Raw genomic sequence first — 265,000 nt, 5'->3', positions numbered from 1 at the left:
CAGTGAGAGGAAGTGTGGAAAGTCCCCATCGAATAGTATGAGGAAATTTAACATCTTTTCTTGGGTGTTACTAAAATTACTACTGAAATGAAATATTTTTTTATCGTTTGTTTTTAATGTTCTCTCCTTGTTTGAACTATTTACTTGCATTGTACAGTGCACTGTAATTCAATTTTGAGAACAGTCTTTAGTCTACCAAATGATTCAATGTAAATGTAAGTTTGTCATCCTTTAGTTTTCCTTTTGTTATCCTTTGTAAGGTCTTGTTTCTAGCTACAGGGTCTGATTTGTGGTAGGCCTCATGTGCATCACATGTGAATAGTCTTAACCTCACCAAATATGAATTAATGACATAAAAGCAAACACAGTCTGCTGTGAGTCATGGATGACTGTTGTTTGTCTTTACTTTAACTATAATTGAGAACCATTAGAAGTTATGATTTTCCTTTATTTCTTACTTAATTCCTTCATTTTCATCCCAGTTTCAAACCTGCTCAGAAGAAACATTGCATTACTGCAATACTGTAAATGGTTCTGTTAATTTCATGTAATTTACTCAAAACCCCAATTAAACAATTTTAAAAAGCATACCCAGTGTCTCTTTCTTTGCCATTGTTGACAGCGAGAATATTTCCGATATTACGTCGCTGTGTTAACCAAACACCTCAACACCAGTGGTGGGAACTGTAAGAGGAGAACCCTTCCCAAAACTGTGGGCTAATCTCCAGACAGAGAGTGAGAATAGAGCTTCAACAATGGCATTTTGCCCCTGATTGTGTGCTGGTTCTCGTAAGAGAAGAAGAGTGGAAAAGGTTTTCTGAGGTCGGTTTTGGTTACGTAAGGCAAAGGTGCAGGGGAAGGTTACAGGTGCCTGATTAAATTAATGGAGAAAACCAGGTATCAGGTGTGAACATTCTTTACACTCATGCCATTGTCTTACATTGAGAGTTTTGTGAACTTGACAATGAGATATCTTATCGTGTTTGGGATGCAGTTAAAGATTTGATGGGGTCTCCTTTGAAATATTTCATCGTGTTTGGGATGTAGTTAAAGACTTGATGGGGTCTCTTTGACTTTTAATGAACAGATTGTCTAGACATTATTTTAACTTTAGATGGCCAAGATTTAGGAGAAAGCAGGTGTGTCACCGACATACGACACGAAAAATCACAGACAGTCAACCAGGGTCCTCTGTCAGCGATAGCACAGTACTGTACAGTACAGTAACAGCCAATGTCTTGCCCCTATGCAGTGTTGCTTGGCTGTGGTTCCTCCGCAGACACTCCATGATTGACAATGCAGACATCTAAAAAGAGTGAGGCTGACAGATTCTCACAGTATGAGTTATACTTAGTGAGACAAGGCAAGCCATTGCCAGAGATAATTTGCCTCACATGCCGTAACTTTATAGCTTGAGGGAAAACGTTGTCTGGTGTATTACAGTTAAGAGGCTCAAATGATATCTTCCCTCCCTTCTGCATTCTCTAAAAGAACCATAGTATTGTTGTCCCTAGAGTTTAAATCCCATTGCTTGTGCCCTGGACTGTAAGGGAATATTTAGCATGATGATATGTGCAACTGGAGTCTTTTTTGGATGCTGGACCATGGATGTAGTGATTTCCTGAAAAATCTGCAAAAAGACGATACCCATACAGTCAAATTGAGTGAAATTAGGGTTGAGTTTAAATTTGTCCTTGGATTACTCTGATGTCTACATTACAGATAGCAGCATTTAAGTCACCATTCAGTTGCTATCTCACCCAACTTGACAGACAACCACCCCACACTCTGTAATTGAGTCATTCTGTTTCACTTTAACTTCAGACAGGTGGAGTATTGTTTGCAATAGCTGGCAGACTGCCTTGAATGTGATTGTGGGTCTGGGGATCTAAAAACTATTTCAGAAAGGATCAGTCAAGAGATTCACCTCTGCAGTTCTACTTGAGTTGTGCTGACTCATAACACACAACCATTTAATCCCTGCCGTTTTAATGATGATATAAACTGACTTTTCCTAGCTACAGTAAGAGAGAACTGTTGGCAATCCTTTACCTCTTATGATATTGTTTTCATTACAGGATATAAGTGTTTAGGGGATATGACATTTGAATCCACCATTAGCAGGAAGGAGTTTTGGTCTAAAACTAGCGAGCTAACCCTGGGCATGCATAAAACCTGCAAACAACAAAAACAGCATCAGCATCAGCATCAGCAAACAATAACAACAGCACATCTGGCAGCTTGGTAGCACTAGTTTTGGCAATATAGTGCTGTGCTGTGACAGCTTTTCTTTCATTCTCACCGGGTGGTTCGTTCCAGACCACAACACCACATAGCGCATAGCCTGGCCAGCTATTGGGAACATGACCATTTTTGAAGATGGTAACAAAAGTAGTTGCCTATAAAAACATACTTCAGAAAGTGGCAAATTCCTAAATAATGTGTTATGCAACTTCTGTGATGTTCCACTCTTTCCTTCCATTTTTAGGTTTTGTGAATGTCATGGAACCACATTGCTAATGCTCACCTTTTTAGTTTAACATCACTAGCTGAGCCTGTCTACTTTTCTCATCTTAGGTGATGTGAAAGTACAGGTATAAATGCATTGATAAGATGCATTGAGGATGGATTTGTGATCCAATCGGCCAGACCACCTCCGGAGGTGCTCAGGGGTGCATTGTGACCACACTGAACACAAATGTAATGTAATTGTGTGGCCAATCCACATACAACAACTACATGGGCGGATGTAGGATTTGAAGGTTTTGAAGAAAAAACAATAACACAGCCTCACATAAGCTGCCATCTTCTGCTTCAACCCACGGGGACTGATCATTTAATGTAAACCTGCCCCGGGACCAGATCGCTGCCTAGCCATTTGTGCACGACAATACGCACACAGCGCATGTTCCATCTGCGCACAGCAAAACATTATTTAATCATAGACTTTTGCATGGGCCCCCCCTGCACTTGGGCCCAGGGTCATCTGTACCCTTTGAACCTGCCTACCTGTCACCTACCTGTCCTCTCCACCTCCCCAACACCTCACCTCATCTATCTCCATCTCTAGAGCCGGGGGAGAAATATGTTTAGGCACAACATCAGTTGTCAGTAGCTGTCAACCCAGAACTCTCAACCACACATAGGCTACTAGGGGTTGATTCTGACAATGCAGCCCAAATACATTACACTAACTTCATACATTATGAGGCTATATTTCATGTTGCTATAGGAACAGCGTCTCAGTTGTGTTCAACAGACATCTGTGACTGGTGAAACAGTAGAGGTTGCTTGCTCAGACCATAGTGAAACTGAAAATTACATTAAATTCCCACAGGGATTTGTGTTAATACTCTCAGCTTTTGTGTGATCTCAATGTAAGAGAAACGCCCTCACCTTGTGACAATGAACAGAAACAATTCAATTAACTGTGTAGTAATTGTGTCTTATGCACGCAACAAAACCAATTTTCTGAAGTGATACTAACATCTTAACAATGCTATCAGCTACCCAAAATAGATTTTACGAATGAAATGACAGATAATGCTGATTGTTATAGGTCATTGACATCCTGAGACATTTGATCTATTCTCTATTTGTTGTGTCGCATTGATTCTACTGAATTTGCGCAACAAATAGATATTAGATCAAATGTGACAGTGACAGAATGTCAATGACCTATAACAATCAGCATAATATGCAAGTCATCATCCGTTTGACTTTAGGCATAAGCACAGATTGTCAGCAGATAAACACAGAAAAAAAGACCCGGTTACTCTCGCACCAAGTCATTAGCATCCAGTCATCATCTTAAATTTATGTTTGAAATTCCTGAGGCAGTTTCGTCAGAAGCGCACCCACACAATACATGTCCAAACATATTGGATCCTACTGAAACACCTGTCTATTAGTCAGTCCTACAGCAGAACCAGCAATGATTAGCATAGTGTGCATCTCACGTTCACATTTTTTCCTAAATTGAGCAACTTCAGTGGGTGTTATGCCATCCGCCCCTTTCCTTGACGTCCTGGAGTGATTATGAATGCAAGGAAAAGGATCACCAAGCACGTTAGCATTTACACATAGACGGTGAAAGGGTGCAGTCAGCAACTGACAGTACAATACACAGAGCTTTCAACACATTTCCTAACACAGCTGAGGTACTCAGAGATGGCCGTGACAAAAGAACAAATTATATATAACAAATTCCCCATTTTCTAAAAGAAAAATTAAAAGACGGTATGCTATTGTAGACTTATATTGACAACACATGTCTTACAGGATACCTGTTAATGTAATTATTTGAATACTGTATCTACACTAGTAGATGCAATTCATTCTGTGTAGTCTTAATCATTCTTAGGAGTCAGGGTGGATTTGCCACTGCATTGATTATGGTGGATGTACCATTCAAAGTTAAAATCAGTGATAACATATGTGATGATGGTAGAATGAAAATGAAAGTCTGTGTAACAGTCTGTAAAGGTCTGTGTCCGTTAAACATGAAGCAAGATATTAGGTATTTATTATTAAAAACACAACAATATAATTTTTTTCAAGAAAGTATAAGCAGAGGTGTAAAGTAACGAATTACTTTTACTCACGTTACTGTAATTGAGTAGTTTTTTTGTGTACTTTGTAATTTTTAAGTAGTTTTTGAAATCGGTAATTTTACTTTTACTTAAGTAGATTTTGACTGAAGTATTGTACTTCGCTACATTGGAAATTACATCCGTTACTGAGTAAAAAAACAAACAGTTCAAGGCGGGAATCGCGCACCACAATTCTCACTGCAATGGTGGATGCTGCTATATGATGGAGTCATGCAAGGCGCCGGTACGGTGCCGAGTCACGAGAGATAGATATGGAGGAAGATGATAGTGCGGACTACCAAGTACCAACAAGTTGCGGACCACCAACAAGCTGAAGCACCGAACTTTCCGCCAGTTGAAATTAAAGAAGATGACGAAAACCCGTGGCCACATCTCAGCAAGCAGTTTGCCTTCCAACGTAAAAGAGGCAACAGCTATATGCTGTGTAAACTGTGCCTAATCCGCCAGTCAGAACTTTCTGCTTATAAACATTCATCTTCAAATCTGCGCAAGCATGTGTTGGTAAGTACAGTATTTGTCCCTTTCCATTAGTAGTTCAGACAGCGTTTTTGTCATTTAGTTAGCTTTGCTCCATTAAGCAAAATATGCGTTTCATGGCACTAGTAGGTAGTAGCCTAATTTTGGCTAGCACTTGCAACCGCCCTGAGTATGCTAACGTGGACAGCGGTCATCCAATAGACTAATAATAATTCCATTCCTGTCTTCCATTCGTTTCAGGTCATAGCATTATTATGTTCAGTCTCTCATATTGTGTTAAAAACTGCAGATCAGACATCAGCAATGAAATACACCACATAAACTGATATTAGGCTAATCATTTGGCTGCCTCCCATGCCTTGAAACAGAACAATGTGAATGCGCACACCACCGTTTTCAGACAGTTGGACAAGTCAATGTGTATGTCGTTATCTGCAATTTATCACGATGTTTAGTCAGATATTGATAACGATAAGTGGTGTCTTTGCAACGTGCACGTCTTTCATGTTCATGTTCATGCTCAGGGGTCTCGGTTAGCAAGAATTGAGGATTATGAATTGTGATGCATGTAGAAATAGAAAATAATGCTATAATTCTGTATACTGTAGGTCTGTCATCTCAAGTAGCTATTTATAGCTATTTCTGTGTTATGATGCACTCTTGATGGCAGCTCAATACTTAATTGTCAGAAATGTTGTTTGTCATTCTACAGGTCTAGTCTATGTCAGACAACACCTTGACCGGATGTTGGAGGCTGGAGCAAGTTGGACAACATTCATCAGATGAAGATGATTTATTTTCCTCAATGAAGTCCAGAAGGTCAGAAGGTACAGGGGAGTTAGAAGGGTACCTAGCTTGTGTCTCAGTCAATATGGATCTGCTGAACGCCTTTCAGAATATCAAAAAACTGTCCCTGAAACTCAATACTGGCCTACCTGCCTCGGCCGCCTGCGAGCGACTCTTCAGCTGTGCTGGATTGCTGTTCAATGCAAAGCTAGCCCAGATGAACTCTACTCATCTTGAAAATCAGCTGCTGCTCAAACTCAACAAGAAGTTTGTAGACTAATGCTCTAAAGGTGGACACAAGTAAAGTAACCAAAGTTTACAGTGGGGCAGCGGTATTTCAACTTTTTATTTTAGCTGTCATGTGGTTCATGTCTTGACACGTCCTCCCAAAAGTTCTTAAATGTTGTGTTGACATGTTTAATGTTTGACATGTTTAATGTCATTGCACTTATATTTCTAAAGATTCTCCTTTAATAAAAAATAACTAGTTTTTGTATTGGATTTATGACCCCTTGTCCTTTTTTGCACTATATAGGAGCGGCCCCCATCAAGTTGTTGAAAGTAACTAAGTAACTTTTACTTAAAGTACATTTTAAATGAACTACTTTTTACTTTTACTTGAGTAGATTTTTAGATGGGTAATTTTACTTGTACTTAAGTAAAATTTCATCAAAGTAATTGTACTTTTACTTGAGTACAACATTTCAGTACTTTTTACACCTCTGAGTATAAGTAGGAAAACAACAGGCAATACAAACTGAAATAAAAGAAATTGCACGTCTCTCTTTCTCTCCCTAACACCCACATCCACACAGAGAGAGAGAGAGAGAGAGAGAGAGAGACAAAGAGACAGAGAGACAGAGAGAGAGAGAACTGATACCATGCTTCATAAATGTACCAATTGTTTATCAAGCTGCTTATGAGTACCTTGATTACCTTGTTGTTGCTATTTGGATTAAGGCCAAATTGTCTCTCTCAGTCTCTCTCTCTAATTCCTGCTTACACTATCTGTCTCTCTCTCCCTCTCTCTTCATCTCTACCTTCACACTAAGAAATCACGGTACAATAATGGACCATGAAGGTTATTGTTATTGTAATTGTTTATTTGGAGCCCCATTAGCTTCCACAAAGTGGTCGCTAGTCTCCCTGGGGTCCGTCATGAATATACATTTGAGTAGAAGCAGTTCAGGTTATACAGAGAAAAAACATTGGAGAGTAAAAATGCAAGTAATACAAAGAGTATACATTAAACAATACACATAGTAACAAATTTCAACACGTACTAAACAAAATTACAAAAACGAAAAATAAATTAACAAAACACAATTAGACTAGCCCAAAAATTACTAATGTATCTGTTCTAAAAATGACGTCTTAATGACCTCTTATATGTGGCGCTATTCTCTATCTTTCTCATGTCTAAAGGCAGCTTATTTCACCTCAAAGAGGCCCTATAGAGAACAGTTCTTAACATATATTTTGTGCGTGGTGCTTGGGTAACTAAGAGACCAGTGGAGACCTTCAGTGCTCAGGTGGGCTATCTCCCGGGCCTTTCTGTGTGGAGTTTGCATGTTCTCCCCGTGTTCACAAGGGGTTTCCTCCAATTAGAACCCCAACAGAAAAAACATGCAAAAACAGAACATTCTCCTGTCCGTCTGTGACTGAGGCGGACGGTTCACTTGGTCCCCGTGCGCTGAGAAGCTGCCCACTGCTCCTGGGGGGTCCTGGAGGAAGGACGGTCTGGGATGGGTGAAATGCAGAGCGTACATTTCACAGCGACCTCAGGCCTGCGTGTGTTTGTGTGTGTGTGTCCTGTGTCGCCTCCATAAAATAAACGTGTGTGTTGCAGTGTGCCGCTTGTGGCAATAAAGAACTGACTAAGTCAGCCTTGTTTGTTTGTTGTTTGTTTGAAACTTGCCGAGTTGTGTATGTATGGCAAAAGCCTGCCCGCAACAACCTTTCACAAAAGAAATTAAGTGTCTTTTTCCAAATCACATTATGCATGAATCATAGAATATGATATTCACACTTTGCTTCCACAGTTAGCCGTGATAACTTTTTGTGCATTTCCATGACATTTGTCCGGAAAGAACAATTTAAAGCTGATCTGGCTGCTCTGTTTTGTGCAACTTGAAGTTTCTGTAGGTGTTTTCTGGCAGCACTAGACCAAACAACTGGGCAGAACTCCAAATGTGACAGAACAACAGACCTGACAACATCAGCCACAATGTTGAAAGGAACATAAGCAATACATTTTCTTGCACAGGCAATGCCTTTCCCCATTTTTTGTGACAATATCATCAATTTGATCTTACCAAGAAAGCAGATTATCCAGTTTGACTCCCAACAGTTTTGTTTTGGTGACCTGCTCTATAGGTACAGTATATCATTAATTGACAGAGTTAGTGCTGAGGCATTGTTAAGGGTGTTCCTATTTCCAAAGACAATACATTTAGTCTTTGCTATGTTCAACACTAATTTGTTCATTGTCACTCAGCTTATTATATTTTGAAGCTCAAGAATAAGGTTTTCTCTCAGCTCCACTAACGTGTGTGAAGAGGTAAAAAGAGTAGAATCATCCGCATACATGGCTACATTACATAGCATTTCTAATAACAGATGGAAAATAATTTATAAAAATAGAAAACAAAAGCGGACCCAGGCAGCTCCCTTGTGGAACACCTACTAATGCTTTGTCCCTCAAGCTGTGCCCTATCAGGGTACAAGACCTGTACCTTTATCATTGGTACATTTTTGTACCTTCTTGTCTGTACCTCTAGGGGTCTGCACCCCTAGTGACAAAAATATACATTCATAAACATATATTTAACAAATAGAGTTTTGTAAATTTTTCTCCTTGCCTTTTAGATTCCAATGACATTACTTCTCATAGTCCTTTTTATAAAAGTGGTGAGTAAAAGTTCACATAATCTTTTGCTGGTATGGAGGAAAACTTTAAATCATCCACACAATGTTCTTTTTGAGCAAAGTACTCTCTGTGCTGCTAGTTGGCATCTTCCACGTTAGGAGTTAGGGTTAGGACTGGGACTCCATCAGCTTGGCTTCATGATGACCACCTTGTCATCTGTTTCACTCTCATCACTGGACATCAGGCTAATACCTGTTTCTTGTAAAGCTGCAAGATAAAGAAGCATTGTTTAAAAATCAGGCCGTATATGTGAAAACCAACTACTAAACTAATGTCAAAACTATTCAGGTAGTTTGAGTGGCACAATCAGTAATCTCTCCACTAAAACTGCATTTGAACTGGTCATTTGTTGTGGAAGCCAATTACATCATGTCATCTTTCACATCATTTTAATAGAGACCTTGGTTGTACAGGTAAGAAGGTCATGTAGGATTCACGATATGGATGTTTGCACTGTTTGTCATAGCTTACCTGATGCAGTTCCTCTGTAAAACTGGTGAGAGGCAACAGATGACAAAGCAGAAACTGTGTGGTTGGCTGCAGGAGTGGAAAATATACATTTTACTCATATGGGATAGACATCACATGGACAAACTGCATTTGATTATAAGACAAACCAAATCTTGCAAAATCCATGTTGTTTCCATACCTGAGATGCTGAAAGTAGACCAGATACAATGTGAAAAGCTTTGGGAAAGAGAAGGAGAGAGATGAAAATGGAATCTTGTTCAATGAAACAAAATAAAACGAAATCTAGTTAACATGACGGTTGTTATAAGAAACTACAGGTTTCTCTACACACAACTGATGAGTTAATGCCTTGAAAGAGGACACATTAGTGTTGGAAGAGATCAAATTGGGACTAAAAAATGCAGACACAACTGACTGATTCTCTGAGATTCTCTGCGTGTTCATGTTATTTGTACTGCACTCAATAGAAAACAACACTGGCTGGCTAGTCGCTCAGATGTAACACCAGGCAAGGCTGGTCAGTAAACATTAATAACTGGCTTTTCACTCTGTATTTATGATCCGTGTAGTCACCGCTACAAATTACATATCCAAAAGTAATGACAAACTGAACCCATTGGCCCTGAATACATCTGGGTTAATGACAGACAATAATACTCAGTGACCAGATTTACAGCAAGCTCATAAAGCTAATTAATGATGCCTTGGAAGTGAACATTGAGAGGGCTCTGGCACACTAGTTTAACTCTGTTTTTAAATGGTTAGTTTTTTTTTTTTAATACGCTTTAATGGTGTTGAATATTTAAAATATCCCACTTCAGTGTCATGCACCACTGTGTGTGTGATCCTTTGTTCTTCTACCATACATCAATGCACCAATAGCCTCCCAAAAGACACTGCAATGTTCATAATGACCTTAAAGGCCAGAAAAGATCTCTTTAAAAGCAAAATGTTTAAACCACATTTCCTTCCACAGCTGTCACAGTATTGTCAGATTGTCTCCTCATACCACATTAGAACAGGATGAAAAGGTCTGAGGAGTAGATGCTCAGCCACGAAGGGCGCTCTCCTAACAAAGAAGTGATGTGGAATAATGGCGTCACCCTTGGCAGGTTAATAAAGCTGAGATTAGAGCGCGGCAAGTCGCCACCGATGCCAGCCAGCGTTAGGTTTGTTGACCAGGGTGTGTGCCTGTTACTAACGGGCACATGACGGTAAAAACTGGGTACACATCAGACATGAGACATGGCAGTTCATGGAGTTCAACGTTCAAAAACAACATAAGAGATCCTGGGTGCCTCTTATCAACTCACGTGTTGCTCGGCTGAGGTCGGGGAGCGCTCATCTGCACTGCTGCCCTAGATCTGACGCACCTTTCGCTTCCAAAGAGATTGGGGTTGTTAAGTAATTAAGGCTAGGCTTCCAGTAAGATGTGCCATCTGTAAACAAGGCCTCACACTGAACCAGGAGACATTTCATTCTGCTCATAAAGCTGTGGCGATCACAATCATCATGCCAAGTTATTGATATACAGCATTGTTTTGTTTGTGACTTGTTTTGGTTGTTTTTTCTTTGTTTTATGTGCATTCGGTCTTTGCACAGATACTATGCATCATAGGAGCCTGAGACTTCCCAGCTGTCTTTTTGTTCAGGCCTTATCTTTGACACACACAGTATCTGCAAGGAGACTGAAGGTAAAAACACCTAGGAGGGGGAGGAGGAGAAGAAGAGAGACAGAGGTGTGGGCACCATTAGGAGAAATCATAAACTGTGGGATTGACAACACAGCTACGTCACTGATAGCTTACTGGAAACTTTTATCAGAACTTAAGATAAGATAAACGTGTATCAGACTTCAGAATCGTGCTTACCCATTTCCAATCTAACTGAGAGAGGAGGATGCTGTAGATGAGGAGGAGGAGGAGGAGGAGGAGAAAGGCGGAGGTGATGATGAAGAATCACTGTGTTATTGGTCGTGAGGGTGGTGTTTTGGGGCTACTTTGCTAAGGCTGAATAACTAAGCCCCATAAAGAGCATGGGAAGTAGCAATGGCATGGCTAACTGGCCTTAAGTTTTGTGCCATCCTATCCTCTTTCTCCTACCTGGCCTTTGGAAAAAGTTAAGTTAAGTGAACTAAGGTGGACATAAACTGTCAGACATGCATTAATCCTATTGTTCCTCTGGACACATCCTGGATATATTAAGACCTAATACTTAACCTCAAGAAAATCCTTATGTAAGTAAGCCATTGACTTAAAGAAAACTTTACTGTAAGGGGACTGTTGTCAGAGTGAAAATAAGTAACCTAGCTCCTCCTTCAAACTCAGTTTACTGGCAACTGACCAGGGTATTCCAGTAAATTACGTGCTGAGCCGAAAACCTGGCTGCAGGCCAAATACACCTGTTAAACAGGTGTGACCGACACGAAGCCGGCGAGAGTGAAAGTGTGTGTGTATATGTCTACACCTCTCAGTGCTATGTGAAGGAGACAAGTTAGGTCAATTCAGCTCCTCCAAAATTCACTTTGTCTTGTATATGCATTTATGGTAGGCGTATGTACACCCAGTTGATTACAACTGCCTTGTCTGCTAAGGGACGCTAAGATCTAACATATGTTTGAATATGCACTCTTATACTCTCAACCCCAATACTCTTAACAAAATAATTTAACATAACTTCATCCTTGAAAAAAATTACCATTACCATTTTCATCCTTGAAATCATTACCATTAATTTGATCTAACCAAAAGTTATTTTCAGCAACAGGTGTTTCAAGTGTACATATTTCTGTGCACTTGAAATGGATGTCATGAACCATTGCAAGAACATTGAAATAATCAAACTTAGCTATCAGTTTTAACAACAGTTTTTATACGTGTTTACTAATGCGAGTTATACTAAAATTCCAATATAATTTGGTAATGGGTTGTGTGTTTATGCTGAGTTTAGATGTGTACTATGCTTAATGCCCACGTGAGTGTGTCAGGTATTGATAATAATCAAGATGGCAGTTGACCTACTGTATCTTTTGCAATACATTCATCTTGTAGTTGTGACACTGCAATGTTGCCAATTCAACCTATATAACAATAACCTATTTTTCAGTGTATGCCTGTTTATCAGCATGTCTATTTGCATAGGGACATAAATCAGTTTCTTAAAATGAAAGAAAAATGTTCTCCCATGAAACTGATATATTACAATAAAGTAAGTTTAAATGCAAAAGAGCCATTTATGACTTTATATCACAGTGATCAGTTCCTGGTTCTAGGGATCATGGGTAAATGCTGCTTTCTTGTTTTAATGTTTTATTCCTGTAACCTGTAAGTGTGGCAATTAAATATGTTACAGAGAGAGAAAGGGAAGAAGAGAGGAGGAAGGGGGAATGCAGAGAGAAGTTGAGAGAAGAGTGCAGAAGAGAATTGTGAGGAACCGGGCGGTCACCCCACGTTGTTTTGGGAGGTCACGACTGGACTGGGTGGTGTAGTTGGGAAGAAGGGTGCAGGAGATGGTGGCTTTCATATAAAAATGTATTTCTCTTTTATTAACCGGGGGAATTCTCTACATCAACCCCAAACCATTGCACAGAAAATAAACAAACATAAATCACATTCACCACGCACTCACAGTGCTACATTTAACTAGGCACAACTTCCTTTGCAGAATGGAGCTAGGCACAATTCCCTTAGCACAATTAGACTATGTACAATTAACCACGCAGACTTAAACTAGGCACAATTCACTATGCAGACCAATATTAGGTACAATTCACTACGCAGACTTAAACGAGACACAATTCACTATGCAGACTCACACTAGGCACACTTCACTACGCATAGGTTAACTATAGTCCAGATTCTCACTAAGCACCATTATTACTGATCACAGTTCAGCAGAGCACACATAACAAGGCACAAGGTGTCCACACAGCTAGACACAGCTTCCCGCTCCACCTCACAACAGGTAAGGGTATCTCACAAATGCCTTCTCAATGCTTTCTGTTCAAAAGCTCTCTGCAAAGTTCTCTCATGGCCATCTCCAGAAAAAGTCTCCCTCCATGAACATGAGGCACCCTTTTAATAGGGGCAGCCAGCTGAGTTCAATTGAAGCAATTTGGCCTCCCGGGTCCAGCCACTATGGTGGGTGCACCGCATCGAACCATTGTGGCGGGGGAGTCCACCCCACACCAGGGCCAAACTCCTCCAGAAAATGTCACCTTCTCACAAGAATGCAGAGAGAAGAGAGAGAGGAACAGAGGAGAGAGTACAGAGAGAAGATGAAAGAAAGAGAGGAGAGAGTGCAGAGAGAAGAGAGAGGAGAGAATGCAGAGATAAGAGAGAGGAACAGAGGAGAGAGTGCAGAGAGAAGAGAGAGGAACAGAGGAGAGAGTGCAGAGAGAAGATGAGAGAGGAGGAGAGGAGGAGGGGGAATGCAGAGAGAAGACGAGAGAGGAAGAGAGGAGAGAGTGCAGAGAGAAGATGAGAGAAAGAGAGGAGAGAGTGCAGAGAGAAGATGAGAGAGGAGGAGAGGAGGAGGGGGAATGCAGAGAGAAGGCGAGAGAGGAAGAGAAGAGGAGGGGGAGAGAAGACGAGAGAGGAAGAGAGGAGGAGGGTAAGAGAGGAGGGGGGAATGCAGAGAGAAGTTGAGAGAAGAGCGCAGACAAGAATGCAGAGAGAAGAGAGAGGAAGAGAGGAAGAGGGGGGAATGCAGAGAGAAAGAGAGGAGAGAATGCAGAGAGAAGAAGAGAGGAAGAGAGGAGGGTGCAGAGAGAAGTTGAGAGGTTCACTTCTTTATATTTACTGTCTGCAGCACCTTCAGCATCTGTGCTACCAGAAAAATTAAAGCAATGACTGGCATCACTGCTGTTTGGCCCAACCAGTTCAGCTGTTGGAACCTTTATGTTCACTTCTTTGATGAAAATAGGTCATGCTTCTTCATACATTATATGCTTGGGGGATTTACTTCATCTGTCAGGTTCTGTCTATCTTAGTCCAGTATGAAATTTGGCATCAAACGTAACTGAACAGTCATTAGACAACATTAGACATTACACTAGACCAGCGCAACTCAGTCCAGTCCCTGAGGGTTCTGCATGATCTGCATGTGTTTTATCTTCCCTGCTCTGTATACCTGAATGAGCTCATCAGTGACAGATTAGCTGAGCGAGTTGAATAGCTGAACACATCTGATGTAGCCTATTATAGCATTATAATTACCCTGACTTTAATCAGGACAGTATGAATCAGGGGTGGATGGAAGAGATGCAGGGCAAGAGGGTCCAGGCATTTCACACAGTAATTAATGACGCCAGTGGTGTAGACTTAAGATATTGGTTGTTTTGTCTTTGGAAAGTTAATCTGAAGCCTTTTTAACATATTTCTGCAGAAAGTGGCTGCTAACCTTCTGACTTTGGGAACCTTTCAATACTTTATCTTTTTTTAGGAGGTGTTAAGGTACTTTTTCCAGTTGCGAAAAACTAAAACATGTACCTACAAGAGGTCTGATCCAGATTAATCAACAACCTTTGGCAGGATAGCCTATACAATGTACAGTATCTGAGTGGATTTCTCTACATTTCAGTTGCAACTTAACTTTATGGTTTTGTATACTGATATACTTCCTCTATGTTTATGAATAACTCTAACCTCAATAAAGTATGTTTATGAATAACTCTACTCTCAATAAAAAAGGGGAGGTGACATTGTATCATCTATTCATTTTTCCACAGTATTGAGGCACCTGAACAATAGACAATGGTGCCATTTCACACAGTAGCTCACCTTATGGTCCTCCTCACGATGTGTAGGTGGAAGGGCTTGTGAGTGCAAAGGTGAACATTCATATCAAGAATTTCATTCTGCAAAGTAAACAAAGCAAATGGCCTGTACTTGACTTTGATACCTTAATTTGACATTTTATCTCAGTGCTGTGACACAGAATGAATTATTATTTTTTTCTTTCAGTTTGTCTCCTGTCTGCCTAAGGACAGTCTGAAACATGTAACCACCTTTCAGACGTACAGGCCATGATGACGCTAATATGTCTGTGGTGATGTAAAGAAAAAACAACTTTTAAAGAGATCATGAAGGTTTGCACAGCAGTTTCTTTGTGTAATGGGTTGTTGAAATGCAGGGAAGCTCTTTGCTGTTTGGGTGTTTGTGTGTGTGTGTGTGTTTGGGGGGGATGCTGAGATAATTGTGATCTTCGTTAAAGGAATGTGAGCTCTCACTTGCCAAACACTGGTGATTTTGCAGTGTGACTGTCAAGAAAATGATCTACTTTAACATCTCTTTCTCTTAAGATTCTACAACAGTCTTTTACGTAGGTGTACGTGTATGATCAAGACCATGGTCAGTGTCAAGTTGAAGTGATTTTCTCATACAGTTGTCATCTGATCCTCTGAGAGTGTGTGGGTAGTGACAGTGTAATTTCAGAGATATGCTGATGATATCTTCATTTCCAGTCAGCCCAAACGGAAAGACACTTTTTAAAATTCTTTAGATGCCGTCTGTTGTTCCTTGTGGTGAGTGATTGCTCTATCAGACAGCGTGGCTGTCAAATAACGTCCATGTCACCCATAAACTGTTTGGGATGGGATGTTGCTTTTAAATCCTCAGTAAGGCCTTGGCTCTTAAGTTATTTGTCGACCATTGTGTCATTAAATGATGATAAGACAAAAAGGGGAACACTTGGACATTATCTGTATGTTTGAAGAACTTCAGGCCATTTATTGAGTAGCTTGAAAAGTACATTCTATTCAAATGCATGTAATATTTAGTTTGGTTGTTTTCATGATCATTTTTGTTTTGCTTTCTTCATTGTTGATGTTGTGATTTTTCACAGGATACAGGGGATGTAGGAAAAACATTAACAGAAAATCTTGTTTTCATTAACTTTATTTAACAAAGACATATACAAAAAAATAAACAATATGCCATACATAAATGTAAGTACATCGTACAGTAACTGTAAATGTTAACCATTTGAGATTTAACTCTCATACACAACAATCTATTGAATGATTTTCATATATAACACGCCATCTGAAAAAGCAGTAATCGTCTATAGCCAGGGTTTGATTTGCTTTTGATTCGTAGAAGTGTGTTTACAAATGCATATATTTAAATATATGTTATTACACAGAGATGTCATACATCATATGACTATTCACAGTCCTCCTCCATAAAACTCGCCCTGAGTGTTTTATGTCTTCTTTATTTCTCTTTCTCTCTGGTCTCAGTACTTTCATCTCTGCTATTTGTCGTGATGTTTCTCAGACAAAGTTGTCTCACGCCATTACTCGTAGACTTTCTCTTCAAAAACCATCACCACAAATTCCAAGAAAATGAACATAAACAGGTAGTGCTTTAAATAGGACTTCAACCTAGGATTTACAGGATCAAAACAAGTCCCCTCTAGGAGACTGAAGTCAAAGTGCTTCTCCTGTCAGCAGTAAGGTTTTAGAGATGACTGACTGAGGGATGTTCAGACCCTCAGATTAACCAAAGAGTTGAAGAGAGTCGAAAGGAGCACTTGGATATGCAAGGCCTGAGAGGTGTCAATAGCAATGCCTGACCAATAATCAGACAACAACCCATGCTTCCATCCACCTTAGGGAACATGAACATGGGAAGACAGTGTATGTACATTATTCATTCACACAAACACACACATACTCACACACACACACACACACACACACACACACACACACACACACACACACACACACACACACTCATACAGCATCATTATTGGTTCATATAACCTACTGGAGCCGAAAAACTTTGGCTTACATTTTCTGCAACACCACTTCCCACATTCTTGCATGTGAGAATTTTGTGTCTTTTGTACCCTAGAGGGGGGAGGAGATGGTGTTGGGTGGACTCTTCTTGGGGAGTTTCAGTCTTTTGTCCCTTTGCAGAGAGGATGTCAGAAGACACCTCTTTTCCCAAAAGTGTCACCCCCCCTGCTACCTGAACCCCCCCACACACAACAGTCCCCCCTCTACCCCACCGTTGGACACTTCACATTCCCAGGCCAAGGTCCTCCAGCTTCCAGCCGCTGGCATTCTTCCCAAACTTGTAGACGAGGCGACGCCCATCCACGCGCTCCAGTATTTCTCTCTTGTAGTAGTACCTATGGGGGAGGGGGAGACACTGCATGTCAGTTTGCTGCTGTGTCGTTGTTGTTTTTTTTTTTTCAAATACAAATTAGTTTATTTGTTTGCATGGGTCTTAGAGTCTTACGCTACACAGTATTCTTATGTATGATATTGTCACTGTTCTTAATGTTCATCTCTTTTAGAGCATGAAGCAATACAAAAAATATGATTTTTAGGGAGTCTTTTCTGTTTTTGTCTTCTTGTTTTGTTTGATTTTGTTTGTCTGCCAGGGTGTGGTTGGAGTTGGGTTCTATAGTCTCTGTGTTGGTTCTCAGCCATGTTTAACTGGTATGAGTGAATTTCTCAAAAAAAAGATAGCTCCTAACATTCAGTTGGATTCTATTTTTAAGGATCATTCTTGTTCTCCTTGATGATAAAATACAACATTTAGTTGAGATCTATTTTTTTAAGGATCATTCTAATGCTCTTTTGCTGCTTCTCTGCAGACGTGAGGCTTCTCTCTGTGTTCTGCGTGTTCTGCGTGTTCTGCGTGTTCTGCGCTCACCTCATGGCGCGGCTGAGCTTCTCGTAAGTCATGCTGCTGTTCTTCTTCTTCTGGCCCCACAGCTGGGCCACAGCCTCAGACTTGAGGAACTTAAAGACACCCTCGCGCCGGTCCTCCCACTTCATCAGGCCCTGGTTCTTCTCTGGGTGGATCAAGATTTCACGGATGAACTCCCACAGGTGTGTGCCTCGCGGAGCTACAGCATGGAAAGAAGGCATGCATTATTATTTTTTATCAAGGTGCGTGTGTGTGTGTGCATTTGTGTTAAACAAAACACCAAGGTCATGGGTTTGATACCGAGGGAGCACACATGCACACACATCTGTCTAGTTAGTTACGCAATTGATAAAAGTGGATGAATGTGTTTGATAAACATGTACAGGTATTTTTTTAATCCACCTTAGTCAAAATCACCCATAATCTTTGTTAACATCAGCAAGAGTTCAGTAAGGCTCTATAACTGGAGGTGTTCTCACCATGTTTGCTCTTCTTGGTCTCGATGTAGTGGTCACTGCCTCTGTTGATCTTTGGGGGTCTCCCTCTTCCTCTCTTCTTCTGCTCTCCGCCCTCCTGTTTCACAAAGCTCTCTAGACAAAAACAATACAATAAAACACCATCAGTGCACAACATCGCCTCACTTACATGAAGTTCATATATCTTTGTTTTCATAAAAAAAAAATTTAGAGTGGGAATCTAAGACAAAGATTGAAGCATGGAACTCACTCTTGATGGAGAATTTATTTTCCATGTACTCTGGATCTGATTCACTTCCAGTGGACTCTGGAGAGCTGGGGTTCATGAAGCTCCCTATAATAAGAAGAGCACAAAGGATATTTATTTTTTACGCAAAAATAAACAATAAAATAAACAAATAAATACATTTATTCCTCTGGATAATAGTCATCAGTTCAGGTACCAAGAGTGTTAGAATGACAAGAGGAAAAGGTGAAGGCATCCTCCTTACCCATGGTGGAGCTGTTGTGGCTGTCAGAGAGTGAAGAGCCAGACTCATAACCATCGCTCAGTGGAGTCATGTGCCAACAGTAGTTGTAGGAATCCTTCTCTTTCTTGATATCTGCTGAAGGTAATAAATGAGGTTCAGTCGGTCTCCATATCAGCATAGCGGGAAAGTAGATTTACAGTTCAGTGAGTCAGTGGTATCACAGGAGATAACAGTGGTTTGCTGATTGGAAAAGGGAGGAGCAACCCACCATCGCTCACAACCACAGTGTCCAGAAGTCCAATGCCATCGTCATCCAGGAACGTCGGGTACTGAGGTAGGTTGCCCAGGAAGTCATTCAGAAGGGTGCAGGTTTCATTGAAAGGATCTAACAGGTCACAGGGCATGTCTGTGGAAAAGAGACACCCACACACTTTCATATATCTTGTAACCTACTGTCAGTGATTGCGCCACATTGGGATTGAACAGAATTACACAAACAAAACCACAGAAGGTTTATTTTCATTGCAGCACACGCCTGCTCAGATGGCAATGTTAGCCTACTACACTCCCTTCCCACACGACTGGCTTACCATGCTTGTGCTTGTGTCTCTCCAGGCTCTGGTATAGTCTCTCGCCCAGTGCACCGTACATGGAGAGGAAGGTCTCGTGGGACAGCTGGCACAGAGTGGCCCCGTCCAGAAAGCAGTACTCCATGTTGAGCTCGCTGGCATCGTACTTGCTCTCATCCACGTGGTACTCGATCCAGTCCAGGACGTTCCTCTTAGTCCAGTACAGAGGGTTCACATGCTGCCATGGACCTGTGAGGGTAAATTGGTTCAAAAGCAACAATAAGTCGGGGTTGATTTATTGCGTGTGTGCACCAGTTGTTGTGCATGGGACCTGTCATGGGACATGTCATCCCAGTTACACTTTAATCTAATGGGCAGTGAATAAAAACCGAAATGCTATGGTGAAAAACAATGCCACAAGGTCAGTTGAGGCAACCTAAACAGACTCCTAAGGCAGTGGATTCTACTGCCTCCCGGCAGACTGGCCGCTCATTAACCCGTTAACCTCAGCGTCTGCACTTGGCAGCCCAGTCTTATCTGTGCCTGTCATCGCCGCTTGTTTAACTGCCTGTGCAGGTGACACCAGTCTGTGCAGTCACACCACAGCTTTATCACCAGGGAGAAGTTAAATAAAGTTTGGGTTGCTCGCAGGATGAAAGGGAGACATTCTTCTCAGATGCCATTGGCACCAGTTAAACATTTTCTGAGAGTTAATGATTCAAGAAATGAGGTCATGGCGGAGTTCAGACCATCATGGCTTTTTTTTTGTCTGTTGTTTGCTCTTTCGTCTCTTCATCCCTTAAGTGGACCAATCGATACTTCTGAGGACTCTTTGCAAAGACCCAATAAACCATGACTGTTGTCATACAAACTATTCAAACTGAACTTTGACAGTTTATCTACACTCTTTATGGATGCAACCCAAGAGGCTGTTCCTAAGTGTTAAGATCAAGTGCAGGCTTTGCGCTGTGGAGCATGACAAGGTTAACTGCCCTTACCCAGTGTGTTGGCAAATGACAAGTCAGTGAACTGGGGCATCTTGTTGATGACAGGAGTGGGGAAGGTCACAGTGTGCAGCATGGGTGACAGGGGAGATGGCTCAGCGGGGTACACCGTTCCATTCACGTTGTTCAGGATCCGACTGAGCTCACTGGAGGTCGTCATGGCAAAGCTGGACATGTTGTTCATATGGAAACAGTTATTCATGGGGAAAACTGCACCGTCACAAAATAGCTTTTAGCCATGCATATTTCACATATCCTGGTTTTTCACACTTGTTTTTTGGCTGCATTCTACTTTATTTGTATAGCATCAGTTATATAGTTAAACAGTTATAACATTGTTTCTCCCCTAGTTGCTATGACGATGCTATACAAATTTAGCATGTGATGAGGGTCACATGTCTTCCAGCGTGATTCTAAAGTATATTACAAAATAAAGATTTTCTCTCAATAATTCTGAGACAGTGAAGGGATGCTTAGTGATCCTGGTCCCTTTCTAAGAGGACTCACCTGGTTTGCAATCCTCAGGCAGGGGAACGTGGAGTCTGCAATGTGCCGCTGGATTGTAATCCACTGAATAGAAAGGTCCACACGAGTGTATAGCCACAGAGTGCTTCTCTCCACTGATTCCGGCTCCTCAAACTGTTTACTGCTGTGTGTTTCTAGCGCACCTGTTGCCGCTTTTACCTGTGCCGGCTTTTATACCTGCGAGGCGGGCCCAGGTGAGTGCAGGGAGGGGGATTTCCACCGGCGTGACAGGCAGTGCACACACACCCTCCCTCCCCTAACCCGCTGCCCTCCCCTATCTGTTTTCCTGAGAATACAGTCAAACAAAACAAGCCCTCGCCCTCACGCCTCCACAATGCACGTCTTTCCTCCTATTTTCCTCTCCTCCTTCTCTCTTGGCATAGTCTATCTACGTCTCACTTTGTCTCTTGGCATTGTGTATCTTCGTCTCACTTTGTCTCTTGGCATAGTCTATCTATGTCTCACTTTGTCTCTTAGCATAGTCTATATTTGTATTGTGTTGATGTCAAAATGACAGTATACACATGAAGACAGCATGTGTTTTTTAAATGTTTATTCTCTCTTTAGCATGCAGTGCCTCAAGGTTTAAGTGTTTAGGTTTTCCGTGAAGTGTATGCACGAGACCAATACACTTTTAACAATACACATCTTCATTCAATACACATTTGTTGTATAGTACCTCTCAACCACCCAAACATAACACCTGTACCTCTCAACCGCCCAAACAAACCAAATAGCATTATACACAGAGAGAGAGAGAGAGAGACAGACAGAGAGAGAGAGAGAGGGGTACGTATACACACAAACACAATCTGCTTCTACAGAAATTACCTCATTTGTGCCAATATTTACTATTGACTCAAGGCCTGCAGCTCAGCCTGTGTGTGTGTGTGAGTTTAGCGCAGGTTTCGATTTGTAGCCTCTCACAGCTCAGACTCCAGCATCTATCCCCTTCTGCAATCATTGTTGGCTCCTATCAGTGCCTGACACGCTCTCAATGCAGTTGGCAGGTTTTTATTACTGACTCAACCACGCATTCACATTTAGGTCATTTGGTTTAGAGTACAGCATTCTAAGGAAGCTCACTGGATGTTCATTTCTGATATGAATAAAAGTGCAATATGCGGTCTGTCCTATAAAGAAATGCATATGCATATGCATATGCATGTCAAGGGTTATTTTTGTTAACTTAGAATAGGTTGATTGAGCCATATGTCATACAATTATTGTACATCCTTGCTACTTATGCTTAATGAAAAACACATTTATGATAACTTTAATGCACCACGCCTGCCATAACATCAGAGTATCAGAGTAATTGCCCTGGGCATCAGAGTATCAGAGTAATTGCCCTGGGCAATTATTATATTGAGTTTCGCTTCAGTGCACAGTCACAGTAGTTCTGAGTAAGTTAAATCGGCTCACTACTGGGCTCTAGTGGTCATTTTATTACACAATACATTTACCTAAATACTTAAACCTCATGCAAAGACCCCTCCATGGCAATGACAGGTGTGTAAACCCCAATATGCTTAAGCTCCATGTGTTTATGTTTATCCACATAAGAGGGCCTAGGTATAAAAAAAGAAAACAACAATTACTTTGATTAAAAATAACAGTGTACTACCAGTTTGCGCTCATTTTTAAAAGCACTGAATTGTGCTAAGTAAAAAGTCAATACTAAATGGTGATGCAATCTCACTGATTTTTTTTATATACCCAGTAAGACGCAGAGGATTCCACTAGAAAGCCCTCCCTCCAAAACACACACAGGCATCTCAGAGGTCCGAGGCTCCATTGCGGACTCTGGCAGGCCAGACAATGAGACAAAGCGTGTGACAACACTGAAACCTATTCTCCAATTTCCCCAGATTTCACAACCTCACTGGTTGCCCTCTCACAATGTGTGGTGAACCCATCATTTTCCAGTCAAGGAAAGAAAGCATCAAACGTGTTTGCTCTGGAATGTCGTCATACAGGTTCCTGACTCTCTCTCGTATCCTGAGGCTCTGCTATACCGCCTGCTATAAAGGCATTGCCTTTGACATCGGCCCGCTATCACTCACCGCCACATAGTCATAAACAATACTGGAGACTGGAGTCAAGAGCCAAGACACGTCATAATCAACAGCCATTATTCAACTTAAGCCATTTGTGTGCTGGAAAGCCCAAGGCCATTCATGGACTATGTTATGCTTTTACAATACTAAATACAATTGACTGATTTGCAATACCTCTTTGAAAATGATTGCACAATTGACATTGTCATGGCAGAAACAGAAACATTTTACAACATTTAACCAGACCAGGGACAGCCATAGCTCCCTAGTTTACTGACTAACTATACTATACCCCTCCTAAATCTTTCATTAATGGTAAATAATTGTAATATTTTGAGGATAAGGGCAAAAAATGTTGGGTCCCTCGGCAGGGCCCAACAGGCCTATAGAGGGATTCATCGATGCACCTCCTTTTAATAGTTTTCACCAATCTTTCATTAAGACATCAGTGTGCTGGATTAATGATGATGGTTAATGATTAATGAATCAGAGTGAGGAATGGCGGAGAGCAGGCCTGGAGGCTGGAGATCAACCTCAGCTAAAGACAACAACAAGGCCAAACAGCAGCCACCCTTCATGGGCTACTGACCTGAACACGGGCTCAGGCCAGCCTGTTATACATTTGTGAGAGCTCATGGGTAAATCTGTACAGAAGGAATTCCCCCATGTTATCAGAGAGAGAGAGCGAGAAAGGGAGAGAGAGAGGGAAAAGCAGGGGAATGTAAAAATAGAGAATGACCCCCCTGGCAAGGTGAGTAAGTATGAGTGTGAATTAATTCATTGTTTTGTTTTGTTTTTTCAAACCTAGCCCTGACGCCAGGTTAAAGATTAGGCAATGATGTTACGCTTCACACCTGATTATTTTATCACAAAGGGTTTGTCTTGTTGACATAGAGAATGTCCCTGGAAAAATAGCATTACCCAATTCTCCTGTGTCACATATTCATTAGCTAGTCATTGCATTAGCCCACGTCGCCACTGAAATGATGGCGCCTTCGACCAAGGACTGTTAAACCCACTGATTTTGCCATAAGCATATCAGCTTATGGCAAAAGAATGTTTTCCTGCCAAACCAAACCAAATCAGTGCCTCAAAACTGGACCTCAGAGCCACTCTTCAAAATAAATTTTAAAAAGTCGAATATTTTAGCACCATTATGAATAAAGAGCTTTTACATCATGTAGCAAAGGAAGCAGGTTCAATGTTGACATCTTACCAGATATTCATCAACCCAACATTCAATCAGACTTATACAGAAGAATGGAATCACTAGGGGCATCTAATCTTTACATGTCGCACTACATAAGGGTGGCCAAATACGCTAACAGACAGGGATTTGCCCACAGTCAGTTCCACATATCACACAGACTCAAAAAGAAAACAGAAACACACACTGACGACACAAGCAAGGAAACACAAATACTGGTCTTCACGGTCCCTATGGTGTGATGGTTTGTCTTCGCCAAAATGAATGTGTGCTGCCTCTATGTGGAGAATAGTTGTAATTACATGTTCCAAGTATGACATGCCGGTCCAAAATACAATACATATGTCTTCATGTTTGTCTGTCAGTTTACGGCTATTAACCAAAACGTTGCATGGAAGAATAAAATAAAGGCTGGTGCAGTCAGGTAATTTATTACAGATGCCATCCTGAGCAGTATGCACCACTCACAGAATTGTGTAGGGCAAGACATCAGTGCAACACACTTCGCCACACAAAGTCACAGGACCGGGCACATATGGAGACTCTGGCAAGTTTGTTTAAAAAGGCCATTACTCCACTGCTTGCACAAAAGATGAGTGTGGTTCTCAATTAATCCATTACACCCACCTGCAAACTATTACAGGGCTAAGCTCATACTATTAAACAGGTTTTAGAACAGAAAATACAGCCACATTTAGCACTTCAACCTCAGACAAACCTTTTCTGTTTAAATCATTATGGAACTGTAGAAGCCGCATTAGAGTTGAATCTAATAAGACAAAAGTGGGTCTGTCAGAATAGGCCCGCAAACCCCTTCCAAGGGGGTCAGTCCTGAGGATCGGTTATCTTTCAGCCTGAGCCTGCCTTTTTATAGCGCAAAGCAGCAGCTGTCTCTCTGTTCAACGACACCCTCCTGACACACACACACATGCACACACACACACACACACACACACACACACACACACACACACACACACACACACACACACACACACACACACACACACACACACACACACACACACACACACACACACACACACGAACACACATAGGCACACACACACACACATATAAGTTCCCCAGCCAGCCATCAGCCGTAAACTAGTCATGGCAGACAAGAAGAGTGCGCCTGTGGTCAGGAGGAAGGTAGACAAAAAGAAGGAGGTAGACAAAAAGAAGGAGGCGCAGGTGGAGGTAAAGAAGGAGGTGAAGGGGGAGGTAAAGGAGAAGGGCAAGGAAAAGAAGCCCACGGACACGGTGAAAAATGGGGAGGCCCCTGCCGAGGGAGCTGCCGCAAACGGGGCCACAAACGGGGTGGCGGCTGACGGGGAACCCGTGAAGAATGGGGACGAGGAAGACAAAGTGGAGCTCATGGAGCTGCCGCCCTTCGAGATCATCTCAGGGTGAGTGGCACACAGCGCTCTGGGGCTTCTTCCCTGTTCAAATACAGAGACACATTTGTGTTGGAATGGTATATTTTAGTTGAGTAGTATTGGATGGACAGAAAACACGCATCTGCTGCCTCAGTGTACATATTTTATTGTTTTCCAATTAGGCGTTCAAGATCTGTTGTAGCAGATCAGTTAGTTAGGAAATAAGCAATGTACTACTCTTATTTAATTTCCTGTGGTATAAATTAAAAATCTTGCGTGCTTCACTGATTTACCAGTTGCAGGGGGAAAATAGCAATGGTGTTATACGGTACCTGATTCAGTAATGGATTACATTGTTGGGATATTTAATGGGGATAATAGGCTTTATTAAGGTGTTATCCTTATTCATATACAGTATGTATATGTTATGAAGTGGCTAATTATACCTTCACATCCAAACTACAGTCTGACTAAATTAGCATAGACCACACTATACTTAATTTGTAACAAAATGAATTAACACAAATAGAATCCTAAAAATAAATACTGGTAATACTTAGAATGTCTGAGCTATTTCAGTGTCCTAACAAGAGACAAGTGGAGAAAAGACGGTGCACCAGTGATAAGCACTATGCAATCAGCCACAACCTCATTCAGCATCAAACTATTCTGTACCCATACAACATCAAAGTGTTATTTTTCAAAAACTCAAATGATGAAACACCTCATCAAGGAGCTCTTCAAAGTTCTAAGAAACTTGTGATGGAGTTTCTGAAGCCTCTTGAGTCACCAATAGGAACCCCAGTATCTAGAAACTTCAGAAAGGCCCATTACTGACTGTGTATAAACACTTGCTCCAGCTTACTGGCATACTGATTAGATATTATATCAGCTGACTGGTCTATGGGTTGAACCCTCTCAAGTGCTCAGTTGGGGCCACTCAAACTAAGAACTACGTCTTTTATTCCACTATGGAATGTGCATCCACCCCAGCTGGACACGTCTCTCTCTGGCAATGCAGTAATGGCTGCCCTAGCCCAGGCATCCTCTGGCTTGTCAACAGGAACATTTGTTTCTATATTATAATCAATCACAGCTATTATGAAAATGAGGGCCTGGCCCGGGATCCAGCATGCCTAAAGGTGGACAGCTGTGGTGTTAACGGGACGAACATCACAGTGGCCCCAGCCAACCAAGCCTCAATAGCGGGCATAGAATTGGCACTCAGCAGTCATAATAGAAGGTTGGCGCAGAGTTAAATGGGACCGGGCTCCCATAGCGAGAGAGCCAAAATTAGCACCGACTTGCCTTCGTGAGCCTCTCTATCTGCTCGGTATGTGAAGCAGTTCCATATCTAAAAGCCCTAAGGACAGCACTGGATGTGGCCCAAAGGGCACTGAAGCTACTGGGGGCTTGGACTTGAGGGAGTGGGGGTTGTGGGAGTCGGGGCTGGGGTTGATTTGTAGTAGTGCGGGGGTTGGGCATGTGGGAGGTGCTGCAGTGCTGGTGGATGGGGTGGGCGTCATGTTCGTCTCACGCTAAATGTGAAGAGAGAAGAGCTGCACCTGTTAACTTTGTTCATCTTTCTTGACGGCGAAGGTCATTGAATGAAATGTTCAGATCATCCCTTTTGAAAAAATGTCATCAATTCAGACACAGAACAAGCCTATGTGTGCAATGTTGTATTTCTAAGGCGAAGGTCACTGAATTAAATGTTCAGATCATCCCCTTTGAAAAATGGCATCAATTCAGACACAGAACAAGCCTATATGTGCAATGTTGTATTTCTAAGGCGAAGGTCATTGAATGAAATGTTCAGATCATCCCCTTTGAAAAATGTCATCAATTCAGACACGGAACAAGCCTATATGTGCAATGATGTGTTTTAACTTATTCTCTTGAATCCATTCACATTATTTACATATAAAACATTATTTAGCGCCAGCTCAGGCATACAAAGAGCAGGGCACAGTTTAAAGGCTATTGTGCTATCAGGTCGCAGTGGTATGCACAACACTTAAGCCAAAGTCAGGCAGACTTCAAGCCTACTAGGTATGTGTTACTGACCTGGTAATCTGGTAACTATGCATTCATGGTCAATGTGGAGGCAGACTGCACATAGACACAGAACTAAGGCTAAAGGCTAACCTAAGGCTGTATGATTAAACTGAACTGTACTAGAAGTTGTTTTTATGTTGTATCTCTCCATGGACAATGGGTAGAAAATAACTGGTAGAATATAACTGGCTTAAAGCATCGCTCCTTATTTGAGGCTAATGTTTTACAAGTAGTTCCAGATAAATTAATAATATTTAATACATTTTATTTTATTATAGTTTCATTTTATAATTCATAGCTTATAGTAAACACTGTTTATTGACCTTCATTTGTGTTCACATTCAGGGCACACAGTACTTTACTCTCTCATTCGCCCACTCTCCCAGACAAAGCTGTTTGTCATGTATTCTGTAAATCCTCCCTAACCCTTTTCACATGAAGAACGCTTTGATGAGACAAAGAATTATTTTTGTATTAATTCATTCTCAGTTGAAACTGCTTAATGCTATGAAAACAGAAAATACATCAAAAAATATAAGGTGGCATGCTGGTTATGTGTCAACCAGGCAAAATAATATTCAGTGTTTTGTAGAAACCCAGGTGCAAAATCAGAGGGACTCAATGTTGACAAACAATAGTAAACAACAGAAGAAATATAGTAAGAAACAATGTGACTTTCAAAACTATACTTCATGTTCATTCAAGGTACTGCTGTCCTTTCTTCCTATCTCCCAGGAACCGGATCGACCCTTTCTTCTTCAAGTATCAGTTCAAGAATGTGGAATACTGCTCGGGCCGCAACAAGACCTTCCTCTGCTACCTGATGGACCCAGGCCGAGATGGACTCCTCTTACGGGGCTACCTGGAGGATGAGCACGCGACCGAGCACGTAGAGGAGGCCTTCTTCACGCAGATACTGCCCTACTACAACCCCAAGATTAAGTACAACGCCACCTGGTACGTGTCATCCAGCCCCTGTGCTACCTGCGCCGCCAAGGTGGCGGAGCAGCTGAAGGCCCGGCCCACGCTCCGCCTCACCATCTTCTCCGCCCGTCTCTTCGACTGGGAGGAGCCAGAGATCCAGGCAGGGCTGAAGGCGCTGGCGGCAGCGGGCTGCAAGCTGCGTGTCATGAAGCCGCTGGACTTCACATACACCTGGGACACATTCGTGGAGAACGACTGCGAAACCTTCACGCTGTGGGAGGACTGTCAGGAAAACTACGAGTACTACCAGGAAAAGCTAGCCGACATCCTGGAGTGACAGTGAGTGTGACCGGAGGCAACACGCCACACTCCATTGTCCGTCTTCCCCCCTCACCCCCTCACTCTATTACTGTGGAATGGCAAAGGGTGGGGCAATGCCCTCTAAGGGTTACGTTTTAACACTACCTCATAGTCAAATGGGAATCACCAGGTGTAGTTGGTGATCGTTTTCAAATTGCATGTCATTTCTGAATAATATGCTACTGTTATATTTTCAGATCTAGAATGATGTGAAAATATAGTTTTGTTGTCTTCTGTACACAGAAACAGAATCAAAACAGAAAGAGTCAGCGGGTTTATGGGTAACAGCCCATCAATTAATGCTGACACATGATACACATGCTGCAGTGTCAGACCGTGCTCAGGCAGTTCATAAGCCATCTCTGTTTTTCAGACAGCATGCCCCAATTGTAATACCAGATGGAGGGTCCGTTAGGGGCAAGTGAGAGATGTTAGCAGTGGCATGTTGCCTTCAAGGTCCTTTGCAACAGGATCACATTACGCTAACTCACTTCTCACAGGCATAGACTATAACTGTTTCAAAGTTTCCAACCGAGCCATTGAGTCTATAACTGTAATATAGTTTAGTTTGGTGGGGTATATTCTGCTATTGTATTTAACGTCTGCTCTTAACCCTGCCTTACATCTTCCTGTTGGAAATGGCTATATTTTTTAAAGCTGGAGTAAAAAAGTGTTGGCTGTAGTTGTTGTTGTTGTTAATTTGAAGTAGGTAGATCTTTTTCAGGGGGAGGCCCAATTAGGCCATGGGGGATTATAAGTGCTGTCTGTCTGCCTGATGTGAAACGTGCTCTTGCCAAACAGGAGAACATTGATCACATTTTAGACAAAGTGTGTTGGAATACCTAGAGTGCTATTTCATATCCAGTGGTTGCTGTAAGACCACCATTTTAGTGCCAAACACACACACAAATGAGATAGAATTATAAATAAAAGTACAGGTTCATTCTATCAGTCCATATTGTAAAGGACAGAGATGGTATCTATGGTTGTATTGTATTTGCTTTGCATTTAATTGATTTCTCTCTTTTTCTTTGTATCAGGACCCAGGAGACCAGTTGGAAAGGATCATGAGAGAAAACACCTGTCTATTTCCTAACAACCAATGCACATTCGTGTGTGTGTGTGTGTGTGTGTGTGTGTGTGTGTGTGTGTGTGTGTGTGTTTGTATTTGCCTTTGCAAATCCTTGTTTCCATGTGTGTGTGAGAGAGTGGATCTGTTTGCTGTGCACTGATTTACAGAAAATACCTGTAGTTTGTTTATCCAAGTTTTTAACTGACATGTTATCCAGTCCTGTCAGTGGAACTTGTACAAGATCTTTTTTTATGAAATCTTAATAATTACGCCTATTACCAACTAATTAATACCATCACCTTAATAATGATTACTTGTCATTCAGTTAGCATTTCTGAAACAGCGTGAAGATTAATGTTATCAGTGACCTTTTACAGAGTGTGTTTTATATGTGCCATCAGTCTTTACTCTGCAATAATACATCATGGTTTGAGAGGCATAAATCATCATTCTGCGGAAAGTTCTGGACTTTAAGTTGCTTGCGGACTGAAATTGTTTGTTCTTCGTGCAATTTCTACATTCTTACTTTAGGGATTAGAAAATACAACATTGTATACAAAATAATGTATTTAGTAAATAAATAAAATTACTTTATTATTAATTTATTAAAGTCAGGATTTTTCAAATTTATTTTGTTTGTGTTTTTTTCACCTACTTAAGAAGATTGGACGATCTTTTTAATTAAACTTTTATCACTGAATTTTGATTGCATTGTGTAGTATCTAACTTATGAATCAAACATCAAGCATGACCATTTTCTCTTGCATGGAGAATCTACCTGCTAACCTCACCTCTAAAGAACAGTCACAAATATAAACAGAGCTTTTTATTGAACTGCCAGACTGCATACTGACAACCCCTATGAGTCCTCACCTTCCAACCTGGCCTCCTTTTTCTGCATAACTGCATAGCAAACTGCATAGCAAAACAGTACTGAGACCTGTACATTTCCTATAGGTTTGGGCTATATAGAACACATTGCCTTCCCACAGAAATTCTGATGAGGAAACATTCCAGAATTTCTGTGACTTTTTTTCCAAATCTCCCCAGTCCAAAATATCATCTCTATTTACAACAGTAGCAGTGCTGGCAACATGTGAACAGAGACTTAACAACAGCACAGTTGTCTACAGTGAAGCACACATAAGGGAATGCACATAAGTAGTATGAAGCTCTGTATGCACATACATTTCCTGTACAATAAAACAAAAGAGGCCACCTTGAAGCACACTGATAGCATTGGCACAAAGTTTAGAAACCATAAAATGTACAGTGAAAAAGCTATTTTTCTGAACTAGGCAGTACAGCTGTAATGTGAGGTCTGAAGATGTCACTAAACAGTGACTCCATCGCCCCCATGTGGCCACTGCTGTCCCTAGCACCCTGAGCGAAGAGCTGCTGTGGATGGTCAGAACAACACCTGGAAGGGTCATCGTCGACGGCAACGGCTCGAGCTTTAGCTGTGTGGAGCCCCTCTATGGCGCTCGAGAGCCATATGAGCCTCTTCAGACTCTGAATGGTGCGGCCGCGGTCATGCAACAGCTGATGTTCAGTCACTGCTCTCCTGAGAGAGAGACAGACAGATAAAGAGAGAAAGAGAGTATAAGGCACAGTTCTTTTCTAAACTAGATTGAACCAAAACCAAACGCAGAATTTGCACTTGTGAAAATTTTAATTAGCAGTACTGAAAAAACACAAGCTATCTGAAATGTGTATATACAGTAAGCGGCGATGAAGATACATTATTAATTCTACTTCTACACAAATGAATGTAAGTGAAATTAAAGGTAACTTTATTCATGGCAACAGGGTGAAAGCCAGGTGTTCAATCTACTGCGTGGAACTGACATGTCATATTACATACAAACTGTTATGCTTTAACATCAACACAGACTTGTTTAAACATCAACACAGACTTGTTATAGAACACTTTGGTCAGACTCTCACCGTCGGTCATCCTGACACTGAACAGCTGTGAAAACCACAAGGACTAGAATAGCTAGAGATTGTGACTGGGATGCAAGCATTGTCTAGACACAGGAAAAAAACACAATTACAACTTATACATGCACTTTTTCTTGCATTACTTTCAAAATAAATACAATAAATTCCATTGCCACTTCCATTCCATGACTTTGACTACTGTCACAATGCATATCCGTCAGTTCTACTGACACCAAGATTCATTATTCACAAAATGAATCAATAATACTAACGGTATTTACATTGAAATCAAAGGCACAAACCTGTTCCCGGCCGATGACAAGCGTCCAGGTGTCGTAGCTATCCTTGGTCCCTTGACAAACTTGCCTGATCATGTGTGTGGCACATTGGCTTTTATATGCTGAGCAGAAGAATTTATACACACATCCTCCCCATCCATCCCATCACCTAACGTTTGATCAGTATTTGAAAGAGTGCGTCATTCTGACATTCTGTCAGACACCCCCACAGAAACCAGGTAGAATTGAATTTATCTCCTATTTAAATGTAAATATTTCAAGAGGTGAATTTAAGGCTATGTTAAGATGCATCTGCATCTAGTACCTGGCTTTTATTATTTTTGTATTGATTGACACTGAAAAATAAAAAAATTGAAAGTAAAATGAGTCATTGCTATAGTCATATTAATGGTTAATCTGGATGACAATGATATTTTTTTGCGTTCCAACATATTTTCTATACCTCCTACTGTCATTCAGATTTGTATGCTACTTAAATTCTTTATTCTCTGGCGAGGAAAGTGACTTCAAAGGGATTTTCTGTATTATTTTCTCTTTACTTTCATTTTTGTGTAAACTCCTTTCATTCATTGATTGGTGTAGGCTATTTATGTTTCAAAAAAATAATGCAAATACATAATTTTCTATTACAATTTGGTGACGCAAGAATGACATGAATGGTGTAATTTCATGCTCGTTTCACGCAGACACTTCCCTTAAACTTTCCACTGGTGGGCAAATCAGGACTCATACCGCATAATGAGTCTAAAATCCTCTTACGTTTCATGCTTGTTAAAATTCCTTTATCATGGAATTGCTACAGAGGCCTAAGTACATGCACTGTCCCATCTATCTCATAACACAATTACGCCATATGAATGCATCGTTGTGGCACAGAAACGATCACCTTGACGACCTCTGATTGTACTGGTTTCTCCTTGAGAGAAATGCCTGATAGAGGAAAAGGTGGTGGGAGGGGGAACAGAGAGGTAGGCCAGTCTGAAGCACTGAAAATTCTTGCCTGTCCAAAAGCTTTTGGCTAGCAACTATCATTTTCAGGAAATGTCATTTAGTTGTTCAAACTGTCTGCCTAATAGAAAATAGGCCTCCATCCTTAATAAACGGATTTATGAATTTGCATTGTTTTTCGTCTTGAAAGCTTTAAACCATTATTTTGTATGTTGCTAAAAGCTTTTAGACAGATTTGTTGCATGAAACAGATTTTAAGAATACAAAAATTCAGTGCTTTGGTGTTAGAAGTGAATTTTATGGTTGATGATAACTGTTTACTTTTGGTTTGATTGTATTTAAACAATCATGCAGATTGTTTGAATGTTTTTAAATATCTCTGTCTATATGTCCCAAACAGTACAGACAGTAGCTCTCCTTGGAAATTGAAGTAGCTTGACAAGAAATGGGTAAAAGCAGCATGAAATTAGCCGAAATACAGATGGTCGGTTCCGGTCACGATATGTGAATAGGTGACGGTGACATTTCAAAGTAAAAGTCAAAGACCAATGACTTGCTGCCGTATCATAGCACGAAATAAATAATCTCAGCTGTTAGTTTTATCCATATAGTGGCAAAACATTAAAAATATATATAACGGTAAATAACAGCTCGCCCTATTGACAAGGCTATATTTCAATGCTTTGGTTTGGCAAATCAGTTAGATTACACCCATCATTTCGTTCAGAAATGACACATCTCACCATTAGAGTAAAACGCATTTCCCCTTTCTCACGACACCAAAAACACCACTGAATGTGATTGTGCCACTGCACAATGAAATAAAAATAAAAAAACAGGTTTCAGCAATTTGCAATGCCTATTTGCAAGACACGCAACTCACATCTCTGTGAAGTTGTCCATGATTGGGAAATGAACAAAACAAACAACAACAAAAAACTTTTATATTTATATCGTTACCTCACTTCGTCTGCACTCTCCTGTTCATGTTAATGCCACAAATGAGGTTAAAAAGTGGGGAAGAGTTACCCATGTGGTGTCCAGGCATAGCCAGTGCTGCCTATTGACCTCATTGGAACAAACCTTCATAGACTGATTTGGTAAAAATTGTTCGGCTGGGACAAATAAAAATCGTTACCCGTTAATATATGAAATACATCTGTTTGTTAGAAGCTGTAGAACAACATTTCTAGATTTAAAAGAGGGGAAATGTCGTCTGCAGCCTTTCAAGCGCATGGCCTATTGACCTCAATGGACCAAACTGACATACACTGATTCTGCAAAAGTTGTTAGGCTGGGAAACCTGAAAATTGTAGCCCCATATATAGTATATGGTCAAATCTGTTTGTTATAAGGTGTAGAAAAAGATTATAAAAAAAAAAGTGGTGAATTGTTGTCAGCTTTTCAAGTGTGCTGCCTATTAACCTCAATGGACCAAACTGACAAACTCTGATACTGCAAAAGCTGATAGGCTAGGAAAACTAAAAAACTCTACTCCAATATATGGGTCATATCTCTTTAACTTAAGGCAACAGTTTTCCGTCTATAACAGTGTAGGCTACACCACAGTGTTCAGTACACTTCAAGTTTTAATCAAATCTTATAAAAGATATATACACTGGCCAGTGAAACTCTTGTCTGATATGAACTGTTAAAGGAAGGATCCACAACGTTTTGTGCCGAGAGATATTTATTTAAATTGAATGTCAGTTTGTTCAGTTAAAACTCTGTTTCCCAAGAGGCATTTGAAATAATCATATACTACTGGGTGTGAGGTTAGGATGTTAACAGCAACAATTTCAACAGCAAGTTCGAGATACATGGATATAGAGTACTACACATCCAGATCTCCAACAGCCAAACAGTTGACAGCACTCTCAGCATCTGTATGCACTTCTTGTTGCACTTGATCTGTGGCCTTGTTTTGACTGCTTGTTAGCTTACTGTATTTCACTGGTTGAAGTTTAAGTTGTTTATGGTTTATGATCTATAGATTGATAGATTGAGTGATAGTTTAGTGAGTTTAGTCAGTTAGTTAGTATAGTAAATTATCATGCGCTCTGGTGACTCTTTGGCCTCATTTATAGCCTTGATGTTGTTCCAGTCCCAAACAATTAGTAGTCTATGGTTAAAAAATTGCCTCGACACCACTCAGTCATGAATAAAAGATTAATCAAATGTACAAATTATTGGTTTACTTCAAGGAGTTATTTTATTGCCGTTTTCCCCTACATATTATTTATACTGTCACATTTGCTAGTCTCAAATCAATTGTATGCCACAAGTATTCTTTATAATGAATATGGCACCAAAATAATAACGAATGATTTAGAAATTAATAAAGCACAGTAAAAGTCATGAAGAAAAGCATAGTTTATATTTACAAAAATGCAATGGCAATTGCAATTGTGGTGAAACCACACAACCATCAGAAAGAACATAATTGACTGGAGGGGGGTTCATGCCATGTAATGTAATCTCTGATCGTGTACTGTTCACGTAAAGCACAGTCTAAGTTGTTTACTAGTTGCTAGGTAGACCTATTGATAGTGTTAGCTCCCTTGCCTATGGTAAGTACCATTACAGTGCTAATGTGGGTATCATATCTGCTAGAGTACCTTATCTGCAACTCTAGCTTAGATTCGCAAGTTAGGTTAGCATTTTGGCAAGCTACTTTATATCCTTGTGGGCAAACTATTTATGGCTTTTGCCAAGCAAACCGATGCGCAGTGTATCCACTACAAATACAAATGGTATGCTTTCATTCATAATTGGCTCTTGGGTACCATATTCTCTGTTTCGATGTATAAAGTCTCTCCGAGTCGAAGCCTGAGCTAGCGAAACAATGAACTTTCAATAACAGAATGCTCCCTTTTATAGGAGACAAGAATTGGCACACTATTTACCAAAAATAAATATATTTTTTGGGCTAGAAACAGGTGTAACAATTTTTTTGCCGTTTAGCTCAATTCACTCACATTTATTGAAGACTATCTCGCGAGTGCCCAGTGCAACCAATTCCGGTACAGTGGCACCAATAGGTAGTGGACAGGCTTTCCTAAAGTCCAACCAAAGATTTTAGAATACTAACCGGAGTTTATTGTACTTAATATCTATGTTTGCCTCTCTAACAGCGTGCAACTAGCTTAAATATAGAATGTCGCTTCCGGTCACGATTTCTGTATGGGAGACGGTCAAATTTCAAAGTAGAAGCCCAAGAATACAACTGTATAATAGCGCGAACGAAATGATCTAACCTAATCTAATCTAAATCTGCATATCTAACCTTAATCCATATAGCGGTAAAATATAATGTTCTTAACATGTATGCCCCACATATCGCCCCATCGCACCAATATCGTTGTTAGCCTTTAGTGTGGTAGATCAAACTAGACCAATTCCGCAATTGTTCAGAGAAATAGCTCACCATAAAACAAAAAACATAACCCCTCTCTTGCGGCTTTAAACACACCATTAAATGCGAACGTGAAAAAGAACAACTTTAAGAAGGCTTGTTACCCTTAGATAAGATATATCCATGTTTCATTGATTTGTAGTGCCTACAGTATTTGCGAGACGCGCAAACTCATATCTTGGTAAAGTTGCCCAAGTCATTGTGATGTGAAAACAAATACGTTGGTCCATCATTTGCGCAATTCTGCGTAACTACGTCTACGCCTATGCTACAAATGAGGTTACATGACCTGTCAAATCTCACGACATTCAACATTTCACATGTTTCACGTAGTGACACTGAATTTCACCGATCTCACGGATGTTCACTCCCAACAGCATAGAATAATAATTACAAGCAGGGCCGGCTCTATCCCTTTGGTTGCCCTAGGCGAGATTGAGTTTTGCGCCCCCCCCCCACACACACACACACACACACAATACTTAACATCACTTTACTTTGCATAGCAGTTTTTTCACCCACTTATAATTCTACTATTATACATTGCAGTTCAACAATAAATGTTGCAAGGACAACAAACACCAGAATAGTTTCAGAACATTTTCTTTTTTATTATTTTAAATAATTTATTACACACTCAAAGTTAGGATTAAGTTAACTCCATAAACTGTGCAAAACACTCTTAAGCACCTGTAAGGACATTTAAGCAAATTATGACCCTCTATACCCTAACTATACCCTCTACAAACAAAAGTGCTTTTATGGATACTGTACGTACCACTACAAAATATCTCAAATACCTCACTACAATTCTTTCAGTCATTTAGGCCACTCCTAATGAAGTGGTCATTTTTCTGTGAAAAGAGCTTGCAGGAGAAGCAATACAGAGTATTGTTTTTCCTTGAATATACAAGCCAGCTTCTCTTGATTTTCTCCCCATTTACTAATTTCCTGTAGAAGTGGTTGTGGTGGCAGCTTCTCCCTTCATCTCTTTTTGGAAATGTAAAGTCTGGACTGGTCTGGTATGGTCCTCTGCAAACTAACTCTGTCCTTACCGGATCACAGAGGGCTGGCCAGTCAGCAGGATCTATAGGTTCTCCCTGGATAGCAGGAATTGTGGAGGGTGAGGTGTCTGCAGGCGGCAGTGTAGTTTCACTGGTGCCCTGAGTGCTTGATGTGGTCCTGGAGGTCCCTTCACCTTCACCTGTATTCAAGCATATTGTATAGCCAGACACGCGGTGTTTAATATAATAAGTGAAATGACCATGAATGTGGTTTAACTTCTTTAAGAAAACAAGCTATTGTATTTAATACATGCTAACATGTTTCTATTGTACTTTAAAGTATGGATGTGGCTTGAATAAATACTATTAAATAGACTCACCTGATGCAGGCTGTGTGTTCCTGGCCTGTGTGTTACTGGCCCCTTGAGTACTACTGGATGTCCCTTCTCCTGCAGCTGTATTTAAACACAGAGTTCATCCATGCTGTTCGTTACACAGTTGCATTTGGTCATTTCTATCATCCTACCACATAGTTGCATTGTACACATACATTTTATCTGACCATGTAACTTGTAGTAGATATATTACAATTACTGCCACAAGGCTAAATAATACTAGGCTACTGATTACAATTAGTAGTATTAATGTGATGTGATTATGAAAGTAATAATTGCTAATAATAATAACAATAACAAAAACAGCAACAGTAGTAGGCTACTAGTTGTGTAGGCTACTTACAAAGTTCAGAGGGAGGCGAATCAGGGGTCCTTTCTACAGCGGCCTCTGCAAAAATTGCCTGAGTGCATCTGGCCAATTTAAAACAAAAATAAACAAAAATTTTAGTATATTCCTGGGGAGGAACTGTACAGAAGCGTGTACACCACCACTATCCCCAAACAACACCACCACCACACTACAACACCACTATCCCCAAAATGGTTACTGTGTGTGTATGCACCTGCTAGTTGTGAATTCACTAAACAGAACTTATGCAATTTATAATGAATGTAGACAGCAACTGTACTTTTCATAACTAGCATACGTTATCCAGATACTGGTCTTTTGACATTTACATCCATGTAGGTTATCAGTGAAGTTACGTTTGCTAGTAATAGCCTACGTAGCAAATTAGCAAATAACAGTCGCTAGCTAGCTATAGCTAGCCTAAGTGACAGCAATGAAACGTCCAATATTAGGTGATGCACAATACTACATGTATTTCGTTTGACACCTTAATGGCTGAGATGAGAAGACTTACCTCTATACTTGGCTTTCTTTTCCTCTTCTTCCTTTCTTCGTTTTCGTCCCTGTGCTCCAGATGGTTTTGACCGCTTCATTTTTGCGAATGTCATGTAGCTGACACGCTCACGGCTCACCCCACCCTGGTAGTGTGCAGGAGCCCTCACATAACTAACGTAACGTAACTTAACGCAACCTCCCCCCATCGACAATAACCATCAATTCAATCTAAAAATCAGGTTGAAGTAAACGTATGGCTGAAGGGGCGCCCTCGGATGATCATGATTAATAAACATGTTTTTATTTGCTTGTTATTCTAACTATGATTAATGGGAAGTAGGTCCAAGGGCGACACTAGAAGGCGCCCCCAACCCATTTGTCGCCCTAGGCAGTCGCCTAGTTCGCCTATAGCAATCGCCGGCCCTGATTACAAGTCCAATAGACTGCTGAGCAGTGCGAGACTGTTGTGTTCGCACGGTGCAGCTGACAGTCTGCATAACAGTCACAGCCAACAGTCAACGATGTTTCAGCATTCAGAAGGTAAGAACCATGGTTAATCACTGAACAACTTATTATCTTTATGGGGCGAACGTAGACTTGTTTACAAAATGCCTCGCAAACATAACAATATGCTTGCGCGTATTGTCGTTGTGTGTGCGTGGGGGGCACTGACCTCACGGATTTTGGTCAAGTTAATTTGACAGGTTACATGTGCACACGAACAAAAATGTAAAAAAATAGCCTTCAGATTTATATGACATTTTAAAAAGATATGCTTAATATATCAGCACCCTCATAATATCAAAGACACCAGAATAGTCTAATGCATTAACACCAACGGAAACAGGAGGAAATGTAACTAGTAACTAAATGTAACCTAGTGCCATAGGTTAGTCACTGGCAAGAACAAGAGGACACGGAGGGGCAGATGTAGGGCCAACTAAACTGTATTGGCTGATGTATGTGTGTGTGTATCAACTGAAAGAAAATGATGACATCTGTTAACATTTGAACTAATATTGTGCATCACATAATAATTTATTCATGCATTATATAATAATGAGAGCAAATAAAGACACGCTGTGTGAAAATGTTCTCCCTATGTGTATGTATATATGTTCTCCCTATGTGTATGTATATGTGATTTATGTATGTATGTCGGTGAGGTGTATAAGTGTATATGTGTATAAGCTACTGGATGACCTAAATTTCCCTCGGGATTAATAAAGTATCCATCTATCTATCTATGTGGCACGCTACAGGTGTTCAGAACTTAGGCAAGTTACATTACCAAATGAAAAAAATTCTAATTTGTAAATAAAGAAAAACAACTCACTCCTTTTTCTTGGCTATGTATTTTCATGGTGAGTTTTTAATACATTAGCAAAGCAGATGGCAATTAGAATAACAGTGAAATGTATAAGCCTATTTCACTACCTTAAATTAAAATCTATAGTCACCATAAATAGGACAGTCACACATGCAAATTATTATTATGATAGTCTGGTCAATTACGTTTAATTTCAACACTCACCGTTCATACTGTTCGTAAAGAGTGTCTTATAGTTTTCCCATTCTTGGTGGCAAACCAGGCCTATCACCCAGACTTGCTAGTTACAACACCAGTTACCCTTTAGTATGATAGGCCTACATTTTGCCAGATTTTACCAACAAAACATTCTTTATAAGGAACAGAGTTTGATCAGCCCTGATAATAAAACCAACAGCAATTGGAATATATTAATAGTATGTACAGATACATGATTTACGACTAAAAAACTCTATACTCTAAATGTTGGGTTATCTCAGCAGTAACCGTCACCCTGAAGAGGAACAAATTCATGTTTTTTTCCACGACTGCGTTATGGTCGCCACTAGGTGGCAGACATGCCATAATATAATTCACAGCTTTGGTTTGCCCATCCTTTGGTAAAAGCTTGAGGGTGATTGTACTCTGGGGGCCCTGTCCTCTCTGGACTGAGGTGTTCTGTGTCTGGACTGCCCAAGCTATGGAGCAGGAATGGTTTCAGTGCTTTGAAAGCTGCCGCTGAAAACTTCCACTGTACAATCTACACATCAAAGCAGTACCTAAGCGTACAACATATAGAATGAATGTTCTCATTTCTGTCTGTTATTCCAAGCATATTCCTGTATATTTTTTGTGTAGTACCTCATTAATGGTTTTAGTGACTGTGTTTTTTTTTTTACAAAACTATCTGTTTCACTTACAGTTGTTTTATGTGTATCCAGTGAGTTTATGAGGAGGGTGACAGATTAGCCAAAATAAATCATCTGGTTTAGGTTTTCAGGTCTCACTTTATATTCATGTGAATACTGTCATGTGCAGAGCAGAATTATTATAGTTTTAAAATTAGTTTTTATTTGTATTAAATCTTTCAGCTTGGTTTTTCACTTTTGTTTATTTTTTTGTTTGTTTTAGTGTTAGTTAACAGAACAGGACAAAGCGGTATAGTAACCACAGTGCAAATCGAGGGTGGAAACAAAAACAATTTTACCTGCAGTTTTATTTTAGTTCGTGTTGCATTGTTCATTGTAGTTTTAATTTTTATTTCAGTTAGTGGAATTATTTTTTCACTGCTTTAGTTGTAGTCAATTGTAATAACTCTGGTGCAGAGTGCACCTTAATATATTTTTTTGCTGCTTTGTTTTCTCTCCATGGAGATTTGTCATGCTTTTGCTCTGTATTCTGGTGCCTTTGCACTACAGAAGCAGCAATGTGGTCTTGTGAGCCATGCAGCATGCGTGGTCAAGAGGAGGGCTGCGGGAGAGGTGGGTGTGCATGAGGCTCTAGAACTCCACCCTTACTGGGCAGTGGCCTTCACTGTTTACACGCAAACGGCATGTGCTCCTCGGGCACCCCCTTCTCTGTTCTCACACACACACTAAAATTCTGTCCCCACCCAGCCCCCCACCCCTTTCTTAGGCAGTTACGGCCCAGCAGCCCTCCCACCCCCGGTGTTTGTCAGGCCCTCTACCAGCCCCCAAGACCATTGGGAGTGGCCAGTACACATTCTCGGCCCTGGTCTGAATGTGACTGCTCTGTCATCCTCCTCTTTTCACAGCTGTTAGTTCTTCACATTTAACTGAGAGGAAAAGAAAAAATACAGACACACAAGTGCAGCAGGTAAACATTATACTCTTTAAGAAGGTTCATCCAGGGTGGTGCAGTCTTCAGTGTAGATAGAAAGTTTTGTCTTGATTTTTACGTCAACTCAATTTACTACACAATGACAATATACTTATATTGTATTAAATGGAATATGTTTACAAATAATACCTCTGCCCACTTTCCATAATCACTCAGCAACAGACATACAAACAGGAGGAATGTCTTGGCGAGATCCTGGTTACCTACCAGGATTTTCGCAATAAAATAAAACCCAAAGAGTAATTTTAATTCTTCTTACATTAGCCTACTATTTGAACTAGCAATTCACAACAGTTCAGTTTCATCACTCTATGTAACATTTAGAACCTACTATGCCCTGCTACATTCGGGTGAATTCATCAATGGCGCCATTTGCGCCAAAAAATCCCTCCCTCCGACGTCACACTAGTCAAACATACGCAGCACAACCTACTTTTAGCTGACCCCACCCAAATATCCGCCTCTGAATCTGGCTGCCATTGGGTGTTTCATGCGCCTTGACACAAATGTACAATGCTTACTGGACTGCATGTAGTATTGTTCACGCCCAACATTCCATATCACTTCGAGGTGAAACTTTAACAGAACGTACTTAAGAAAAGAATCTCCTACAAGAGATTTCTATTGGCTCAAAACTAAACTATTGGCATTTCTATTGGAGAACTAAGTTTTCCTTCTCTCCTTCGCCGTACCGCCGTCAAGTTCGGTTGCGTGGTTTGCAAGTTGATGTCAGTCTAGAAGAAGCCCGAGAAACTCCTCACGTCTCAGAACTATGACTGGTGGTGAGTGAATTTTTTTTTTTTAAGTTTACCAGCTTCTGTGCAACAACATTTGGCTTTTATATTGGCATTGATGTGCTTGTGGATTATGCGTATATAACCCGGACGTGAGTATAGATGTAGACTTAATCCCAAATAGTTAGCTTTTTAAGCTATAACGCTAACTTGGTGAAGTTAATGGTTTAACAACGAAATGAGTAGCTATTTCCTTTAGCTTGTAGCTAACTAGCTACTTTAACCAACAGATAACTAAGTTTCCCATATTACGGAATGGTGTGTGTGATACTGTAACCTTAACTTTAGACTGCGACGTGCTGACAAACAACTTTTCTGTGTTAAGCTATACGGTCAGAAGTAGTTGTTGGAGTAGTAACAGTTGACATGGAGAGCTGGTTTATCAGCTAACGTTAGGTATGGTTAGCAAACTGTTCAATGACCAGGTAGCAAACCTAAGATAGTCAGTCACTTTAAGATGGTTAATTTATAGCTAGAATCATTTAACGGTCGAGTGAAATGTCGTGACATTGGGTAGGTAACTTAAGCAACATGTATTTGCCTGACTGAACCCAGTAAGTTGGGTTAAAAGCCACGGGAAACTACAAGCAACAGGATTCAGTGACATTCTTGGCTCGTGTCAGCTTTGGTAGCAAGCTATGCTAGGATACATAGCTAGCCTTAGCAATCTGTTGAGAGCCATCTAGGCAGATTGATGGACCAAGATATTTTGCCAGCAAAATTAGCGGGCTAGCTACGTTAATCAACGTGTTCCATAATTAGTGATTAGAGTAAATGTTTTCACTTCCGCGTTGTGTAAAAATGAACCAACTGTGTGTTAATGTCTGACAATGCTTGTTAGTCACGCTGAAGTTTGACAAAAGTATTTTCGAAGGGATCCTTTTTTACAACTAGCTAGCTAAGTTACGTTTTCACGCAGAGCAACAACAAGATGAAATGGCCGCGCTGGTGGAAAGTGACGGAGGCTTCCTTCAAAAGCGAAACAGAAATACCGAACAGGTAAGTTCGGTAGCACTTTAAACTAACTTTTTAGATGATCTTAAAGTGCGTTAGCTAACGTTATAAGTGATTCAAATGATTTTTCGATGTGGTGGCGGCAAATCATGCTGAAATAAATACAACTGAGTCGGCTAGGCAGCTAGATTTGAAAGCTTTTGAAGTGGTGTGACGGACGGCATTTGTTGTCGGTTTTGCTAGCGCACATGTCTTTGGGTGGGAGGTAGGACGGCGGTGGAGGTAAAAGAGGCTACGCGGGGTGTTCCTGTCAAGCCCCGCACTTTGAATTCGGGCTGCGCGGCCCATTCTAGCTGCCCACGGAGGGGTGGCTACATGCGCCTGAGCGAGTTTATAGGGTAGAAGAATGGGTGGGAGGGAAATGGGTGGGGTGGGGGAGGGTATGCGTGGCTAGGCGCTGGAGCTTGGGAGGACAGAAAGAATCTGCGATCCCACCCATATCCAAATAGCCTGGTTCCCTCCTTTCCCTCCCTCCCCTTCCCTCCTCTCATTCCCACAAGTATTCCAACAGAAAAGACAGTGGTATCAGAGCTGCGACTGAGTAATCTCTGTACTAATGAAATACAATAATTTGTAAAACATTTTCTTTGTGTTGTCTCTTACTTTACACAAACAGTTGACAGAGCAACTGCTGAAAGCCATAGGTGTATTAAACTTAGTGTAACAACCAATAACCACGTTTCTTTTTTCTAATTCGACAGGACTCCCAGCAGCCATCTCCCCTCGCTCTGTTAGCAGCTACCTGCAGTCGCATGGATGAGAATGATGCCACATCTGATCAGCAAAACCAGCAGCAAAGTCAGCAGCTAGACCTCAGCCACTCTCAGATCACACACACTGCCAACGGCTGGCAAGTCATCTCAGCCGGTGCTACGTCCACTGCCAATCCCAACACCAGCACCTCTCTGGTCATGGCTGAGGATCAGAAGCACAGGCTGGTGGTGTCCTCGGCAGCAGGGGTACATCACCAGCCCCAGCAGCAGTATGTAATGGCCAACAATATGCAGGGCCAACAAGTGCTTACAACCCTCTCTGGTGTGATGCCCAATATCCAGTACCAGGTCATACCCCAATTCCAGACTGTGGATGGGCAGCAGCTGCAGCTTGCCCAAACCCAGCAGGACTCTTCATTACTGGGGGGTGGCCAGTTTCAGCTTGTGTCCTCCCCCAATGGTGGTCAGCAGCTCATTGCAGCCACCAACAGGTCTGGGGCTGCAGGTAACATCCTGACTGTTCCGGGCCTAATTCAGCAAGGCATATCCCTCCAGAACCTGGGCCTGGGCAATGCCATGCTGCCCAACCAGACACAGTTCCTGGCGAATATGCCGGTGTCGCTCAATGGCAATATTACCCTCCTGCCAGTGAGCACTGGAGTGCCCACTACAGATGCAGGGAACAACCAGCAGCTGATGCAGCAGCAGCCCACAGCAGTGTCCTCAAATTACTATACCAGCGCCATCACCACCGCCTCCAGCCAGCCTGTCACCTCATATGGGATATCAACGCAGGCTCAGAGCACCAACACAGTAGTCACCGGAACCTTCCAGAATGCAACAGGGGGTATACCCATCCAGCCTGATAACAGAGATGGGCAGCAGCAGCAGCAACAACAACAGCAACAGATCCTCATCCAACCACAGCAGATCCTTCAGGGCGCCCAGACGCTCCAATCCATCCAGCAAGGCACGGTGACTACAGCAGGGGGCCAGGTGTTTGCCACACCGACCATCTCTCAGGACGCCCTCCAAAACCTGCAGATCCAGACCATCCCCAACAGCGGGCCCATCCTGCTGCGCACGGTAGGGGCCAACGGCCAGGTCAGCTGGCAGACCATTCAGCTCCAGAACCCAGGAGGGGCTCAGATCACGCTGGCTCCCATGCAGTCCATCCCACAGCTCGCACAGACACAGACTGGAGGCACGGTGCAGCTCCAGGGCCTGCAGACCATCAACCTGAACCCGCTGGGCAACGCCGGGCTGCAGATGCACCATCTGCAAGGGGTGCCTATTGCCATCGCCAACCCAGCAGGTCAGTCGGGGAAGGGGAGAGGAGGAGTAGTTAATAATTGAGTTTGTTTTTTTGGCTTCACCACTTCAACTCACCCAGTTAGTCATTAGTCACTGGAAAGTCTGGTCACTTCACATCCTACAGTTTGTTGATGTCCTCTTACCTTCCAAATTATTTCCAGCACATGCACTATCTATTTTGAAAGTCAAAGGATATTTTGTGTTTGTGTTAACAGTCATGGTCAAAAACATAATTTTTTTTCTGCTGCTTCATTTCAATATTCAGTAGGCTTAGTAATTTAACATTTCAACAGCCAAAATGATTCTTATCTTTAAATATTTCAAACGTCTCTAACATAATGAATACCAGATTCATGTGGTAATCACATGAATCACTGACATCACATATATGCTGCGTGAAACTGTCAAAGTTACTAGATAATCTGGAGTTATTGTTCATCTGTAGATATGCTGTTATACCCACTTCTGTACTAACTTTCTTCATATTGCTCGTTATGAAATATACGCTACATGTGGTTAATTTAGCAATGACGGGGAGTTAAACTTCTCTAATTGCAGTCTGTAGAAAAGCAAGGAAGTTACTTCCTGTTTGGTGTTGCCTTACTGGTTTGTCTAGTTCAAATGGGTTTGTTTGTGCAAGTGTCAGCATGACACTGTGTTTCCCTAAGGGGGAGAGAGAGAGAGAGAGAGAGAGAGTAAGTGAGTATGTGTCCCTTGGCCATGACCAATTGTGAATGATTTTTACTTCTTTTCCGTAAGAAAGTGTAACTCCCCCAGCCCTACGCACCCGTTCAGAAAAGAGCTTATCAGGGAAGGCCTGTCCCCAGTCCGTCTCCACGGCTAGAGTGGAGGCGGGGTGAGGGGTGTGTCCACGTCTGCACTGTGCCACCCATGCTTATCTGTTTGGTGTCCTACTTGAAAACAACTAAAGGATGGCCGGGTAGTTAGACTGATTAGACTGCAATGATGCGTGTTCATGGGGGGGGGACGTCACAGATTTCCTTCCTGTACTGTTCTTGGGAAAGGAAGCCAATTCCAGTGAGCGTTCTTTTGGCCTTTTACTTTGACTCAGCCTGTTGGTGTTTACACACCAGAGGCGTCTTTTCCTATGGTGGTGAAATTCCAGTACATCTTTTTTTCTTAACTTGCCTGTGACCATATTGTGGTGTGAAGAGTTTGAACAAATCATCTTAAAACCAGTGGAAGTCTACTTGCCTTGATGCGTTCTTGATTTTTGAAGATTCTTTTGGGTTGAATCTATGGTCATGAGTGCTCTAAGACTCCCATAAACACGGACCTGGTGTTCTCTTCTGTTGTGCAGGAGACCAGAGCATGCAAAATGCAACTGGCAACGACAGCATGGATGACGCAGCACTGGAAGAGGGCATGGAAACCAGCCCGACCCCCAACAGACGAACGCGCCGAGAAGCCTGCACCTGCCCCTACTGCAAGGATGGGGAGGGACGGTAAGGTTGTTTTTGGGATAATACCTTCCATCAGCAAAAATGGAAGAAAGAAAAATAAATACATGTACTTCATATCCCGTAGTTATGATAAGCCTCCGTTTTCCTTGTGTGAGTATCCATTTGTTTTGTCTGTCACTCACCCCTTTCAAATTTGATCTCCATGCTTTCTCTCTCCACCAGTAGAGACCCCACCAAGAAGAAGCAGCACATCTGCCACATCCCCGGCTGCAACAAGGTTTACGGCAAGACGTCCCACCTGCGCGCCCACCTGCGCTGGCACACAGGAGAGAGGCCGTTTGTCTGCTCCTGGTCCTTCTGTGGCAAGCGCTTTACCCGTTCGGATGAGCTTCAGCGACACAAGCGCACCCACACCGGTGAGTCTGAAAGTCACTTGAAGTGATGTAGCTGCACTTCTGTGCTTGGGTGGAGGGCAATGCAAAATCTTTCAGATGGAGCACATTTTCAGTGGAGTGTTTGGCATAGACATATAGACAGTTTTCATACATTTGTTGCCCAGATCCCTTCTGTTCCCTGCTGTTAACCTCTTCCTCTGTTCCTATGCATCGCTCCTTTGCAGGCGAGAAGAAGTTCTCCTGTCCAGAATGTCCCAAGCGCTTCATGCGCAGCGACCACCTATCCAAGCACATCAAGACCCACTTGAACAAGAAGGGCACGGCAGTGGCAGGCCAGCCCACTTCCGAATCTGCTTCCCCCGCCCCCATGGCCTCAGACAACAGCGCGCAACCTGAGGCGCCCACACTTATCACCATGGAGACTCTGTCGCCTGAGGGCATCGCCAGGCTAGCCAGCAGCGGCATTAACGTCATGCAGGTGACGGATATCCATTCACTGAACATGAACAGCAATGGCTACTGAGGGAGCGCAGGGGGCCGGGGCAGTGGACTGAATGGAGAAGCAAGAGGGACGTGTGGGAATTTAGAGCTCAGAAGGGAGGATGGAGGAATGGATGGGTGTGTGAGTGGGGGGAGGGGGATTAAGGTCAGGGACGATGTTTCGGAGTAGTAATAGGCACGGGTGTTTTGCAAGAACCATGCAATGAAACGGAAAAGGTCAGGAAGGGACAAACTAACCGAAGTGGTTAGGTTTGGCAAGAGACTGCAACACAAGTGGGCTTGCGTCATAAGGGAAAATGTTCCGCTGTAGCACAAAGTTCTGACTCGCTAGAACTCCAAACACTTTGTAACTGATGTTTGTGGGAGGTGTGGTGCCTTTAAAACACACACACCCACTACGCCAGCCTGTGGAGTTGGCAGCGCCCTCCCTTTCCTCTCAGGTTACACCTGCCGGCTCTGTCTGGGCGTGTCCCGCCTGGACCCGGCAGCCAGCCCCAAGTCCAGCGCGTCTCTTGAACCTCCCCCCAACACTGCAGCACTGCTAAGGCTTGTTTCTGAGCAGTCCAGTTTGACCACTCGCACTGGAAGGCCAGTTTATGCACCATACAGAAGGAGAATTAGGTCACTAGTGACTTCAGAAACCCCCTCCCAGGAGCACTAATCTACGCAGGGTGGAAGGACACTAAAATCCTTGTGGTGGTCATATGTATGTTTTCTTTCTTTTTTTTTTTTTTTTTTACATGAATGATAGGTACACTCACAAGCCATCATGCTTTGATAACTTATCATAGCAAAAACAAACTTTTTTTTTAGTGTTTTTGTACATAAATTATATTTTTTCTAAACTCTGAAAACTACAAATTACCATAGGAAGGATCAGCTTGTATGATCACCTGAAATTGCCTTTTGTTGTGTGTTGTCTGTCTCATACAATCAGATCTTAACCTTAATTATTATCATTTTTATATAAATGTAGTTTTTTCTTTCTGAGAGTACATTTGTAAGTTAAACTCAGAGTGTTCTAAATAGAACTATGTATTGCATTCAGTACAGTCCAGATCTGCCTAACTTTACTTTGTTATAATTGAGAACCTCCTAATGTGTTCCCTTTTCTGTGGTAAAATGTGTTCTTATCGGAGTGTTTTCCTAACATTTCTCTTTACTCAAATCACAAGAATCAAAAGAACATTTGTTTTTTAAACAAAGTCTGTTTCAGATTTAATCCAAACCAAAGGTCCGCTTTCTATCAGGTGGTAAATTGATTCTCAGGGGCAGGAATTTGAACATCAGGACTTTGCTTAATTTTCAAAGAAAACCACGGCAGTGTCTGTTGTCCAGAGTTTTGTTGAACCCAAAATCAGCCTGGCCTCAAGTGTGGCTTCCTGCTTTAAGTCAGTCATCTTTGGTTCGTATATCAAACAGCTGCTCCTTCGTGTTTCAGATGCCCTCACCCAGATATAGAATGCACTATCATGGAGTAGAACAATAGTAACAATTCGCTGAAACATAATTCTGTATCTGTTCTGAATGTGAGCAATGTTACATCATCCATGACTCTGCCCCCATTTTATATTTTTTTGCTTTTACATTTGTCTCACAGACAAGGATGGGCCTTTTGCTCAGTCTAAAATGCTGTCTTGCATTGTGTGTACTAAATCAACCTTTTCAACACCAGCAGTGAACAAAGACATTTTCCTATTGTGCTGATTCGTCCCTAAATCAGGGGGTAAGGAGGATGCAGCGTGGGAGTTTCTAAGCATCACATCAGTAGTTATGCAGTCAGTCAGGGCTTGGGAAATGTTTCAAGGGCTACTAAGGTTCACTGTAAGGAGAGGTATTTTTCTGTTGTCCATCTTCCCTCTTCATTTATTAGTACTTTTATTGGGTTGGTCTGTTTGGAGCTGGAATACACTATTCTTGGATAGTTTGTAAACAGTACAATCTGTGTTTTTGCAACAAGGGCAGGATTTGTTTTTTCCCCTCATTTGTATTTTCCCTCCCCCCCCCCCCAAAGGACAACCACGTGTATGAACCTTTTTTATGCAAGGGATTTGGTTTTGTACCTTGTGAATATTACTGCTACAAATGCCAATGTCTGGATTAAAATAATGAATTCCAAGGGCTTCATTTGTTTTTGTTAACATCCTTATGGCCTTGTCCAGTTTGTTTTGATATGCTTACCTCATCCTCTGTACACAATGAATAGAACTCAATGGGTTAAGTGCACGACTATAAGTGCATAATGTAAATGATATCTTTGATAGATACAACAGCAAGTTTGTATGCATACATGCCCCTAAAAACCCTCACACTGTGTTCCAGTATCACACATACTAAAGCATTTGTAGTTGCAGCATTATCAGTGTGACAAGTGTTCCAGGGGAATATACTGGAAAAATCCATGCAATTCATTTTTATGTTTACAGGAAATGGAACTAGAACACAGGAATGTTAGGACAACTCTAATATATGTTACAATTACATTGGTCGCAGGTGTAGACATTTTGCTTTGTTTTATGACTCCAAGGAAATAACCTCTCTTGCTGTCATTTTTCTTTTTAAGCATCTCTGATTTGTCCAACTGCATGAGGACCAAGACAGTCCCAGGGTCGGGTTGGAGTTATCTTTGCAACAGTACACAGTACCAAGGAGACCACTACATAGGATGGCTTAATTGGATGCAATTACCAGTAGCCCAACCAAAACACCAAGCATACACATCCCCACACAAATGTTTCTGGTCAAGCGAAGACTTTATGTTAATTGTTTTATTAAGAAATATCACAACAAGTTGTAAAATATATATGTGTGTGTGTGTGTGTGTGTGTGTGTGTGTGTGTGTGTGTGTGTGTGTGTGAGAAACGCCATTGCTGCTTAAAAACGTTGAACTATCTTCTGCCAACAAGAACATAGGTGACTAAAATTGGTTTATGATTACTTGTGGAGCAGTTCCCCACTGAAAAATGTGTAGCGAAAAAGGGCACCCTCTGGTGCTCAATGGCAGGTTCACTCCCTACACATCCTCCTCATCGACCCCAGCTTTTATTTTGTTGCGAAGGCTGCAATGAAAGAGAGCAATGTTAGCTAAATAGAAACCAACTGAGCTTTAAAATAACAAGTAATTGAATGCATTAAAAAAAAAAGAAAAAAAAGTTAGTTAGAAAACTAACAATTATATATATATATATATATAAAAAAAGTCACAAGTGTGGAAACACACCTGGTGAGATAGGAGTGAACATCGGAGAAGCCATGGTACTGTGCCAATGGTAACAAAATGCCTGTCGGGCAGCGCCCATCTCGCAGACGGCAGAAGCTGCAGTTACATATGCCACGACACGGTGGACACTTCCATTCCTGCATAAACAAAGACACACAAGATCAGACTAACAAAGTAGAACTATCCATATGCCTTCAAATGTCAAATTAAATTGTTTGAGTTCAGACGTGCCTAGCATCTCAGCACCTCAAAGATAAACCATGAGTGTATTATGTTACCATTAACTAGTATGGAGATAAATGTTATTGGTCTATTCTGATTCATAGATGTTCACCGTTGTTGTCATTACCAGAAGAAAACTGGCATTTGAATTAAAATTAAATAATGAAAGGGACAACATAAAATAGAATTTATAAACCATAATTATGGCGCTTCAGATGTATCCTCTGGAATAAATAACTGAGCCTGGTGTTATATTTCACTGTTGAAAGAATTAACCTTGAATGGAAAAAACACTAACTGAAGCTGCTCAATGCCAAAATACTTGGTATGACAAAAGGCCTGTGGCCATGAACGGTGTATGCTTGGGGGAGTTCCAGACTGATGAAAAGGGCATTATAATGACGAGGCCATTCAGATAGAATCAGGCTGATTACGAAAACGGAAAGTTTGAGGATGTAGCGGAATCTCCAAGATCTACCTAAATTTCCCTCGGGATTAATAAAGTATCCATCTATCTATACATCTAAATCCACCCAGGCGGACATAGACCAAATAAAACATTTTTTACTGTAGAAAATATTTCACTGGTGGACTAACATAAGACCCGAGTGGTTCTGAGATTTTACTCAAGGCCAAACGTTTTTGAACCAAAGCGTTGGACACACACACACACACACACACACACACACACCGGATCAATCAGAGCAGCACGAACGTCCTCTCCATAGCGGTTACGAAGACATGGGCCACAGAACTGCCCCATGATTCCACGGCAGTCCTCACCGCGACAATACGTCTTTGTGTCCAACGTCTTCTGTCGGCACTGGTGACACGTGCTACCCTATAGAGAGGAGGAAAGGAAAGCTTGACACATGTTTCATCTTACTCAGCAACCATTCATCGGTGGGAACTCACTGTGACACGATTATAGATCTTCTCGGTCATGGTGGTCGCCACAAGCTCAATCTCGTCTTCAGTAATCTCCTCCACGGGACGAATGTCACGAGGTTTGCCCTGGTTGGGTCGTGGGGCAGCTCGAGGGCGTGGGGCACTCCGCACCTAAAACAAGACCATGGCCTAAAGAATCTGCAGCCTTCCAACAGTCCCGACATTTCACACATCACACGCAACATTCACGCAATGAAGTAAAGTAGCTCAATACATCTATTGCAAGGTGATAACTTTATGACCTAGGACATATGCATAAATGTGTGTTGGTTTACAAAAGCCTCAGGTAGGTGAGTGGCTTTACAATAATTCTAAGCAGAAATCATTTTTCAGCACTGTAACTGAAATGCATGTAGTGTTTGGATTCTATAATAACCTTGATTAGTTCCTCCTCCAGACTCAGCTCCAGGTGCTCTTGAGCATCAGACTGATCCGCGCCTCCGCCCATAGAGCGAGTCTGCCTGCGGGAGGTGCGCTCTGGGTTCCGCCGCTGCGATTCCGCCCCAGCCGTGGCGGAGCGAGGAGCACGCTGCAGTCAGGATCAAGGTTACGGTAGGGTTATTAACATCCTCTCAGGGGAAAGATATAACCATCAGCAGCAGCTCGAACTGCCTATATACACACTCCTCTTCCTATATACACCATACTTACAGAATGGGGTTCCTTCTTGCGGCTTTGTTTAGCATTCAGAAGCTGTCCAGGCATCTTTTGCAAATCTGCCATCAGTTGGGCCAACTATGAAGAACAAACTTCAATTCACACCTTGTGCACAACTTAACAACTGTAAAATGGAACTACATGCTACAGTCTGATATGCCACCTTCATCCTGCAATTCCACCTTTGGCCCAAGTGATCATTGTGATTACCATGGCTTTGTTTGCTTTGATGTTAATATCCCTTTTCTCCAGGAAAGAGGCCTCAGACTCTGAATCAGATGAATGGGGAGACTTCGACTGCTGGACTACAGGCTTCTCCTCCACCTCGAATTTGACGCTCTTTTTTTGGTTTTTCATGGGCTTGACCCCACGCCTTCCCCTTTTCTCTGCCTCCATGTCTTCCTCCTCCTCCTCTTCCTCCTCCTCCTCCTCCTCCTCCTCCTCCTCCTTATCCTCCACATCATGATGGGAAAGAGGGGCTGCACGTGGGCGTAAGGCAACTCTCAGGGTGAAACGCTGACCAGAGGGTTTCTTGGGAGTGAACCTCTTGCAGTCTGCATCCTCACCGTCAGAGCTCTGGAGAAGAGATGCACACTGTTCTGCATGCTTCTACAATAAAGGCTACATTTTCAGTTCTCTCTCTCACACTATATCAATTGTACTACAAGTGCATCAGCTACAGGCAGCAAATGGAACTGCAACAACAGTAACCTTAAACCCATCCATCCAATGTCTGCCAGTGGACAGGTATACAAAGAACTGCAACAATCAATGCAATACCTACCAGGGCAAGGATGAGCCCTGCACTTTGCCCACAATTTGATTTGGAAACTGTACTCTTGTCCAATTCATGAGGTCATGCATCCATACTCCAATGCAAATGGAAATACGAACCTGCTATATATTTCCATCTCTTCATCATATATAATCATGATATAGCACATAGCAAACATTGATTAACATTACGTTAGAAGTTGCATTTTTATTCTTGTCAGTTGACAGGAGACTGAATCGCCTAACCCAGGGAGGTCCAAAGTCTGGCCTATGGGAAAATGCTGTTCCAAATGTTGTTGCCGTTTCCATTTTAATGTTTCATAATTCATTAAAACTGCACAGTGCATTTTGAATGTTACCGAATCATTGCAACAAGATGTGCAGGCAAGGCCTGCCATGTTATTGATGACAGCTAATTTAATTCACGAGTTAATTAACACTTAAGATAAAAGGTTATAGAATGCACATGTACAATTAAAAACAAGGAACTGGCCCTCAAGTATTTTAAGATTTTAAGTAAACTCTAGTCTGGCCCTGTTAAAAAAAAGCTGGCACCCCTGGCCTAGCCGGAGACATTATAGCCTAGCCTTAGCTAAATCATCTCAGTATTGGCGGGCTAATGTTACTTGAGTAGAGCAGAGCAGTAGGGTTGACTGTGGTGATAGTTTGCCACGCCACAGACGCAGTTTGATTAGATAAGCACTTTATATTGATAACAAACGGCTCACTTTGCAACATTAACAATGACGACCAGAACAACGACTAACCTTGAGATCCCAAAGTTCACCAATTTCACTGTCTGAAAAGCCATAAAATGTTTGGTCGCTTTCAGATTCTTCAGCAAAAATATCGGCTATGCTCTTAGAGAGGGAAGACATTTCCAGAGGTTCTTCCTGCAAAGGAATAAATACATGTGAGATAACAGACAATGCAGGCCTAATGCCAAACTTCAGTCAAAAGTGAAATATAAATGCATGAGGCTTACATTCTCCATAGTGCCGTTCTATATTGGACTGCTCAGCAAAAGTGACGGGTTGGCGCACATGTTTATGAAGTCCCTTAATTGGACACATTGGGCACATTGGCCTATCAAAGAGTGAGAGAGTGTAGCCTATTTTGACCTGTTTTTGCTAACTGCATTTCTTTATGGTAAATGCATCTGCAAGCAGTCTGTGTCTTGGAACATTTTATCAGCATGTAGCCTATGGTCCAGCGGGCATGTGTGTTTTCTGACTATGCAGGTGCGTGGCTGGAGGAGTTATGGGTGGGAAACTCCGAGGTCATTCTCATCTCTTTGAACGCTGGTGGTTAAATTGCGAGTTTGAAATACTGAAGTATTCAGAACACTGTAAGCCTACCTCCCGGCTGGATTGTTCCCACGGCTATGCGTCCCTTGACATACACAGCCCTCTTTGGTGAGTGTATGTGTCTTAATTTCATCAGTATAAGTTCTCACAATGGTATGTTTTTTTAGTTGAATTGGTTTAACATTTCAAGCTCTTAAAAGTAGATTCTTTACGAATTGGCTTTGCCGTTGAGTGGCTGTGAATCCAAGTTCCTTTCAGAATGAAAAAAGAGTAAACCTGAAAAAGGTGTTCTGTTGTGTGTTTAAACACTGACATACTTTAAATACTATTTTTGTGTTAAAATAACGAAGGATATCTACTTAAATATTACATAGGCTACTAAATAAATAACATTAACCCAACTATGAACCCCACCTGCTACCACAGTTGACTACAGACTATTCCTTATTATTCATACAGACCAGAAGGACACTTACAACATGTTTTATAGTACTCCTGTGTGTTGGTTCATAGGATCAGTCATTGCTGGTTCCCCAGTACCAAATGAGATGCAGCAGAGGAGATGTGAGTTTCTTGCCAGTTCCAGAAATATAGACAAGGCCTTGCAGTCTGGAAATGTAAATGGGACCGTACAATACTGTGCAAAACCACAATGCTGTATGGGCTTCTTCAAGCTGGTTGATGGTCATTTCAGACCTGATCTGCTAGGTACGGGATAGTCTTCTTACAGGCTATAGGCCTACCTGTATTGTGTCAGTAAATAACTTAAATAAATAATCAGGTTCATTTTGTGTTGTTTTCCAAGAAATAACAAAAAACAGGAACACAAAACAAGGAATAATTGTTTAAATAATGTTGCTGAACAATTTTGTTAGATTGTGTTTTTCTGAGTTACAGGTTGCAGCCTGGTGGAAACACCCTGTCCTGAGACTACATGTTCTGCGTCTACACTTCTTAACAACTACACAAAATGTCTATGCAGCTCAGACTTCTGCAACATCAACATTACTTGGAGTCCAGGAACAGAACAGCCACAGCAGTCCAATCCTCAGGATAGCAGCCAAGGTCTTTATTCCTTCATTAAATGATCTATCATAAAATTATAGTTTAGGCAGACATTTACCCAACTTAATTGTAATTATCAACACCTATGAAACTGTTATATATTTTTCATAGAAAATAGCACTCAATAGAAGCCCTGCACTATTTGAAGAATAGCTAAAAGATAAACAGGTATGCACTCTTTGAAGAATAGCTATAAGATGACTTGCCTTTCATCTTTTGAGATTACTTTGTCTATCTAATCCACCACTTCTACATCTCCCTCCTATTCTCCTGTTTACGTTTGTTTCCCAGCCTGGGCTACATGGCCAAACATAGAGTATCTGCTTTGGCTGCTGTTCAGATGAACACATTCTCATTTTTGAATTTTCTGTTCTTGTGAACTTGAATGATAGAAAAAGTGGAAATCAGAATATCCTCAAAATGTCATGTTGGTTCTATATGCCCTTTCTGACCCTGTTTTACCTGTCTACAGTTGCATTTAATGACATTGCAATCATCCTCTTCATTGGCATCTTGATGATATTGATATCAGTTTTTATAGGACACAAATTGAGACCTCATCTCAGTCACAGTGGTAAGATATATTATGTATTCCGAAAATGTATGTGTTTATTTAGGGCAACTTGATATTAAGCATTTGATCAACAAAGTAATATGTAAAACATTCATACACAACATGTAATTCTCCTGTCCACTCTCCCTCGCTGTGTGTGGACTAAAGAATACACTATCTTTTTTAGAAAAATGGTAAATTAGGATACACAGTGATATCAAATAATCTGTGGAGGAGCCATTCAGTCTCTAGATCACCAAGTATCTATCCAACCCTAGATTTCCCTGAAATGGTGCGCACATTTATAGCACCAGCAATGGAACACCATGGTATTGCATATAGACTTGAATTAAGTGTCCTTTCATTGTTCTCACCCTTTAGTCTGCTGATGTGAAGCCAGGTGCTTTTGTGTTCTCTGTCTTCCTCCTTTATGGACTGACCTTGGCATGGCTTGGAATGCTGTCACTCCCACTGCCTCCTCCTCCTCTTCTCTACGCCTTCTCTCTCCACTCCCACGCATGTCTGTTTTTTGCAACCGTGTTAGTCATTCACGAAAAACCTGCAATCTGGGTCTAATCTTGGCAGGATTATTTGCCATTCAGAAATGTTCATTATATTTTATTAGCTATTCAGATGGTTCAGAGTGGGGGACTGATTTCAGAGTCAATGTTCAGAGACTACATTTTTAACAAAAATATTTTCATTACGTTCTGCACATAATTTACCATTTGCATGCAATTAACACAATTTCCTGCATATTCAGACTTTTTCAAACATAACATGCATGCAGTTGTGACACTGGCTCTTCCACTCAGTTGTAGGCATATGTCTCACCTGCAATAATGTCTAATTTTCTATAAAAACTATATTTTTCCCTTGGATATTTTCCTTCTGCAGGCTTGATCTGGCCTATTGTCTGTAATGACTCTTCTTTAGTAAATTAAATGGTGATAACAGTTTATCATATTCCAGCCCTCGCATTTGTCAGTCCTGATCCATCCCCCTACTCTTTTCATTTCATCTGGGAAAATTAAGGGAACAAAGAAATCTGAATTGTATGTGTTCACAACGTTCTTTTCTTCATGTTAAAGATGAGAGGGCAGCTTCTTCAACTGAAGGACTGACATCTCATTGTTCCTGTTCTAGTTCAGCAATATCAGACATTGACATGGCAAACATGAAGTTAGAAAAGGTAGGCTTCCTATTAATCACACTGAGTAGTTAGTCATAAGATAATGTATACATTAAGCATTGTGTTTACAGAATACAGATTGATGTTTTTATAACAATGTCTGAGAATAATGTCAACAACCTCTACGTCTTCATTTATGTCTTTTATTTTATATACTTTGCAGTTTGTTGCTTGTGGGCGTTTTGGCCTTGTGTGGCAAGGTAGTTACCAGGGAAATGTGGTCGCCTTAAAACATTTCCGTTTTAAAAACCATCATGAATTCACCCGAGAGAGAGCAGTATATGCGGTTCCCCTCATGGTGCATGCTGGGATTGTGCACTTCCTTGGTGCAGGGATAACAGTGAGTGGGGAACCCATGCTAGTAATGGAGTTTGCTTTACATGTAAGTTATTCAAATGTTTTTTTTTTTGCGACAAAAGCATTTACAGATTTCTGTGGCTTATTTCAGTATGTGTAACACATTACATTTGATTTGGTGGCATATATTGATTCTGTTGATTAGTAGATTCTGATATGCTTCATGAACCGTCTTAACAGTTCAAGTTGTTGAAGTAACTGAATTTGAGGAACAGTTTTACATCAATGGAATGTTTTGCATTGCTTATGAGAGATGCAATGTGTATGTGAGAAATGTACATTTTATAGTGTAATTACTTCATTTTCAGGGTTCACTAAATTCTTACTTATCTAAAACTATGATTACCTGGACGGATGCTGTGAGACTCTCAAAGTCTTTGGTGGAAGGACTAGTTTATCTTCATTCTGACTTGAACTCTAATGGTATGTGCTTAAGTCTGTGCCTGTGTGTATTTATTTATTTTTATTACTGGATTGGTTGTCTTTTTAATATGCTCAAAAAAGATTGATAATAGAGTTGTAAATAATAGAACTTGCTTAATATGAAATGACTGAATGCTGCATTGGCACAGCATTAAAGATAGTATTAAGTCTTCTGTTAGACTAAAGTAAGAAATTCAGACAGGGGAAGAACATAAAAAAAATGATGCTGTTGTTTCTGATCCCTTTTAACCTTTGGTAGGGATGCATAAACCACCACTGGCCCACAGAGACCTCAGCAGTAACAATGTGCTGGTCCGGGCTGATGGCACCTGTGCGCTGTGTGACTTTGGCTGTGCAACAATCCTATGCTCCTGTGGTGGCCCTGATCAGTGGCAGCACCAGTCTAGCACCTCTCGGGTGATGTATGGTTGCTGTTGACTTGTAATCTAGCTTGTTTGTTAGCTAGCTTGTTTCTTACTAACCATGCATACAGAAACCAATATTTAAATGCATATATAGTGCATGCTGTATACTGAAAAAGGGTTTGTAACACACACAACACACACACACACACACACACACAATGAGAGTACGCATGCACAGGCATAATGGCATAAAACTACTCATCACCTCTCTATGTGCCCCTTTGCTCTATATTTACTCTCTCTGCTTCCATTTATTCAATGTAGGAGCATGCTCCATTGGGGACACTGTGCTACATGCCTCCAGAGATCCTGGACAGGTCTGTGGACCTGAACAGCGCCCTCTGCCTGCTGCAGGGAGATGTGTATGCTTTGGGCCTGTTGCTTTGGGAGATGTGGATGCGCTGCATGGACCTGTTCCCTGGTATGCAGAGGCACTAGTACACACACACACACACACACACACACACACACACACACACACACACACACACACAGACTTTCCATAAGCATACGTTTTGAAAATTTTCTTCAAGTACTGTGTTTGCTTTGCCATTATTAACTGTGGTTTGATATAGTTTAACATTTTCATTACGAAACCAATAACAATATGTGTGTGTATTTTAAAATAATATATAGAGGAATGATCAGGAATGACAGGTTGTCACTAGTATCTATGTAGTCTTAAAAGCAGTGATTGGTCCCATTATCCACATGACCACTTTCCAGAACTACCAGTTCCGGAGCACCATTTGCCATATGAAACCGAACTAGGTGCTAAGCCTACTCTGGGGCAGTTGCTTGTCTTTGTATTTGAGAAGAGAGGGCGACCAGCAATACCATCAACATGGGCTACAGTTTCTCAGGTAGTCCACTCTTCACCTCCATTCATGTTTCTAAATTCCAACTCCAGTGCATCTTGATCTAGACACAAAGGAACTTTCTTATTATTACAGATGGAAGTCAAACTAATGCATTCTGATCTGTTGCAGACAAAGAAGAATACCTTGCAAGAACTTCTAGAGGAGTGCTGGGACCACGACCCTGAGGCTCGTCTGAATGCACACTGTGCTGCCAACAGAATAGCCTCCTTATGCACTGAATACTCCCTCTAGTGGGAATTGAATTTCTCAGGCACATCACTCCTATTCAAGAATAAGCTTGGTTTTTAAACTTGACCTCAATCTGCTGCATCAACAGCAAACTGTTTGCACCCATAGGCAACACTTGTAATGTCCCTGTTTGTATCTAGAACATAATGGGAGAGGGGTGGGGGGTTACATGTAGCCTTGTTGGTGGAAGCAGTTACAGTGTTTGGAATTTCAAAATGAGCAGTGTGGAAATGAAACCAGAACAGGGTCCAGGGAATGAAGGCAGCAGCAAAAAAAACAGAGGATTTTAATAAAAATGTTATTAAAAAGTGTCCTCTAAATGTGCCAAAGAAATAGATGATGTACAAAACAGGAAAAGCCAAATTCTTGAAAAAGATACAAAATTCTCAAGGCATCAGAACAAAGTATCAAAACTGCTGATTGGAGTGGTTAAATTAACAAACAGCACACAAACAGAAACATTATACACATACTGAAACCTATTTTAAATCAAAATAAATCTTGTCCAGACATTAAAATACTCAATATCTAGGTGAACGAAAGAAAATAAATTATACCCAATTGATACAGTGCAGTACAGTCACAAGGAGGTTAAAAATACATGTGGAAGTTGGGGATGGATCTTAAAAGAAAAGCCTATAGGCATAACCTTGAATGTATTAGTTTTCAAGTCCATAAATGTTGCCTATTATTGAACCTGTTACCCTTTAGTGAGAGACTGTCTTTACAGCTCATCAGCATTGACAGGTCTTTCGTATGCTTTTTAAAAAAACTTTTTGTTTTCTTTTTACAGTTTCAAAATGTAATTTTACTGTAGTCCTAGATAACCATTTATGGTTATTGTGCTGTGGTTGTTTATTTTAAGTTTACATATCCTGTGTGTCAGCTTGATGCCTGTTGTTGTTGTTCGCCTTCTCACTCCAGCGGAGCATAGACCATCGATAAAGAGCTTCCACCAAATTTGGTATCCACTTGTTCTCGATGTTTCAGTAATCTAGTAGTATCCACTGAGCGAGGGATTGGCCCACCCAACTTGATGCCAGTAGTCACTAACAATTGTTGCAACATTTACTAATATGACATTGAATTATGATGTAATATGTCTTTCTCTGATTTAACTTTATATTAACATTTCTAGGCATGTCAGTGTTTTTAGCAGGCTGTATTTCAGGTTGTTTTCAAATTGACATTAACAGTTTTCTGCTTGTGAAAGCCATTATGTATCAGAGGTAATACAGACTTATGAAAAAGGAATTTTCATGTGTTCAGGGATACACTACTGGGGTAGAAATTGGATTTACCATCGATAAACATATGGTTTCTGAATCACTGGTGATAACTGACCAAGTCATAGATTAATGTACTATTAAATATCAGGGAAAATTGCTCCAGCTTTCCATCGGTCACACCTCTTTTTCTGTGTCAAGTTGAACAACCACGGTGTAGCCATGGGGTGAAGCCCACAACAACAGTTGTGACGTGACTAATGGTATGTTCAAGATTCAAAATATTGGTTGTGTCAGAGCTTCCTGGTAAATAGGATTATTAACTTCAGTGCAGTACTGTAGGCGGGCAGTACTAGTTCTTAGCAGCATTGTATAATAAAATGTAAATGAAGGCATTGAATTTAAATAAACGCGGTTGGTTGCACCGAGCCTGAAAGTGTCTATTTGTTTCAATGGATATGTCTTACTCCGCCATGTATCTTCATTGGAGTTGGTGATACTAAATAAATAATAACGTTGTGTTTTTTATTTATTTTTTATTTTAAATGATCCTCGTCCTTGTGCATGGTCATCGTGAACATACCTTTTTGTCAGGCTTGCGTTTTATTCCCAAGATCGGTATCCGGAAGCACCACAAGGCTGGAATTTTTCTCTCGAGTACCAAGGTAGGCTGTAGCTGAAAGTGATATGTCTATGTTGTTTAACTTGTGAGTGTTTTGTTCCAGTGTTTCAGAAGAAAAAGACGAATTGCGCGGTTGATATCTTAACTTGGACTACACCAGTTTGAACCTTAGTGATAAGAAGATGCTGTACAGGCTACTTTCTCTTAATTTGTTCGCGAGTTCTGTGTTGCAGTTTATTGGATTTCGCTAATGTTTTTAAGTTAAAAGAAAGAATGTGTTGACTCCATATCGTTATACATAACGTAGTCGAGCATTTTATGTGAAATGGCTATTCTACCTAAAACGGATGATTTGACTCGGTTGTCCTTGAATGTTCTAGGAAACAATTCTTAAACATTCTGTCACTCATCAGTGGATCAACTCGCAATGTGGCCTAACCAAGGTAATGTGGTTTCAGCAGTTGCTAACAAGAATACAATATTTCCTGTATGTATCTGTAATTAAATGCTGCACTGCCTCAGTAAGTTGATAGGGTTGTTACTAAACCTGATAATTTTAGTGAGATAGGAATAGAAAACACTATTTGAAGTGTGACATCGCATTTATTGCCATTTCAGGTCCTCCAATGGGTCCACCCAACCCAAGTTTTCCTCCTCCAGCCTATCCTGGAGTTCCAAATCCAGCATACCCCCCTGGTTACAATCCAGCATATCCACCTGGTATGAACCCAGCTGTACCTCCTGGGCTGGGTCCTCCTGGGGCCCCAGGACAACCCTATTTCCCCACTGGTCCTGCACCCCCACCCTATCCAGGGGCCCCACCCCCTCATGTCCCACACGGTGGAGTCTACCCAGGCCCTCACTATGGCCCTCCTCATGGTCCTCATCCACATCCTGGGGGTTTCAACCCTCTGGCTGGGGGTTTAGCAGGAGGTGTAGCAGGGGCAGGAATGGCCTTGACGGGACACAAGGTGCACAAGAAAATGAAAAAGATGAAGAAAGGAAAGAAGGCACACAAGGCTCATAAAAACATGAAGCATGGAAAGGTGAGAGGTGGGGCTGTGTGGACTTTGAATAAGGGTGTTGTTGTATATACTGATATGACTCATGTCATATGCAGCCCGATGTATGGTCTGAGCTGAGACTTGTTGTTGATCAGTATAACAACAGATCGTAAATGTAGTTTTTTTGGCATTTCAATGACACCTGGGGTTTCCTTGTTTGTTATGGAACAAACTGATGTGACCTTAATATCATTTCCTGACATTTAGCTAATACCTATCATTGCTATAATACTCTGTGGATAAGTCTGCAGTTCTTTCATTAAAAATGGTAAATGTTCATACTCCTAGTTAACAATTCAAGAGAGTTAATTGCAAGTTGTCATGTTCATGACTTTAGTCATTTTGGTATATGCTGTGTTTTGCATAATAAATGTGTATTGATTGAGGAAGAACCAAGTCTGAAGGAGCAGGATCAGCAAGTTAGATACCGTATGCTCATTTCAGCCAGAATCACACTTTGAAGTCTGATTTTTTCCATTCTATGAACTCATGATTTAATTAATGACATACATTTCCTCTGTCCACAGCATTCTTCAAGCAGCAGTAGTAGTAGCAGCAGCAGCGACTCAGACTAAAGTTACTAGAGTCCACCAAATCACTGACAACATGATCTGCCCTGTAACAAGTGACATACAGCAAATGATAGCTTGGTTTACTGACCTTTGTCTTATACAGCTTGTTTTAATAATTTTCACTCTAAACTATATTATTACTAAGCCATTAATCTATTGTGTCATATAGGTTGATTGGTTTGTAAAGCAATTTACTGTATTGTTTAATTATCACATACTAAAGAAAATTTGATTATCCTCAAAGTCAGTAATGTAAAGCACCTGGTCTGAAACTTCTGGTTTTATGTTTCTCTGTCAAAGAACTAGATTAACCACCTTTAACCACATGGGAGATATATCGGTTTTCATAGTAAACTGTGTGACACAACTACTGGACAATGCTGTTGAGGATTAATGTATGTACTGCATTCTTACAAGTGTTACAACAACAAATGTTTATGGTAAATTATACGAAACTGATCATCTAAATTCTGGTATGGTTCTTATCTTGTCTCGCTGTGGAAATAGTGACACTGTGAAGGTTAGAAAGTGCCTTATCATTAAGGTGTGTAGACCTTAATTTATGCAATGGTTAAAAAAAATCCTTTATCACTGACGAAGCACTTTGTGTTATATCTGAATGACAAAAAGAGAAGTGAAGCTTAATCTATGGCATTGTCTGAAACAAAGCAGGGGATGCATGGACACAGCCAAGTTACATCAAGACCTATGCAATATGCAATGTTGTTTTATTGAGACAAATTAGCTCTTTTGCCAGTACACTGTTTGAGTCCAAGTCCTCCAGTGACTACCAATGTGTTTGCAATATAGTATTGTTTAACACAATTGACACACAATGTAGATAAATTGATCTTATCCCTTCAATGATCAATCCTTTCAAATATCCCTTCAGTTAAGGTACACTGTTGCCGAGTTGCTTCACACATATCACATATTAAACATTCTTGTAAAGATTCAGAGAGAAGAGGAATGCTAATAGGGTTATTCAAACTTGTAATCTTTTATTTTATGGAAAGCATATTTTTCCTATGTATTTAAATGTAATTAAATAATTTCTGATTTAACTAAACATAACATAAAGGGAAGGTTTGACTGTAAATTGGGTGATGCTCTCAAAACATACATATTTCATAATATATTATAAATGATTAAATTGTCGAAACTACAAGGTTACGTTTACGTGTCTACTATATATTGCTGCTCTCTGTATTGTTCAACTAGAATCATTTTCAAAGAATCGTTAAAGGTGCATTGCTTCTGGGTCATGAAATTGGCAATTCAGTTATAATAAAAGTCCTTTTTTAAATACTGGAAAGGAAAGAGCCTGTACATCGACAGACCAAATGTCAGAGGGACAAGAACAGGTATGGCACATTACATATGCTGTTTGTTTTGTAACATAAATTGTTACAAAATGTTTTTACTACCTTACATAAACCACATAAACAAAATATGTTAAACAGTGCTTATTTGAACTAAAGTGTAAACGGTATTAATTATTTGTTTTTGTGTATACTTACATCGTTTTCTTTGCCCAAAACTTTAAAAATGATGTTACACACAGAATAACTATTAACAACTATTAACTTTATAGGCTAGTTTTCGCTTTACTTAATGTTTGTATAGGCTGCACATCATATGCCAAAGGTAGCTCCATATTCTTCAAAAGGCCTAGCATGGGGCAGATGCATTTACAGCAGTGCTTACCTGTGATCCTCTTTTTTCTAATAACTGTTAACAAACTCTATGGACTGTCCTTTTAAGCATACATTAATGTTATCCGTTAAGTTATAGACATCATATTCACCACGTAGGCCCGGTGAACATTACTGGGTTCTCCACTTTTCCATTTTTTCTTCATTATACTGAATGGGGTATTTTGAACAATGTATTTAACGAATTCATAATTCATTATAAGTACTTTAACCTGCATCAAGCTCGGTGTTGGCTTTATTTTGACGAAGACCGGAATTCTTATCGAGCTTTCTGAAAAAACGGATGTTTCTGCGTTTATGGGGGAGGGACGGGTGGAAAGGTGAAAGTTCAGAGGTGAGAGATTTGTTGTCTTTGTGTAAAAGAGTGGAGCTCGATCTCACACTATCACTCTTCCCTCTTCCCCGAATCCTTTTAAAACTCTCCCCCTGGGTTTATACCCCCCCGAACCTCTCCCCTTCTACCCTTACAACCCCACCCTCCCCCTGAACACATCTCAAGACACGGATCAGGTAAGAATACTAAAGTCAAAATATAATTTAAAATAGCCTTGAGAATCTAAATGAGGTGTAACGCGCGCTGTGGCTAACTAGCTAATGTTAGCTTAGTTTCTACTGTGAGGCTAGGTGTAAATTTGCTAGGCCGCATGAGCACGCAGCTTGGTGAATTGTTAGCTGACTAGCATGCCGCCAGCGAATTCGTTTAAATCTCTTGTATCGTTTAGCTCACAGTAATTGTTGAAACCTGATGTATTTTGCCCTTTCAATTAATTCGGGACGGTCTAGAACTGGTCAAATACGCATCTAGCTGTTCAATTTTACGTTTCTAAAATTAGCAGTGGTAGCCAACGTGCACACTCAACGTCGGCTAGCTAATGTTGGCTAGTCTGCTAAATGGATCATGCTAATCGCCCGGTCGTAAATCCACCTCAAGACACTAGTTAGCCAGCTATGTTATTGTCGTAGTTTGCTGGTTCCGTTTGTGGAAGGAGGTCTTTAAATCTATGTTTAAGAACCCTATGGAATCGGATCATATGCGCATATTTTGCCATTTTCCGTTTGAAGGTTGTTTTAATTCTCAAATGGGTTAGCCGTTAGCTAATGATATCGCAATGAAACTAAGACCGCTAACGTTAGCCGTTGCTTTACAGTTAACATTGGCTAGCCAGCGTTAGGTAGCTAGCCTGAAACTGCAACATCAACCATGTTTAAAATGTTGGTAGAAAAAAATGCTGCGTGGATAGGAAAACCCAACTTCTGATTACTGTGTGAATTAGTATTTATGGCGTATGGGTGATCATTTTACAAATCTGATCTTTATGTTAATCTGTATGAGCCGAGACCAGTGCAATGGTAGTTTATAGCTATGTCTTCACAATCCGAATGGTTTTTTGCCAATGCTGTATGACCACCCGTAGCTAATTGATGGGGCTTTATCCCTTGTGACCAGCTTAATGTATCTGACCAAACTAATCCAAGCTTTGCAGCCATAACTTTGCCCTGACCATTCTTTCAATGTTTGATGTTGCCATCAGTTTAAACCTGTTCCCACAATTCTCAGAATGCCATGTCCTCTTCTCTTCTTCAGATCCATCTTTGTGACCAAAGACCCCCAAACTTTTGTCTTGCCAGCTTCTCTCCCAAACATTGTAGTTATGGACTCCGGTGTAATCGAAGGAGGACTCAATGTCACCCTGACCATCAGGCTTCTCATGCATGGCAAGGTCAGTCCTCTTGTTTTGGATGATTAGGTCAGATACACTTTATCTAAGTTGCTACAGTGTTTGTAGTACAACATTTATACCAGTAATATAGATCGGGGTAACTCTTTGTGCTATGTGTTTCACGAGAGGGTCTATGTATATGGCATTGGAAGAATGAAGATGTGACAATAAAGCCAATGCCTAACAACTTTCTGTTTTGTGTTTAACAGGAAGTGGGAAGCATCATTGGAAAGGTATGCTAGGATTTTCCTCCTTAGATTTTAATGTGACTTTTGAGATTATATGGTGCCCTAACATTATTTCCTCTTTCTCCTCACACAGAAAGGTGAATCTGTTAAGAAAATGAGAGAGGAGGTGAGTTTCTTTCAGTTGCAGCATGAACTAAGAAGCTTCTATGTTTTATCTTGACGAACAAGCTGCTTTGTTCTTGATGCTGGTGACGACCTGTGTTCAGGATTCTTTTGGCTTCAGACAGCCCTCAATCTAAGATTTTTTTGTTTGTTACTTGCAGAGTGGAGCCCGTATCAACATCTCAGAGGGGAACTGTCCAGAGAGAATCATAACCCTGGCTGGTCCTACCACCGCCATCTTCAAAGCATTCTCCATGATCATTGACAAATTGGAGGAGGTAGGACCCCCCACGACACACACACATGAACACTCTGCAGTACTCACAGCAAAACTTTGCACAGCCTGCAAAATGTTTGTTCTTGGAAAGATATACTGTAAGCTGTGCGCTATTCATAGATCGAGGCCCATCAGCATTACTGGAAATACTAGTTAAAAGAACCCATACAATTTTTACACACTTCTCTATCCTGTCATATGTATCCTTTGTGGTGGCCGTTTCTTACGGTTGTCTTCCCTCTACAGGACATAAGCAGCTCCATGACCAACAGCACAGCCACCAGCAAGCCCCCTGTGACCCTGCGCATCGTGGTGCCTGCCAGTCAGTGTGGCTCGCTCATTGGGAAAGGAGGCTGCAAGATCAAGGAGATTCGAGAGGTTGGATACCGCCAAGTTTCTAAATTATGCAGCGCCCCCGCTTTTAAAAGGGGAACACTTCACTGCACATCGATAGATTGGCTGCTGGCATGAAGTGGTGCTGACACTGCGTGCGTTGTGTGGGCTTATTGGGTGGATACCCCTTGAGGGCTTGTTCAGTCTCATGACAGAACTGAGTAAGACAGGTTTCACTTGCATGAATTGTTCAGAGCTAACTTGTAGCTTAGACTTGAATAGGTTAGGCCTAATTATGTCAAAGATTGTAAATATGAAGTAATTGTTAATGGTGATGAGCAGCTAATATTTCCCCTGGGTTAGTCTTCTACTCGTACCACTGGAGCATTTTATAACCTATTGAGGGTTTTCTATGGTCCTGATGCAGTATGTGAAGAATTCCCCTTGTGTGTATGCATCTCACGGTCAGCACTAATCTTTTGTCTCTCTCTCTCTGCCAGTCCACAGGAGCCCAGGTTCAGGTGGCAGGTGACATGCTCCCCAACTCCACGGAGCGTGCCATCACCATTGCCGGCACCCCCCAGTCCATCATCGAGTGTGTCAAGCAGATCTGTGTGGTGATGCTGGAGGTAGATGTCAACCCCCAGTCCACACACACGCTCCCTTTATCCCCCACCATTCTTTCATCTATTTCTATCTGCACCTGGCCGTGAATTATTTGTATTTGTCAGAACGTAGAGTATCCCGTATTGACAAGTTCAAAAGGCTAATGACACGCATGTTGTTATTGTGATGTCTTATTTAATGTCTTAATCTGACCCGGTTCTCATCCTTTTGTCTGTGTTTGTGTGCACACGAGCAGTCTCCTCCAAAGGGAGTGACCATCCCGTACAGACCCAAACCCTCAGGATCCCCTGTGATCTTCGCTGGAGGACAGGTAACCACCCCCATCCTAACACATCAGGCCACTGTAAAGCCACTTTTCTTCCCTAAGTGTTTTTGACGACTTCTGAAAAGCCCAAGATCTCGGAGGGAGTGAGCTGAAATCAAAAGTCACGGAAATTAGAATTAAATGTATCCCTCTTCTCACACCTTTCCTCTCCATTAGGTTAAATGAATGTGTCTCTCTCTGTTTTTTCATTTATTTTTTTAACTCTTTCTGTCCTTTTGAAATGGTTTGTCTTGTGTTTCTGATACTGTGAGCTCTTGTCACTGGAGCAGCCTGCCTGCCTGCCTGCCTCTCCACCCACCATTGTGTTCCTGCTGAATGAATTGAATCGCTGGAGACAAAGGCTCAGCTGTTAGCCATTTGGGCCGAGCTGGGCCTGTGCAGGGGAGAAAATGTGTTATTATCTGCTCAGTGTGGTCTTTACTCTTCAAGCCTCTGTGCAGCTCACCTCCTCACTCCTTGGTCACGTGGAGATTTGACAAGACGTGCACTTTTTGCTTTCCTTTTCAGCTTTTATTTATTTGTATTACTATTATTTATTTATCTTTATTTACTATGTGTTTGGGAATGTTCAAATGTTTGAGGTGGTTTTGTGTTTGTGTGTGCCCTCTGCTCACTCTTAAGGGTGTCTCAGTCATGAGTGTGCCGTGATGGCAGCGCCCCCATGAACGTTGTGTTCTCGTTTCAGGCGTATGCAGTTCAAGGACAGCACGCGATTCCCCAGCCAGATGTAAGTGAGGTAGAACCCCACACCACCCGCACCACCCCTCCCCACTTCCAACTCCTCCCAGTTCCTCATCCCACCCAGAACCCCACCACCTTGCCGTCCTGTCTCCTTATACCCACCCCCCCGAGTCTGGAGTGCTTTCACCCGCACTCCAGCACTCACCTTTGTGAGGGCTCATGTGTTCTCTCAATCTTCTGCTGCCTCCAACCAGTGTCCTTTGCAACTTCTCCATGGCAGCTCTCGTAGGTGAACCTGAAAGGCATCACTGACCTGTTTTCTGATGAATTGTTAATCATTTTTCAAACTCTAATCACTGTAGTTAACAGAGCTGGCTAAATACCAAACAGCTGGCAGTCAGGCATCTTACTAGCTTGCTAGCTAGTTTCTTGGTCAAACATAATGCCTTCATCAGTTTGTGGTGTGTGGACCTCAATCCCATGCCAGTTCTCTCTTAGCTAGCAATCTGCTAGCATGTGTTGACCTGGTCAGATCTGGTTATTGTGGTGGCCTCTGAGACCTCTTGGTGTAAGTGGCTCAGGACCAGGTTTGGAAGCAGTTTAAGACAAAAACAATTGATGTTGTAGTATTTGTCCAGATTCTCCACCCCCTTCACTGCTGTCTCTGTCCCTTTCTTTCTCTCGCTGTCTCGCTTTTTTGTTTTGGTTTCGTCTGCTCACTGGCCTATCTTGTTTGCATGCTCTGCTAGATCTGTCATTTTCAGCCAAAGTGGATTAGGAAATAAAATACTGTATGCCACAAATGAGCACTCCTCAGTGTTGTGTGTAATGCAGCTCTTAGATGATCATTTTGGGTTTAAATTCCATTGCGTTCTGTTCATCCCATCAGCCACCATTGAAAAGCAGTAAGTACATTGGTCTCTTTATTGTGACTGGTTTGTACATTCATAGTCTCTCATAAGTAAAAGAACAACAGTTTCTCGTTTGACACCTGTCGCCTCCAAAAACACGTGCACATCACTGTGTTCATGTCTGAGAACTGAAGAGGAGGGGAAAAAAAAAAAGAAGGCATTAAGTGAGCCAACGTTGTGGACAGCTCTGTTTACTGACCGCTCTCTCTATCTATCTCTTTTCCTTTCCATTCTTTGCCCTGCTTCTCTCCCTTGCCCCCTCTCTCTTGCTCTCACAGTCTTCCTCTGCCTCTATCTCTCCCCAGCTCACGAAGCTCCACCAGCTAGCCATGCAGCAGAGCCCCTTCCCTCTGGCCCCCAGCAACCAAGGCTTCACTGGTAAGGCCCTCGGAGGAATCCCACACACCACTTGTCTTTGTGCTTGGAGACCTTGTTCCCCGATTTCTATCAGTGTGAAATTTGCCAATTAGCCTTCTCCTTTTCTGGTTCTATACTTTTGATGGTGGATCACACTTAACATTTATGTCTTCCAGTAAGAGTGCATTTGTCTCTTGTGGTTTCCATTGCCAAGTGTGTTCCTTTCGACACGAGTACCATGGTTTCCAAGCTATTAATCGCATTGTATATAAACCGCCTTACAGTATTTTATGATTTTTATAAAACAAACCTTTGTATTGAGCGCACCATGTATTAACCACAATTTATTGGATGTTGTCATACCATGTAGTTGTGGTGTGAGTGCTACCAGCCATTTAGCCATTAAGTGCTATGGTGTGTGAATGGACGCTAAACGTTTAAGTCTAATTGATAAATTGATCCCCTGGTGACCTAGCACCATGAACGAGAAACTTCTGACAAGCTTGCAGTGGGAATTGCAACCGTTAAAGTAACGTGTTTGCGAATTTGCAAACATTACATTGATATCAGAGTAGGCCTTTGCTCTGTTGTCTCATTATTTCTCTCAGGATTGTTGTTTATTGTCTTTGTGAAGCCATTTAACATCACCTGCAAGTGGTGCCTGTGCAGCTTCATATTCACGAGTCCATATTTACACATATTACCATGAGTTAATCGCACACTAGCAACTGCCAACTGTTAAGATGGTTCCCTAAGCACAAGGCCGTTAGGATGGTTAAAAAGCTATAATGGTTTGAAACCCTCTGGGTGCCTGTCCAGCTTCATATGAACACAAGTTCATATTCATTTCATATTAAAATGAGTTCATATTTCACACGCTTGCAGCTATGAACTGTTAAGATGATCCCCTAGAGATGGCTAGGATGGTTCATGAGGCCTCACACCTCTTGTGGAATAAGCGCTCCATAGCATCCCGTTAAACACAGTCTGGTAGGAATGCTGACACCCCTTACTTTCTCATTATGGAAGACTGAGTGTGAATAAAAATGTGATGCTGTCTTAACCAAGGAACAGCATCCATTCCCCCCCTGTACCATCACTGTTTTCTTCAAAGGTGTAGATTGTAGACAAAATGGAGAGCTTCTGTCTGTTCAACCTCCCCTCTTTGTTGAGTTACAATCTTCTCCCCTTCACAGGGATGGATGCTTCTGCCCAAACTGGTTCCCACGAGATGACCATTCCAAATGATGTAAGTGCTAAGTTCAGGGTGACCACATCCTTTCCACTCTGTGTCTGGTTTATTACCAGCCATCTTCTCATGCATTTGTGTGCCTATTACCTCTGGGATGCATAGTGATAATCTCTTCCACTTGAATTTCTGCTCTGCTGTTAGTGGTGTATCACATTCACAGGTGTGGTCATTAACAGCTTGGAACATTGTGGCATTTTAAAATCGTACTTTGTTCTGAGTGTCTGCATCTCATGCTGTTTGTGTCTCGCTCCTTGTCTGTTTTGTCTCCGTTCAGTTGATCGGGTGCATCATCGGCCGTCAGGGTGCCAAGATCAATGAGATCAGGCAGATGTCTGGGGCTCAGATCAAGATCGCCAACCCGGTGGAGGGCTCCACAGATCGGCAGGTCACCATCACTGGCTCCCCCGCCAGCATCAGCTTGGCCGAGTACCTCATCAACGCCAGGTGACTACACACAGCCTCAAATAAGGGCGCACGCACGCACTCAATATGGATGACTCTCTGATCCAAACTGTGCTGTTTACTATATGTTCCTCTCCTGTCAAAGCAGTCGATTCACCCTCCCTTTCTGCCCATGGTCATGGTAAATGTCTGTATGACGGCCCCAGCTTGACCACCCTCTGCCTTACTGGCCTGTAGTGGTGTTCTGTGGCAGTAAGGCTGAGCTGTCCTGTGCTCTCTAGGTGTCCATTGAGTCTCATATCCCTTGTGTGTGTCAGTTTGTGGTGCTGTCCCCCACCTGTCTCCTCCTGCCCCCTTTCCCCATCCTCTCTGCCCTTCCCTGTAACCCACTCTGTTCCCACTCTGTGTCCCTCTCTTTTCTTCTCTCTCCTGTTGTCCCTCTCTTTCTCTTTCTACAGCGTAGAGTCCTCTAAACCTCCCTCCTCCTCCTCTTCCTCTTCCTCCTCTTCCTCGAACCCTGAGCAGGCCCTCAGCACGAGCCTCTGCCCTCTCTCCTCTGCCACTACTGCTACTACTACTACCACCTCTCCTGCCGCTACTACTGCTGTTACCTCCTCCTCTTCTTCCTCTTCTTCCTCCTCTTCTTCCACTTCCTCCTGTGTGGTGCCCCCCTCAGCCTCCATCTCTCTGTCCTCCTTGTTGGCACCTGGCCCCACCTCTTCCTCGTCCTGCTCCTCTTCCTCCTCCCCCTCCCCGTTTCCCGGTTCCCCCGCCTGTGTCTCCAGTCTGCTCAGCCTCAAGCCCCTCCCCCTCCTGGCCCTCCATGTTGTCAGTGGGACGGCCTCGGCTAGCCCCGCCGCCGCCACCGAGCCCAAGATGGCTTCCGAGCTGTGCTCCAAGTCCAAGAAGCGGCGGCTGTCCCCCTATTAGGCCCCAAGTAGAAGCCCCCAGAACAGGCTTATCAGCACCTGCACTGCTGTAGGCATGGCTGTGCCAGTAATGCTTTCTCACCTGGTGTAAAAATAGCAAGAAGGACATGTAAATGTTCAATTCTGGCCTTCAGTTTTAGGCTTTGATTGCTCTGTATTTGGATTATTGATCTTTCGCTATCTCTCTCTCTCTCTCTCTGTATCTCCTCTTCCGTGAGAGGGAAGGACATTTGAGTCCATGGTCTTTATAAGGAATTTTATTAACTCACTTTTTCCTGATAATTTCTAACTTGCCCCTCTTGGGTTGTCTCTTGGCTGTGAGCTCAGGTAGCCCTTTACCATGTGTGCTTTAGAGATGACCTCTGTACTCCTAAAGAGCAGTGGGTGTGAAGCTGTGTGTAGACCAAACATGGGGGTTTTGTGTGCTGTAAACGCTCAACCCTTCTGTCCTGCTTCTGTGACGCCCAACAGTGTGCTGATTTGACAAAGGGATGCACATCAGGATTCTCTCTCCCCGTTTCGTTCATTTCCTTGGTTGCAGTGCAGTTGATCCCTCTGTGAAATGTTCATCCCTAAGAGGTCCAGTTTTGTCACAGGAGACCCATTCAGTTTCCCAGACCAGCCTTCCCCTCATCTGCCCCACTAGAATTGACTTGTTTGGCTGGATGAGAAGAAGCTTATTTGCCCAAATTGACAAAATTGTTTTTTCCAGTTGGGCATATGTTAAATCGTTAGCATATAGCCTATCCCAAGTGGAAATGCCCGAGAGAGGTTAAGGTTGCATTGTGACTTATCCTGAGAGCGGTCATGATCAGGACTTGCAGTGTGTGTGTTGTTATTTCTCCGTGTTTATTATTTTAGTTTGATCTTCTTTGCATATTTTGAAGCATACTGTGGCTTATTCTGTTCCAATCTCTCCCAATGTCTCCCACTCTAGGCTCTCCTCTGAGGCTACAGGACTGGCGACCAACTGATTTTGTTTTTTGACACTGCATCTCCGCACTCACCCCACTTCTTTTTACCATCAGCATCTCGTAGAAAAACACCGGTCAATGCGACCCTTCAGTATTTCCCAGAATTCCCGTCTCACTCTCCCCTTCTGTTCCAGTCATGGCCATATTCGACATGCTTTTTATTTATAAATATTTCTTTTTTTTTTTTTTCTTTTTTTTTTTCGTTTAATTTTTTCCACTCAAATTTGGTTTTTAAAATCCCTTCGGGTCCAGTGGAGAAAGTTTTAATGATTTATTGTTATTATTGTTATTATTATTATTATATTAGAGTATTTTTTTTTTTTTTTCCATTTTGTTTTAATGAAAGAATCGAGAGGAAAAAGACATGCTCTCCCTGTCTTTGTTCGCCATCACAAGAGTAGAGGTGGAAAAATCTGAATAGGCATAGGTTTAGTTTCTGTAAAGTCGGATTTTTTTCTTCAAAACGTAAAAAAGAGGCAAAAAAAGGAAAAATAAAAAAAAAATCTCAAAAAATATGTATAGATTGTTTTTATTTTCTGCCTGTTCTGTTTTCAGTTTTTTCTTTTTTCTTTTTTTTTTCTCCCCGTTACCCTTTTTTACCCATCCCTTCTACCACTGTTCCTCTAACCCTCACCTGTCCGGATTTGGCATTATACACTCACACACTTGCATCATGATAAACTAAAAATGCTCGAATTCAGGGGGATATATTTTATCCACCATATTAGAGGGCCCTATTTATTTATAGAAGTCTGGCCCTGTACTGCTGCTGGGACTTTTGTTGTTTATTTGGGGTATAGCGAATGATCTTAACACCTACCAGTGGCTACTGCACTCATACATATCATTTAAACTGTGTACTCTTTGTCACCTTTAAACGAAAATAGACTTTTTTCTGTCTCATTCCTATTTTTCCACCTTCCCTTTTGCACTTGTTTCTGATTTCTGAGGAAGATTTGTGCTCTGGGGTTTGGGAGGGAGGGGGAGGCAGGCTGAGGGTAAGGCTCAGAAGCAGTGCTTTCCTTTTTTTGTTTTGTAAAGACTGATACTACTAAAACCGAGTTGGAATATTTGTTTTAAAATGGAGGAAATATTTTTTTTAACTACCAAAGGGGATTGACTCCTGGAAATATTGACAGGTCTTGTGTATAAATGTGATACGGCTAAAGAACAGGATTGCTAAACTGAATTTAGATGAAGTACAGTAAGGGTATAAGTTAACACTACTTTTCCTGCTCTTTGCTTTGTTTTGCTCGAGTCGAAATTTTATTTTTATTATTTGCAGGAAAGAATTTACTACTTTGTGCACATTCTCAAAAAGACTGTAGACCTGGGTGCCACAAAATTGTTGGAAGACAATTAAACAGATGTGAAATGCTTCAACTACAAAATGGTTTTTGAGATGTCTTTATTAACACCATCACTTCTCTACAATGCACCTTGCATTGTCTGACTATATTGTATACGATAAGTAGCAAGTTAAATAATACTTATGCACTGCTGTATTGTAAAAAGCCAAATTGAACAGCAGCTCCATTGTCAATCTGGTATTTGGAGGATGTGGTCTTGTTTTGAAAATGACTGATTCAACCACACATACAACCCTGCACCATTTGGTCACATACTTAAATGATCTAAATGGAGCTTATGGAAGAACTTTGCTTTGCTTAACCTGGTGGGTTTGCATGCATGGGTGCAGATGTGGGTGCATACACACACAAGACGCATCGTAAACAGAGTGATTTTTAATTCATCTTAATTTCATTTTTTAAATATATCTATTGTACACAGCTACAATACGTAATGTCGTATAAAACCAAACATTTTAATTTTGTTCTTTTCAATTTGTAATTTTCTGTAGTACTAAACATATACGTGCCTTTAAACCTCCAGTCACCAGGGGGCAGTATTCTATTGCTGTACTGGCAACAAGACCTTTAGTGAATAATATCTGACATACACTAAGTTTTCATTCAGTTTAACACCCTTGCATTAAAGGGGACAATAATTTGGTGAGTGGGGAATGTACACGTGATGGGATTATTTTTTTTTTTTGTTAAAATTCTATTTTGTATCCTTAAAAATGAACACCGATAAGTCAAGTAACTTTGAACGGACACGGAAGCTGCCTTTTTCTAGCTTAGAGAACAGTACTTGCAGAGTGAATGATGGAAGGTCGTAAGGATGCGGAGGTTACTCAGCAACGCTGGGCATACACTGGAATCTAATGAGACTCCAATAGCACCAGGTATTGAACTGGAAGTCTGGTGGTGAGTCGGTCAGCTTTCAAACACATGACTCGGTGGTCCTTCAAGCATCATCCTTATTACTCTGCTCTCCGTTAACATTCAGTACGGCATCACCGACTGTGCCAAGTCTACAGCCTTGCCAAACCCCCTTGCTTCACGCCTCTTCTGATCCTGGGGAGCGGTGTGTTGCATGGGTCTGCACTGGCTCGTCTACCTACTGTAATCAAGTGTGGTTTTCCATGTGTGGCCTAGAGTGCTTTCGGAAACAACCTCAGAATACAGTCTGGAGTACACATACTATATTACAAGCATGCTTTTAAAATGATCTGTACACTCCCAGATGCTAGTGGTGAGTTCTTTACACGCAGAATGGAAGGTGGTAATGCGGTTGTATTTCTTTTTTTTTTTTCCCATTATAATTAACACTACAATGTTGGATGAGTCATCCATCAAGTCAAGAATGCAGTTGTGCAGCCCAAAGGGCTGACATAGTTTGTTCTCTGCTGAGGAATGATTTGGAGCTGAAATATTGCTTATTCCTGGTTGTTCATTCCCAATCTGTCTATGACAACGGCATCCCATACAATATGACAGCCCCCCTCCCCCCAAACTTGGTGAAAATGTCAGCACCATATTTTACAGTATCAGCTTATAACTCTTTAAAATGTGATCTTTGTACAATGGCAAGAGGTAAAATATTTACATGGTCAATAACTTAACATGCCAAATGTAAAAAAAAATGACAACTCAGTCCCTGATACAAAATATGCTATAAACAAAGTAAGTAAACAAAGAAAGACACAAAAATAAAAGTAATACAAATGTAAACATTATTTTGATTCAATCAGGCTAAACATTTGATCTTTGTTACTATCACATCTCTCAGAAATTAAGTGCAAAACTTAAAAATAAGTCACCGGCAAGTAACGGATTCAAGAACAGGAAAACGGAATCACGGAGACAGATGACCACTTAAGAATAAATATGTACAGGAAAGCTAAAGGACTCTTTAACAACGCGTGTTTAACTGAGAACGAAAATATGAGGTATAACCTGAAGTATGTTTTTTTTTTAACTGGAGAAAACAAGGAGGGAGAGTTGTGAAGACAGATGATGATGATGATGTTTTCCCCCCGAAATGGATTCCCAGAGTCTCTCAGCAAGGAGGTAAGATAACACAGGGAGAGGTGAGGTGGGGGTAAAGTGTTTTTGCACAGCTGGGATTTGTCTGTAAGTGTGTGTGTGTGTGTGGTGTGTTTGAGTGTGTTCTGTGTGTGATGAGGAGGTCTGGGGCTTTACTGAAGCTTGTCCATCCCTCCCCATCCAGTGTCATGTTCAGGGCTCAGGCCCCACCTCTTCCACGTCCTGCTCCTCTTGAGCCCTCTTGAGCTCCTCTTGGGCCTGAGGCTCCTCCCAGTTGCTGGGGGGTCTGCTGGGCTCGGCACTGCCTGAGTGGTCTAGCTCAGCGCTGTCACAGTCTGAGTCGTCATAAAGGGCCTGATTCTGTAGGGGGTGGGTCGGGGTGGGAGCAGGATAGAACACGGTTAACAACACCTCTCAAGATTTCAGCCCCCCACTACCAAAGAGCTTTGCTTCCTCAGTCCATGTTGACATAGTGCTCCTGGTGATCCACACTCATATTTGAATGAGTCATCATCATCGTCATCATCATCGTCATCATCATCGTCTTCTACTTTAGCTGTTGTTCATATTCAACACGTCTCGTTTGTCATTTGTTGTTGTGACCAATTTGTGTAATCTTAGATACCACCTATTGCTAATAGAACTTTTCTCTCATAAAGGTTTAGACAGTGCTATTAAATGTCTGCTTTGTAGTGACACATACAGCTAATTACAGGTTTTTTAGAACAAGACATTGCTATTATGCTACTAAGTGCCAGCTAATAACCTTGAAAATTGCACCCTCAATAGATTTATTCTGTTCTTCTGTGCAAAACTGGTCAGCACCACTGTTATGTGTTAGTCGACATGGTTTTGCATGCAGTTCTGTGACATACCTCAAAGCAGTTCTGCCCTGTGTTGAGCTGCGTCCGGACGTGTCTGATGGCGGCCTCTTTCTCCGACAGCCCGTCAGAGCCTTGGCCGGGGTCGACAACGTCTGCCGCGTCGGAGGCGTCAGCAGGGTCAGCGGGTATCTCTGAGCCCTGGGAGAGCAGGTCGTCGCTCTTGTCATCCAGTCTCTCGTCCGTGTTGGTGCTGACCACGTCGGGCGTGCCGCTGTGGGAGTGGTCGCTGGTGTTGCCCTCCTCACCGTCTGACACGGACAGGTTCTCCGAGCTGAAGGTTGAGACGGACTGGCACTTTGTCATGCTCACCGGCCGCCTGTGTGTGTGTGTGTGTGTGTGTGTGTGTGTGTGTGTGAGAGAGAGAAAGACAAAGAAAACAAAGTGGACAGTGAGGGGTCTGATGACGTGTGTTCAGTACCCTGGTGTTTCAAACCCTGTAGTTATTATTACGTCTATTTGACGTAAACTGTCTTTAAAGATGTGTGATTCATATGACCAAGGAGGAGAGATTAAGGTTTTGGTCAAGACTCATATGTGAGTCACACATCTCTAATGCCAGTCAAAGCTGCGTATAGGCACATATCAAGCCTGCAGTGAACTATGTGCTTCCTGTAATAATGGTCACATTACATGCAGTGGCCTTATCGGCGACGCTTACCGTCTCCGTGGCAACTCCACTTCGCTATCTACTTCCCCCTCCTCCTCCTCTGAGGACACTCCTCGTCTCTGTGAAAGGCAGGAAAGAGAGAGAGAGAGAGAGAGAGAGAAAGACAGACAGAGAGAGAGAGAGAGAGAGAGAGAGAGGGACAGAAAGGAGAGGTTTCACTGAGCATGCAGGCAAGCTTTTTGGCCGAGACAAAAGAACACACTGTACCTCTGAAAGACGAAGCTAGGATGACCGTTCTACTTTTTGAAACTTGCGAGGCAAGCCCGTACATAACACAGTTGTTGTTTTGTTAACCTCTTTTAGTGCGAGTGAGTCATCGGCACAAATAGGCTCGGCAATGTCAGAGGATGTAAGCTCAGCACACACACACGCACGCACGCGCGCACGCACCGACGCACGCACGCACGCACGCACGCACGCACGCACGCACACGCACACACGCACACACACGGATTACCTCATACAGCCTATTCACCTGCTTGCGTGTGACTGCAGCCCTGTACAGTATGGCCGCCGGGGTGAGATGTGAAGTGCCCCCTCGGGGCGACCGGATCATGCTCGTCCCTTCCTCCTTCTCCTCCCCGTCTTGTAACCGTGGGGACCCCAGCCCTGACCCCCGCCCGGCCGCCGCCCCCCTCCCACAGGGTGAGTCTGGGCTGCTGGAGAAAGGAATGGAGTTGGCGTCCTCACTGGGCGTGTCGCTCCGCGGCGGCGTCTCCGTCAGGTCATCTGTGCCGAGCCCCGCGTCCGCCCCATCCCCGACGCCTGCCAGTCCGCCCAAGGCGCTCATGCCGCCCCTGTCTAGCTCCGGGAGCGGCACCTCCTCCTGCCGCCGTCCCTCTGCCTCCAGGGTGGTGGAGATGAGGTCAGGGCTGGACGAGGACATCTTCTTCAGCAGCAGGTCATGCTGGAGCCCGCGCAGGGCAGCGCTCGGGTCCAGGTGCTGCTTGCTGCTGAGCTGAGAGGAGTTGGTGGTGTTGTTGTTGCCTCCTCCTCCACCGGTGGTGGCGGTGTTGGAGGTGTCTCGCAGAGAGGTGGACAGTGTGGCCTTCAGGACTGCCAGGTCTCCGCTGCTTCCCTTGCCCGCTTTGCGGTAGCGGGGCTTCCCGCGGCGTGAGCGGCCCGGGGAGGTGGAGCCTTTGTTGGGGCAGGAAGGGATAGTGACCTGCGTCATGGAGGAGTCCAGCTTTGGCAGGATGACCTCTGATTTAAGGAGGTCAGGCCTACAGAATGGAACAAGGGATTTGAAGAAAAAAAAGACACAGTAAATAAAACCTGAATCATATCTTTTTGGTCCCAATCTTTGCATAAGATCTCAGGCCATGTAGAAGCCTTCTCCTTACTCACCTCTTGCTATGGGAGGGAAGTTTCTGAGGTACGTTGCGCTTCTTGATGAGCTTCTCCATAGAGTTGGAAGAGCCGCTCTGTCTGGAGCTGTGGTGCTTGAAGAGACCAGGGTACTTCTTATCCAAAGACTGCTCCCTCCTGCCAAACACACACACACACACACACACACACACACACCAACTTTTGGTAAAACAAACACATCATGAAACATTTTTCTCCTCCAGTACCCAGCATCTTCACCCCCTTCTCCTCACTCCCCCACTGCTTTCTCTCTGTTCATGCCTGAGAAAATTGCCTTATTGATCCTCTGGGCTCGAGTTACAGATGAAATATTCATACGCAGTCTGACGTTTTTTTTCTTTTTTTTCTCTCTCTCTCTCTCTCTCTCCTTCCTTCCACTCTTTGATTTCTGTCTTGTCTCTGGTCTTTCTCCTGTCTGGTGATTACCTGAGGAGCTCCTTCTCTTTGAGCTCCAGCTGCAGCATAACGGCACTCAGCTCCATGTACAGGTTGTTGGCCCGCTCCAGCTTCCTCTCGTAATGCTCACGGATGTCCAAGGCGTGCCTTTGAGATGAACAAAGGGAAAAAAGAAAAGTGAAAAGACAGACAACAGGGAGAAGAAAAAGAATGTAATATAAGAACCATTTTACACTTAGTTTTGTAGCACTAAGATAGATCGATTTATTTACCAGTTGTGGTGGGGATAAAAAATGGGGGGTGCATTGCTGCAGTTATGTGTAGCTGTCACACTGGCACAGTGTAATATGATCCACTTGGGTACACACACACACACACACACACACACACACACACACACACACGCACACACACACACACACACACACACACACGCACACACACACACTATGGAGTGTTATGTGACACTGTTCCGATGTTATTTGTGACATCTTAAAAGCACTACAGCTCTGTCTCAGCATCTGAGCATCCAAGCTTGTCATATCAATATGCCATCTCTGTGTCATTTTTGTAAGACACCCGTTTCATTGAAGCTCATTTTTCAAAACCTCAGATTTCATTTGGTATAAAAGTCACAGAAGTCAAGCGTGTAGATCTCTTGGAAACCAAGGAGTCCAAAAAGGACAGGGTGAGTTACTTTTAAAACCGTGTAGATATCTTGGAAACCAAACCAGTCCAAAAAGGACAAGATTGAGTTACCTTTTTAATAATAAAGACATGCATGTTGATGAGATATACTAAATATTCAGGTTGAGTTCCGGCGGAGTTTCCTACAATTACTTGACCTGACAGACAGAGGCACAATGATACCAACACCATGTGTCACAGGATGTGTGGTGTCTCATGTAGCATGTAACCAGTTTCAGACATACTGTACACACACTGTGATCACCAGCAAAGATGGTAAAAGTATGAAGACATCACAACTCACAAATTAAGGAAAATTTGAATCCCCTCCATTTACTTGGTATCATTAAGGAATCTATTTGAATATTCCATAACTAAGAACTCTCCAGTCTTCCAAGTGGGAGTTCAGTTCCCACAATGCCCCTTCTGCCATTCCTGCAGACTAACCTGAGCTCTTCTCTGCGGCGGATGATGAGCTCCTCGTCCAGCCGGTGCAGACACGTTCCTTCAGACTTGATCTTCTCAAAGTGCTGCCTCACCTCCTCTCTCCACTCCGCCTAGGTCCAGGAGAACACACACACACACACACACACACACACACACACACAGAGAGAGGGTTTAGTGAGGGGTTAGCAAGAGCAGTGCAACCATTAGACAACCACTTCCAATTCAAGCTGTGTCAGAACAGGCCAACCATAATAAATGTCAGGATGATGAACCCAACATTTTTTGTAGGTTTCATGTAAGAACCTCTCGTCATGCTGTGCTCTGAAAACCAAGTGGGTTGTGTAAGGTAATACACACGTACACACATGCACGCGCGCACGCACACACGGACACACGCAGACACACACACACACACACGCGTGCACAGACATTTGTTGGTGGATATCTTTTGAACACTATAACAGTTCCACCTGTCATTCCTCTATGGTTTCTCTCTCTCTCTCTCTCTCTCTCTCTCTCTCTGTCTGTCTCTATCCCTCTCTCTTGTATCGTTTCTATTACCCATTAAAATAAATCAATAGACTTTGTTAGCAAAATACTTCTTGTGACTGTCACAAGTAAAATCCATTATAAGCCCAGAGAGGGAGAGGCAGAATGAACTCTATTTGCGTCATTAGATCTAATCAGAAAGATGTGCAGCCATGGGGAAAAGAGAAGTACTGATTTGCGTCTGTGTCTGTGTGTCTGTATGTGAGGGTGTTTGAGGGAGAGAAAGTTTCTCTAGATTTTCTGTGGGACATGTTTTTATGAGCCGTTTCTTCAGTCATCCCTTCTGGGCAAAAGTGTGGACCACCAAGGGAAAATGAGCAGTAAGCACAGGAGAAGTGAGGAGGTACCTGTGATTTGAAGTATGTCTCCTGTGGAGTGGACAAGATGTCTGCAGAAGCTATATCCAAATGGAGCAGAATTTGCCGGAAGGAGGGTCTGTTTCGTGGTTTGACGTTCCTGAAGGGGGGCAAATCAAAACACAATGACATACCACAGGCATGGATAAATGTGAAAAAAATTCAGCATCATACTTCACACCAAAAATGCTTCCCACAAGTGCGTTTCCAGGTCCCCAAACACGTGCTGTGGTATTTCATGTGCTGTGCTCTCTCTGCAAAAGCTCCAAATCCGACTCTGTACACCTCATCTCGCACCCTCCCTTCCTCCCTCTCGCAGTCTACCTCTCATAGCAACCGTGATGCCAACGTAATGACCCACAACCATTTATCTCGTTCTCTCTCTACGCTCTTCTCTCACTACCTTTCTCCAATTAATTCTCTCTCTTACCAGCACTGCTTCAGGAGGATCTTAAAGCCATCTGGGCAGCTCTCAGGGATCGGCAGCTGCAGGCTGTTGTTGCCCACGCCCCAGATAATCGCAGAGGAGTCCACATCTTTATACGGCACCTCTCCCGTCAGCATCTCCCACAGAACCACACCAAATGACCTGAGAGAGAGAGAGAGAGAGAGAGGGAGAGAGAGAGAGAGAGAGAGAGGGAGAGGAACATGGGTAATTCATTATTGGTCCCACTAGTCAAAGATCACAAGTACCATAATCTGTCACTTTGAGCAGAGATGACACGTGTTACATCATGTCATGCATGAGTGAATGGGCCTTTGACTTCACAAAAAAAGGTCATATGAACTCCATTAACATCAGCATAGATTAAGACACCAGAGCAATGGAAGCAAGTGCCGTTATTTCATTGGAGCGTTCTTGATGTTCTCCATGGGGTGTCACACCTGAGCTGGATCTCGACCATCTTCTACCTCTCTGTGAACTCATACCTGGATATTCACACCACAACAAACACAAACCAGCTGAATCCAGCACTCCGAATGTGTTAATCCTGTGGTTGCATGCAGATCAGAGAGACCAGCTACTGCACTAACACAGAAAACAGAAATGCATTTTAGGCTTCCACGTCTTTTGCTTCTTTGGGTTTTGGGCTAAGCCATTCTGATAAAAACCTCCACCTTCTGGTGAGGGCTCAACTCAGTCAGGTAAAACCTCCACACTCCCAAGTGGCTACACCCAGGGGCGGTGTGTGTGTGTGTGTGTGTGTGTGTGTGGGGGGGGGGGTGGTAAATGTGAGTGTGCTTGTTGTTGATGACACCTTTTGATCGCCATGGTGACGCCTGTGCGCAGTAGAGGCAGGAGACGGGGAGGCAGCCCGAGTGAGTGACTGTGAGAGGGCAGCGTTTGTGGAAGTATTTTTAGAGGCTCATCATTGACGCATTGACTCTGAGAATCGTCACCACAGAGGGAAAGAAGGAAGAAAGAGAATGGGATCCATCTATTGCCTCCTTGGGTTTGAAATAGCGAGGGGGAAAATGTATAAAAACTCAACTCATTTGCGTCTGACTGGCAGTTCTGTAATTGTTGGGTGAATTTCCATAGCACATTGGTAATGGTCCATCATTATCCTCATCTCCTCAAAATTCACAATCTCTGTCAGACTGGAGTTGCCGAGATATAATACATTTATGCATGAGAAGGACTATGTCTAAATTCTGGGCAGTGAGGAGCTGTCTGTCTGTCTGTGTGTGTGTGTGTGTGTGCGTGCGTGTGTGCGTGTGCGTGTGCGTGTGCGTGTGCGCGTGTGTGTGCGTGTGTGTGTGCGTGCGTGCGTGTGTGTTTTGGTGAATGTTTAAGCAGCGCAGCTCTCACTTTGCTACCTCAGCTCATTTCTTCCCTCAATTTTTGATCTGGTTGCTGCAGCATTGGACCGGCTGGGCTGTGCCAGGCCAGGACTCTGGATGAATCCAGGAAAACGCTGCATGTGTTTATCACATTACATAATGCTTCATGTACATTATAAATCACCATATTCTTCACCGTTCACTTTACATATAACACGGAAAGTTACAGTTACACTTTTGTGTTGGATGGAGGCCAAATCTATCTTTCTTCATTAACTGGATGATTCTCCGTAGCATTGTTCTTCTTCCTATCGCCAAACAGAATGTTGTGGTTCCATAAAGTTGTAAAGTAAAAATCTTACTATAACCAATCAAGGGTAGGAAAAAACATTTGCATCTGAGCCCAATATTGCCATGGTGACAGGAGGACTCTATGTCTTTGTTGATGGACTTCATGGACAATGTACATTCCATCTACATTCCATCTTGAAGTGTGCATATGCATGTAGCCAGCCTACACAATGTGCTCTTTCAGAAACCATGACAACAAAATAGCAGGGTGGACATGACAAACGGATACCTTTGACTACAGTTCCAAAACAAAATGGCAATCATAGGCAGGTGGTGCTGCAATATCTCAGCATGTGATGCATAAGTAGTCATAGTCGACCATTTAACACAAGTACATAGTCGACCATTTAACACAAAGAATGCAAAACTGCGGCTGGATAAACCCTCACTGTGCAATGAAACATGCATTTAGTGCCTGGCATTGCTTTTACTCCTAGACAGAGGCCTCTAGGCCTCATTTGTAATAAAGGATGTTGCATCGTTGGCCCTCAGATCCAGAACTCTCTAAACCGCTCTGCTCCAACTGTCAGAACGCATTACTGCGCAGCTCACACAAAAACCAGCCAAACAGGCCCGGAGACTGCATCCCTCTGAAGAAGAAGAAAGCAGGGCCTCGTATAAAAATGCATTAATACATATTTCTCCCCTTTAGTCCAGCAGTGTTCCTGCTTCCTTTCTCCCTACCTTTCTTTCATGCCTTGTTTTCTCTTTTTCTTTCTTTCTTTTTTTTTTTAAAATGAGTGGAAATGGGATTCTCCTATTCTCCAAATGTAACATGGGCATACTGCCAAGAGCAAGGCTTTTTGGGTTATATCAGCCTCTCCAGAGCATCTGGCGAATCAATTATTGAATTAGGCGAGCATTCCTTTCAGAGGAGACACAGAGGAGAGGCACCGGAGGGGTGAGAAGACCGCAACACCGGGAGATGAAGCTGGGATGGTTAAAAAGATCAAGGGCTCCAGCCACAGTAATCCTCTAGCCTTAGTGGAGGTTCTGTGAATTTATGATGCACATTAAAAATGTATATTTAGTGTACAAAATATTTGTACTTTGTTGGCCATAATCCAAACGACGATTTCCTGCTATATAAAGCCAAACACCACCATATGTAATGGCTCCTCATCTGATTTTGTAGTGGGTTGGTTGGTAGGCGTCCGGTCAAACTGGATGCATGTTGTAAATTAATACAAGAAGCTACAGTTTCAGCAAACCCTAATTCAATTTCTGGGGATATACTCAGTCAAAGAAGACAAGGGTGTGAATGCTCTTGCATATATACAGCTAAACAGCTATTTTTAATTCAACATCCAGCTCTTTGAAAAGACAATAGGAATCCATGTTACATTTTAACCACTCCATACCATTCCAAGTGATAATAATAATAGTACTATTGCTTGATATAACAACTTGACCTGAATGTCAAAAAACACAATCAATAGCTACTACTTACCAGATATCCACTTTCTCTGAGACCGGTTCATTTCGTATGACCTCGGGCGCCATCCAAGCCACCGTACCAGCGAAAGACATCTTGGTACTCTTGTCACTCAGCTCCTTCGAAGTTCCAAAATCTGAGATCTTCACCAGGTCGTCATATGTGATCAGCATGCTGCCAAGAACAGGAAATAAGAAGGTCAATACAATACATCTGCAACCCAGTCCAGTGCTTGGAGGTACTCTTCAATTAAGTTGGATATTTGTAGATATTCTTCGAAAGACTTTAGACAATGCTAAATATTCCTTAACCACTAATATTTATATGTTTTCAATGCATTTCCAAGTAACCATTTCTCATCAGTTAAATCATTTGTTTAGCTTAGCTGCAGTCGTAGCTAAGCTTTCTGAAGGACGACCCAAAGTAGTACTGACTTGGGTGACTTGAGGTCTCTGTGGATGATTTTGTGGAGGTGCAGGTAGTTCATGCCTCCGGCGATGCCCATGGCCCAGTCCACCAGCAGGGAAGGAGTGATATTCCTGCCGGCCCGCAGCACCTCATACAGCTGCCCCTGGGCGCAGTACTCCATGAGGATGCAGTAGCAGGGAGCCTGAGTGCAGATGCCCCTGAGGTGGTCAAGAGGGAGTGGGGAAAGAAGAAGACATTTAAGGCAATTCTGGAAAGAAACTCTAGACAGCCGAAAGAGTGCTCCTGTATAAATGTGGAGCTGGCAAACATTTGCAATAGTTTTCGGAATCCAAGCAGATTTTGAAACTAAAACATATGGATTGAGGAATAGATTGTCCTGTAGGTCTTTATAATGTCGCGCAGATTTCTCTGGTGAAAGCCTCGGTTAAAGCGCTAAATGTAAATATAACCAACATGTTGTCGGTGTCACAGTTGGCAATGTTATTAAAGTGCATTGTGGTAAAAACAGTGTATACTTGCAATCCACCTTTGGAAAGGATGACTGGAGGACTAGATGGTGTCATGTGAAACAATGCTTTAGATGCACTAAAAGCAGAAGCAGACCTTGAAAATACTCCAACTATTACGAGCTCTTATCAGACTAATCTTGTCATGAACAGTGTTATGTACACTCCACTCTCCTCACACTGCAGTCGCATCTCAGTGGGCTGCTTCACTCACTTGAAGGTAATGATGTTGGGGTGCTTCAGTTTGCGCAGGTGCTTGATGTCGGTCTCCTTGATGTCCCTCACTTTCTTCACGGCCACATCCTCTCCGTGTAACTTTCCCAGGAAAACGGCGCCCTGGGCCCCACTCCCCACCCACTGCAGGTCGGAGATCTCCTCGAACGGAACCTCCCAGAGTACTGAGAAAGTAGGAAAAGGAGACGAAGGACACAGAGGAGAAGGAGGAGGAGGGGGACAAAAGAGAATGAAGAAAAGAGGTAAGCCAAGAGTAAAGAGGCAGACAGGGAGAAAATTGGAACAGAGAGAAGAAGAGCAAGGAAAAGCAAAAGAGAGGTGAGGAGTACAAAAATGAAAGAAAGGAAGAACTGAATGCAATAAAAAGATGTTGATGGAAATGGAAAAACTGCAAGTGAGAAAAATGAAAATAGTGCAGTCTGGCACTTTTTTGAATGGAGGTCTTGCTGTTTTGGCTTCGCTGTCGCATTGTAAACATATTTTTCATTATCAATTGATTTTTCTACCCAACATTTGTCCTTCGTTGCCTCTACTTTGTGACAGTCCCTGCCCTGCCTCGTCTCGTTAGCGCGAGAGGCAACAGAGCGTGCTCCTGCATCGTGAGTGAAGTATGAGGCCTACTGGCTATGGCAGTGATCAGAGCTTTGTGAGATGTGAAGCGTTATCTTTTGCTCAACCAGAAAACCACCAGCCAAAATGACAGCGCCTGGGAAAGTAATGTGCCAAAAGGAAATCTGCTAAATACAGCTAAATTTATACAACCTCCCTCTTAAAGAAAGTAAGTCTACCAACAGTGACACCGCACAGTGCGCTGACATCCAGTGCTTGAACTCTGTGGCCATTCCCCACAGTTGGTCCCAGACAGACGCAAAAACTCTAATCTGCTGGGAGTAATATGCTTTTGGCTCTAAATCCTGCTTACAGCCATTGTGCGAGGGCCCTGCGACAAGATCCTTAGAGCTGAGGGGGGAAAAGAGGAGGGGGAGGCAAGGATTTAAGAGGTGTGGGGGGGGGGGGGGGATGTGCTGAGAGAGGTAGAGTGGATTCCCAAAGGAGGTGTGTTTGTGTGTGTGTGTGAGAGAGAGAGAGAAAGAGAGAGCGTAAGAGGAGCTATGGGATAGGGGAAACAGACGGTTCATAGAGCCTGCAGCATTTTTCTAGCGTGAAATTTTCTTGCAAAACAAAACAGAATAATAACTAAGAATTATTTATATATGCATTCAGATTTCCACCATGTTTTTAGGATGGTGGAGTCTGGGGGGTATGGGGGGGGGGGGGGGGGGGGGGGGGCTGGCAGATATCGTTCCAGCAATGACATGTGTGGGTTTGTGGGTGTTAGCATTCTGAGAAGCTGCCTTCTTTGAACTGCTAAACTGCCCCAAATTAGTGACTAGTCCAGATCCCCTGCGGTTCTTTTCTGGAAACTCGGGCCAATGGAAGAGGCCCAAACGCTGCAAATGTCTGCAGCTCCATCGTTTCATTTCGTGAAAAGGAGAACTACCTGGCCACGAAGGGTCATTACAACAATCCACTCCATTATCCTTTTCAAGTTTGTTTTATGGATCCTCGCTCGAGGAGTCAATTAGCGTAATGGCCTGCAAGGACGGCATGGCAGAGGAGAGCAGCAGGGAGGAGCACAGAGTAGACCAAAGATATCAGAGAAATGGATGAGGAAAGGGGAGCAGGGAAGACAGAGAACGGAAGGAAGGATGGTTGGATGGAGCGATGGATGGATGATGGATGGTTGGATGGATGGACGGATGGACGGATAGATGGATGGATGGATGGTTGGATGGATGGATGGATGGATGGATGGAGGGGAAGCATGGATGCGTGAGCCGCAGAGTGATAAAACACAGTGGAGGATAAGGATAGTGGGTGCAATAAAGCAAGACTATTAAATGTTTCACATAAATCCCCTCTTCTAGTGCTCGGCGTTTCATGTGTGTAAGCTGTGTGTGTGTGTGTGTGTGTCTGTGTGTGTGTGTGCGTGTGTGTGTGTGTGTTTGTGTGTGTTTGTGTGTGTGTGTGTGTGTGTGTGTGTGTGTGTGTGTGTGTGTGTGTGAGAGTGTGCCAGGCGTGTGTTAATAGAGATGAGAGGTGCAGGGTCAGTGTGTGGGCATGAATAAAACATAAGGCAGATTTGGTGGTGGAAGGGGGTCTCAGGGGACCTGTGTGCTATTGTAGTGGCAGCAGACATAAACAGACCTGCGTCACGTGCGCTGCCACATCTCAGTGGGGGCAGGGCCACTCAAAGAGACAGTGAATTAAAGGGGGGAGGAAAAAAAATTGAGAAAGACAGAAAGAGAGAGAGAGAGAGAAAGGCCCCCAGTGTAATTTCACAGAATAGCGGCTGTTCCAGACAGGCAGGGCACTGGTTTACAGTCTGTAGCATTTTTCATCTTAATTGGGTGCGCAATTTTGACTGTCAAATGCTTTGTGATACCGTGCTAACATTTATAGCACAGAACAGTGACCTAATTTATTAGAAAGGATTTAGATGACTTGAGTGTAATTAAGGCACTCCTACATGGACATGTTCTACATATCACTCCCCTTTGTCCACTCTTTGTCCATTCAGTGACACTGTAAACTACAGTGTAGTTTTGAGACAGCGCAATGAGGTTAATTCACATTTATACATCTATAATTTTGAGACCATTTTTTTTCAATTGCTTCAACCCATCAACAGTGATCAGATGCAATTATAACCCAACCAACAGGAGGTTCTCAACTTATCTGTCTCATTATTCTCTTACCCTCTGGATTGTGTTTATGCTCCGTGGAGTAGGCCTTGCCAATCATAGTCCAAACAGGCTTCAGGCATCCAAACAGTCCCTCCAGGAAGCCCCCTCCGACCCCGGACTGGCATTGGAGCCGGACGTCGTCCCCTTGGCTGCCCCGTTGCCCCTCTGCTCCGGCTGCGCTGGGGCAGCCATCGTTATCATGGAGCTTCAGCACACTGTTGGCAAAGTGCTCGGTTGGCTCATCGCTGGGCGTTGGACTGTGCCCGCAACCACCGCCGCCACCGCCGCCACCGCCGCCACCGCCACCACCGCCACCCCCCCCTCCACCACCGCCAGGCTCCGGTGCCTCGCCTGTGTGGATGGAGAGCACATTGCGCAGGACACACTGGGTGGGCGTGAGGTCAGTCTCCGGGGTGCAGGCTGGGGACTCTGCGTCCAGTCGCCGGAAAGGGGGCTCAGAGATGGGAGTGGTGAAGCCGGAGAGTGAGGGAGATGGGGCGCGGGTTTCATGGATGCAGGCCATGAGGAGCTGTGTTCATCTGAAGAATCCTCCCCTTCTCTAGTGTGTGTGTGTGTGTGTGTGTGTATGAGACTTACTGGGTTCAGGGAGGGCAAGGGACCAATTCACAACCTGGATGAATAGAGATAAAAACAGAGAGAGAGAGAGAGTTATTACAATCACTGTTAACAGTGGTTTGTTGCACACAAGCACACACCAAGATGTTTCTAGGAGAGAAAAAACCCATTAATCTTCCCGTTTGAATGAAGCAGTGGAGAAGCCACTGATGTTTTGCCAGGAACAGCTCCCCTCAAACTCCATGCTCACTCCAGTGTTCAAATGTGTGATTACAGTAATGTCATTTGACACTGTGCACCCTCCCTCTGTTTTCCCACTCGTCTCGAATGAAGTCTTTGAAAAAGCTGTCCTCCGTGTTAAATACAAAAACAGACCTTGTGTTTTCATTTTTCAGAAAGCAAGGAGAAACTCTGTTCCTCACAATGCCTGCTGCATCCCCAAGGACATCCCACTCAATGGAGCCATTTGAGAGAGATACAAAACAAAACAGAAATATATGTCTCTATAACCGTTGGAGCATTCACTCATGTAAGTCTTGTATTCTAGCAGGTATCGAGAGAGAGAGAGAGAGAGAGAGAGAGAGAGAGAGAGAGAGAGAGAGAGAGAGGAGCAGCACAAATCTGGTCAATGGGTAGACTGTGACAGCTCTTGCTGACAGCACTGCAGCTAAGCAACCAGTCACTGGATGCGGTTGCCAAGGGATGCTACACTGGCCTTTCATTTCGATGGCTGATTTATTGACACAGCATCACCTCTGTAGAGCTAATACATGGGCTTTCACATGCTCCGACAGCGATGTGCTGAGGTCAACACTAAAGTTTTCACATTCTGACACTGCTTGGGAGGGTCTTCCCTGAAGTCCCACAGTCAGCACTATTCGTTTTGAGCAGAAATATCCACTGCACCATCCAACCGACCAGCTCTTAAATAGCAAAAGACCCCCATGAATTAGGATGTAAATAATAAACCCATGAAATATGGATATAAACTGTTTAAATGCCTTTAGACACAAAGCTGCCCTGCCAAATACACAGACATGTGCGCACACACACACACACACACACACACACACACACACAAAACGAAAACTCATTGGAACCAATCACCTGAGAGCGGAAGAAGCAATTTACTGCAGTGTCCAAAAGTCTGGTACTTTTAGGACTCAGAGTCCTGCATGGCTCTAAAATACTCAGCTTATCAACAGAGAAGGACACCTGTCAGGCAGTACCTCTACCCAATAATTTAGAGCACCACTCAGTGAGCCACGGGATAATCTTTCCACTATAGGTATGGGAGGGCTCTTGGTTTGATATATAAATCATATATATAAGTCTTAAAAAGGTCTTCTAGAGGAGCTATTTCAATAGAATGCAGCACATGAAGTGGCCTAATAATAAGCTTCTCTAAGTACATCTAAAACAAATATTTAAACCCATTAGCATCTGCTGTGCGTTTATGACTTACAAACCAAACTGTATAACTGGTAGAAACAATCTTTACCAGGCCTAGTCAAGGATGCTCTGACACATTTTTAAAACCAGTCCATGCTACAGCTATTCCAGCGACTACTACTGCAAGCAGGAGGAGGTATGGGCCAGCGAATGAGCTATGGAGGTATCCACACTGACATCCGTTTTCATACAGTCCGCTAGGATGTCGACATGGTTCGTGTGAAGCTCCACCGAACCCTCCTCTAAATGCCGGTACCGATTCGGTGCTAAATTCCAAAGCATCTGACCATCCTGATCATGCAGCTAAATTCTCTGCTAACCCGCAAGCAGATGGTTGTAAATAGCCTACTATGGGGCTAATGTCATGCAGGTTGTATTATACAAAAAAAACGATGCGATCAAGGACAACAATATGTAACATATTCCAGCTTACCTGTTTACTGGTTTAGGCGTCGTTACTACCCATTGTGATTGTTTACAGTTGAGATTTAATTGGGTCCTACTGCGAAACAGTACTAATTATTCTGCTTTCCCGTAGTGTTTATATAATCAGTGTCAGCGCTCGTCTCCGCTCATTGCATCCTTCCGTGCCTCCTCCGCCGAGTGCAGTCCTATCGTTTTACGTAGGCTATTTATCCTCCGTCCTGTTTCCAAATGTTCGCTCTTCTCGTAGGAAGTGCGTTTTTCTTAAAACTAGCACGACTAAATTCCTCATCTGTGTTTCTCCGCGGAGATCTGGCGCATGACCCTCCACCAGCCCCTAAAGGTTTTATACTGCGGAGTGTCTCGTCTACGGAGAGGGAGGGAGATGGAGGTTGTGACGGAGACGTTGTGATGGTGAGGATGGACGCGAAAGGGAGGGGGCGCATTTTATTAATCAACTTGCACCCCTAACCTTCCGGGCCTGTGTCCTCCTATCAGAAGAGACGGACGTGCTAAAGGGGTTGAGTCCAATAAGATTCGGGGAGTAAAGGGTTTTAAGTAGTCGGATTGAAGGATCAGCCGATATGGCTGTGAAAATGATGTCATCCCACAAATATGCGACATAATACTGGACAGAGGAAAGGAGTAAGCCTAAATCTCTACTACAACATGAACACTTTGCCCCTATCAATAGTAACTGGGTTGTAATCCTTGCATCCAGAAATCGCCAGGGATTGAGAACGACCTTGTCTATGAGCTCACTCTTCGGCTTTCCAAATCAACAACAGAAGCTTGGGTGACAACAGAGCAACGAGATGCGGTTAAGAATGAGAACTCATAGGAACATTTTAGTTGTCAAAGATGGATCTTTGATTGCTCATTGCTCCACACTCAAACACCAAAGTTGTCCTGAGAAATAAACAGGAGGTAATATTGAGATGTCTAAACATTTAGACTGTTGAAATATCTCATTTAACTCCATAGGAGAAATTTGGTCCATACAGACATCTGAGAAGCAGGATATTTAAGCCTAAATCCCACTTTCAGAGACATTTAATATCATTGTTGTTTATGAGAACCTAAGGAGATCTCTTTTTAGAGCTGCACTGAGTGGACGTCCCAAAATAAAATAGCCCACACGTTAATGTTACCACAACAACTATAGGCTTCGACTTTGCATTTGATAAAATGGGGCAAAATAATACTCAATCCAAAGTAATATTTTACTAATTGGTTTTCAATAATTCTGCAGTAAGTCTATTATAGCACAGATACCCTCTTTAACGGATGAGGTTAGCTCTGAGAAATGACCATGACAAGGGATCAATGAGGTAAATACTTGTAGGTTGAAAGTGATAACAGAAAAGTTGCATTATTGCTTGAACATTCGATTACTATAATGTCCGTCTGGCGTGTTGTCTGTGACCCCAATTGAGTGGCAAAACCAAAGCCTGCCTTCATCTCAGGGATTAAACCCACACAGGGATTACACCCGCAGGATGACATCATCCACAAAAGACAGGGAATCCCCAAACCCAGGAATACACCACAGGAGTACGTGACTGCAGGAATCTGCAGCATAAATCTTAGTACATGTGTTTGGTTGTATGTAGCCACATTCAAGATTATGTATAACACCAATGACAAAATTAAACAATAAATCAAGAATTCATTGAAATAACAACAAAAAAATGCTTATCGTTACAAAATAACAACATGTATATTATCTGTAAGAGATTGTCTATAAACATACATGAACTTCAAAGATATGAATGGGAAACCTTAAGAGAAAACAGTAAAAAAAAACTGAAACCCTGCTTCTCCTCAGTCTTGGACACTTTGTCTTCACATGCCACTGTTCCTCTCTGTCGACACTGCGCTGCTATTTCTGGCTTGCTCTAACACTTTCGCTATGATTTATTTATCGCTAGTTCCAGGGTGGTTACCAGTCGGGGAAGATTAGGCCTCACTCCTCCACAGAGCTCTCTGTCCTCAGGTTCACTCGGGCTCCATCTAAAACGTCGTTATCATCTGAATCTCTCTCACAATTAACAGCACTCCACACCTCTCAGCCGGAGAACCAAACGCCTCCCGCACAACCATGCATGCTGATGAAGGTCACAGACCTTCAGAGAACCTTACAGACTTCTCACGGAGAAATAAGTAAATGGCCGTTTGATCGTATGGATAGAGATGCAGTGATGAGGATGTGTAGCAGCTTGCAAATAGGAAGCCCAGATTTTCAATTTTCAGTTTGACAGGTGATTTGTGGGTGTCAGCTGTCCCAAACTGATTAGATATGAAGCAGTGTCTGATTATGGCAAGATGGTGGCTTGAATTACAGCTGCACCCCAAATTGTAATGTAAATAAAAAAATATGGAAATTGTAGTATTATTTATAAAAATTATTAAAAAAAAGCCTCAACATAGTTGTAATAATTGTAATTCTAACTCAATTCTCGTTGTATTGAAATACTCTCAGAACAATGTCACATTTGTGTTTATTTCAACGTCATTTAGGGAGACATTGTTAAGATTCCAGAATGCATTGGTATTACCTACTCCCAGATTTAGCCCAGAATGCAACCTAAAACTGGAACATCTCCACCTCACTCTCCCCCTCTCCTTCCACATACCTTGTGGGAGAAACCATGACAATCAGCAACAAACAATGGCTCCTTTATTTTTTCAGTTACCTGAGTTCCAAGAGATGAATAGGGGCCATTTACCAGCAGGTATTCCCACAACAGTCCCCCAGCAAAAATACAGTACACATGACGTATCCCCCTGGATACACTCTGTCTGTCCTCCTACCATTTCTTCCTTTTTCATCTGTCTATACTGCCAATTTTTCGCCCCCCCCCTATTATACACAGGAAAGGGGGTTCTATTTCACCCATGACTTCATCTCCTGTCTGCAGGAAAAGACTTCATTCATAAAGACCACCCCCCCCCCCTGCCATCTCCATCTGAGCCCCATACCCCCATTACTGAGCTTCAACATTCAACCATTCAACACATGTATCAGCAGACTATAGACTACACATCATGCACTCAGACCTCAGATTTGCCCCCGTGGGAGGACGTGGGTTGGGCTTTTATTTATTTATTGTTTGTTAATGAGGCAGTCTCAGGTGAGATCATGGCTGGACCATGGGGTCTCGCGTTCCCACTTCCTTACATGGCATTGGCGCCAGTCATTGACGGACACAATCATTACGTCAGTCAGGGCATAGTACAGGCATGATCGCCTGTGGGCCAGACTAGCTCTCCCTGGCTGAAGGGCAAACTCTGACAACTAGTGGAGAAGGGCCTGTATAAATAATGAAGGCTATATATAGATATGAGTCAATCAGCAGGACAGACAACCAATTTAGTGTAATTAGACTTGGGTGTTAATAATGTGCTAGTAGCCATATGTGTTCAAATTGATGTATTAGTTATCACTGTCTTGACACGGCAACAAAGACATTAATCTGGGAGTCTGTTTTTCTGACCAGAGATAGGAAACTCTTCTCTGCTTGCTCTACCTTGCCAACACTTCATTATACCTTGAAGATGCTGTAGCTCAGAGTCGACAGAAGCCCAGGAGAGGGTTAATGACTATAAAGGGAGCAGAGGATGTCTTCCTGAAAGTCACGTGGTGCATGGTGGGAAAGGGGAGGCTGACTGGGAGGGGGGTGTGGTCTGCTGCATGTTGCCGTGGAAACGGAATCCTCGGTTGGCCAGTGTGAAGTCAGAAGCTTAATATTAGATGCTGACTGTAGCTGCTGCTGTGAGGTGACTCACACTCGGACTGCGTACCTAGCATTCTAATGAGGGGGAGAGAGAGAAAGAGAGGGAGGAGAGAGAGAAAGAGGGGGGGGGAGAGAGAGAGAGAGAGAAAGAGAGACATGGAGAGAGGCAGGGGGGAAAGGGAAAGAGAGCGGAGTGAAAGGGATGGCCTGCCCTGAACAGATGTGCTCCTCCACGTAGAGAGATCAAAGTGAGCCACATGGAAGCACCCTGTAGCAAGTCCTACGCTCTGCGAGTTAAATATGCATTCCTTGACGGGGGTAATGACTTCGATGCACATGAAAAAGACAAGAAGGCTCCTCGCTGCCTACTCCCAGTGACAGTTCAGAGAGACATGTCACAAACACAGTGGAGGGCCATGGCAGCAGTAGCATGGCAGCAGCAGATTCTGCCTGATGCTCACTCTCATTAGCTGTTCATTGATGTTCAGATAGGGTGTACGCAATGAAAGATGGATGAAAAGTGAGAGCAGGGCTCTGTAATGAGGAAATCCCCCCCCTTGTCACAGGGTGCCATCCATCTTTTGTCTGGAACTGGCTCTGGCAAGGTCAATCATGTCGATTGATTTGATAGAATAAGTAGATGAAGTGGTCATCACCTCAGTAGTTTTGGTATCACCATTTCTACAGTATCTGTTGTGTCAACAGTAAATAATTAGGAAATCTCTGAGCAAATACCAGATTATGTTTGGGTTTAGCCAACCCCTCCAGCTGCCTCCGAGCCAGGACCCCCATGCACCAGCTGTTCCGAGGGAAGTTAATGATCCCTGGGTCTTTGTGTGTGGGGCCCCCTCACCACACCAAGCATAAATACAATGCTTCATCTACTGCCACTTTGTCACGTCAAGCTTCATAGTGAAAAGAAAACAATGAACTAATGGTTCCAACCACAACGAAAAAGCTTAAACAGGGCCACTTAAAAGCACAGAAAGACAATTTAAACACCACATGTGAATAGCTGTATAAGTAGTTTAAAGAACTAAATAAGTATATGATAATGATATTTATTAGAGAAGAATACACAATGTGTGTTTCTCTGTATTCCCACCTCCATAGTCAAGAGGAACATTCTTACTTACATTCTCAGGGAAAAAATAATGATGCAACCCTTTCAACTAAACTGTTTGATGAAAGGTTGCAAGCAACTCAAATCCAAATCCTTAACTCTTCTCTCGCATTTACAGAACATTCGATGCTAAACTGTGTACACAGTATCCAGGTAACCAAGAAAGTTAATTAGATGTTACTAAAATTAGATGCTATTGAAGACAGACAGGAAAATAAAACAGCGACTGTGTGCCACAATCGTGGTAATAATGACAAAACATGTTTACTGCTGTGTATATAATCAAATATTGATTGTATCTTATTGAACGTTTTCCTTTAAAAGGAAAATGGAATAAAAAGATACCTTTTCCTGGCATTGTCGTAAGTTGAGAGAGAGAAGGAGAGAGGGAGGGAGAGAGCGGGAAAGAGAAAGAGCGAGCTCTAAAATCACACTTCCCACATAACTGTGGTGCATCTGGCCAATCACGGATCAGTGTGGTCACCTCTATCCAATAGAGCAGGCTAACGGTGGGTGGTGCGTGATTGTGAAACAGCCTTGTACTTTCACTCATCTAACAAGAGTAGGTGAGTCACTGCAGTCTAGAAGGAGGCCAGATCTGAATGAAAGTCTGCTTCATTTCTACAGTGAAAAGAGCACTTTGTCCTTGTGTGGATCTCCCCAGTGCTTTAGCCAGACCATGACCAAGTCTTCTAATCAAGAGATTTCTTCTGAGGTATAACAATAATACTCCAATAACACCGAACTCGCTAACTCACTAACAGAGACAGAGAGAGAGAGATGACGAGAAAGAGAGATAGATAGATAGATAGAGAAAGAGAGAGATAGTAGATAGATCGATAGAGAGAGAGAGAGAGAGAGAGAGAGAGAGAGAGAGAAAAATGAAGTAATGTATTACACTGGATTAGAATAATACTGTTTTGCAAATACACTTGCTTCTCTCCACACCTACATTTAAAGATTTCAAAGAGCAAATGTGACAAATGTGTTCAATTAACAAAGTTTATCAACTAAGAATTTATCTCTTAATTAATTAAAATACATAATACACATTTATAAAGGCCATGAGTTTTGCTTTCAGCACAGAAACCAGATATAACATTTGAGCTATCCAAGGTGCTGAAGGAAAGACAAAAAAGCACACACACAACAACAACAACAACAACAGCAACAAATCCCTGCATTCTGAACCCACGAGGTGACGTTCTAACAGTTCACTTTAAAAAGATGATATGCATACTCAGAAGTTCACTTGAGAACGAAATTGAGTCTGTGATCAATCCACTGTTAGATTAGGCTTTACGTTACAAACACTGTAAACGAAGACTGACATTAATCAATATAATACGGGGGAAACTAGATTTCCCTACCCCCTTATCATGCCCCTCTCTCGCTCTTTCTCTCTCCTCGCTCCCTCATTCCATCTCACGAGGGAATGTCTTAATGGCTCTTCATCACAGTGTCATCTTACACATGATTCAGGCTGTTCTGGGTCCAATGTACTTTTTGGCATGGCATGACAGCATGACACTGGAAACACATTAGTAAACTAGATGTACATTAAACACTTAAATGTAATCACCTTGACAGTTTAAAATGTTGTATAAAGTGCAATAATTAATATAACTCAATATAAACATTTGACAAGCAATATCAAAAAGTGAAAGACGCCTTTGAAGCTATAGTTTCTTATAAATGTGAAAACACCCAAACGCTATTTTTGTGCACAAAGATATAACGGTTCGCTTTAAGCATGCTCAGAATCCTGTCAAACCACATTTTAAGAATAATATAAATGGCACTGGCAAGCGAAACCCTATAGCACTTAACAAAATGGAACTTCCAATCGATTTGATTTTGCAGAAAGGGGGAGGGAATGTTGCCAATATGCGTGGATGTAGTCATTAATTGTGTCCCCCCACGACAGTGTCACACCGCCCTCTAGCTGGTGATCCAAAACTGTAGTAAAACGCAATATGAAGAAAAATGTTAGTGATATAATCATCGTCAAACATTTTTGTTCAGGCCCTGCGAATGTGCCCTACATTTACCCGTCCTTTACGGTAAAAATAGGGACGGGAGCTAATATGCTATTGTACAAAAAAGGCTTAGTCGACTTCGTCCGTAGGACCAGAACATGGCTAATTTGCACAACCGATTCGCACAACACATGGACTATCCACACACAAGACCATCCTATCACTAGTCTGCACAGATGTTTAGCTGTGAGATGGCACAGCACCCCTGAAATACAATTCAAACATACACACACCATAATGCGATACAACAGGGTTGACCAGAGACAAAACCGCCTCCAATATCGAAAACAACTACTCACACGCTCGTCGCCCCCGCTGTCAAGATAAAAACATGCCCTCTGCTCTGCATTCTTACCTTCTGTTGATCAAATCTGCTGGCTTTGATGGGACGATTTGCTTGTGCTCTTGGGCAATTATTCGGATACTGACGAAGGGCAGATTGTAATTCTCTCCGTCTGGGACTGTCTCACTGTAGTGAGTAGGTGACTGTAAGACCTTCTAGATTCACTCCATGAAAGCGTGCCCCATCTGGCTAATTGTGTTATCAATACAAGTCAGTGTGCTGCGGAGTAGAGGGGGAGCGGGGGAGGGAGCTGTCCGTGGCTGTAGTGCTGAATTCACAACCTTGTCCTCGCCCTTTATTCATCAAATTTACTTTAAACTGGTCCAAAGCGGGTTAAATGGCAATTATGAATGTCACTGAATGATGTTAAATCGTGACTATGTGCACCTCCTTTTTCATTTGTTAGCTTTCATTTTGCCCTTGTTTTCATATTCTGACGTCAAAGAGTGACACTGCAGCAATGAGATGCGCGAGGTCGTTGCGCCACTTCAGAAACGGAGGCAAATTTTCCCAGTCTGTATCCATGAAACATGGATCAGTAGCCACCATCAATGAATAATATTGGCGTATATTTAATCTTTAGGGCAGTTGTTTTAAATTCAAATAACGATGTCTCAGTTCCGCATATAAACAACATGGCACATGCACAGACATAGTTTGGCCACTAGACGGACACATTTAGCCTTTTCTTAAATGCATACCCTATTTGCTTGGGGCACTTGAGAAAAAAATGAATGGGTGAAACCTCAAGAGACCTCCTCACTTACAACCACTACAGAGTGTTAATGTGACTTGAGTAATGACATTTGATTAACAATATGTTGCTGGGGTTCCCTTTGGTGTAACGAATTTTCAAATCTCAATCAATCATCTGCCTACTTTACACAGTGATTATACAGATGAGTTTAGACCAAATGGAAAGGTGTATACATGGACTAGTTACACCAAATGCTATACAAAACGTTTTCTACCCATCTATCTAGCTAGCTAAATATATTAGCTTAGTGTGATAGATACATCTTGGTAAAAAAAATATGCTATGCTATAGTACAGCCTAGAAGCATAGACTGCATTTTATTTTGATTGATATGTAAATCATCCAGTATTGTATATAACATGATATCATCAGATCTGGCTGTTGTGTAAAACCATATATGATTCTCCATTATTAACACAGAGTGGAGCTATTGAGCTATCATTTTACTGAGATGCCATTTTCGGTTTCATGAACAATGAAAGCTATCTCAATTTTGTGTCCCTGAATAATATAAAATTGACTCTAATTTTCTCTACAAGCAGACAACCAGAATCCCTGGCAGCAAGTATAATGAGAAATTAATCAACATCTGGTCATACTTTACTTGACTTATGCTGAGCGACCTGGGCCTTGGTGAAAAAACAGATCCTAGTTAATTTTGTATGTTTGTCTTAATGCGTCTGCAGTCTGAGGAAGGAATGAAAATGATTTAACTTAGCTCATAGTTGTCCTCTACTTTGTAATGGTAATGGGATACCTAGCAGTGCCTTTTTATTGATAAGATATTAACAGAGAAAGAGAGAGAACACTGAGGAAGAAAGAATGAACTTTAGGAATGATTTGTAGTGAAGAGGAACATGTCTATTAGCCTTTTCAATGGCTGTACAAAGGTATCAGATCGGTACCATAGAGACTGAGAATAGTCACAAACAGAATGCTTGGCAAATTCCTTTAGATGTGAATCCCAAACAGTTTGCAGATAGCATGTGACCAGATGACTGAGAACTTTGAATTACCTCCATTGAACAGTCTCAGTGTGACAGATTATTGCTATGTGGAAGATAGACTACACAGAACTGACACCCACTACTGACGGTTTCTTGCTGTGCAACAGAAGGCAGAAGCAAATGATAATCGGCCAAAAAAATCTAACAACATTTGTCTCATAGTGTTGTTTCTTACGACATCACTTACAATTAATGTTGAATATTACCTGACCCTACCAAAACTCTTTGTAGTTGTGTTTTGTTTAATAACATGGGTCCAGTAGGCATGATATTATACTGTTATGCTATTTGACAAAATCATTTCTAATTCATTTCATTGGCTATTTATGTTCATAAATACCCTTTAATCAGAGTTAGCAACTTTCAAAGCTGACTTGACCTGAGAACCGGTGAGATTGACCAAAGGTGTATTTTCTGAATTGTATTTTTCTGAATTTTGTTCATGTTCAGTCTGAGACAGGACATAAAAGCACCAAATGTGTGAGTTGGCAACCCTGCTTTAGTTGTAGAGCTGGTTGCCATCTAAGTGCACCCTGTTTTTATTCATTCTGTCATGCTTTACTTGGTTTGTAAATGGCTCTTAACCTGGATAGTTACTGGATAATAATCTAAACTCTGTCAGCACAATTTTGCTAACTGTTTCATCTTCTCATGTTTCCTGTTTTCCTCTTATGATAGAATAACAGCTAATTCCGTTGACCTACAGTGTATCTTGACCTTGAGATTCAATTGACCTAGCTTACTGTAGATCCCAACCAGAGTATGCTTGCCCATAGCCAGGTGGATTTTAGATCATGTAATGACTGATTTGATTAATAAAGAAATATATTAGACCACTGACAACAATCCTTGTAAATTCTTGGCTCACAATTGATTTTACCAAATTATTTTCTTTTTTTCTTCCCATCCCCAGCTGTCAGTCTGAAAGTGTTAACATTGTTATGAGGGGAAAGAGAAACGTGAGAAATGAACAAGAGAGACTGAAAGAGGGAGGGGGAGCAGGCGTGAGAGAGGACTAAAAATAATGGCTTTTCATCTGCTTGCTGAGTTGGGAGATGTGAGCTGACAGACACTACTCTCACAGGGCTGAGAAGGGCAGCAGGGATCCCATGCAACATGACAGGTTCGCTTCAGAGTCACAGGTGCTAGAACTGAGGAAGCAGGCAGCAGGATTGTCAAGTTTTAAGATTTACTTTGCCTATCCGCCAAGACTTCAGTTGGTTTCAGAATTTCAGAAGGAAATGTGATCCTTTAATCTAGAGTGGATAACTTGGTACTGTAGACTATCACACAGCCTAGTGTATAACTATTAACAAATATGTTCAACGTAGCTATGACCACAATTGCGCACAATCGCTCTGATTACATAGGACGAACCAACTTGTCAGGTTATAAATACGTAATTTCCGTCGGTCCGTCAGAGATATATGTCCGCCGCACGCGTGCCTTGGATGTGTGTATTTGATCAGCTCTATGTTAGTAAGATCATATCTATCGCGGTTTTTACAGTGTTCTATCTTTTACAAGGACACAGCTGTCTATTTGAATAAGGTAGCCTCATGCTCCAGCGTTTCTGTGATACACGCTTGTAAATTTTCATCGGGAACACTGAACCTTGCCGGGAAAACGGAGAGAAGATATATGCAATCTCCTACAGCTAAGCGTCTTTGTAGTGAAAAAATGACAGTAAAAATCGGCACCCACAGTGGGACATTTCACTGCGACGAAGTGTTAGCATGCTTCTTTCTTTGTCAGCTCCCGGAGTACAAGGTATATTAACACCCAGTTTGTCACAGTCGCATCGTACAGTTGCATATCCTACAAATGCATTAGACGCAGTCGTTAGCTTATTGTTAGCTAATGACCAGTCTCTGACATAAATCAGTTAGACTGACTCATGGGCATAGCTTTACTTAGCTGATGTTTGATTCAAAATCAGGGAATTGCAGTGTACCCCTGGATGCAAGAGACATACTTCTGTTTTACTTTGATGCGTGCTGCTTATCTCTCAAACGTACACAGATAATGCACGTCATCATCTATTGCAATTCAAATGCACAATGGCTTAATTGGATTATAATTGGGCAATACAGAAAAAAATGGCCTCTGTACTGCTAAAACGTTTGCAGTGTATAATGAGCTTTTACCAGTATGTTTCTGTGAACAGATCAAAACAGGCAGGTAATTGAACGAATAAAACAACAGCAATACAGTCATGTATATCAACCAACAGCCGTAAAGTCCCGGTGTCACTCATATTGAGACTTTTAAAACTGTATTTTACTGCCAAAGCTCTTTCAATTCATAGAAGCACAATTCATATAAGCACTGCTATTCACTCACTCACTTCACATTTTCATTCATAATTTGGAATATTCTTTTTTTAATTTAAAGTATATTTTTCCTGTATCTGTGTTGGGAAATGAAGGAGAGCAATGTTGTTCATGGTTAATTCACACCTAATGTGTTTTCTTCACATGTTTGTCATCCTCAAGGATGCTGAAATCATTCGAACCCGTGACCCTGCAGAGCTTGCCAAGTGTGACCTCGTTGTGGATGTTGGAGGGGAGTTTGATGCAAAGAGGCATCGCTATGATCATCACCAGAGGTTGGTCTACAGAGGAAAATATGGTGTAACCTTTAGACCTAATATTATTGTATTTAGTTTGGTTGGTTTTGTGGGTCAAATGCCTGATAATTAGGCAAGCATATTAAATCATATAGCATTATAAATCAATCTACAGCAACATCTGCCTATTTATGTAATCATATTATGTTGATGTACCACTTTTGGCCAATATCCACTGCTGAATGATGCACACAGTGTCAAAGGGCTGAGTTTTTGCTCACCATTAACAGGCTCGTGCAGGACAGGACAATAAGATTACTTAATAAAACGTACACTTTCCGTCTACAGTGCTTTATATAATTCTCTGGGAACCATATGAGACCTGCTCTTTACCCAGCAGGCAGTGGGGCTAATTGCTGTTCCCACGGCGACCCCCCTCCATTGTAGCTCAGGTGGCGAGCAGTCTGTTTGTTGGCCCAACATCACCATGCTGCAATGTGACCTTCCCTCTTACGTTTATGGTTCTCAGCCACACCCAACCAGAGGACCGCACCACAGGCCCAATATGGCAGCACAGCCTGTCAGGCCCCATATGCCTCTGCGGTCCTGGCATGTTTGGGCTCAAACGGTAGATTTCCCTGCATAAGCACTCCAGTGCTGTACACTCTAGAAACTCACTCTGCTGGAGGATGGCTGAGGATATTCAGCATTGATATTACACAAAAAAACAGCTCCCTCTGTCTGTGTACTTTTTTTCGATAGTATTTAACTTGCCCAGACATGCACACACCACACACACACACACACACACACACACACACACACACACACACACACACACACACACACACACACACACACACACACACACACACACAGGGGGGTGGGAGACTCGCTCTCCAGCTTGATGCCACCCTGAGCAGACCGTAAATGTCAGCTGAAATGAGTGTAGATTCATCTCCTTCCCCTCACCTCACGTCACTGGAGGGAGGCCGTGGTGCGCTGCTCTTTCCTGTGCTCTTTTCTTCCCTCACTCCCATCCTTCCCTCCCTCTCTCCTTCCTCTGCTAAACGATGAGATGCCTAGGTCCTGTCAATTACCCTGCTAATGACTCCACTGTCCTCTCGCCCCCCAGCATGTCACTCACTCCGTTAACACACAGGTCCCCGGCGCAGAAATGACTCATTACTGTCACTTTTGTAATCACCACCAGCGAACTACTCGCACACTCGTGGAGTTCTCAGGGTCTGCTTGCTGCACTCACTCGCACACGCACACGCACACACACACACACACAAAAGGAAAACTCATTGGAACCAATCACCTGAGAGCCGAAGAAGCAAGTTTTTCACCTCTCTGGGTTCATCTGTTCTTCCATAAGTCTATAGTGGTGTATCAGAATTGGTGTCAACTAATGTTATCCACTAGCTGTATTTATTTCTTGATAGACAATAAGCATTATCTTATTTTCAAGAAGAGCACAACAGATCTGAATGCTGACCAAACACATTTATGACATTTTAAAAAGTGACCCTTAAAAAGTGACCGTTAAATTCTGCATAAATGGGACTGTGTAGAGCTTTGCAAGAACAGCTCAAATTGTGTAAAAACAACGTATTCATAGGTTCTCTTTTGATAAATCTGGAAGCATAAGGAACATTTATTTAAGAGCCACTCACTTTCCATGTTGTGTCAGTATTGTAGAAGTAGTCTGATAGAAAGAGAAGAATAACGTGCCTGTAGTTTTACATATTTGAAGCCCTGATTTATAAAAGGGACTAGATTTGAGGATATCCTGGTGCATTTTGGTCGAAGATGGTGGAGTTTTATTGTGAATAAAGTAATTATGAATATGTCATGCATGTCAAAACAATTCTTAAAATAGGTCACTCAGACATTATCATCATCATTCTGACCTGAGGACACTTCAAAGTGATATTACTATTTCACTATTTCAGTATCGCCTTCTGTGCAGGTCTATGTACCCCCTAAACACCATTTGACAACACTGACTGAATTATATTTGGGAATTAAAAAAATGAAATCACTGATTAAATCAATCCTACATAGGGTTAATAAGCAGTGCAGAGGTTGAAAATCAGCACAGAAATGATTAATAAAATGTAGGTTACTATAAATCAGAACAGGTGAAGCTTTTGCTCCGTTTCTCCCAAAGCCATTATTTTATCTGAGGCAAAACTCCCGCAGGAAATTAATTGTCCTTCTAAATTGGTGTCACTTAATCTCATCCAGCTATGGTGATAGAAAATGCTGTGAGTGTGTTTACACCTCTCTTATCCCTGCAGACAGCCTTTATGTAATTGAGGTGAAAGTAATTCTGATTAGCTCGTTAAAGATAAACCTAAAGTGGTGGCCAATGGTCAAATATAGCTGCACGGGAGGAAAACTTCAGAGGAGATTTTCACATTTTGAAATGATTGTCTCCATGATTGATATTTAGTCAGGCTTCTCGGATGACGAATGAGAACATAATTAATTGTCATGCTTCAGCATATCCACTTCCCATGGAGATGCACCAAAAGTCGGTGTTTATGAGTTTTAACATCAGGAGCATAGACCCACAGTTTATACACCTAGTAGACAGATGCAGTTTAGTCATCATGTGGGGCTTAGTAAGATATCCATGCATGTAATTCTACATCACCAGTAGTAAGTTCTTCTCTTTACCATGAAAGGGTGGATTTCCTCTTGTCTTGTCTTAGCTGAAGAGGAGTTAAAAGGTCCTGAAATGTTCTTTGTTAAGTGTTTGTTGTATTGAGTTTGTATTCAGTTTAAGGGAATTTGTTGTATCACTGTTTTGCAACATTATTAGTAAATGTGGCCTGTAATTGGCTCCTGTGTATGCTTTACTTTACTGTGATGCATTCTTTATTTTTATGTTGACTTTGCCTCTGTAGCGTCTAATTTGAATGATATTCCCTGGTGGAGAGTCCTATTCCATGCAGTCATTTTGGGCACGTAGAGAGATACAGGTTCTATTCAACCCAAAGGTGCAAAGATGACTCCTCAACAGTTATCGCACTGTCAAGCAAAGGCTTTCATAGTTCACATTATCTTGCCATGGGTGTGTTTGACAGAACAACTTACTAAGTACCTCTGTCCCATTAGAGAGGGAACAATATGCATAAATAAATGTGCACATAGATTTAAAATAAATCCACTTAGATTTGTCCAGGGAGTTTCCTATTTTCTTAACCTTGGCTAGCGTGCAGAATTCTTTAACTTGCGTCACTCTCACCCTGTTCTCAGGTCATTCGCGGAGACCTTTCACAGCCTATGCCCAGAGAAGCCCTGGGTGACCAAGCTGAGCTCGGCCGGTCTTGTGTACCTGCATTTTGGCAAGGAGATCCTGGCCCATCTCACCCAACTGGAGCTCGGCGACAGACAGCTCGAGGTGCTTTACGACAAGGTGAGTAACAAACAGCCTCCTCAAGGTGAACAGCAAAGGCTTTCAAGTGCCATTTCATCTAGCGAAAGGTATGACGAATTAAGGAGGTCCTTTTTCTTTGAGTAGTCCCACATTTCTGGTTGCATCAGTAATGAAAAGAAAAAAAAAAGACAAAACTCTGTCAAGGTTTTTGGCAAAGAGAGGCAGAGGGAACACTTCATGTCAAAAGAGGTTAGTGGTAATGGAAGGGTAAGATAGGGGGATAGTGGTTGGCCAAGACCGACGAAGAGAACATCAATAGGAATTGGTCTCTTTTAGCCATTATTCAAGAGCCTCTATGAAGGACAAATAGCAGAGACTCAGGTCATTGGAACATTTTCTTTTTTTCTTTGGTTGATTGTCCCCTGGGGTTCACAGCTGGGGCAAGAGATGAACTGGAGAGAGTGAACTCCTCACCTCCTGTCCTGAGCTCTGACTTGATTAGGTTTTTTGTTTCTTTTCTCCTTTAGCTGTATGAGAACTTTGTGGAGGAGATCGATGCCGTGGACAACGGCATCTCGCAGACGGACGGAGAGGCGCGCTACACCATCACCACCTCCCTGAGTGCTCGTGTCGGCCACCTCAATCCCCGCTGGAACAGCAAGAGCCAGGACACCGAGGTACGGGAACGTCTGCTCGCCACATGACATGACATCTCAATTACACTGAAGGAAACGAGGGAGAGAGAGATATAGAGAGATAGAGAGAGAACGCTGTTTGTGTGTGACCTGCACTACGTTTCATGCCTTGGCACAACACACAGCCGTGGTGCAGTTACACGACCTCCCAAAGCTGCCAGAAGTGTTTTCTACTTTCCAATGGATCCTGTCAGTTGCCATCAACTTCACGCTGAGCCAGCGTGACCAGACAGCGTCGAGGATGAAGCCAGTCAGAGAGTAGTGGGTCGAGGGTGGAGGAGCTGTGCTCAAGAAATACTGCACCATGGTTAACGGCTTATGAAGCATTTCAAGTCTAGTTGTGTACCTCCACCTCACGCAACATGGCTCAACAGTGAATCTGGCCAGTAATACTAATACTTGGGCACCTGCCGGCCAGCTGATGATGGGCATGTGGCACTGGTGAGAGAGGGGGGTGGAGGTGCTGGGAAACGTCTAGGAGGAGGAGTGCCGGCGGTGGAAGCGAGAGCCACTGGCCGGGGCCAGATGCTGTGATTTTACTAATGCTGAGATTTCTCACACTGGCAGTTTGTGATGATTGAAACAGTAATGGCTTTTTCTCCACGTCTGGCTATACCTGCGGCATCACTGTCCAACAGCCATTTCCAGGGAGATTAAAGTGGAGCTTGTGTGTGTGTGTGTGTGTGTGTGTGTGTATATGTGTGTCCTCTTGGAAGTCTCTGCAGGTGATTGTGTTTTGCATGTGTGTTACTTTCTGTGTGCGTACTCACATTTATATCAATGTGCACCAGTCAATCTGTGTCAATGATTGATTCCTTTTAGATGGGTATCAGGTGTCTGTGTGTGTGTGTGTGTGTGTGTGTGTGTGTGTTGTGTGTGTCTGTAAGGTCTGCAGAGATTAAGCCAAACTGGTCAGAAGGCTTTCCCTTTAGGGTAAAAAAGTATAATGGATCTCGGTCTCCCTCTCCGCAAACGGCCGCTACAGTGAGATATGGCTCTGAATGCTCAGGTTGTGTCACTCTGACTTATCACCTTCATTAGTGACCACCGGAAACAAAAAAGCCTGAAGCCAGTGTGCAAAATAGATTAGACCAATAGATATTATTTAGCAGTAGTGCCCATCATAGGATACCCATAAGATGATCCAGAGCATACATAATCTATGCTGCCTAAGGCGTTATCTACATGATCGTTTGGTGTAGGGGAGATCATTAAACATTTAGCGCCAGTGCAGGCTCCTGACTTTGATATGTTTGTGTCATTAATAGGAGGGTTTCCACAAAGCCCTGGCCCTGGTGGGAGCCGAGTTCCTGGACCGCCTGGACTATTACCGGCACGCCTGGCTGCCGGCCCGTGCCGTGGTGGAGGGAGCCGTCCAAATGAGAAATCAGGTGCCTGTCAATCACTGTCTGTCTGTCTGTTTGTCACGTCACTCACCGCGGAGCTCTGCGCGCCACCGTACCTGTCAGCGGCGGAGCCGATTTGCCGACGGAGATGAGTGAGAATGGGGTGTTTTAGAAAGAGACGGGGAGGTGGGGAAACGGCAGTCACTCTTCATTGAATTGAATTCACTGTCCAAACTGAACTAATGTAGAGATGGTGATGGGAGGATGGCTTCAGCTACCACAAGTGAAGGTGAACAGATTCTGTGTTTACATCACTGAGGAGAGAGATGGAATGTGGGCAGGTTGCTCATGTAAGCTGTGAGTGGCGGTGTGGGTTTTTCGTTTTCCCAAAGGGGTTTGGTTGTGCAATACCGAAATCATTAATGTGTCTGCTTTGCTGTTAGAGACAGCTATGGAAAGGTGATTTTAACATGGGTTGCGTCAAGACAAAAATGAACCCACTGACATTCACTGTCAGCACGCTTGGTCGGATTCCTGCATACGTTAGTGGTATGACCTCAGGCACTGAGTCTGATTGTGAGATTTATTTAGCATAAATATTTTCATTTTTAAAGAAAAGTTCAGCCTAAATATCACGAGATACATCATGAGATGCCAGGCGGGAAGTGCGAATAATACCTGCTCTTTTTACAGCAGTAGAACCCAACCGTTAAATGTCTTAATATCTCTTATTAGGTGAGTCGTAAACATCAGAGAGCTTTATATGATGTAATTATGTTGGTGGCTATGGAAAGTCTTGGTATTCCCAGTGTTGATTGTTGGCCCCCTGTGTGTGTGTGTATCCAGGTGGACCCCAGTGGGGAAGTGGTGGAGTTCTCCCAGGGCGGTTGCCCCTGGAAGGAGCACCTGTTCTCCCTGGAGAAGGAGCTGGACGTGCAGACCCCCATCAAGTTCGTCCTGTACCCGGACCAGAGCGCTCAGTGGAGGGTGCAGTGTGTGCCCGCCGGCCTCAACACCTTCCTGAACAGGTAACAGTCATTGGTCTCACTCGTCCGTCGCTGTGCAGTCCTTCAAACACCACCCCTCCTCCCCATGTTCTCGCCCTCTCTTTCTGTCCTTCATGAGTTTGTGCATTGGGTAGACTTTTTATTTCCTTTTTTCGATCCTTCATTCTGCTTCTCCTCATTGGTCTTCCTCGCTACACTTATTTAGACGTAGATTGGTTTCTCCCCATTCTTTTTAAAGGTACCTGTCTTTCATCTATTCCCACGGTCACTCTTTCTCTCAGTTCTTGTGCGTGTGTCAGATCCTTACACAGTTGTCTGCAAAAGTTTGGCCACCCCTGAGCTAAATTGATTTTTGAAGTGAAAAGAAGTAGAGGAAGTAGAAAATGAGGACTTATTCAAATGTTACTTTTTAAGAAAGTTAAGCAAGTAAGTTTAGCATAAGTGAAAAAGTTTGGGCACCTTTGGTCACTTTAAAATGTCAGAATGTAAAATGTACTCGTTAAGTTTAATTTAACTCATTAGGACTTGTAAAGCAGGTCAAGAGTTATCATTCGTTAGGGTCAGCTCATGACAATTCCAGAAGCTGATAAATTCTCTGACTCCCCAAATGCTGTGGCACTCGACAAACACAGGCTCCTCTGAGCAACTAACTGAGAATCTGGATGACAAAGCAGCAGATGGTTTTTAAAAGAGATCAAAGATATATTAAGAAATGGCTTTTAAGGGTAACTGTGGAAGTCAAGATGAGATCTGAAGTATGCCAAGTAAAAGTTTTGGAAATAAGTGGCATGAACAGATGAAGTTAAAATTGTGCTATTTGGCCAAAATCACAAAGGTGTTTTAGGAGCAGCATTTGATGAAAAGAACCTCTTAGCAGCTATTAAGCATGTGGGTGAATGTTTGGGGGTTTTCTAGCATCTATTGGTGCTATCTAAGTATATCTCAAGATACACCATGAAGTACTTCATAAAAATGCAAACTGCAGCTTTTGGAATGTCCTGCAGTAGCCCCAAAACTTAAAAATGATTGAAAATCTGTAGGTAAATCTAAACATGATGTGCATGCAAGACAACCTAAATATATCTCAGAACTAGGAAGTGATTTGCAAGGAAGAGTGGGTGAAAATTCATGAATCAGGAATAAAAAGACTTAGCTGTCTACAAATATAACTTGCAAACTGTGATATCTGTCAAAGGAGTGTTACTAGGTGCTCCTTATAAGTTATGAACATAACTTATAAAGTAACACAGCATTAAAATGACTGTTTTTTTGCTGCAGAGGGTCTATTTACTGTTTTCACTTTAAAAATCATTTCCACAGGGGTGCCCAAACTTAGCATACAACTGTAATGTGATGAGTCCAATGAAACTCATTTATAGTTCATTTCTGCACATTAAAATGTAATGTTTTTATCTGGTGGGCCCATGTGTCCATTTTCAGATCCCCCCCCTAGAAATAATTGTGTTGATCGTGTAAATTGAAGATAGTCGCTTAATGTGCATATCTTACGCAGCCCATTAATGTGTGGAAATTAATTCTGCAAATCAGATGATGGTCTGAAACGATTGACTGCGCACGCACGCACACACACACACACACACACACACACACACACACACACATACACACACCTGATGTGTTCTGAGGTATGCGATTGCCATGGAGAATATCAGAAACTGTCAGCCCCCATCCCATGAGGCCTGTGTAACAGTCATGTCATCACCATGGTAACGGTAGCTATGTGTTCACCCCTCGGGAATGGGAGGATTGCTGTTTGGGTCGGAGAGGTGTGAACACCATGCTCTCTGGCGCATCACGATAAACAGCAAACAATTCCAACCACGTCACAGTCATACTCAAAGGACCATGCCACCTTCCATTTTGTGTATATATCTAGCTTGCTAGTTGGCCACCGCTTGCGTGCTTCGAAACTATGCTGACCACCGCCTCGCCTTGTCTCTTTGCAATTGCCCACTCGCTGTTTGTGGGAGTGCTGCTCAAGGATGGCCACAGCACGCAAGGCAAGGCGAAATGTTAGAAGATATCAGCTTGGATTTTTTACAATAGAGCTGTAGGCCAACCAGTAAGAGAAAAGAGAAGGGCACCAACTCCAGGCCACTGAATACGTTCTCTTTCTTTTTCTGGGGTCCGTTACAGTCAGTGGCGTAAGCTATGCTTCGTCATGGCTGCCTGTCTTGTGCTCAGGGTTTGGGACATATACCAAAAGAGCCACCAGTAATTTTGGCTGTTGTCATGGATAAAGCTTTTAGCTGAATTGCATAACAGTGCTTTGACAGGAAGACGGTGAGGATATTCTTATTATCTATTTGCAGATACCACAAACATCTTACTTGAAATGCATTTTTTCCCCCTGTTAATACTTTGTGGCCTCCCTTTCTGACAATCTTGACCATCCACTGTCTGTGGATTGGGTTTGTGTTAGAATAGAAGATGTGTCTGATGTCGGATGTTTAAAAGAGGTTTGGGATAGCTTTTAAGTCCATGAAAGCAAACCATCAGAAAACAGAATTGAAGCCAGACAAACTGGATTGCCAAACAGCACATGTCATATTGGCAAGAGATATGAATTTAGATGTGACAGAATTAGAATTTTTTTCAAATTTCTCTCTGGTACTTAATCTCATAGTTGGTCTGTAATAAAATGAGAGCTCTTTTCTTCCATGTTGGGGCGGAAGGGGTGAGAAGATGAATTGGCTGCTCGCTATCTTATCAGCTGTCGCATATTGGCAGGCTCAGCTAGCCAGCCTTGATCTCTTTGCTCGGACCCCTTCCACCTCCTCCCTATTAGGGCTGAACGATTAATTGCATTTGCGATTGAATCGCGATATGATAGAACGCGATTTTGTAACCGCAACGTTCGCGATTAAAGACGTTATTATTTATTTATTTATTTTTTTAAGATGGTAAATTTTGCCCAGTGTTTAAAAAGTGCATGCCTTGTGTTTATTCTTACAATTACTTTGTTAAAATTACTTAAATGCACAGTGGCAAAGCCACCGATTTGTTGTTCTTGATTCTGTAATAAGCAGTTAAATAAAAATGTTAATTGTGGGAAATAATATTTTACACTAAATGTATCTAATATTGTGTTGGTCATCATTCATTACGATTTGTTGGGAAAAAAATTAGGATAAAACAAAAAAATCGCATATTAAATCGCAATCGCAATATTTGGGGGAAAAATCGCAATTAGATTATTTCCCCAAATCGTTCAGCCCTACTCCCTATGCTTTTCCACCTTTCTGAGGAAACTCATTAGAGGTGGCTTGACAAGGACTTTGCTGTCCACAAGAGAACGACGTCTGTTAATTGGATCGAATCCCGATAAATCTTCAATTCCACCCAAAGGGATGCCAACAAATTTGGCATTGAGAACGGAAGTTAAAAATAAATAAATAACATGAAAAAAAACATGAAACCGGCCTCCAGATGGCCTCCTTTAAGGGATTCTGGCGCTGTCCAACCTCAGCTTGCATGTTCTCCAGAGAGGGAGGGAAGGAGGAGCTCTGTCACCTGTGGCCCTCACACTGCGTAGCAACCCCAAGGAGCACTATTTTTAGACACCGGGGTACTAGAGGGAACTCTTATTTGCAGCTGAGGAAGTGCTGGGTAATTTTGACCCAAAGAGCTGCACCATCAATGACAAAATGATTAGCCGGATTTTATGAATGGAAGATTTCCTGAAGTAGCTCCTGGTCGTAGTTTGTTTTTGTTTTAATCGAATGGACTACCTGGACCACAGGCTAATATGAATTCCAGGTCATCTAATAACCTCACCTTTCCCCGGCCATTTCCACAACATGAATAAATTGTGGCCATGGTGATGAACCTCCAACATTTTCTGTCTGATTATTCTTTGATGGGCTTTGGATTACCCAAAGGACTGAATGTATAATCATCCAGAGGGCTAAATATATGCCATCAGGCAGTCTTTTTGTCCAAGCTTTAATCTATGCAGTGTTTTGTTTGGTCGGCCATTCAGTTGGTACAATGCTTGTGCTTGCTGGAAAGGGGCAGTGGGTTAATTTGAGGATGAAATGCGTGTTGGTCTGTGCTGTGTCGTGGACTGGTAAGGGGAGTTATAAACGAGGATTTTTTTGTCTGCTCTCTGAGAAGACTGTGTGGATTCCTCTTCAGTAGCAGTTGCAAAACGTGTGAATCCTCCAGCATCTCCAGACAGGTGTTGCTGACTCACCGAACCAATAAAAGACTCCACGGCACCTCTGCCTTTGTCTGTTCGAGCATATTTTAGTGTTGTCATACAGTGACAGAACAAGAGTTGGACCAAGCGTTGGCTAAGCAAATAAGGTCTTAAGTCTGGTGAGGATTCGATGTTTGCATGCTTGATCCATGATTAACCCTGGAAGTGCCTGTTCCCCTGAAGGCTTTAGTAGAGAAGGTGAAGGCTTGAGGCAATACAAAACATACGTCCGGTTCATTCATGATGTTGGCCCATTCACTTCAATGCTCTGTGTTTCCTATTTTTGTAATCTCATTCTCATTCCTACCTACCTCCTCTCGCTTCGATTGTGTCTTTACTGCTCTTTATAGGTCTCCGTCTTTACTGATGTGGGGACTTTAACTGAATGGGGAAGAGGGCTCAGCCACTGTGTCATTGTGATTTGATGCGTCTTACACTCAGGGAGTTGAGGGATTTTACTGCAAAAGCAGTCATGTGAGGTTAATAATCTCCACAGATTTCCAGACGGAGCGCTCAACACTTTCCAGAAGCCATTTCTCTCTTTTTTTTTTTCTCTTTTGCATTAGAGGTCTCTAGCGTCACCTGCAATCTGAGCCGCTGCACGTGTCTGAGAATCAGCTGCTGCCCATTTATAAGATTAGATATTGACTGGGATTGCATTCAGCCTCCAGTAAACTAAGGCATTGTATGTTCATTTGTCTTCCCTGCCAGAAATGGATGGGGCTGCATTGGCAATTGCCACTGTAGTAGAGCATTGTATCCTTACCCTCAGTTGTAGTCTCAGGCCCCGCTATCACCTTATACTTTGATACGACATTCAGAACCAGCATGATACTTGAGACGCTTTAGGGCACAATTTTCAGAAAAGAGCACGGTAAACTTCCTGTTAACTTCTCTCTGTGTCCTTGCCCAGGTTGTCCCTGCTGGAGGAGTGGAGAGGGGTTCGGGACGACGCCTTGTCCAAGCTCAGCGGAATCCCGGACTGCATTTTCGTCCACGCCAGTGGCTTCATCGGGGGGAACAAGACCAAGGAGGGGGCACTGGAGATGGCCAGGCGGACAATACAGGCAGCAGCCACGGACAAGGCTGAAAACGGAAGCAGCTGAATTAGCAGAGGAAGACCGTTCAATTTAGGACATGTCTCGTTATACACAGGGTAATGTGCTGCGTGTGTCCTTTTCTAATAAAATATGTATTTGTGCATCTGTTTCTCACTTTGTCATTTGTGGACTCCATGCTACAGAATGAGATATTGCCTCTGGCTTTCGGAACAGAATGTCAGAATGTAGATATCGCATGACTAAACCACAGTAATGACATGCCCCAGATCTAGAACCCTAAAATGGTTGGATATGTGACAATTTAAAATTCATCAAAACTGTCATATTTAATTGATGAGTGCTCATCTCTGCTGTATCAAGAATTCTCATGAGTGAAGATAGCCTACAATGTCATCACTGCTAATCACTGGTTTTGCGCTAACAATGTCCAGTGGACCATAAAGACCAGAGGAGATATCAAAGAGCTGTGGCTCCAGTTCCATTTGAATAGTTTCTGTAAATTGCCCTTCATCTCTCACTGCTAGTTGTCCTGGTCTTTTTTGCTCTGATCTGCACACCCTGCCTACCCAGACTAACCTGCCCCTCTGTCTTATTTCTTTTCATGTCTTATCTGTTAATGTCACTGGCGCACACAATGAACTCTGGTGTCCTTAATTGCCCTAGAGTACATTAATTGCCCTAGAGTACATCTGCAGTTGGTAGACTCCTTCACAGGGGACACTAGTCCATCGCAAATCAGCCATTTGGGGTCAGTCACATTTTGCCATCTCGGAACATCTGTAACTGATTCATGTCTGATCCTGTCCCCTCCCTCTTGCTCCTCTGTACTTCAGTCTAAATTGGCTGGCTCAATTCCCTTTGTAGATCCACTTCTGAGATACAGACAAATTGGTTCTTAGTTTGTAGTAGTGCTCATCGCAGCGAGGACATTGAGCTCCACTGATTCGTTCACTTTTTGGTGAGACCGTCTGATGTTATATTACGGAGACGTCGCCAGTTAATGCATCTTCAAATAAATGGGATTAGGTCTTCTGACAAAATGTGAATATGCATAAATAACACACTTCTGATGGTTTACTGTAGATATCATGTGTCAAACTGCTGTTTCATTTTAGATATCGTACAGACACACACACACACACACACACACGTACTCACATAAAACTATTTCACCATCAACACTCAACAACTGAGGCTTTGTTCCCCTGGGCTGAAGCCAAGGTCTCAATCCAATGAAGGCCATTCTGCAACAAGCTTGACACTCACGTGGCTTTTCATCTACTCTATATAGTCTGCAGTGGTAGAATGGGAGAGCTGGGCTGTCAGACTGTGCTGGCATGGACAAAGGCCACCTGAGGCATGCTCACAGACTGAGCATAATGATAATAATGATGATGGTGGTGGGAGGAAGAATACGTAACTTTGTGTTGTAAAGGCCGATACAATGTGTAGTTACACAACACAGATTGACTACTTCTTCATCATCTTGATGATGCAATTTTTGAAAGCAAAAAAGGTTGCATCTCTGACAGGCGATAGAGCTATTGCCAGCGCTGAGATGCCAAGCTGTGCCCATCTCGGTTAGTGCTTCTTCCACCTCCAACTGTGACTCAGTGCCAGCCCACAATCTAGTCAAGTGGCTATTGTGATTACTGACGCGATGATCATCGCTTTTAGTAGAAGAGGTTGTTGCTGAGATTGGATTCAGCCTCCAAACTCATTTTACTTTTCTTTTTGCTGAGAGTTTCATCATCACTGGCTGGGCTGAGCGGGACCTGCCGAGCCTGGGCAAGCTCAACATGGCACGGACACGCTGACCATCAGGGCTCTCCGTAGGCAGAACAACATGTTACCGGGCCGTTTCCGCCGCCCCCGGTGGCGCCTTATCCCTCCCTGCCCATAACATGATGATGGTTTTGAGAAATGGCATTGACGCCTGTTGCGAGACAGTTTGGATTGACAGTCAAAATCTGGGTCACCGAAGCCACCTCCAATAATAAGAGTATTTGTCTCTCAGTGGAGCATTCGACTGTCTAAAGTTGGTTGACTTGCTGATTTGTTTGGCTGCAATTTTCTCTGAGAGATGAGACAAGCAGACTGTGTGCCCTGTAACCTGTAATATGAGAGAAAGTATGTCATAAGTCAGTAGGGTTTTGTAATATGAAAATCAATAGATAATCATAAGTCAGCTAGCTTGTTTGGCAAACCCAGTCTTATGCCTTTCTTCCGTCCTTTCCCCTGGCTGAGATGTGTTGCTGTCAAGTTTGCAGCAGATCAATGTGACTGAGGGGGGTGTTTGAGGCAGAGCGATGGGCGGCAAATCTTAAATGTTTTCCATGTCTCAGCTTCTCAGTCTTCACTTACCCATCGATCCAGACTTGGGCTATCTGACTCATTCAGACATCCGGTTTGTCTTGCTATGACAGCCAAGGATGTTAAACGCCATTGATCTGACGGTTCATCAGCAAGTGTTTTCCTTCCTTCAGTCTCACAACCTTGACACAAATAGTGACTGTATGTGTGGTGACAAATCTTAAACACAAATGCGTGGTGTGGTTTTGATGTAATAGGATTTGTTGTAGTTGACAAAACCATGCATCGAAAGAGGCAGTTCTCTTGTAATGCAACTGTAATTGAATTAGGCCAATTAATAGCTTTCTTTCAGTTATGTGTCAGAATAGTACATGATATGGTAAATAATACTATATGAATACAAAATGCATATACAGATAACATATACATAGCCTATAATTCTTTGCTCTTTGGGTCAATTATCAATGCTGGAGTGATTTCAAATATGTCTACTACAGTGTAGGCAGGGCCATCGTGTTAATTAGTTATTTTCTTACATTTCTACTAGTCCTATTTTGATAGTTGTATTTAGGTTAGATAGTGGTAACCTGAATTATATATAATTAATTAGCCGTACAGGCCAGGTTTATCTTGGGTAATTTTAAAGATCTATAGAATTAATCTATATCTATAGAATTAAGCAACATTATGAATATCATGCCGACCTCTCAGAAGTTCCCTATAAATGGCTGTAGATCAGCATCTTATTACCTGAGATTTCACGACTGTCTCTTTAAGAGGGAGAGAGAGAGGGAGAGATGGGAGAGTGAGTGAGTTTGATTCTCCCATCAAAATACGTCCTGTATCTCTCTCTCTCTGTGCACCGACACATTACAATAGCTGCACACAAAGTGGAGTAGGATTGTAGAGAAAAATAGGCTATACCAGCACTACATCGCGATTTCATTTGGTAATAGGTACTTTGTAATGAAGAGAAGAGGTCACTTTCTGTTTAACCACATTTTCAAATGTTTTTTAAATCAAAATAAGTGATCGAAAAGCCCTCGACACCCGGCTGCTATCGAGGACTTCATATACAATCCCAAGGCTTGAAGCGCTCCAAAGTCAGCGCATTTTGTGACAGCGTTCAGGATTGAGGCAGATTGATGTTACAGGTGGGTGCAGTAAATTCGTTGGAGCCTATTGTGTGGTGACAAACGCACCACTTCAAGAAATACAGCAATGAATAAGTTTTTGTTAAGAATGACACCTCGGTAATTTTTCATGTGCTGATTTTGCTTTGCGTCTGTCTGTTCAAGAACATCTTTAAGCATGGTGTTTTAAATATTTCATCAACATATGTTTTTCTAGAAATATTTAGGAAGTTGGAATGAGAAATTCTGTGTAATTCTTTGATTTAATCACCACATTAACTGTTTCTACACAGCGATATGGCAAAACTTAACCGAAATGTTGACTGGGATATTTGTGGTAAATATTGCCATTAGTTGTCACTAATCAAAATTTCGTTGTATAAATACAATGACAATAAAGGCTTTTCTATTTCTATCAACAGCTGTCAGTCAGCCTTGCTCCCCATATATGCCCCCAGGATGCTTGTGTGAACTCAAACTCAATCTGACACAACCACACATACATGATAAAATGTCATCAACACCTCTCTTTCTTTATCTCTCTCTCTCTCTCACACACACACACACTCACGCACACTCACTAACTATCTCTGGTTTGCATCTATCCTTACAATTTCTCATGACCCAGTTTAATTAAGAATCAAAATAGTCTTTGCACTGCTACTAGCAAGAGACTGCTGTTGATATACTGGCTTTTAAAATGGCAGTCCAGATGTCACCCCCACAGACTGTTTTGTCAGCGTGTGAACCACATTAGAAAGAAAATCAGGGTGGAGAAGGTATTTCTGACTCAGGTGCCATCTATAGGACAGGAAAGTAGGTCAATATGGTCTTGGGGTGGGTGGGGGACCCCTATTCCAATGTGGTTGCATGAGTGAATCGAAAAAAGTAGTCTCTTTCACAATATCAACATTTACTATTTAGGTCACTCTTCTGACCAAATGGCTATGGGGATTTTTTTTCAAATCTGTTTTGTCATTGAGTCTCCATGTTCATGCTGAAGACTAGTATCAGTAGCATCTTGTCTAATAGTTATTTACACATGCAGTAGGCCTTGGGGATAGACACTCTGTCACTGGTGTAAATAGGAGGGAGAGGCAACCCAGGCAGAAGGTGTGCTGTCGTGGTGCACACCCCTGCTGTTCCCGTGATGAGTTTCTGTCGTGTAGTTTGCTTTTCCCTAGACAGGCGAACAGATATGACATGGTCGATGCCACCCCTGACTGTGTGGTTATCGACAGAGCCCAGATTGATGTTGGGCGCAGTAGTAGTGTGGCAGTGGTGCTGGGAGTTATTGATCTCCCCCTCTCCGCACCCTGGTTCGTCTCCTCCTGTGAGATATGGCCCAGAGCTGCTGACGGTGTGCACCAGTGGAGAGACAGATGAATGAGTACACAAGTGAAGGAGAAAGACGGTGCATGGCAAAGAAGTGAAAAAATGATAGGCATACTCTCTCTCTCTCTCTCTCTCTCTCTCTCTCTCTCTCTCTCTCTCTCTCTCTCTCTCTGTCTCCCTCTCTCTCACTCTCACTCTCTCACTCTTTCTGCCCGTTGTTAATGTGTACGCTCCTATAGAAAGGGGCGCCAAATGTCACACGTGAAATATCACAGGGTTTCCGAGCTGCATTATTCATTTGGCTCTCATATTTGACTAAAGTTAATTGTGTTGATTTTTCATGTCACGGGAGAGCACTTTTCGTTTCCCCCAGACCCCGAAATATATTTTTATTAGACAGATCCCCATTCATGTTGTAGGTTTTATTATCATGCTTTTCCTTATCTTTACTTAGTTCATCTATGCTGTCATCATGAAATGTGTATTCAGCAATGAATGTTCTCTGTGTCATGATTGACTGCATAGGATATTGGCACTCTTCCCCCGTCTACTGAAAGTTTGATGTGAAATCGATGGACATCATAAATAATTTTTTCATATTCCCATTTTTGCATCCATCTGCACCTGGTGATGATCGTGATCATGGCTATAAGCTCATCTGTGCAGATAAAGGTGGTCGCATTTCTCTCACTCACAGATTCTCTCCGTGTGTCTGTGCTCTCACTGCCTTCATTTCCCACTGACCTTATTCTTAGCTGGAGCCCAGCACAGTGATAGGTCCTGAACCTTTCCTCATCACCCTTTCTCTCTCTCCTTCTCCCTCTCTGTCTCCTATTCCACTCTCGCTCTCCCGCTCTGTCTCGCTTTCCCATTCTCCCTGTCTTTCTCTCTACTGCGGTGTCTCTCCGTTTCCCTCTCTCTCCGTCTTTCTGTCTCACACCATCTCCATCCCTCTGTCTCTCTTTCTCCATCTCTCTCTTTCTTACCACCCTTTCCCCTTCTTTCACTCTATTCCTGTCTCTCTATCTTCCTGCCCTTTTCTCTCTGTTTCCCCTTTGTATCTGTCTCTCTCTTTCTCTCTCAGGCAGTCCGAGCCTCTCCCTCTGGATGTAGTGTGTGTCGGTGGCTATGTTGAGACGATGGGCTCAGCCTGGAGGATGGGTAATGGTGTGGGAGCAGGATGCTGGTTGTGTGCCCTGCTCTGTGCCTGGCTGTGGGATCAGACGCGTGCCCAGTGCCCCGAGGGCTGCCAGTGCGCCTGGGAGAGCCACACAGTGCTGTGCGTGGACGCAGGGCTCCACGAGGTGCCCGAGGATCTGCCCACGGACACCGTCTCGCTGCACCTGGAGCGCAACTTCATCCGTCGCATCCCCGAGCACGCCTTCAGCGAGCTGCTGCACCTGCAGGAACTTTACCTGTCGCACAACCGCATCGAGACCCTGACGTCGGGCGCGCTGCGCCACCTGACCCCCGAGCTGCGCCTGCTGGACCTCTCGCACAACCAGCTGCGGCAGGCCACGCGCGAAGAGTTTGGCGGCACGCGCGCCAAGACGCGTCTCTACCATAACCCGTGGCACTGCGACTGCACCCTGCAGGAGCTCATGCAGACACTCAACCTGGAGCCCGAGACGGTCAATGGCATTGTGTGCGAGAGTTCGACCCGCAGCGCCGGCGAGGGCAGCCGCTGGGAGGAGCCGACCGCCGGCAGCCACGCCGGTCACTCGCTGGTCAAGCTGCTGGATGCCGGCGTCAACTTCTGCAGTATGCAGCGCAAGACCACCGACGTGGCCATGCTGGTCACCATGTTCGTGTGGTTCTTTGTGGTCATCGTGTACGTGGTCTACTACGTGCGGCAGAACCAGGCCGAGGCCCGGCGACACCTGGAGTACCTCAAGAGTCTGCCGAGCCCGAAGAAGGCCCCCACAGAAACAGATACACTAAGCACAGGCTTCTGAGAGACACTGTGCAGAAGTCCTTGTTTAAACCAGAGCTGGCGGAGGTCTGGAGGCAATATGTAGCTTATTACACCTGGGGGGGGGGGTTTACTGGAAAACTAAACCAAGAGTCATACAGAAGGGCTCACTCTTTTCACTGTTATTAAAAATGTAATGTGATAGAGATTTGTAGCTATTGATACTTCTATGGCTTAATATGTGTTGATTGAGAGCTGGTTTGTTTACAATTGTTTTTGTAGGTATTTTGTCTTGTCGTGTTGAAGGTTGGCTGTTTTCAAGCTTTATTGAAGAGGGAATCTTTCAAATAACCAGCATAGCAGATTGATGTTAGAAATGCTGATCAAGCAGAAATGTAAATGAAACATGTCCACATCCATCCTAATGACCTGATGGCTATGAGTGCTGATTTGAGGTGCTCATTTTCCCCAGATGATAATGGAATAATCCATTCGTGGCCACAGGATCAGAAATCACATCCAGGTTAGGCTCATTACTCTGTGGATCTATTTTTGTCCTTGAACGTGTGGTGCTGATAGCAACGGCCTCTTTCTCCTGCAGATGTGGAGGAGTGTGTGGCAATGTGAGTGAGTACTTTTAAGTAGGCACCTTACAAAATAGTACTGTCTAGGGGGGTAGAGAAATTAATACCCGATTTAGAATGAGTTTAATAATTAAGCTCCACAGTGTTATAAATTAAATTGATTCTTTTTCACGTCTGTGTGGATCTTAGTACAACCCCAAGGGAGGTGTTATATAGATCATCCCACACCCTCTTTTAACAACCTTGAAATTCTGGTGTAATATAGGTGCTGAATAAAATAACTTCACATTTCAAATTTGCAGGTTAGTGTGTAGCCCACATACTACCAACAACCTGGAAAACACTGACAGAGCTGTATTTGTGATTTTCTTCAGTCTACTGTACAATGTGAAATGTGTTGCATTCATCTTCAAGGCAAGTCTTCAGCTTCATCACTGTGAGTGGGGAAGCATCTGTAGTCTTTGTTTATGACTTACCATGATTAGTGCAACTAAAGCGTGTTGCTCTCCTGACCAACCCGCTCAGTATTTCCACTGTCTGCAGTTAATGTACAGAAGCGGGTACATTAAAAGGGGGAGGATTAAAACTGCCCTGGAAATCTCTTATAGGCATTCATGTCTGGAGTCACTTGGTGTGGTGTGTCTTTGTGCTTTGTTGTCTACACAGTCTCATTGGCAGAATTTCTTAAATGTTGTCGGTCCTGTCAGCTGTTCAAAGTGTATCCTGACTACATGTGTATTGTGTAATTGTTTTTCTAAAGTTGTCTTTACATGTTTTTGATTCACAGTAAAGAGTCCCAATCGTTGTCTTCTTTATTTTTTGTATAAGAGGAACATTTTCTTGAATGAAGCTATTGTGCTCTTTGCTTTAAGAATTGTTCCACCATTTAAAAGAGAAAGGGGGAATTCTGTACGGTTTTCGTATATGTTTGTGTTATTTCATTCTATTCATTCTTAGAAAAGAAATACAATTAAAGTGTCCATAGTATTACAAAAATGATAAGCTATTTGTAAGTACTCTAACCTTGTTAGGATGATTGCCCAGTTACTATAATATTTTTTATAATAAATTAAAAAATGACCACAACTGCAAAACTACATCATAGTAAAAATGTCCAAAGTTTATATGATTTTAAGAAGTGGCAAACATAGGTCCTAAAATGTAAAAGTAAACATAATGTTTATTGCTTCGCATGGAATAAATTAAATTGAATTGGAAAAAACAAACAAAAACAAAGTCAAAACAATAAAAATCAAACATAGCGCTGTTTCATTCATCAAAATAATTCTACCTTTTATTGCTAAGGTCAAAAGTCATGAAGGAGATTGAGAACAGAGAGGTACAAAATCACAATCAATGAACAAGAGTACTGTTGATCACGGCTGGCAACGATTCCCATTTCTACTCTACCATGCTTAAAACTAGTATTTGAAAAAAAAAAATACTGGAGAAGAAAAAAATATCTTACATATACAAAATTATTTTTTGAACGTCTGTCCACTCTTTCCTGTTCTTACTTGTTTTTTTTTTGCCTTTTAGCTCCCCAGAGACACCAAACAAGAGGCGAAGAAAAAAAAAATTAATAAAAAAAGGCCCACCCCTGTGCTGACAGGTCTGGTCTTGTCAGGGTCTTCAGAGCTGAGGATGCAGCCCTCATGTCACCGCTCTGCCATACAGAAGCAGAGTCGCACTAGCCCAGCCAGGCCAGGACAGGCGGCCGTCTTTCTTTTCCCTTGTTTGTCTGTGTGAAAGTAGTGGCACCAGAGATGCATATGGTTGAGAGCAAAGGAAAATCAAAGGGGGGGGGGGGGATGTTGTGAAAAAGAAAAAAATGTCCCCCCCACATTTTGTACATCACACACCATCCTCTCGGTGAATAGAGAAAGTACAGAAGTGACTTCAGTCTGTTACTTGGTTTTTCTTTTATTTCGAATTTACATTTATTAAAACCGTAACAAAACAAAAAAAACAAAACAAAACAAAGCAAAACAAAAATCATGATCACGACCATAATAATATTAATGTTATTATTATTATTAATAATAATATTAATAATAATAAAAAATACACACACCCTCACAAATTAAGACACCCCCTACCCTGGCCACTCACTGGCTACCCTTGGCACAAGAGAGGCTGAGCAATTGTCTTGTGCTAATATGCTGGGAGTGTTGGTCCAGGGCTCGCTGGCGTGGCATGTTCCAGTTCAGATGTGCCAATCTATTTGCCAGGGCAGGGGGTGTAGCTCGTGTGAGGGGGCCAGATGGGAATTCTGGGAAAGAAGTGAGGGAGTGTGGGGGGTTTTAGGGAAGGGTGGGGAATGGGAATGGGCATTGCTGACAATGACTGAATTTTAAAAAACTCACAGCACAGCCTAGAGGTGTGCTGCTACTCCTGACGCATGTCTCCTGCCGAGCTCCAATTGAGCTAATCTGGACATTTTCAAGGCTTTAATTTTGTAGTTTGTTTTAAATCTCAGTGTGAGGTAGCTTTAAAAGATTACTATTCAAACAAAGCAAAGCAAAAATTCAAATAAATTGACTGGGGAGAGATTCAAATCAAAAGGTTTCTGATAAGTGAAATAAAAAAATAGCTCCTAATCAGGCCACTCCAAAAAGGAAGTAGAGAAAGCAGGCTTCAAGTTGGAAAAATATATTCCACCTTGAAACGTGCTTTCTAAACAAAAAAATTAAAACAAAAATAAAAAATGCTGTATATATATGTATACACATATACATATATATACATATATACAGGTATAATATATAATCAGTATCTGGCTGTTAAAAAATACAGACTGTTTTACAACAATAGCACCATTGATTTTATTATAATACACAGTAATTTTCCATACACACTGTGGTGGTAGATGTCAGAACACCTGCACTTAGTACACTGTTTGAGTTTTGGTTGGTTTTGGGGTAGATATATGCGTGGGTGACTGAACACAGAGGAAGGGAGAAAAGAGTGGCGGGGGACTGCATCCTGCTGTGAAGGTGGCCTTCTGTCTTAGGCTATGCACTCGGTTCCAGGCAACACTAGGGACCCACACCTCAACAATAAATAAATAAAAAAAAACCAAGACATGCGATAGTTTTCTTGCTTCTTACACTCTGGCTCTTCCCTCTTTTCTTTTCGCCGTCATCATTCCAACTGCTTGCAAGGGGAGGTCAGCCCATGGTGGGTTAGAGAGATGGGCGGGGGGTGGGGAGTTTGGGGGGGGGGGGGGGGGGGGGGGGGGGGGGGGTGTTGGGGTTTGGGACATGAAGTGATTTTGGTGGTCTTTGTTGGGAGGAAATCACAGATGAATATTGCCGGTGCCTTTCAGTGCATATATCCTAGGAGTACGACTTGGAAAGCACTTTTTTACTTAGAAAAAAAGAGTCCCGTTTTTTTTTAGAAAAGTGTCTTGATCTTTCGATTTATTTCCTGTTCCTTTCTTTCTTTCTTCCTTGTTTTTTTGGAGTGTTTTTCCTCTCACGTTTTATATTCTTGTCTCATCTTGTCAGCCTTCTCTTTACAAGAAGCATACAGCACCAACATCAACGCCAAACTCCTGGTTGGGTCCACCGATGTCCATGGGGGCGATGTCCACGATGGGCAGGCGAGAGGTCTTCTGCGATCTGTACTCGATGACTGTCTTGCCCCATTGTCCTGTGTGTTTCTGTGAGATAAACCAGACCCAGTGTTAGTTCATTCAGACAAATTCCTTTTATTATATGTATACTGAAACTATGAATGTGTGTGTGTGTGTGTGTGTGTGTGTGTGTGTGTGAATATGTTTTATGTCGCGGTGCCTCACCGTGCAGCCATCCTCCAGCACGCTGTATGTGAAGCGGCTGTTGCCCTCGGCGCGGATCTCCACATCGTTGGAGCCCTGCAGCAGCACAGCCTTCTTCAGGTTGCCCGTGGCTGAGTCCATGTAGGCCACACTATTCTTGCAGTGGTAGGTGAGGTTCTGGGCGGCCTCTGTGGACAGCAGTCTGAGGAAGGTCATCTGGATGCTGGCAGTGTTGGCAGCCAGACTGTCATCGCCATAGCTGAACTATAGGGGGCAGAGTGGAGAGTGAGAGGACGAACTGGACCTGACATGTCCATGGATTTTGGTCACTACCAGTAAACAAAAAAAATGGCTTCTGGGTGTGAAGCGCATGGTTTTATAGCTCCAAGTGTACAGCACATGGGAAACAGTCATCATGAATAGAAGTATGGGGGGGGTGGACTCACATGGAAACCGCCATTAATGGTCTCGCCGAACCAGACGTGCTTGCGGTCGTTGCCCTTGCTGGACCACCAGTTCTTGCGTGGGATGCTGGAAGGCTTGGGATGCACGCAACTCTCGCCAGTCTCCATGTTGCAGAACACCTTGATGGCATCGACGGTGCAGCCCTGGTTAGGGTCAATCCAGTACTCGCCTGCACAGCAAACCAGAGGAGAGGCACAAGGATGAGAATCTTTTTAAAGCAGAGATATTTACTCAAGAGGCTAGAGACATTGTGGGGGCACAGTCACTGAATATCAAGCTTGTTGACTATCCTCCCAGCTGGCGTTCAGATGGCCAATTACTGCTGAGAACTGCCCCCTAAAATGAAGGGAATATTATATAGCATAAAAACATTCACATAATGTTGTACATTGCAACAGCTTCATCTTTAGGTCAATATTCATGTGAATGTTTCTTGAGAATCTTTTTATGGACTTATCCAAGCAATAACATTTCTCTGGGAAGTGCACTGCACATCTGTTGTCTGTTGTGCACTGCACAAATGTGCCTCCATCCACTTACCGCTCTTCCAGTCGGGGTGGCACAGCTTGAGGTCTCTGCAGGTGCGGGCAGGGTTCTTCTTGGAGCCCTCGGGGCTGCGGATGTTCTCGATCTGGCTGTTGAGGGACTTGAGGGTGGCGTCCACCTCGGCGTCGTGTTGGCGCAGGCCTCCGGCAGCCTGGTCGGCCCGCATGTACCTCATGGGATCGGGACCCTTCTCGGGCTGACCCAGGCCGGCGAAAGCGGACATGTCGATGCCAGGGCCGGGAGGACCAGGAGGACCAGGGGGTCCAGAGTTACCAGGAGGACCCTGAGTAGAGAGACAGAGACGATGAGGGGATGCTTCTTGAGTCATGGTGCTTCTTGAGTCATGTTCAAGTAGCTATGTAAATTGTGTCTCGACTGCAGAGGTAGGATAGTCTTTTCACTGACTATAGTTTTATAAAGAGAGTTTGTAGAGTTGCCAACTTTCAAGACTGACTTAGCGTGAGAATCAGTGAGATTGACAATGATTGACCAAAACAGGTGTATTTGGCGGGAAATACCCTGGTGAATTTGATTTTCATGCTAGTGTGAGATAGGACATAATATATAATGGTATCCGTCTCAACCTGCTGAAAACAAACTTGTGTTGTATTATCTATCTGAATGTATGACATAGAACCTAAACTCACAGAGGGACCAGTCTCGCCAGAACGTCCACGAGGTCCAGGGGGTCCGATAGGGCCGGGCATTCCATTGGAACCGTCCTTTCCAGAAGGTCCAACTGGGCCAGGGGGTCCCTACACAGATAATGTGTAAACAGTTCAAAGATTAACATGTATCCAGACTATCAAAAGTAAGTATTTTGTGATTTTAAAGATGCCAAAATGATTAGCAATCATGTATAGGACAAATAAAACTCTTCACTTACTCTTGAACCAGCAGGGCCAGCAGGTCCAGTAGCACCCTGGTCACCAGCCTGACCCTATTGGGGGAAAAGATCAAAGTAGATTCGATCAGAAAAAAAAACCCATAAATAAAACACAATCGGTCAAATAAAATATCTGGTGACGTGACACAAACTAGCCTGGAGGAAACAGAGCATGTGGAAACACTATGGAACACATCCTATTTCTGACTCATGTCCAACACTTGGGTCACACTAGGTCACACTAGGTCACAGTTCTCCTGAAATATCCTGAAAAGAGGCCCGGTGACATCCGGCGACCGGGTGTACAAACCAGCCAACCACAAGCAGCCAACAGAGGGCACAAGGTTGAGGCGTGCCACTTACAGGAGGTCCAGGCAGACCCTGAAGACCGGTGAAGCCTCTGTGTCCCTTCTGTCCTCTCTCTCCACCCTCGCCGGCCTCTCCCTTGTCTCCGCGAGGTCCTTGGGGTCCCTGGGGCAGGAGGAAATGAGGAATTAATGAATCATCATTACCAGGGGAATAGGAAGTAGTCTTACATAACCAGGTGATAACTGCTCCTGCCATAGACAGGTCATACAGGATGTGGAAATGTGAAAAGTGCACTCTAATGTGTGGAACTGCGGTAGGAATTGGACGTGTCTGGTGTGTGTTGGCCCTTTCTGATAGTGGGGGTCACTCACAGCCATGCCTCTGGCTCCAGCAGGTCCGGAAGGTCCAGCAGGTCCTTGGGGACCCTAAACACCAAGGTCAGAAAGAGAGTAGTTCAGAACAGGTCATACACAAAACACACAAAGCCATGAAGAAGTGTACCAGTCTTGGCTCAGAACAGTTCATACACAAAGCACACAAAGCACACAAAGCCATGATGAAATGTACCAGTCATGGGAAAATTGAGTATGGACTACATCATGTTTTCTGAAATAATAGTTCTGAGTGCAGTGTTCAGAAAATGTCATTAGTTGTCATGTACCTACAGTCCCATAAACTCTACTTCTGCTTCAGGTTATTTTCTCAAGTACTTCTCAATTTGGATCACTCCCTCCATTCAACCCCCTCCCCCCCATGTCTCCTGTCTTCATGTCTTTTATCCTCTATCATCTGGGGAAAAAAAACAGACCTATCCCAGAGACCAAAACAGATTTAATAGCCACCCCACCATACGCCTGATTTGCTCTGAGTCCCATAGTCCCTAACTGCATCAGGGGGGGCTCTGGTTTTGCCTGTGCTAGAGTGAATATGTGTGCTCTGCGCAGTGTGTGTGTGCTTGAGTGTTTGGATGGCTGGCGGGCGCAGTGTATGTGTGCTACTCACGGCCTCTCCTCTGTCTCCCTGTTTGCCAGTGGGGCCGACGGGGCCGCCGGCACCAGTGGCACCTGGGGCACCAGGAGCGCCAACAGGACCGGTGTTACCACGGTCACCCTGAACAAATCACATGTGTCAGTCACAGGGCAGGACAAAAAAACAAAACAAATCTACATCAAAACACAGCTTTGCATGGGGCTAACACAATTAACAGTGGGAGATCAAAGCAACAGCTTTGCATCACAGTGTGGTAATAACATACTGGGACTGATGTGGACATGAATATGGAAATATTATTGATGACAACAATTCAATGTCACAAGAATCTTTGTGGAACAAATACTCTTGTTCAGTCGACGCCATTTTGATTGTAATGTGGAGTAATTCCTGTGGATTATCTCACTAATAGGATAATTAATATTATCTTATTATTAGCTAATAATAATGGAGCCACTTGGTTTCTTAATAGAGGCAATTATGATTTCTTACCTTGATTCCAGTAGCACCATCTCTACCAGGAGGACCATCAGATCCAGGGTTGCCCTATGAAAACAGAACAGGGCTCAATTTAACATGAGTTGATTAATGTAATATTGTCTTCCAGCCCTGTAACCCATCTCATGTGCACTGAGTTCCCGAGGAGACAACATTTAATACTGGAGGTCATAATAGCATACAAACAATATAAGTTGCTATGCTACCAAAAATGTAGTTTCATTTAATTAGATGCAATGATTCTAAAATGTAGAAAATAATATAGTCTTGGTTAGAAACACACTCCTTATCTAGCCGCTGCCAGAAAAGGCAGAGACCTGGGCAGACGCCTGCAGGCCTGTGGGCTGCCCATGTTTCAGCAACACCCACCTCTCTACCATGCTCCCCAGCAGGGCCTGTCAGACCAGGGGGACCAACTGGGCCAGGGGGTCCACGGTCTCCGGGGCCACCAGGAGCTCCCTGCTTTCCAGGCTCACCCTGTGTTGAGAGGATGAAAACAGAACTGATTGTTAATGAGGATCCAGGACATTCACACTGATTATATATTTAATAAACAGTATATGGATTGGATTGATGGGTGTAATTAATGACAAAAGGAGGTTTGCGTGGTCTATGTCTAGTTCATCAACTGCTAAGAAATGTAGTGTTTTTTTTTTTAGTGTCACTCACAGATGGTCCAGGCAGGCCAGGGAAGCCTCTCTCACCACGCTGTCCGGGAAGACCCACAATACCACGGTTGCCAGCCAGACCTTGAGGCCCAGAGGGACCATCGGGACCCTGGAAGAGGAAAGAGAAAAATCAAACATCAAATTCCCGTAAAAAAACCACAAGAGTTAAAATCAAGACATGTATTCAGTGTGCCTCTAACCATGCAGTAAGTCTTAAGGTCCGATGTGCCCTCGTTATTTTTCAATTTTCCATTTATTGCCCCCTTGACTATTTATTATGCCACATAGTACATGGCCTTGTGTTCAGGGCCATATCACACGGCATTGTGGGACTATATTTGGCTAAATTATACCACTGGAGACGAGGGTAAAAATGATCTATTGCTCAACATTTCTGTCTCTTTCTCAGACACTTCTGAATTTGAATTCCGAACATTACCGAACGGTCAAGCAGAGGTGCTAGTGATTACGCCGCTGTGAAAGACATTCTAGACATGCCCTTCCAGGCTGTTTTTTTTGTTGTGTTCTTGTCTGTCTGAGTTGTCTGATAATGAGCACTCTTTGTCAGGGACTTAAGGCTGGGCGAGTGGCAGATCTCTAAGTGACAAAAGGAGGGTTGGATTTACGGAGTGCCTCATCAAGTCACAGGAAATGGAACCCATCGAATGGTGTTCTAATCCTTCGTGCCTATTGGAGTGCATCTATAGAAATTGTAAAGCCTTGACATAGAAATACAATAGGCTGAACCAGTTAAAAGCACCTACACAAAGCTATCCCTTAAGAAATCAGCATTTATGTTAACAAGGGCAGCAAAAAATGTGGATGGTTTCATGGATGGATGGACAGACAGATGAAAAAATGGATGAGGAAAGATAGATTGAATGGGTAGGTGGGGGTAGATTCAGGTGGACAGATGAATGAATGGACTGATATTAAGGAGAGAGGAGAGAACTGGTATTTAGCTTATGCTTTTATCCAAATATGGATAAAATATGGATGGATTGATAGAAGAAAAAAATGGATGGTTGATAGATTGATTGAGGTTTGTGGGTGCACTGCAAACTAACACAAGGATAGTGTTGGACTAATTTTCATTCACATTATACAATTATACATGCATTATACAAACTAATATTTTGGAAATTGTTTTGTGTAGTTTTTGCCCACAGAGAGTGCTAAAACATTCCTTAGCACGGAACTATTACTGACTGGAACATTCTACAGACTACAGGGGACTAGGGTGAAGAATGTTCAGAAATCCCACTTTAAAAAAGAATCATGAAATACTTAAAAAAAAAAAAATCTCTCATAGTGCAACCTGGGGTGTAGTTCAGAATATTAAATTAGAGAAATGCTGTTTGTAAAAGTTGTGCAGAATAACACTTCTTTCACATAAGTGGTAGGAGCTTATACTTTTGGGTCAATTTTGATACATTTGGGTAATCATGGATAGTTGACAGGTGTGGACAGGACAGGACAGGTCATGGACAGGTGTTTCAGGATATGGATGACTTGACATACGGGTGGGATGAGTTTTCTTGGTGTACCAAATAGGATCAACACAGTTGTGCAGTTCTACTTGTGATTTGTCAACAGCACAACCTACTGTCTCTTCCGGGGTCAAATTGAGACGAGAGTGGTCACAGAAAGGTCACTTACAGGGGGACCATCCTCTCCAGGCTCTCCTTTCTCTCCAGAGGTTCCAGCAGGTCCGCGCAGCCCAGCGTCTCCCTGTCGGCCTGAGGGACCACCGTCACCACGCACACCCTTAGGACCGTCTTTACCGGGAGGACCAGCAGGGCCAGAAGGACCAGGGTTACCCTGAGGTAGGGACAGACAAAAAACAAACAAACAAACAAAAAAAGGGTCAATAAAATATATTTGTAGACAAGGAGAGAGTGTTGATATGCACTCCTGTGACTGAAGATGCAATATAAAGGTTGGTATGCTGCATCACTGTTATGATATTCAGTACATTTCAATGCCTCATCAATTGCTTCTCTTCCCAATAAAACTTCAATTGTTTGATGGTCATCTGCAGAGAGACCAGAGCGTAGGTAGTAGAATGTTTAATTTACAAAGCTGATGCTGCGCTGACCCCAGCAGCGCTAACATGACAAGAAGAAATGGAGTCATATTACATTCAATTCTTCACTTTCATCTCAGTTTGGTTCTTGACTGTTGTCCCTTAGGTTAATGCTTGAACCTGAACTTGAGGTGGAACAAATAAGCTAATAAAACGTTCAAATGCCTCAGCATCCAAATCTAAATCACAATCACAATGCCATTCTTGCACTGGAGAAGGGAGCAATTTGTTGTGAGTGACTTCACAGAGCACCTGCTGTCGATACTCTATTTCACAGGCGGGTGAACATCTAGACCATGCATTGTTATCAATCTATGGGACAATAGATCATTAAAACTAAAGGTGGATGAGCACATCTGATCATATCTGTCAGATGCATGGCATGGGTAATTAAAATCTGCATAAGCTCCGATACTGAACATGTTTACTGAGCAACACTGCGTGGCCTTTTCCTCTGGGTTTCGTACAGTAGTTGTTGACTATGAAAGCCGAATGAGCGTATTATCGCGACTGTGAAATCAGGGAGACAAGCAGAGCATTGAATTAATAGCTTCTGAAGTGAAAGTGACAGCCGTTAATGGATCATTACGCGATAATTTATGGTTGTTAGACGCTGCAGACGTGGCCTGTGGAGCACACAGCGATCATAAAGACCTGCCTAATGAATAATGCACTCATACAATATGATCACACGACAGGGCTGAGGGATGGCCAGGCCACCACGAGGTGTTCAACTGACACGTGTGACCCCGAATAATGTAACGAGTAGCACCACATCACTGACCCGCACTACAGATAGATAGATAGATAGATAGATCCTCTTTGCCTGCACTACAGACAATGAAGATTACAGATAATGAAGAGGGTGGCTTCTGTTTACAATCAGCCGGGTGAAATAACCAACTGCATCAACATAATTACATGTGATTATGAAAACACGGACACACCTCTGCAGCCTAAGAAATACCACAGGAGATATAGGGAGTTACTATTTACTAGTGATCTTGATGTGGCCTGGGACAGTTCATAGATGTGCTACTGTCACCACCTTTTGAGTACGGCCTCTTTGGATGCATGAACAGTGCCTTCAGTGCATCATTTACACATTATAGTCACCTATAAATAGATAATTTATGGTACTGAAAAGCTGAGCTGTCTCAGCTCGTATGCTAATTATTAAGTACATTATTTAATAATAATTATTACAGTTGTTGAAATTGACTCTGCTATTATCCTACACTGTATTTCACTCTGACGTATGATGAGCACGTTTTACTCTGAATGAAATTTCACAGTTTTTCTACATGTGTACACATCCTTTATTGAATTGTAGGTGTGTGTGGTACTTACATTGGGGCCTGGGGGTCCGACTCTTCCGGCGGATCCAGGGAAACCAGTGGCACCCTACGTGAAGCACAGTCACATGTTTAATGATATTTTCAAACAATTACCTGCATAATTTTGCACACTTGAACAAATGAATACACTACATGTATACACTATATGTATGTATACAACTACATATGTTGCACTACCATAGTACATACACTTTGTACATAAGACTATACTATACACTACTCATATTCACAGATTTTGCATTTTAACCATGAATAATGCCATTTATTTTGCACTTCTGATAAGATGCTAACTGCATTTTATTGACACAAATTGAATGTAATCGAATCTATTCTATTCTAATATAATGGAAACAGTCCATTAGGTACAGAACTCATGTGGTGAGGGATATTTCACACACTGGATGGCTGGAGAGAATATTAGGATGTCAGACTTACTGGGGGTCCCTGGGCACCACGAGCACCTTTAGGTCCAGACACACCAGTGGGTCCCTACACAAAAAAAAAACGTAGACTTAATCTCAGCAAGGACATACAGTACCTATATACAAATGATAATGTAATGTTGAAAGAGCTGCTGTCATATTAGGCAGGGTTTCTGTAACGTTCTCAAAAAGACTCAAAAGAATGAGCAGATAGTAGAAGTACCTGAGGTCCAGGAGCTCCAGAGGGTCCCTGTGGGCCAGGAGCACCAGCATCACCCTTCTGTCCAGACTCACCCTGATCTCCCTTGATACCGGGCTGACCATCAGAACCCTGAGGGGGGAAAAGAAAATCTTAAGAAACGGGATACAATGTTGGGATATTCCAGGACTGAGATGTGGAAGTGTATCAATTTATTTATTTATTTTCTGATTACTATTCACTTTTGTCATACATTTGGTCCATCAATTAATTAACCAATCCATCAGTTGTTCATTAACCAATCAGCTGATATTAACCAATCAATTAGTCAATCAATCAATGATCACATGTCCTCTCTCAGTGTCACAGCATTCCACAATGTATCTTTCATTAAAAAAAGAGTTGAAAACAGTGAAAACAGCAAATGCTCCTATGGAAGAACAGATGGTAAAACATTCAGTTGTCTTGGGTGCTTAGAGCCTACTGACATTTTAGGGTAAAAGTGGAGTGTGCACAGCATTTCTAACACCTGATATACTGAATGTCACCCTTGAAAAGGTCACATCTTGCTTCTATGAATGACATATTCATCTTGACCAAGGTTACCAGTCCTATACGATCCCATATCGGCATATTTTCATCGTGGATAGTACTGTGAGCTGTACAAACGTGTACATGCAACATCAAATCTGGGCATGCCCATTTGGAACGGATATTACATGCTTCATTTGAAATCACTTTACAGATAGTGACCCCTGTCACAGAGTCTGTAAGATTGTCGCTAGTCTGTAATTTGTCAAGCGAAGAGCACTGTGACAGTTCAATTACCTCCACTAACGACGAGAACGTAATGGGTTCATGGCGGTCATACTTACAGGAGGACCAGCAAATCCAGCGGGACCTGGGGGACCAGTCTCACCCCTGTCACCCTACAGAGAGGCAGAAAATGGACTGGTTAGCACTGCCTGAGGCCATCACCATCAGCAGGGGTACCATGGAGCTAATTTACTATAGAGGCTGGGAGATCCTAAAAATAAACTCTTGGCATTGAGGATTTCTTTCAGATTTCATCAACATCAATTTGATTCAACTGAACGATATTAAACACTGGTAGCTTAGACATTTATTCAGAGTTGACAGTATCTCAGCTGGTCAGCATTGAAAAGTGTCACCGTATAATGCAGGGACTGGCTAAAATCACTTTCATTTCTGTAATTTTAAGATAATTTCCTACGTTCCTACGAAGTGTGTGTGTGTGTGTGTGTGTGTGTGTGTGTGTGTGTTTTGAGATACTTACAGGAGCACCACGGGCACCAGCAGCTCCATGAGGTCCAGCGGGGCCGGATTCTCCCTGGAGGAGGACACAAGTGCACACGCATGAGAGAGTGAGATAAGTGAAACGAACTCTGGAAGGGCGGAGGGAGGTAGGAAGGATGAAAGGGAGCATCAAGTGTGATAAGGCTGGAACTGTCAAGTTTAACCCTGCAGGCGTAGACAAATAACATTAAGAAAAAAAAAATATCTCATCCGTAAACGGCGTCTGAAAATCCACCCCATCCCTCTCAGAGTGTAACTCTCACCTTCTCGCCATTAGGACCGCCAGGGCCAGGAGGACCGATGGGTCCAGTCAAACCCTGCAGAGATAGAGAAGGGGGACAGTGTCCAGTTAAACGCTGAACAAATGAATACTGGGATTGTTAACAATGGCTAAAAAAAAATTCTTCAGGTACACTGCTGTGTAAAATAAGTGCTTTACAGAGACAAATATGTGGGATGCTGTTGGAAAAATGTGAAAAAATTCAGTGTTGGAAGTGTGCGAACATTCTGTTTTACATAGCCTGTCTCGGCTTAAAAATGCTAAATTCAAAGTGTGTGGGCAGATCGGTGTCAGTGGGAACACAGTGTGTGTGTGTGTGTGTGTGTGTGTGTGTGTGTGTAGGGGGATGTCACATTGATGGTAATGAGCACTGCAGACATGACAGCAAGATAGGGAGACACTCACTCTTCCACCATCTTTGCCAGAAGCACCCTCAGGTCCTTTCTCACCATTGTCGCCCTGTGGGAGAGAAGCAAGGACAGGTTTTAGCATATGCGCTAGCATTTCTTCTGTAGCCAGCCTAGACATGCCAATCATAATCATGCTAGGTCACCCCTATAGTTTAATATGCTCTATAATATAATAATATATAATATTAATATTCACAGCCTCATAGAGAATTTTAATGTCTTTCTAAAGTAACAAAGAGAGTTCAGAATAGAGTAGATTTTGTTTTGTTTTAGTGCATATTAGAATCGGAGCACTTAAATGTCAGAATGTTCAGCTTTTTCCTTTTTTTTTATCAATACGGTTTCTATACTCTTTGCCCTGGTCCTTAGCCAAGCTTATTCTCAGCTCCAATGTATTTAAGGCGATTGTAGTTAGGCACTTACTCTGTCTCCCTTGGGTCCTGAGATGCCACCGGGTCCTCTCTCTCCGGGCATACCCTGCAGGCCGGGGGGTCCCTGGGCACCAGAAGCGCCACCTGGCCCAATAGCACCCTGGAGAAAAGGCACAGAAAGGATGAACCTCCACTTAAAGGCTGATGAGAGCTCTAAACTGTGAGGTGTGGAAGCTTAATTGGTGCCTGTGTGAAGCAGGTTTCAAAGGCTAGTGTGTTGTGTTTTAGTCTGGGGTCTGTGGATGGTGATGTAGAGATAACTTGACACTTTAAGGTCATGTGGTCAGAATGAAGAGACATCGAGACATTTCATCCTTGATTGGTCCTTATTTTTAGCCTCTGTCGATTACAGGCATTGCATTACAGACACTAACCACTGGCCTTCTTGAGAGGACCATACCTTGTGGCATTCAGGTCCATCTCTGATGTGATACACTTGCCAGGGATTTGGCATGTTATGTTTGTGCTGTATGTGTATGTTATTACGTTATTGTTTGTTTATCTCCTGTAAACAACTTTTCTGTATGTTTTACCTTGGGTCCATCAGTTCCTGGAGTTCCGGGGAGACCACGGGGTCCCTGAAGACCCTGAGGCCCAGCGCTGCCTCTCTCTCCTGGGAAACCACGCTCGCCCTGTAGGCAAAAGCACACCATCCAAGATTACAACATGAATGAGAAACGGGCGAAGCCATTAAGAGATGAATGAGGGAGAAGAAGACGCCCGCAGAGGCCAGGAGACTTACTCTGGGTCCTGTAGCACCGCCAGGGCCAGCCTCTCCAGGAACACCCTGAATAGAAAGAAGGAGAGGGAAAAGGGACGTTTGCACCACAGTATGCATTCCAGATCAGACTCCAAGGTCATACTGACTGTGGTCTGAATGAGACATTAACATGTGGGTGCATGTGAAGTTTATGGATGAAGTGATAAACTAGAGTCCTTAAATACTGTAGACTTCTATAATTTCTTATCCGTTTTTGAAGAACCAAGTATGGACAATGATCAGTGATTTGCTTACAATGGTCTTTTTTCCCCCCTGACTCGGTAGATGTGGTGAATTTATTGTGTTGTGGCAAATGCTGAGATAAATATTTCTTTCAGGCATCGCAGGAAAGAGTCCCTGCTTTGGGGTGAATACTTACGCCATCACCAGGTTTGCCACCCTCACCAGGGGGGCCAGGAGGTCCAGGCAGTCCCTGTCAACGGAGAGCAACATGATTAATACCCAAACAAGCTGGGAACACAAATCTGCCTCATGCATCCAAACATGAAGCTGTGGCCTTCCCCACAGCTGAGGCGTGAGACGAGGCCTTGGCTGCTAAAGCGCCCTTACCTGGAAGCCAGAGGGTCCGGGCTGTCCATGCTCTCCTCTCTCTCCAGCGGGCCCCTACAGAAAGGGTAAAACACCAATCTTGAGTCTCAAAACAAAAAACACACCTTCCACAAAAACATCCTCCCTGACGGACCTTAGGGGCTGTGGTACTTGAATCAGAGGTGAAAACAAAGGCTGTGATTGTGGTTGACCATGAGGGCAGCAATAGGCAATCACTGGTGCTTACACTCGTGCAGCATCATAATTAAGTGTCAAACAAAATAACCTAGCAGTGGGAAGGACTAAATGGAAAATAACGGCAATCACGCCGCAGTGGTCGAAAGAGCCTTGCTTCAAAGGGAGCTCACTTCAATCCAATCACAGCCACTCGATGACTGGATAGAATTTGTATGTGTCTGTTTGAGGGCTTCGAGACAGAAAAACTCGGAGGGGGGTGGGGTGGGGTAGGCACATTATCAGCGTGCTCCAAACAGGAAAGCTGACAGATGGAGGATGACAACAATGAAACAGAGGAAGCGGGAGAATACACTTACAGCAGGGCCAGGGGGTCCAGCAGCACCTGTCTCTCCATCTTTACCAGGAAGACCCTGCAGATAACGAGAGAGAAAGGGAGAGAGAGAGAATGCCACAGATGATTGACTCACATCACAACAAAAAAAGAGTTTTTTAGAGCCACAAGATACTGCATGGGTGGTTTTCTGCTACAGTAACTAGTTAAGGATCTCAGGAACTAAAGTAAGGAACTACTAGTATTTATTTCACCATACAGGCGTGGACTATTCTAAGATTCTAGGAATATATTTTGAAACCTTATAGTACCTCCTCTGGCACAGGTGCTTCTTAGAGCCTGAGTAGAGTAAGTGAACCGAGATGAACATAACAGAATACTGGCTACTGGAATACTAATTAAGCTAATTATTAAAAATGAGAAAACTAAAACTGCTAAAATGGAAAACCATTAACGCATCGATGAGGAGGAACAAGCCATAGCAGTATGCTATCTGATTCAAAGTTTGTGTTATCAACACAGTTATCATTAAAATAGCTGTTGATGATGCCATCTAGAGTATATACGATTAGATTTACATTATAGGCTACCACATTAGCTTTGCAAGGCTATATCTCAGCAGTTTTCTACAGTCTGTGTGGTGAAAGTTGTTAAAAGCTGAGCAGGGTAACCTATAGGCTGTGCTTGAGGGAAAACATGTCCTCCCCATTGACCATCTGACTCACACGAGCTAACATGAGCTCAGCATTCACAATGTGCTACAGGCTAACTTAATCAATATAATTTATCAATAATTTGACACTTATTCGCTATGCTCCAAGAACAACTGGATTTCGGGGATATGTCAATAGACCACCGCGACCACATCAATAACTGAGAGTGGCTACTACAAAGCTGGTCATACAACTGCCAAGACTGAAAAGAGACCTAATACTGAAGTGAAATAGAACCAGTCTATTTACATTAACATTGCTGAATGTGTCACTCGCTCTGCCTACTTTACATGCTGGTCACGGTTCATGCTGTCTGCTGGTAAAAAAAACACCTTTTCTCAGTGACTACATAATTATCGCTCCAAAATGTTCTCAGGTCCTGAAATTATTCTGAATCTCTCCTGTAGAACATTTTATGCTCAAGGGATTCCGATTTCTCAACACTTGTGAAATAGATTGAAATCTATGGAAAGAGTTATGGGAGGATTCTATACTGAGGCACGTCCACCGTGTTCTATTACTGAAAAGATGAAAGACTTACTCTCAGGCCAGGGGCACCAAGAGATCCTTTCTCTCCAGACTTTCCGGGCTCACCCTGCACACAGAAAAGTGAGGTAAGTCTTACACATAAACAGACGGAATACACACACGAACACACACACACACACACACACACACACACACACACACACACACACACACACACACACACACACACACACACACACACACACACACACACACACACACACAAACACACACACATACACACACAGACAGGCCAATAGCTCTGTCTGCTTTACTAGACGGACAGATGGGCACATGTGTGATGTGACATGCAGTGACTGATGCTTACAGTGGCACCCTTGGGGCCAGGGAATCCCATCACACCAGGCTGGCCACGGGCTCCCTGGGGACCTGGGGGTCCGGGGCGTCCATCCTCACCAGCAGCACCCTAAAGATAAACAGACAGAGAAGCAGAGAGAGAGAGAGGGAGGGAGAGAGAGAGGGTCACAAAACGTCTGGGAACTGGTGCTAAGATGACCCTTTAGACTATAAACAGAGGGAACATCAAAAGATATCTCATCAACCCTTAGACTTAGTAAAGCTATACTGAAGTGAATGCATCTAAGTTTTCACTTTGAGATATTATGATTGATGTATTAGTGAAGCATACAACTGCACACAGTAGATATTACTGTGAAATATAGCGTTACAATAGTAACTTCAGATATTTCTATAGGACAAATGAACACATGTTTCATTTGAAGTGTTTGGAATATAACCTCAGCCTCTCCATACTAAGAGGCACCAACATCATTCTTCACGGCTCAACACCTCTTAGTCATCCCCTTTGATGTTGCACATACTTACAGCGGGGCCAACTTTTCCCTGAGGACCAGCATCACCAGGGCGACCGGTGAGACCCTACAGAAGGAGAAGAGATAGCCTCATTAAACCCTGAATAAACGGCAATCTATTCAGCTGAATCATTTCAGACCGACGATGGCAACTTCAAACAGCTGAGCATCAATCGAATGCAGCCCCGGGGCCAAACACAGTCACGTGATGTCTTTATAAAAACACACAACAAGCGAGTAGCTGGTTTAATATAGCTTCACAGACCAAATAGATGGTGTCAGTGCACTGAGATTAATAACTTACTCTGGCACCAGGAAGACCAGGCTCTCCGGGGCGACCGGGATCACCACCTGCACCCTTGGGTCCGGACACTCCTGCGGGTCCTCTCTCACCAGGGGCACCCTGGGGTAAGGGGGTAATAGTCAGTTACTATGTCATAGTAGTTGTGGATGGATGCATTATCAAATAGTCATTCAAAACTATAGGTCATTAGGATGAGACAAGTCCAGTTGATAAATGTTTATTAGACCCATTCCACCCTACAAAAAAACCCAAAAGGTAATGGGGAAAAAAAAATGAAGGATTGTATGGGTGTTCACCATTTTTCCTGATGTTCAATTAATTGATATCTTACCTCTTTAATATTCTTAATGTTCAACAAATAAATGAATTAAATGATTGGTGTTCTCTTAAATTGAGCGTCAAGAAATTAGGATAGATGGGAAGGGTCTTAATTCAATTTCATTGTACTATTACAGAGTCATTTGTAATGTAAAGATTGAACCATCATTGGTTCTACTGATAGTCATGACACTGCCATCTGGTGACAGTGAGGTGTGGTTGCAAGAGGCAGTTTGGCCCATCGTTTTGTATTCACAACAAACAAACAAACAATCCCATTGAAGTGTGTATGGTCTTTCTGAAATATATTTGTTCAAATCACCCTGACCACCACAAAAGTGAGAATGAAAATGTTCTGAATAATAAACAAATCTACTTTGAGCTGGTAAATAAAACATTTTGATGCATTATCAGGAAATAGATTGGAACAGATCCTCGAATTAGAAATTCATTTTCCAGTGTGTCAGCAATTAATCGCCATAAATTATGTCTTTCCCCCTGACTGCGTTCAAATGAAAACTCTTTCAAACACAAACATACTTTGTGCTTCAAGACACCATGGTAAATATGAATAAATATGAATACATATGAATAAATGTGAAATTAGTAATGCCACAATAGATAGCTGACTGCACGTCACTATGTTGTCTGTCTGTCTGTCTGTCTAGTGGCTTATGCCTACAACCAGATATCTGTTTCCTGTTGTACTCCTGGCACGCTATCACTGCAGTCTTTACTGTAATGAGTTCCCATGGGAACACATACTGGATGCTGTCATGGAGATTGTTACCTTGGGACCAGCTAGACCATCTTGACCAGGGAAACCACGGTTACCGGGAGAGCCCTAGAAAACAGAGACAATGATCCGTCAGACAAATGTTATACGCAAAGTTAACTGTGAAAGCAGTTCAAACACTTGGCAGTTACAGAGACAGTGTAGTGATAGTCTTTCCAGAAGATGACCAGTCACCTTCTTTATATATAAAGTAGGTGTGATATTGCCATGTCGATAAGCACTTTAGAATATAATCTAGCGGAACTCACTCTCTCTCCGTTAGGTCCGAGGGGTCCAGCGGCACCAGGCTCTCCACGGGGGCCTCTCTTTCCTTCCTCTCCAGCAGGGCCAAGAGGTCCTTGGGGTCCAGCGCGACCCTAGGGGGGCACATCAGAGATACTTTGTCACTGCTGTGTTCATTAAAAATACAGGTTAGTTTCAGATGAATCCAACTAGGCACAAAGAAGACTGGTCAGAGTCACATATACTCTGGTCTTGGTTAGGCATTTACTATATGCTAATATACATCAATTACCACTACAAATGACAAGCAAAATTACAATCTGTTAAACTGCTGTTGTAGAATAAGGCACGACCATACGGAGATGAGGAAACTCATTGTGTTGGCTTCAATGTATCTCTGTTATTATTCAGTGACCCCTGCAGGTTCTAAGTATGGCCTCCTACACTAACCATACAAATATGAGGAATTTTAAGGTGAAAACTCTTCAGTAACACATGGCTAGAAATTGCGATGGAGGATATCATTAATTGGGATTGTATATTTGAAACAGACGTGCGCTCTGACTTGATAAAGGCGCATTTCACCTGATATTCAAGAAAGCATTTTCAGGATCAATATATTGAACATATTGAAAAGGGTTGGTATCAGTATATTAAGTCAATTGAATATACTGAACTTACAAACTCTCCTTTGGGTCCAGCCTCACCCTTGAAGCCTGGGATACCGGGGTCACCCTAGGGGAAGGCAGAGGAAAAAACTTTAGTCAGTGCAGGTAACCTTCAACTGATTAAGCTGATGGCTGATGGCTGATGGCGTGAAAGACACAGCGAAAATCATCATATAATTATTACAGTCAATCTCATAAAAAAGATATTCCTTAAATTTACACATGCATATTATGACATGAATTTAGTCTATTCTTACATGTCACAGTTACTCTTAACTCTTAATGCTTATTTTCAAACTACCCAACCTGCATACAACAGTCCTGGGAATATTAAATGCTAATGTGACAAAGCAAAAAAAAGGCATGTTGCAGACACTGTGCAGACTTACAGATGTTCCCTTTGGTCCAAGAGGTCCAGTGGCTCCCTGAGGTCCAGGAGGTCCACGGGGTCCAGGGAAACCAGGAGCTCCAGCAATACCAGGAGCGCCCTGTAGAGGGAAGCAGCGAGGAGCACAGGGTCAGTCACCTTTCCACTGTCACAGCAAAGGTGATGCAGTCAAAAGAAAGAGTCTAGGAACCTGTAGTCTGTGTGTATCAGGTTATAAGTATCAGGACTACGGTTTGTTGTAATTGATAGGTCAGCACACATGAAAACACATCTTTACATTCAACCAAACTGTTAACTGATTACATAAGGTACAATAATGTTTTAAAAATCCTCTTTGGTGCAAATCAAGAAGACAAGAGGGTGGAATGAAGAAGAAAATGGGGCTTTAATCATCAGGCTTTACTTACAGCAGAGCCTTTGGACCCAGGGATTCCATCAGTTCCAGGGTTGCCCTATAGATTTGAGAGACAAGACACAGATCAATGTTAATCGAAATCATACTCAAACTAATTTACAATATCAGTGAATATACACTGCACTATTCTAATTTCTCCCCATCAAACCAATGGAAGTGGTCCAGTACCACGCATTAAATATCATATCCAAATCTACAGCATGAGTCCAGAGGACAGGGCTCTTTAGCAGACATAGGTACTTACGCCAGCTCCAGAAGGACCAGGAGAACCAGGGGTTCCAGACTCTCCACGGGGACCCTGAGCTCCCTCAGGTCCACGGGCGCCAGTGGGACCAGCCTCACCCTACAGGACAGAGAGAGAGAGAGAGAGAGAGAGAGAGAGGGTGGGAAGAAGAGATAGGGGTCAGCTAAGTCACCCTGTAATACACCCACCCATCCCCCCACGAGGAGTCTAAATCCATGAGGACAATGTGAGGACAATGAGAAATAAAGGGAGAGAGAGATGGAGGATGTCTTGTGGTGAACAAAAGAAAATGGAGTTGAGGGCGCAAAGGCATCGGCCTTACTGACTGACTGGCTGACGGGACAGAACTACACTCTGATCACTTCAAGACGCCAGTGTGGGCGTCGGAATATAGATGAGGAAAGAGCCCAAGCGCTCAGACTTTAATCTTCCGTTTGGACAGCGGAGTGAAGATCCAAATGCAGTGGAAGTAGCCATGCCGCTCTGTAGTGCCATAGGCACCAGTCTTTCATCAGCTCATCAATAACCAAACTCACTCCCTTTGGAATAAAGTGCATTGAGATCCAAGCACACCACCAGCAAGCTAATATTGATTGAGAATGATGCTTAAAACGACTACTCCAAAAGGTCACTTCAGTGAGAGACAGCCGTCTGTATTTAAAAGCAGCTCTTAATGCAGATCTAATTTTAGACAAGACATAAACGGGGGCTTCAGCTTTAAATGCCATCCAATTATCCACAGTCCGAGGTTATCGCTGGTTGACCCTGGCTACAATGGCTGAGGGTTGGACGCAGCAGGCAATCTACTGTGAATGGACACAATTCATGGAGATCAGGGATACAAAATGCCTTCCAAAAAAGGATGGTTGCCTCAATAACGTTTCAGGAAAATGCACTAAGCCATGCAATGGAGATGGGAAAGCACTACTTTAAATTGACCACATGACTGCTGTAAGGACTTAAAATCAAATGTACTTCAGCATTGAATAAAACCACTACCAGAGGACTAATTTAGAACAAACTATTTACAAGAGAGTGGTGTGCTCTCAAAAAAAAGATGTTGAGTAACAACACTATGTGCGCTAGTCATAAAAATGTTTTATTGCACTTTATCTTAAAAGTGCCACAGCCAGAGCCAAATGCTAAACATGTTCCAGGCCCTCACACTCCCGAATGGAACACGGCCAGTACTCGCTCAGAGTCACTCAAGTAAATACTGGCTCCTCCCACAACTCTTCTCAGCCAATCTAAGCACTAAAAGCATGGTGAGGTCATCAACATCACGAGAGATATGAATGAAATTCCTTCCTGTCAGTGTTTGTGCCTGGTATGTTTTACTGTGGGGTTTACAACATACTGAGGTGATGACAGGAGTGCATGCATTCCCTGCATCGGCACTACAAATGGTGGCACAATGCCATGTGTGCTGTGCCATATGCATAAACATCATGTGTCCACAAGGGGGAGCTCAATGATCCTGGCAGTGGCCATGGAGCGCATACTTGAAATTATAGACCATTCTCTTTGTTGTTGTTCTTGGAGCACTGTTGGAATTCTTTCATACAGACTATACACCTGTCATAAACAAACACATGACATATTTATATGGATTATCTATATGCGCAAAGGGCAAATGCTTTAATCAACTTGTCAAATCAAAGTGCAATCTAATTTCTATGGCTCATTATACAAGATAAGAATTAGTAAAGCAATTACTTTAATTATGGCATAACTCACAAACGACCATAATCACACAGTTTTGCTTCTCCTGGTACAAAGTCGCAATTACTGTGCGGTGATCGACTCACTGGAAGAGGTAATTTGATTCACTGAATGCAACTACTGAAACAGAAACAAGTAATCTTTTCTGCTGAACAGTTTCTCCCGAGGGTGTCATAGCTCCTTTAATCCTGAAACACTCTGGCAAAGTTTGTCACTTAGAGAAGCCTTCTGCTGACAGCAAATATGTTCCATTTCATTCAGTTTGGCAAAAGTTCTACTGATGTAAACACAAATGATGATGTAAACTAAAAGCACGTTGACGTGTACTTTTCAAATATTACATTTCATATAATATGGCATGGGTTCTGGGGATGATACTGACTGCATATGGGATGGTTTTAGGATTTCTGAAGAAGTGGTTTGGCAAAAACAAAATGATTAATGGCATTTTGATTTCAAACAGATCCCAGTACAGTGAAAGGGAGGGGAGAAGACAAACAGGACATCTGAGCCCCACTGAGGTGTGACAGGGGCAAAAAGACAAGCTTAACTGGAGGGGGAGGTCAGGGGTCAGAGGTTCAGTCCCCTCTTTATCAAATGAGTTTCTGGACGTAAGTGTGTGAGGTTGTCATGACATCATAAATAATGGATTTGGCATATAAGAACATGCCGGGGAGAGGATAAAACAAAGAACGTTTGTGTGTTTGTAAATTATCTGTCTCTCTCTCTGTGTGTGTGTGTGTGTGCGTGTGTGTTAGTCTCATTTTTACATGTGTATGAATGTGTGTGTGTGTGTGTTGTGTTTACATGTGTATGAATGTGTGTGTAGGGCTATTCCACAGAAGGGACAGGAGTGTAAAATGCAGTGTTCAGCAGGCCCTATGATCCACTCAGGGTCAGGGTGTTTATGGCCTCCTGGAAGTACACGCTATTTCACACACTGTTATCTCTGTCCCACTTAAAGGCCACTCTCTCTCTGCTGCTGCACGGATGACTTTTCCAGATGCAGTCATGAACGTGTCACCACGTATGCACACTACAGAGCATGCAGTGGGAAGCCAACACACACACACACACACACACACACACACACATAGAAAGTCAGAGAGACTGACAGAGAAATATATAAAACACATCCACACATTTACTAATATACAAACAGGGCCAATATATACTAATATACAAACAGGGCCATTTGTGTGTGTGCACACGAGTGCACACACACAAATGCGCATAAACACAAATGCACACACACACACACACAAGTGCACACACACAAATGTGCATAAACGCAATTGTGCACACACACACGCACATATGCAAGTGCACACACACACACACACAGACACACACACACACACACACACACACACCAGCAGCAGAGAACAAACAGAAACCACTGCAGCTTTGGCTCTTTCATAGAGCCATTAGTGTGCGGTAGAAAGTGGGTGGTGGTGCTCAGAGTAAATGGGCCACACTTTAATTCCTCAATCATTTCCCCAACTCAGAGCAGCCACCAGCACAGGGGGCCTACGGGCTCACGGCCTCCGCTGTCTGTGAACCATTCAGAGAGAATAAATCACTCCCAAACACACTCGCTCAGGAGACGAAGGCAGAGGAGAGAGAGAGAGAAAGAGAGAGTGAGGAGAAGTGAGGAGAGAGCAGGGGAGGAAAGGAGGAGAGGAGAAGGGAGGGGTACTCCCCTCCTTCTAATTTTCCACACAGATGGCAGCTTAAAGCAACTCTCTGAGCTTTCCTCTCCGATTTCACTCACTCTCTTTTTTCACACCAAGTCTTTTCTCTCTGAAAAATTCCTATGGTTAGGGTCATCCGCCATTTTAAGAGCTTTGCACTGCTTTCTATGCATAGCAATGGTATGTCAGCACTTCTGTAGATCAATACAAACAAATAGAGAATCATTCTCTCTGATTCCACTAATGCTGTGATAATCAACGGAAAACAAAACCAAACCAGCTATCTCCCTCACTCATCTAACCCCAACCCCTGAATCGGGGAATGAGACAGGGTGAAAGACAGAGACGGGATGAAAGAAAAAAAAAAAAACAGAAGCAGAGAGGAGAGATAAAAGAGAGCAGGACATACCTTAGAACCTGGGGAACCAGGGAAGCCAGGGGCTCCAGAGGGACCGACGGGACCCTGCACAGAGAGGGAGGGAGGGAGGGTGAGGGGGAGCAGGAGATTAGCTAACCAAACTCATTTATACCATGATAATAGAACAGTCAAAGAAGACATCTAATGGATGAAGACTCTTAAGATATTGACAAAATAATATTCATTTTAAAAAAAAATCATCAAATCTATTGATACTTACAGGAGGACCAGCAGGGCCGTTCAAACCGTCATTACCGCGAGCACCCTGTTGGAGCAGAACAAAATATATACAATCAGCCAACCGCCGAAAGAGCCTCAAATACAATCAGTTATGATGCACTCAACTCACATCATTGTGTGGATACATATTTAATTGAAATTGACAACGTTAACAAGCATGTCTAAACAGTTTTTCTCAGTCGCTTTGGTACATTTCTCGAATCATCCATAACATTTTCAAAGTGCATTTCTCGAAACAAATGTTACTGTCTATCTCTTTCACTGACAATGATTGATCATTGACACTTGTGTTCAACTAATAGAATACTTTAATAACTACTAATAATTCTGTATAAATTGAATGTTATCCCTGTCATTTACTTCACCATAATAAGTTTCCAAGTGGTTGTATAACGTAAAAATGCAGTAGAAGGATTTAGAATATCACCTGAGATAAACTGAACAGCACCCTCATCTACAACCCGCTAAGAAACAGGAAATGTTGTGACTGAATGGTGTGACTGAAACTGACGAAATATGTGCTTGACAAACAATGAAAAATGGTTTAAGTTACACAATGAATAGATCCCTATATGTTTTTGGGGTATCTGACCATTCAACAGAGAAGCTGCATAACATAGTTTGACAATAGCACAAACTCATTTACAGGAAAGTGCCCAAGTGATGAGATGATGGATGGAAGTTTTGAGAATTTTCAGTCTGATCTGAGAAATGTACCAAAGTGGCCGAGAAATACTGTAATATATACACACCGTGACAACTCCAACAAATATAAAAATGTAATATAATACATTTTTACAGTCGTCACATAACATCACATTACGTCAGTCACGGCCAGTAAAAGAATATCATCCATGAGGGAGAGGCCTGGCAGGCCTTCTGTTCAGGCCATGAGTGAGTGCATATGGGAATGAGAGTGAGTGAGGGAATGAGGGAAGTAGGGAGGGAGTATGAGAGTGTGAGAGAGTGTGTGAGTGAGTGTGAGGGTGTGTGAGAGTGTGTTAGTGAGTGAGTGTGCGAGTGTGTGAGTGAATGAGTGTGTGAGTGAATGCATGTTTCTGGGGTGATTGTGGAGGCAGAGGAGTGATGCTTACAGCATTTCCAGAGGGTCCGGGACGACCTCTCTCACCGGGGAGACCACGAGGGCCCTGGAGGAAGAGGAGGAGGAGGAAGAGGGCAGGGTTAGGTATGCTGATGAAGACATGTAGACCTACTTATCTACCTGTCTACACACAGAATTAATGTGAAATACTCATCTGTCATTTTTCTGTCTTTAAAAAAAAAAGTGTATAGTATAGCATAGTATAGTATAGTAAATGATGAAGATAACTGGAAGCATATGCACTTGTAGATTTGGCCTGAGTCTGTACTTAAACCACATAAAGGTGACTCTAAGGTTTATTTATGTTTTCCTGGTGGTCAGAGGTGGTCAGTGGTGTTCCTGTGCCTTAAATAAAGTCATGTTTGTGTTTTCTGCTCTTTCTGAGGCTAGTGATGGGTTTGGAGTGTTCGGTGATGTGGGTTTGTCCACTCACCATGGGTCCAGGTGCGCCATTCTCTCCAGAAGAGCCAGACTCACCCTGTCGGAAGAGAGGGAACAAAATAGGCATTTGTATGGAAGAAGGGGAAAGGCAAGGATCAGCAAGCACTCAGAAAAAAGGGGAAAGAGCTAATGTAAAAAAAAGAAGAAGAGAGCTGAGATGAAAAGGGTGACATTTGACACAACAGAGTGAGGGGAACAAAGAGGTCTGACAGGAAGAGAAAGACACAAGGAGCGTCTGAAATATCAGCAGAAGGAGAAAAGAACGTCAATCTTTCTCAGAGAGCAGAACAGATAAGAGACCTAAATAAAGATCCGGTGAAAACCAGCTGGGGATTAAGGAGGTCTGGATGACATCAGGACAGAGGGAATGGCATGCAAGCATATGTATGGTATAGATGTATATGTATGTGGTGTGTATGGATGTATGTATTTAAAGAGTTTGTAGGTTGAGAGGTTGTAGAGTTCTGTGTGTGAGTGTGTGTCACACCTTGGATCCAGCAGATCCGGTCTCTCCCTTAGAACCATCAAGACCTGGATAACCCTAAAGAAATAAAAACACATGTCCGTTAAATATCTGCTCATACTCGTTTTACATGGATGATGCGCTAACTGAGGTTAATGTAATTACTCATCATTTATGTGAACCTACTATGCGAACAAAAGTTGGGTTCGCTGATTTTTGATTTTTTTTTTCAACAACAAAGCAAAGCGATAAACAACAAAGCCAAATAAATAACCAACACTACATACTCTGTGTCCTTTGATTCCGGGAAGTCCAGGAGTTCCTGGGAATCCACGAGCTCCCTAAGACAGAGGAGAAGAAAAGAACAGAGGAAGAGAGGGATCCATAAAGAAAATAGGAATTAATTCACTGGGATTGAACACTGAGCACTTCAGCAGCAGGCCGAATTATGCAGGTAGAGATATACACTTACTAAGCCATGACATATTGTTTTGGGTTTCAAATATACAGGAAGTGCTCCAGATACTGCACATCTAAACTATTTGCAAATTCTGAAGGAGTTAGATTAGAACCGGTCTGTACCAAATCATGTGTCACATACTAGGGATGTGCAGACACAATAACAGAGCTACTGTTCCAACTGAGGATCTTACCTGAGGTCCACTAGGTCCACGATCACCACCTTTACCAGGTTTGCCAGCCTCACCCTATCAGAGAAAAATGAGAGAAAAACTTTAAACATTTAAACAAATGTTAATATATAAACACTATACACTAGCTAGATCTGATATGCCTAAAAATTATATGTGATTCTCCATTTTTGATGCATGAATAGTCCCTCTGAAGAAGAGGAATGGAACAGACATAATGCCCAATATCACCCCCTAGCGGGCATAAATGTAAGCATCTGCTAATGCACGTCTCTGCCACCTGGTGGCCAGACACTTCAACTACAGTCCTGAGAAATTTCCCTGGTATCAAAAATGTAATGTGCTAGTGAAATAAGCAGCAATGCATAATTGCAGCATGAGTCACAATGATCACTCTCATCATGATGTCATCAAGTACTGAACTGACGGACATGACTATGGTTAGGATGGTGCTGGGGTATTCATGGCGTCATAATCTTGTATGGCTTGCGAAAGAGGGGTACAATGATGCACTAACTAGTCTTGACCACTAGGCTGAACATATATGAAATGTCACAAGTAATTACTGATCCGGCACACATGGGGAGTTTAACCTATCATCTATGGTGCTTGAAATGTTTCTGGAGATCTACAGCCAGACAATCTACAGCCAGGCAAAACTGTGAGTGTACCTGTTAATGCCTTTTAACAGTGAAAGTGGTGTCAGAGGTGAATGGCCATCACTATGTTTGATTACTGCTGTAATAGCAAGACCGTTCTGGGGCATTCTGGGAATATATAAGTGCTTTTCCACTGTGATTTAAACCAAAGCAGAACTGCAGCAGCACTACGGCCCTGTTTCTAAACACAGAAATCAAGACTTTGATCGAACACTTGGGATTATCAGGAGAGGCTTCTAGGGATTGTTGCAGGGGATGCTTTCTGCGGTGAGGAGCTGTGATACTTACGTCATCTCCGGGTTTGCCAGATGGTCCAGGTGGGCCACGGGGACCCAATGGGCCCTGCAGAGAGAAAACAGAGCGAGTGAGTCCAGACCCTCCCATGCCAGCAGAGGACAGTGTTGCAGAGGGGGAAGCCAGGCTCTGGGATACAAGCACAGCCTGTTCTCTTCATGAGCCCCTGAGGGTCTCTCACTTTTACACACATGGCCAATGAGATGCAGAGGAGGATCCAAGGTTACGGGCTGTTATGCAAACGTGGGGATCTTATGGAGGGCTTTACACATACGTCTCTTCCTTTGCTTGGGACTCAGGGACTAAATTGTAAACAACTGTCTACATTCTAGGTTTCTAACACACTGTAGGTAGACTGCAGAATCAATGTTTGATTAAGTTGATTATGTATGGTTCACTTCCTGAACCCAAATCAGTTATGGTCTGGTCACTGTCATGTCTAAGTGGCTTGCATCCCTACATTAATATTAGACTTACATAAAAACAACTAATCCAAAACAACTAATCGAGCGCATTATGTGCAACTGTCAAGGTGAAAGAGTCCAAAATCAGCGGGATCCGCAGGTCGATTAAGCTTTTCGGAAAGAACAAGGCCCTTAATATCCTGAGAAAGTGCTGACCAGCTGTTTACCGGCTCCTTTTGTGAACAGCTTGTTTATTTGTGGCCAAGAGGAGAGGGAAGGAGAGGAGAGGACAGGAGAAGAGAGGAGAGGGGGAATCGGCAGGTTGGGAAGAAAAAAGAGAGATGGAGTGGGGGGGGGGGTGGTAGTGGGGTAACTGCAGTGCTGAGAGTGTGGCAGGTTTGATACTAATTGCAGGTAATGAGGTATTAAATGAGGATTTGGAGGACCGACGTAACCCGGGGTTACCCGCTGGGCTATCGGGGCACCTGATCCATCCCCTGGCGTCTGTCTGCCAGTCGCAGCACCACGGGGGAAGATTAGCACAGCAGTGGGGTCTCCAAAGAGCCCATGACGGGGTGTGTTGTGTGATTGTGGTGGGGGGAATGGGAGGGCGGAGGGAATTGTGGGATACTTACAGCTGAACCGGGCTCTCCACCCTCTCCGGGGTTGCCTTGAAAACCTTGTGGTCCCTGGAGGAGAGGGAAAAACAGGGTGAATTAGCGAGGCAGTGTCTAGAGAGAGGAAAGGGCTGGGAATAACACACGGCAAGGTCAAGGCCTGGCTGCCATGACCCAGCGCTCAGAGGTCTCAGAGGTCAGCTTAACTGCCTGTCAGGGTATGTGAGGTGGAACTGAACTTGAAGGTCAGACAAACACATTTCTCTCCAACTGTGACACACCTTCAGACAATACAATATATCGACATAAAGGTATAAACTTGGTACTCAATGCTTACAGTAACCACAGAATTAGGTGATATTCTAGTGACTGTCTTCTACTGTGTGAGAAAAAAGATAATCTTTTTTGGGCCTGCATAGTTTCTGCTCATGTGTGATGATAAAATCATCTGTCTGCACCATTCAGTATAATAATTAGAAGGCGATCGCTGGCTCCTAAATTCTGCGCTCTTTGACTGAACGTCATGTTCAGACAGGCCATTTGGCAATCCCTGCCATTTAAAAACAGCCCCCAGAGCTGAAAAAGGAGAGGGTTTGTGTGTGTGTGTGTGTGTGTGTGTGTGTGTGTGTGTGTGTGTCTGTGTTTGTAAGCCCTATGAAAGGTAAATTGTCAGGTGTTGCATGTCTGTGGGAGGAAAAAGCCCTGCGGCCTGCAGCTGGAAGATAAAAGTATTCAGTGCCACTTCTACCTCCGGAAATCTGCACACATATAAGGACACATAAAGCTGTGCATGCATGTGCATGTGCATGTGTGTGTGTGTGTGTTTGTGGTTGTGTGTCTCTTGAGTTTCTCTATACGATGCCCTTTTCTGTTGATACTCATATATCCTCGGAAAACAAATACATGGCATTTTGGCTGTCAAGAAAGACTAGACTTGAAGAACAACTCTTTTTTAATGTAGACTCACATTATAATAGATCTAACGTCCTCTGCTATTGGTATGTAAAATAACACCCGAAGTCTTTTTGAAACAGTTTCACAGATACTTACAGGAGCTCCACTGGGTCCAGGTGGTCCTCGAGGTCCCATTGGGCCCTATGAGAAGAGAGAGAGAGAGAGATAAGAGCAAGTTTAGATGGTGCTACATATATCAGACTGTTGAAACGCAGACTGCTGACTTTGCTAGAAAAGAGAAAGATAAAAGCAAGTTTAGATGGTCCTATATATAGCAGGCCGTATAAACGCAGACTGCTGACTTTGCCTGCATTACAATCATTGCAAATGCATCCAGAATGCTGGCTATTTATTGAAAATGTCTTCCTGCACAAATGGAGGACAGGAAAGAAGAGGACGGAGAGTAGAGAGGAGAGGAGGGGAGGGGAGAGCTCAGTCAACTCTCTCTTCTATCTCCAGAAAGTCAGCTACCCGGCTCTGCCCCGCGGTGGCTACAACCCAGCAGCCTGCCCGTCTGTCAGAACTATAAATCGTTAGGAATTCCTCAGTGGCAGTCAGCCACTATCTTCATCTAGCTGTTTTTCACTAACACTCACACACTCACACACACACACACACACACACACACACACACACACACACACACACACACACACACACACACACACTGTATATTTGGCTGCTTGCCATTCTCTCTCTCTCTTGTTCACTTAACCTCACACTCGTCTTTTCCTCTTCACCCCATCCTCTCTATCTCTCCATATCTCTCTCTCTCTCTTGCTCCCCCATCCTTCGCTCCGTCTCTGTAATAAAGAGGTCACTGCCACGGGCGGTGGAGACTGATGTGAAGGAGGTGTGACCCTTCTGTGACTCCTGTCCCCCTCGTAAGTGCACCCTAGATGTGTTGGATGAATGACACGCCACGGACCCCTATCATAACGCACATTTGCTGGAGTCCTCAAGGGATCAGTGCACCATAATCAAAAAAAATTAAAAATCTTCGTTCACCCGAGCCGAGAGCTGAATCGACAGCATGCCGGAACAGACACCGAGACATTGTGCTGTGAAAGTCTTCGTTGAATCACCTCCCAACAAGAGTCTCTGACAGGGATAACATGACAGTGTAATCCAGTGCAGGTAATCCTTTGTCTGGCTCAGTGCATCATCACTCAGCCAAGGGATATCTCACATTCAGGAGAGGTGATGAGCCACATCTCACTCCCGCTCCGCCTCTCCAAAAAATCATTAAGGTGCCCTCGGCTTGCTCAACTGAGACCAAGCCAAGAGAGAAAAAAAAAGAAGAAGATGAAGAAAAAAAAGGCGCTCATTCATCCAGCAGTTCCTTTAAAGATAAACAGTCCTTCGCTTGCCATGGAGCCATTCAGGACTTCACACTTGTTGGTTGCTGGGGATGGGGGTGGGGGTTGCTTCTGAATATGGTGACTGAGTCAGAGTCAATATTTCTCTGGTCTTGCTTGCGTACACTGAGGCTCGTTCAGGACATCACACTCGCAGCTCTGTGCGCTCGGGAGCGATGGCAGGAATTCCACACGGCGTCCAAAGAAAGCGTCCGGGTGGAGGCCCAGCCGCGGCTCTCCGAGAGGGTAATGAAAGTCAGCTTTTCAGGCCAGAGTCGGGTACCCATCATGCACTGGGGCTGGCCTCTCAATGGGTCTCTGTGTGTACCAGAGGGGGTGGGGGCCATGATGGCGGTGTTGGTTTTGTGGGGGGGGGACAGTGCTTAGGTTACTGTGGGGAGATGGCCTGATGGGGGTATGCACCTAGGCTCCAGGGGTTTGTGTGAAAGGATACAGTGTGGGGTGGATGTGGGCTGGAGCAGCGTGAGGGGGGCAAATCAGTGCATTTGGCGTCATTAGAGTTTGATTTATTTCTCTTTTCCACCCCGGTCTGGCTGTGGAAAGACTAAACCTGGGGTTCACTGGCATGCTCCACACAGGGATGAAAGCAGGGAGGCATCTCTTTGGCTCTCGACACCGCAGCCTCCAGAGAAAAGAAAAAAAATTCACATGGAACAGCACGGCTGCTCTGCAACAGGCCCGGAGCTTTGCCGTCTCGAGCCTCTCGGGCCAAAACTGTGGTGAAATGAACCAAAATAACTCCCTATACTCACATTACTCTTAAGTGAAGCGCCATGCCATGCCAGCATGCTGGCATTCTCTGAGGATTTCAGACCCTGATGAAAGCTGACACTTATTCATCAGTTCATTTTGCCACACTGTCCTTGGCATTGGTATGGATTTTGTAACACGTGACAATGTTGCAGGGTCTCATCCGGACACTAGAGGATGCTAGATTTTGTAGGTGGATTAGTTAAACATTTGTATTGGGAAGAAGGAAGAAGTTGTAAACCATATGACTCCTTCTATTGTTTTGACACAAACTTGTCATCCTCGTTTCTCTTTCATCATGAATCACATTGAATAAGATGATGAGGAAGCAGGTCTTTTTCTTACCATAGGTCCCTGCATCACTCCCATCTGGGCACCGCCAGATTTCTCATCAAAACCGCCAGCCATCTGAGCAGCAAAGTTCTGCAAAAAGAGGAACAACCTTGTGAGTAGCTTTCCTTCAAAGAGTCGCTAGAACTGCCAGCTGTTGCTCCCTCTAGTGGACAAAGACACTTCACCGTGACATACTTTGGCGGTCTGGTGTGTTAGATTTCTTAAATGCAAAACAAGGTCCTTACTTTAACAGGTAAATGTCAACAGATACACTTTCATTGTCAACTTACTCGTAATTAACATTCTGTCTGTCAGCAATGCCTTATGAGATCAGGTTCTACTCCTCTGGCTAAAAATATTACTTTCAGGCTGGGTTTGTGAGCTCAGGGATCTCGGGAAGAGTTTTCATTTCCCTGCTCAACAAAGGATCCTCTTGTGTTTCCGAGAGCCCCCTGCCCAATGCCCCGTCTATCTTCCTACCCCCTGTCGTCCCCAGCGTTCTCCTCTTTTCCCTGCTCTCATCAGGACAGAATACCACCGTAACCCCAATCACTCTAATCCCACTTTCCCCTCATCTTTTCACCTCAGTTTAGACAAACTCAACCCTTGCAAATGTTTCCTTTCACAGTGGCTTGATCTCATAGGCTAGTTTCACCTATGCAAAGACAGAGTGTGACTTTTGAAAGAACTTCACAAAGTGCTAATGTACTGGCTTTTGGTCCTTTAGAAAGACCTTTGGAAGCCAGGAGTTTGCATTCCCACTTTCTGGATACTTACTCCACCAAGGCCAGGTTGTCCATTTGGTCCGGGTGGTCCTGGGGGGCCAGGATTACCAGGGATACCAGGCTCGCCATCTCTACCACGGGGGCCAAGAGATCCCTGAAACACGAAAAGAGAGAAGATGAGAAAATGAAAAGAAGAACGACTATGATCAATGGCGGCAGTAGGCTGAGAAGCAAGAAAGGTTTGTGAAAAGTAGAAGGTTTTTTTTGCTTGCAAGCAAGCACATTTCAGTGAGACAAGATATTGCTGGCTGATATCTTCATGTTCTGGCGACTTCCCTCAAAGTCACTGTACTTAGACAACAGACAATGAAATATGTGAGTGTAGACAGTTTTCCTTTAATCTAAGGGTAATTAACAAAATTGTTTAAATGACTACTTAAGTGGGTTGTCCCTTGAAATTTGAAAAATGTACACTGGGAACTGGAAGATGTCTTACAGTCGTACAAACTGTAACATAGTGGAATAACACGCCACTAGATTGTGTATTGAAGAATGTGTTCTGTGGGCAGTTAAATACTTAATTAATTCTGATAGCTATGAGCACAAGAAATTCACAGTACAGTATTATTTATCGAATTTAAAAATATAAAAGTTTTACTGTTAAAATTTTTTAAAATAAAATGTGAACATATTAAACCTTCCAACTGGCTGCAATCATGTGCTAAAAGCTCAGCCATGGCAACTTCTAGGACCTTCCACACACTTTCAACAAGTTCTTGTTAGCTCAAAGCTCAAAAGAATGCCCCCCCCCCCCAAAAATAAAAATGATCTCGCCAGCAGTCTTTGAGAGGCTATGCCAACTGCTTTGTATTTGTCTTTATGTTGCCACTCTGCAGTACCATCCATCGTCAAGTGAAACTTCCAGAATTTTTACACTTCATAACAGTATTTCAAGGCATGCACAAGAACTGCCCTAAAGTATATAACACAGTATGGAATTACCTACAGTGAAAAAGCATGACATTTATGATGTCTAGACTGTGTTGATAGACTGATCAAATATTTATCTGTTGTTCACACATCAATAATGCTACTGTAGAAAGGACCCTGATCACTTTCTCAACAACGCCCTCCACAAGGACAACCTCAAGTTGATCACCAAGAGACAGCACTACCACCAACACGCCAATATCCACTGACAAGGAGAAAAAACACTATTTTCTCATGTCATTTTCATTTTTTTTTTCATATGGTCTTGTCAGCGACGGCTTTCCCAGTTTCATCAGGAGTGGATATATTATGCAATATCTCAGCCAACAGCCATTTTGACATGCACTCAAATGATATAAAATTAACACAGCGATCAAAGTATCCTTGTGCAGCTACACTGATTTCACACACTGATTAAATGTGGTCTTCACTGGCAGCCAAAGGACTTTGTGTGTGTGTGTGTGCGTGTGTGTGTGTGTGTCTGTGTGTGTGTGTGTGTGTGTTATTGCCGCTCACACATCTGCTGAACAAACCTGCGCTTAAGGCAGACCACACAGTCTAATGGAAACAACAGGGAGCAGGGGAGAACACTCTTTCTCCAACCCCCCTTCCCCTCTCCCTACACACACACACACACACACACACACACACACACACACACACACAGTCGATGAAAGGGTTCAGATCCCATCCCTAGAAGCCACGTAGAGCAGCCTGCCTGACGCCATTTACACACAGACACAGAGCCCAATGCATTGGCATTTCTTCTCAGCCAGACAGAGATGGACAGAGCAAGGGTGTTACAAGGTGAAAAGAAATAATAAAAGAAAACACTCACCTTCTCTCCGGCATCTCCCCTGTCTCCACGTGAGCCCTGTTCTCCTGGGGGTCCCTACAGAGGAAGACAGAGCTGAGTACTCACACACTCAAACTAGACAGGTCTTTTCAAAGCAAACTTTGCATTTCGGAGTCCCATAAATTCCCCAGAAGCTTCCAGACAAAACATCTTCAACCTACCATGGGTCCCGATGGTCCTTTTGGTCCTACGACCTGAAGGCGAAAAACACACATATTTTATTATTCAACTTAAGGATCAGTGATGAGGGTTTCAGTGGTGTCAGCACAGCTGATGACATGTGACATAAGCATCAGTCTTCACAGTCCGAGTGTTTAGAATGAAACCTTTCTTCATCCCTGCTCTCTTAGAAGATTATTTAATAACTTCCGAGGTTAATTGCTGTGTTGATGAACCCTCAGCCATAAACAATGCAATGCTATTTACTGGGTGAGGAAATGATTGCTATCCACTGAGGGCTAGCTAAACTCTTTCCATGTGCTTGGCAGTACAGCACAGGCAGGTCTGTTCTTCTCTCTCTCTCTCTCTCTCTCTCTCTCTCTCTCTCTCTCTCTCTCGCTCTCTTTTACTCTCTCGCTCTCTTTGACTCACTCTCTCTCTCTCTCTGGCTCTGATAGAGGCTGGTGCCCAGAGTACGGGCTTTGTTTGGCTTGGCTGTCCGCCTGCCCTGTGTGGCCTATCCAGCTTAATGGAACAGCTAAAGCTCCCCTGCTCTCAATTCCCATCTAATTACACAAAGACACACACACACACACACACACACACACTTTCTGCACACACACACACACACACACACACTCACTCTGTCACACCCACAGACATGTGCACACACACACACACACACAACAATGCGCAAATTGCAACACTGCATCACAGGTTGGCTGCCATCAGCACAAAAATAGCTGAGTCATTTATCCTGATAGCCCCTAATAGATCTGATCTAATTAGCACAGATCCATTAAAGAAGGAGAGCGATCTCTGGGTTAGATCATGTGGACTTACATCTGTGATATCTCCTGGTTCACCCTTCTGTCCCTGTTGTGAAAGATGGAGAGGCATCAGCAAAGGCAGTAAAGCCATCACACATGTACAAATCACAAGCCTTGTCACTACTCCATTTCTAAGCATTAAACTATCAAAATGTTTTGAAATAAAGAGATCATTCATAGTTAATGAAAAGAATAACACTTTAAAATAAAAGTTAAATAAAAAATACACGGATACAGTGAATCCACAGCAGATGCATTCTAATTTCAGTGGGTTTTCTTGTCCTTTAATTTAGTCACATTTATACTGCCAGCCATCCCAAACTATCACTTAACCTAATCCATGAAAATAAGACATTGGCTAGCTCCTTTGTATTAGTAGGCCAAGCGGTCATTTAATTCTAGCTTGGAGCACAAGAACATCCACAAAAGATCTTTCTCAACGATTCTCACCTTTGCACCTGGTACCCCTGTAATGTCCGGCAGTATCAGCAAGACGCAGAAGAAGAGGAGGAAAACATTCATTAGCACAGTACAAGATTAGACCAACGCATCTACATCACTGTCCCATCACCTTGTCTGAGATATACTGTGGCCTCACTCAGAAGACACCTAAAAGGACACCAAAAGGATAGTATGGTCTGCTACTATGAGGAACCCGCCACCAAGCCTTGATGGCACAGATAGCCCATTGTACCTGAAAGTGTTTGAGCACCATCGCCATGGGAAATAGCCGAAAGGCAGGAGCAAAGCAGGAATAAAGAGTGGCTGCTATTAAATGTAAATAGGTCAGCTAATTATCAGCTTTAATGTATGTACACATGGTCATGAGTAATAGGTAATGTGTGGGGCTTGTGTATGAAAATAGCATGTATATGTATCCTGTTAACAAGATCAACATATATACCATGACATTGGCATACATTTTAAAGATGAAAACATTCTAACACAGCTGTATAGCTGTGGATAACATTAATGTATTAAGTAGCCTGATATATAAGTAATGAACAAGTGACATTTGAAGTATGTTGAGTTGTGGGCAAAGCAAATGACCACCATTAACAGTATAAAGCAGTTATAAAAGCTTTCATGAAGAATTGGCACTTCTGCTTTCAAAAAATGCTGCTTTGACGGGTTTGACTGCCACGTTACCAGGAATGTATAAATCTTCCCAAGCTACCAAATTGACACATTTCAAGGCTTCATGGTGATTTGGAAACTCTCACAGTCACTCCATCTTTAACTTTCTAGTGCGGGAAACTACGCCCATGTGAAGATTAAAATGACAGAAGTCATCCAAATTTTGCCAAATTATCTCACAAAAACTTCTCCCTTTTAGTTCTGCTACCCTTTTTAAGGGGGGTGTAGGGCTGGGCTCCTAGACTGCTGCTGAAACTCACACAGTGTCTGGTAAAGTAAGGTATTTCCATAATGATTCCCACATGTGTTCCTGATACTGGGAATAGAATAATATCCAAACAAGATGGGGCCCAAGGTGAACCAGCCTCGGAAAAATCATGTCAAAGCAGCATTTCTGCGAACCTCGTAAGTAAGAAGTGCCATTCTTTGCATTACTCTTAAAGTTTGTCTTCATTTGTTCTTTTTTAGGGTGAGAAAAAAACCCGCCTCCAATCACTCCAATGTGAATGACACTCAACAAAAACCTCAAAGAAGAGGTGTGCATCCACTGGCCATTGGGAGGTTGTTTTTTCCCCCAACACCCCCCAAGAAGGAACAAGATGAATTTGAAGGTAATTTATTTATGTGGGTATAAAATAAATAAATTACAACCATTCACGACAGGAGGCTGCTCGGGGCAGATGGGGCAACACTCTCCAAATGGGATCTCAGGGTTGGGGCATTCTTTGGGCTCCTCGCAGATAATGTCGTCGCACAGGACCGTGCCCGTGTCGCATACGCAGATGCGGCACGGCTCCGGCTTCCACACATCCTTGTCATTATAGCGATTGCCGTCCTGGAGGCAGCTGCCAGGGTCCTCCTCTGTGTATGCGTGTGTGTGTGTGTGTGTGTGTGTGTGTGTGTGTGTGTTTGTGTGTATGTGTGTGTATGTGTGTGTGCCATGTCAGGACACAGAGGGGGCAGGACAAGGGAGAGACACAATGTAAAACAGTCATCATTCTACAGGTGATGTTCATTCAAGGCATAGTAAAAATGTATGAAATGCATATCATATTTCAAAATAGTGAACTCTGTACTTAACGTGTTAAGTTGTCTAAGTTTAAATAATCCTGTACTTAATGGCCCAAAAAGACCAACAGGTGCTGTCTGACCATTATACTATCTGAAGTATGCAGCCTGTATGGGTTACTATAAAGGTTATGATGAAAAGTATTTTTCTAGTAAGCCACCAGAAATTAACTCAAATATGGTATAAATTGACAAACTATTTAAATTTCTAAAGGAGGTTTATTTGTATATACAAATACTCTCTTTTTCCAAGGCTCGATGTGTCCTTTCTACTATGACTTACTACTAAGTATGGCTGAGGAATGATAATTGCTAAATAGCAGGCCAACTTGTTCCTGTAATTGCAATTTGAAACTCCCACCACATGGTGGCAGCACCACAACAGTTCAGACAACTCCTGTTAGAAACGTGAATATCAAGATGGCAATACTGTATTCACTTCTGTGTCTCCTCACTACCAGGCCTGTTCAGGAAGTCCTCTGGTACCTATTGTCGTCATCATGTTCTAAATACTGCATACATGAGCCGAAACCACAAACATTACATTCTCTCTGACAAGTGTGTGTCTGGCTGCACCACCAAAAGGTAAGCAAGTTCAGGGTGCTGACTGAAACCATCTGCTTTTTTATAAGAATGAACTCCATGCCAAGTAGTCCTATCGCTGAAAAATGGAAAATTCCCATGGTGCACAAAAGGCTTGCCAAATAATTGATTACTCAGTCTATGGAGAAACAGCTAACGTAAAAAGTTATAAAGATAATATGGTGAACCTTTTTGGCTTAAAATGCACCCGACAGAACCTGTGTCAGATACACTGTGGTGCTCCTAGTCAAATTCGAAGGGGATCTCGATAGAATCCTGAACGTAGAGGGGTGCTGACTTTCATGAAACCACACATCCTCTTTGACACCTTCACCTGCCACATGGAGACATTCAGACCTTTGTCTGAGGGAGTTCCAGGAAGACGTGAAGTGGCATGAGGCAGGGGCATTGAAAAGAGGAGGGGAGCATCAACAGAGCAAGTACAGTAGTTCTGTTTACCTTAGAGGCCTGTCCAGGTAACCTAACGGACCCCCGTGACCATGAATGGGGTCTTTCTTGAAAAGGACAGAGCGGGCAATTCATGAGCTTTCACTTTATTCATACACAGGCACTTTTATCCCTCATCTGGAACTCATGGCCCTGCCAAACATTCCAAACATGCACAAGAATGGAGAATTGACAGGGTTCATTGGCATACCTCCCAGGGCCTATTTGCCCAACATTAGTCTCATGGGCTAAATTCTAATGTAAAATATAAATAATGGTTTCATTACTTCGCCTATGACTTTGGCTTCGAAATTGGACGATTCACAGGTATAAGTGACTATATTCTATCCCTGCCAGCTCGGTTATTATTCTCAGTGGGCTCTCCTCCCCTTCACTTCACTTCCATTCTTTTTATTCAGAGTGCAGGGAAATGGAGGAGGAAAGCTCCAAATTGAACACAGGTGTTGGAGTGCTCTGCTTGAAGCGAGGCTTCTCCCTAATCCCTATCCTGCTGGACGACAGCAGTCAAGCTATGGAAGATATTTCTGCGACATAGGAAAAGATGGGTTCATACGGCATGGCTTTGGCACATTCGGCCACTTCCGCTCCCTCCGAGACTTCGGGCTGCCCTTGAAACTTACAAGGCTGGGGTCACAGGGAGTCAGCACCCTCATGCCTCTTTGGGGCTTCTTAGCACGTCCCTGAAATATTTCTCCCAGTAGCTCTCAGGAAAGAGCGACGTGCCTTATGTCCAGGGGCCTCTGTGCTGAGAGCGAGGGTAACCTGAGCCTGCAATTGCGCGTCTCTTTTTTTTTCCTCTTAAAAGTGTGCAGTTTTTCTTTTTTCGCTCCACGCTGAGAAAACCACCACCCAAACCTCTCTTGGTGTGCTTAATTTGGAGCCTAGCAGTGTCTCAAGCTTTATGTGAAAAAGAATGTGCCTTAGCTGAATTATAATAATACCCCCTCCCCTTCTGTTTTCATAATACTTTTTCCAGTAGTCTCCAAGCCAGACAATCTTTCTCTCTCTCTCTATGCCTTGACTGTCACAGCTTGTGAGTGATCTAGAAAACAGATGGAAACACTAAAATCATATGGAACACTCGGTTCAGCCAAACCTACCAATATCTATTGCCTTCACCATACACTATTGATCAAGTGAAATAGATTAATCGATCCAATGAATCGATTAATTAACCAACAAAATTGCAATAATAATTTGCTACTTATTAACAAGCTCTCCTGTCCAATGAATAGGCCTGAAATTCTTTGGGATCCATTGGTATGCTTGATCTTGAAGAAGCACCACGATTCTGTGTTTGAACGCATATGTAAGTTTTTCAGGGTTATTCCAGTGTTTGGGCATCTTCGTTATAGTCCACCTTTGCGCTTTAACAAGCCTGGATTCGCCCCCATGCCCTCTGACAGCTGTGGAATGTGAACTCTTCAGAGAAGGCCCTTGAGCCTGACCACCTTTCGTTTTAAGTCTACTTTTAACAAATGTATCTGACGACAAAAAACGGGAAGAGAAGTCTTCCCCAGCTTTTTTGGAATTTCTCCGCCGCACCGCCGCAGGTGTCCTGCGCAACTTTGGTTATAGGGGGCTGGGGAGACGGTTAAATCTGAGATCTCATGGTCTATCACGACCGCACTATATCAGCTCACACTTTGCATCACGTTACCTTTACATTTCAGCGGATAGTTGAAAAACAAAAACAGCATCTCTATTAATCACAAAAAGTTATTATTTGCTCGATAAAGCCGTCACGCTACATCTAATTTCGGTAGTAATTCAAATGCTATCTGAGTACTTAAGAGTAAAAAGTATGTGAGATGCCTTAGTGTAACTCAAAACGTATAATACTGAAATAATCAAGACAGCACCCTGAAATTTACTCAACTAGTCTTAGCAGCAAGCCAATCAGATCACCTTTCGCTGCCTCAGAATATTTCCAAAAAGTAATAGCCTAAAGGAATTAATTTCAACTTTAAAAAAGATCAAATAATAGAGCTACATATCGCCATAATGAATACAATGTTAAATCAGGTTGTCAGGACCCTACAAATAATTAGTAGAGATTAGGAAATAATTAGCCCTGACAAACTGAGAAAGAAAATCACTCTCACATCTCAATACGTCGTTTGTCAGAACACATAAGAAAAACAAACACTTCGAGTTTGAGAAATTCCCGTAAGGACTCTGTCCTGACTTTTTCACTGAGACATTTAAAACCAATTTAAATCTGTGAGAAAAGTTATGTTGCAACTTACGGTCATCCTCCTCTTGACATCTGACCACGGCTAATAGCACGACTTGTGTTGCTACAAGTAGCAATAAAGTCCTGGAATCCGCAAAGCTGAACATGTCTAAATATTAGACATGCACCGCTTTTGGGGGAAGAAAAATATGAAGGTTCGCTGTTTTAGTGTGTGTGTTCCCAGTGACTGAAGCGAACCATACAGTCAACCTTCCAGAAAAGATGGGGAATCCAACGCCGGGCCCCTGCAGAAACTCAGTACCGACCGCTTCAGGCCAGGTACTGCAGTTTTATGTCTCCAGTGCTTTCAATGGAACTTCGTATATTCCCAAATATCAGTCCGGCCCCTGCCCCCTGTCAAGCTGAAATCTGAATCCCCGCTTCCCTCCCATTCTGTCTCAGAAGTCCCACTCTGCCGAAACCCCTCCTTCTACGTGCTACTGAAAAGGGGTACCCAAAAGTTTCACTTTTTTTTCTTTCCACCAACGCATTCAACCCTCCCCCTCTTCCGACCTCTCTCGCGTCTGCTAGGCATACCGGTGTTGTTGCTACAAAAAATGCCGCATGAAATTGCTTTTATCGTCTCTGTGTACTTCAAGCACATGCCAGACAGACGCTTATGATGTCTGAATCGGCCACTGTTGTGTGTCGGTCACTTTTAGTTTTAGAGTATTGGGCACTGCATCACAAGAAGGCACCCACGGGAGCCGTGCACATAGTTCAATGATATGGCTGTGTGCAGTACTCAAAGTTGGGAGAGAACTGCGGTTAGAGGTTAACAGTTGTTGCAGAATGTCTGAGTGTCATTTTATGTGTATGGGTTTGGGTATTAGGGAAAGACTTTAACGCTATTGCATAGGTAGAACATTTCATTTCTAAGAATCATCTTTACAGTTTAATGGCAATTGTCGTTTGCTAGGTTACCAGACTGGTTTGATTGAAAGCATAGGAAGATTATGTGTTCTTTAGTTTTCATTTAGTATTAAATCAATTAAAAGTATAAATTATTTTAGTTTCTTTTGTAGCTTTAGTTTTTTTAGTATTCACATACAAAATTGATCACACACAAGAGAATTTGCTAAAACATGGTCGTCCTGTCTCTGTGATCCTGTATCTGTATCTCTAATTTAAGGCCATATAGGGCACCATCATCATTATCCAGTAGATTATAGTAGGGCTTTATTATTTACATCAATTCAATTAGTTTAATTTGACATAAGGTGTAAGTAAAGACACTGATTTATGAACTTAAATATTTCCTGTTTGATATTCCACTTCCACAACCAAACCTTTCCTGACATGATAGGGCACTGGAGCTTTCTGATTGGCTGATCACATTAGGAAGATATGGGAGGGCCAAGCACATAGGGTGGAGCCAGGTAGCCTCACCTGGTTTGCCAGCAAGGCTGTCAATCTTTAGGATGAGCTAAGCTGGCCAAGAGTGCCTCTATAAAACCTGGACTGTGGCAGGTTAGGTCAGCATGTGAATGTCAAGTTTTGGAAGTGGGAACTCCCCAAGCTATAGAGGGCTTTGAGCATGCCTTAATCGAATGCACATAACCAATGGACTATTGACAGTTCACTTCCTGATTTATCTATATTTACTGCGAATGAAGATGTTGATGAAGATTGGCATGACTGCCTTCGGATGCTTTATTTTATCCGTTGGAACTATGGCTGTGTCATTGACAGAGATGCTTGGATGTGCTGTTTTAAACCCTCATCTTGGGCCCTAGTTTCATCTTAAAGGACTGCACCACACAAAGCCATCGTCCAGTTCCTTAGGATAAAAGTTTTTTTTCGGAAAGAAAAAAGTAAACAAATGAAAAGGAACATTGTTCTAAAATGTAGGGATCACATCCCCCTCCTCTCACACACCTTTCCTGGGGAAACACTCAACCTGTTCCTTTCCAGATGTAGGCTGCAAGAAGCCTAGAGATGATGTCATATGTTCCCTTCGTGAACCTCCAGAATCTCATCAGCATCAGATATCTACCTGCTGGACCTGTAGCAGTCAACTTCAGTCAAACAGTCTCCCTGTCTATGAAAGGGTCAGGATGAGAGGTGTGCTGGTACTTCAGCTGATATCAAAAATCCTCATCCAGATTGTTTGGCAGCACCGTGGTGTTGTCATTACACATGAAAATATGGGAGGATGGTCAAATGGCTTCAATGACGTGATGTAATGATCTGAGGGTAGGCTGAGGTTGGCTGAGGGTAGCTTTATGCTCATCATGTTCTGCTTGATGGCTCCAAAATTCCTGCTCACATTCCTCAAGTTAATACGAACAGTTTTCTCTCCTATGAAAAAAAACACCTCTGGCGATCCCCACCCCCTCGCTCCTCTGCTGCTGCGATAGCTCAGACCTGGGTCCCGCCCATCCAGCGTTCATCAGTTTCTCTCGGAATAATGAAGAGCCCTGTGCAGGCCAGGAAGCCATGCTACAGTGCACCAGATGACAAAGCCACCATAGAGATGAATGGCTGTTTCACTGTCACACACTAATATTCATGAAATAGGCAAAACAAATAAAATACCTCATTGGTATTATGAAACCCATCTCCTCATTTTGGCTACATTTGGTCTGAACCATCTTCCAATAACGTATTATGATTGAATAAGCAGACAACAAATCAGTGTTTACTTGAATGGACATTAATGCTCCACTCATTGTGTACAAGCTTCCGGTTTGGTGCTTTGATGTCCTGTGGGGTGTCTTTGACTGTCATTCACACTCCCTCACTCAGTCACTCACTCTCTCTCTCTCTCTCTCTCTCTCACACACACACACACACACACACACACACACACACACACACACACACACACACTGTTCAGACCTCTGATGGGCTGCCCTGAGTGTAATGGGGGCACAGGGTCAGCCTCTTCTCACCACCAGCTCTGATTGATTTGCTCAAGAGAGATAATTGAAAATAAACCTTTCACAGGAGAAGTCTTTCTCCGATGTCTGGTCATAAAAGGATTCAAACTCAAATCCATGCCAAGGGTACCAAAACATGGCAAATTATAGGTCAAACTACTGAATGCTCTCTCTCTGTCTCTCTCCTTCTTCACTCACTGTTTTACAGTCCCACAGATGATGAAAAACAGTGTGAATGCTTGAGCTGCCTTCCAAGTAGTTCTTAGAAATAGTTATAAATGGTTTCTGTACTACACTCTGTAATTTAGAAGTCTCGCTGGAGTGGAAAGAAAGAAAGATATTTAGCAGTTTACAGAGAGAGAAAAGACATACCATGACATACCATAAAAGAAAGAACCATTTTACTGGTCGGCTGTAGGCACAAGACTCAATGACCAGCGCATGTTAGACACGAGTCCTTCTCCACATAATAACATATCGTCACAGACCAGTCAGGCCTCTTGGCTGGAGATACCTCCTTGGCAGGGCTCAAGGAGGAATCATCCCAAACGGTCTGTGACGCAGCAGACAATTGCCCCTCCCCCATGACCCCACCTCTCCCAGCAACTGGGCACAGACACACTGCAGCGCGTTATCACCCGTGCCAGCTCCCGAAAATAGAGCCTATAGTTAACTCAGCGAGGTTAATTCTGCAGTGCCACGCGCTGTGGTGAGAGCCCCCCCCCCCCTGTGTTAGCTGTGGCTGCGGCTCTATTCTAGCCACCCCAAGCATAAATCAATTGCCCCAATTGCCCCTCTGTGTGCTCCCAGACACTACTACCCCGAGACTCTTTAACTTTGCACAGTGCTCTCTAAATATAGACACAGAGGGGAGTTCCGGTGCATTCACCTAATGGGGCTCCTCACCCCTCGACCTCTGAACTGTGACCTTTCACCTCACCCCACACATACGCACGCTTTATTGGCAGCAGAAACAGCTGTTGCCTCTTGTTTGGCCGTGTAAAGGCTTTTCTTGGGTGGCTCTTGTGTACAGGCATGCGTTAGCCGGATTTGCATTTGATCACATCCAAGGTTGGAAGTTGCCATAAATTTAAGTAATTCCGTGATTCACGAGACATATAGCCCCAAATGGAATTTGGCACAGTATACTTTAAAATGACTGGAGACTAAAGCTATATAAATTGAAGCTGCTTGTCCTTTGAACATGTTTGGAATGTTTTTGCGCTCGTGCTTTTAAGTGTACAAAGCAGTGCAGCACAGCTATCTTTAGCAAAGTGAAACAGCATAGGAGTCTTTCTTTTGTGACATTGAGGCTTATTATTAAAATGTCTCTAGTCCAGGATCCAGAAATACAAACCTTCAATTTGTCAGCTGCTCTGTTCCTGGGTATCTTTGAATCTAGAGGCTTGTCATTTAGCTCTGGAACTGGTGCTATCCCATTTCAAAAATGTTCTTCAAATTAACTGAACTGGGGGGGCTGGTGAGATGAAAAAAGTAATGTGTGCCTGCGAGTATGCACATTTGTGTCTGTGTTGGCGTGTGTTAAAGAGAGAGAAAGAGTGATAGTGAGAGTGAGAAAGGAAGAGAGAGAAGGCCGGACAGACAGGCGGACAGAGCGTGTGTTTGTGTATGCGCTGTTTGACTATGTGCAGGGATCACATCCCTTTGAAGAATCCTCTTTGAAGCCCACTTTCTTGGGAATGACACCCTTCTGAGACCCGCAGAGTCTCCAGCGCGTTCATATTTCCTATTTCTCCCCTTCACTTCAATGAAAACGGAGAGATAATGTGTAAATATCTGCGAGCCCCACCGCGGAGGCCTGGACAAGTCCTCCCTTTGTTTGACAGCAGCATGTGAGCCTGGCCACGGTAGGACATGAGGGGCTTAGCTTCCTCTCTCCGGATTTTGACGTCCGCGCTCAGACCCGAGCAGGCCAGACGGACCAACCCCTCTCCAGCAGGGAGGCAGGTGAAAGGTGACCGAGGCCCTGCTGGTAGGGAACACGAAGCAGAGCAAAACGTATTCATAAGAAAGTGTGAAATGGGCGCCTTGTGAGTACACACAGTCTCCAGACAACTTTGCTGTCTCTATCTGTCTCGCTTTATACAGTGGCTGTCCTTAGTGCTACTGTACAAACGGGTAAATTAGTTACAATTTAATGTAAGGCTCTGTTGAACACAGAGACTTTCCCAATAACACAGACTACTTTGGAGCAGGACGCCATACTGGACTGAAGAACGCTCTCTGTTTAGCTGGAACACAAAAGCGCAAAGTGCCTTCCCAGTGCAGTCCAGTGGAAAAGCTATGGATCAGGAGAAGTGGGGGCACAGAGTACTTGGCCGTTAGACTTTGCGTCTGTCTGGAAAGGCAATCATGGTGGGGGGAGTGTTTACTTGTGAGACCGATGGGGCTCTGAGAAAGTGTGGGAGAGAGTATAGGAGAGAGGAGAGCCTGGGGGGAGGACCAAAGAGAGGGACTGTCACAGTGGTGGGAAAAAGTATACAGTGAGATACGTATCAGACGCGTGCATGTGTATGTGTGTGTGTGTGTATGTGTATGTGTATGTGTATGTGTATGTGTATGTGTATGTGTATGTGTGTGTGTGTGTGTGTGTGTGTGTGTGTGTGTGTGTGTGTGTGTGTATGTCTATGTCTATGTGTATGTGTGTGTGTGTGTGTGTGTGTGTGTGTGTGTGTGTGTGTGTGTGTGTATGTGTGTGTGCATGTGCATGTGTGAGTGAGCACTTCGGAGAGAGCATACGAATAAAAAAAGGTCATCTAAAGGTAATCTAAGAGAGGAAGAAGAAACTATTCTGCACAGATGTATAGAAAAAACAGAAAGGAGAGAATGGAGAAATAGAAGAAGAGGTGGAGGAAGGAAGAGGAGGAGGTTGTGGTAACGGCAGGGACGGGGAAAGGGAGAGAGGGGGGTGGAAAGTGAAGGTAAGTGGGTGGGTGTGTAGATCACAGGAGGAGTAAGGAATGCACAGGAGAGAGAGGGAGGGAGTGGAGGCATTACTGAGAGAGAGGGAGGGAGGGTGGAGAGGCTGAGCAGGGAGGGAAAGGATGATGACAGAGGGAGAGAAAGAGAGAAAGAGAAAGAGAGAGAGAGAGAGAGAGAGAGAGAGATAGAGAGAGAGAGAGAGAGAGAGAGAGAGAGAGAGAGAGAGAGAGAGAGAAAGACCCCTGACTTCAGCCATATGAAATTGCCACTGAAATGAGGACAGGCATGACATCAGCTGCTGGCCCGATGCTTGAGGACTCAGAAGTCCCTGGTCTGTCCGTCAGAATGCCTCTGCTCCTTATGTGCTCCTCATGCACCAGGCCCTGACAGACAGCAGGCCACACAGGGAAAACCTGAAGGCACTCAGGGCCATTAACCTCCATAGTCCATTCACAGCTCTACTCTAACAATCCAGAGGGGTTTATTAACTGTAAACGGACTAGGGGAACTGGCTTCTGTCTCAAAAGTAAGCACAGAGTCTTTCAGAAGTGAAATATCATGAGTAGACACAAAAACCTTTTTCAGCCAGAGAACCAAGTGCAAAGTGGTTATTCTCACCCCAACACAACATGGAAATAAAATAAATCATCCATCCAGATACACCTGATACCGCAAGTTCACCTCAGATGCTAAAGGTTCCTCTGTTATGGTACTGTCTGCCTGAATGGTGTATTGGCATTCATAGATAGAGAGATAAAAGCATCTGGTGATGATCCATCAGCACAGTTCTCAACCTCAGGTAGCAACTTTCCCTTCCAGACCCTTCCAATCTCAAGCTGTGAGCACATCAGTCAACAACACCATTGTATCATGTTTGCCCAGGTCAATAGATGTCTCCCTGGGAGACAAGGCTGTTTGAATGGCGGACAGTTCACACACAACTGCTGGGTGGCCTACAAAAAATGCAGGCTTTGAGGAGCTATGCATGCAATGCATGGGAATCTCAAGAAAGGGCTGTGTTTTGAGTCGGATAAATCACCTTCTAGCACTTCTCAGACATACTCAAACTAAATATATTGAAAGCGGAGACATCCTTAACACTGCACTTGATCCTTTTACTGCTCACATTTCCGAAAAGAGACTGCACCAAGAGTAACCAGGAATCTTTTGGCAGAGATCTCATTAACAATAGGTGAGGTTTGAAATAGGAATCTGCGAACTATGATGATGCAATAATCCTGAAAATATACCGAGAGAAGAGGAAGAGGGAGAGGGAGAGAGAAAGGAGAAAGAGCTATTTTCTAGCTGGATTTTTTTTGGCCATGGAAATATTTGAGAGTGAAGGGGGTGGGGGACTAGCAGAGCAGTCAAAATCTCTGGCAGGCTAAAGTTTCAGCAGTCCAGGCACATGTTATTGTTACTCTTCCAGACACATCAGTGTGGCCTGAGAGAGAAAGAGAGAGAGAGAAAGAGAGAGAGAGAGAGAGAGAGAGAGAGAGAGATTGAAAGAGAAAAAAGGGACAGAGGAATAGGGGAGCAATGGTGGATGGAAATTCTGTCTGTGCTAAAGTTGAAATAAATACCATACTATGAGAAATCTCGAGAGGGACTTCAATCAGAAGATTCTGGAAGCCATGCGTTGATGGCATGCAGGAACCCAGTTGCCTAACCTAATGTATTAGAAATCATTGACAATTTACCAGAGCTCAGAATAGAATAGAAATGAACTGACCATATGAAATTACCTCAATTCAATTATATTGTCAGAATACAGTAAAGCTTTGGTCACCAAACACAACAAAACAGATTTAGCTTGCTTATACATAGCATAAACGTCATCATCAATAATACATACCAGTCATTTTCTTTACTCATTTTCATCACTTCAGTTATTTGGCCAGCAAACTCCTACTTAGCAATTACAACCGCTGGTCTAATTGACAGGCCCGTACGACAAATACAGAGAAAGAAGCCGGAAGAAGACAAAAAAAAAACAGTAACATGAAAATGAAACGAGACCGGAACCACAGACAGAAAGACAAATCACACTCATTCATTTTGATCTTTTTTCCTCTCTCAGACTGATCACATTCTCTTTTCTCTTTTCTTTTGGGCCGTGTGTTCAGAGGGTGTCTGGTAAGCCCATCAGCGGAGACTCCTCTGAAACGCTGCCTTGCTGAGGAGGCTGGAGACAAGCACTCTAAACAGGAACGATTGTCTGGTTTCTTGGTAGCTGTTTGGGACATAATACCCCGACATCCAGCCATCTTGAACCAGGTTTTTCACCAGTGAGCAGGCTTCCCCCTGTACACTGATCGCCTGAACGCCTGTTTCAGTGGCTGTTCCTCGTCTGGTCCTGCTGAGGCCAGGCTGCAAGTATAAACGGGGTGAGGGCCACTAGGTTTAGAAAACGCTCCCGATTTAAAGCAGCCATGAAGCGACTGGCAGCCATATCGCTCGAGCACCTGCGGTCCACATCTGTTTGCTACGCCCTTTTAACCTTTGCACTAGCATCATACAGCAGGGCGGGCACTCTCCAGAGAGTCGGAGAGAGCTGACTGTATCCGAACAGACAATCTTTGTTCCTATCCGGAAAGATCTACGTGGAGAAGGTCCTCTGCATGGTAAATGAAGAAACTTTCATCTTGGCTGTCTCAGAAAGTCATTTTGTAAAATGTATTTCTGTCCTTGTTAATTAAAGTGAAATGTTCATCATCAATTCCACTTCACTTAGTCCTCAACAAGCTGATGGTTACCATTTCAAAAGGCACAAATATTCAAAGATCAGTTTAAAAACATTGGAGACGATTTTCAGTGCCTTCACTTGATATTTGTCAAGATATTTAACATATGTATGAACTAGAGAACCAATTCTCAATGAAAATAACACCTCCTGCCAACATCAGCAGTCACATCTTTCCATCCTCCAGTCCACGCGTGCGCACATCAGTCACACACACACACACATATACACACACACACACACAGAGACACACACACACACACACACACACACACACACACACACACACACACACACACACACACACACACACACACACACACACACACACACACACACACACACACACAGAACCTCTGGAAACACTGGGAGCTGTATAGATTTCACCACAGAGCACTCGGTGCAGTGGTCAAGGGACTCAGTGAGCGCCTGTATCACTAAATCGCTCAAGTGTTTCATGAAGTGAATACTGCTCCTTGGGCCGAGCAGAGCAACGGCTGGTGAAGGGAGACAGTTGTTGACTCCATGAAAATCCCTATGTTCTCCAGAGCCTTCCAACCTGGCAACCGCAGTCCTCCGCTGCGTCTTCCCTCCATTCAGAGCCCTCCACACAATGGCACTGACAGCAGAATAGACTTTTAATCAAGAACAGCAGGACTCACAAAAAATTTCAACAAACAATCGGACTTTTGTTGTGTGCGTTACACTTAGCTGGGACTAATTCCTTTGGCTTGATGTACAGTGACACTCTAGGCAAATATGGTCCCAGTGTTGTTTTCTGGGGCAAAGAAATATGATTTTTGTGAATGTTTTTCATATGTAATTGGATTGAAGTCACATTAGTGTGTAAATGTATCTGCTTAGTTCAGCTTTAAGTAACTGGATGGATTTGGGAGCATTCTGAACATTGTAGACAATTCCACTGCGTTGTTATTAAAATAGTACGCCTCTATCACACACAGGAATGTTGAGAGCTGTATCTAAAAAATCACTTCATCAGCTAGATTATTTCAAACGGGAGGATCTATTGTAGGTGAAAACTTGACTTGAGGGTCAATGCTTTTAACGCAACACAGACCGTTCAATACTACAGCAACTGACACGTTTCATATTTAAACACAAGCTGATGAGATATACTGTATTATATGTACAACTGGCAGCCCTACACAAAAAAAGCCATTTCTTTGTGCTTTTCAGTGCTATGCCTCTCTCTTCTTCTCTCTGTGGGTATGGACTTAATTAGCTTCTCAACCAGCTCACTGGCCCAGTGGCCTACTGGCTGTATGAATGGGTCTCTTTCTTTGGGTTCAGAGACGTGCACCTCTGGAATGAGATTAGGTGAGGTATCAGTGACATCGCTCCACACGACAGCTCCATTTTCACAGCAGTTAGGCATTCCCCACTTTTTTAGCAAAAACAGTACCATACTTACCCCCTTTTGGCCACTGATAATAAACACATTCATACACAGCACATGGCTGATTTTATGATTAGCATGACGTTTTGCTTGTATGTCAGTCATGCAATTGTTTATGAAATATGAACTCCATGGAGAATAGAGGATTTAGTCTTAAAATCTATTACCCCTCATAAAAATCTGACATGAAGAGGAACATGAAGAGTTCCCAATACTCCACATAACTACTGTGATGTTATCTGACAACAACTGAGGAGGAGGGGATTACAGCTCCTCTCAGACCTGCAATGACTCTGTAGTTGTGTGTGTGTGTGTGTGTGTGTGTGTGTGTGTGTGTGTGTGTGTGTGTCGCTGCTCAGGTTGTGACAGCAGGTGTGTGTGGGGGGGGATGGGCTGTGCTGAACACAGCACTGTTCAACTTTCCCCGGCATTCCTGCCCCCAGGAACACCCCAGGAGCAACAGCTGTGTCTGCAGCGTGAGCACCCAGTGCGGACGTGTGCGTCTGTGTTATGAGTGTGCAGCCTACATCTCACACTATTCCTTTTCTGGGTGTCATATTAAATAATAATAAAGTATAACATTGGGTTATTAGTGACATCTCCTCCAAAAGGTATGGGTACACCCCTCCCCCCTTCTCTCTCTGTCTCTCTCTCTCTCACCTACATACATACACAAATACGATTCCTGCCAGACAAGATTACTTTTATAAGTAATAAATAAAGTCAATGACGCTGGATATAATTTTGGATCCATCTGGCCGTGCTCTCTGCGGCACGGCTGTCAGAGCTGCCCTGCTCTCCTGGCTGGGTACTGCACTGGGATCAGCAGGAGGCAGAGCCAACAGGAGAGTACGACCAAGACAAGAGCCAGTAATGAGACAAACTCCAACCAGGCTCTGACTGTCTTGCAAAACAATAATGGGACTAATAAAACTGTCTCCTGCTGAGAATAAATACCATGTGTCCAAATAGCTCTTTAACTAAAGTGTTCAAATCTAATGGTGCGAATATACAAAGAGCTGTTTGAATGGCCAAATTGTCCACACAATTGAATTAACATTTACCAGTTTTCAAGTCTGTCGAACAGATATTCGGGTCTCGAATAAGAGGACGATTTGACAAATGCCTTTGGTTAGATACATGATTATTCTTCACCGTATCTTTGAAGGGGGGCAAGGTGCCAGAGATTCATATCAGCTTGTCATTTTTAGGGCTCACGACTATCTTTCAAATAGTAAAAAGTCAGAACCAACTTCAGAGTCTGCAGTATATATATATATCCCTTAAAAAATGTGTATTATACGGCGTTGCTGTATATCTGACTGGCAGTCTGGGCAGCACAAGGCTTTTGGTAAATGGCACACTAGAAGCAGCCAAGTGACACAGATGACAGACGTTTGAGTGAAAACCTGCCATTAGCACTGGTGAGGCCTCCGGCCTTCCTTGAAGTTCCTTGTTTTGGGCGTTCCTTTATACAGTGGCTGCCATTTGACAATCAACTAAATGAGTGGCTGGTAGGTCTTTGGGTTCGACCTCTCTGTACAATTATCCCTTAACTACAGTGAGGGCCCTAAAGAGCCATGTTTGGAACAAAGGCTGTTTTAAAGCCACATACAGAACTTAGGACCTACAGAGGAAAGGAACTGGTGTTGATGAAAGACTAACAAGTAGTGGCTGATGTTTTTTTTCGTCCTTAATACAATTACATGTTCTATATTTTTGACTCTCCAAGCTCAACTGTAAAAAGGATAGTTTTCCTATCTAAGTTGGATTGCATGTGGGGTTGAAAACCCTACTGCAAAAAGTGAGACAACTGAAGGGGAGGGGTTTCAGCCAGGTCATTTTGTTGCCAAGTAACACAAGGGAAGAACGGCATGGTGACATTCTCGTTCAGGTGAGGAAATGGTCGACAAATGGGCGACTGGACATAGAGCATAGGCATAGACTGGACATAGAAAAATATATTTTGTATAACTTACTGTAAATTAGAACATACTTATGTATGGATATATTTGTTTTATATATAGTCATGGTTATTCTAAAAACTATTTTTGTGATGTATTGAATCCCCACCTTGCCAAAAAAGTGAAAAATCTCTTCTGCTTCATTTTAAGCACAAATGCATATGAAAGGGCCACTTTCCTCCACTCTTGGTCCAATGTCTTTGTCCCAAGTCCCTTAGTACTATGCTGTTGGGTAATCAGTGGCACACTGCGAATGCTTCCTTGGTGGAATGTTCCACTTGTAAGATCTCTCTCTTTCTCTCTCTCTCTGTCTTTCCCTGCCATTCTCAGCCAGATCCATGAATCACACACATCCCCCCATCCTCTGTTCCCGGTGAACACAAGGTGTTGTGGAAAAAGAGAGGATTAGATAGAGAAGGCTTGAATCGAAGGCTTTGAATTTCAGTAGTAAAGCAGAAGTAAACGTACTCTTACTGACTGTGGAGTGTGAGTACAAAAAGACATGCTGACACACCAAAGGAAAAGAGCAGACTATTTTGGAAAAACAATAAACACACACAGGGAGGAGGGAAAAAAGAAGACGTGTGTGTGTGTGTGTGTGTGTGTGTGTGTGTGATCAGGGACTCTGAGATTTAGATTTGACACTCTTTAAAACAGACTGGACTTATTAGAGTTGAGAGAAGAAAAAGAAGGGAACCTTGTGCCTAATGAGAAACAGAGAGCGCCAAGCTGCTTCCTGCGTACAGTATCACTGAAAGGCATCACTGTGCTGTACAAATGCTCAAGGGGGCCTGTGTGTGCAATATGGGAAACTCACCCACAAACAAACACACATACTTACACATGTAGACACACACACACACACGTTTACACTACAATACACACACTCTCACACACACACACACACACACACACACACACACATATACACATGTGCTCATGCTCACCCACGGCCACACATGTGAACACTCCTTCTCACAAAGACTATAGCATGTGGAAGTCAAGCTGCAACACACACACACACACAAACACACACACACACACACACACACACACACACACTGAGATAGACGAAATTGATCTCATAATGGCGTTTTAAACACATTGATGGCACAATACACAGTTTCGTCCATCTGGAAGTGTTCTTTAGAAACCGGAGGAGACTAGTTGACAGGCAACAAGTTCATCCCATTTCAGCCCCTCCTCAGACCACAATGGAGGGGAAAAAACCCATAGGAGATAAACACCCAGACACTTGGAGGTGTAACGCTGGCTGTTCGTATAACGATGAGCTCTGACTGGCCTTAGGGCTCCAGGTGACTGCGCGCTCCTCAAGTCGTACTTGAGTTTCATCTCAGTTGGCATTTACCGTTTCCTGTCAAATTCAACAGGTCATTAAACCAACCCATAAACCTTTGCATGCTTTGCTCTCTTATACTGGATTCAGTTCAAATGCCAGACACTTAGCTATTGACTCAACGCAAATGTAAATGCTTGCTCTCTACTCAAGAGGTCTACATAATCACGCAGTGCTGTCGCAACACAGAGAGAAAGTCTCACGGTTGACCTCGGTGGCCGTTCATCCCTCATAACCTTCACTCCACCAGTGACAACACTGAACAATGACCAGGAGAATTTCACAGCCATGGTCCTGTGATTGTTTGTACGAGTGGTTGTAAATTTTGTGCCCAGAGCAAGGCCCCCCGTTAGGTCACTGGACACCCAGGCAATCTGCCTCCAGCTGAATCAATAGAGGGTAGCCCTGTCACAATGCTCCTGGCTCCACCCTTTCTGTTCCAACCCTTCCGAAAGCCCACATTCCTCAAACGCTTACAGGACCCTGCTCTCCTCTCCTCTTTGTGCCCTGTGTTCGGGTGACCTGAACCTGAGGCCCGGTCTGTCTTGTAAGGCATTCCTCCTTGGTGCACGTTGTTGACGTTGAATGGACGGTCACTCAGGCTGATGAATTAGGCAAAGGAGGCATGATCCTACTCAACCGTCAGGTCTCAGAAGGTCACCTCTCTCTCTTCCTCTCTTTCTCTCTTAATCACCGTAAAATAAATAGTCTCTTTCTTTCTCTCACTTTCTTTCTTTCTCTCTCATACACACACACACACACACTCTACCCTGACATGAGAAACGTAAAACTTGCATGGCTTTTCACCTTATTAGGGATGTACATAGAACATGGGCTGAACTGCATATACGACACACTGTCCCAAATCACTTGGATGACACACATTGCTCTACAGGGTTTGGGCGCATCGCATCGCAGGCAGTCAGTGTTTAGATGACTGCCTAATGCGAAGAACTATATGAGTTACCTTGTGCAGTCTTCCTGGGGTCTTGTAGCACTTATAACTTATAAATGTGTTTTGTAATTAGTGAAGGAATATAAAGCCACACTTCAAGTCCACTGTCAGTTATAGACATATCCAGAACCAAATGGATGTCTCTAACTCATAGGAAAGGTGGATCACAAATTTGTAACCATAACAGGCATCAAAAAAGGGCAAGATGATCAAACGAATTCTCTCCTCTTTACAGATTTACACTAATTTATCAGACAAAAGAGTGACCCTGGCCCCAGAGGATGAAACCGCCGGTGCCTTCACCAACTTAGACACAGGTGATTTACTCACAATAGTCCCAGTGATCCTGCTGCCACATTTCTTGGTGGGAGCCCTTTGTTTGAACCCTGAGGTTTAGCATGGCGCTGTGAGAATGTCTGTGATGAGGACTCTCAGTCGAGCGGCACCAGCACATTCACGTCTGGGCATCCAGTTGCCCGGGACAACCCCAGGAGTGTTTCCAAAGGTCACCGTCCGGCCCGATCTAAATCTCTACCCATCAGGCCTTGGGTAGAGTCCGACCGTCACTGCTGACTCAGCAGCACATCTGTATGATCACAAATCCACATTCCCACACATTACACAGAGGCTAGCACAGAATCTAGCTGCCATAAAAAGGACTGAATATGACTGGCTTTTCATTTACAACGTTCAGCATTTTGCTCACAATAACTGCAAACCCTGTAGACATTTGAGGTACTGAAAATCAACTAAACTTTTCAATGCACCTTCCAAGGACATCTGAAGATCTGTTACCATTGACGACACATGAGGATGCAGGTGTATGGCTGGTCGAAACGGCTTCAAACCATATTGGCAGCTAGTATGCGATAGCCAGGAAACATACGAAATTGTATTCAGATCCGTCTTAGCATATCTTACCTCCAGAGGCAGACTCGACCACAAAGGAGTGAATGCCTGGAAATGGTCTCTCTTGAAACTGGCTCTGAATGTGAACATATTGTTTCACTAGAATCACAGCCACTGAGCCACATGCAGGGGGTCATCTGAGGTGAATGATCGACATGTTGGAGGTGGGCTAGGAACTAATGCACTGTTAATGACGGCAAAGCTTCTGTTAAGCACATGTATCAGTATAACATAGCCTCGTTTTGTGAAGCAGTTAATACTCCAAAACACTGAGTAGTTAAACAACATCAGATGTGGATTATTTATGCATGTAGCTGTTGATGTGAACTTGTCCTACATTAACAATTATCTACCTTCAAATGATGTTAACAGTTAAGTGAGTGACATGTTGTAGCAACAAGTGAGGGTACGGAGAGGCTCAGTTTACATGATGCAAGCAAGTGGCTTCACTATGAGTTAATGAGTCCCATGGGAATACAGAGCAACAACTGATGATGCACAATATGCAGAAATACAACCCTGAAGTATGCATTACCGTACCGTCATACTCCCAGACCAATGGGAAACATCACATCACTCTAAATCCCACATAATCCACAGTCTACCATAGTTTAGTGATGAACACTTGTACCCAAAATAGACAAACCTCTGCCATTGATAGCTCCCATGGGCTTTAGAGGCCTGAGAAGACAACAGAGGATGATGAATGAGAGCAAGGCAGGGAGAAGGGGAGTTTAACACACCCTGACCACCAAGGGGTAGAAAGGGCAACCAAAGAGAAACACGGCCCCCACAGACACTTTTCAGGAAACACCAACAGGCCATGATTTAAAGGGCGACTTTTACATCTGCCTCACCACCAGCCCACTTAACAGCCCTCACCATGGTTTTAGTGAAACACGGACAGAGAATGAGACAGAAAGACCATCTTTGGGTGTATTTCCAATGAATCCTACATGTCTTCTGATGTGTGCTAGTGTGTGATGATATATTTGTGCATTTTCCCACTATACATTTAATGATAGCTTTAGTATACACTTATCTTTACTCCTTGTTGTTGTACTACATTTAAAAAATAAATCAATAAATTAGGAAATATACAGTTCTTGTACTGTTAGTTCATTTGTCTCTTTTGCACTGTCTTCATTAGAAAGGTGATTCAGTAACTCTAACTCTCTGTAGTTTCTATAGAGCATTCTGCATGTCACTCTGGCAACATTCTTCTTTACTAGACAGTGACCATAGTAACAGCAGTTTCACATTGGAGCTGTTTCACAAAAAACAATGGGATGCTGTGACACTGCCCCTTCACTGAACTCTCTGAGTGCACACCTACACAAACACTGCAGCAGGCGACAAGGCAGCTTCTTTTCCTTTATTAGAGGTTTCCTTCAGTAGGCTTTAATGACTTCAGACACGGCTGGATGGGACAAAAAATTGGCCCTGGCATGTTGGTTCAGACCTGCATATCACAGCTGATCACAGCACGCACCTCTGTGCTTCCTATGAATATATTACAGTATAAGCTACCCGCTGTACCATATACCCAAACCACACAGCTTTGCTAAGATTTTTTATAGTCCCATGAGATCATTTTATGAAGACATTAGTGGGTGATAATTGAGAATTAAAATAATTATTGGATTCCCTTATAAAGATGTTGTACAAAAAGCATCTTTATTCAAAATCTGCATTATTTAAATAATACTTTAGTGATAATGGACAAGTTGTCATTGGAGGTATCAGTTCTTCAGTGTCATTTGTGTCAACTAATCAAAGTTTAGAATGGGACAAAAGCTTGGGGCAATGTTGTTTCTTTGTTTTGGATCTTTGGGTTAAATCCTGTTCAATGATCGTCGTGGCCATGGCACAGCCTTATTTCCCAAAAGAAGAGGAGAGAAGAGCACTGTCACCCAATGGCCTCATAAGTAAACAAACAAAGCATCAACAACTGCAACCAATTTTTAAATGTTAATGGTTAGCAGTATAACGTTGGGCCAATAATGTTCTTCTTCATATTACAATATATTTGAGAAGTTATTTTAGCCCATTTTAACACAGAGAGCCAACTCATAGCTAGGCAACATGTTACGTTATACTGTAACCTACTGTAATTTTGTATGTAAAGACTACCCCACTAGCGGTATTTGGCTCAACTTTATCAAGGGAGGCCTTATGGGATGCTGAACTTGAACGTGGCCTATTTTTAAAATCACTACGGCTCAACGATTCTGTTTTAATCACCGTACTCATGACACACTCATGACACCTGCTAAGCCCTCTGAGCTTCTGCTTACCCTTTGTACGTCACCTTCTTCCTTTGGGCTCTCATGACCTTAGCTTCCTGTCCTCACCTTAGCCCCCCACTTCCTCTACCTGCTCACCATGCACAACAGTATCAGCGATGGAGCTGCCGCTTCAGAAGGTCTTGCATGACATTTGGCTTTTGTCTTGTTTTGTCCGACACTGAAACAATGATTAATGGTTGAGACTGAGACACAAAGGGGGGTGGCATAGTAAGATGTGATTGGGCCAGCAATTGTCAGTTAGGAAACAACCGATATACTTCATGGGCAGGGTCAAAAATTAAATTATTCTGTCAGCCCAAAAGTCGCATCAGTCTATGAGGAAAGTGCCTGGTATGCCAGATGGCCAGTCCACCCTTGGTTTATTAAAAAGGATGAAAGTTACATTTTAAAAACATTCAAATTATATATTTAACCATGTGTAGTACAGCATTTTATTTATCTATCAGTGCATACACACACACACACACAAATATTCTTGAATTAAGTGTTTAAGCATTTAAAGTTGGCAAACATATCACAGTGGATCAGTGGATAACCTTTGTCTGGGAAAACAGTCCAAGCCCCTCACGGTCACATCTCGTGAGCAGATCCGCCATGTGCTCCTGTTAAGTCCCCCAACTCTCAGTCTAAGCCCCTCTGGAATGTAGAAGAACGCACACACACACACGTGTGTATGTGTGTGTGTGTGTGTGTGTGTGTGTGTGTGTGCGTGTTTGTGTGCGTATGAGAAAGAGAGCAGAGGTGTGTTTATACTGGTGTCTATGTCTGTGGGAGATCTAGGGAAACCGAGTGAAAAAGTGTATGTTTGTGTGCAACGTGGGAGTGTGTATATGTGCATGTATGTGTATGTATGTGGAAGTGTGTGTGTGTGTGTGTGTGTGTGTGTGTGTGTTGTTGGTGTGTACATACATGTTGGGGGGAGTCTGCAGTTGGAGTTTGCAACAGGGATCATTGCTCCTCTGAGCTGCATAGTGGCCCATCCCAAGCGGCAGAGGTGGGCTGTGAAGACCTAGGGGCCCCTGGTGAAGCAGATCAGCCCAGAGTAAAAAACTGCTTGGGGGGGGATCTCGCAATACAGTGTGAAAGCTGGACCCTAAAAATATCCACAGCCAACCTGCTCAAACCCTGGCACCTCTGGGCCAGTGGAATGCATGGAAACAGTGGCACAGTTGTTCATATTGATCATGCAGCACTTTTGGAATCTCTTGCCCAAACCAACTGTAGTCAAAAAAAGCGGGTCAGGTTTAGCTTGCATGGGGTCAGGAAGTCCAATCCTTATTACTGCGAGTTAAACTGGCTGTGGAGGAACAAAAGGGTAAGCGAGAATTAAACCAATATCCCAAATCCAGAGAAACCCAGCAGGGGAGGATGGGCTCAAAGTTCAGTGCTTTGGAGGAAATGAGCGCTGCCAGTTACAGCAAAGTGGAGCTCAGAGTCTGTTTGGCTGGATGAGCAGCATTTTCATGTGAAGCATTAAAAAAAAAAAACAAGAGTGAAAGGAACGAAGGGGCAAAATGTTGTAAACCACTTCACCCACCCACCTTAGATGCATGACGTTATTTATTTATTTAAAAGTGAAAAGTCATCACAAGATGGAAATGACCATGCATTCTCCAGGGCATGTGCAGTCAATGACGGCTGTTATTGAACTATGCCAAGTTGTTTTCCTCTGCACCTTAGTCTGTCCTCACCTTCACAGCACACACACATGCTAACAATCATCATACGCAACTTATCTTACACTCACACAGAAACACACACACACACACACACCCTACCAGTAGTCTGTGGCTGCTGCCCTGCAGAGCTGGCTCTGGGTTACCAGCTGAGGAGGCCCTCAGTGGAGGTGAGTGACGGAGGAGAGTCAGTATTCACCACATCACCTGAGGTATTTCACCTGGCCCGTAATTACCCCTGCCACCACCCTAACCTACCCCCCAACGCACCCATCCCCTCCCCTGGGCCGCACCCGTCCACCGGTGCATCAATACCCCCATTCTCACGCCAACCAGTTGGCCAGGGACAGAGATCTCTGGGAGGGGAGAGAGAGAGAGAGAAAAAAAAGGACGGAACCTGAACCAAGAGGCCTGTTGATGGTGGCTGATGTCCAACAGTGGTGGAAACGTGCAGGGAAGGAAGGAGCAAGAGAGGGGGTGGGGGGCGGTTGCAGGTGAGGGGCGGAGCAGGGTGGGGTGGGATGAGGTGGTGGTGGGGGTCTGTTAAGGAGGTAACCTCACCCTGCCCCCCCCCTTTGCCCCCACCTTGCCTCCGCACTCGGCATGTGAAGGTGACGGTGATGTAGGGGCAGGGCGAGGGCGAGGGCTCTGACTGTGTGCTCTCTATCCCACTCGCACAATGGCCCTCTGTCCACGGGCCCCTGGAATGCTGCGAGATGGCAGGGAGGGCAGGGGCAATGGATGAGAGAGAGGGGAGAGAGGAAGAGAGGGAGGGAGGTGTAGAAGGAAGGCTAGAATGAGGGAGGGGGTGGTGAGGTTTAAGAGGACTGAAGGAGTGAGTCCTCACGTCGAGGCTACCTTCAGGAGCGCGGAGGCTCCACTGGTCTAGAGGGTGGCCAGGTCCCGGCGGCGGCGTAGCCGGGCTGACAGGCGCTACGCGGGGGTTAGCAGTGGGATCACGCTGGCATGGGGGTCACACACAGACCTGTGGGTGGGGGGTAGAGAAATGACCCCTCTGGGGTGACTAGAAGGTAAATACGAGATCTTTGTATGTTGTGTTGAGCATCATGTGACACCAACAGAGTTACGGCATGTATCAGTGATTAACCGGGTATAAATAAATAAATAATTCTCATACTCAGAATTAAATGAGTGAAAGTGAATGGTTATGTTACAGGTATACATGTCGACAAAAAAAACAAGCGTTTGAGAGATTGAGCCCAAATTAAAAGTTCCTGATAAAATGTGCACAACAGAGGTGTGCTGTTGAGAAACTTTGCATTCCACAGTAAATCTCTTTCCCTAGGGAAAGAAACAGCCAAACATCAATCGAAGAGGAAATGTATCAGACAGGATGGAAATCTAGTAACATACCTGCACTCAATAGAAATAAAATGGATCCCCCAGCCAATTTGACAGCCGACTATTCTATCTAACTTTTTAGAATGAACTTGTCAAAATAACATTTTCATGTTGATCTCCTGTAATATTTAATGGAATACGTCACTTGATAACCAGAACCAGTTTTTTCATGACTACATAAGCTTGTCAACCCTACATAACATTTATGCAGCCACAACAGAGGGATCATATGTCACAGATGTTGTGCATTGGCTGTTTCTGAGATTTAATGAATACTCATGTCATGGTTGTTATGAACATCCTTTTTATGACTGCATTCCTTTAAGAATCTAAAGATCCCTTTTTACACCCCTCAATACCCATAGTTCTGTGAATAATACCTATACTAACTCATAAAAAGCCTGCTTGGACCCCGTGGCTCTGTCTATCTGTGTGAACTCCGTTGAAAGCTGTGGCCCATACGATGATGACAGATGACATCCGCCCCCTTGTTTGCCTGTTGTGTTAATGAGGACCAGCTCCACCGCGGTAATGTGTGCATGCATGCTCCAGAGGTTTGCAGCGGGGGCTAAATTTATGGAGCCACTGACAGCTAACAGCGATTGAGATTTCACACCCCCACAGCCCACCTTGTATATGTATATGTGTGTGTGTGTGTGTGTGTGTGTGTGTGTGTGTGTGTGTGTGTGTGTTGATTGTGTGCCTTTGTACAGAATAGCAGGCGCAGTGAGAGCAGCATGCAACGCAGAGAATGGACTGGAGCTGACAGTGTGTGGACCGTGTGGACGAGACATGACTGTGAGGCTGCCAAGTTTCCTGATCAAAATGGAGCATTGTTCAGAAGGTGATGGAAATCTTAAGAGGTCAAAGGGGGATTCACAATCTGCTTGCTAAGCAGTAACCCAATTCACAGGTATTAACAAATGCTATGCTCCAATCTCACCTCATCTTTTATTTTAATATACTTATTTTGTGATACTGAGAGTCCTTTCATGTTGATGCTAAATAGTCAACAACAAACCATAAGCTAGAAAGTATGTTACAAATGATGATTGTGATATAAATACATTTCAATATACTGTACATAGCTCCAAGAGCAGTCATCACTAAATCTTTTGCTTTAACAGCTGTTCTACTTCTGTGTTGATATTATCCTTATGCCACTCAACATTATAATTGGACTAAAGTTCAGTCACTGTTCTGTTCATCAACACATACTCACAGGCAGCATCCATACCTGCGGCTCCAGCCAAGAGCCCTCTAAATCAGGGGAAGCATGGCAGGGGCAAATCCTGCAGGGCCCGGAGGCTACACAGAAGCACACAAAGCAGGTCAGTGGGGCACAGAGAGAGGAAGGGAACGAGGTACAGCGAAAGAGAAAGAAAGAAAGAAAGAAAGGGAGCAGAACAGACATGGTGCACGATGATCAGATGAGAGAAACAAGAGGGTACTGTGTTTACACGCTGTTGATCGTAATAGGAAAACGAATCACAAACCAACTTGCGGATAGAAACGCATACGTTTGACTGAAAAGCATTGAAGCCGAAGGAACTTTGCTAGGCAAATAGAAGACACCACGAGTTATTTGGCAAGTTTGAGGTGAGTGTGTGTCGGTGTGTGTGTTTGTCCTCATGCACCCAGGGGTGAGTGTGCATTGCTGGTAAAAGTGTTCTCTGCAACTTGCTGGAGAGCCCCCTTGTGGAAGGAATGTATCACTTTCTGCTCCCATACAACGTCAGGAGAAAAAAAGAATCACCTTCACAAGAGGGGAGACCTGAATCTGGTTAGGCTGATTATAGTACACAATTAAACAAACTAAAACATTACAGGCCCAACATTACAGGCCTTGTGAGAGTGGCTGTGCTGGTATTAGCGCTATAAGCTTCTGTTGAGTTCACCTACCACACATGTGAGTGAAAGCTGATGTGAGGTTGTGAGGATACTATGTCAACATCCCTTTAAAAGGCACTGATTCATCTAAATCAGAATGGCAAAAGTAATGTTTGAAAACTTTTTGCCTCATTTGAAAGAAACAGCAAGGGGTCAAATATCTGAGGTTTGGCTCCAGGGTTTAGATAGTGTGCTAGCATGATAGTGAGATTCTGAGATAGTGGCTTAGCAACCATTTCCTAGAGAGCTACTACATAGATTCTGTGGGCTGCCAAACAACCCTACTATCAGCAGCACAGTAGCTGTGTTAAAGCATGCTATTCGTCTGCATAATGTCACCTCAGCAATCAATCCCTGTCTCGCACCAGGAGTGACAAACAGTTTGTCTGTGAAAGTTCCACTGAACCCTGCAGAATTCCACGGGTCTCCTCCAAGTGGAACTACCGAAGGTATTGAAGGAGGGAAAGTAGCCCTGGTGCCTCGTGCCTCTGACTGGAGCGGCTTTCAGTGAGGATACAGCGGGCGTTGATCACGAGATGGCCTGTGGCCAACACAGAACATTAGAGCAGTGTTTAGTGACTACAGATTCTAACCTGCTGGCTCAGTGGGGCACTGACAGCAGAAATAAGTGCAGGTACAACTGTACCAGATTATGAAATTCACTCGCAAGTTTAAAGCAGGGCAATAGAAAAAAAAAGTTAGTGAGAAAAAATGTACAAATCCTTTTCGAAAGACAGTATGCTCTTTCATTGTGTTCTTGTTTTGAGTCTGAAAGCCACAAAATGCAGGAACTCAAACTGAGACAGAAATATTGCCCAGAGCATGTGCATGATGCTTGTCTCCTTCTCCGCCATATTTGACTTCCTGTAAGTGGTAGCAGAATCCATTGTGCACAGCACAAAGTGGTGTGATACAATGCACAGCTAGCTGTAAACCAACATCAGAGAAGAAGTTGTCACACTACTCATCGTCATCATCATTCCGTCTCTAAAATCTGATCTCAGAGCTGTGTCTGTGTTTAGCGACTACAGATTCTAACCTGCTGGGTCAGTGGGGCACTGACTGCAGAAATTAAAGCAGGTACAACTGTACAGGATTATGAAATTCACTCGCAAGTTTAAAACAGGGCAATAGAAAAAAAAAAGTTAGCGAGAAAAATTGTTCCTCTCTGCTGGCGCGGTGCAGCTGTGTGATATCCCTGAGAGTAAACCCAAACCTTTCTCACCACTGCATGCAATCTCACAGGCAGGCCACAGACAGACACAGGAAGTGCAGCACCACCACCACCAGCGGCAGCACATCCAGGCTAACTGCTGCTCAGTATTGTCTGCCTCATTCACTTGCACAGTTTTTGTATTATCATACCACATTTTGTAATGCACTACCGAGTAAATACCTACTTTCAAGTCAATGTGCTAGTCAAATCATGGCTTGAAAGTAATACAAGAGAATTGAAAACTATTTTAAAAGTCAAGTGAATGTGAGAGGAAGACAAACTGCAGACAGTCTTTTCCTTACATCCGTAGCCCTGGGTGAACTGTTACATTTTGGCTGAGAAACCACATCTTCCCCAAAAATGTAATTTCCAAGTACATTGACAAAATATTCCACTGGCACATTTCTCAATGCCGGTCTTAAGGGCAAGTTTTCCATTCAGGTACATGAGGGAGATGTCTGTGAACAGGCTGGCTGGTAGGGCCCTGAGACCTGAAGCTTGCCCTGGCTCCTGCGTGGGATGTTCGTTTTCCTGACCCACATGCTGTGTTTGCTCCTCTAACAGTTGAGTCCGGTTCAGCAAATGTTTGTCCAGCATCTCGGGCCCAGCCACAGAAATGCCCCCTTATTTGCCCGTGGTATCATTCCTGTTCTGCCACTGCCTAAACATCCAGATGCTAACAAACACATTAGTCAGTGCATCATGAAGCAAGCAGGCTTTTACTACGGAACCAGAAAATAGGGGGCCTTTTTCAATAAACAACAGTACTCATATCTTTAGCATCTCTGTGCTAAGTGAAGATTTGATCCCAGCTGAAGGTTGCAGGTAAATGTTTAAAAAACTGCAGTGATAGACACAAAAAGTTCTGTATACAGACACAGCCAGGGATTTAACTGCTCCCACAGCCATGATCAAATCTGTGTCTGTATACCGACACAGCTATCTTGATCAGTCCCCAGTGTGCTGTTGCCACAGTTGGGACCATGTGCAGATCACCGCTGCCTTCATACAGATGCGGTACTGTAACACAGCAGTCATTACACACAGGATGTCAGTCCAGCCAGCCAGCCAGCCCTGTGCAGAACTCAAGGAGGAATGCCACCCCAATTATGCATGGGAGGCGTGGCCCACGGCAGGAATGGCATTTTATACAGATTACAGATATGAGCTGAGTGCTGTGCCATTAACCACTGTGCTCACAATCCCTTTCCGTCACAACAGTCTCCTTTACATCTCTCTCTACCTCTCTCTTTCTCCCTCCCTCTCTCTCTTTCCCTCTCTCTCTCTCTTTCTCCCCCCTCTCTCTCTCTCTCTCTCCTGCAAAGCCAGCCAGACAGACAAACAAATTAAGAGTAGGTAAATGAGTTCCTCAGCTTGTCCCTAATTTGGCAAAAGAGAAAGCATACATTTGAGTCCCAGTCTGACAGGCTATTGTCAAAGCCAATTACCTCTTGGCTCGGAGAGGTTTCTCAACACTGTCTGGACTCTAACTGCCAGCCAGTGCCCGGGCTTGAGCTATGGCATGAGAGGCCGTGGCAGCACAAAAACGTGCCTAGTGTTTACCCATTATATGATTTAATGGACCATGGTGGAGGCATAGAAATTCCTTTGATGCACTACAGGCCTGCTCTATACATAGGAGTGGATTAGTCTAATTCTGTTCCGTGCACATGAGGTGACTGGGTTCAGTGCTGATTCAGCTTGGGTTTCACAGGGCTAGTTTGGGTGCTACTGGGCTGCTTTCAACCTAGCTGGGACGGAGCAGGAGGAAGAAATCAAGGAGCTGGCAGACAAGGACTTGCCTGTTGAGACCGGTGAGCTTTACCAGTGAGCAGCATCTACCCACACCGAAAGAAAATACGATCAAGCAAACCATTTAAGCAGGCTCACCAGCACTCAGAAAATATTTTCAAAGTAAATATGCACATATTTTCGGAAAAGCAGGCACATATTTTGCTCTGCAGAAGTCAATGTAAATAGCTTCCTGTAGTGTCTGAGGCCTTCTTACAATTCATTGACTATTCATATGTCTGAATGGTTATAAGCAGTAGACATATTTAGTCATATTGTTTTTAAGAATAACTATTCTAAGGAATGACACAACACAATACAAATACATATCATATGTAGAGATTCTCTCATATAATTTATGACTTTCAGTTTAACTGCATTTCTGCCTCACATTGTAATTTCATACACCTTTATACCAATCACTGACTCACTGTTTTCTATGATCTGCAGTAAGTTTCATGTCTCTCAAGAGCACTGCAGTACATTTGCTATCAACTAACTTACCAATCTGAATGTCTCTGTGCAGGCCTGGTCTCATTTTACATAAGTGATTAAGCAGTGAGCATAAGCTCATTAAAATAAAAAGGAGGCAGACCGGGCACACCACCAAAGACCAAAGAAAACAAGACTGTAAATTTACATCTGTGGTAGAAGAATACACACAAAAGGCAGAAATGCAAACCAACAAATCTTTCTTTTTTCTTTTATGGAGTCAGCTTTTATAAATTAAGTTCTTGGCTAATCTAAATCTCCATTTATTATTTTTCAGCATGTTAACAAATTTGACGAGAAGCAGAAAAGGCTTATTCAGGCAAAACTGCATACGTAATAGTGGTATAAATTCTTTTCACTGGCAGGCCACATGAAAAGATAACACAGGTAATAGCCAGGCAGTGGTCAATAGAGAATGGGCTTTTTGTATTCATATTTTTACCCTTGTCAGGAAGTGACTGAGCCTCTCACTGGAGAGCAGAAGACATAGGTTCTCAAAAGCCTCCAGAAGAGAAAAGGCCCTCAGTACAGCCGAGTGCCTGTCTATGCTAAAGTATGCAAAGCAACACAAGGCCACTGTCTGTGCAACATTTGATGAATGTGTGCGAAGTGAAAAGGATTTTCTTCTCCTTCTCTTTTTCCCCGTAGGTATACTGGAGTTGATGCATCTTATTTTTCAAAGGTAGAATTTTTTCCCATAGTGGATAAGTTCTAAAATAGAAATGGGGAAATGGTCCCAAATGATACCCAAACTGTATTTGTAGATAAATATGCAAAAATATGTCTCATTCATCAAAGCACAAGCTATTCACAACCGGATGGTAACGCCAACAGAGTGATATCACAAAGTGAACCCCACCATCCAGCCCCACATCCCCTCAAAAAAGCAGGAAAACGAAGCTTTTCACATACTGCACGGAACCCTGATTCATTCTGTGGGAATGACGGGTGGCCTGCAAGCTCTCGCTCTTCCTAGCAGCAGGCTGCGCAGCGCTAGCGGGTTTTGTGGGCAGACTGGGGATTCTCTTCTGGGCCCCGGCAGGGTTAGTCAGCGCCTCTTGGCAGAGGGAGGAAACGCCCCCCCCCCCCCCCCTCCTTCCAGCACAGTAGCTAAGGCCCGGCGCACGCATGCTACAGTAAATACACAGAGGGGAGCGAGCCTCTGTCCTGCTGCCAAGCACTGGGCCCTGGCCATCCACAGCTGTAGGGCCTAATGGCTTCCAACTGGAGGAGAGGAGAGATCCTGGGGTCCACTCCATACCCCCCGTCCATGCATCTTCGTCTGTCCACGTATACAACTCAGGCTGAGGTGTGTTACTACCAAAGTGAAGTGTTTGCAACCATTCTAGTACCATATCCTCTCCCAAATCCAGTAAAGTCCCAAGTAGCCAAAATATTACACACGATACAATAAACAAAGATGTCAAAACACACCGTGTTGCAGAATCTAAGCTGTTAGCTATTAGGCTCTCATATTACTAATGCTTCTAGTAGTGCTTTGTATTAAAAAACAACGGCCCTTACAGTCTCATTTAACAAAAAAGACACCACTGTGAAGCTGGACTGAAGCACTACATTCCAGTTTCAAGAACTAGCCTCTCAGGATTATTTAAAATCTATTACTCTAGCTCTTCATGCACACTTGAAATACGCTGGTCAGTTAAAATAAGCTTGTTTTGGTGTCTACTGTGCAAAACGTAGACCTAATAGGTAAAATCTGTCTGGCAGATCAGTCATACCATCCTGCTAACACATGTTTAGAATTCCAGAGGCTCCCCCTTCCTCCCCTTTACCTGTTTGAACTGCAGGAGCTGAAAGGCAGGACTCTTTGCCTAAGAATGTCTTTAGGTTTCTTTAAAAAGAGATGGTTTACAAAGTTATATTTCATTCATACATAAGGATCTAGACATAAGGATTTGTGTGTGCTGGAGCCTTATGTACTTATATATATAGTACATAGTAATCTACAAATGTATATACTATATACACATATACATATATATGTTTTTTTTATGTCCCCATCAGATTAAATGTCAATGGCGCTTTGCCATTGGTTGCGTGACAGGCTACTTTCACTCCACTTCCCAGACCTAATTAATGCTTCAACACTCATCCAGTTTCCCTCCAATCAATACAAAGCTGGCCTAATCAGCCTTTAATCACTGTGTTGGGGCATAATCAGATTAAGGAAAGCAACGGCTAGAAAACAAATAGACACAGTTTGGGAGAAGGAAATGAGTATTATTCTCCCAAACACGTGAGTATACTTGTGATGTCACGCTGACATGTATTGTTTAATTCAGCCAATGTTGATGCAGCTGCAAATGGCTGAATGGTTGGGGTTCATGAGAGTAAGATAAAATGACCATCTGGAAAAACATTTCAATTGAATGACTAGATGATGTTCATATACCATAATTTACATAATATTAAGTGAATAGAGGTTGATCTGCCAAATGTCAGATGGTCAATACCATCCAATACCAATACCAATACCAATACCCCCGATTTGAACAGGTAGAAACCTCAGATTACAGGAACAGTTAGAAACATAGCGGCTAAATACCCCATATACACAAAAGCATGGATATTGTACTTGCTTAAATTGTACCACTAGTGTAACCATAAATGTGCAACACATTTGAAATGTAGCTATGCTCTTTTATATACATCAAACAGCATCGCCTAGGGGCAGTTTATCCAGAACCTTCTATGTTGGCATATGTATCTTGATACAATTAGCATCCTAAACTTGACAAAAAAATTGTTTTGTCTTTAAGTATGTAAATCCTCAGAGTACAGAGCAAACATAACCAACAGGGTCTGTTGCTAGTACAGCAAAGACTGGAAGACTGTGGTCAGAAGGGCTCAGTCTGTAAGGTGGTCATCCCCCCTCCACACACACACACACCCACCCTCAGGAGACTGGGTGGCAGACAGGCTGAGAAATGTCACTTTTGTCCTCAAACATTAAATCAAGCATAAAATCACTATAAGCCTTTGTAATAAAGCCATGCTTTCAGGTAGACTACAAGAGCTTGCCAGTCCCCCTTTTCATTAGATCTGCTCGGTAGTTAGAGCTCAATATTTTACTGCCAGAGGGATTGTCAACATGGCTCATTCAGACATGCGGAAATTCCTTTTGATCCGAATCAAGGGAATGTTGCTCTCAGGTTAATGGCATAGATGAGCATATAATCATGTGTCATGAGATGTAGAATATGAATGTTTATAGGCAACAAAGAGTACTGCTGATAAGGTCAATTTCTTGGTTAACTCTTGAGCTGCCTCAATAATGTAAATTATGAGGTCTTGTGTAAATACAGTATGTCTATTTGTTTAGGCACACTATAGGAATATTCTTAAGAAACTTCCAACTTTCAAAGGAGTTATTAATGCGTGGAAAACTCTCAGGTATTTGTGAACGACAAGGTAAACTGGGATTTACTCCTTAGTGACAGAGCTGCTTCCTGTCTTCCCTTCTCACACAGCAGTGCTTGCTGACCTCTGACCCCGTCATCTGGGAGTCAAATGGTCAACAGCTCCTTTACAGGGATGGAAGATGATGACACAACGCTGCTATGACCCACAGACACACACACAGGCAACATTGTCTTTATGCCAGTGGTTGGGAGAGAGGACAATGGGCAGTTTTCTTTGGCATGGTAGCTTTCTGTTACTGCTGCAGGTTGCAACCATGTGTTTGCTTGTGACAAATACTGAGCTCCTTTGGATGTGTCGTACATTGGAAATTACCAAGGCTGAGGCGTCAACTGTTGCCATCAGGTTCCACCACCAAAACCTCAAGTTATGCCTACCGTCTCAAATAGGTTCTGCTAGCAAGTCACATATCACACCTTCACATTTGGTGACCCTGGAAATACTTCTGTAGGTAAGTGACTAGTGGGCGAAAAGAGAGCATCCAGCGCCTTTGAATAACTGGAATATGTGGCTTAGGGAAGGAATACCCTGGCAGAAAAACCACTGGCCCTCCAGGTTGTAGGGGGTTGAGCTCAGGGCTAACAACCCTGATTTATAGAAATCTTTTGTTATAGAAATAGCAACGAAAGATGCTTCCAGAATTCTGAATGAGAGTCATCTATGCACCAACACTGGAGTAAATGTGTCTGAGGGGTGGTGAAATCCATGAGGAAGCTGCCAGCAGGATTAGTGAGGCCCTCAACACCAAACACCAAAACTAAAACCAGATTAGGATTTTGGGTGTACGCTGCAGGAAACACTGCACAGATTACAGCGGAGACGCAACGTTACAAAGTACACATTTTGGGCATCAATGAAAGCAGATGGACAGGGTCAGCTAGGATCATCAGGAGAGACTGTACTATACTCAGGTCATGACGATGGACAACTTCACGAAGGAGAAGCTATCGTAATGAAGAAAGGAATTGAGAAATCACGTATGGAGTGGAGACCTATTCATAATAGGTGGGTTATGGCAAGACTGAAAGGAAAGCAAGTCAGCATGACAATTTTCCAATGCTATGCCCCATCAAATTACACCAATGAAGATGCCAAAATGATACATTGTATGAGCAACTTTATAGTGAACTAGACAGAACCCCACAGCATGACATTTAGATAATTATCGAAGACAATAAATGCAAAGGTTGGATCAAATTGCACAAACTGTGTATTGGGTAATGGGGAAACATGGGTGTGGTAGCATGAATGAAAATTGAGAAAGTTTGACAGAATTTTGTATGACAAACATCTATGTTTAGATACATCCATAAATTGACATTGTACTCTCTAAACCTGAGAGACAAGAACCAGATAGATCACATCATGATGGATGGAAAATGGAGACAATCCCTGTTGGATGTGAGAGTTAAAAGAGGAGCTGATGCAGGAAGCCATCACCACCTAGTAACAGCTCTAATTAAGCTTTAGCCCAGAAGAACTGAACAGAAGAGAACAGCACAGAGACAATACAATATTTGAAAAACTGAAGGATGCCAAAGTCAGAAATGAATTCACTACTCAAAATACGAGGGATAGCTTTTCAGAGCAGATCCAGCTTCGGCTACAAACATCCTCCATCCAATCTTTCAAGACATCCACTAGGAAACCAAAATACCTGAATAATGGAACAAAGGAATAATCGTCTAAATACCTGAGAAAATAGATTGTTTAGCAAAAAAAAAAAAAAACATGCAGGATTCCACCCTGGTGGAGGATGCATTGACCACATTTTTACACTGCAGATTATAATTGAACAGGGCACAGAATGGCAAAGAGAACTACATATCAGTTTCAACCACTTTGAAAAAGCATTTTATTAGATGCTGGTCAGTCACAGCTGGTGGAGCAAAGACCGACATTCAACAAAGACTCAGCAAGAAAAGCTTTTAATAACCTACAAACTGTCTGGAGATCTGGGTAATACACCATACGTACTAAACTATAATTATATAAAAGTTGCGTGTATGGGTCAGAGCACTGGCAGAATACGACCAACAGAAGCTGTCTTCCTTCCGAAATAGTTTGAGTTTGAGTCGAGTTTGAGGGGTATCATACAAATATGTTGGCCACAGAGGATTTCAAACCAGGACCTTCTCAACAGATGTCAACTAGAAGACAAGGCAATGTAAATGACTAGGCCATGTTATTTTTAAAGACCCTGACAATATAACCAAAACAGCCCTCTTCCGACACCTGAGGGAAAGCATAGGAGTGGCAGACAAAAGACGACCTGGAGGCGTACAATAGAGGCTGAAGCCAAGACACTACGCGAGACCTTGGACTCTACAAAAGCAAGGCTAGGAACAGCGATGAGTGGAAAAATTGTGTAGCTGACCTACACACCACAGGCGTCATGGGCAGTAAGAAAGTAACTCCAAGGCTGACCAAGGTGGTCTACTGTGTCCTCAAATGACAAGAGATCGGCTGACCCTTGCTCTGCCACACTCAGCAAGAAAACAAACTCGCAGGAGTAAATCATAACAGATGCAAATAAACCTACATACAAAACCCAGCACACTATTTAAAATGTCCTTGCAGATATACTCCAGAAGAAACAACACATCTGGCATGTATGGCAGGAATCCCCTCTTCACACAGTTTTTTGAGTCTCCACAATGTTTGTTTCATCAATCATGGGGCATGTGAACACACACAACAGCAGGAATACTTGTTGATTCGGATCATTCTCGGGTGATTTATTGAAGAAACAAACAGTGTTTCGGTCCCAAATGCTGTTTGTTTCGTTAATAAATCACCCTTAAGCATTAAAAACAAGCGGAAGGCACAACACGTCAACTGGTCTACCCATAATCCTTGTCTGGAAACAGGGCATCCATACGGATGACTGCATGTGTGCATCAAATGCTCGCTTTTAGGTGGCTCTTCTTACAGACTAAACACACTGTTCTCCACACATGCGCAGACATGTCTTGTTAGGAAGATGAGAACGAGAGAGGGGTGAGGATTAAGAGAGAGGAAATGTCTTCCCCTTCTTCATATCCCATAATGCCATGTGTGTTACTTTTAGACGGGAAGAGGGGGAGGGGGTGAGCTGGTCACACAGCTGAACTCATTGAGGTTGAACGGAAAATTGAATTCAGTGAAAGTACAAATTGCAAAGGGTTTGAAGGATGAGGTGTAGATATTTTCAGTTTCTTTAAAAGCAGTTATAGGCTCTCTCTTCGTTTATAGTGTTAGGTGTCTACAAAAATGTTACAAAAGGCATGTTTAATCACTTATATTTTATGATACCTGAAGAGCGTTTAGGTAGCATTATGAAGTAAGCAAATCATTAGCTACCAACATTTTCCAATCTTATTGCTCGCCGGAAACCCACTTCGATCACCATCTGGTCACTGTGACTGGCACTGTGGAGCAGCATTAGTGGCAGGAGAACATCATTTATGGTGCATGAGTAATGCCCATAATCTCATTCAGTGGAACAATACACCTCAATAAATGCATTCTTGGCAGTGGAGGGAGGCAGTGGGAAACAGGAGTTATTGAAAAACCCCAACCAAAGACTGCCCCTGAAGCCTTTGGTCCACAGCACTCAGATCTTTCTGATCATTGAGCCTCTTTGGATCACAGATTGTAGCGTTTCAGGGGAACGGCTTGAGAGATTGACCACAGACCCGACAGCGAGAGGCGAATCTAATTGAAATGGAGGGGGAGCCTGGACTGCTCCAGCCTCTATAGACACGGAGCGAAACCGTGGCGTAAGGGGTCAGTGAAGCTTGAGGATTTTCTGAACTTTTCCTCTGCGGCATGTCAGCAAATCTCTTTCTCTGGGAAAACCAAAATAGTCAGTCCAAGTCCAAGTAAACACAATATAATTTTCTCTTTTTTTCTAGACTTCAGTGGGGGAGCTTGAAGGACTAAAATGACAATAAACAACCCCCCCCCCCCCCCCCCCACCCCAGTCTCTCTACCCTGCTTGTCCCCCTTCTCATCCTCAAACCTCCATCCCACCCAACCCCTCTCGCTAACGGGTCTAAAACAAAAGCAAACACTCCTGTGCCAACCACTGCTGCCTTAACAGACAGCTGGATCCCGTTAGCAAATGTCTGTGAGGCGCTATCTCATCGGGAGGAATCCCAAACTGGCCAGTCCCTCTGCCTGTTTGTTTGTCTGCTCCCAGCATCAGCCGCCCTGCCCTGGTGGCATTTGTTCAGACCATATGCACCATGTGACACCACAGACTCCCTTCAAACACTGTGGGCCCATCCATAATGCCGTTTGACCCCTACACCTCCATGGTAACAAGAATTCCAGATGGATGTGAGCTAGGAGGCTTGCTAGTACATATTGATGACCTTTTCATCTATGAATGACATAGGATGCATCTCTGTGCATAAGAGTATGTTAAACAAGGCAGGGGGTGGGTGTTTCCCAAAAGCGCCGTTGAACAACTACCATAGTTAAATGATAGAGAGACTATCCTTTTGGCCACTCTCTCCTCACAGTTGCTCAACAATGCTTTTGGAAAATGCAATCCGGGTTGGTGATTTGCAAGGGGAAACTTTTGGAGTTTTGCACAATAACAAAAACTTTCCTAAACATATTGTGGAGAGGTGACAAATAGCCCACTCTCAAAAAATTACCCTCGCACAGACACAGGGAATAACTAAGGCTTGCTGTGGTTATTTCTGTTTAAACTTTTGTTATGATTGAACCTAATAGCCTTATGAACAGATGCCAGCAAGAGCTTCACCAAAGGAGCCGTACTTTGCGAAGAATTTGCTGAAGTAGAGAGACAGGAAAGGGTAAAAAATGGGGAAATAGAGAGAGACCTATTCCCCCCACCGCCACCAACACCACCTCCTGTAAGCATTAAGCTGGTCATGCTTCTCAGACTAAGCGTCCATTGTTGGAGTTGGGCTCACGGACCTTACTCAACCACCAACCACCCCATCTGGATCAAAAAGCCCCATCAAGCCCTGCCCCGCTCACTTCCTGTCTCAGATGTAGAGGTGGGGGGCATGTGAGAGGTGAGCTTTTGGAGATGTGGAGGGACTTGTGGGTGGAGGTGGGGTGTGGGTTAGGATTGGGTGGTGCTGGTTGAGGTGGGTGGGTGGGTGAGGGGGTTTCTCAGAGGCCACTGACACAGTGTGAAGGCCATGGGACAAAGGTGCCATTCATGGGCTCAGGCATGGAAAACGTCCTCCTCCCCAAAATGGAGCCGAGGGGAACCTGCTAAAGCAACACGGGGCCTGGGTGGTGGTGGTGATGGTGGTGGGGGAGTGGGGATGCGGCTGTGGATTGGGAGCCGCTCAAATATCAGTGTGGGTACAAGGCAGAGGTACCGGCGGGCGGGGATCCGACATCCTCGTCTGAGGAAATGAGGGTCCGAGCTCATTTCTCCAAAGGCGGGGATGGGGGGCCCAGAAGCCCTGAGATGGAGGCCATCTGAACAAATGGGGCCCAATAGAATTCAAACATCAGGATCTGCCTCACATACTCTCTTATTGACTCTTTGCCTGACTCCATTATTGACCTGTACAATCGAATGTCTTTGTTATGATAATACAGCGAGTCTCACTACAGGCCCTCAGCGGTACAGAGGCCAGTGGGGAGCTCTTTGTAGGTCTTCGAATTGACTGCCTTTGTATCCAGCCAGTCAGGTTTATTTCCCTCCCGGCCTTTCGATGAAAAAAAGCATTTTCTAAAAATGGATTATGATGATAAGTCAGACTGGAGGCTCAAACCAAAGTCCCCTCTCACTGTTATGTGCAGAAAACTGCTGAGTATTGTTTTACTTGGAGCCAGTAGCCGACTTTGAAATATGATCAATGCAAAGCGTCTGAAAGATGATCAAAGAACAAACAGATCTTTGGGTGGCCCCCAAGCTTCCAATTGGCATATTTTATGTATCATGAACTTTTTATTTATTTTGATTAGACAGCCCTCCCAACCCAGTCGCTCCGGATGCAACATCCTATTTCCTGTTGGGGAAAAAAGCCTTTGTGTCCTGGTGTGCTGTCTATCAGTCTGGAAATCTCAGAGCTTCTAGGTCTGTTTATGCTGCTGTTATTGTGTCTTGTTATAACTGGCAATTGGATGAAAGCAACACACAAAAACCCTAATTAGGTCATACATTGGGAGGGAGAATCTTGACATGTGAGCATCCCAGTATTGTTGACAGATCATTTAGAGAGAGTCACACCACCAAATGATCTTACCATTCTTCCACACATGGCCATGCAATGAAATGTGTTTAAAAGGACCTACTGCATAGCATACATGTGACATTCAAAAAAGAGCAAAATGGAGATGTCTCAAACTAGCCACACTTGCAGTCACCCTCTGGTCTCTAAATACACACTTAACGCTTAATGGCAGCAGTTATGAGCACATTAGCAATGACTTGGGGAGGTGTGGGGAGGTCTGAAATGGCGTGGGGAATAACAGAGTGCGCTCTAAGTGATGAGTGTACAGGGGACGAGATCCTGTCAGGTGTCTGTCAGAGGGGCGTAATGGATGCCTCTGTCTCTGCCCCCTCCTCTCACTCTGGGACAAAATAGTAGCCCTCAGTCATCGCCTCACCCCCAAATGAGCAGCAAGGGTCACGTGCACAGGTGTGACAAGGTGATGAGTACTGCGGGCTGCCTTACTGACCAGCGATGGGGAAGGGGGAAAAAAGAGTCTTGGCTGCTCAAAGCAGAAACTGAAAATCGGAATACACCACAATAAGACGAAGTATTCACAAAGGGATGGTAAACATTTCCGTCATAATCACCCACGTGAAAACCACCTCTAAGATTACCTTCGGTGTACTTTAACAGCATCACGGAATCCTCAGTGTCTATTCATGTGAACGCGAAAGATGTCAGCGACTGACCAAAACTCACTGAATGTGGAGCTGCGGCATGCAGGGCAGACAGGGGACAGAGAGAAAGGTGAGACCTGGAGCTGGAGCTGTTGTGTTGTTGTGACACACCAGACAGAGCTGGACTGGGCTGGGCTGGGCTGGGAGCAGAGCAGGCTGCGGGTCTCAGGGGTTAGTGGCTGAGAACACTGGCCCTCTGTGTGTGGAGGTGACTGCCGCTGGGATACGCTATCTTTACCCCTCCTGGCACAATGGCCTCATAGACATGGCCCCTCAGCCACAGGCACGCAGCAAGCTGAGTCAGGAAGAGTGCGCCACCTACTGCTCAGAGGCAGCAGTGACACCTGTTCGAAAGGACTGTAGTGAGTTTTTTTCAGCAGAGGTGTGGCTGAGGGAATGATCTACAGAGGGGCTTTGTAGTGTACATACTTACATACACAACACATGCTGAGCATAATGATAACTATTAACAGCACATTAATCAACTGAAATACCACATGTGTTCATGTGCATGACTAAAGCAAATATATAGACACAGGCATTTAAACAAACTGGTATTGGCATTGGAAGACACAGATAATCCTTTGCACAGTCATTTTCCATCATGTGTTCTGAGGTAGTACACCCCTTAGGCTTCTTTGTGGTCTGGATGCTGAGTTTCAAGTTTTCTTTCCTTTGGTGTGCAACCTTGCTTAAAATGACAAGACAGCTAGACGGAGTGGAAGTGAGGAAAGGTAGAGAAGAGCAAAAGAAATCGACAGAGAGAAAGAAAGACAGACAGACTGAAATAAATGAAGGGGAAAGAGCGACTAGTCAGTCAACGGTTACTGAAAGCTGGGCTTCCGCTGTCTAAACTATGTGAGGGTCATTATTGTAACAGTTCCCATGGTAGCACAAAGCATTCCAAGTGCAGAGCAGGTCCTATTGTGCTCTGTCAAGACAAGAGTGCCGAACCACAGCGCAGTGAAATAATCTTTTTCTACCCCTCTCCCTGTCTCTCTCTGTGTCTGTGTCTTTCCCACCCCTCCCTCTCTCTGCCTGTTAGCCTCACTGTGTTTCTCTCTGGCAAAAAAAAACAGATAGTTGTAAATCATAGACATCACTGATGTTTTCAAAGCACTCCTCTTCAAAGACAAATGCTAAGATACTGTAGGGTGATTGAGAAAAAAAAGCCAAAAACTACTGAAGCTCTGAACAGAGGAAGAGACAAAATGGCCATGCAGAACGGGCTGATGTTATCAGTAAGCTTTTGACATGATTACAATAACAAATAATAACAAATAACAAATAATACAAACTATGACATCAAACCCACTCAGTTGATAAATATGGACGCTAATATTTAACAAACAGCGTCTACAGCATTACTGTATTGTGTTCACCCTAAAAACACACATTCTAATCTCACTGATATCTAATAAAAATTAACAGCCCAATCTCAGCAGGCAGCCTTTGAACTATACTTATTCTCTGTTAGGCGCGCGGCCAAGCAAGTGTCTTCTGTCTTAAATGAGTTTTCATGTTGCCTAACATCCTAGATAAATCATACTCCGTTTATATGGTCATAAAAACAATGATTTAACAACACAGCCACAAGAGCCACATAAACACACACACACATATCTACACACACACACACACACACACACACACACACATTATGGTAAGTGTGGTCAGTGGCGGTGGGTTTGGCCAGTCATCTGGTTGGCTCCTTGTAGGAATGACCCTGAGTATGCGTAGGCCATAAAGCTAGCGTAATCTCACCAGCACATACCTCGCTCACCAGAACCCCCCCCCCCCCACACACACACACACACACACACACACACCCCCCTGCCTTTCCTTTGCCCTCTGCACATGACACACACACTACAACACGTCAATGGAACAGAGCCACTTCAGCTCCTCCAAGGGTTTAGTCTCCACGGTTACACTGCACAGAGAGCTTAGATCCTCCAGCGGCACCTCGTCATCCTCAGCAGCGCCTGATTCTAAGTGGAAGTGAAACCGCTGTGACCCAGACTCTGAACTCTTCCCGTCCACACCACACCAGTCCAGCGGTGTGTGATGGGTCCAGCAGGGGTGGAGCCCTCGTTATGGGGCTAACGATGACGAAGCGAGGGCTCTGGAGAGGGGGGTGTGGGAATGTGGATGGGGTGCGAGTGGGAAGAGGTTGGTGGGGGGGTACCTGTAAATTGGACCACCTGTCCGCTAATCTTGACTACCAGCTGAGAGTTTGGCGTACACTAAGCCCGGGCTTCCAATGCTGACTGTCTGCTAGCAATTTTCATTCTTCCGAGCCTTGGGTTTGGCTCAGACACAATGACCTCGTTAATAAAATCATCCAAAAAACCATCAGCTTCAAAGACACTCTGGCACTACACAGCGCTCGCTGTCTGCGTTCCTCCCCTCCTCTGCAGACATTTCTGCTTGGTCACTCTTGTGATACAACATGCAATTAGGGAATTTTTAATTACCGAACTGTGATGCTTTAAGGTTAAGAAGCAAACAAATCCCCGAGCCAAAGCAACATGAGAGACGGAAAGAGATAGAGCGTCACCTCTGTGTGTTTACACAACCCCTCTGAGCAACCAATGGATGGTGGCGCTGTGGGAGAGAACACAGTCCCCCACTTCAGAGTGCTTGTGAGGGACAAACAGAAGAGAGGGCGTGTGAGGACAAATGAAATATGTTCAACAGGATACAAGTGATCTTATCTGCTCAACATGATTTACAAACTAACGAGAGTGTGTCTGATCATAAAAAAAAAAACGGAGGGTGATAATAACGCAACAATGCAGTGGCCTGTAACTACAGCTGACTATGACACGGCTCCATGGGAACCTCACTTCTCGTCTGTCAGTCGAGGTGTTCGGAGATCAGATATTTCTGGAGCACTGACTGCTGGGCTGAATCACTGACTTATGCCATTGAGAAACTACCCTGAGACTACCCTAGAGCCAGACTAGTTTCTGCGGGGTTAGCAGTCTGACAATGTTATCATGTGTTGGATAAGATGTTTTGGGTAGTCAGTGATTTACTTGGAAATCTAACTAATCTGGAAATATATACGTAAATAACTACAATATGGCTGATTATTACCGAGAAGTGGATAATGTTATGGAAGATAGTTGTGTAGGCTTTCATTAAGGGAAAGGATGTTACAGCTCATCTAATCTCTAGGTATAATGTTTTCTGAGCTACTAATTTTTGCCTGTCACAAGATTTTTCTGATGTGAGTTAAACGTCCAATCTAAAATGAGCTCAGCCATGATGTTTATGCATTTGTTGACATTATAGGCCCCAGACATGCAAAGCAAATACATGATAAAGAACTAAAACAGAGAGACTAAGTGTGTAAAGCGATCAGTAATATAGGTGAAGACTATTTATTCATCATGCCTTAAGGCTTATATCATCATAAGTCCAGAAGCATTTTCCTTTTTTGACAACAAAAACTACCAACTGCACTTTTAATGCTGAGACTTGGTCCTGTAACCCTCCTTCCTGTCTTCTGTGCTCCCCCATGGCCCTGTGTCCCAGACAGAGGGCAGTGCCCCCTGGCCCAGTGGGTAAGGATTAATGTCTCCCTGTGACTGCCCACTGCCTCTCTGATCTTCTGCCATGTGGATGGATTTATAAATTCTGTGCCACTTCTGCTGCCCAGTCAGCTGCCCGCTGGCACAGAATGTTCTAGCACTCCAAACAAATTTACTGCTGTTCTAAACTGGTGCGTTTCTGTCTCTGTCTAATTAGCAGAGAGACTGCAGAAGGCCCGGATTCCTGCAGCTGAGTGTGCTAGATTATGGGGAAGTGGGGGTGCGGGCTAATTGGCTGAGGGGGGTATTTTCAGGCCCTTCCTTAGCAAACGTTACAGCATTCCAGAGTCAGCCTGACTGTCTTCCCTGAGGATAGAGCGAGTGTCGGGCCACGGCTTCCCTGCCTCTTGACATGACATGCCTCTGATCAAGGAGCATGACTGGGTGGCTGGCTAATACTGATAGAGTCTGAAGATGTCTGACGTGCTTCAGCAATAAGTGAAATGAGCTGAACAGAAGGTCTCTGTGGTGTTATCAATGGGTACAAAATCATTTATGCTGTTTCTGAGTGTGTCTGAGCTTCACGCTTACCACCAGGTCTTTACCATCCCCATGCGGTGCCTGTTCGAGTCTGAACACGCAGAGGGGAATGTCTGAACTCCCCTTCTCTTTCTGTCTCCCTCCCGCCCTGCCCCTGTCTCTGTCTGTTTCTCTGTGTACATTCAAATGAATAAATCTTTAGAGCTCAAATTACAAACACAACACCATGTCGATGCCTGAGGCCAAGCTTATTTCAGACTTCCGTGGAAGGTCATACACCTTACACACACCCGCCAGCACACACACACACACACACACACAGTCATGTTATCTGTTGACATCCATATGACAATTACTGCATGCACAATTGCACAAACACACAAGCTCCTCCGCTGCCATGTAGACATGGGCATTATCAGAGCTGCTAGTGCAAGCAGCCCTCCCTCCTTTCATCACCTCGCTGTGCTTACACAGACAGCTGACTCTACCCTTCACCCACAACACTGCTCTGATAACCATCAACATCAATTAAACGCTGCTATATGTCTGACAAAAGGCTGAATGTTACACTGCCAGGACTGGTGTTTGCAGGCGTGCTCTTGGCCTGTGGAGACCCCACTGACAGGCATGCTGACAAGCGTGCCAGGCTCCCAGGGATTACATCTTAACGCCTCACATGACACATCTTCATCTGAGCCGTGTGCTTGGGCGACAGTGAGGCCAGACTACCACCTCAAGCCCTCGGAATATAGTAAATATGAATTTGACAGTGCTAACATTGTCAGCTGGCCTCCCTACTATTATCTCATTTGCAAAGATAAAGAGATCACTGATACAAGTTAGCTTTGCCCAAGCAAACTGAAGACTTTTTTGTTGTTGTTGTTCATTCAAACTCGTTAAATGGCACACTAAAAAAACGCTGGCCCTGACGGGGTGATTTCAGCCCGATGAGGATCTGTTTTAGAGATCAGGCCGGAGTGGAGCCGCCTGGCAGGGCTCTGCCCTTTGCTACTCTGATGCGTTCAGCATGGGCCCCAGGACTAGCCGCTGCAAAAACTAATGTTACTAGAGGAGGACAGGCAGTGGGCTACTGACTGTGCAGCGATAGGAACACATGAGAGGAGAAGAGGGGAGGATATTACTGCGCACATGTGAAAGAGGCTAAAGCCACATGTCTCTTTCTCTCTATATATCCCACTCTCTCCCTCTCTATCTCTCTCTCCCTCTCCTCTCCCAGCCTCTCTCTGCCACCCCCCCACCCCATTCCACAGCCATGCCATCTGGGCCACAGACAGGAGCCAAAACCCCACCCATACTCTACCCTCCACTTCCCTTGACGCAGCCTGCCTGTCTACTAAAACACACACACACATTCACACAGACACACACACAAACACATACGCACACACACACACACAAACACATACACACATGCACGCATAAATGCATAAAGAAACCCACTCACATGCAGCTAGACAATCACATGCACACACTTAGTTTCATGCGACAAGTGATTTCACAAGCACAGCAGGAATAGTGACATACATTGCATAGAGGAAACCTGCAGAAATAGGCAGAGACAACACACACACACAAAAGATGTGACACAAAGTTCTAGTGATAAATACTGCAAACAAACAAAACTATTTCATACTTGACTGGCCAAATTCCCTGTGCATAAACAATCAGTGTCTGTATAGATTCTTTGGCAGGTGTTATAAGGTCTCTCAACCTTCATATTTTTAATTTAGCACTTGTGTCATTTGTCATGCTTTACCATTATTCCTATCTATATTTCTTTCGAGAGGTAAAGGCATGGAAAAGGTCTCTGAGTCATCAGAAAAGTCTCAGGTCTGGGTATTATATAGAAACGCAATGAGTGTTTGGGTGATCTGGGCTCACGTGCTAGACTGAGAGAATGGAACATTCAGAGAGTGACAACACACTGGGCCTTCAGCAAACTGATTCGGAGCCAATGAGAGCTGCCGTTCTCATAGTAGTTCAGATTACAGAAAGATTGAAGGGTGGGAGGACTGACCTGAAATCGAAAAGATCGAGGAAAGGTTTCTCCGATGCAAAGGACACAGATGCAATCCTTTATTTAGAGGGTGAGGATGCCATCTAGTGGTTCAGCCCTGCACTGACACGTTGTGTCATTTGCAAACGCGTCAGTTGTGAGGGGTGAGGGGTGAGGTGTGAGTTTTCATTACTGACAGGAAGTCTTCACAGCAGTTCAGCCACAGATAACAGACAGATCCAGCCACACAGAGTCTTACAACATAAAGAAAGAAACATTACCAAACCTGTCACAGGACATGAACTTCAGCACATTTAATTCCATCCCAGTCGTGTTCACTAAACTGGGTCTGATCAGCACGACACTGGGGATGTACTCCCCGACGCCACCCAGAGCAGAGGGTGGAGTCAGTCAGACGTCATCCTCGTACACGGCACCTTCTGACCTCAGCTTCAGAGGCGATCCCCAGGGGCCTCCGAGTACCTGAACGGCAACATGGCGTACCAGCACAAGCTGGCCGAGAAGCTGACCGTGCTCAACGACAGGGGCCGAGGGGTACTGGTGCGAATGAACCACATCAAGAAGGTGGGTGAGGGAGGTTGGGGAGACTGTCTTCCTGCTTTGGAGGGGAGCGCTACTTTCTTTTTCTGAACACTCGGAAAATAAGGAACCTGACGATCCAATGTGTGCCGGGCCTGAGACATAAGATTTCTCTGTTACTGTTGAAGAATTATATTTCTAATGAGGGACCAGATAATGGAAGAATATATTAACATTTCCCCTTGGAGGCAAATCCTGATAAAACATTAATTAAGAACTTAGATGCTTAAGGAGAGTCTATAACGGGCTTCGTGAAACAGGAAAGTCATGGGCAGTGGCACTTATCGAAACTGGTTACTTGAAAAGTTATTTAAAACAGTGTATAAATATTGTAAAATCTAGTTTGTTATGTTACAAAGAAAATACATACAAATGCTATGTCTTTACTAGAAGACACATACAGTACACAGAAGGAATTTTCCTGTCAAACACTTAATGTGTGTATCTCTCTGTGAGTCTGTTTGTTTTCAATAAGATCGGTGTTGTGGGCATTTGTATTGTTGCTCATTGCTGTGTTCATTCAGTGCTGTTGCAAAACACACATCATGCTTTAAGTCTGCTTTAAGTTTCTGAATCCACAGATGAAGTGAAAGAGGAAGTGAACACAGGAAGCAAGGCTGTTCGTCAGTTTGACACAAATAGTTTCTAATAGACAAATGTGTTTTAATGCTGTGCGTATGCAGGATCTACAGTATTACAACAAAAAGCACCTGTGTGTGTGTGTGTGTGTGTGTGTGTGTGTGTGTGTGTGTGTGTGTGTGTGTGTGTGTGTGTGTGTGTGCGTGTGTGTGTGACAAATTAAAACAAGCGTTTGAGAGGTAGACTGTCGAATTTGAATGGTAAAAGAATTCAATTGTATCTGACAATTTCCATACTGATAACAAATGTCACAGAGTGCATGCATAACATATCACAAACTGCCAGAACACGACCAAAACATGACATGCTGTAAGTTATACCGCATGCTGTCAGTTGCACTCTGTTTGATTGTGTTTGTTCCTCTTTGCCACAGACATGTGCAGACCCCAAGCTCAGACCCTCCTATCTGACAGACAAGGCCATGGAGCCTGCGATAAAGTACATCAACAAAAAATTCCCCAACATCGACTTCAAGGGATCCTGCGTGAGTACTGCTCGGGATGCGAGTCGTGCACTTGCGCTTGTCATGCACGTCATACAGCCCCAGTCCTATGGGCCAGAACTCCTTTGAAGTGTGGCTGTTTGGAAAGGGCTTGTTCCAAAGCCAAGGTTCCCTTTTCGCAGCGTTTGCTGTCTGCAAATGTCAGTCATGTCAGTTTGTTGCGTACTGACACGGGTTTCTTGTTGCACACTGTGTGCATGCGTAAGGGGAGGGAGAGGAGAGAGTACTGACAGACTAGGCTGCTCCACAAAGAGTGAGCACTGTGAGTGACGTGTAAAATAAGGAAATAAGGGAAAAAGACAAAGATTTCGAGGGGAGTTCCCCTGCATACACACTAGGGGTGGGAATCTCTTGGCATCTCACGATTCGATTCGATTCCGATTCAGAGGTCAACGATTCGATTCTAAACCGATTCTCGATTCTGAACCGATTCTCGATTCTAAACCGATTATCGATTATCAATTCTAAACCGATAAAACGATTATCGATGCATCTCAATTTTTAAAACATTTGAGTTTGCTACTTAGAGTCTCAAATCACTTCCTACTTTGTGTTTGATAAATCAACAGATCTATTTTTTTATTAGAGAAAAAGTTTTTCCTTGTCACAATTATGACTTTCTATGAACAATGCAATAATCGATGCAGCTTGCATTTCAACACAAAATGAATGTGTAAAAAAATAAAATAAAAAAAAAATAAAAAATATTAATTTAAAAAAAAAATGTTTTTATTAAAAAATCGATTATGAACTTTTCTGAATCGAGACAGAATCGTTCTAAAGAGAATCGAGAGAAATCGAAAAATCGATTTTTTTCCCCACCCCTAATACACACGCGTGCCTTTGGAAAATAAATAATTCAAGTAGACTATAAATAGCTACATTTTTAACTGAAGAACAGTTTAAATGTCAAGACACAGACTGCGCAACCAAGCATCAAACCTTTTTTCTTAACAGAGTATTAGTGAGTTTATTCTGTCCTCATGGGGTTCAATCCCACTCTAGATATTCTGTATTATAAGCTCGGTGTTTAGTGACCTAACCATGGGTAACAGTGATTAATAACTTCATGCTCATACGATGCTATCTGATCATGGTCTCCACAGCAACAGCTGAGCACCGTTCAGAAGCAGAAGTCGGCCGTGCTGGAGGGGCTGAGGAGCTACTATGAGTCCTTCCTTGATGTCAAGGAGTTCAGGGTGAGGATCCTTAATCATGGCCAGTGTCCTGATCTTTTTACACAGCCATTCATCAAATCTGTATGGTGGATTGTCAGTTTCTCCCCGAGATTAATTTAGCACCAAAGGCCACTGTCACTTCCAATAGAAGTACGGAGCCCATTTCAGTAAGGCTGGCTGAGTAGAGTAAGATTTTGTTATGGAGGCCAGATAAATGAGGAATTGTAAGCTGTCAAGGCTGTAATGACGGTCTTAATGAGGAAGAGCAAAAGGACACACTTGTCACTGTTGTTTGCCTAGTATCCCTGTTTTTGTTTTCGAAGCAACTGCTGGTCATTTGAAAGCCTGAATATGACTCATGCTGTGAGAAAAATAATTACAGTCCTTGGCTACTCATGCGATGACTCATAAGTGTTGCTGATATTGACCATGCATGTGCCATCCTTTGTGATATTGAATTAATATCTGTCTTAAATCTGTTTTAGGAAGAGGTGTATGAATTGCTGAATACAATAGATGCTTGCCAGTGCTTCTTCAATATTGTAAGTAAAATTGAAAGCAACACTGATAACCTGTTGGTTAGAGGATTGGTGTCTGGATCTTAAGAGCTTTCTGTATTAGAGTATTGGTCACTCAGGATGTTTCTTTTTTGTTTAGTCCATTGAAGAGTATGTTTGTATTTTAGCCAAGGAAAATGTATTTGGACTTTCCCATATTTAGAAAAGGTTATTACTAGCATGGGTCTGCCAAACCCACACATTCACTGCACTCCTTGTGGTCTGGGTCTGTTCCACTGGACCGAATGGAGCTATGGGCACAGACATAGAAAGTGAACTTAAACCACACTGAAGGTGATTTGATCAGGACGTAGTTCATTGTTCATTGTCATGAGCGCTTATATCACAACAGCCCAAATCTAGCTGTATAGAGATTTGGCAGGCTAAAACAAATTCACCAAACCTAGCAGGCAGATGAGGCATAACACCCTTTACCTCATCAAAGGTCAATGTGACTTTCTGCACAGGTTTCCATGACGTTCTCTATGTCCCTTAATCTACCTGATACATCAACAGCAGCCACACTGCCCTAGTCCCAATACAAATAAAAACACGTCTTCTCTGTCATCACCTCAACCACTCCATGCTGCCGGCTGACTGTTAACCCAAAATAAACCGACTGACCGGTTCTCCTCGGCTGCTTGTGTTTGGGCATATTCTATGACCCTGGCAAAACCTGACCAGGGCAAACATAGTCTGGCTAGTATCAGACAGAGAGGCTGTAGTATATAGCTAGTAACTAAAGGGAACATTTCTTCCACTTTAGGCTAAATTACCCAAAAGTCTAACTACTTATAAGGCTACTAAATGACCACATAGCCTAACTACTTCTAAGGCTACTAAATGACCACATAGCCTAACTACTTCTAAGGCTACTAAATGACTACATAGCCTAACTACTTATAAGGCTACTAAATTAATGAGTTGTGATGATCATATCCTAAAATCACAACAGCAACCACATTATTTGACCAGAATCTGATTTAATAGCCGGCGACTTCATAATGCATTAAGTCAATAAATAAAAACAATGTGTACATCCGTGTTTAAATGTTGTAGGACAAGTGGGGTTGTGATTTAATACATTTGTTTTTCCATGCTTCAGACTGTCAATTTTGACTTCACAAAGAACTATCTGGACCTGGTAGTGACCTATGCCTCAGTCATTCTCATTCTTTCTCGCATTGATGACAAGAAGGCCCTAGTGGGCATGTACAACTGTGCCCATGAGATGTCCAATGGAAACAGGTAATCACATGTGGCATACCGTATAGCATCCTGCCTATCCTTATCAAGCTTTATGCTGCTGAGCACTTCTTTCTCTTTCACTTACTCGCTCTCTCTCTCTCTACACATAGACACATGGTGTCCTGTTAACATTTCTCCTCATGATTTGCTATTTATAAACAAAGTAGAGGAAACTCATTTCAAACACAGATTTACTTCATTAAATATTGCAGCACTCACAAGCTCACACACATATGCACACAGACACACCTCTTATATTGCTTCAATGATACAATCTGTCTGCAGTCTGAGTGACAGAACTTTGGCAGTAGTGACTGATCCACCATGTCAGCTCTGACACTGATGGTGGCTGCCTAGCAACTGATGTGCCGTGATAAGAGCCGATCCATTCGCAGTACATGAGCCAAAATGGCAGCTCCTCTCCTCCGTCATTACTGATGATTGCCCATGATTGCACATAGCACCCCCCCCCCCTCTAACTAATTGAGGTCTAATTGGTTGGAACGTCAGCAGTTTCCAGTTAACCTTTTCAAACGAAACTCTGGGGTGGCCCTTTGGCATATCCAGTCCACCCGTTGCACAACTGCTAAAATATATCTTGATCAATAATGCAATAATGTGAGAGATTGGCACAAACTAAAGCACAAGGCTAATGCCAAGCCTCTTCCTTTGGGCACCACTACCATCCTCTCATTGATCCAATCCAAATCCCTCTGATCCTCTCTCTGATGTTTTGTGTTATTATCATGACTGATGTGCTTTGCTTTGTACTTTTTACTCATCTCCGAATTCCGCAATAATGGCGTTTACTGACCTGTCTTGCAGCGATCCTGCCTACCCTCGCCTTGGGCAGATGCTTGTGGAGTACGATCACCCAATGAAAAAACTCACTGAGGAGTTTGGCCCTCACACCAAGGTCAGGCAAACCAAACACAAGCAGACAAGTGGTTTTCTATAGAGTAACCAACACATGAATCAACCACTCGCTTTCAAAATTCAGTATGGCCTCAGTACTTTTACAGTTATTAGACGGAAGGACATTTATGTATGTAAGTTCCAGGAATAATTTCTCCCGTAGACTAATGCAATGGGCCCACAGTTCCATTAGTAACTGTGGATTATATGACATCAATGAGGCTCCCATTAGCCCACTGTATAGAAATAATAAAATCTCTCATCATCTCATGCCTGAGAGCAATGAGTTCATGAGTCGTGAGTCTGTGACATTTCCCCAACATTAGTTTTGATTAAGGCAGTATTAACTGATATTAGATTGAATGAAAACCATGCCCCATCTGCTTTGTGCTGCTAGACAATAAACGTTCAGACAATGTTCCCGAACTGTGATGATTATTTGAATTCAGTGTTGGCAACTGTTATGTGATTTTAAGGCACCAGCTCAGGACAACTAAATGTGGGGCACAAAATTATGCCAGCTAAAGATATTTGAAGCCCTGTGCTCCTGTACTGAATGTGTGTCTGTCTGTATGTGTTTGTGTGTGTGTGTGTGTGTGTGTGTGTGTGTGTGTGTGTGTGTGTGTGTGTGTGTGGGTTTGCTCACCAGGCGGTGACAGAGTCGCTGCTCTCGCTGCAGCTGGTGTACCCGCGCAGGAACCTGCAGGCGGAGCAGTGGCGCGGTGCCCAGCTCCTCAGCCTCCTCAGCAGCCCCGGCAACATGCTCGCCCCTGCCTCCTGCGACACGGTGGGTACCCCCCCCCCCAACACCCCCCACCCCCCATACACACACACAAACACACAAACATACACCCCCCTCTGTCTACACTGTGCCAAGCATGTCAGCGCGCTTCAAAGGCATCCGCTAAACACTTTGAAGTGCCTATTGTGTTCCCTTGTGCCCTCTGGCTCTCCAGACTGGAGAGGGAAGAGAATTGGGGCTGGGGGGGGGGGGCAGACAAGGAGCCATGGCAAACAGGACATGTGCAGGAATTCAGTGCACGCTTTCCTCAGTTCAGTACCCCCCTGTGCACATCGATGCAACTCAGGCCCTGTCTCTGTTCACACAGACAATCTTAGAGGACATTGCTCATTAACTGCAGTTATGAATCTCAGTGCAATTTTAAATCTTAAAATGCCATTTAAAATCATTTTGTAAGTTGTTAAATGCCTTCTTCAACTCTAAAATTTTGTTGATCTCCTGTATGCTGGTTTATTTGCCGGTCTGAGAAGTTGATGACATCTGCACATCCTTCATGCTCATTAACATTCAGACACGCCACAGGAGCACTGTGGCCAGGCAAGCTGTCAATCTGACACCATGACACCTCTTATGACAGCCATCAAACACAGCAATGCATTTAGAGAGTTGACTGACATTGACCTTTGCTTGTGAGGAGATGAAGACATCTCTCTCGGAGCTCCATGACAGCATCATCACAGACACTGACAAGCTGGACTACCCACACAGCAAGGAGGCTCCAACCAGATGCTCCTCAAAATCACCTCACATTTAATGGCTCACATCATTTGCATAAACTACCCAGAGTACTGGTATCTTAGAATGCACAGCCACAACCTGTTATATTCAAGTTTAAACGTAATAGAATAGTTATATGGGCAATGCTCATTTGTGCCATATTTCAGTGCCTATTGTAATTTGTTGTCGACGCCAAATTTTGGCAAATTGCATCTATTCATGCAGCTAGACCCACAGCTGTTTCATGCTGCTTGATATAGATTATGCCTATAGCCTATATGTCTGCATTCTCCACAGATGGCCTGTGAGTATCTGTCCTTAGAAGTAATGGAGCGCTGGATCATCTGTAAGTATGAATGAGTAACAGTTCCAGCACATGGTTGACATCATGACTACTCTAACGTTATCTATTAGTGCACTATTCAGTAACCTGAGACAATGTGTTTGACAACACACATTAAACTTCATGGTACCATGAACTGACTGTGAATAAGTCATTTATCAGGTTTCCTGCAATCTGGCATAATGCAAGTCAGTGGTATAATATTTGGATGAAAAGTCTAACTTAGTGTGTAATTTGATGAAAAGTCTAACTTAGTGTGTAATTTGATGACAATTCTAACTTAGTGTGTAATTTCATCACACCGCTAGTGGGCTTCCTGCTGTGCCACAGCAGTCTGAGCACAAACCAGGCCTCCCAGGAGCTGTGGAAGATGGCACTACGCAGCGGCCTGTACCTCACCCTCATCAGGGATGAGATCATCAACATCCACAAGTTCTCTGAGGACTACTTTGATGGCATGAAAGGGTAAGAAGTGTAGGAAAGGGCTAATGTGTTCTCACAACACAAAATGTGTATGATCATTGAATGGGTATGATCAAATTAAATACAGGTCACAGGTTATCGTACTTGTCCATAATAAATAGGGAAACAGACACATAACCTACTCCTCCAGGATAGCCTTTGTGGAATAGAAATGCAAGCGAGGCCGTGAGGAGAGGAAATTGCAGCTAGCTTAAGAGACTAACATGATTTGTTTCACTCCCACTAAAAATCGATCCATTTTCTTTCCCATTCAGATACAGCAAGAGGGTGGCAGATATCAAAGAGTGCCGGGAGAATGCCATAGCCAACTGGTGAGTGCACTCAACCACAGCGCTCTACTGAGCAGCCAATAGCTGTTTCAGTGGTAATATTTGAAAAGGAATTACATAACTATCTGTGCTGTTGAAAGATGTATTCACGCAGCGAAATGTGGCCTTGCTGGACCTCTGATAACGTCCACTGTGCCTGGTCTGAGAGTGTTCTGTGATTTCCTTGCAGCGGAGGCATACACAGGGAGAAGAGACTCTTTCTGAGGAATGCACTAAAGGAACTCTATAAAGTGCTGGAGGATGAGCCCAGACTGCTGGGTCCAAAGGTACATTTGCTTCTGGGCTTTTCTTTCCATCTGGTATTTGCCTCTTAATGCATTCCTTCTCATCCTATTCGTCCCCAACTTTTTCTGGAGAGGAAGATAATGAAAGTGGAGGAGGGTGTTAACCATAACCTCTGATCTAGCCGAAGAGGGATTACCACTCAGGAAGATTAACCGCCACATTTAAGAAGGGCGAAATAATATCTAATAACATTTTTCATCTTCGGATGCTTTATAAAGTCACAATAAAAGCTGTCCACTCCTATTAAAGAACTGCTTTGATGATGATTCAAAACACTTGTATGTATCCATGGCAATGCTCATTCCTCCATCAAATGCGCTCTCTTTTATCTCTCCCGCAGGCACTGTTTGTATTCATGGCCCTGTCATTCTCCCGTGACGAAGTCCTCTGGCTGGTTAGGCACAGTGAGAACGTTCCAAAAACCAAGACCCCCGAAGACTACGTGGACCCGTGAGTTTTAAATAGATGCACCATGAACCTGAGTGCCACGCTGTTTCCACATTTCCCACATTAGTGACAGGCAGGAACGCCAGCTGAAGCCAATCACGCGCCCAGGAATGAGGGGGAAGGAGATGGTGTTTTGATTTAGTTTTTCTGTGACAACAGCCTGTGCAGATTAACGAGTAGAATGAATAAAGGAGGCCAAAGCCAGTGATATTTTGCAGATGGGTGTAACTAACATTTCACTCCCTTTACACTGCACAGACTTTGAACTGTGTGTGTTTCCCAATCATTTAACTTTTATGCTAATTTAGCTATCAATATATTTATGGGGTCTGCCATATCATATGCCACTGCCACTATTAATAATTATATACACTTTGAGAGACTTTTATAACACTGTTAACAATCTGTAGCCATATGAATTTTTAAAGTATTTCTTCTTTTAATGCAAACTCTCTTTAAAGTTAACACCACATTTACAAAACAGGTCCATAGCTGATAGTTTACAGTAGAACTATGTTCCATTAGAGTGCCTCTCTTTGCAAATCTGACCCAGTATGCCTTGAAAGACTGCCAACTGATAAACTGCCCCAGTATGCCTTGTAAGACTGCTCGCTGATTAATTGTTTTGGTACCGCATAAATCTGCAGTGTAGTTCCCTTTTGATGCCTGTGATCACAGACTCCCCTGGCAGTCAGTGTTGGATCAAATACAACAAAATCACCTGGTTACTATACTTTCATATTTACATTTACTGAATGAGAGCTGAACCGAAATGATTATGGTACAATAGCTGTGGCTTCTGTGTGTGTGTGTGTGTGTGTGTGTGTGTGTGTGTGTGTGTGTGTGTGTGTGTGTGTGTGTGTGTGTGTTTATCAGGCATATGGCAGAGCTGCTCTTCTACATGGAGAGACTGCAGACTCTATTCCATCAACACAAGGGGATGATAGATCGTTACCATCTTCTCTACCTGTCCCAGTTTGATGCACTGGTGATCAATGACACTGCTCAGGTACTGCAATGGCCTATCTTGCAAAAAATTCAGTCCAACACTAGGCTTACATATTCAGCCCTATACCAAAGAAAGCACAGTATCACGATTTAACCTACTTTTAACATGCCATAAACAGAAGTGATAGTAGTTAATACAAATCCAGCAGTTATGCAACTTTTTCATAACACAATGCACAATTTCCCCCTTTCCCAAATATTCAGACCATCTAGGAGTGCACACTGTGGATTTGGAACAGTAACAGTGTTGATGTTTTTATGCAACTCAACAAATAACTCTCAGTGGATTAAAATGTGGGCAGCCTCACCCTCATCCATGCCTTACTTGCTACAAGCTGAGCCTCATCTGTTACTATATTACATTATTTATTTTGTTTGGGTTTTTTTTTCTCACTGGACACAGATCATTAGCTATGGACGCTCGGTTGCATAAGGTTACAATCAGGCCACTCGGCATGTTGTTATACTGTATACACAGCCGGCTTTAAAAATGCTTCGCTGCTGGAGCTTACGATGAGACTAGTTTTGTTCTGTTCACTAGTTTTGTTTTTGCATATTTACAATGACCAGATGGCATGTATCTAAACGTATATCCATGGTTTATATTTATGCATTATGTGACATATTATACCTATTTACTGACGTGTGTGTGCGTGTGCGTGTGATTTTATATCTCTAGAGTCTGGCTGTCTGTCCTGAGGAGGAATCCGTGCTGATGTCATCGTTTGTGACTGCCCTGTCAGCGCTCAATATCAAGCAAGGTGAGATAGAGACAGAGAGACAGGCCTCACTCACCTGCTGTATGAATCCCAGAAACATGCTGAGTCACACCCAAACCTCCCATCGTTTGTCTCAACAGTGCAGAATGGAGAGGCATTTGATTTCAGAGCCCTCAGACTGGACTGGCTGCGCTTACAGGTACTGCACAGGTTTAGAATATTTTAGATACTGACTGATATATTTTACAGCTGTGATATAAAGGTTTCTTAGTATGTATAAGTTCACAATGCAATTTGAAATTAGGATGGCATGCTTAAATTATTAGCAGAATACAGATCACATAATGCGTTCAAACATAAAAAAAGTGTCATGAAATAAATATATGTATTTATTAAAAGATTATAACGGGTTTTTTTTTCTTTTTAAAAGGAAAATGCAGAAAAAAGCTGTTGTATTGTCCCCTCATAGAGTAGGCTAACCTCATTGCCCATGGGTGCTAATCCTGCTCATTGCTGTGCTGATGTGTGTAGGCGTACACCAGCGTGGCCAAAGCCCCTCTGTCTCTGAAAGAGTACCCGGACTTGGCCAAGATCATGAACCTGGCGCAGTTCCACACCAGGATGATAGACAACGTGGACGGCCTCTTGCAGGAGACGGCCGAGCTCTCCATCCTCTGGTGGGTCGCCATGGCAGCTGGGATTCTTTAGAGCCGTTCTGGTTTGGCCGGCATGGACAATCCACTGCCACAAACACATGAGACCAATCAAACCCAAGTGCTGCCTTTACACAAAACCCTTTTGTTCATTTTGTGTTTTTATAGAATGCGTCACTGTGTTCATTTGTGACTGCCACTTAAGCTAATCAGTACAATTAGACAGCTCTTCTTTTGTGATTCTTATAGAGGGTTAGAGAGTGTTTATCACTTTTGTAGCCCATTATTTTCAATGTACGTCACAAACCTCAGCAACCTGGTGTATGGGTGTTGTTTTTTATGCCGGCAGCTTCTACCCGCGGGTGTTTGAGAAGATGTTCTTCCAGAGCAGTGAGGATGTGACCATGCAGAGGTACCTCATGGCCTTCCCTCTGCTCTGCTCCCACTTTAACGAGGGTGGGCACCCCATGTGCCCAGAGGAGGTCAGTGTAGAGCAGTGCTGCTGCACACACACACAAGCACACACATGCTGTACATGCACACACATACGATGCACACACACAAACACACACATGAAGTTCATACACAGACATACGATGCCACACAGAACCACACAGTAACCTACACACACACACACAGACACACACACACACACACACAGACACACACACACACACACACAAGCACACATGCTGTACATGCACACACATACGATGCACACACACAAACACACACACATGCTGTACATGCACACACATACGATGCACACACACAAACACACACATGAAGTACATACACAGACATACGATGCCACACAGAACCACACAGTAACCTACACACACACACAGACACACACACACACAGACACACACACACACACACACACATGCTGTACATGCACACGCATTCTCTACTACACGCACACACACACACACACACACACACACACACACACACACACACACACACACACACACACACACACACACACACACACACACACACACACACACACACACACACACACACACACACACACACACACACACTGCCACAAATACACACACACACACACACACTTGCAAGCCAGCACCATCTGGCCCTAATTTAACTTTGATTTCTGACTCAAAATGCCACAAAATGCAAAACAGTCACAAAAACAAAATGACAGAAACTGTGACAGATGTAACCAATCTCTATTGTATCGAGGCAGACTCATCACTGAAAATGTATGGCTCTAGAGATCAAACGTGACCTGCCTTTGAACCTGAGCCGTAATTGGAACCATGTTGTGCTGCGCCAATGGGGTTGAAATAAGTTCCTTGCCTTCTATTGCCCTTCCTGTGACCGGTGTCTAGACGGAGGCGACCGAGAAGAGGAGCCTGAAACTGTCCGTGACCTTCCTGGAGGAGATCGCCAAGCAGACCTGCGCGGTCGTCCTGGAGATCTGTGCCGAGCAGTGCAACCTCAACGACCAGGTGAAGTGGTCTGGGATCCCCCTGGGAGTTAGGAAACCAATTTATTATGGCCTAAGGACTAAGCCATGGAAATCCATTTCTATTCATTAAAACAAGAAGGCATTCAAATAAGGAATGAATGGAATGCATTGTGACAGGAATCAAAAGGCACAGGCCTCAGTTTAAAATTAGCTGCTTAAATGTTTTGCGTTGTATCATAGGAGCATCTGCCTTAATGATCTGAAGGGCAATGTAAACATGAGATAACATATGATAAGCCCAACATTACCCATTGTACTGAGACTGAATTAAACAACTGAAACTCATTTCAGTGCCCTGACAGAAATCCTACACATGTGTTAACCCCCCCCCCAAAAAAAGTGCCAAGTCAGACTGTGACAATAACCCTCTCCTCCTTTCCTCCCCCAGCTTTTGCCAAAGCACTGTGGTGAAACCATCAGCAGGGCCCGTAATAAGAAGCTGAAGAAGCCCATGCCCAAGAAGGGGGAGATACAGAAAGACAAGCCAGGGACTGAGAGCCAGAGGAAGGACAGAGGCATCGTGACCAAGTAAGCCACAGCATACGCATGCAAATGTGCCCTCTCCTTCATAAGCCCGAGTAACACCCTGATCTCATTTCCCCTTGAGGGTAGTCACAGGCATTGCCAGTGGCATTATGTAAAACCTGTCAGTAGGTGTCACTTTTTCTCATGATTATTAATGGCAATAGACATGAAGACATCCAGTATGCCATTACAGTAATTCTACTGCTGTGTTCAGTCCTGAATTACTGGTAATGCATATGACAGTCCAATGTATAATAGCTTTCGTGTCACAATGGCAAACCACTGTAGGTCATCTTAATAATAAAGAGAAAAGAAACGTGCTTGGAAGAAGAGTGAATATAGGGGAATCAAAAACATCATGTGAGTGACATTATGGTGTTTCCCCCTTGCTGTCTCTCTCTCTCTCTCTCTCTCTTTCTCTCTGTCTCTCTCTCTCTCTCTCTCTCTTTTCAGTATGGATAAGATGCATCTGACCTTATCAGAGCTCTGCACGGCCTTCGCCCACTACCCTGACTTCACCGTCTTCAACCACTCCATCATCCCTGCCGAGTTCCTGATCTCCCAGTTTGAGATCCGACTCACCAAGTACGACTCTCTAATCACAATGTTTGCTCTTAAAATATGCTAGTGTTACAGACATATTTCAGATTCAGATTCAGTCAGATACTTTAATGAGCTTCAGGAATATAATAAACACATTCTTCAGGCAAAAGTGCTTAGAACACGTACTGTCTCACACAGCTGTCTTAAATCAATTCTGGAAAACCTCCCAGTGCCCAGCTGCAGCACAGAGCTCAGCTCAAAGGCCTCAGTCATTAGATACAGTTCAGGGAGCTTTCCTCCGAGTTTCCACACTTAACGCTCTGGCTTGATGCAGCTCATTTTAGACTCTGATTGCCATTAAAGCTAATCTGGTGACGCAGCACACACACACCTGCTCCACAGAGCTTCGCAGGTCTGCGTAAAACAAACGTTCTTGAGTAGTTTTAAGTAGTTTTCAAGAGGGCAAAAAAAATTATTGAATGGGTATTTGGGGCAATGGAGAAGCTTCTTCAGGCCAGGAGAGGGCAAACAGAAACAACACAACAAACACTGTTATTCAAGAGCAGCATGTATCTACACAGTTGGCATCACACATCAGATCAATTTGGTGTCCTGACCTTTGTGAAATAAGATCCTCTCCAGTCCAGTTGCCCGTGGGCCTAAGATGTACTGTAGGAGAGCTGGGAGAGGCAGCTTGCTCGTAATTACTTCTGCCTTGGCCACATTTATGAACACACACAAATACAGAAAGAGAGAGAGAGAGAGAGAGAGAGAGAGCGAGAGAGAGAGAGAGAGAAAGAGAGATAGAGCGAGAGAGAGTGAGAGAGAAAGAGAGAGAGAGAGTGAGAGAGAGAGAGAGTGAGATAGAGAGAGAGAAAGAGAGAGAGAGAGAGAGAAGGAACTTGTGTTCATTTAGCAATCCCCTGAAGCGAGCGTGCCAGGGTGAGGCAACGGTTCACCGGTCCTCTGCCACAACCATGCCTATGCCGTGCCTTTCGCAGGATCATCGTGCAGATGGCCAATTACAACCAGACCACCCAGGAGATCTCGCGGCCTTCCGACCTGCTGGCCGGTGTGCAGGCCTACACCACCAGCCTGCAGACGCTGAACCGCTACGTCAACATGGACGTGGCGCGGCTGGTCCGGAATGTCCTCCTACAGCAGACCCAGCCACTGGACTCGCGCGGGAACAGGACCATCACCACGCTTTACACCAACTGGTACAGTAGCACCAGCAGCACTAGCAGCACCAGTAGCCGGGTTTCCATCTAACTTTGGGTTTTTGGGAATTTTGAACATTGGAATAGGAAATCCCCAGTGGAAATGCTTGAAATTGGCATCAAATAATTAATTCGTCAGAGGAGGGTGGATTAACTGCCTATTCGCATAGGATAAAATGTAACTTAGAGTGATATGGAAAAAGGTTTATTATCCTCGAATTGTATTTATTGCATTTTGCCCTGAAACTTCAAGTTTTGCAACCACAGCTTTTCACAACTCTAACCTTGATTTGGAGAGTACCCATTTGTAATTTGCATAATGATGTTGATGGAAATGCGCGCAGACTCGCATTTTCTTTAGCCAAATTTTCATGAATGGGCTTAAAATATTGAAATAAATTGGATGGAAAGCTAGCAGGGGTGATGAGTCAGATTGACAGTGCAGGGAGTGTACACACACGCATCAAAGAATGGACTGCAGCCAAACAACAACCCATGGAGATAAAACAGGCATCATCTCAATGAATGCACTGTATGCTCTTACCTATTATACCAAATACAACCTATTTTCCATATCAAAATAACTTTTGTTACTTTGTGACCTTTAAGGTTCTTTAAACATTATCTGTCAGCACAGGTTTTGCATAATTCATTTAATTAAAGTGTAATGTATTTTCTAGAGAAGAAAAAAAACTAAGAAAATGATAGAAACTATATGTTTACACATGTGTATCCAGTGAGAGACTTTTGTTTTTTTTCTCTTTTTTCCACTATTGTTGTGACCTTTTCCTGCAGGTACTTGGAGAGCCTTCTACGGCAAGCCAGCAGTGCTGTCATTCGGCACTGCCCCACATTGCACTGCTTTGTCAACCAGACCACGGAGGCTGAGCAAAGCTTCCGTGCTGAAGAGTTCTCTGACATCTGCGGTAAGGCCAGCTAATTACAATACCATCTTGGCCGAAGGGTGAAGAAGACCTTTGCATGCCAACATTGACAGTACAAGGGTCTCAAGCCCAAATCAAGCAACAAATCAAACACATAATGAATCCTGAAAAGGATGAAGCAATGCGATAATGAGGGGACAAGAAGAGTCTTTTTCCGGCCCTGCGGAGTGACACTGACACAGTGACACCTTGGGTGATTTAAGTGAGTTCATTTCATTAGCACCCAAGCCACTCTGCGAACACCTCTTCCAGAAAAGTGCCCCTTAACTCAAAGCTCATTAGATCAGAATGGCACCATGCCAAAAAATAAAAAATGGCAAACTACCAAACAGACTACATTTCAAGTGCAGGTGTGGCCAACGCACGTGTGGGATGTCACATGGAATCAATTCATCTCATTAATCAGAGACAAGCAGCTGAGGTCTCGCGTTGAAACGCCATTTCTCTTCTTGCACTTCATCACTTGCATAGCATGTGTGCAGAATGAGTTAGCCCTCCCTCAGCTCTATGTTAAAGATAATCACGAGAATAAGGGACAGGCTTTTTTATGCCTCTCGATGAGAACACATTAAGCATTTTCTTCTTACCTGCCCTTGTACCGACTACCCCCTCCTCCTGGTTCTCCTCCTCGTCCACCTACTCCTCCATCTCTGGAGACGTTGCCAGTTCCTCATTATTCATCGCTGTATTCTACCTCCACCCACTGTACTGGTAGAAAGGTCAACACCCACAGGCACCCCCCAAACTACTTCTGTTCCACCCGCTTCTTTCGTGGTCTGTGCCAGGAAAAGAAAATGTATATGCATATATCGATCTATATATACACAGTTACTCCCACACACTAGTTCACAATTGTCTTAAGCCAGCCGTTAGATAATATTTCACCCCCACATGTATGATCACTTGAGTAATAACATTTGCTCATTCCACTCCATCGTAGTTGAGAACTGAAAAGATGAGAAAATACCTTTCATAAATCCCATTAATGGTGGGAGGTTGCTTGCATGAATACACCACCACACACGCATTAATCAGCTCATCTAATTTCCTAAATGATACTGCACCTCATGTTCAGTTAACACACTCATGGCCAAAACAGTACTGAAACAACTACTGCGGCTGAGCACTTTCGTGATTGAAAGCACCTTAACTCTTAAAGACCTGGACCCTTAAATGTGGTTTAGTAAAACAGCACCTGTAGGCCTGGACCCTTAAATGTGGTTTAGTAAAACAGCACCTGTAGGCCTGGACCCTTACATGTGGTTTAGTAAAACAGCACCTGTAGGCCTGTACCCTTAAGCGTGGTTTAGTAAAACAGCACCTGTAGGCCTGGACCCTTAAATGTGGTTTAGTAAAACAGCACCTGTAGGCCTGGACCCTTAAGCGTGGTTTAGTAAAACAGCACCTGTAGGCCTGGACCCTTAAATGTGGTTTAGTAAAACAGCACCTGATTTGTAACGTCTGTCGGTGGGCTTTGTTGCAGAACTGCAAGCGCTGGCGCAACTCCTGGGGCCCTACGGGCTGAAGTTTCTCAGCGAAAACCTGATGTGGCACATCACCTCACAAGTGGCAGAACTCAAGGTATTACTGCACTGACCAAAATTCACTTCCACTCCCAGCAAAAACGGTCAAAATTTGTGTTTGAATAAAAAGTGTTTGTGTTTGAATAAAAAGCCTTTTCTGTTCAGTGTGTTGTGTGGATATACACATACATGTTCACACGAAAGGGGAATGACATTTAGTACACTTAGCGTAGCTGCACCAGTCTGTTAAACAATCGATATGCTAAGTCTATTTATAGATTAACATGACAACGCGAAAGATGCCGCTATAATATCCCGTTATGAAAAGTTGCTTGTTTGACCTAATGTGGAGGCTACCTCTGTACTGCTCTGGTGTCTGGTGCTCAACAGTATATGACTCCAGGCACCTTTTCAAACCAGCTCCCCAACAGCAAGAGTCACAATGGCAAAAATACATACATGATGCATACATAAAGTGCCATTTTAAGTTTCCAGTCTACCTTTTCTGCTTGTGTGAACAGCACACAAGAAGCCCCGAGCTACATCATTCCTCCCACTCCGTTCTGTGGCTGGTGTGAAAAATATAAGTTGTTGCAGTGGGCTGTCTATTCCATGCTTGGTTTTTAAATGTGCAACTGCCGGCTTGCAGTGATTGTGTTCTGGTGTCTGTGTCTTCAACTTTGCTATCTTTCCTCAGAAACTTGTCGTGGAGAACATGGATACCCTCGTACAGATGAGAGCTAAATTTGACAAGCCTGAAGAGATGTCCTCTCTTCAGAAGAAACTCACAGGTAAGGTTAGGCTTCACTGAAGCAAAGGTGGCGAGCATGTCTCTCAGGTGTGCTCAAGCAAGACAACAGCAGGACCATCATGACATTTCAACAGCTGACTTACTGTGCTGCCTTTTAAGTGGTCCCTATGTTTCCCTTGCCTGTGCAGGATGTGAAAATGTCCTGAAGAGGATGACCATCATCGGAGTTATTCTGTCTTTCAGAGCCATGGCACAGGATTCGCTGGGGGATGTATGTAACCACTCAATCATTTCTACACAAAAAGATAAAAAGATAAAATAAAGATAAGAAAGACAGATCCATTGTCGGCTGGCAGAATGTAGACATGTGAATGTCAACAAATTGGTACACGCATAACAGCATTAATTGTACAGCAGGATACTACAACATTTACTGATGCTCCTCAAAGGAAAAAAAATGTGATCTCTTCAGACCATCAGACATGTTGATTCAGTATGTGGCCAAGAACCATCACTGACCTCTTGTCTCTTTTCTTGTGTTACTGTAGGTCATGCACATGCGTTGCCCTTTTCTCATGGGGTCAATCGAATCTCTCCGGACCTTTGTCTCCCCTGACACTGACATCAAGGTAAAATGCAAGGCAGGCATGTGGACTGTAACATTTAGCATCACTGGTCAACCACTCAGCATGGATTTGGTTTATGATTCATGAGTTATGAGTCATTTCCTCGTATTTGAGTCAGGCAACAGTAAGCAAGGGCTTTGATCATATCAGTGGTGGCTGCTGTTCTCTCATGGAGTGGGGTGAAGGGGGGGGGGGGGGGGGTGGAAGAAAAAAAAGCCCCTGATTGCGTCTGCTAACTCTTCAGATGACAGTCAAGCCACAGCACAGATCCACAGTAACCCCAAAGACGTCAAACACTAGTCACTGCCTGCACCCACTGGCCAGAACCACCAGGGATAAAGAGAGGGATTTAAAGTAAATGGTCTGTAGATAGCGTTTATTACAAATGCTCCATGGTCCCATCATGGGCTTCAAGTCCAACATTAGCTGTGTCAGCTGCACAAAATGCTTATTGTGTCTTGTAAACATCTCAGGATGTGGGTTAGCCAACAACTGCTCACTGAAAGACAACCATAGACAGATGTGGTTTCCACCGGGTGTTTGATATCATCTCGTGTTGTTCTGCTGCATCTCCAGATCACTACACAACCTACAGTTGTTTCCAAGAAATGTAGTGCAGCTGTAATCATAAATGCACATAATTGTTGCTGTATTCAACTGCATATTGTGTGCTGGTTTCCTGGTTACAGGACACACTCAGTGTGTATGAACTGGCGTCTGCAGCTGGCTTGCGGTGTAGTATCGACCCCACCTTGGTCGCCGCTATAGCTGGCATGCGAACAGGTAACTCTTTTCTGGTGAAACTGTCTTTGCTATTTGACCAACACAAAATGACAGTACTTTGCACAACTAACAAATATGGCCAATATCCAATCAAATCACAAAGCAAATGGCCATCTTCTCCATGTTTATGTAAACCCATATTGCCTCTCTTAAAAGACAATGAAAATGGAATGAAAATGTTTGCATTCTGCTCTTGAAGCGTTGCTGAAGTGAAAAAATATCTCCCTAGATAACTCATCCAAGGAAGACGAATGCAAGCTTGCAAGTCTGTTGCTGATCTTCATTGCAGTGTCACTGCCTACCTTGGCTCTCGATGTGAACTCATTCTACAGCAGAGAGTACGGAGGTAAGGCCCTAGCAGAGCTGATCCACCATGACAATTATTTAACAACTCATGCTTTCAAAATGCTATCATCACCTGTCTACTGATGATAACCAGATAGACTTCAATCCAGCGCTCAAAATGTATAGACCTCAGTTAACGTTAAAGGTGCAGTGTGTAGGATTGAGTGGCATTTAGCGGTGAGGCTTCAGATTGCAACCAACTGAATACTTGTCCCTTTCCAAGCGTGTATGAGAAGCTACGGTGGCTGTCAGGTGCCATAAAAATGCGAAAGGCCCCTTTCTAGAACCAGTGTTTCGGTTTGTCCATTCTGGGCTACTCTAGAAATACAGCAGAGCAACATGGCGGACCCCATGGACAAGGACCCGCTCCCTATGTAGATACGAGGGGTCATTACTAAGCTAACAAAAACACAACAATTCGTAGTTAAAAGAGGTTATACACTAAACATAATTATAATAATAATAATATATTCTATTTCTGCAAGTAGATCACCCTAAATCCCACATACTGTGCCTTTAAACATGTTCCCGCGCAGACCTCTGTTTACAGATGTCCAATGCTGACGTGCTTTCATGAAGTTAGTCTTGGCTTCATGCCTGCTGATCCAAGATACTTGGCTCAAAGCCGTAAGAAAAACTTAGGGAGCCACAAATACCAAATATGCAGTGCTGCAGAGGATGGCATTTATTCCATGTTATGTTTTCTTGTGGACTTTCCATTGACGGAAAGCAAACGATGGACTGTTAGACATTAAGAGACCACAGGGCATGTTTCCATAATATTCTCAGCCTGTTCACAAATGATCGCTCATAATTGTTACCTTGATAACATGTGATCTGACAAAAAACTCTGAGACTCCTTGAAACCCAGTAAACAAAGCTTCAACGTGCAGAAAGAATACTGTCCAAAGGCTTTTTGAGTGAGCAGCGCTGTGATCGTCTCTCCCTGTGCTTTCATTCACGTTCTCTTCATTTGGTTTCCCTCAGGGCATCAAAACAACATCCACTGCCTGGCCCTGGGCATCAACCATCTGTCTGCCGCCATGTTCACCACCCAGAACGAGAACATTCAGCAGCACCTGAAAGAGTTTCTCCTGGTGAGACGAGTCTTGCCACTAAGAATATCTTTTAATTTAAGACATTTAAAAGTAATGACCCACAGACTCTTAATACTTAAATACTTCATGGTTCATTATTCAAAGCAATCTCAATAATGAAAGCCTAGTATTAGGACCTGTAAGAAGTTTAATTAAATGGTCAGGATAACACTGAGGTAAATGCTTCTGGGCGTAACCTTCCCTACAGGTGGCATCTTCCACTCTCCTCCATCTGGGTCAGAGTGTAGAGAAGGCAGAGGTCAAAAACAGAGATTCTATTTACATTCTCTTACACCTGGTAAGTTTACATATACAGATACCGACATTAAATACTGTTATGAATATTTACCTAACTATTCTAAAGCATCTGATAATACATTTTGTTTTCAAACTAACTAATTTCGTCTGTTCTTCTGTAAATGTATGTTCAGAAATGTTTCGATATTTGTCTACATTTACCACTAATTTGAGCCCTCAACAATAATTTGTTTTATTATTTCTTGTTACAATTGAATTTCACTTGAAACATACTCAAACTGGCAATGAATGTGAATATGTCTTGTGCTTGGTTGTTCTTGTACACTGAACAAAAATATAATTACAATGTTGATTTTGGGTCCCCTATTTCATGAATTGAAGTAAAAGCACACAAAAAGCTTATAGCCCAATACTGTGACCATATATGAACTAAGATTCAGTGAAATCTTTGAGACCGTTCCGTGTTGCAATTTAATTGTTGTTCAGTGTACAAGAGCAAGCTTAATCCAATTGATTTGGCAGTAGCTCTCCCTATACAGTATGTGTAGGCTGCTGTTTAATTACACACCTATAGATCACATGCTGCAGATCTAAGTACGAGTGTCTGTGTCCATGTAATTAATCGTTTCAACTCAATTAAATTCTTTGCAGATAGTGCAGAATTCTCCATTCCTTACTCAGGACATGCTTGAGAGCTGCTTTCCCTACGTCCTCCTACGGAATGCCTACAGAGAGGTCTACAAGACCTTCATTCACACCCTAGGCTGATCCACTCCACAGCCCAGTCACCAGCTCAGCGTGAACACACCTGATGTTTGGCTATGACACATGCAGAACAGGTGGGGTGGGCAGGGTGGGGTCTGAAGAATTCAAATGACCTCAATTCCCACTCCCCTGGAATGTACTGTACCAAAATAAACAACAAACAAACAAGATATCCTTTTTTTCCATGCTTCATTCAAGACTGATGCAATTAAGTTTAGCGGATTTTAAGTTTTGCTTGTTTTTCAGTGTTTTGCACTTGTTGCGTATGTTAGATTTAGGTGGATTTCATATATCAGACTACAATGTAGCTACATCTCAACAACCCCCATTCCTAGTTTGCATATCAACATGCCAGAGCCATCAAGGTGGCTCCTGGCCTTTTGTCTATGTTGAGGAGCCATCAGACATGGTTCCTGGCTTTTGTGTGTCTTGGAGCCAGAGACATTAGGTGGCTTTTGTCTACAGCCACGACAAGATGGCTGAAGCCAAAGGGTTTTAGCATCCATATGGCCCTACCTGGCCATAGGCCTGTTCAAGCTAGACATCCCCTTTTGACCTCCAGACACACCCATCCCTTCCCCTTACCCCTTCTTGTTAATTCTACACTATAAATGTTTGTACATCTCTGTAATGTATGGAAGAAGACCTTCTCGAATCCAGATGACCGCTTTCCTGGCAGCAGATGTGCCTCGTGCATGCTCTTGCTGTGTCGAGGTGACCGTGGCTAGTGGCTGAATAAACACATTCTTCCACAACTATATATATTATAACCATATAGGCATATGCATGTCTACAATGCAGTATAGTTGTTCAAGTTTAAGCTCACGTGAGGTATTTTACCCTTATGTCTTGAAACTGATTGTGTATGGATATCTTAAATAAAATGTACTACTAAAAAGACATGTCATAACTATTAATATTTCCTTAATGCGAATGCATTCAATGAGGTATTCAGGTAGTTAAGACTTGTCTGTAAGGGGCCCGCGCATTAACATGATGTGGGTTATTTGCGTCAGTGTGCACGTGTCTGGTGTTTGCATGCATGTGTGTATGTGTGTGTGTGTGTGTGTGTGTGTGTGTGTGTGTGTGTGTGTGTGTGTGTGTGTGTGTGTTGTGTGTGTGCGTGCCTGCCTCTGTCTGTCTGGTGTATGCATGTATGTATGTGTGTGGGTGTGTGTGTGTTGTGTGTGCACACCCTTTGCATGACAGCTTCAAATGTGTGCATGAAGCAAACGCTTGTCGTCTTTTGTGTGTGTGTGTGTGTGTGTGTGTGTGTGTGTGTGTGTGTGTGTGTGTGTGTGTGATTCCCTTGGTACTGCAGCACTTGTTAAGGTCTCTGTATTACCCAGCAGGAGGGGCACACTTGCTTCAGCCCCAGCCGCTAATCCCCCTCCTCCTTCCAAAACACACACACACACACACACTCACAAACAGCCTGGACCCCAGGGTGCAGTGCAGCAGGCCAAACAAACACCACAGACGACAGGCTTTGTCTCACACCCCTCAGCCTCCAGTTCCTCAAGCTCACAGTCACCAGGATCAAATTACACAGAGATCTCAATCTGATTACTCATTTGGATAGGTATTGCATGCACTGCAAACTGCAGTAATCAGATATAAAATATACATATATGTATACAGTACATCAGCAGTAGATTACTATCAATATATCTCCATATTTCATGACGTGTTAAACAGGAAACAGCAGTCATTAAATGATTGTTGTTGTTGCTTGGTTTGGTCTGTGTGGGTGTGTGAAGGTGCACACATGTCTGCGTGTGTAAGGTTTCTGCAGCTCTACGTCTTAAGCATCTGCTCTAGTGAGAACAGTGAGAAACCAGCAATAGAGCTGCGGGGAGGAGGGAATTAAAGGGAGCATGATGGCCGCGATAAACTACTACAGGCTTTATTTTTCCCTCTCACCATGGCAGAGCAGTCATAGAGACCACAGGGTCTCAAGAGGGAGTGTGTGCTAAGGAGCGAGCAGTGGCTAAGATGGCCCTTGTAAAGAGGAGAATTCAAAGACATCTGTGCTAAATGGATTACGTAAAAGAATATGAATGTATGTGTGGAAGCCAAAAACAATATGACCTATGCACTGGACACAGGGTCATTGGACGAAGAGACACACATGTGTGGACAGAGAAATGTCATGTTTGGGGTGCTAGGCAGTCTAAAGGGGTGCTTAAATCTAGGCATTCCATGTTCTGTAGCATGACCACATGTGTGTGGGTAGTGGGCTCTGGGTACTTACCCATTATAGTGTAGTGCTAATTAATAATTAATTTGAACACGCCTATCGCTCCTTCCACTTTTTCAGTAGGTCTTATGCTTTGTCATTACACTTAGTCATCAGCACAAACAAATATAGATTTACTGCTGATCACAACCACAACCACATCCACACACCCTCAAGGTCAGTTTCACACACACACGCACACGCACCCACGTACGCACACAGACACACTCACACGCACACACACACACACACACACACGCGCGCGCACAGACACACACACACACACACACACACACACACACACACACACACACCCCCACACACACACACACACACACACACACACACCCCCCACACACACACACACACACACACGCACACACACACACACTTCTGCCGAGTGTCCCTAGCTCATTTGCGCTGGCCCGAGTGAGCAGTGAGATCTCTCTCCAGAGGAAGTGATGACAGAGTGGAGCAGAGCAGGGATGGAAAATCAAAGGAGAAAATAGCTGCTGCCCTGAGACAGGTGTGACTGAATCATCCTCACCAGCAGCAGTAGGAACATCACCAGCATCACCAGCAGCAGCAGAGGCAGCAGCATCACCAGCAACGCCAGCAGAAGCAGCATCACCAGCAGCAGTAGGAACATCACCAGCAACGCCAGCAGAAGCAGCATCACCAGCAGCAGTAGGAACATCACCAGCATCACCAGCAGCAGCAGAGGCAGCAGCATCACCAGCAACGCCAGCAGAAGCAGAGGCAGCAGCATCACCAGCAACGCCAGCAGAAGCAGCATCACCAGCAGCAGTAGGAACATCACCAGCATCACCAGCAGCAGCAGAGGCAGCAGCAGCAGCAGCAGCAGCAACATCAGCAGCATCACCAGCAGCAGCAGTAGGAACATCACCAGCATCACCAGCATCACCAGCAGCAGCAGCAGCAGCAGCAGCAACATCAGCAGCATCACCAGCAGCAGCAGTAGGAACATCACCAGCAACATCAGCAGCAGCAGCAGCAGCAGTAGGAACATCACCAGCATCACCAGCAGCAGCAGCAGCAGCAACATCACCAGCAGCAGCAGAGGCAGCAGCATCACCAGCAGCAGCAGAGGCAGCAGCACCATCCAGGAGAGCATCAGAAGGAGCTGAGAAGATGACTCCCATCCACTGCGGGACGCCCACCCTGAAGCTGAGTCAGGAGAAGTGGACATCCACCTGCGAGCTGTAAGAGCTGCCCTACACACCACACTAAACCACAGGCTCTGTTTATTTGATAACACTCCGGCCATCGCGGCAGGTAGGGACCAGGCCAGAGCTGGGGAGGTTGTAAAAGTGCGCTCATTAGGAGTGTTGGCTTTTGGAAGTTTGAAGATCTCTCAGGCTATACTGGCTGTTTAATGCAAACATCATCTTTAGTAATAGCCTGTCATAACAGCATAGGAGACGAGGCAGAAAGGGGTCATGACTTGCGACCCTCATGGTGCACAGAGCTGGAGAAGTGCACATGCCAAAATGGGGCAGAAAGGATTGTATTTTAATTTGTATCTACTGTATCTTACGAAAGAATAGATAACCTAAACAAAGACAGACAGAGACAAATATTTTGTGGTTCCTGAGTTTGAGTTCTGAATTTGCCTAGGATATTAATAATATGGGTGGCCGTGGTCAAAGACAGAAAGGACCCATGAATACTTGCCATTTGGCTTTAGTATATTGAATGGACTGTGCCAGTCCTAGTCCTAGTAAGTGCTCCAGTGCTGAGTGGATCCTGTAACTGGAGAGACCTCTTGTCCTCTTCACTGACTGGAGTTGATCACTACTGTACTAGTGGAAAGAAAAATATCACTTCACTACGGAAGGAAACTCAAACAGGGCATCTATAAAAAAAATCAAATGTGAGGAAGAACTATTAGGAATAAGACTCTTAAGAGGGAAACTAGTCGGCACTTTGTTCCAAGTGAAGTCAGAAATGTGTATGCTATGCTGTGGATATTTCTGTCCTCTGGGTTTATGCTCTTGGAGAAAATGCGTCTGATTTACTGAGGCAAAGGTTGTATGTGTTGAATGAGGGAAAATAAACAGTGAATGATGACTGCGCTGAGGTCAGGGGCTGAGTATGAGAAAGAGTAGAAGTCACGTCTGACAGAGACGAGGACAGAGGTTGCTCGACTGCACAGAAGAGGAATTGGTGACAGAAACTGTGTCTCAGCGCTGTGTGTGTGAGTGTGTGTGTGTGTGTGTGTGTGTGTGTGTGTGTGTGTGTGTTTCTGTGCATGCGTACATAAATAACTTACATGTATATGTACTATGACGTTAAACGAGTGAAATGAGTGACACCGCCCCAGTACTTCCTCGGGCTGGCTTATGGCCAGGTCCTTGTACATGTATATCTAATGGCAAAGTGCTTACCTCACAGCTGCGCATTGGGAGGTTGCTATATTGAGACGGTCCCTCGATTACTTTCAGAGCTGCACTCTGGAGGGGGAGGTGATGACGCACCAAAGTCTGAGCATGTGACTAAAACAACCTAATTTATATAGATCAGAAGTTTGTTTGGTAATTTTACTGCTACGTTGTGCCATGCTAAATATTACCATAAAATCAAATTACACAGAATAAAATTCTGTCAAAACAGGTTTATAATAACAACACTTATCTCAATCTACTGGAACTATGCAAAATACTGCAAATATTATTGTAGTAAAACTTTTTTGCATTGTTGCTTGGTTCATGTCTATTACCATTTACATATCAACATCTACAGATGCTTTTGTTCTGTAACTTAGAAATGAGATCCATTCACACAGCTCGTAAAGGAACATCGGCTGATTGACATGTCACAGGCCAAACTGGGCAATAAACTGTCCAGGCACAAGAGCAACATCACTGGAGGAAGTGAGAGAATGCTCACAACCAAAATGTTCTAAAACCAGCACTAGCATGCAGTGCAACTGGGCTAAAAGAAGACAGAGAAGCAGTCCAGACATGACACAGAATCTGCAACAGGGCATTAAGACACACCACATCGGTTAACAGTAAACAAGAAGACAACAGACATAAAAAAAAAAAAACATCAGAAGAGCTGAAAGTTGAGCGTTCCCTCTCTCTCTCCTCTCATCTTGCGAGGCCACTCTGAAGCAGAGGGGGGACTAGCCTCCTTTTTTTTCTCCCTTTCAAAGGCGCTTCAGGAAATTGCCTGCACAGGGGCTGGTCCCATTCGAGCCCTCTTGATCTCAGGGCGTCTGTGTCAGAGAGCATGGGAGAAAGTGTGCCCCCAGCCACCGGGACGGTCAGGGCGAGCGAGGAGGGAGCCCGGACCCAGGCGGGTATTTCCCACCAGGCCGAATTGCCGAGCCAGGCCATCTCTCTCTCTCTCTCTCTCTCTCTCTCTCTCTCTCTCTCTCTCTCTCTCTCTCTCTCTCTCTCTCTCTGACTCTCTCAGGCCCAGGCTATAAAAAGACCTTTTAATGAAGCTGAGATAAATGACAGGGACTGAACGCCTGACCAATCTGGCCCAGCAGTCCCCGGACTCCACACACCGTCTGCAGTGTTGCCCAAGATGCTTGTAATAATATGTATAATGAGGAATACATGAGAAAAGTAGGGGCTGCACACTTGACTGCTACCATCATAGCTGTGAAAGATAAAGGGACATCCGTGCTCATTTCTTTGAGTCAGTTTGTCACGGTGTGTTTCTCCACTCTGCTCCGTGTCTAACAGGGTGCGTGTGTGCCTGAGTTCAAAGTATGGAGTTGCAAAGTACAAACACATTTATGATCAGAACCTCTCTTTCTTTCTCCTACCCCTCTCTTTTTAATAGTTGTGGTAGTTACCAAGTGGCATTTAACCTTGGGGGTGGCTATGGGAATGTTTTGATGACAGCCTGGTGTGTTTATTTTGGTTTGTTCTCTGCATGCTACACCAGCGAGGGAGCCTTTTATCTTTGATATGACATCTCCTGTGGAAAATGTGCATTTGGGTTTTGAAGTAGAGTGCCTAAAAGCATTGTAATCAACACTCCATCACTCACACCTTCTCACTACCTCTCTCCTCTCTCACACACACACACACACAAACACACTCTTACACACATTCACACGCACAGACGCACAAACACGCACACAGTCTCTCTCTCTCTCTCTATCTCTCTCTCACACACACACACACACACACACACACACACACACACACACACACACACACACACTCTCCAGCCCCCAACTCACCACAGAGCACTGACACAATTTGGCCTGGCCAATCGTTGCGCAGAAAGTCTCCCGAAGAGTGGGTGGTGGCTCTGAGAGAGAAGTGTGTCTCAGGACGGACAAACTTTTGGCATACGCTGTGAGAACTCTCTTTCACTCTCCTCTCCCCCCACAGATTCTCTCTCGGTTCCTTCCTGCGTCTCTGTGCGTCTGTGTGTGTGTATGTGCACGTGTGTGATAGGGCTCCCTCCTTGGCTCTCTGTTATCCATCTCTCTGTTAGCATACTATTGTGTTGGGCTATAAGCACATTGCTTACCGCAGGGCTGGATGGCAGAACTGGTGAAAGTTCGTAAGAAACACCTTCAGACTCCGATTTCAAGGTAAGGGGCAAGCGTTCCACTGGTCTTTGTGCTAAATGATATGTGTTATGTTGTTTGTGTATGAGTTTCTCGTTCTATAAGATAGCTCAAAATGATTTAGAGAATGATCTAGCAATACACTGATTTTTACATGAGTAGAGAAGTTAAAATATTCTGACATGTACAGCATGCTGCTTCGTTTTTGACTTGGTGAAGGCAGATGTGCAACGTTTAATTAAACTGATTTGAATTTGATCAGTGATGGTCTCAGCACATCTGTATGTTCGTGTGTCTGAATTGTGTGTGTATATACTGGGTTCTTGCCACTTGTAGCAAGGCAGGAACAAAACACTGCATGCCTTTATGAAGGAGCAAGTCCACCTTACTCACAGAAGAGAGATGGTATGGCTGAGATATCATGTGACTTTGTTTAGTGTAAACCTGTAGCTTATAAGCTCTTCCCCTCTCAGATGAGAGAGAGTGAGAGTGGTTGTTAAAGTCACAGTGACTGTAATTATGCTGTATTAAGGAAAGCTCCCATTAGGTATAGAATGCATTACAATAAGGCAACTCCCTTGCCAAAGTATATACTGTAACTTAACATTTAGAGTGCATCTATGTATACCAACTAACTTGCTTTAATCCACTGCCTAAAAGATGTTCACATGGGGGGGGGGAGGTCTAAATAGGGTCAGCAGCAGCATTCTATTCCTGTGAGTCAACAACTTCATACTAACTAGTGCAGGCGTGATAGACACTTGAAAAAAGAGTGAGCGTCCGAGTGCACTTGCGCCGAGTTTGGCGCGTCTCTCTGCCCCGCGGTGCCAAGGCCGGTGGTGATTAGCAATCTGCTAGTAGGAGCTGGGATTCAAAACAGGCCCCTCCATCTGAAGCGCCCGTGTGACCATGTGTTGTTCTACAATTACAGAGTAGCAGCGGTACAGTGGTCATACAGCCACACTAGAGTAATGATTTCTTTCAAGTGTCACCTTTCTGAACACATTTGTGTTCTAATGATCTAGCAGTAGTACCCTGCTATATATTACGTATATATTATAAGGGAGAGTACATTAATACACACGTTTCAACCAAGCACTTGTTGGTTTGAAAATATGTGACTGTAACTCCTACACTTTAAAAATAAAGGCAGCTTCCTGCACAGTACCACTAAACTCTCCACAAGCAAAGGGTGACGTGAGGAGGCCAATGCCTCACAGAGGTGGGCGGTTGACTGGCACCAGCAATGATGAGATTTAGCTCACTCCATTTTGCAGCCCATCCATCACAAACCAATAACGGAAAGCTTGGAGCTCGGATGACGTCTGAGTGTCCAAGCAGTGTTGATGTGGTGGTGACGGGCATATCTGCGAGAGGGAGGCCGAGAGCCGTGTTGAGCGGTATCAGCCATACTCTGAGAGCAAGAGCACTCTTCTGTCTCCACGGCAACACTCAGCACATGTAGCGTCTGACATAACTAATGTCAGCCGCTACATCGCTAATCGACGGGAACGTGTATTTTTTCCTTCGTCACAGGAAATTTGGTGCTAACAATGCACCCTCGTTACAGGCCTCACCTCGCCTACTTCAACCACATTACATTTACTGCAGAGAGGAGCTTCCACATCAGTGATTACCCAGCAGCAGTTCGCCTCAAGCATACTGAGCTCTCTCACGCAGCAAATGGCTTCAACCTGTTGCCAAGGCTTCACAGAATTTTTTTTTTTTCGTCCTTCAAATGATGGCGTCAAGCACCTCCATCTTATCGGGAAATGTGTATACAAACAGAACCATCTAAGCAATACCGAGTTCAATCGCATGACAAAAAGAGCTGTCCTTGTAAGGAATGTGTGACATGGTCAGAAAGTAGAGGTAGTAGAGGTATGCTTATCTAGTTCCTCTGACCACAGACATGAAACACTGGATCATTTTCAATGTGGAGAGCAATCTGAAAACAAAACAATGTGAATGTGTGCTTACGTGTAGATAAGTTGCTGTGGCAATAAACAAAGGGTTGCCCTTTAGTATTGTGTAATATTTAAGAATACTGTATGATGTTGTATTTGTCAGATCCACATAGTTGCACAGTGTGGTAATTGCTGCATTTTTCAAAGCGTTTATTTTCTAAATGTTGACATTAAAGTATGAATTAGAGTTAAGCTTTTAGAATCACTTCCCCTGCAGTATTTCTTAGCTTAATTAATACGAGGAGCAAATACATGAATGGCCTTTTGTATCCTGTGTTTCCAGTGCCTAGAGGTGGCTTAAGAGTGGACGGTGTATGGATGGCCAGCATAATGTTAATAAGCCCTCTTTTTATATATAAAAAGAGGGCTTATTATACAGTATATATATATACAAACAAAGTATATGTATTATATATATATATATACAAACAAAACAAATTCAAACCTATAGCTAAAAAGCTCCACATCATCTTCTACCACTCTCAAACATGCCTTTCTCTGGGCTTTTCCCCTATTTCAGGCTGAAACTCATACATTAGCAGTGCAGTGTTTGTGTTTGGCTGACATAAGCTATGATGCAAATGGGATGCTTTGATTTTCTCTTCAGTGTCTCTCTGATGGTGGGCTGCTTTGGTCTCCCTGAACACTCACCTACCAGGACGTTAGCCAGCGTAAACACCACTGCTGGTGTACTGATTGAACTTATGCTTTAATAATAACCCAAAGCAAGTCTTGTGTTGATGACTGCTTATACTTGCATATATTCCTCCTCCTAGCAAGCACACATTCACAACACAAGCAAACAATGTGTCTTGATCCCAGACTTATGTTTTGCTTCTCTCTTTCTTCCCCAGGCTCAAGAGTATGGTCAGGCAGCTGGAAGATAAGGATGTGGATCTGGAGGAGCTAAAAAGGAACCTGGAGTACACGGCATCCTTACTCGAGGCTGTGTACATCGATGGGACGAGGTACCGTCATTCTGCCTGTCACTCACTTCAGCACACACAGGACAGAAATATTGTTCGGAGGTAATTGGCTCTGAAGAAAATTCATCCTGGATGGCATTTTTGCCTGTGGCTGGTGAAGTTGTTCAGGTACAATGTGCACTTGAAAGCAGAACCAATATGCTCACTCACACACAAATGCAGGCCTTTTAATACCAAAACTAACCCTGGCGGTTTGCCCACGTTTGCCTCTCGTCCAAATTCAGTCACGTGGCCCTCAGAGTGGATAGCCTGCGAGTCCAAGAATTTTTCACCACATTATTTTAATTTTAGCATATGCCAGTTTCAACAATAATGTAATTGGGGGATGGAATGGAACAGTCCCTTCTTAGCATACCTTAGTGATTTGGTTGAATGATTTTGCTTTATAATCTAATCTTCCTTTATCTTTTGCTTTGTCTTCCTCGCCCTACACTCATCCAACACAAACACATACACAAATGGAATCACACACTCTCACACACACACACACACACACACACACACACACACACACACACACACACACACACACACACACACACACACACACACACACACACACACAGACAGACACTAGAGGCGGAGGACGACCTCCAGCAGCTCCGCTCAGATGGCGTGCCCTCAGAGGTGCGTGATTGGCTGGCCTCCACCTTCACCCAGCGGCCACGGCGGGTGAGCCGACGCCCCGATGAGAAGCCCAAGTTCCGCAGCATCGTCCACGCCGTGCAGGCCGGAATATTCGTGGAGAGGTCAGACAACCCGGTGTTGACCTCTCCATGGTCTTACGTATCATATTTGCTGATAACATAACAAAGACTCATCAAAGTAAGCCACTCTAGAGTCTGATGTCAGAGGATGTCACATCACATGGAAAGTGATTTGTTTTTGTAACACATGGCCAGAATGACACAGCTGTAGGTTAGTGTTTACAGTCATTTATATCAGTAGGTCTGTGCTTTAGTGGGTTACTGTGCGAACTGTAAACACAGGGATATGTGCTCTTCACGCAGCTGTTCTGCACAGCTGCACTTTCTCACTCTGTGCATTTAGAGTGAAATGTGTGTGTGCGATATCTGTGTGAAATATGTCGTCGGTATTATCTGTTCCAGGATGTTTCGCAAGGCCTACACGGTGTCCATGCCAGACCAGCCAGCTGAGGTTACCCACTGTCTCCGGGTGGGCTGCTATCATTTTACACATGACTACACACACTCATTTAAAAGAGTTACAGTTAGACCCATGGCAGTTTGATAAGATCACTCGAGTTTACATGGCTATGCTGATTACCTTCAAGTCTGTATTCATTGCTGCATACATTCGTTATGCTTTAGTTCCGTGCTCTTTACTTTTGCACTCTGTCCTGTTTGTGTGTGACTGTGGTCTGAGACACAAAAAAAGGTGTGAAGTCTGACACACAAAAAAGGTGTGAGGGGTGTGAGGGGACTTCTAATAAAGTATGTTCTTATTTCTTCTCTGCACTCAGGATGTAGACCGCTGGAACTTTGACGTGTTTGCTCTGGACTCTGTGAGCTCAGGACATGCGCTACAAACCCTTTTTGTCGAGCTCATCGTCAGATATGAGCTCAACAGTCGATTTAAGGTACACAATACAATATACAATGTGCTGTGGGAAATACTGTGGTTTTCTAATCGCCATCCAATAACAGCCTGATTAGTCAAATTGGCAGCAAATATGAATAGTGCTTTAAGGTGACAAGGACAATGATTTACAACAGCTCTGAACCTTTGCCCATACTTTATTCTTCAGATACCAATTTCCTGTTTGATGTCCTTCCTGCCTGCACTAGAAAGAGGCTATGGCAAGCACAACAACCCTTACCACAGCCACACACATGCAGCTGATGTCACCCAGACAATGCACTGTCTACTCCTCCGCACTGGGCTCGTGGTAAGGTCCAACATGGCCTCTTACATTCTATACTATGATCCCGCTATGATCTTTTCTTCTTGCAAGTCACAACTTCGATGGGTTTGCTACTCATCTGCAGTTTCTTTAAGCCATGCTTCTTTCTCTTCTTTTATATTTTACAGCACTGGCTCACTGAGCTGGAAGTCATGGCTTGTCTATTCGCAGCAGCCATCCATGACTATGAGCACACAGGAACCACCAACAATTTTCACATTCACACCAGGTGGGTCAAACAAGCACGGCCATACATGCAGGACTGTGTTTGATTTCAGAGCCTTCAGAGTTCACAGGCATACCACCCTGTGGTTATCTATACACTTGCCAATATCACAAGATAAGGCAAAAGTATTTACACATGACGCTAAAAATAGCCAAAGGCCAGACACATAGAATCAAATATTTTAGCAATCTGCAACAAGGGAGACTGATTTGAATTTCAATAACAACCAAGTCTAAGGCAAGAAGGCCATAATGTGGTCATCAGTTCATACCTTCTCAGAGTAGAGTACTTTTATTGGACAGAGACAAGTTAGGGCTGAATGAGCGATGACTAAACATCCAGTCTGTGCCCCAAACCCACTTCCTTCATGCTGGTGAGCTCTTCTTCATTCGTTGGTTGCACTGCAACTTGTGGTCAAGATAGACCTTTGTAAAAGCGTCTTCAAAATAGCTAAGAAATACTCCATGACTTTCAAACAGGGCCAGCTGGTAGGCCTTAAAAGATCTTTAACAGCTATAAAGGTTCAGCGGTAAACCTTAGCATGTCAGTAATCTCAAATTAGTGGTTATGCAGAGAGACCCAAATACCTCAGAGTTTAACGCTGCTTAAGCAAACACTACTCCTGGAGCGTCGACGGTATTTTTAAACTGAGACTTTCCACACAGGGACTACAGACAGTTGCTTTTTTGGTATGGTTTTCGCTCTTCACTCTTATTTTGGGAACGAGACGGCAGGGGCCATCTCTCGGAGGGGCTCAAGGCTCAACACAAAACCCTCCAAAAAATGAACATGAACGTGTGAAGAGAAAATTCCCATGCTATGCCCTGACACTGTGTGAATAAAAAAACAACCCTGTAAACTGGCAAAAATGATACGCCTACTTTTTTTCATATATGCTTTGGAAATTCTGCTGTAAAAACCTTTGGCTCTCCGCCCATTTTGTCCTCATTTGTTTGTCCTCGTTTAGCCATTGAAGAGGAGCACAATTGCCTGCTTTGAGAGCACATGTATAACAGAGCATTCCCTTCCACGAAAACTCTCTGTCAGTTGCCTACCATTTAGATAAATAAACCTGTGACCGAAGAGAGAAAGAAAGCGATAAAATTCCTTGTATGTTCCAACTTGTGTCAAGGCTCACTGACTAACCCTCTAGTTTCCCATGACATTGGCACTAAAAGTACCCCTGGAAGGAACTCGTCAGATAATGCCAGCAGAGAATCTCACATGAGAGGGAAACTCCATGACAACCTGTTCATGATCAGAACAGACTTGATATATTGACTTTTTGCTGTTGGCAGAGCCTCAACAAGTTTTCATGGCCCAACAACCTTTGATTTGAGGGACTGAATGAAGCGTCAAAGGGAATTGCCATCAAATAGCAAGAGAGGGATACAGTAACACAGAGCAGTAAAGGCCAAGGAGAATACAGCCTATCCGCATTCAAGTTCACGACGAGCACTTAAGCAGCTATATTTGGATGTCAGAAATGTCTGCTACTGCAAAATACTCTGTAATGGCTACACTATGTGTCTGCAGACATTGCTAATAATCACTGAGATTAGCAAATAATTACAGATCAAATGCCTGTCGTTTAAATGGAATTCTTATCTATGTACACCAATGCTTATTGGTCGATATTCATTATTTTCATAGATTATTATTTATTTACACAGTTCAAATAAAGATGGAAATGCTAATCAGTAAATCCTCCACATTTCTCTACTGTCATAATTGCTTGTCTCAGAGATAAATGTGACAGCAATATATTTTTTATACATTTAGATACATAGTAAATTATTCACCAACACTTAGATGAAGTCTCAATTTAACATATTCTGACAGCCACAACATTCCAAGTGGTTGCATCAGCTGTGTGTTTTGACCAGTGCACGGGGAGGGCAACAATATCATCTTTAAGATCTCACCTGTTCTCCATTGCCCCGGGCAGGTCTGAGTTAGCCATGATGTACAACGATCGCTCTGTTCAGGAGAGCCACCACCTCAGTGCCACTTTCCGTCTGCTCCAGGATGACCAGATGAACATTTTCACCAACCTGTCCAGAGAAGAATGGGTGTAAGAACTGTACCTGACAGATATCTATTGTGGCATGCAGACTAAGGCTATGCCACAAACTTAATGAGCAGCACTGAAAGGAAAAACAAATGGCATGTTTGTTTACAACAATAACCATGAGTTTGCTGTTGATTCTCTCTGTCTGCTAATTACATACCCATAACCATATTCAGTGACACCACAATGCCAAAAGAAAGGCAAGATGTGAAGAAACTGAGTAAGCTAATGACTGAGTAGGCTAATGACAGTGAAATAGATGTCTTGAGTTTATGTCAGTAATTTGTACAGGATGGAATATCAATAGGAGGACATAATGTTCACAGCGTTGCCATGGGTACATTGGCTTTTCATTTCTAAGTTATTTCAAAGCAAACCATTAGTTCTTGAGTATGCGGTTAACCTTCTTTGTCTCTCTTATTCACTCTGTGTATGCATGTGTGTGTTCGCTTCACAGAGAGCTCCGTGCTCTTGTCATAGAGATGGTACTTGCCACAGACATGTCCTCTCATCTCGCTCAGGTAAAAGAAATGAAGACCTATCTACAACAGCAAGAGAGGTGAGTCTAGCTCAATCTGCCTACTGCATGAGTCACAATTTTACTGAAACTATTTAACTAGCTTAGCCATGCAGTCTTTAGCTGAAATGATAGCATATTTAGAGTCTTTATATCAACACTGCTGTATAGATATTTCAGTAAAAGCTACTCTACACTGAGGCTGTGTGTATTCATTGTCCAAGCAGAATAGACAAGCCCAAAGCCCTCTCCCTGCTACTCCATACGGCAGACATAAGCCATCCATCTAAGCCCTGGGTCCTTCACTCCCGCTGGACCAAAGCTCTCATGGAGGAGTTCTTCAGACAGGTATTGAGCTACGTACTAACCTTACAAAAGATAGAAGTGAGTGACCACTTTAAAACCATAGACGGGGTAGATGGCCATTTTAGTACAGGACAGTGCCTGCACACTTTTATGACCAGACCAGTTTTGTTTTAAAAGGGGAACTTACGTTTTTAGAATATAGGAGTCTGTTGCCTTGAGATTAATCTGTGAGTTCATGCTCGTAGTAGCGTCTACTGCGAGCTATGAGATTTAGCCATAGCGTCATCCTTGCTTTACCTGGCTAGCTAAAGAATTATACTTTCATTATAGGCAACGTATTAACACTTTCGTGTCTTGTACATTCTTGTCATTTACAATTTATATACCTTCGAATATTATAAGAGACCCATCCTTTGTTCAGAGAACAGTCTCAAGAGTCCTCATGAACCAGTAAAACCATACAATATTTAGAAATGTCCAGACTCCTGCTGCCGACTATCTCGGTAATACAAGGGAAACTAATCTCAATGTCATCATTCTTTTTTTGTTTGAACTATGTTCACTTATTGTTTAGCAACGTATTACGATATTATAAACCAGTGGAGAAGATGGAACTATGGTAATTGCTAAATCTATGAACTGTTAGGAGCAAGAAGGAAGCCTCATTAACACTCGCGTGAAACGCCGAGTGAAATGTTCAGACATTTTACGTATTGTGCTACATAATGACTACACTTATCTCAGTTTTTAAATTACAGTTGTGGTACTTACTTTGTGTTTCTTTGTCAGGGCGACAAAGAGGCAGAACTGGGCCTACCCTTTTCACCACTGTGTGATCGTAACGGCACCTTGATAGCACAGTCTCAAATAGGTATTTGGCTTGACTTCATTTCTGGTGGAAATGGACATAGAGTGAGCATTACTCTGTAAATAATTTGTGTACAAGGAAGTAAAAAATAATGATGTCAAAGATATAATCGTTCCAAATGATTTTCGGAGCATAATAAAATAGATTGATTTTCAGAGTGTACTGGGATAGGGTGTTTTGTTTTTTGTTTTTTGTTTTTCATTTTAAGTTTTTGGTATTTGTTTGTACTAGCATGAAATCCACCATACAATCTATGTATGTGTCAGCATTAAACCATGGTCAGAGTAGAAATTTCCAGTTTACATTGCAGTACAAACAGTACGTATTTCATGAATGAAACTGCAAATGAGCACAGTACATTGCAATGAAACTGTCTGAATGTCTAATGCATTCAGGCTTCATTGACTTTATTGTGGACCCAACATTCTCCTTATTGACGGATATGGCTGAGAAGGTTGTCATCCCTCTAGTACAACAGAATCCTGGACCTCTGGACCCCTGCAACAGACACAGGTAGACTCAGCAGTATTTGTCATTGACTTCAAGATATGTTGGTTTCTCTGTATAGTGGCAATAATCTTAACATCACATGCAATCTATTTGCACCGAAACCGGAACAACTTCATCAGTCACACTGGGTGACCACAAAGCAAGTGATGCAGTCGAATGCCAATTACCATCCCATAATAACTCCTCAGTGGCTGCAAAAAAAAATCGATCAAGCACTTACTTTGGAGATTGCCAGGCTTTGGATGGTGGTTAGATTCATGGTGATGTATGTCCTCTCTGACTCCATGTAGTTCCCTGTGGAAGGAGAGTTCCAGAGGGTTGGAGTGGAGCCTAGCTCACATCACAGCAGAACTTGTAAGCTTCAGATCAACATGGACGCGCCACACAGAGGACAATAAGATCAAGTGGAAGGAGAGTGAGTCCAATGGTGGGTACACTTTTAGTGGTTTGTCAATGTAGAATTGTACAAGTGAGTTTTAACTGTGGATCAGTTGCCTTGACAACAGCATGTTGGTTCATAATGTTGCAACTGTTACAAGCCACAATGTGTGAACACGCAGTTGCCCCAACATATCAACCTACATGCACACACATGGACTTAAAATTCATTTAAGTATTCATTGAGGAAAAAAGCAAATCAGTCTGATAGATTTGTCCCATTCATGTTATTCCTCTAACTTTTTCTTTCACCTTTTCTTTTTTTCCCCCCGTCCAGGAGCCAATGATCAGAGCATCCCAGAGGAGCACTCTTCTCATAGAGAGGACCTGTCAGGGGAAAACTCCCAGGAGCACCCTGTAAACAACACTAAACAGTAGTGAGCTTTCACATTCAGACCGCAAGGTCTGGTCAGTATCCTGACCTGACAAACAAGAATCCCCTGTCTAAATATGCTATACGACACAGTCATAGTTCAAAGGATTTACTGTGTGTGTACTTGAATATCCACCACCAAGTTTGCCTTTGAATATTGACATACATATTTTTTTAGGTATCAGAGTATTCTGACATCAGACTGTGCCTGAATATGAAAAGATCTAAATATTGCAATAGAGTTTACTAAATATATCTGTGTAATGTATACCACTAGCTGCCTTGAAAGCACAAGTTACCTTTGAATTCCACTCAGAGTGCTATGTAGTGAGAAACATGTTGCAAGAGTGAGAACATACGGAAGTGACTAAAGGTAGTGGTTGTAGACTTCTGTGATAAGAGCAGCAGAACACCTCCGATTTACGAGCTGTAGAAGAACACATTAGACATGCTGGTCATGTTATACTTTTAGTTCTTAATAGAAACTGTCAAGTTGACAGCTCACTCATACAGTTATTTATCTGTATTTATCTTAGAGGGAGACCGTTTCCAACACAACCAGGCAATTCTGGAGTCTCTTAAATGTACTTGATATACGGTGATATTAATTTTAAAATAAACATAGATTTTGTGTAACTGGACTGTTCTGTTCATTAAATGTTGTGTGTGAGATTCTTAAGTCTAAGCATTGTTGTTCGTTGCATAAAAAATGTTAGTGAGGTATCCATGGAAACAGGCTTTGAGGACTACATGGGATTGTGCTGTTGTTGTCTTTTTTTATTTTGACTCAAAGTGGGAACAGTGCAGTTAAACTTAACCAAATACTGCTCTTGTCACTCTGACAAGAAGAAGACATATTATATGTCACTGCTGTTGGCGTGGCCTATAATTATAACCTAAATGGTCGACACAAATTACGTTTAAATTTCTCCAGGAGCTGATTGAACTTGAATTGAGTTTAAATGTTGGTTTTCTTCTTAGTTCCAAGATCTGAACAATCAAACTACAAAGGCAAGAAAAGGTCACCGCTCAATGTGTGATAAATGAAATCGATGTGTCTGGCTCTTTTTCCACTCTGTCTGTTCAGTCCATCACTTTCACTTCTTTTCAGCTTTGTATCAGGTGTTTTTTTTTCCTGTCCACATTTCAAACACTACGAGCTGAGAAGACTTTCCTCTCTTCCACTCTTCTTCCAGTAGGAGGGGGTGTACAGTCAAAAAGAGACTGGACTCAGTTGAGAAATGTAGATCAGGAGAGGTTCTTCGTATAGTGTACTTACCTTTTGCACCACTGGAACCCCCTAAATGATATGAAAACTTTAAGTGTTTTATTATTACTTTCTTTGGCACAGTAGGAAATAGCAACAACTCCATTAACTAATGTTAACCTTTTGGCAGTTGGAAGTAAGCAGTTGGAATGTTAACAAAGGCAATGTGAAAAGCAAATTCCACTGATCAGTTTTTACCCTCAATGCACACTCTGTGAGAATAAAAACCAGGGCATATACCGCTAGTTACATTGTGAAATATTTATGTCCATCCTGTTTTATGCTCACTGCTCATTGTCAGTTGAATTATTTATACACCTAGCTTCTATTTTAAGGGTCTTTTAGTTGACCCTGCACAGCACTATGGTCAGTGATGCAACACAAATGCCACATCACAAGGACACGGTCACAGAGTACATCATGTGTTTAAGGCTATGGCTTTCAAACTATACACTGAAGTTAAGGAGAGGTGAAAACGCCATGACGGTCGATACAGCTCTCTGAAAACCTCCTATGCTGTAAGAGCACTGCCGTACTTCATTTCACCAGCAGTTGGCTGTTCAGGGTTCTCGTTCAGTTTTTTCACCTTCAACCCACGTCCCCACAACACCCATCCTTGCTGTAACTCAACGACCCCTCTTTGGGGCCTGCACCACAATTTGGGAACAACTGCATTATATTGACTTTGCTTTTAAAAGGTACAATTTGAGCAGCGTTCTCTATCCTTTTCAATTCCTAGTGTGCTGTTAGGAAACCTGACCGTATTTCTGGCCTGATGTGAGAAAACTATTTGGCTTAATGGATAACAGGAATAATAAAACCAGTTCAAATCACCCAGCACGTTTATTATAGACAATGTTTTACTTGATAAAAATGTTCAAAAAACATATTTAATTCTTAAATGTTTCAGTCATCCATCCACAGACATGTATACAGTGTTATATTTTGATCCGCTGATCTCACCCATCAAGCTTAAAGAGGAAAGTATACACTACTTACTGAGCCTGTGGCCTTTAGATTGCATTTTTCTGAGGATGCATTGAAGGAAGAGAAGCTTCCAGATGACAGAAGATGGCCTTATGGGCCAATTGTAGTGGATAATAACTGGTTGGCTAGGATGAACATAGGAATTAAACTAGCACTATAAATTAGGTGTTTGCACTGTGTGTGTGCGTGTTTGTGTGTCCATGTATATTTGTTTTGATGTGTGTGTGTGAAAGAGAGAGAGAAAATAGAATATATAAATAGAATATTTGGTCAAGTCAGGGTATTATTATTGGTCCATAAGAGAATTTGGGGTTGAAAGAAATGTGTAGGATAACGGCAATGAATCATAAGTTTGCAGTGTAGGTAATAGGTAATAGCAAGAATTCAGGAACGTATCAAGCGTGGTATGTTCTCTGCCTGCATGAGGAATCACTGATAGGGAAAACTGCCAACATTCCAGATAAGGAAGCTTGTTGCACCCACCCACAAAGATGCTACAGGGGTCTTTTGTTCAACAAGACAAATCTAAAAGAGAACAGCTCTTTTGAATAAGTTCAGTGCTCTACTTCATTCGTTTTACACTGAATAAAGATCAGGATCTATTGCAATGTGAATGTAGGGTTAGTCAGGGAGACATTTTTTAGACCTGGCTGCTGAACTCAACAAGCTGGGCCAGAATTGATCTGATAGATCTGTTGGATGCTTTTTGATCTATGATGGATTCTGAGCTTAACTAGATAACAAAGCTGTATGAGGCCTCCGGTGCATAGAAATGGATATGTGCTGGAATCTTGTGAGACCTAAATCAGGCCCAGAATGCCCCCCCATCCCCCCACTCCCCCTAAACAAATCTGAGATGTAGTGATGTAGCATGTTTGAAAGCAGAACAAGTGGATTTTTAACTGGCAGACTGTTTAAATAAAATAATCAACATTTTCTGGAAAAAAACTCTGTATAATACAATAATTGTAAGTCAAAACATTTGATCCATTTAACCAAATTTTAACATCCGATAGGAAAAACAGTGCCCCACATGAAACAACAAAGTCAGTGTGGCAAAACAAGTATTCAATAACTATTGATTATTGCCTGTTTGCCAGGCCTGACAACTCCACTTACAGTAAATAAGTGGTATACAATACAAACAACAAAATAGACAAAATTAATAGCATGAACAAACCAACTGTCAAAACTGGAAACAAACGTAACAAAAAAAGAATAAATGCCTTAATACTTTCTTCCTCCAATTCTGGTAAGGCAAAACTGGAGTGAAAAAATATTCCATCTTAATGGGTTTTTCCCCATACGAACAGAGTGGCAGGCCCCAATGGGTCTACTTGTCCTTTTCCACACTGGTTTTCTGTGTCTTCTTAGCTGCTGATGCAGTGCTGTCTGCTGCTGAAGAATACAGAGACACAAACATGCTCATTACAAAAAAAAGCGAAAGAAAAGAGTAGGGATGAAAGTTGGAAAACAAGGAAAATCCAGGTTGATGCTTTTTTCCCCTCTCATCCCTCAGGGATGGCAGAAACTGGGACACATTTTGATTGACAGAGCGCAACTCTTTTTTTTCTGAAGGATTACATTCAAATGTGTGAACACATCTAGGTCAACACATTATCAGAGCTTTGTCATTTTTTTTAAGCTTAGTTCCAAAAGTGATGGGAGAATTTACCTGGTTGTGTGTTTTGTGTTGACGTCGCCGTGGAGGCGGAAGGAGCCATTTCCTCCTTTGACAGGGGAAGCTCCATGCCCCCAGAAGCCTCTAAAAGGCTCTCCCGTGAAAACTCTGCAATAAACAACAAGAAACAATTGGCAGAAAGAACATGAGGTCATTTCGGGTTATTTTCTGCAACAAATGATGCCTTTCTATCTCAAACTGAATTTATAGGGTAATAATAACTTTAATACATTTGGGAAATAGATTCATTGTAAATCTGTAAACAGCTGTCCTTGTTATTTTGTTTAATTCCTTTTCATCTTAGACTACCACAGTTGACAGTGTGATTGAATATACATTGTCCTTTATTCCATATTCCGTGCGTCGTTCTTTGACTCCAAAATGTGTTCCGGAATGTATTTCTCTGATAATACTGATGCCTGATGGAATTGGCTAACACAATTTCCACAGATTGAATTGTGTCTGTATCTGCCATTGCGCATAATTATGCTCAAGTATTTTGTGTTGACAGAGATGGTTTATAGTCAAGAGACAATCAAAGGACACTGAGTGAAGCCACATAATAAGTTGGTTTTACCCACTGTCTTTTTTATCCTGCTACAACAACAGGGACCATTTCTCCCACAGCTCTCTATTTGTTACCAGGGCCAAATTAAATCAGCCGGCACACTGTTATCGGAGAGGCTGCCAAGGCATTGCTCCATTAGCTGTGTTTTTCTTTATCCTCTTTCTCTATCCACCCCTCTGCCTTTCTGCTGTGTGTCTTTCAGAGCCTCTCATGCCCTGACCTTGCTTCTCTATCTTGTCTTCTATGCTTTTTCTTCATTACTCTGTCTCTCTCTCTCTCTCACACTCATTCACTAACTCCCTCACTCTTTTCCATGTTCTCTTTAACCCCCCCTGGCAGATATCACTCTCTCAGACATTTCATTCTTCACTATCCTCTGCTTCATCCCACCCTCCCCCCTTCTATTCATCCATCTCTATGGGGAGCAAGGATAAGGAGGCTGTCCTTTCAAAGAAACAGGGTGGATACTAGGAGCCATTGGCAGCACACCGAAGGACTAATACATCACCAATATAATAGAGAGGGACAATCCTCATCCACATGAGGTGAACACATGATGCACATTTTCTCTCAGTATACCATACAGTACACCCTCTCCTCCTCCTCCTCCTCCTCCTCCTCCTCCTCCTCGTCGCCTTCTTCCTCCTCCATCTCCTCACCCTCCATTTGGCAGCGCAGCTTCTCGAAGGCCGTGCTAGCGGCCTGGTCCCCGGTGCTCCAGGCCTCCTCATCGTCGTCGGGGAGCTCCTCTCCAGCAGGCATGGCGTCAGGGCTGGGCCGGTCCGACAGGCAGCTCTCTGAGGAGCACTCGTCGGCCCCCTGCTGCTGCCGGTACAGGTGGTGCTCCACCATAAACTGAAGCTCTGCGAAACAGACACACACAGCCGCTCAGCACAGACATCCACATGCAAATATACATTACACCCTACAGTAACACAATACAGACACTGAAACAATGGGATGGTATCAACGTAGATTATATGAGGAACAATAGTCACTTTTGGCTCATTTGTTATGTATTAGATGCAGAGACTATATTACTCAATGAAGGTTAGATTTCACTGTGTAGGCCAGTATTCATTGTGTAGGTCAGTATTCGTTGTGTGGGTCAGCATTCACTGAGAAAGGGCTACAACAGCTATGAAATACAGTAATGCAGAGGCAGACACAAAGGAGGTTTCAAAATCAGTTTCAGCACTGTGTCAACTCAACTGTATCAAATAGTTACAGTGTATCATAACCTTTTTGCTGAAGTTTTGTTTAGTGTGGGGAATAAAATATGAAATGGATAAGAAATGATTTGAATATAGATAAAATATGACGTGAAGTTGAAGTTTTTTCAAGCAGAAGGTAAACAGTTCTTGGACAGGATTTTTCTTGTTTCTGAGCATTTGGGACATAAATATATCTCATGTCACTCTAAGACATATTACATGCAGTAGAATACTGTGTTGTACCGCCTTGGCAGATTTGACAATGCTATCTCAAATGTGCACTGCACCAGATGAACAGACTACCCAGAGGGGAGTGTGGGGGGGGTGCTGCTGCTGCTGCAGTGGGGGGAAGACAGCATGTGTTTTTTTAAGTGTCGTGGCCATTAACTCAGTTCCACTAATCATGTGCAATCAACCCATTTCATTTAAGAGGGCACCTCACATTTCAATCCATTTGATTTGCATCGAATTTTTATTTTATTTTATCACTTTTGACCCAGTTGACTAATTCACAGCATGGTAATCTTTCTTAGAAAACAGACACATGTGAACGCCGGTACCAGCACAGCACTATGAAGCGACCACTCCTTGTCAGATGGCATGGCAGTACTATGGAAACCGCAGCGGAAGCTTGACCAAACACAGTAAGCTAGTTATTTACTAATGGAGTATAAATTGACCTGAGGCCTAGGACACAAGTTCACTGCTGTGTCATCACAGAGACAGATAATGGATGACTTGCTGTTACTTTGTTTGCTGTTGCGCTTCCAAAATCTAGAACACCAGGAGGCTGGTGCACAATAGTGCAATCCAACACAGCGTGCCTCTTCTGTCACCAGTCAACTGTCATTAATATATCAGTTTGACGTTCTTAAGACATGCAAAGCTACAGGATGCATCAGTAGACACGGAGCAGCACTGCTAGACAGTGAACCTGACTGCAGTGCCTCACCTTTCATGGTGGGATTTCCTCGCGCTCCCTTCCTCCTCTGCCTGGGGGAATTCAACAAGGCTTGCTGTGAAAACATACATCCAGCATTTCTACAACATTTTCAGCACTTAGAGATTAGGAAATACATAAAGCAATGCTTACACATCGCATACAACTTTGGGGCTCTGGCCTGGTTTAAACTCCGTTGCACAGAGCTCTAGTCAGTGCCTGCCTGTTGCTGTTGTCACCTGCGGTGTTGGAGCACCCTACCTCCAACAACAATAACAGTAATCAGAGCTTTCAATTATCATCAATCAGGCATTGCCATCCAATCAGCTTCCTACAGCTGAGGCATGTTGGGGTAGGCTGCAATTATCACTAAGCATCATTTTCATTCACTCTCATGATAAACAAGATGGAAATCAACCCAATCAGAGAGGACACGCAAGAGTGTATGATATGGGTTATGATATCGCTATAAAGCTATTAGGTTGGGTTAGGTAAATTCAGCATCTGTGGCATTCAGACTTTGAGCTGTGCACTTAGGGATAACAGGATTAGGATTATATGATTTTACCTTGTATAGCTGGTTGGGAAGACGGTCTTCGTCAATCTCTGTAAAAAAAAAAAAAAAAAAAATACACGCATCAACATAAATGTCAAGTACATGGTTTGGAGAAATTAATTGCATTACATTTTGAAAGGAAGAAATACCAGAACCAATTTCATGTGCCAGTATGTAACACAGACACACAACACACACATGCACACACCATCTAAAAAGCACACTCTGTAAGCACACACACCCCCCCCCCCCCCTCCACACACACACACACACATTTCACAAGAGCAGTCCTTAGAGAGTCCCCTGCGCTCCCCTGAGTCCTGAGCTGTCAGGCAGCCTTAGGGTGCTGCCGGCTCTGGGAGCTGAGGTGACCTTGCAGCCACCCAGTCTGTTTAATGGCCCCCAGTCATCTGCCTCTGTCAGAAGGAGCAGCAGCAGCAGCAGCAGCAGCAGAGCCACAAGAGCAGCGGCCAGCGGCCAGTGGCCTGCCGTAATGGCAACCCAACACACCAGAATGCTAATGGATGCAAACCAGGAAGCGCGACGGCAAATCAACTCTAATCAATGTAGGATAGGGGAACATACGTATATGTGGAGGGTGCAGCGACTGGCGAAAGAATGAATCGATGAGAGTACCGCGAGACCATGAACTCACGATCGATAGTCAGGCCCCTGAACTCTTTTTCATCTCAGGGCCTTTCAACTTCTTTTTCTTTACCAGGGCACTGTCATTTTGTTGCCTGGCAACGAAGCCCCCCCACCACCACCACCACCACAAAGCATGTTCCATATAGATGTGTGTGTTTGTGCAAGAGCACTGCTCAACATGTGGCATGGTGACGTATGATATCTATATCATCGACCACAGGAAACCACATAGTTCACAGGAAACCAGTGGTACAGTCAGTAGTACAGAGGGAAGCAGGGTCTGGGTATGTATGTCCACACACATACGTGCATATGCATATGCACACATACAAGCACACGCCCACACACATATACTGTATATAAATGCACGCACATGGACACACATATGTGTCCTTGCACATGCTCATACACAGACAAACACACATACACACACTCACACACACTCACACACACGCACACACACACACACATGTACATTCATTTGATCCTCTTGACTTCAAGAGAAGGGCACTATGCTAATGGGATTTATTCAAATTGACCCCATCAGACAAATACAATTCCAATTTTATATCTCCACTTATTATGGCTGATCCTTCAATAGGAATGACATGAACTGTACATAATTTCACATTAAATGAGTTACGAGGATTATCATGTTTCATTCTAATCATTTTTGTTATCTGATGTCAATAATAGGATCTTGGCAATCTCATTATATCTCATCTCATCTCATCTCACACTCGAGACCATGCTGTATTTTACATTTGTACTACTTTTGCGTTGCACTACCAAAATGTGCCACGCCTATACACATCAGCTGTAGCATGTGTCACACTGTATTACAGTCAACACTGTTATTTCTGTCCTGAAAAAGACACAAGTGAAAAATAACATATTAATATCTTTTAATATCCAATTCAATCCAAAAGGTTCAGTGTGTGCATGCTGTCAGACAGACAGCTGTGTAACTTCTGTTGGTGACTTCAAAGGCTCCTCTACTGGCTGTGTCTGTGAAAGGCTGTGTGTATGTCAAGCAGAACTAGACACTGCAGACACTATACAATAGAGAGGATTTTTAATAAATATAGGGGAAAAGCAGCACTCTGGCAACTGTTTATCTCCTGCTGTGTACCCATGAGTGAGTGAGTGTGTGTGTGTGTGAGTGTAAGTGTGAGTATATGTGAGAAGACCATGATGAGGATGAGACAGTCAGGTGTCTGGCAAGTGTGGGTCAATTTCATGCAAACATGTGTGTGTGAGTGTGCATGTGTAGTGAAGGGAGAGCGTGGTCACCCCACCCGGACTTGAACCCGGGTCTACAGGGTGCCAAACATGCACCCTGACTGCAACGCCAAAGAGCCAGGCTTGATGGCACATACTCATCTGTAGTGACGATCACATCGTCACACTGCCCTCACCGTCGGTGAAGCGCACCCTTGTGCTTCATGCACACATACATTCCTCGCGCATCCACCAACTGTACTTCTCCCATCCAGAGCGCCCCACACACAAGTGCTTCACCCATCTATGGGGTCCCTCACACAGGGGTCAACCTACCTGGGGGTCCCTCACACAGTTTTACGGGCACGCCTCCGATGACCTCACAGCGAGCCATCCCACTTCTGACACCATTTATAGCGAAGGGAGAGCATGGTCACCCTACCCGGACTCGAACCCGGGTCTACAAACATGCACCCTGACCGCAATGCCATAGAGCCAGGCAAATACTCATCTGTAGTGATGATCACATCGTCACAGCGTGTGTGTATGTGTGTGAGAGAGAGAGGAACTCTGTGATGTGCCAGTGAAATATCTGGGGCAGGATGGGAGCTGAGTAATCTGCGAGTGTTAAATAATGTAACTGACTGTCTACTGGGGCACGTCACTGCACCATCTTTCCATGCACCCCCCCCCCCACTGAGAGCTCTCTCTCTCTCTCTCACACAGACACACACACACACACACACACACACACGCATGCATGTACGCGCTTGCACACACACAAACACAAACACAAACACAAAAAACACTCACACACACACACACACACACACACACACACACACACACACACACACACACATACACACATTTCCCTTCTCTCTCTTTAAAGCTTCCTTTCTATGTAGTCTTTCAAGCCAGCTCTTCTTTCTGCCTTCATCTACTTTTCCTCAAAACCTCTAATTATTTCTCTTTCTGTCTCTCGGTTTCTCTGTTTCTTTCTCTGTCTGTTTATTTATCTCTCCAGCCGTCAATTTTCTCCTGTCTCTCTGATCCACCTAATGCTTCTTACATGAGCTTACTGCAGGTAGATGGAGTTGGTGGAGATTTGGGACCTCCTCCTGTATTCTTAACACTGTTTAACAGGTCCATCTCTCTCATACTCCAGAAATGTGATTTCTCCAGATTTCTGTTATTCAGCTTTGGTGCTGAAAACACAGGGGACGCAGCAGGGTAGCTGGTGTGTGTGTAATTAAAATATAATTAGGCCTCTGTTCCATACAATTCAACAAACAACGTAATAAAATGCATATCAAAATAACAAAGATATAAATACCAATAGAATACTAATCAGGATGACTAAGACACTTCCCTGGTGTGTTTCTGGTCATTGTGAAAACAGAACCAGAATAAAAGGAGAGGAAATGCACCAGCGCAGCCTGCAATTCCCACCATCCCCAGTGAGTCATTTGCTCCCCTATGCACACAGGGGTGGGTACAGCAGATAAAGTTCTGGATGTTTGGAAGTGGGCGTGCATTTTGCTTGAGTCATAAAGGAGAATATGGGATGCTGATGCACATGCTGATCTGAAGAAGAAAGGATCTAAGGGGAATACACATACAGAGGGCTGGATCATCCAGTGACACCACAGCAAAGGTCTCAGTTCCTGTGATGCTTATAAAGGGACCAGGCGTTCTGGGAGTTGCAGTGAATGAGTCACAAAAGAGCGTGTAAAAGAATCCTGCTGTGATGAGAGATTCTTTTTGTTTTGTTATTGGTAACAAGGAGATCCAAGCACGCACACTCAAAGCAACTTTGCACACAAAAGAGCGATACTGACGAAAGCAAGCAAACATCCGCATTCTGCACACACCAAGCTGACCTGTTTAGTTTGAATGGAATGGCACTCGTTTTGAGAAGGACGCGCGAGCCAGGAAGCACTTCACAGCACTCGGCTGTTTGGTTGTCCCCTGTACCGTTTTTAGATTTTTATAAAACATGTGCGACCAGACATAACAAGAACTGAGAACGCACAGGCAAGGATATGATACAAAGCATGAGAAAGTATACCGCATGAAGAGAAGCAGTGTCCTACCTGGCGAGGATTGGTCACTGGAGGCCACCAGAGTGGCAGGTGTAGGCCTTCTTCTTCTGATCTGCACAATAGAAAACAGAAAAGCATGGCTATCAGTTTATACACTTCTCAAGCAAGCAACAGCTCTCTTCAATCTCATTTTGGTTCACAGAATCACAACGATGAAGGCATCACATGCAGACATGCTCAACTTTGTTGATTTAACAAGAAGTGTTTCTCTTCTCTCCGCTGATGAAATACAGTATAGTTTACCTAGTAGGGCAATAGTACTCTTCTCATGGGATAACTGTACAAGATGCATCGTATGCATACGCTCATAGCAAAAAAAGCGGCTTGCCACCCCTGTGGCCATGATGGTGGTATCACCAGCAAAAATGCAATGTCCCAAGAGTACTTGAAAATGGTCAAGGCCTAAGGTTGTTTTGCTCATCTGAAAGATGCTATCCTCAGTATATTCTGCTAAAAGATTAGTGTTACGCCCCTCTACACCCCTACTGGCTTTGAAGTGGCAGTGCAACAGTCTTTGGGTGGTGAATGGGCGTAATTAGCTTGATTGTCCACACCTGAGGAGTAGTGGATAAAAACCATGCTGTTTGCCCTCAGAGGAGGCTCGCATTCCCACTATGCTTTGCAGGCTGGTGAACACCATGCGTTTGGTGCTGGTGTTTTGCAGTCACCATTTTAGCCACTACTTTTGGGTGATGTAGAAATAAATACTTTATTTTCGTACAACCCTGTGGTCTGTCTCCAATTTATAGTGCGGCTCACGAGTCGGGTCATAACAATTAGCTTGGACATTTTTCTCTTTAGCAGCTGACAGCAAGTGTGTAGATGGTTTTTCCCATGCAAACCTTTTGTAAATGCAAGCCTAATGTACTGCCTACGAACTACTACCAACACATCAAAAAGAGCACAGAGAATAATCTAACAGCACAGCCACAAACACTGAAAATATGCTCTACACTTTATATAATCAGTGTTGTGACAGAACACCTTGAACTGATCGTGTGCTTGAGATCCACTGCCAGCTTCTCTCTGGGCCGGGCTGCTGAGTAAGGCTGAAACTCGGTCAGGGGGCCACGCGACCTCCCCCTGCAGCCAGCACAAGCCAAGCCCAGTGTGTGTGCATCCCACTGTCAGGCAGGACACTCTTACACGTGGTCACGTAGGTTGTGTAGCCTCACATAACCTCAGAGTGCCATGGTGGCCTCAAGTAACCCCCGAAGACTGACACAGTCCCACACAGCTTAAGGGTTTAAACATCGACGTGATCTCTCACTATCTGAGCACCATTAAATTGGGCTGGCTATCAAGGCGGATAGATCTTCACTCACTTTAACTTACCCTACCAAAACACAACAGTTTGACACCAAACCTCGTGATATCACAGTAACATTAAGATTTACCTGCACCTCAGAAACAAACTTTGGACTCAATCAAAAAAGACGCCTATGCCTAATTCAGTCCCTCCTGGATCTTGTGAGGGTTTGTTGTGATTGCGTTGCAGCCTCAAGTGACTGAATTTGCCGGAGGAGTCATGTCATGTCAAGTCATGTTACATTGGGCATTCTGTGAAAGGAGACACCTTGTGTCATCTTTTCTTATAGTGCGTATTGCCTTGATTGCCTTTGTTCTGATTCTACCTGCAGAAAATGAGTCACTAAGCAGTTTAGTTTTATGAGAAGGTCCGTGGACATCAGAGCATATATCAGCGATGTGCGGCTGCATCTGCTGACATGGACTGATAGAGGTGCTTTGCAAACAGGAGCCTCATAACCTCTCCGAAGTTCTTCACTACTGCAGTCAGGATATTGGATTGTGCTTTTTTTTATTGGTGCGGCACACAGGCAATTTCGTTTTTCATTCACACGTCTGTGAATCACTCAGGCTGCATCAACCACTCGGTAACACATATGCACGAGAGAGCTTCGTGAGCTAAACTCTGCTGAGTGAGCCACGGTTTGGGGCCCCGTGAACAAACACTCCCTCAGCAATTTCCTTTTCTCACTCTGAATCGACACTTAAGGAGGGAATGTTCAGGAGGAGGAGCATGTCTTCTAACCTTAGTGTGTTAGGGCCCTTAAAGAATGATGAAACTGTCCTACTTTCACACTAAAAGAACAATCAACCTTACTTCCTGACAGAGAAACACATAATTGAATCCTTATCTGCACTGAGGTGGAATGGGAGGAAAAGCAGAAATATAGAAGCATGAATGAATGGGATCTTGTTTGACATTTTCCATTGGTCTGAAGGTCTTTTCTGCTTTTTATATTAAGGGTAGAAATAGTACAGTAATAACCTTGGCAATGTTTTGTGTTTCCACAGGGTGTTTTAGATGTTGTTCAAAGTGTTGCCTTTAAGCAAGAATCCGTCGCAGTGATCCTGTGATGGAAAATGTAGTGATAAAGATGGAAGCATCTTGGTGCTGCTCTGTTTGTGAGCTTTCTAAGACAGCAATCTGATTCGCTGTACAAATTGGTACCAAGAACTCGCCTACAGTCAAATTTATAGCATGAAAGTGCTTTCTTTGAGACCATAATATGTTTTTTTGAGATCAGATACTGCTTAACTCCTCTGCGTATGTGGGAGAGGCCAGGCAAGCATGTGTGATTGTCCACTCCCACTGGCTTAGGGCTCTGATATCCTCCCTTGCAGATGAGCACACAGACAGCGGACGCATAGTTACACCACGGACGCCTAGTTCTTCTTAATATACTTTCAAGTCAGTTTGTAGTTTGTTTGGGGGACACGTACCAAACATGCATTGGAAATGGATTTTGGTTTTCCGGTGCAGGCATAGTTGGTGCCACTGTAGCGCTGTGGCCAAGTCTGCACGCTCACAACAAATTGAAAGGAACATGGACCTCCGCACAGAATCACTCTGACCCAAGCGGACCCTCACGTACTCAAGGATGTGAGTATAATTCTGCTGTTACACACGCGCGCACGCACACACACGCACACACACGCGCACACACACCTGCACACGCGCGCGCACACACACACACACACACACACACACACACACACACACACACACACACGCACACACACACACACACACACACACACACACACACACACACAGACTTCAAACGATAGCATTTGCTTGACATTTCACAGACATTTCTAAGTCAAACATAATGTATGCATTGCCACAAAAAGGTGGGCAGACAGATACACACACATACAAACAAACAAACAAATAAACAAACACACACAAATATGAAACCACACACACACAGATCTCAGCCCCCAGAGCTTGTCTTTGTAAGATCAGGGCTTCTTTTCTGCCCACTCTGCTTAGAATGCAGTGCTGCATTTTTACAACAAAGAGCCATTGCCTCCCCGTCCTCCAGCAGAGGAAAGGCCAACAGAAAGGAATTCTCCATTTGAGTTCCATCGCCTCCTCTAGAGGCTGTACCTCAATGCGCCATACCATAGAGCACCATACTATACAGCACCATACTATACAGCACCATACCACACAGCACCATACTATACAGCACCATACTATACAGCACCATACCACACAGCACCATACTATACAGCACCATACCACACAGCACCATACTATACAGCACCATACCACACAGCACCATACCACACAGCACCATACTATACAGCACCATACCACACAGCACCATACCGCACAGCACCATACAAGATAGATAGATAGATAGATGGATACTTTATTAATCCCGAGGGAAATTTAGGTACAATACAGCACCATACCATACAGGATTTAAGGTTATTCCTGTCGATGGAATTTAAAAATGAATACAAAACTACTGTTACACATCTCTCACAAAAAAGTTCTCCCATCACAACATGGTCTTGGTTTCAGAGAGTTTGAAATAAATATATTTTCATCAGTTTGTCATCTACGTCACTGTACCAAATATGTTGCTTCTCATTCAAGAGTTATAAGTGGAGATGAAAGAGAGGACTCTGTCAAAGGCTCCCTCCCGCAGTGAAGATACCCAACCCTCTCAAATCTTCCATCTGTTTTATTTCAGCTGCGGGTGCCAGAAACTCACCCTGCTCTTTTCGTCTAGGTGAAGTAGCGTGACGCACAAAGCCACGCAGCAGAAACAGCATACTGCTGGCTGTCGCTGGATGCACAAAGTCACACAGTCACACAGTGTGTAGCAGCTTTTTTTCCTCAATTATTCCACCACAGTACAATGAGAACTGAACTCAGGCTTTTGAACACCATGGCGATGACTTTCACTTCTGCCTGACTGCCTGACTGCTTGAGGGTGGCAGATAATCCTGTCCTCACGCTGCTCATATTGTAAAACTGCATTCTTACCGTAGTCTAATTAAAAGTTTGGGATGACAGATCCCTTCACTAAAAATGTATCTGGAACAAGGGCCATGTCTCTTCAGTACAAACAGCATGCTTTGTTGCCTGTTTACAAAGCATCCAAAATATGCTGAAATATACAATTTTGTTACATTCGGACCATGTTCGAAATCAATTTAAGACATTAGAATGTGATGCTAATGTGATGACTTCAGGAGATCAGTAAACAGATTGTCTGTGCCACTTCACCAATAATAGTCATTGCTTATGAAAAAGAGGACACATTTTCGTATGATCTGAATATAACTATCATAATGGGTGTAAACCAAAGCCTCCTGGGAAATATATCATCAGCACACACTGAAGAAATAATTACACTACCATTACTGAGATGATGACTCTGTTATCTTTTAGAACCCCTATTTTTGAATTAAATCATCAAACCATGATGTTATGTATAGATATTCATTGTAAGATGCAAATTGTGTATGCAAATTGTAAAATGGAATATTCTGTATAAATTCCAACTGAATTGAGAAGAAAAGAAATGTGATATTATGCCAGTGTACCGTTATCAGTGTAAAACTGCCCCATATTATCCATACTGTACGTCACCAGTGCCTTAGACAGATAGACTCTTCCTGCTGGAATACAATAACAAGCATTTACTCCTGTTCCACTTGACAGGTTTAAGTCGAACAGCCTGCGTATCGAGAGGAGACTGAGTCCACAGTGGTAGGTCTGATGGAGACCACT

The 265,000-nt window shown here is 43.3% G+C and overlaps 15 protein-coding genes across 32 annotated transcripts in view; 9 read left to right on the top strand and 6 right to left on the bottom strand.

Annotated features, from left to right (window-relative positions):
• Nucleotides 1-16,156: 16,156 nt before the first annotated feature.
• elf3 (E74-like factor 3 (ets domain transcription factor, epithelial-specific)) lies at nucleotides 16,157-21,130 on the bottom strand. 2 transcript variants are annotated; one of them, XM_031567289.2, is made up of 9 exons: nucleotides 20,969-21,130; nucleotides 20,456-20,628; nucleotides 19,479-19,706; nucleotides 19,157-19,294; nucleotides 18,910-19,023; nucleotides 18,669-18,752; nucleotides 18,422-18,532; nucleotides 17,946-18,141; nucleotides 16,157-17,415 (listed from the first exon to the last, which is right to left on the bottom strand). In XM_031567289.2, the coding sequence occupies exons 2-9, from the start codon at nucleotides 20,619-20,621 to the stop codon at nucleotides 17,304-17,306; spliced, it is 1,149 nt and encodes a 382-aa protein (XP_031423149.1). In that variant the 5' UTR covers nucleotides 20,622-20,628; nucleotides 20,969-21,130; the 3' UTR covers nucleotides 16,157-17,303. The 2 variants fall into 2 exon arrangements, with proteins under 2 accessions (XP_031423149.1, XP_012682740.2); XM_012827286.3 differs by having other exon boundaries at nucleotides 18,910-19,020.
• A 4,139-nt stretch (nucleotides 21,131-25,269) lies between these two features.
• Nucleotides 25,270-30,651, top strand: apobec2a (apolipoprotein B mRNA editing enzyme, catalytic polypeptide-like 2a). Its single transcript, XM_012827831.3, has 3 exons — nucleotides 25,270-25,662; nucleotides 28,426-28,953; nucleotides 30,015-30,651. Exons 1-2 carry the CDS (start codon nucleotides 25,367-25,369, stop codon nucleotides 28,949-28,951), a joined length of 822 nt encoding a protein of 273 aa, XP_012683285.1. The 5' UTR covers nucleotides 25,270-25,366; the 3' UTR covers nucleotides 28,952-28,953; nucleotides 30,015-30,651.
• A 206-nt stretch (nucleotides 30,652-30,857) lies between these two features.
• On the bottom strand, nucleotides 30,858-34,351 carry pth4 (parathyroid hormone 4). The gene is made up of 3 exons (XM_031567288.1): nucleotides 32,293-34,351; nucleotides 31,994-32,076; nucleotides 30,858-31,610 (listed from the first exon to the last, which is right to left on the bottom strand). Exons 1-3 carry the CDS (start codon nucleotides 32,362-32,364, stop codon nucleotides 31,328-31,330), a joined length of 438 nt encoding a protein of 145 aa, XP_031423148.1. The 5' UTR covers nucleotides 32,365-34,351; the 3' UTR covers nucleotides 30,858-31,327.
• An 8,166-nt stretch (nucleotides 34,352-42,517) lies between these two features.
• sp1 (sp1 transcription factor) lies at nucleotides 42,518-50,341 on the top strand. 3 transcript variants are annotated; one of them, XM_012827512.3, is made up of 6 exons: nucleotides 42,518-42,846; nucleotides 43,778-43,857; nucleotides 44,574-45,900; nucleotides 47,221-47,365; nucleotides 47,546-47,739; nucleotides 47,943-50,341. In XM_012827512.3, the coding sequence occupies exons 1-6, from the start codon at nucleotides 42,837-42,839 to the stop codon at nucleotides 48,239-48,241; spliced, it is 2,055 nt and encodes a 684-aa protein (XP_012682966.2). In that variant the 5' UTR covers nucleotides 42,518-42,836; the 3' UTR covers nucleotides 48,242-50,341. The 3 variants fall into 3 exon arrangements, with proteins under 3 accessions (XP_012682966.2, XP_042563690.1, XP_012682973.2); XM_012827519.3 differs by having other exon boundaries at nucleotides 42,519-42,846; nucleotides 47,549-47,739; XM_042707756.1 differs by lacking the exon at nucleotides 43,778-43,857 and having other exon boundaries at nucleotides 47,549-47,739.
• A 706-nt stretch (nucleotides 50,342-51,047) lies between these two features.
• Nucleotides 51,048-55,107, bottom strand: LOC105900412 (cell division cycle-associated protein 7-like). The gene is made up of 9 exons (XM_012827722.3): nucleotides 55,026-55,107; nucleotides 54,808-54,933; nucleotides 53,477-53,842; nucleotides 53,261-53,344; nucleotides 52,986-53,138; nucleotides 52,577-52,720; nucleotides 52,353-52,502; nucleotides 51,440-51,576; nucleotides 51,048-51,278 (listed from the first exon to the last, which is right to left on the bottom strand). Exons 1-9 carry the CDS (start codon nucleotides 55,032-55,034, stop codon nucleotides 51,233-51,235), a joined length of 1,215 nt encoding a protein of 404 aa, XP_012683176.2. The 5' UTR covers nucleotides 55,035-55,107; the 3' UTR covers nucleotides 51,048-51,232.
• A 42-nt stretch (nucleotides 55,108-55,149) lies between these two features.
• LOC105900022 (anti-Muellerian hormone type-2 receptor) lies at nucleotides 55,150-62,121 on the top strand. 6 transcript variants are annotated; one of them, XM_031567287.2, is made up of 11 exons: nucleotides 55,150-55,455; nucleotides 55,861-55,911; nucleotides 56,245-56,412; nucleotides 56,885-56,986; nucleotides 58,057-58,157; nucleotides 58,321-58,539; nucleotides 58,823-58,937; nucleotides 59,197-59,354; nucleotides 59,627-59,783; nucleotides 60,089-60,225; nucleotides 60,352-62,121. In XM_031567287.2, exons 1-11 carry the CDS (start codon nucleotides 55,425-55,427, stop codon nucleotides 60,472-60,474), a joined length of 1,362 nt encoding a protein of 453 aa, XP_031423147.1. In that variant the 5' UTR covers nucleotides 55,150-55,424; the 3' UTR covers nucleotides 60,475-62,121. The 6 variants fall into 6 exon arrangements, with proteins under 6 accessions (XP_031423147.1, XP_031423146.1, XP_031423144.1 ...); XM_031567286.2 differs by having other exon boundaries at nucleotides 55,151-55,455; nucleotides 55,861-56,055; nucleotides 56,954-56,986; XM_031567284.2 differs by having other exon boundaries at nucleotides 55,151-55,455; nucleotides 55,861-56,055; nucleotides 56,945-56,986.
• A 124-nt stretch (nucleotides 62,122-62,245) lies between these two features.
• On the top strand, nucleotides 62,246-64,423 carry prr13 (proline rich 13). The gene is made up of 4 exons (XM_012827885.3): nucleotides 62,246-62,362; nucleotides 62,700-62,762; nucleotides 62,938-63,365; nucleotides 63,911-64,423. The coding sequence occupies exons 2-4, from the start codon at nucleotides 62,747-62,749 to the stop codon at nucleotides 63,956-63,958; spliced, it is 492 nt and encodes a 163-aa protein (XP_012683339.1). The 5' UTR covers nucleotides 62,246-62,362; nucleotides 62,700-62,746; the 3' UTR covers nucleotides 63,959-64,423.
• Nucleotides 64,424-66,013: 1,590 nt separating this feature from the next.
• pcbp2 (poly(rC) binding protein 2) lies at nucleotides 66,014-76,200 on the top strand. 7 transcript variants are annotated; one of them, XM_031567282.1, is made up of 13 exons: nucleotides 66,014-66,180; nucleotides 67,256-67,391; nucleotides 67,601-67,624; nucleotides 67,713-67,745; nucleotides 67,903-68,019; nucleotides 68,265-68,396; nucleotides 68,852-68,980; nucleotides 69,211-69,288; nucleotides 69,989-70,030; nucleotides 71,201-71,273; nucleotides 72,449-72,501; nucleotides 72,779-72,948; nucleotides 74,773-76,200. In XM_031567282.1, exons 2-13 carry the CDS (start codon nucleotides 67,323-67,325, stop codon nucleotides 74,807-74,809), a joined length of 957 nt encoding a protein of 318 aa, XP_031423142.1. In that variant the 5' UTR covers nucleotides 66,014-66,180; nucleotides 67,256-67,322; the 3' UTR covers nucleotides 74,810-76,200. The 7 variants fall into 7 exon arrangements, with proteins under 7 accessions (XP_031423142.1, XP_031423138.1, XP_031423140.1 ...); XM_031567278.1 differs by having other exon boundaries at nucleotides 71,174-71,273; XM_031567280.1 differs by having other exon boundaries at nucleotides 69,989-70,039.
• Nucleotides 76,201-76,539: 339 nt separating this feature from the next.
• Nucleotides 76,540-101,153, bottom strand: map3k12 (mitogen-activated protein kinase kinase kinase 12). 2 transcript variants are annotated; one of them, XM_031567277.2, is made up of 14 exons: nucleotides 100,748-101,153; nucleotides 91,055-91,673; nucleotides 88,276-88,459; nucleotides 87,561-87,752; nucleotides 87,142-87,300; nucleotides 83,986-84,144; nucleotides 83,547-83,655; nucleotides 82,651-82,760; nucleotides 81,547-81,663; nucleotides 81,100-81,237; nucleotides 80,228-80,975; nucleotides 79,744-79,811; nucleotides 79,077-79,401; nucleotides 76,540-78,561 (listed from the first exon to the last, which is right to left on the bottom strand). In XM_031567277.2, the coding sequence occupies exons 2-14, from the start codon at nucleotides 91,563-91,565 to the stop codon at nucleotides 78,394-78,396; spliced, it is 2,988 nt and encodes a 995-aa protein (XP_031423137.1). In that variant the 5' UTR covers nucleotides 91,566-91,673; nucleotides 100,748-101,153; the 3' UTR covers nucleotides 76,540-78,393. The 2 variants fall into 2 exon arrangements, with proteins under 2 accessions (XP_031423137.1, XP_031423136.1); XM_031567276.2 differs by lacking the exon at nucleotides 100,748-101,153 and adding an exon at nucleotides 93,504-96,322.
• Nucleotides 101,154-103,922: 2,769 nt separating this feature from the next.
• On the top strand, nucleotides 103,923-116,930 carry myg1 (myg1 exonuclease). Its single transcript, XM_012827690.3, has 7 exons — nucleotides 103,923-104,269; nucleotides 104,995-105,107; nucleotides 108,339-108,498; nucleotides 108,987-109,136; nucleotides 110,423-110,545; nucleotides 111,347-111,528; nucleotides 116,643-116,930. The coding sequence occupies exons 1-7, from the start codon at nucleotides 103,973-103,975 to the stop codon at nucleotides 116,833-116,835; spliced, it is 1,218 nt and encodes a 405-aa protein (XP_012683144.1). The 5' UTR covers nucleotides 103,923-103,972; the 3' UTR covers nucleotides 116,836-116,930.
• A 3,007-nt stretch (nucleotides 116,931-119,937) lies between these two features.
• LOC105900002 (leucine-rich repeat-containing protein 3-like) lies at nucleotides 119,938-124,872 on the top strand. Its single transcript, XM_031567275.2, has 2 exons — nucleotides 119,938-120,257; nucleotides 122,656-124,872. The coding sequence occupies exon 2, from the start codon at nucleotides 122,711-122,713 to the stop codon at nucleotides 123,524-123,526; it is 816 nt and encodes a 271-aa protein (XP_031423135.1). The 5' UTR covers nucleotides 119,938-120,257; nucleotides 122,656-122,710; the 3' UTR covers nucleotides 123,527-124,872.
• Nucleotides 124,873-127,298: 2,426 nt separating this feature from the next.
• col2a1b (collagen, type II, alpha 1b) lies at nucleotides 127,299-167,695 on the bottom strand. The gene is made up of 54 exons (XM_012827483.3): nucleotides 167,165-167,695; nucleotides 163,449-163,658; nucleotides 162,111-162,127; nucleotides 161,674-161,706; nucleotides 160,833-160,865; nucleotides 160,654-160,707; nucleotides 158,878-158,979; nucleotides 158,113-158,190; nucleotides 155,735-155,779; nucleotides 154,703-154,756; nucleotides 153,658-153,711; nucleotides 152,714-152,767; nucleotides 152,348-152,401; nucleotides 152,085-152,138; nucleotides 151,590-151,634; nucleotides 151,149-151,202; nucleotides 150,035-150,079; nucleotides 149,806-149,859; nucleotides 145,981-146,079; nucleotides 145,729-145,773; nucleotides 145,323-145,421; nucleotides 144,947-145,000; nucleotides 144,292-144,399; nucleotides 144,038-144,091; nucleotides 142,930-143,028; nucleotides 142,639-142,692; nucleotides 142,121-142,219; nucleotides 141,806-141,859; nucleotides 140,577-140,630; nucleotides 140,044-140,097; nucleotides 139,853-139,906; nucleotides 139,456-139,500; nucleotides 139,247-139,345; nucleotides 138,706-138,813; nucleotides 138,278-138,331; nucleotides 137,856-137,909; nucleotides 137,573-137,626; nucleotides 137,151-137,204; nucleotides 136,300-136,407; nucleotides 136,090-136,143; nucleotides 135,647-135,700; nucleotides 133,870-134,031; nucleotides 132,212-132,319; nucleotides 131,912-132,019; nucleotides 131,537-131,590; nucleotides 131,057-131,164; nucleotides 130,426-130,479; nucleotides 130,109-130,216; nucleotides 129,746-129,799; nucleotides 129,507-129,614; nucleotides 128,854-129,142; nucleotides 128,295-128,482; nucleotides 127,870-128,112; nucleotides 127,299-127,731 (listed from the first exon to the last, which is right to left on the bottom strand). The coding sequence occupies exons 1-54, from the start codon at nucleotides 167,256-167,258 to the stop codon at nucleotides 127,585-127,587; spliced, it is 4,476 nt and encodes a 1,491-aa protein (XP_012682937.1). The 5' UTR covers nucleotides 167,259-167,695; the 3' UTR covers nucleotides 127,299-127,584.
• Nucleotides 167,696-209,874: 42,179 nt separating this feature from the next.
• nckap1l (NCK associated protein 1 like) lies at nucleotides 209,875-232,666 on the top strand. The gene is made up of 31 exons (XM_012827998.3): nucleotides 209,875-210,050; nucleotides 211,078-211,188; nucleotides 212,313-212,405; nucleotides 212,870-212,926; nucleotides 214,047-214,189; nucleotides 215,015-215,105; nucleotides 215,754-215,891; nucleotides 216,921-216,969; nucleotides 217,275-217,431; nucleotides 217,704-217,760; nucleotides 217,948-218,044; nucleotides 218,404-218,513; nucleotides 219,387-219,519; nucleotides 220,198-220,279; nucleotides 220,378-220,436; nucleotides 220,769-220,914; nucleotides 221,240-221,372; nucleotides 222,249-222,368; nucleotides 222,777-222,916; nucleotides 223,367-223,498; nucleotides 224,458-224,676; nucleotides 225,472-225,602; nucleotides 227,104-227,201; nucleotides 227,841-227,934; nucleotides 228,083-228,165; nucleotides 228,443-228,523; nucleotides 229,210-229,303; nucleotides 229,533-229,649; nucleotides 230,636-230,745; nucleotides 230,954-231,043; nucleotides 231,655-232,666. Exons 1-31 carry the CDS (start codon nucleotides 209,961-209,963, stop codon nucleotides 231,769-231,771), a joined length of 3,372 nt encoding a protein of 1,123 aa, XP_012683452.1. The 5' UTR covers nucleotides 209,875-209,960; the 3' UTR covers nucleotides 231,772-232,666.
• Nucleotides 232,667-238,318: 5,652 nt separating this feature from the next.
• LOC105900639 (calcium/calmodulin-dependent 3',5'-cyclic nucleotide phosphodiesterase 1B) lies at nucleotides 238,319-249,390 on the top strand. Of its 2 annotated transcripts, none has more exons than XM_031567273.2 (14): nucleotides 238,319-238,592; nucleotides 241,390-241,503; nucleotides 242,088-242,270; nucleotides 242,631-242,697; nucleotides 243,005-243,121; nucleotides 243,290-243,430; nucleotides 243,574-243,674; nucleotides 245,620-245,745; nucleotides 246,200-246,301; nucleotides 246,487-246,607; nucleotides 247,355-247,436; nucleotides 247,888-247,946; nucleotides 248,234-248,370; nucleotides 248,659-248,791. In XM_031567273.2, the coding sequence occupies exons 1-13, from the start codon at nucleotides 238,540-238,542 to the stop codon at nucleotides 248,339-248,341; spliced, it is 1,374 nt and encodes a 457-aa protein (XP_031423133.1). In that variant the 5' UTR covers nucleotides 238,319-238,539; the 3' UTR covers nucleotides 248,342-248,370; nucleotides 248,659-248,791. The 2 variants fall into 2 exon arrangements, with proteins under 2 accessions (XP_031423133.1, XP_012683441.1); XM_012827987.3 differs by having other exon boundaries at nucleotides 238,320-238,592; nucleotides 247,829-247,946; nucleotides 248,659-249,390.
• A 1,455-nt stretch (nucleotides 249,391-250,845) lies between these two features.
• LOC105899994 (protein phosphatase 1 regulatory subunit 1A) overlaps nucleotides 250,846-265,000 on the bottom strand; it is a 17,919-nt gene continuing 3,764 nt past the window's right edge. The window contains exons 2-7 of one of the 2 annotated variants that reach the window (XM_031567274.2): nucleotides 259,933-259,993; nucleotides 255,980-256,017; nucleotides 255,424-255,487; nucleotides 253,917-254,120; nucleotides 252,684-252,797; nucleotides 250,846-252,403 (exon numbers count right to left, since the gene is read on the bottom strand). In XM_031567274.2, the coding sequence (XP_031423134.1) occupies nucleotides 252,342-252,403; nucleotides 252,684-252,797; nucleotides 253,917-254,120; nucleotides 255,424-255,487; nucleotides 255,980-256,017; nucleotides 259,933-259,993 (543 nt within the window). In that variant the 3' untranslated portion in view covers nucleotides 250,846-252,341. Of the gene's footprint in view, nucleotides 252,407-252,683; nucleotides 252,798-253,916; nucleotides 254,121-255,423; nucleotides 255,488-255,979; nucleotides 256,018-259,932; nucleotides 259,994-265,000 lie in introns of both variants that reach the window. The other variant, XM_012827241.3, reaches the window with a different exon arrangement.

The sequence above is a fragment of the Clupea harengus genome, chromosome 5 (genome assembly GCF_900700415.2).
Source record: "Clupea harengus chromosome 5, Ch_v2.0.2, whole genome shotgun sequence".
Classification (NCBI taxonomy): Eukaryota; Metazoa; Chordata; class Actinopteri; order Clupeiformes; family Clupeidae; genus Clupea; species Clupea harengus.
This window is presented reverse-complemented; position numbering and strand designations above follow the sequence as displayed.

Bases quoted from the DNA above. Each gene is read 5' to 3' on its own strand.
- elf3 (XM_031567289.2), bottom strand. From the start codon at position 20,621: ATGACGACCTCCAGTGAGCTCAGTCGGATCCTGAACAACGTGAATGGA. The intron at 19,295-19,478 runs GTAAGCCAGTCG...TCTTTTCCACAG, and splicing joins GAGACACAAGCACAAGCATG to ACATGCCCTGTGACCTGTTA. The intron at 18,753-18,909 runs GTAAGGAGGATG...TTCTTATTATAG, and splicing joins CCACAACAGCTCCACCATGG to GGAGCTTCATGAACCCCAGC.
- apobec2a (XM_012827831.3), top strand. From the start codon at position 25,367: ATGGCAGACAAGAAGAGTGCGCCTGTGGTCAGGAGGAAGGTAGACAAA. The intron at 25,663-28,425 runs GTGAGTGGCACA...CCTATCTCCCAG, and splicing joins CCCTTCGAGATCATCTCAGG to GAACCGGATCGACCCTTTCT.
- pth4 (XM_031567288.1), bottom strand. From the start codon at position 32,364: ATGATCAGGCAAGTTTGTCAAGGGACCAAGGATAGCTACGACACCTGG. The intron at 32,077-32,292 runs GTTTGTGCCTTT...TCCTGTGTCTAG, and splicing joins TTGTCATCGGCCGGGAACAG to ACAATGCTTGCATCCCAGTC. The intron at 31,611-31,993 runs GTGAGAGTCTGA...TCTCTCTCTCAG, and splicing joins CAGTGTCAGGATGACCGACG to GAGAGCAGTGACTGAACATC.
- sp1 (XM_012827512.3), top strand. The intron at 47,366-47,545 runs GTAAGGTTGTTT...TCTCTCCACCAG, and splicing joins TGCAAGGATGGGGAGGGACG to TAGAGACCCCACCAAGAAGA. The intron at 47,740-47,942 runs GTGAGTCTGAAA...GCTCCTTTGCAG, and splicing joins ACACAAGCGCACCCACACCG to GCGAGAAGAAGTTCTCCTGT.
- LOC105900412 (XM_012827722.3), bottom strand. The intron at 53,345-53,476 runs GTAATCACAATG...TGTTCTTCATAG, and splicing joins TCAAAGCAAACAAAGCCATG to TTGGCCCAACTGATGGCAGA. The intron at 52,503-52,576 runs GTGAGTTCCCAC...TCCTCTCTATAG, and splicing joins AGATCTATAATCGTGTCACA to GGTAGCACGTGTCACCAGTG.
- LOC105900022 (XM_031567283.2), top strand. From the start codon at position 55,425: ATGCGTCCCTTGACATACACAGCCCTCTTTG. The intron at 59,355-59,626 runs GTGATGTATGGT...TATTCAATGTAG, and splicing joins ACCAGTCTAGCACCTCTCGG to GAGCATGCTCCATTGGGGAC. The intron at 59,784-60,088 runs GTATGCAGAGGC...ACCACTTTCCAG, and splicing joins CTGCATGGACCTGTTCCCTG to AACTACCAGTTCCGGAGCAC.
- prr13 (XM_012827885.3), top strand. The intron at 63,366-63,910 runs GTGAGAGGTGGG...CTCTGTCCACAG, and splicing joins AAAACATGAAGCATGGAAAG to CATTCTTCAAGCAGCAGTAG.
- pcbp2 (XM_031567278.1), top strand. From the start codon at position 67,323: ATGGACTCCGGTGTAATCGAAGGAGGACTCAATGTCACCCTGACCATC. The intron at 68,020-68,264 runs GTAGGACCCCCC...TTCCCTCTACAG, and splicing joins TCATTGACAAATTGGAGGAG to GACATAAGCAGCTCCATGAC. The intron at 68,397-68,851 runs GTTGGATACCGC...TCTCTCTGCCAG, and splicing joins AGATCAAGGAGATTCGAGAG to TCCACAGGAGCCCAGGTTCA.
- map3k12 (XM_031567277.2), bottom strand. From the start codon at position 91,565: ATGGCCTGCATCCATGAAACCCGCGCCCCATCTCCCTCACTCTCCGGC. The intron at 81,664-82,650 runs GTTAGTCTGCAG...TTCATCTCAAAG, and splicing joins CGCCGCAGAGAAGAGCTCAG to GCACGCCTTGGACATCCGTG. The intron at 79,812-80,227 runs GTGAATAGGCTG...TGCCTTTCACAG, and splicing joins CTGCAGTCACACGCAAGCAG to AGACGAGGAGTGTCCTCAGA.
- myg1 (XM_012827690.3), top strand. From the start codon at position 103,973: ATGTTAGTAAGATCATATCTATCGCGGTTTTTACAGTGTTCTATCTTT. The intron at 104,270-104,994 runs GTATATTAACAC...GTCATCCTCAAG, and splicing joins GTCAGCTCCCGGAGTACAAG to GATGCTGAAATCATTCGAAC. The intron at 111,529-116,642 runs GTAACAGTCATT...GTCCTTGCCCAG, and splicing joins CTCAACACCTTCCTGAACAG to GTTGTCCCTGCTGGAGGAGT.
- LOC105900002 (XM_031567275.2), top strand. From the start codon at position 122,711: ATGGGCTCAGCCTGGAGGATGGGTAATGGTGTGGGAGCAGGATGCTGG.
- col2a1b (XM_012827483.3), bottom strand. From the start codon at position 167,258: ATGTTCAGCTTTGCGGATTCCAGGACTTTATTGCTACTTGTAGCAACA. The intron at 136,144-136,299 runs GTACTTCTACTA...TTTTTTGTGTAG, and splicing joins CTGGAGCTCCTGGACCTCAG to GGACCCACTGGTGTGTCTGG. The intron at 134,032-135,646 runs GTAAGTACCACA...TCCCTACCTCAG, and splicing joins TCGGACCCCCAGGCCCCAAT to GGTAACCCTGGTCCTTCTGG.
- nckap1l (XM_012827998.3), top strand. From the start codon at position 209,961: ATGGCGTACCAGCACAAGCTGGCCGAGAAGCTGACCGTGCTCAACGAC. The intron at 227,935-228,082 runs GTAAGGTTAGGC...TTGCCTGTGCAG, and splicing joins TCTTCAGAAGAAACTCACAG to GATGTGAAAATGTCCTGAAG. The intron at 230,746-230,953 runs GTGAGACGAGTC...CCTTCCCTACAG, and splicing joins ACCTGAAAGAGTTTCTCCTG to GTGGCATCTTCCACTCTCCT.
- LOC105900639 (XM_012827987.3), top strand. From the start codon at position 238,540: ATGGCAGAACTGGTGAAAGTTCGTAAGAAACACCTTCAGACTCCGATT. The intron at 238,593-241,389 runs GTAAGGGGCAAG...TTTCTTCCCCAG, and splicing joins CTTCAGACTCCGATTTCAAG to GCTCAAGAGTATGGTCAGGC. The intron at 245,746-246,199 runs GTAAGAACTGTA...TTCGCTTCACAG, and splicing joins CTGTCCAGAGAAGAATGGGT to AGAGCTCCGTGCTCTTGTCA.